Source organism: Vanacampus margaritifer, chromosome 19 (assembly GCF_051991255.1).
Source record: "Vanacampus margaritifer isolate UIUO_Vmar chromosome 19, RoL_Vmar_1.0, whole genome shotgun sequence".
Classification (NCBI taxonomy): domain Eukaryota; kingdom Metazoa; phylum Chordata; class Actinopteri; order Syngnathiformes; family Syngnathidae; genus Vanacampus; species Vanacampus margaritifer.
The window spans coordinates 16,603,418-16,839,413 of NC_135450.1; the positions used below are offsets into that span (position 1 = coordinate 16,603,418).

The 235,996-nt window shown below is 42.8% G+C and overlaps 15 protein-coding genes, 1 long non-coding RNA gene and 1 other non-coding gene across 30 annotated transcripts; 5 read left to right on the forward strand and 12 right to left on the reverse strand.

Moving 5' to 3' along the window:
- Positions 1–208: 208 nt before the first annotated feature.
- Positions 209–7,319, reverse strand: angel2 (angel homolog 2 (Drosophila)). 2 transcript variants are annotated; one of them, XM_077553428.1, is made up of 9 exons: positions 6,117–7,319; positions 4,648–5,105; positions 4,335–4,567; positions 4,185–4,254; positions 2,322–2,740; positions 2,045–2,198; positions 1,871–1,958; positions 669–802; positions 209–599 (listed from the first exon to the last, which is right to left on the reverse strand). In XM_077553428.1, exons 2-9 carry the CDS (start codon positions 5,096–5,098, stop codon positions 439–441), a joined length of 1,710 nt encoding a protein of 569 aa, XP_077409554.1. In that variant the 5' UTR covers positions 5,099–5,105; positions 6,117–7,319; the 3' UTR covers positions 209–438. The 2 variants fall into 2 exon arrangements, with proteins under 2 accessions (XP_077409554.1, XP_077409553.1); XM_077553427.1 differs by lacking the exon at positions 6,117–7,319 and adding an exon at positions 5,441–6,105.
- On the forward strand, positions 6,697–9,034 carry LOC144039778 (phospholipase A and acyltransferase 2-like). The gene is made up of 4 exons (XM_077553429.1): positions 6,697–6,795; positions 7,732–7,852; positions 8,005–8,303; positions 8,593–9,034. The coding sequence occupies exons 1-4, from the start codon at positions 6,778–6,780 to the stop codon at positions 8,686–8,688; spliced, it is 534 nt and encodes a 177-aa protein (XP_077409555.1). The 5' UTR covers positions 6,697–6,777; the 3' UTR covers positions 8,689–9,034.
- Positions 9,035–9,443: 409 nt separating this feature from the next.
- On the reverse strand, positions 9,444–61,109 carry galnt14 (UDP-N-acetyl-alpha-D-galactosamine:polypeptide N-acetylgalactosaminyltransferase 14 (GalNAc-T14)). Of its 4 annotated transcripts, none has more exons than XM_077552635.1 (15): positions 60,703–61,109; positions 51,954–52,123; positions 29,300–29,398; positions 22,947–23,014; positions 21,749–21,814; positions 18,251–18,372; positions 17,194–17,281; positions 16,392–16,476; positions 16,219–16,322; positions 15,998–16,124; positions 15,349–15,441; positions 15,040–15,123; positions 14,155–14,299; positions 12,884–13,006; positions 11,204–11,505 (listed from the first exon to the last, which is right to left on the reverse strand). In XM_077552635.1, exons 1-15 carry the CDS (start codon positions 60,895–60,897, stop codon positions 11,347–11,349), a joined length of 1,728 nt encoding a protein of 575 aa, XP_077408761.1. In that variant the 5' UTR covers positions 60,898–61,109; the 3' UTR covers positions 11,204–11,346. The 4 variants fall into 4 exon arrangements, with proteins under 4 accessions (XP_077408760.1, XP_077408758.1, XP_077408761.1 ...); XM_077552633.1 differs by having other exon boundaries at positions 15,040–15,174; XM_077552634.1 differs by lacking the exon at positions 14,155–14,299 and having other exon boundaries at positions 9,444–11,505.
- A 994-nt stretch (positions 61,110–62,103) lies between these two features.
- LOC144039232 (AN1-type zinc finger protein 3-like) lies at positions 62,104–69,278 on the reverse strand. Of its 2 annotated transcripts, XR_013289388.1 has the most exons (7): positions 68,713–69,278; positions 67,345–67,385; positions 66,548–66,775; positions 65,823–65,888; positions 65,526–65,735; positions 63,605–64,115; positions 62,104–63,532 (listed from the first exon to the last, which is right to left on the reverse strand). XR_013289388.1 is itself a non-coding variant. In XM_077552350.1 (6 exons), exons 1-6 carry the CDS (start codon positions 68,778–68,780, stop codon positions 63,961–63,963), a joined length of 768 nt encoding a protein of 255 aa, XP_077408476.1. In that variant the 5' UTR covers positions 68,781–69,278; the 3' UTR covers positions 62,104–63,960. The 2 variants fall into 2 exon arrangements, 1 of the variants encoding a protein (XP_077408476.1); XM_077552350.1 differs by having other exon boundaries at positions 62,104–64,115.
- Positions 69,279–69,577: 299 nt separating this feature from the next.
- Positions 69,578–76,573, reverse strand: btbd9 (BTB (POZ) domain containing 9). The gene is made up of 11 exons (XM_077552349.1): positions 76,429–76,573; positions 75,372–75,577; positions 74,863–75,226; positions 73,821–74,088; positions 73,055–73,274; positions 72,872–72,991; positions 72,692–72,801; positions 72,428–72,617; positions 72,041–72,148; positions 71,880–71,958; positions 69,578–71,070 (listed from the first exon to the last, which is right to left on the reverse strand). The coding sequence occupies exons 2-11, from the start codon at positions 75,557–75,559 to the stop codon at positions 70,879–70,881; spliced, it is 1,839 nt and encodes a 612-aa protein (XP_077408475.1). The 5' UTR covers positions 75,560–75,577; positions 76,429–76,573; the 3' UTR covers positions 69,578–70,878.
- Positions 76,574–84,338: 7,765 nt separating this feature from the next.
- On the forward strand, positions 84,339–101,315 carry LOC144039090 (visual system homeobox 2-like). Of its 3 annotated transcripts, none has more exons than XM_077552044.1 (9): positions 84,358–84,418; positions 84,946–85,001; positions 88,583–88,747; positions 92,379–92,479; positions 94,934–97,145; positions 97,638–97,728; positions 98,101–98,224; positions 100,342–100,522; positions 101,044–101,315. In XM_077552044.1, the coding sequence occupies exons 5-9, from the start codon at positions 96,698–96,700 to the stop codon at positions 101,313–101,315; spliced, it is 1,116 nt and encodes a 371-aa protein (XP_077408170.1). In that variant the 5' UTR covers positions 84,358–84,418; positions 84,946–85,001; positions 88,583–88,747; positions 92,379–92,479; positions 94,934–96,697. The 3 variants fall into 3 exon arrangements, with proteins under 3 accessions (XP_077408171.1, XP_077408170.1, XP_077408169.1); XM_077552043.1 differs by having other exon boundaries at positions 88,583–88,743; XM_077552045.1 differs by lacking the exon at positions 88,583–88,747 and having other exon boundaries at positions 84,339–84,418.
- A 1,665-nt stretch (positions 101,316–102,980) lies between these two features.
- Positions 102,981–119,807, forward strand: acss1 (acyl-CoA synthetase short chain family member 1). 2 transcript variants are annotated; one of them, XM_077552040.1, is made up of 14 exons: positions 102,981–103,321; positions 103,618–103,714; positions 104,420–104,619; positions 107,246–107,421; positions 107,488–107,640; positions 108,984–109,131; positions 109,212–109,349; positions 110,412–110,504; positions 113,791–113,932; positions 114,325–114,451; positions 114,514–114,641; positions 118,197–118,260; positions 118,333–118,448; positions 119,260–119,807. In XM_077552040.1, the coding sequence occupies exons 1-14, from the start codon at positions 103,005–103,007 to the stop codon at positions 119,476–119,478; spliced, it is 2,118 nt and encodes a 705-aa protein (XP_077408166.1). In that variant the 5' UTR covers positions 102,981–103,004; the 3' UTR covers positions 119,479–119,807. The 2 variants fall into 2 exon arrangements, with proteins under 2 accessions (XP_077408166.1, XP_077408167.1); XM_077552041.1 differs by having other exon boundaries at positions 113,820–113,932.
- abcd4 (ATP-binding cassette, sub-family D (ALD), member 4) lies at positions 119,494–129,686 on the reverse strand. Its single transcript, XM_077552042.1, has 19 exons — positions 129,369–129,686; positions 129,169–129,287; positions 127,758–127,885; positions 127,340–127,479; positions 127,151–127,267; positions 125,976–126,101; positions 125,295–125,345; positions 125,093–125,187; positions 124,903–125,024; positions 124,003–124,094; positions 123,850–123,939; positions 122,533–122,738; positions 122,374–122,465; positions 122,269–122,305; positions 122,151–122,200; positions 121,160–121,212; positions 120,936–121,012; positions 120,732–120,847; positions 119,494–119,746 (listed from the first exon to the last, which is right to left on the reverse strand). Exons 1-19 carry the CDS (start codon positions 129,410–129,412, stop codon positions 119,648–119,650), a joined length of 1,854 nt encoding a protein of 617 aa, XP_077408168.1. The 5' UTR covers positions 129,413–129,686; the 3' UTR covers positions 119,494–119,647.
- Positions 129,687–130,014: 328 nt separating this feature from the next.
- Positions 130,015–137,070, reverse strand: LOC144039113 (sphingosine-1-phosphate phosphatase 1-like). Its single transcript, XM_077552081.1, has 3 exons — positions 135,835–137,070; positions 133,942–134,031; positions 130,015–132,696 (listed from the first exon to the last, which is right to left on the reverse strand). The coding sequence occupies exons 1-3, from the start codon at positions 136,492–136,494 to the stop codon at positions 132,145–132,147; spliced, it is 1,302 nt and encodes a 433-aa protein (XP_077408207.1). The 5' UTR covers positions 136,495–137,070; the 3' UTR covers positions 130,015–132,144.
- On the forward strand, positions 136,748–155,435 carry LOC144039112 (voltage-gated delayed rectifier potassium channel KCNH5-like). Of its 2 annotated transcripts, XM_077552079.1 has the most exons (12): positions 136,748–137,645; positions 138,607–138,730; positions 139,617–139,723; positions 139,821–139,949; positions 140,774–140,889; positions 141,620–142,012; positions 142,086–142,178; positions 142,677–143,106; positions 148,030–148,229; positions 148,318–148,570; positions 149,729–149,925; positions 152,324–155,435. In XM_077552079.1, the coding sequence occupies exons 1-12, from the start codon at positions 137,573–137,575 to the stop codon at positions 153,254–153,256; spliced, it is 3,048 nt and encodes a 1,015-aa protein (XP_077408205.1). In that variant the 5' UTR covers positions 136,748–137,572; the 3' UTR covers positions 153,257–155,435. The 2 variants fall into 2 exon arrangements, with proteins under 2 accessions (XP_077408205.1, XP_077408206.1); XM_077552080.1 differs by having other exon boundaries at positions 141,620–142,102.
- On the reverse strand, positions 138,832–138,904 carry trnat-ugu (transfer RNA threonine (anticodon UGU)). The gene has a single exon. It is a non-coding gene; the product is annotated as a tRNA-Thr (tRNA).
- LOC144039114 (uncharacterized) lies at positions 141,870–151,181 on the reverse strand. The gene is made up of 3 exons (XR_013289357.1): positions 151,051–151,181; positions 148,023–148,206; positions 141,870–142,210 (listed from the first exon to the last, which is right to left on the reverse strand). It is a non-coding gene; the product is annotated as an uncharacterized LOC144039114 (long non-coding RNA).
- A 332-nt stretch (positions 155,436–155,767) lies between the features above and the next one.
- l3hypdh (trans-L-3-hydroxyproline dehydratase) lies at positions 155,768–160,031 on the forward strand. The gene is made up of 6 exons (XM_077552480.1): positions 155,768–155,853; positions 156,613–157,097; positions 157,850–158,019; positions 158,292–158,414; positions 158,502–158,639; positions 159,430–160,031. The coding sequence occupies exons 2-6, from the start codon at positions 156,620–156,622 to the stop codon at positions 159,553–159,555; spliced, it is 1,035 nt and encodes a 344-aa protein (XP_077408606.1). The 5' UTR covers positions 155,768–155,853; positions 156,613–156,619; the 3' UTR covers positions 159,556–160,031.
- daam1b (dishevelled associated activator of morphogenesis 1b) lies at positions 160,031–196,718 on the reverse strand. 2 transcript variants are annotated; one of them, XM_077552477.1, is made up of 26 exons: positions 196,552–196,718; positions 176,441–176,734; positions 174,611–174,700; positions 171,389–171,460; positions 170,425–170,519; positions 170,001–170,334; positions 169,828–169,938; positions 169,651–169,754; positions 169,186–169,252; positions 168,988–169,105; positions 167,994–168,132; positions 167,858–167,916; positions 167,583–167,770; positions 166,493–166,798; positions 166,305–166,412; positions 166,002–166,031; positions 164,948–165,045; positions 164,789–164,873; positions 164,573–164,679; positions 163,599–163,687; positions 163,337–163,505; positions 163,010–163,117; positions 162,865–162,925; positions 162,659–162,790; positions 161,433–161,603; positions 160,031–160,814 (listed from the first exon to the last, which is right to left on the reverse strand). In XM_077552477.1, the coding sequence occupies exons 2-26, from the start codon at positions 176,639–176,641 to the stop codon at positions 160,602–160,604; spliced, it is 3,255 nt and encodes a 1,084-aa protein (XP_077408603.1). In that variant the 5' UTR covers positions 176,642–176,734; positions 196,552–196,718; the 3' UTR covers positions 160,031–160,601. The 2 variants fall into 2 exon arrangements, with proteins under 2 accessions (XP_077408603.1, XP_077408604.1); XM_077552478.1 differs by lacking the exon at positions 196,552–196,718 and adding an exon at positions 184,103–184,324.
- Positions 196,719–197,305: 587 nt separating this feature from the next.
- ppp1r13bb (protein phosphatase 1, regulatory subunit 13Bb) lies at positions 197,306–223,596 on the reverse strand. Of its 4 annotated transcripts, none has more exons than XM_077552474.1 (19): positions 222,439–223,596; positions 222,084–222,205; positions 215,310–215,457; positions 213,176–213,295; positions 212,620–212,690; positions 210,517–210,618; positions 208,653–208,821; positions 207,540–207,739; positions 207,174–207,338; positions 206,847–207,039; positions 205,540–205,674; positions 203,289–203,416; positions 202,721–203,183; positions 201,058–201,827; positions 200,173–200,304; positions 199,968–200,101; positions 199,662–199,828; positions 198,995–199,194; positions 197,306–198,888 (listed from the first exon to the last, which is right to left on the reverse strand). In XM_077552474.1, the coding sequence occupies exons 2-19, from the start codon at positions 222,090–222,092 to the stop codon at positions 198,847–198,849; spliced, it is 3,348 nt and encodes a 1,115-aa protein (XP_077408600.1). In that variant the 5' UTR covers positions 222,093–222,205; positions 222,439–223,596; the 3' UTR covers positions 197,306–198,846. The 4 variants fall into 4 exon arrangements, with proteins under 4 accessions (XP_077408600.1, XP_077408601.1, XP_077408598.1 ...); XM_077552475.1 differs by having other exon boundaries at positions 207,198–207,338; positions 208,653–208,827; XM_077552472.1 differs by having other exon boundaries at positions 208,653–208,827.
- Positions 223,597–223,755: 159 nt separating this feature from the next.
- eif2b2 (eukaryotic translation initiation factor 2B, subunit 2 beta) lies at positions 223,756–226,423 on the reverse strand. Its single transcript, XM_077552479.1, has 8 exons — positions 225,996–226,423; positions 225,363–225,483; positions 224,878–225,029; positions 224,611–224,774; positions 224,416–224,511; positions 224,209–224,346; positions 224,073–224,139; positions 223,756–223,945 (listed from the first exon to the last, which is right to left on the reverse strand). Exons 1-8 carry the CDS (start codon positions 226,165–226,167, stop codon positions 223,788–223,790), a joined length of 1,068 nt encoding a protein of 355 aa, XP_077408605.1. The 5' UTR covers positions 226,168–226,423; the 3' UTR covers positions 223,756–223,787.
- Positions 226,424–226,547: 124 nt separating this feature from the next.
- tmed10 (transmembrane p24 trafficking protein 10) lies at positions 226,548–230,263 on the reverse strand. Its single transcript, XM_077552481.1, has 5 exons — positions 229,992–230,263; positions 229,086–229,206; positions 228,934–229,007; positions 228,222–228,348; positions 226,548–228,065 (listed from the first exon to the last, which is right to left on the reverse strand). Exons 1-5 carry the CDS (start codon positions 230,172–230,174, stop codon positions 227,944–227,946), a joined length of 627 nt encoding a protein of 208 aa, XP_077408607.1. The 5' UTR covers positions 230,175–230,263; the 3' UTR covers positions 226,548–227,943.
- Between the last annotated feature and the right edge of the window lie 5,733 nt (positions 230,264–235,996).

The following is a 235,996-nucleotide window of genomic DNA, read 5'->3' on the forward strand; positions in this document are numbered from 1 at the left end:
TTAAAAACAAAGACAATGAAAAACAAAACAAAAATATGACTAAAGGACAGCTAAAAAGGAACCCCCCCCCCAACAATGCTTAAAAAAAATTAAATGAAAATGAAAACACAGCTTAAAACTAAAAATAGCTGTTGATGAAGGCACCATTTTGAATGAGTGAGCTTGATGAGAGAGAAAAACAAAACCGGAAACTACAACCGTTTGTCCAAACGTTGACATTTAACTTTATCAAAACATTGCTTTAATACATGATTGTTTAACAAATGAATAAAAATGTAGAACTTTTTTTTTTCTCCAAAACATGATCCTGCTAGCAAACACTGTCCTTGGTGGAGGTAATCCCATCGCCATGTTGAAAAAAAAATAAAAAAATAAAAAATTAAAAAATTGCTTCAAGTATTCCAAACCTTCAACAAGTCCTTCGTCTGCACGTCCGCGTCACGAACGCCCGCCGACGATCCATCGGAAGCGAGCGAGCAGCGGGATGTGGTCTGACGAGTGCTGCGCGTTGGGCAGGCCGTCCACCCGGTCCATCTCGGGCCGGCCCACCAATGACAGCCTGCCCATCAGCTGGAGGCCCCGCCCACCAGGAAGGGACTCTGCGTACGCAACATTTGACGTCAGCGCGGCTCAAAAGTGGGCGCGGCCGCGAGGGCGGGCAGACGTACCGCACGGCGTGTACAGGATGTAGTCCACCATCATGGCGCAGCGCGAGTGGCACGTGGTGACGGCGGCTCGCCCGTCCGGCGGCAGGCGCGGCGGGTAGCACGAGCGCAGCGGCACGTTGTGCTCCAGACACCAACTAGACACACGCAAACACACACTTCAAGTTTCATGACTTCAAAACTAGGGATGCAAAAATATATTCATCACGATTCATTTGCTAATAATTGAAATGACGATTAGGACGATTTTTTTTGTTTTTTTGGTGCAAAACAAGAAAAGGTTTTAATGTAAAAAATTTGAAGACAAATCCATTCATTTGAAACACTATTTTCACAAGTTTCGTTTGGGCCGAATTTAAAAAAGTTATTTAAAAAAAATATGTATACATTTAAAAAACTCAAAATTAGTATTAATAATCTTTTCTTTTCTTTTTTGGACGATAATGCCAATTTTGTAAATGTGGAGTGTAATCATTGAAATTGTAATTGAATTTCAATTAATTGCAAAGCCCTATTCAAAACATTTGAGAAACTTTTTTGCAACTTTTTTTGAAAATGCACATCTTTCTTTATTTTACAAATATGACAAAATGTAAAAACCAGGGATGTCGGGCAATAAATTTTTTTTTAATCATAATTAATCAAGAGTTAACTCACGATTAATCACAAATTTGATCTGTTCTAAATGTACAATGAAATGTAGAATAAAATATGTTTCATACTATTGTTTACATAAAAATGGAAAAACTGTTAAACTAATAGAGAGATGGCAGCATCTTTTAGTCATTGATAGAGTAATTTCGTAATAACTTAAAATTGAGTTAAAACTAAAACGATATACAGTGAAAAAAAAAATTGTGTGATATTGATTTGTGGTGAGGTCATTTTTCTGCCACTAGATGGCATAATTGCATTTGTAAGACGTTGGTGACAGCTCAGTGCATTTTTCTTTTCATATTAAAAGCTATCTAATCTTTACCATTCAGTAACTTGTGAAATTCTGCACATTTTAAAAATTGCATGATACAACATGACAACAAATATTTGCATTATTATTACATTTATTACTGCAAAATTTTGACGTGGACTGGAATTCCCCCAGTGCAGGCTTTCCAAGTAAGGGGCGGTCATTAATCACGCGTTAAAGGAACTTTCAATTAACTCCAAATGAACGCACTCATTTTGACACTTCTAGTGCTAAAAACCTTTTCAAATCCTCGCTGGCGACCGCTCGTTCGGCGTCCGCTCGCTCTGCCGCGTCCTGCACCGTCAGATGGGAGATTTCTTGTTCAACTGCGCGCAAATGACAAGATGGCATAAGCGTTTTGTTGAGAGGCGCGAGAACGTCGTTGACGTTTTGGTGGGCGGGGCCGACTGACCGGCGGTGGCGGCGGCGGCGGCGCGGGAGGACGAGGACGCGGCGGAGGTGCAGGTGCTCTCGTACTGGCACTGCTGGTTGATGCCCAAAGCGGGAGACCAGATGGGGCTCTCCAACAGACGCTGGCCCCGAGAGCCGTGCTCCTGACCGGACACCTGCGCACACACACACACACACACACACACACACAATTGGTATTTACAAGGGATAACACAACACAAAAATACACACCATTTTCTGTGTGAATATGTTTTTTCAAAGTAGGAGAGAGTTCGTACCGTGCCGATGGGAAGGTGCCGATAGTCGAGCCGTCCGCCCGTGAGGAAGGCGAAGAGTGGACTCCACGGTGTGGAGTTGAAGTCCCCGCACAGAACCACCGGGCGGGCGGCGCCGTCGGGGGGGCGGGCCGAGCGTCCGATCTCGGCCAATAGGATGGCCAGCTGGGCCAGTTTGACGTCGCCCCGCCGCGGGTTGTACAGCAGGTGCGTGTTGGCCACACACACAAAGTCGTCGGCGGCGGCGCCCGTGGGCCGCAGCAGCACCACCAATCCCACGTTGTCGCGGTCCAGGAGGGCGTCGCCCGGTCGGAAGAACTCGACGGGATTGGACGAGAGCAGGGACAGGCGAGACGACTTGAAGGCCACGGCGCAGCCATCCGGTTTCGTCCCCGTGCGCTTCTTGTACACGCAATCGTAACCTAAAAAAAAAAAAACACATCTCAAAAATTGAAATTCACTCGCTCACAACGATAAAAATCTTTTTCTACCCTTTAACTCATTTACTGTCAAACCAGTGATTTTTTTTAAAATGTTTTTTTATTAAAAAAAAAACTTGCAAACCTGACTATTTTTCAAGCCTTTTAAAAAATATGGATTTTTTTCCCTGAAAAAAAATTTTTTTTTCAAATGTGACATTTCTCAAAATGGTCTTTTTCTTCCTTACAAAATGTGCCTGTTTCATAAGTTAAAAAAAAAGTACAACTTCTTTCAAAAATATAACTTGAAAAAGAAAAGAAAAATCTTTATGAAAAATACAATTTTGACACTCAGAAATACGACTTAAAGGGAAAAATGTTTTTGTTTCAAAATCGGACTTTTTTTAAGTACCATCCAATTTTTTAAAATGAACTTTTTATTGGTTTCTTTACAACAAACAGAAATACAAGATTTTTCTCATTTTTGTTTTTCTCTGAAAAGCAACTGTCTTATTAAACTACATTACTTTATTTAAAAAAAAAACGTAAATTTTTTTTTCTAAAAATAAATTCTCCAAAATATTTTTTGAGGGGAAAAAATAAAAACGACTTTTTTTCTTAAATTTTAAAAATCCTCCCCCCCAAAAATATGTAATTTCCCCCAGAAAACAAAAATATATGGTTTGAAAAGATTGACTGCTATCAAAATTATGCCTTTTTAATGTAAAAAATAAGTTTCTGACAAAAAAAAAATCTTGAAGAAAAAATCTATTTTTTAGAAAAAAAAACTTTTTCAACCTCCAATTACTTTTGGTTCGGCACCCATGGATTGGCATAATTGAGAATCCTTTTTTTCCAATTTTTTTTTTTTGGGGTCACACATTCCCCACTTTTTTGTAGAAAAAAACCCCGCATATTAAATGTTTATCAGCAATTTAAAGATTTTTGGGGGGAGGGGGGGTATGAACATCATGACTGAACAAATGTGTTTTTTGAAAATATTTTTTTTTCTCAAAATAGGTATTTTTCCCCTCCAAAATCAATGTAGGATTCTAATTTTCTTTCTTTTTAACTCTTTGACTGCCAGACGTTTTCAGAAAAGGGATGCCGTGGGTGCCAGTCGATTTAAGCATTTTGACTGATCTTTCAAGGTCCACAGAAAATTATATGTTTGGACTATGGAAACCCACATACTACCAAATGAAAGATTGGACTCTCATCTTTCATCAGAAAAAAAAGTTTGTTTCTACCTTATTCCGTTTTTGAGTAATCAACAATAGAAAATGGTTAGTTTCACCTCTGTATTGAAACAAACGTCTTTTAACGTCTTTGGCACTCCTCCATAGGATTTTACTAAACGTTATTTAACGTTTTTGGCAGTCAAAGAGTTAAATGTATTTGTGCTAAATCAATTCTCATTGAAAATCAAATCTTCGTCTAAAAGTACCTCGTGCGTGGAGCGCGGGCCTGATCTGATTTTCAAAGTGGTCCTCCTGAACTTCCTGCAGACACAGCACCTGAGGGGACAAGTGCACGAAGGTCAAAGGCCAAGCTCAAGCATGGTGTAGGTTACCCTCAGCCTGCGTGGCGGTCTCACATCGGCGTCGTAGTGGCGCAACTCGGCCAGCAGGTTGCGCAGCCGGAGCGGCCAGTGCAGGGCGGCGGGCGGGCAGCGCGGGTACAGATAAGCGTTGGCCTGCAGCAGGTCCTGCGCCAGGATGTTGTACGACATCACCGAGAAGTCAAATGCTCTGCTACCATGGCGCCGCCCTCTTGCCGCAGCGCAGGCCGGCGACGCCTCCCAACGTCTGGGCAGCAGCGACTCCCAACCTTTATTGGGCCGAGACACAAATGTGACTTTCGAGAGAAATTTCACAGCCCACAAAAACTCAAAAATGTTTGAGCATCACTTTGCATCGGAGCTTGACGAACTGGTGACTGAGTTCCCGGCGGAGGAGGCTCCAAGACAGCTTCCTCTGAGGCGTTCGACTCGGGTTTGAACCCGCGGCATTGCCCGCCTCCGTCTTTGAACGCACTCGTATTCTTCGGAGTCCTTGTCACGTTTTTGCTCTTAAAATCTCTGCTCAAATCTTTCCCAGGTGGACTCATGACCTTTGAGCGAGATTCCCACCCGGCGCCGACTCCTCCTCCTCTGTTTGCGTCCCCATCTTTTGTCCTCCTCTTCTCCTCGGCGCTCCTCCTGCGTTTGGAAGGTGGCTCGTGGTCCATCAGGAGGCCGGTGGAGGTGGACAAGCGGCGAGGACTCGTCCTCCAGGGAAGAACGTTTGTGAAGCAGACGAAGCCCAGCCGGCAGACAGCCAGATGTTGGGGAACGACGCCACTCAACTGGCCAAGAAACATGGCGCGGCTAGACGCAAAGAGAAGATGATTACAAACACAAATTCATCTGTTTGTTTTTTTTATGGCAGATTTTTTTGCCATTTCCCCCCACATTACTACAAATGACAGCAATAATTAAGAATTAAGAATTACATTAACGCACCTCAGCCCACCTAAATAAAAAAAACACTACAAATTTAACAAAACACAATTTTATGACATGCCCGAGATGTGTTTAAAAGAATAAATTATCACAAGTGCACAACGAAGAAAAAGGAAAAGGAAGAAAGTTCAACATTGATCGCTATTCGATGTGTAACACCAATCATGTTTGCATTTTTATTTTGTCTTTTGGCTACTCACATGTGGCAGTCTGTGAAGGAGACATAATCGATTACAAAAATGGATATTTAAAAAATTCTGAGTAGTTAGTTCTAGTGCGGATAAGATTTTTTTTAAATGACAAACGGCTCTGGTTGTGAAAGTAAACACCGACTGTCCTTGACATTAGACGTCATCGCCACGTAAGAAGAAGGCGTCAGAATACGCTGAAGAGCTTTCTGTTAAAATGTGTGCATAAAAATTAACAATTATTTTAGAAAATACATTTTAGTTATCGAGGAATAGTTACTGCAAATTCAACAAACTTCTTTGTTCAACACAAACTAATTACGTACGGGCTAAAATAAGCAAATACATACAAGCCGAAAGACATTGACCCTTGCACCGAAAGTCGCCTCTTCCTTCACGTCGAGTGGAACTTGTAGTTTTGTGTTCAGTTTTCACACATTGAGAATCGTGTAAAAGACCCGTAAAAGGACTACAAACATGTCAGTGTGGCGGAAATAACGTCCCGGCTGAAAACAAATGTCTGTCGCTCTCTATTTTCCTCTCTAGTGTTATAATTTTGCCAGTAACATTGGCAGTATATGTTATGCTATATTTTGCACATTTGAATCGCGATTACGCGTTGGCCTTTTTGTAACTATTGAATAAAAAAGTCGACGAAATGTCTAGAAAGAATGAGGTTGTGACTTACGTGGATGTGGATCTGCCAGCTAGCAGCAAGCGCGCAGGTTGCCTCGTTTCCAAACAAGCATGTCAGATTTTCTGCAACGACGTGTTCAGATGTTGCTTATTATTGTCCACATCAGCACGATGGAAGGCGGTATTGATTTGGACGAAGGGGGACCGTGGCGCCCCCTTCGGTGGACCTTGGCTGGCCAGCTGTCGCTATTGCAAACCCCCTTAGTTTACTTCTCACACGACTGTTATTTCTCTGTAATTATGACGAATGACAGCGACGTGACAAGGAAAGGTATCTAATTTGGTTATAATTTTGAGTACCCTCTAAATTGCTTAAATCTGTATACATATATATATATTTTAAAATACCCTGATTAGAAATAATTATCTTGAACCTGGAAGCAGAATGAGAAATAAAAAAATCATACACTCAATGAAAATAAATAAATACATAAATAAATAAATAATGGCGTTGTCTGCTTTTGTGGTTAAACTTTTCTTTTCTCCTCTACCCCTTGTCTTTCGAGTTGCGTGCATGCGTCAAAGTGTCCAAACCTGAACTGAACACTTACGCACACCCTGCAAATACACGCACACACACGCACACACACACACACACCCTTTTCACACTAACATACGCACAAGTCAACCTCAAGCCATCAGAGGAGTCCGGCATGGACCTGGAGGCGCAGGTAAGAAGCGCAAACATAGAACTATATTTAAATATTATTTAAAACAGGATTCATGATAGTTTCAGCTGAACTGAGACCGTCGACAAGTAATAATTCACTTGCTACATTAAAAAAGAAAAGAAAAAAGAAACTACTATTTCGGAGCAAACGATAAAATACATACAATGACGCTCATTGCTTCATTTGCCGATGAATGGATGCTACACATAGCCTATAAGGCAATATAGGTAAATGCTAATTTCACCACGGCCTCCAGGGGGCGCTACAAAATGCACCTTCAGGTAATCATAACGTCATCAAATAATGTAATATCACACAATGATCCACTATTAAAACCGGACTGTAGCTTATAGTTGTTCTTTTTTTTTATAAACCTGGTCACAAGTTCATAAAGTAGTTGTTGCTGTTTTTCGCCTGATTGCTACAAATGCATCTTATGGCTTTTTAAAGGAGGCAGCACCATTGACTGACTATCACCACTTGAGTCATTTTTGAACTTTTTCAAAAGCAAAGAAAAAAATTGTTGGATCAACAAGAAGTGTCCAGTTGCTTCTATTCAACCTTTGAATTGACGTGAATACAATAAAGTATACTTAAGGCGGTACAACTATGTGTTGAGTAAATTCCACCTCGTTGCTTTCCATTTGGTGAATTATTTGACTTCAAAAGTAATGATTAACCGCACATTTGTAAAACGATTGAAGGCTTCCACACCCGATTTAGTTTGACCAGCAGATAACAAACACGCGCATACGTTTGGTAAGAGCGGACATATTTCTTTTCTTTCTTTGCTTCCTGTGTAGTAATGCAGCGCAACCTGCTTGAGCACCGGTTGAGGCGTGTCGCATGCGTCGTTTACCGTCGTCTGTTGTTGATGAACACAATCATGTCTAATAATATCACAATAATAATAATAATGACGTGTCTCGAGCGCAGATCGAGGCGATCGCGTCAACGGCCCAATTTGGAGATCTGATCGAGTTCTCGTACCCCATCGGCTACTCGCACTGGGGCGTGTACGACAAGGACGGTCATGTGATCCACTTTGCTGTGGCGGGTAAGCAATTCAAGAGTTCCCGGGGGTGTCTTGAAAACATGTCTAGAACTACCCATTGAAAAAATATGACGAAAATACTCGTTGGTGGCAGTAAACGTTCGGATTCCATTTTTTTTTTGTTCTCTTAAGACGTTTTCTGTGTATTTGCGCAGATGAGGGCCACATGATGAACAACATCCGCACCTCCCTCCAATCCATGTTCCCCATCTGCGGCGACCTGCTGCTGGGCGCCACCCGCATCCGCCGGGTGCCGCTGGGCGAGGTCACCGTCCCCAGCGGCGTCCACATCCTCAGGAGCAACAACCGCCACGCTTTCAAGCCGTCCTCGGTGGAGGAGATGAGGCGGCGGCGCGACGCTCTGGAGGACGAGGAGCTCACCTACAACCTCTTGTGGCTCAACTGTGAACACTTTGCCACGTTTGTGCGATACGGGAAAGCCGTCTGCAACCAGGTACGCGCAGGGCTGCCTTTTGCTAAGCTAAATAGATGCACAGCATACAAAAGCGGTGTTAGCATTTCTGTTGATGAGCTAACAATAGCATATCATTACTTTATGGCAAATACAAAAGGCTACACTAACATAATATAAACATCACAACGCAATATTCAGATAGCAGATGTAAATAAACACCACGTGTAGCTATCCCCTTAGAGCTATTTTTCAAAACTGGAAAAGGTGATTTGCAGATATTTGATATTAAAAAAAATACAGTGTACATGAACAGATCCTCTCTCCACAGATTCCAACCAAGCCCAAAAACGTAGAGAACAAGTCAGCCACTAAAGCCTTCCAGGACATCGTTGACTCCAAAACCACCGACAAAGACACTTCCTAGTCTCTCACACACACACAAACTCCCAACACATATACACATAACATGTATACAATTTTATAAATACAAAATAATAAAGTCATAATAGTAAAACTGCTGACTTAAAAAAAACAAAAAAACAAGGATGAATACGTTTCTAAATAGAGATGCAGTCATCCATCAGATAGAGCTGTGTATGCCACTGGTTGCTGCTTTTTAATGATCATCAGCGCCACCTACAGGACTGGAGTGGAATACATGAGGTTTTGGCTTGTTTGGCCTTGACAGAGGTTCTAGTTGTCTTTTTTTTTTTTTTGCATTGTCACTGATGTGTGTACCAAATAAAGTGGCCGCTCTGCTCACAAAAAAATGACTTTTTATATCCACCATGTTTTTGGTGTTGTTCGATGTTGTATCTTATGGTGTAATAACAAGCTTGTAATGCAGTCCAACCTGCTTGAACACGTGTTGGACTAGCTAGTTGGTTGAGGCGTGTCACCCGCATCTTCTATTTTTGTTGTTGTCTTACACAATAATGTTGAGTGACACCTCGAAGAAAATCAATAGCTACTGCTTTAAAAAATGTTTAGTTGCCACGAAATAGCACCAAAGTAACAACAAACAAGTCCATTACTGCCACCTACAGGACTGGAGTGGAATACTTCCGGGGAAAACGTTGCCGATTGTTTGGCCTTGATGGAATTTGAGAGAGCGTGGACCTACAAAGTGGCCGGTGTGCAGAGCGCTTATGGGGGAAAAAAAAATCCAGCAGCGATGAGTCGGTTGTTACAAAACTTTATTGAGGAAAATAAGCCATCATCCAAGTCCTGCCTGTCGTTCACCTGTTACTGCGCTAAAATGTCAAAACGCAGCTTATCAAAATACAATGCGTGTGTGTGTGTGACACAAAACATGCAGGGCAACACACAGGAAGAGGTCATGACCTCACTTCCTGTGCAATCTTCTCTCACAGTCAATTACAACATGCATGTTTGACACAAGCTCGCTCGCGCTTACCCAATACGCACACGCAACCCAATCTGCCAACATTAGCACACGTAGGCTGGCCGCCATCTTGGGAGGGTAACGATGGCAAAACTGTAGTCAAAACTATTTTTGGAACATTGCGACTGTGGCAAAAAATACATTTATTAAAATAAATAAATCGTATAGTAGAGCGGAGTGATTGATTGTATTGATTAATTCAGGATCATTTTAAACGATTTATATAGTTTCAGGGCTAGATTACAAAAGCAGTCACTGTTGAATTAGCTTTTTTTTTTTTGCTAAATCAATCAAATCTTTAGTTCTATTGCACCTTTCATACATTAAAAGCAACACAAGGTGCTTCACATAAATAAATAAAAAAACGATTCCCTTCCATACATAGCAACTTGGAAGACAAAGCAAAAATAGTTATGAATAATGTCATTATCATTTTCAATTTACATTATTGCGAAAAATAATGTAAAAATCCAAGGATGGATAATCCAACCCTATATTGTAGTTGTGTGTGTGTTTTGGGAGAGCACACTGCTCAGCAAGCGGGTGAGTCGCAATCAAGCTTTACTACCAAAAGATGGCGCTCTCGTCCTCCAGCAGCAAAAAGGAGCCAACAGAAAACGTCACACGCTCTCCATTTAAAACAAAACATACTTGAAATTTTGAGCGTCATGCTGAGATGTGCACATTCAATTAATAGACAACAACAAACTGATGTGTGCTTTGTACAAACAACACACAAATAAGACACAACTTAAGGTACACTTGCCTTGTATTGCACACCTGGGTAGGGGGTGGGGGTTCTAATATTTTAATCACCTCATTTAGATACACAAGTCAAAAATGTTTACTAAATTGTGCAGGTGTACCTAATTTTGTGTCCGCAGCCACTAAACAATAAATAAGACAATAGAAGAGTTTTAAGGTGCACTTGGTGTCTCATGTCCACAAAGCCGTCACGGCTAAGGTGGTCGAGAGGTCGTCTCCTAACCCGAGGGTTGTGGGTACGAGACCAGAGTATGCAGAAATGTCCTTGAGCAAGATACTGAACTTCGAGTTGCTCTTGATGCCATGTCAGCAGTTGGGGAATGTGAAAATAGCGTGTCGAGTACCTTGAAGGTTGAAATGCCCTCGAGCGGAGCTTCTTAAATAAACTTTTCGGGTCCAGAGGGAAATTTATATATTTTTTGTTGTGTTGAGAAAAAAAAAAAGTAGACATCTTTGCAAGAACAAAGACGTAAGTTGCTGGGATAAAGAATGAAGAGGACAAGAAGGCCTAAGATCAAGTCAGAGCATCCATGAAAGTTTAACGAGGGAAGAGAAAATAAATGAGGTCATGACCCTTCCCATCGCCTGATCGCCATGGTAACAATCTGATTTGAATCACATTATGAGATAGACATTATGGTAGGGCTGTAAAAAAAAAAAAGAAAAGAAAGAAGATCAACCTCAATTTTTAAGTTCAAATCAGAATAAATAATTAGATATTTTAATCACACAGAACTAAAAACGAAAATGTTTCCGCAGGTTGTCGCGGAAATATGCAAATCGATTTGACCGTCATTTGCTGATGGACCCTCGTCTTGTGAAGCGCCGCGTGCATTTCCCGTAGCAGTCTTGAGGATTTGCAGCCAAGCGGCCCCCAGACCTGGTTTGGGCGGGCTTGCGTCTGCCGTGGGGTCATGAGAAGGGGACGTCCCATCGCTGCGTGGAGGTGCCCGGCTCGCACGGGCCGATGACCAGCATGCGAGACGAGTCCAGCCCGTCCAGCGCCATGGCCGAGTCCAGGCAGAAGCGAGACGCCACGTGCTCCAGGTGGGTGCCCGACTTCTGCCAGCGCTGATGCGCGCACACACACACAGCAGATTCAGACACACTTCCTGGATGGGCGGAGTCACACAGGCTGAACAGGAAGTACTTATTTGCGGTCAGCCCCATAACGACAAAGCAAAAATGTGAAAATGCATGCGAACAAACAAAATGTGTGAGAGCAAATGTGAAACTCATCTTTAAGCGTCCAGATTTATGCACTCTCACATGCAACTGAAATTTGTTTTAGACATGAACAAAATGCTCTTAAGTACCACTCTCACTCGGAACTCGAAAAGGGGTCAAGCAAGCCAAATGCTCTCACGTTTGAATAAAACACTCTCTCACAAAAAGGGAAACATTCTCACTCGTTAACAAGAGAAACTACTGAAATGCTCTGACACATAACTCTCACACAAAGAAGTGAAATATTCTCACACACAGTAAACTCTTATAAACAAACAAAAAATACTCTCATACACAACATACATGCTCTCACACATTACTGAAGCACTTTCACAGGCACAATTGTAAACCACACTCACACCGAGAAGTGAAACATTCTCACAGTGGTGAAATTCAAACTAGTAAAACACTCATAGGAGAAATGCTCTCACGCTTTAATGAATTAAGTAAAATGTTCTCACAAAATGCTTTCACAGTGTATTGAAGTACTCTCACATTCATAAGTGAAATGTCATGGTTTTTCTTGCACATCATGATTGACTCATATACAATGACGCCATACAAAGTTTCCTGCGATTGGCCAGCGATTGGTCCCTGCCTCTCACTCGAAAAAAAAAAATAGATGGATGAACACATGAGATCTCACACTCATACACATACATGCACTAAGCAGTTGCTGAGGTGTTGCGGCCTCCCTCTTGACAGGAGTGACTCCCCTGCCTGCTTGTTCCACTGTACTCCCCCCACCCCAGTCTCATGAACGTGCCACCCCCCCACTCTCTAACTCTCTCAGGTGATTTATGACTTGTCAGATTGCTTTCCGCTGCAGGGGCTTCGGGGACGTCGTCAAGGTGCCCACTGGTCAGGTAATGACAAGTGTGTGTGCGCGTGTGTGTGAGTGAGAGGCAAATGTGAGAGAGAGAGAGAGCGAGCGCTAAAAAGAGAGCAAATGAGACAATGATAGAGAATGAGAGAGAGAATGAGATGTGCGAGAGATTGAAGCCGATAGCAAAATAGAGAGGAGAGAGAGTGTAAATGTGAGAGAGTGAGCGAGCGAGCAAGAGAGAGAGAGAGAGAGATATACATATATATTGGTTTTGACCACTTGGGGTGGCTACATTCCACACTGTTGTATCTGCAACTTTGAATGTGCGCGGCTTTTAAAGGCGGGGCCTGGCCTGGTGAGTGACGTGGGCGTCAGCCAATCCAAGTGTGCACATACCTGCTTGGCGTCGTCCACATGGCAGGGCAGCAGCAGAATCTGCGATGCCGGGAAGGTGGCGGTGACGGACACGCATTTGTCGGCGTGCTGTCGGATCTGCTGGCCCGCAGTGTAGATCCAATCCTGCGCAAGACAGTCACATTTTTATTTTTTTACTTTTCCATTCCGCTTTTGTTGATTTTCTTCAGTCTTTTTTTTCCCCCCCGTTTCCTTTGACTTCTTTCCGCTTTTATCTTTGTTGTCTTTTTCTTCCTTTTGTTTTTGTCTTCTGTTTCTCCTTTTGTTCCTTTCCAACATTCTCTCTTCTTTTTTCCCCTATTTTTCATTTTTTTCTCCTTTGTTCTTTTTTAGCTTTTATTCCTTTTTGATTTTTTCTCCACGTTCTCTCTTTTCTATTCTTGCCATTTTAAGTTTTCCTTTTTTAATTTCTTCCAAGTTTCTTTTTTCTTTGTTCTTTTCCGCTTTCCTTCTTTTCAGTCATTTATAGATTTATTGACCCTTAATTTATTCAGGCAGGGCGAGTGAGAACAGATTCTCGTTTACAAAGCTGGCCAGCTTGAAATATGGATCCTCTGATCACTTTTTCGACAATCTTTCTTTTTTGCACATTTGATTTATTTTCTCTACCCCCCCCACCCCGCCCTCTTTTCTTTTTCTCGTTCCTCAACTTAGTGATCCTTTCGAATAATTGCCCAGTGAGCGTTCAAGAGAAGCCAAACATGCGCTGTAACGAGGTCACTGCTGCACCTGGCTCGTGTGCGTAAAGGCCAGCGAATCGAATGTTGACGCACACGCGCTCACACGCGCGCACGGATGAAGAAAGTCATGGTTGAATAACGAGCATGTTGTCAGACACGCGTATGAAACGTCCCTTCATCACTTTGACCGTAAATGTGTTTATTAGCATCGTGATTGACGCGCGACCGTCCATCGTGGCCACTTAATGGAGACGTCGCCAGACGACGACGACGACATTCGCTCACGACCTCAATTACACAATAATCACACGCTGACGGCCTCTCAATTTGCGCTATGAAACGTTTCATTTTGCTTGAATTGAGCGGGAAAGCATGTTTTGACAGTTTTTTGTTTATATTTGTGTTTTTTTTTTTTTTTATGGAAGCAGACAAAGCGGTGACCATTTTCATTTTGTTTGCTTTGCTATTTTTGTGATTATGTTTGTTTTTGTTATTCTTCCTGTTATGTCGCGGGCCAAACTTGACCCATTTGAGGACCACATAGTGACTTTTCGTTGTGTTTGTGATGCGGACCTGACTGCGTGCGTGGACCCCGTCCGTGTCCACGCAGGGCGCCAACATGAGGACGGGCGTCTCCTGGCCGTCCACGCGGCGAGACTCCAAGCAGTTCTGCCGCTGTCGGATCGGGCCGGACTGCCAGTCCGAGTCGTCGGGGATTCTGACGGACCAAACACCACAAGTTTTGGGCAACCGGCACAATTTGTTTGATATTCTTCTTCCTACCTACTGAGCGTCTAACTTAGCCGGATGATCTTAATGAAGACAAGAAAAAGGAGCAGAAGCTCATCAAGTTCATCAAGATGGAAAACGACGCAGGTGAACTTTCAAGGCTTAATACTTTGACGAACTTTCTGCGGCGATCAATTTGAGAAAGTCGTTAATTCAATCTGCTATCTCGCCGCCACTTAATAAGACCTCAAAGGTTATTCCTCGTTTGGGGGGGGGGGGGCCGCTCCCGTGAGAATCGCGTTCTCCATTCCATTCAGGGGATTAACGCCACGCAAGTGTGTGTGTGTGTGTCTGAGGATGTGTGTGTCCACCGCTAACTCATTAGTGGATGTTTCTATTCGGCAACTGGAATCAGCCAGACAAATATATTCAACACGGCTTGCCTGTGAATATTTCCCAAAACATTTGTGCTTATATGGTTACAATATTCTTGAAAGTTCCGTGAAAATGCTTGAAAACAGCTGCTCCCTCTAGTGGCCAAATATGTGGCTTACATGTAAAACATAATCCAAAACAAAATTGAAGACATCAAAATGGATCAAAGTAGTAGAAGTGACGAAATGAAACAATATTGGACAAAACTATTGGGACACATACAGGAAGTAAAAAATGGAAGAAAATGCACAAAAAGTATCGTAAAGAGAACGAGACAGCGAGATGGTTACTGACTTGAGCTGCGGGTAGACGTGCTCCAGGTACCACTTGAAGGGTTTGCACTTGAGCTTGCGTCTCAGCTCCACGCGGCCGCCGATGCTGCGGACCACAAAAGTCCCATCAGACGCAAAACCCGTCGTCATCACCGACCTGGCGGCGAGACGGCGGCCGGCGATGCGTCAGAATGTCATCGCGCCGTCTGTGTGCGGCTGATAAACGCTGACATTTAAATGCGATGTCGCGTCCAAACGCAAACCAAGCAGCTGCGGAGGCCTGCTGCGTAATCGGGAATGCGTGCGAGTGATTGCGCGTGTGCGTTCTTACTCTCCGTAGGATTTTCCTCGAGCCGCTGGCCGAGCAGAGTAGTAGAAAAGACGGAAGTCGTCCATCCAAACTTCAGCTGTGCGCCGAGTGTTCCTAACACACACACGCACGCACGCACACAATTTTACTACATGCCTGTTTGTTTGTTATCACATGTGATACACTGCGATACGGATGAAAGTGCTAAAAAGCTTTGCTAATAGCCTTTGTGCTAATAGACTTTTTGCTAACAGCCTTTGTGCTAATAGCCTTTGTACAAAAATAGCCTTTACGCTAATAGCTATTTTGCTAGTAGCCTTTGTGCTAATTGACTTTATGCTAACAGTGTTTGTGCTAATAGCCTTAATGCTAATAACACTTGGGCTAATAGTCTTTGTGCTAATATGCTAACATGTGCTAAGAGGGTTTGTGCAAATACCTTTTATGCATTGCTAACAGCCTCTATGTTAAAAGCTTTTGCGCAAATAGCCTTTATGCTAACAGCCTTTGCATTAATAGCCTTTATGCTAACAGCCTTTGTGCTAATAGACTTTATGCTAACAGCCTTTGTGCTAATAGCCTTTGTACAAAAATAGCCTTTACGCTAATAGCTATTTTGCTATTAGCCTTTGTGCTAACAGCTTTTATGTTGTCGTGTTTGTTTACGTACTTGATGTACGTGTTGGCGTTGCCCTCCGGGAAGACGTAGGGATGTTTCTTCCGGAACACGTGACCCACGCGGCTGCACGGAATAATCTCCAAGCTTCCGCCGCATTGCCACACCCGGAAGGAGATCTCTACAACCGCATACGCGCAAAGAAATCAGAGATGTCCTTTTTGTACTTTTGGCTACCTGCTTTAGCATGTTTGCTCGTTACCTTCCCGACTCACCAAAGTTCTCCCCACCCCAGATGTCCATGGCCGTGTCGTACTTGCCCCAGTGCTTGAACCACGCGCTGTCGATCACGAAGAGGCCGCCTGCGATGATGGGCGTCCTGGACGTCACATGGGACAAACGTCAGCGTCCTGCTACTTGTTTCTCTTTGTGTGTGTGTGTATTGTACTTGATTGGCAGGGTGGGGTCAGTGCGGCGATCCTTCTCCTCAGGTGTTAGGCCCTCCCACTTGAAATGAAGACTCCAATCAAAACCTGATGAGGGGAAAAAAAAAAAAAGGGAATTCAGTCTTTGATTTTCCGATTAGTTTTATGTCAGGTCTTACATTTTATATCTAAAACCTAGATTAGGATCTAAATCTTTGAGATTAGTCCTTGCGTTTGAGATTTGGGTTTAGTACTTTGAGAAATGGCCTAGTTTGGGTCTGAAGTCCTTATGATTAGATCTTCAAAAGTCAAGTTTTTTAGCGATTCTAAGATTAGTCCTATGTCAGGTCTTAAGGTCATATCTAAAGAGGTCAGTCAGGTCTGAAGTCCTTATGATTAGGCCAAGATCTTCAAAACCGAGCCTTCGTCAGGTTTTAGTGATTTTGAGATTAGTCCCGGGTCAGATGTAAACCCTTTCTTTAAAATGAATCCTAGGTCAGGTTTTAGGTCTGTGATCAGGTTTTTGGTTTTGAAGATGAGAACTAAATCAGGTTTTTAATATTGATATAAGATTTAGCCTAAAACTAGACTTTGTTATTAAAACTGGGCCCAAATGTCAGTCCATGAGATTAAGACCGGGCCATGCTTTCGGTCTCTGAGCTTCATTTTGAATCAAGATTTACAGATGAAGCCTCGCTCAGATTTGAAGTCATTAAGATAATGGCCTGGGTTTGAAAGGTTTCGGCCTAGGTCAAGTTTTTGCTGTGGGTCAGATGAGGTCCACGTGAAGATGAGCAGACTAGTTTGGTGTTGGTGTTGGCGTACCTCCTCGAAGGTCAGCAGAAGCGGCCACGTACGCGAACGTGTCCATGTTGATGATGTCAATGACGGGGCTGACCACCCTGGTCGGGTCCTGAAGACCAACAAACATCACAAGGGCTTACCGATTGTAAAACGGTATCGTCCAGGGTACTGCAGCACGTAAGCAAAATCATCTGGCGCTAAAGGCAGCTTGACTTTCCGAGGTTAATAAAGACCTTGGCGTGCCATAAAAGATGGGTCTTTTTGAAACCGTAGCGACGTTCCAGCTCGCTAGCGCCCCCGTTAACCTTTAAACGAGATCCCGAGCGGCCGTTAAAAAGAGGACGTGGCCCGGCTCCAAAGTCGCGATGGCGTCCCGTCGGCCCTTCACGGGGATGAAAAGCCTGCCGGAACCGGCGGCTTTAATGGCGGAGCGCGCCACCATTAGCGCGGTCAAACGGCCGCCAATAATATTAGCCGGCAGGTGGGACGGTCGCGGGCCATTAGCCGCAGGGTGTGCGCGCAGAGGACGGCGGCTGTGTGGCGACGCACAGTCGGCCTCCAAAACCAGTCACATGTCTCTGCTCTTTTTTTTTTTTTTTGTTGCAATGTAAACGCCTAAGATTTGCTAAACAAAAAACTCATTGTTACCTCCACCAAGGAGCTACTTGGTTGTCTAATAAAAAATTGTTAAGGTTAAGGACTAGAACAGAAACCAGGTTTAAGATTTTGTCAAGGTTTTTAGGCCCGGACAACGTCGGGTTTTTGGTTCTGGCTGCAAATTCCCCTCCCGGCTGTCCTGACATTACAACGTTCAACTCACCGGGATCAATAACACATACATTTATATGTGAATACAAATTGCAGGCCGCCGCCGCCGCCGCCCCCGTGTGATTGATGACTCTTGCATCACACGCACACGCACTGAGAATGAATATGGATGGCGCACTTTGAGATGCAGAACGAGGTGAACGAGATGGATGTCGTTGAGATCAGCAAAAAAAAAACTTGCTCAGGTTCGAAGGGAAACTTAAGAGGAATCAACTGGAGGCGCAGACGAGGAGGACGTCACGTCACCCACCTGTTTGATCCTGTGGAGGAGGGGGGGCAGCCAGTCCTTGTTGACCTCGCAGTGGCTGTCCAGGAAGGCCAGGACCTTCGCCGTCGCCGCGTCGGCGCCGCCAACCCGCGACCGGATCAGACCTGACGCGCGCGGGAGGCCGTTTGCATTTGTTTTCATTTGCGCTTTCAATTCAGTTCAGTTTCATTTCAGTTTGTTGGTTTGTGTTGGCTTTTTACGAGTTTGAGTGTTTTTATCGATGGAGTACGTGACGAGTGCAACAAAAATGTTTTCATCGCTCCCAGACCCAAAAACCACCATGTCACATGTTGAAAAACGAAGAAGCTCAAGTTTGTGAAAACGCATTTAAAATGACAAAACACACAAATTTACAACTTATCCAATATAAAGTTATTCACAGAACATACATTACTCAATATATGATGAAGAAAATGGGACTCTCAGACTCCGACATTTGTCTCCAATGCTTACAAAACACTACAGACACTTATGTTCATGCTTTATGGTTATGTACTCCGGTTATGTATTTCTGGACTAAAGTCTTAGAAAAACTTTCCGCTATTTTGGACTGTAGGATACCTTTATCTCCAAACTTGTGTTTGCTAGGTGACCTAACAACAACTGACTTACCACATAAACAATTTCAATCTACACTTGTAGCCCTTACTATCGCAAAAAAAAACAATTCTTGTTAACTGGAAAAATAAACAAACTCTGAATATCGACCAATGGTCTAACCTCCTCATAAATCACATTTTAATGGAAAAAATATCTGCCTCAAATAAAAACCAAATATCAAAATTTATAGAAACATGGTCTACGTATATAGAATTTTTTAACCTAATTCCGGTTACTTAATTCTGTCTGTTAGCGAGAGCCACTACATCGTGATAACTTACATTGATGTTTCTGCATTTGGCAATTTATTATTATATTATATTATTAGTATGGGATTTTTTTTAATGGGCTTTAGGTGAACTGATGAATACACACACGCTCGCACGCACACACACACACACACACACACACACACACATACTCACCCACATACAAAAAAAAAAAAAATATATATATGTGTGTATATGTATATATATATGTATATGTATTTAAAAAAAAAAACATTTATTAAATTTTTTTTAATTGATTTGTTTGTTTGTTTTTTTAAAAAAAGGAGAGCAATGATGATGTCATATCGAATGAACAATACTGAGCTTTCCTGAAGAAAAAAGGAGAAAAAAAAAAAAACGAAGAAGCTGATTGGCCGAAGAGGAAGTCTGTTTTTAAAAATATTTTCCATCGCTGTTGCCATGGCGACGCACTGTTTATCATGAAAAATTATGCCGATTTGGGCGGTCTAAATTTTGAACATGCATCAGGGCTTGGCAAAATGACATATGTGAATGTTATTGTGCGATTTTCTAAAAATTCCAATTGCAATTTTCCAGTTCCCCAATGCGACCCGGGCCATTCCTAGTTATTTCAAGCTCTAATCTGAAAACGAATTTAGACTTTGAAAAAAACTGAAACTGAAAATATATAGAGTTGAAATTTCTGTGATGTTTCGGAAAAACTGAAATATATTTCATCATTTCAGAGTTGGTGTTTAAGTGGAAGTCGACTTGACATTCTGATTAATATTACATTTGCGGCGTAAGAGTTATGAAGCAAAATCCAGCCATTTTTTTTTATCCATCTCAGGGGGCGGCCATTTTGCAGTCGACTGACGATGACGTCACAGTTGCTCGGGGCTCAGGCAACGACCAATCACAAGTCACCCGTTTTTCTGAAGCTGCGCTGTGATTGGTCGTTTCCTGAGACCTGAGCAACCGTGATGCCATTTTGACTTCGGCAACTAGTTTTCACGACAGGCTCTTCCTGCGATGGTCCACATTCCAGTCCTCTTGAGATACTTGGCACCATGTGCGGCAGAAGATTTTTGTTTGTATGGTTTCATCTTCTGCTTATCAAGCATCTTTCCCCAATCTTGGTCAACATCCCCCAAAGCGAAAGAAGCTCAAGACTCATCTCCGAGCCCGCACTCGGACTTCCTGGGAGAGCGAGCGCCTCTCCGACTGGATGCAACCTTTTAACAAGCCCCGGCGCACTACACGAGACAGGAAGTGAGTCAGCACTTCCTGTCTTGGACGCGCGTGTGCCTGAGTGTGTGGGTGCATGTGGAAATGAGCTTGTTAGGCAAGACAGTCTTCTCTTCTGTTTGAACTAAATGCTCTGATCAATATTCACTGACATGTAACTCTGTGTGTGCGCGCGTGTGTGTGCGTCAGTGACATTGTCAGAAGTTTCACTCGGTGCCGTTGGGCCGAGGCTTACCCAATTTAAAATCCCATTTCATCCTCAATAAGGCTTTATTTTCTGGTTGGGCGCACGCACACGCACACACACACACACACATGCACACACACACCGAAACAATGAAGAATGGGCGACTTTGTACATGAAGGTGTTTTTTACAACTAACGTGTGTGTGTGTGTGTGTGTGTGTGTGTGCGCCATGCAGTATTGGCTTAGCGTGTATTTATGGGCGCTGAAAGGACAATCGAGAAAGAAGACCTGAAGTCATAAAGCGCTAACGAGCCAAACGGGTAAATTGGCCGTGTGTGTGTGTGTGTGTGTGTGCGTGTGTGTGTGATGTAATGAAAGCGGGCAGCGACACCGTGTCGGACGCCTTCCCGTCGTCAAAGAAGGTGACCAAGGAAGGAAAAGGGCAAACGTTCCGATTTGAAATATGTTGTGTGGTCAATTCCAGCCTTTCCTTTGAAAAACAACAATTGTTGTGATGCGTATTTTTTAATGAGGACAAAAAGCACAGCGAAATATAAATCGGGCAATTTTTTTCGTCAATTTTTTTTGGACGATTAAACACCGATGTATTCTTACTTTCTCATGAAACAGGAAATGCTGTTCGGTGTTGGAATCGCACAGGATGATGTCATTGCATTGTTTGTCCACTAGGTGGAGTGCCGACTCCAGTTAATTCGGTTCCACTTAATTGACCCTCTCTAAGCATAAAAACGTTTTTCGGAACTTTTTCGAATTTGTAGCGTTTCCATTCAGTTTTATTTTCGCATTTCTTGAAAATTACCAACTATTGAGTCTTTTCTAACTTATCACTTCACTTATCATAAATGGGCTACTATTTATTTTTTTTTTAAGACTACCGACAGCCAAAATATGAATTCCTATTTCTGTTTCTAGCGCCCCTAAACTCAAACTCGTGACTATTTCCTGCTTGAAAACGCGAATCTCCGTTTAGTGCGGGACACGAATGAGTCGTGTGAAAAACGTGACGCAATGCACGCATTGGTGACGTCACGCGCTCAGACGGGGACTGTGACGTTGCATTCATTCATTATTCGTTTGGACAGTAACATTTTACGGTACTGTAAAAGTAACTGTAGTGTGAGTAACACGTTCGTTAACGACATCATGAGCGATGATTTTCTAAAGCAAACGACATGAATGAGGAAAACCGCGTACCTTCTCTCTTGCTGTTGTGCAGACATTTGACTTTGGGCAATTTGGTGAGAAGTTGACAGTCGCTCCCTGAAACAACACAAACGCAACAAAATGAAACAATGAATAAATGATTAAAATGAACGACAAGACGAGGGTTCGGGTTGGTGCGCGTTTGCTCGCAAACGAGTTTTGTTTTGTTGCCGTGGAAAATCCTGCCGCGAGCATCATTCTCATTGTTTACACGCAGCATCTATTATTGACAATATTTTCATTTTCTCTCATTATTGCTGCACTCAAACTTGTTCTACTTTCTTTTGCGGGTTGCCCTTTCGCTTCAGCCGGAAGGACGGCGGCAGGAGCGGCGCGTCCCCGGGGACGAGCGGTCGCAGCTGGATGGCCGCAAAAGAGACGCCAGACTTTGCACCTGACACGTGCTAGCAAGCGACCGTGTGTACTTTTGTACGGAGGCGCCTCAAGATACGAGTTGGATTCATTCCTGGACAACGCTCGATCTCAAATAATCATTCTCCATTGAAATGAATGGAAATGCCATGAATCCGTTCCAGCCTCCCACCAAAAATAATGTGTAATGTATTTTTAATGAGAAAATTTGCATTTTGTAATATTGTTTCTTATTAAGAAAAAAATGGTGTAATGTACTTTATATAAATATTAGAGGTGTCAGGCGATTACATTTTTTAATTGTAATTAATCACATGACTTCAATAGTTAACTCACAATTAATCACACATTTTATATCTGTTCTTAATGTACAATAAAATTAACATTTTTTTCATACTCTTGTTAACATAAAAGATGAAAAAAATATTAAATAGAAATATAGCTGCATCTTTTAGTGCTTCATACAGTAATTTCATAATAATTCATAAAATTGAGATAAAAACGATTTAGTAGACTAAAAAAACAAGTGTGATATTGATTTATGTTGAGGTCATTTTTCTGCCACTAGATGGCATAATTGCAATTGTAAGAAATTGTTGACAGCTCAGTGCATTTTTATTTTATTATTTTATTTTATTTATTATCTTTATCTTCACTAATTTTGACACCCCTAATAATTGTACCATAATGACATACCGGTAATGAAATCGAATTTGAAAGAATTAAACACTTTCAGTTGTGTAGCTCATTCTGCATATAATGTATGCGTGTGTGTGTGTGTGCATGCGCGTGCGTGCGTGCGTGCGTGCGCGCTCACCGTCGTCGCTGAAGTCGTCCACCAGAATGATCTCATGGATGAGATGAACAGGAGTTCTGTTTAACACACTGACAGAGAAACGCATGGCGTCACACACACACACACACACACACACACACACACACACACACACACACACATCCTACGAATCCATTCCGCGCGCTCGCGTGGGTGCGTGTCATTTGAGTGCAGACAAGGAAAATGTCAGGCTAAATTCCCTCCTTGGAAACGTGTTGGCTTTCTGTCGCTCGGGAAAGAAAAAATATTTCATTAAAAGCTGAAGATTGAGACATCAAAAATTCATAAGTTGCACGCCGGCAAAATGAGAAAATGTCGTTTTGTCCGAGCGGGGCTTTTATTTTCAATATTTACACTCGGCTCAGATCGCCGCCGGCAGTTGAGGGGGATGACGGCCGAGATGACGGCCAAGATGACGGGCGAGATGACGGCCGAGATGACGGGCTGAATATAATAAGTGACGTTCACGTCACGCTTTCATGCAGTTGAAGACAATAAATTCAAATTATAAGCATGTTAAGTCAAACTTTACTTTTGTTTCATTTTATGCATTTTTTTTTTTGCACCTAATAATTTATTTATAATTGTATCATTTCTATTTTTTATATGAATTAATTAATTTTAATAGCTTAATTTATTTATTATTAATTAATTAAAAGAATTGTAATCTTATACATTATAATAATTTATTATTGTATTTTCATTTTTTTATTTTTGCACCTAACAATTTATTTATAATTGTATAATTTTAAATGTAATATTAATTAATTGTAATATATTTATTTATTGCTAATTAATTTAAATAATTTTAATTTTATAATTATAGATTTATTTTATTTTCGTTTTTTGAAATTGAGTTTATTGTGTATTCTATACAAAATATGTCTTTTGAAAAAATCTAATAAAATTGTCATTTTAAGGAAATTTGCTATACTGGGATATACACTGTAGGTCTTTATAACGGTCATTGTTTTTTGGGGGAAATTTGATGTATCAAAAGTACTAATGGTATCGACTATCGACGATCCCTAATCATAAGCGAGCTTCAGAGCGGACTGGGAAGAATCTGAATATCAATCAGCAACCGGTGTTATTGCTCAATTGCCGTACAGATTTCCAAGCCTACCGTCTGTCCTCATCGGGGACGATCGCTAGCGACCACCGCTAGAAATACAAACATAAGAAGCAGAGGTCACATCTTAACAAGGTCAATAACAAGACGAGCGGAGTTGAAATCCTACCGAGATGAATCCAAACAATCCTCATAACGAGGCGGAGGATTTTGCCCACGGTGGCGACGCACGCTTGACTTGAGCCAATCCACAAGCAGAGTCATTTTATTATTTTTTTATTTACCGCCTGCCTCCCCCCGTCGGCCCCTCCCATCATTTAGCCGGCGTGCAAGCAAAGGCCAGACAGTCCATGCGGCTAACAGGACGGCAAAGTGCTGATCTGGAACAAATCAGTCGGCCGTTTGCTTTCCCGACCGAGGCGCATATTTTTCCAGGAGAAAAATCTCTCGCGCTCGCTTGCACACACACACACACACACACACACACACACACACACACACACACACACACACACACACACACACACACACACACACACACACACACACACACACACACGAGTCGACTTGACGACTTTCAAACTCGCCGATGACATTTAGAGCTCGGCGTCGCCAATGATGTGTTTTTGGAGTCGGGCGAGGCAGAAATTAAGTGTTTTAAGTTGGGCGGAAACAAACAATTATTTTAATAATCGATTCATCGGTTGAACATCTTGGATGAATTGATGAATTTCCATCCTTGTGTTCAAAAACAGGACATCGTTTCAAAACAATTAAATAAACGTAAATTGATTAGGATTCAGTTACTGGTTTGGTTTGCACCGTCCCTCAGAAAATCGGCAAAAATGTTGATCATTGTTTTCCAAAGTAAGATGTTTGCAAATGTCTTATTTTGAAAAGATAGTCTAACGTCACGACGAACTACACAGTTTTTACTCTCGAGAAACAAGTTCTGAAAATGTCTACAATTTCAACAAGCTTTAAACGATTAATTAATGAGCAAAATAGTTCATTTGATAATCAATTAATCACTAAGTTGCCTGATAAATAACATGTTCAAATATCCATTGCTTCTTAAATTGTAACTAGCAATGCTAAGTGTTAGCATTGCATTGGTGTTTTGCATAGTTTGTTAGCATTAAGCTAAGTTTCACATACACAAGATGTGATACTCTTTGTTTTATTATTTTGAAAAGATACTTTCACGACGAACTACACAATATTTACTCTTTAGAAACAAATTCTGAAGATTTCTACAATTTAGGCAACCTTTTAACGATGAATCAATTAGCAGAACAATTGTCGATTAATCACCTAATTGTTGCACCTCCACCTACAAGTTGCATTAATACATGAACTGTTCCCTATTAGCCAAAATGCAAAAGTCCAAATGACGGCTCACATCTAAAAAAAACAACAACCTCGTAATTACTCATATCTCAAGGCAAGATAATTATTTCCTATAATCGTCGTTGCATTTTTGTTTGGTGATGCGCCACAAGTCTTTTGCCCCGCAAAACATTTCAGTGACGGTGCGCGTGGACCTCATGTCCGGAGAGCGCTGCGCCGGCGCCGAACCCGCCGCGGCGCCATCACAAATCGAGCTGGTGACCTTCTGATAAGAGAAAATCATCGCTTTCAAGTTGAGCTTGTTTGAGAGGACGAGCATGAAAACGCGATGCTAATCTCATCACTCCACTTCTCGCACCGCGCCGCCGTCGCCTCTGATGAGACGATCAATTGTCAGATTGCAGCTTGATTACATATCGACAAGCCCGCCGCGCCCCCGCCGCGCCCCCGCCGCTCCAAGAGAGAGCATATCTTTTATTAAAGCAGGATGCCAACGTGCAGCGAGAATCAAAGCCAGCGAGCGTCGGCCCCCCTCGAGCCGCAACGTGAGGTTTATCCCGTTAAATTGAAAGAGACAACGCAGGTTTTATCTTTTTCTTTCAGCACACCGTTACTAAACGACTCAATTAAAAACATCAAAGGATTAGACACATGCAAAAAATCTTTTAAAAGCACTCCAACTTCTCAAGAACGTTATGAAAGAGGACTTTATCTTTGCTGATTTTAACTACTTTTAAGGGATACTTTTACTCTTGAGACATTTTCAGCGGTAAAAAGCTAATATTTTGCCCGGACTTAATTGGATAACTTCATTATTTTTCATGTACAATTAATGCCTTTAAAAACGAATTGTTCTACTCGCTTTCGACTGAAGATGACATCCTCAGCACAGGTGATGTCATCATCGAGCGACAGTAAGTGGAAACATTAGATTTAAAGGTATTAATTGTACATGAAAAATAATGAAGTTATTAATTGTGGACAAAATATTAAAATACAAACTTTTGGCTGCTGAAAATGACTCAATGAGCCAAGTATCCCTTTAAAGGAGAAATTGTGAGTATGTGAATTGAAATGTTTATGCTGGACATACTGCTCTGCATTAACTGCAATGATGTAAAATATAATAATAATAAACCGTCCATCCATCCATTCATTCAGTATTTGGGTCATTATCGCAGCTGGTAGAACCGGAACTGGTTGCCAGCCAATTGCGGATAGTAAACAGTTAAATAAATATAGCCCATTCCTCGAGCTACGTCGCACGCAACCTACGTCGTTTCGACTTTACGGCACCCGTGCCTCGTCCGTAGCACCCGTGCCTCGTCCGTAGCACCCGTGCCTCGTCCGTAGCACCCGTGCCTCGTCCGTAGCACCCGTGCCTCGTCCGTAGCACCCGTGCCTCGTCCGTAGCACCCGTGCCTCGTCCGTAGCACCCGTGCCTCGTCCGTAGCACCCGTGCCTCGTCCGTAGCACCCGTGCCTCGTCCGTAGCACCCGTGCCTCGTCCGTAGCACCTTCTTTTTCGTTAATTTCCCACCGTAATCACGCCATTTTAAAGTTATTTGAAGTTGTGTAGTTGTCACCTCCAGCAACGGACGTCCATCAGCCGGTCGGTTCGCCATCAGGCGCGTCACATTTCTGTGTTTAAGCTTGAATTAGCTTCCTGGTCTTCTTCTTCTTCTTCTTCTTCTTCTCTTAAATTACTGGTGGATCACATCTCTAGCGCCACCTACAGCGGCGGAGTCCCCTCTCAATATTCGCAAAAGAAGAACAGATGGCTTTTCAGTAAATCTGCTTGAAATAGTTGAAACAATTGGATGGAATCTCCGAGAACTATTTCTTAGTTTTTATTTATTGTCCATCGCGTTCACAAGACCAAGAAACCCTACAGTGAAATCAATACATTGTGGGTAAATTTAAGTGGAATATTAGAAAAACATTTAGATGGATTTGAAAATATCAGTTGTTACGTTGTTTATATATTTATAAACTGTACGTTAAGGGTGGGAATCTTCGACTGTCTCACGATTCGATTCCGATTTTTGGGTCTGTGATTCGATTCAGAACCATTTTTGATTAAAAATGATTTAATTGAGAATGATTTCTGCTTAAATTTATAGATGATACCAAAAATACAAAGAATCGTCATGATCTACTCCAGTCTGACTCGCTAATGCTAATTAGCGCACAACCTGCGACACTCTTATCCCTCAAAAGTACGGCTATTCGTACAAAACGCTTCAGGAATGTTTACAGAGAAGCATCTTAACATTACTTACCGGCATACGCTCTTCCTACGCTGCAAAAAACAACAACTTTTATTGGAATAACTTGATCGTGATTTTTTTTCCCTTCTACTCTCTAATGTGGCTACAACTTAACGCGCGGAACCACACTGCCCCTAAGTGGCCAAATCGTGTACAACATGAAGAGCGCTCCCAATTAAAGGCACACACAAACAAGGGCAAGACAGTATAAAATAATTGAAATAAAATAGATTTTGGGGCATTTAAAATCGATTCTGAGTCGTACTAAATGAGAATCGCGATTCTGTACTGTACATATATAATACAGTACATACTGTATGTATGTGCGTTTCTCTTCGTGGCGTTCATTAGTGGAGGCGCCGAGTGCGGAAGAGAATCAAACATCGCGTCTCCGCCTCAACTCATAAATTATGCAAATAGGAAATGTTCGCGCGCCGCACTGCAAAGGCGGAAAATAATAAATATCCATACAAAGATCATGATTACAAGAATAAATGTCTTCAAGAAAACGCTCGCTCTCTCCCCCCACCCCCTTGCTCGCCCGCATTCAGTTTGTGTTTGCGCCAACCCTGCAAACTCACCAACTAAAAATAAAAGGCGGCAAAATAGTTTCTGCTCCCGAGTCAACAAGACGCGCGCGCGCGCACACACACAAACCGAGAACGTGAGGCAGAGCAAAGGGAGTAGCGTGTCCCAGGGAGACAGATTGTCTTTTAATTGGTTGAAAACTGCAGAGCTTTAAGAAGGCCTGCAGGGGAGGACGCAACACACACACGCGCACGCGCACGCACACGCACACGCACACACAATGTCCTCTGTGATAGTCAGGAGTAGTCAGTCCCTGCACACTGGCTGCTATAATGAGCTGAACTCAGGCCAGTGTGTGTGTGTGCGTGCGTGTGCGTGTGTGTGTGTGAGAGGACCTGCTGATACCATCAAAATGAGAGAGAAAAGAAAGATGGTGCACAGATTGGGGGTCAGGCAAGTATGTGTGTATGTGTGTGCGTTAATTTGTCTTTTGCTTTGCTGACACATACACACCCGTATACACAATAGTTTACAAAATACTGTACGTGCAATATATTGTATATATATATATATATATATAATACATCAGTTGTTCGTGGATTTTCATATTCCCCACAAATGCTGCGTTCAACTAAATATTTTGTTGACAGAATTTTTTTCAAATTATTATTTCATTTTATACATTCCATTTTTACACTCATACTTTCACGAAAGCAGACTGATGATCTTTTTCGTCAAAATAAAACTTTAGCAAGCATCTGCTTTTACTTTGGAAAACCAGAAACTGAAGAACCCATTTCAAAAAGGGTTGTCTACTCTGGTACGTCAAGCCCTCTGGTGGGAAAATTGAGTCATTGTTGTTTAAAAAGAAAAGTTGTAAAATTGTACCCGATTATTCGATGGAATTATCGATTCTGAAAATATTCGATAGTTGACAGCCCTAAAAGGATCAAATATCATAGCATGATTAAATAATGGATACGAGAACATAAAGTTCAAACCATAATCCACCGATTAATCGGCGGCCGGGCCCTAATCTTTACAATAAAAGTCAGAATTGAACCCTAACATCCAAATGAGGGTGTTGCGTGCGTGCGTGCGTGCGTGCGTGCGTACCTCCTGACGGTGCGCAGCAGGGTGGAGCGTGCCTCGTTGTGAAAGGTGATGACGATGGAAGCCGGCGGAAGGTCGGCGTCGTAGTGCAACTCGCTGCACCTGCGCACAAACATATGAAGACATTTTTTTAATCAGATGAATCACATGGTAACATTTTGATTAATCACAATTAATCGCTTCATTAAAAAGGCTTTTTTAATCGACATTTTTTTGGATGCTAAATTTAAAGAGCACCTGTTATGTGTTCATTCTTTAACGTTACGAGGGCGTCTCATCCTCTTTTTATAATCAGATTATTACTTGCATAATTCAAAATGGGGGGGGGGGGTGGGGGGGAATGACCCCGACAGTTTGACATGAACAAATATTCTGAATGTCACTTTAATGCTTTTTTTTTCAAAATTAAATCATTCACTGCCATTAACGTCTATAGACGTCCCAAAAATCATTTGAACTATTTCTATTAGTCTAACATTTTTTTCCACTTTTGTTAACAAGAGTATAAAAACCTAGAATTTTTTTTATTGTACATTTAGAACAGATATAAAATTTGTAATTAATCGTGAATTAATTATAATTAAACAATTTAATCGCCTGACGCCCCTAATTTTTGATATATTTTTTTATTTTTTATTCATGTCTAGGTTTTCATACTCTTGTTAACAAAAGTGGAAAAAAAGTAGAAACTAATAGAAACAGCTCAAATGAATTTTTGACGTTTATAGCCGTCAATGGCAGTGAATGATTAATGCGCTCATTTTTTTGTGATTAATTAATTAGTTAATGCTTTAACTCTGACAGCACCAATATAAAGCACTACTTTTACCCATGGCAAATCTCTCACGCCCACACGCACGTGCGCACGTTCGTTCTCCCGAAGTGACACACGCGTGTTCACACCGCAGAACATGAATAATAAATGAGCAGCCAGCTCATTAAAATACCGCCGACAACAATGTGGAAGTGGAGGCTGCTGCCGCCGGGTCAGCACACGTCTTCGTCTCAAAAAGACACACACACACACACGCACGCACGCACGCTGCATAAAGTCGACCTGGCCTTTACCTTGCGCCTGATGGATGGCTGACATTTTGAAACAAAAGCAGCTGTCTGCCTCGCCTGTGGCCTTTCGACTCCGCGTGCGTGTCGAAAGTCTCGGTGACCCGCTGAAGCGTCCTTCAGCCCGACAGGAAGTGCGAGCGCCCAGCCGTGAAATAAAACTATCAGGAGATCATTAAGCAGCAATTAGTTTTTTTTGGGAGAAAGGTGGAGGAGGACGGAACAACGCGCAAGGTAAACTTGGAACGAACTTGAAACTGTAGCAGGTGTGGCAAAAGTACGGCACACGGGTCACAAAGTAGGACGCAAAGTATGCTCGAACCCTTGAAGCAACGGGTTGAATACAGCAACCATAAATGCAGTCACATATTCTTTTTCCTCTGCAAAGATCGATGAATATTAGTGCTGTACTGACGATCTGTCTGTGATGTACTGCCTCAAGTGGCCAAGCCATGTCATTACTCTATGTTTTTATGAACTACAGTATTATGATGTGCTATTTTCCTTCATTAAAATACACCTTTCAAAATGTTTTAATGATTTTCATAACATGTCCATTCCTTTCAATGGGGAAAGATACATGACCCAAAAGCAACAGGAAGTGTCCGCAATTAAACAGGAAGTGACCCAAAAGGGACCCAACATCAACAGTAAGTGGCCTACAAGTGTCTCAAAAGCAACAGGAAGTGCTCCAAATTGAACAGGAAGTGCCCGTAAGTGCACCAAAATCAACAGGAAATGAGCTAGAAGTGCCTCAAAGGCTACAGGAAGTACTCAGAAGTGCACCAAAATCAACAGGAAGTGACGTAGAAGTGTCTCAAAAGCAACAGGAAGGGGCCCAAAATGAACTGGAAGTGACCCGGACGTGCCCTAAAATCAACAGGAAGTACCTCAAATTAAACAGGAAGAGATCTAGAATAGACCGAAAATCAACAGGAAGTGACCTAATGCTATCCCCAAATCAACAGGAATAACCTCAAATTGAACAGGAAGTACTCAGAAGTGCACCAAAATCAACAGGAAGTGACGTAGAAGTGTCTCAAAAGCAACAGGAAGGGGCCCAAAATGAACTGGAAGTGACCCGGACGTGCCCTAAAATTAACAGGAAGTACCTCAAATTAAACAGGAAGAGAGCTAGAATAGACCGAAAATCAACAGGAAGTGACCTAATGCTATCCCCAAATCAACAGGAATAACCTCAAATTGAACAGGAAGTACTCAGAAGTGCACCAAAATCAACAGGAAGTACCCAAATTGAACAGGGAGAGACCCGGAAATAACCCTCAAATCAACAGGAAGTGACCTCCTTTTTTTTTCTACCTCGGATAACTTTATTAAACAATTTCAGCAGAATACACAAACAGGGAAGTGACCTACTGGTAACTCAAAAGCAACAGGAAGTACCTCAAATCAAACAGGAAGAGAGCTAGAATAGACCGAAAATCAACAGGAAGTGACCTAATGCTATCCCAAAATCAACAGGAATAACCTCAAATTGAACAGGAAGTACTCAGAAGTGCACCAAAATCAACAGGAAGTACCCAAATTGAACAGGGAGAGACCCGGAAATAACCCTCAAATCAACAGGAAGTGACCTCCTTTTTTTTCTACCTCGGATAACTTTATTAAACAATTTCAGCAGAATACACAAACAGGGAAGTGACCTACTGGTAACTCAAAAGCAACAGGAAGGGACTCAAACTGAACAGGAAGTGCCCCAATTTGTTTCCTTGATTCCATCTTTCCTTCCTTCCTCTTTTGTCCTTGTTCGCTTGCTTCCTTGTTTTTTCTTTGTTTCCTGCTACCTTATTTTTTATTCCACTGTTTATCCTCCATCAACAACTTCTACATTTCAGGAGGGATTCAAACCAGTCCAACTTTAACATGTTCAGATCGTTGTAGACCATTGTAAATATTAATGATGCCGTATTTACAGCTGAAAAGCTGCCATCCTCATCTTCCTCATCCTCATCCTCCCCTTCCTCTTCTCCTTTCATTGCTTCTTATTGTCTCGCAGCCTCTAGCCAAGAAAAAGACTCGACTCGCTCTCCGCTGTGTACACACACACACACACACACTCACTAACACGCACACACGCATATATATTTCTCCTATCGCATCCCATCATGCACCTCTGTGCCGCCATCTCCACTTTTGCTGCACTTGATTTATGCAGCAGCTCCAGCCCAGAGCAGCGATCGGGAGATAAAGGCCGACCTGCAACACGAGCGCGTGAGCACGTGTGCGTGCTGCGCACACACTCACGCACACACAGTGGCAAGGCGCAGATGTACAGACAACATTTGTGCTGACAGATGACAGATGTTGGAGCTGATATGAACACGCTTCCATACTCTCCGAGTGTGCGCTCTTCATGCCCGCAATGAAGAGACAGGAAATCACTTGTGAGGGGAGGAGGACACGCTCGCTCGTGGGGGGGGGGGGGGGGGGGAGAAAAAAACGGGGATGAGGAGAAAACAGGGACGAGGAAGGTGAGGACATGATGAGGAAGACGAGGATCATATGAGGCCTTATTTATTCGCCGTCATCTATTCTTTATCCTCTGCACAGAAAAATCAACGTCAGTGCCATACTGATGTGCTGAGTGTAGATGAGAAGTGGCAATAAACGTTACTGCCCCCAGGTGGCCAATGCGTGCATACCAGAAGGAGCAGAACAATATGTACTGCATTGAAGCAGAACGTATAACAAAAAGGTTGAGTTCCTTTTTATTTCTATTAAACGACACCATTAAAAAAAAATTTTTTAAAAAAAGTACAATATGATGAAGTTTTTCCTCATTAAAGTCGATATTACAACGTTTTTGTTTAAAGAATGATTTGACATACAACTGCTCTGAGTCACAAATGAAACTCGTACCTCGAGACACCAATGAACAAGCTACATTGAAATCTTGCTAGGAGTCTTCAAAGCGCAAATGCCGCCTTCAAAAGACATTATTGAAATGTAAACAAACATTCCAGGATAAAAAAAGAATCGTTTTTTTTAAAAAGAAAAAAGAAGATCCCTCCCTTGGCTTCTTGTTTAGTCCGCCCGGCTTCCCTGCGGTGCAAAAAAAACCACGTTTGATTTTCTGTTTGAAGAACATGAGGCGTGCAAACGAGGTTTTGCGCTCGCATGGAAATAAGGAAGGAACTCTGCTCCAAAAATTGCTCCAATTGCATTCATTGAGAAAATACATACAATATTTTGTCACATAATGTTTAGCAGTGATTATCTACGTGCGGCTCGCAGGCTCCCTCTAGTGGTACGCACATCATTCACTGGCCAAGTAGCGTTCAATAGTATTTTAATTTTTAATACATTTACATTTTATTTTGACGATTGGTTTGAAATAATTGTTTTAATAAACAATTTCTGTGCACATTTTTTTAATTGACTTAAAAATGTCATAAAAATCAAAAGTGGCCCTGACGGCCCAAAGCCACTCTCCACAAGGTGGCAATTAAGTTGGACTTACAAAAAAAAAAAAAAATTATATCCGATTTATTAAAAAAAAAAAAAAAAGTAATAATAATCTGCCTGATTTATTTACCCTCCAAAAATCTGACTGGCTTGTAAAAAATAAACAACCAAAAATCTGCCCAATTTATATATATATATATATATATAAAACAAAAAAAATCTGCCTGATTTATATATAAAAAAAATAAATTAAAAAAACGGCTTCTAAAAAACAAACAAACAAAATTCTGCCCGACACACTCCTCTGTCTTTCTCTGCGTAACATGCGCGCAATCGCAGCTGACAACGAGGCACTCTAAAGCAGCCACATCAGCTCAAAGCCACCGTCCACAAGCTGCCAGTCCAGTCGAATCCAATCTGCTTTACCCACTCTTCGGCCTTTCTCTGCAAAACATGCACGCACTCATGGCTGACAACGAGGCACTCTAAAGTTGTTACGCCAGCACCGGTCCACATGCTGACTGTCAAATCGAACTTTTTTAAAAAAAATCATGATAATTCCGTCTACATTTCCCTGTGGGATGTGCGCACACTCATTGCTGACAATGAGGCGTTCTAAAGCAGCCACAGCAACCTGAAGACACACGCTGGCTGCTGTCAGACTTTTGAAAAAAATCTGTATTTGAAAGTTTTCAGCACTTATCGCCAAACATTGAATGTGTCTAGAAAGTAATCACTGCAAAGTCTTTTAAGGTTACAAGTGTGAAGTGTGAAGTGTGTACTTGCAGTGTGTTGTTGTGCTTCGGTTTATTTCAGCCACCACAAGACGATCGTAAAGAAAAATTTCTGTTCCTTGTGTAGTCTACTCAAGTGTTGTTAAAGGTTATGTTGTGTGTACAAGTGCACTGGAAAGTAGTGTAGTGTGTAGAAGTGAATTTAAAGACCGACGAGTGCCCAAGCGTTGTGTGTTGCGTTGTGTATTTGTGCGCTCGTTTTGCGCTGAAAGAGTCGCAGTGGCCATAGATTGAATAATTGATGATGTTAGTGTTTTAACAGCACGGCCGTGTCCATTTTCTTTCCTGCTGCATCTTCGTCTTCATCCTCCAGCTTCTTTTCAGCTCAAAAAATGCGCCGTAATCACAATTTTTTTTTTCCAAATCCTTTTTGATTGTCTGCTGTCAATCATTTGGTCGCAGTGAGAGAGTCCCCCCTCCCCCCCCCCCCCAAAAAAAAATTGCAGTCTTTGCGATTTGGAAATTGCATTTTGCTACATTGCCATGTCCTTTTGAATTTGATTAATTGTTCAGCCCTACAAAAATTTAAAAAAAATTTAAAAACACACACATACTATTGAAAGATTTTCTCTGATTTGAGGTCAAGACACGACTAACTGGAGTATGTCCCCAAAACATTATGACAACAAACACACAAACACACACAGCCAAATTGCTGCAGTCAGCCGCCTTGGAGCAATTGGAGCGATTCATCCCAAATGTGTTTTTCTGCTCGCATCTTTTGTTCAACATCAGCAGACTGTTCAGACTCGGCGTGATCTCATGCACGCGCACACACGCACACACACGCATGCTCGTTCAGGTTTATTGTCTCCATCTATTATATTTTGCTGTATTTCACCAGCGGCTGTTAGAGCAGCATAAATGCTGGCTTTTGATTGGCCCATTGATGAAACAAAGAAAAAATCACTTCAGGTGTATTTTTCCAGACCGCTGATGGATTTATTTACCTGTCACAATAATGGGATGCACTTTTTACACCCAACTAAAACGGCGTATTAGGGTCACGTATAAATATATATTTTCTTTGGGGGGGCAAAGATGTGAGAAAAAAAACTCGTAAATTTGTGGCAAATTAGCTTTTTCTCGGAATCTTACTCCCCCCATCTGAATTTTTTTTATTTTTATATGTGGCCCTAATAAACCGTCGTACTGAACAGCTTCTGTGTTGATTGAAGAAAAAAAAGCAGCTGAGCTAATGTTTTTTTTTTTTTCTTATGTAGGACTTAATCCCACTCAAGTGATCATCATTTTAATCCCATTTGCTCGGACATACTGATTAACGAAAATGACGGCAGCCCATTTACACGCACACACGTTTAGCGGCTGTAAAATGGAGGAGAAAAATATATATTCTACTCAGTTTTTTTTATCATCTTATTATATTTACATCTCGCAGCTTTGCTGGTGCCTATCACAGCCAATTTTGGGTGAGAAGCCCCTGGATTGGTCTATTCGCGGCACTGTAGTCATGATTTTTTTTTTCCAAGATGATTCTTTCTTCCGACAGAATGGAAAAGCTCAGTTTCTTAAGATAAATGTGTCTTTAATCGCAGAGCGTGTCATGTCAGGAGGAGAAGCGATTTAGCAGAGGTGGCAAATCCAGGTCCAGAAAGTAAAAACCCTGAAACAGTTTGGCTAGCTAGGGAGCTAGCTAGGGAGCTAACTAGCACAAAGCTTTAGTCCCAGGCGCTAGCTAGGGAGCTAGCTAGCTAGCCTAAGGGGCTAAAGCCAAAATGTGGCAGCGTTTTTACTTTCTGGACCTGGATTTGCGACCTCTGTTAAACCACTTCTGCTCCTGATAGGTCGCAGCTTTGCTGGCGCCTATCCCGGCCAATTTTGGGTGAGAAGCACTGGATTGGTCGCCATCTGCTTACGACACTGTAGTCATGTCATGTAGACAGTTTGGTGCTAGCTAGCTAGATAAAAAAAAAAAAACACAAAACCATGATAAGTTAACAGTAGAGGGAGGAGTGAAGAGATTTCACATTTCTCTATTTGTGCAACATGACTTCCCTGGTAAGTGAATTCAAGCTCTGACAATCTTTGATCTCGACTAGCTGAGTATTGATCCGTATTTCGCCTTGCGCTGTCTGAGGTTGCGGCCCAGCTAATTCCTCTAATCAAGTCTCCGCTGTGATCAAGCGCCTCCGAAAGAAAGAGGAGGAGCCAAGTTTTATCTCTCAAGTCAAGCGAGAAGTTCATTTTTGATGTGTTTTTTTTTTGTGTAGCGCCGCAACAGGAAATGAAGTGCGTCAACGCCGCCGCCGCCGCCTCACGCTCGTTAGCCTTTGTTGTCGCCCGCCCGCCCGTCGACGTTTCATTTGTCTGCCCGTGTGGTTGATGAGGAGATAAAGATGCGCACGCTGACGACTTTGATGTACTTGTGAGTTTTTTTCAGACTCAAATATGCACTTTTGAGTTTGTTGTCATATTAAAGTAGCATCCATCCAGCCATTTTCTTGACCTCTTGCCCTCATCCAAGTGGTGAGTGAGCTGGAGTTTGTCCTGGCATTTCAATCTGGAAGTAATTATTTTCCCCCCATTATAAATATATAATTATTACATATTAACCAGTTATTTAATTAAAAAAATATTTAAAAAATGCCTATCTGTATTTTTAATAACAGTAAAGAATAAAATAAATACAAATAATACAATAAATAAATAATAATAGTAAATAATAAAAAAAAAATAATAAAAGCATTCGATCTATATGTATTTTTATATGTTATATGTATTTTTTATTAGATTTTTAATAGACCGATTTTTGTGAAAAAAAAAATTGTTCAACCCTCCAGGGCTCTTCAAACCCAGAACGTGGCATCTGTGAGTCAGATACACTAACCACTCCGCCACAGTGCCGCCCTAAAGTTTTGTTTCCTCCAAAATTGGAGCTGCTGGTGCGTCTGGAATGCAAAAAAAAAAAAGGAGACAAAAGCCTTAAGCGAGCCCTAAAACGGTTTGAGAACGTTCGCTAATTGACGAGCGGCGCCGCTAACAAGACAAACAAAGATGCTAGCTAGTCTAAATGTAAATTTTCCGCGCGCGACTGCAGCACATGAATAAATAACGAGTCAATAAACGAACCCTCTGGGACGAAGGTGAGCGGCGCTGCTGAGGCGTGATGTCAAATCATGTATGCGACCGCTCAGCTCGCGCGCTCGCAGCTGGCTTACAGCGCACAATAAAAAATAAAAAAAAAAGACACTTTTAACGGGCCCGCATATGTCCTTGATGAGCACGCTTGCTACACGAGCCAAACGTTTTTAACGCCTCACTTTGCTCCTCACACTTGAAGCATCACTCTTTTGGTTTCCCTTGCGAGGATGCAATAACGATGAGCAATTGAAATGCCTTTGAGAAAAGATGCCAACAAGACAATAACGAGTTATCTTAAAAGTTCAAAACATCATTTTTTAAAACGAATGTAAGATTAAATTACAGTAGATTAAAACTAGCGCGTTGTCCGCACCACATTTGAAAATACTATTTATAGGGGCATCAGGTGATTAATTTTTTTTTATCCTAATTAATCACATGACTTCAATAGTTAATCGCAAATTTAATATCTGTTTAATATGTACAGTAAAATGTACAATAAAATATTTTTTCATACGCTTAAGATAAAAGTGGAAAGAAACGGTAAACTAATAAAAATATGGCTGCATCTTTTAGATTGATACAGTAATTTTATAATAATTCATAAAATGGAGTTCAAATTAAAAAGATGCCCTGTAACGAGCGCAATATTAATTTGTGTTGGTCATTTTTCTGCCACTAGATGGCATAATTGCATTTTTCTTTTCATACTAAGAGCTAACTAATCTTTAACACGAAGTGCACATTTTTCAAATTGTAAAATACAACTTGACCCCGGTCTCCACGAATATATGCATTATTATTATTATTATTATTAGTTACTGCTAAATTTTGATGTGGAAGCTGCGTTGTGACTGGAATTCCCTCAGTACAGCAATTGATGCTAGCAAATGCTACACAGAACAGTTGGCCAGGTGGTATTTTCGGTGACATTTTTGTTTGGTGGTGTGTCTTGAGATTTTGGCTCAGTAAAGACTGCAGTCGACCTGCGACAGTTAAGACGAAACGCCAAGTCAGCGTGTTTTCTATCAGCCCGTCTTTGCGGACATTATATATCGGGCAAGGTGAGCGGCGGCCGGTCCAGCGAGCCCGGCGGGATCTTTTGTCAAATTGTAATACGCTGGCACGCTTTGCTTAATCCTGTCCTGCTGACGGCTAATCCAAATGGAGCGCAGAATAGCCTTGAAGCTAATAGCCCTCCCAGGAGCCGCCACCCACCCCCACTTGCCCCGCCTGCCCTCCCACCCCCACTTGCCCCGCCTGCCCTCCCACCCTGCGGCCATTAAAACCCGCTGCCACTGCTACATTTTCCCACCCGCCTTTGCTGCACTTTTAATCCTCAATCTCGCACCAAGCCAAGCCTTGGGGAACGCCCGCAAAAACTCTCGTCTGCTCCTTATCGGCCTTTCCTTGCTCTTAGCGCGCCGCACGATACTTTCGTTGACATCATAATGGCAGGCTGCCGCGGGGGAAGTGTCCGCTTTTCAGCATAATCGAGGAGGTTTCCCGATTTTGCTCGGGTGCTTGGGCTGCTCGCTTGGAAGCATTCGGAGGAGTTTGTCGTTTTGGGGAGCACCTTCGAGCCAGAGAGAAGCAAAACGTGGACATGTCTTGAATCACTCAAATACTAGTATGGCAATCGGAACTCCAGACTAACTTTTTTTTCTTAACTAGCACAGTGAAAAAAAAGGGGAAAAAAAAGATTATTAATAACAAAAGAAAATTGAGCAAATTTACTAGTCGCACATGCGTGAAATTTCAAGGTTTTAATAACCGCTAACTCGACCATTGAAAGGCAGTTTGCAACAGCGGAGCCCAACCCACGACACACTTAGGACCGCCCCCTCATTTGAATAACATTTAGACTTGACAGAGCGTCTGCAGCATGAAATAAATAAATGTGAGAGCAGAGCGTTTTTATTTATTGGTTGATATTTAATTCTATTTTTATATTTATTTTTATTTTTTGAATCTCCTTTTTTATTTGATTTTTTACTTTTATTTTTTTATTTAGGGATATATATATATATATATACATATATTGTTGTTTTTATTTCCATTTATATTTATTTTTTGTATTTAATTTTTTAATTATATTTTTATATCTGTTTTTATTTACACTCTTAGTCATCTATTTATTTATTTAGTCATTTATTTATTTTTTAATTTTGGCAGTTTTGGTCCTCCATACAATATGATTGGCTGCTTGCAAAGTTAAGTAAATAAGCCAATGCTTCCATTTTTTCCCCTTCTCGGCAGGCAGAGAGGGGAGGGGTGAGCAGTTGCACAAGGAGGAGGAAGCCAGCAAGACGAAAAAGACACCGCAAACATGGTTGCCCTTTTAATAAATAAACAAATACATTTAATATTTTCATTTTATATTTTATAGCCGCAATTTTAATACTATGATACCGCAATAATTTTCACGTCAGTATCTAATATGCGCCAGCCAGTATGTCGTGTATTATTCTTGCATTGGACATGTGCTTTTTAAGGGGCGTGGCATAATGAGTGACATAAGAAATTTAAACAATTAGTTGGTATGTGAGCATCTGGATGTGAGTTGTGGCTTATAGCTGCTCCTTGCAAGTGTTGCCATTTTGTATTTACATCACAACAGAATGAGCAGAATGGCAAAAACTGCTGAATTACTTTTAATTCTTCTTCTTTTTTTTAATAAGGCAGTTTTTTGGTTCTTGTGCCTGCTAACGAGCGCCACAAAAAAGTCATCAATAACGACTGCTCCAGATGGAAAGTAGTTAGGTCGCACTTTAGCCCGAGGATGAATAACAACACGAACTTGAGCGGAGGAAATGTTTTTTTTATGGTCCCGCCATCGAGGGAATCCATTTTGGAAGGTTTGCGCGCTGCGAGCGTCTCGTTAGAGCGTGATGGAGTTTTTTTTTTTTTGCCAGCGAGATGAAGAAGGTGACAGAAGATGCAAGATCTGTTTATAGCGCCGCCTCGTTAGCGCCCCGTCACGGCTTCTGGAAGGACGACGTGTGAAGTGCAGATGACGAGACCACGGAATTTTTTTTGGGGGGGGGGGGGCGATCGGTCGCGCTGTGCTAATTGGTCTTCTACTTCCTGTCGACATCCCATAAAGGACAGCCAGTGAATTGAAACTTGTAATCTTCACATTGGATATGGATTTTCACTCAATGGACAAAAGTATTGGGACACTGCTTTTAAGTCATGACTGGCGGCCATTTTAAAGATAAAATCAAATCATGCTTATAATAATAAAGTCTGGAAAGTGTTGGGATGTTACATTTTTAAAGCAATTGCAATGAATAGACATCTTTTTTACAATCTCGCTTCCTGCCTCATCTCCCTCCCTCATTAGTAGACCTTGGAGGAGGAAGAGTGAGGAAGAGGAAGGCTGTTCCGGCGGGTTTATGGTGCGCTGTGAACGAGCGGGGCATCTTCTTAAACGATCCGTATTTAGGATGTCGCCGTCTAAGCGGGAAAAAAATGCTGCCCATCTTTCCACTCGTTCCCTCCGCTCGGCTAATTGCTGGCGTCGATGTCAAATTAAACGGCGCGCTGTCTCGTTGAGGCTGAGCGAAGGACCGGCGTGCTGCTAACGCTCCACGGTTAAGCGCGCCGCACAAAAAAATGGCGGTGGCCTAATGAAGGGAAACTGCAGCAAGTGTACTGTTAGCTCGGGTAGCTTTTTTTGACACGTTTTCCCACGATGATCTTCATTTGCTTCGGTTAGCACAATAGGCTAACAACAACAACAACAACATGCTAGCTGTTTTTGTTGATTGATACCATTGGAGCTATATATGCTAGCAGCATTCATTTCCTTCAGTTAGCACAATAGGCTAACAACAACAACATGCTAGCCGTTTTTTGTTGATTGTTACCATCGAAGCTATATATGCTAGCAGCATTCATTTGCTTCGGTTAGCACAGTAGGCTAACAACAACAACATGCTAGCCGTTTTTTGTTGATTGTTACCATCGAAGCTATATATGCTAGCAGCATTCATTTGCTTCGGTTAGCACAGTAGGCTAACAACAACAACATGCTAGCCGTTTTTGTTGATTGTTACCATCGAAGCTATATATGCTAGCAGCATTCATTTGCTTCGGTTAGCACAGTAGGCTAACAACAACAACATGCTAGCCGTTTTTGTTGATTGTTACCATCGAAGCTATATATGCTAGCAGCATTCATTTGCTTCGGTTAGCACAGTAGGCTAACAACAACAACATGCTAGCCGTTTTTGTTGATTGTTACCATCGAAGCTATATATGCTAGCAGCATTCATTTGCTTCGGTTAGCACAGTAGGCTAACAACAACAACATGCTAGCTGTTTTTGTTGATTGATACCATTGGAGCTATACAAGCTAGCATTTAAAGTGCATTCAAATAGACATTGGGCCAAAATTTTATGGATTATTTTTTTTAGACTGATGCTGAGTCAGAAAAAAAATCCAATAACTGATTAACCTGGAAGTTAAGGTTCCTCTTCTGTGTCATATTTTTATTATTCGTTTAAACATCCAGACTTTGTTGACCGTAAAAAAAAAAATTTTTATAAGTTTCTCTGCCTGCTAGTTGGGTGTGCTGGTGAAAATGCTAAATAATAGAGTGAGGTGATGCTCGGGCCGAGCTTTAGCAACAACATCACATTAGCATTCACACGCCAAAAACATCATCATCATCATCATCCGTCGCGCGCTGCTTTCACATTTACTGGTCAACTGAGGTGTGCGCGCCTGTGTGTGTGCGTGCGCGCGCACGGGCACACGCCAGATGGTGCATGACGACCGCAACGCTCCCAGCGGCGCAGCTGTCCGAGCCAATACACCCCAGCCACACACCTCTTCATCACGTTAAATAAACACCACAACGCACAGGCAGGCAGACACACGCGCATCCGCCACCTGGTGCAGCAGCCGCTGTCTGCGTTGCTTACCTCACACACGCACGCACGCACACGCCGGTTCACGCGTAAATAAACGATTCTTTTGCTAGCCAAAGCCCTTCATCAGTCTTGTTTTTATTTTCATTTTTATGGTTGGAGCGGTTGCAAAAAAAATGTTTTTTTTTTTATTAGCGGCAAAGTCATTTTTCTGCTTTAAGTTTCTGTTTTCTCCACTTTTGGTAAGAGAGGTTTTTGGTGAAATTTTAATTTGAAAAAAAAAAACAAACGAATGAAGAATCGCAAAATATTATAAAGCAGAAGATTTGGTAAGGCTGCCAACTTCCGCGCTGATGATGCGAAACTTACACACGTCAGTCAGGGACAATTAATATTTGCGCTGTGTGTGTGCGTGCAGACACCTCATTTTTTATCCTTAATTGTGGTTCTTGTGTGTGTGTGTGTGTGTGTGTGTGTGTGTGTGTGTTTCTGGGAAGCTCTCCAAATTAGGACGCACCCTCCAATCACCAGCTGTTTACCTCAGATAGCAACACACACACACACACACACACACACACACACACACCATCACCAATATTTGAATGGCACTGAGGTGTGACTGTTACCATTTTTCTACATATTTACATTGACTTATATGAACGCACGTACGTGTGTTTCTGAATGGGAAATTTGGTTTACATACAACGTACTTAAACTTGTCTCAGAGCAACAACCCCCAAATCTCATTTACACACACACACACACACACACACACTGCAGCGCTCTTGACAGGTGTGGACAGGTTGGGTGTGAACAAAGCGCTGAGGGATGGGAGTCGGAGGTCACCTTCGCTCTTGCCGCAAGACGACAGGGCCGCCATGTTGAAACCGGAGGCCCAGGCCGGAATGTCAATTCATCGATATGCTGATCAGCGATTCATCGGTATGACTTTTGGTGAACTCAAAACAACCCAAATTCTACAATTTCAGCCTGTCGATTTTCTGACAAATGTTACGTAACAAACCAAAAATTCAATCGTAGTCAATTTGAAATAATGTCCTCTTTTTGTAGAAAGGGATACAAATGATTTATTTAAAAAAAATCAGATTCATCGATAAAATAATCGACAGACCTTGTCATGAAACCTTTTGGATTGAAGCCTCATCCCAAATTGAACACAGAATTGACACCATAATGTTATCCATTTACACTGCTGACAATGTGGACCCGATCTGGATTCTAACTGGCATCTTTAAATATTTCTTAAAAAAAATAATAATAATAATCAATGTGTATATTTTGGGTGGCGTTTCCATGGTTACCACCAGACCACGGAAAGCCGCCGTTTGTCCCGGCGAGGACGTAACCACGGCCTTCACGCACCTGTCTGCCACACAATCTCCTTTTGACCGGTTGCCATGACGACGGGCGGGCGCATCAATGAAGGTAGCTTGCATCATTCATCAGAGTCGTTGCTTGCTTTGCGATTCAGCGCTCGTCTAGCGATGCCTTGGAGCCGAATGTCGCAGGAAGGCGAGCTGACAGACTCGCTTGTTTCCTTCCCCCCCCCCCCCCGCCCGCGAGCGCTCGGCTCGTCTCGCCATCAATCAACACATCTTGGAATATCTGCGCCATACGCCCTCATATATATATATATAAATGTGCAGAATTTCATGAGTTTAAAGTCTAAAATTTCTTCCAGATTTTTCTCTGTGATGCATATAATGTGTCAAACTGCCTCAGTATAGCGCCAACTACTGCTCAGGAAGAATAAATCAATGTCACATTTGTTTCGTCTCAAGTATCGGTGGCTGGTATCGTTAGCCTCCATGAGTAGCCAACACCTTAAAATATAAAATGCCTGGCGAAAGCCAATCACTAATGGGTTTAAGGTTTCACGTTCGAAGCCTTGGCGGAGGTTTTTTTTTTTTTTTCTTCTCATCTGTCACCTCTGAGGATGTGTTTAGTGTGCCTGTGTGTGTTTTTTTTTTTTTTTTTATTGTGCCGGCGGCTCGTTCCAGTGCAAAGTGTCTCATTAATGTTAAATGTGTTGCAGTGAAAGAGAAAATAAATGATTGGAGTTAATTGTAGTTTTTGATTAAAAGTCGCTCGGCCCTCAACTCATTAAAGCTCAACGTTCATTCAAAGCTTGCTCACAATGACGAGCGCTTCTTCTTCTTTTTGCCTCCAATGAGGTTTTGCATGCGAGAGAAGAAAAAAATGGCCTTTCATCTCCTGCTGCTTCTCATTTCAGTCATTGAACACATAATAATAATAATAATAATAATTTTGTCTCTCGCTTCTCATCTCTGTCATCAAGATGCACGAGAGGGACATTTGGTGACATTTAGCGGTTGGATTTGATTCGTTCTTGAATGACTCCAAGTCCAGCTTGCCGCAGGAGATTCATTTTCAAAACAACATAAGGAGAAAATAAATGAAAAACACTTTTTTTTAATGTCAACATTAGCAATTGGTCTACTGGATTGCAATGGCATAATTTCCCCACCAGGTGGCAGTACTGTTCCCATTCAATGCATGGCACATCATTTTTTTCCAATTGTGTTGATGATTTGCTACCACAGAAGTATTAATAACCCGGACTGCCAGCGGCTGAAGCCATGCGGCGGCCATCTTGCATTGCCATGGTTACAGTTAACGTCTGCTAACTTCTGAAAACACCTACGAGTGCACTGTTTATACCGGGGATGTGAATCGTGATTTACAGAAATGAGGTTTACAATTCGCAGCTATTTTTCTTCTTGATGGTCTTCACTTCATTATCGAAATGATGTCAACAAATCTTTAAGTAGGAAAAGTATAAATTCATTTTTTACCGAGCTTCCGCCAGACTTTTTGGCACAACAAAGCACACAATGTGTCATTTTCGCAATAGAGACAGAAAAAAAAAATGAGAAAAAGCTGCGGAGAAATTTGTGTATTCAAATTAGGTACGCTTAGCGAGTGGCAACGTAAGATGGCCGCCGGTGGTTTCCGGTGGTAAAGTGGTTTTAGCAGTCCAGATTCTTGCTTTTTTGATGCCAAAGAAAAAGGGAAAATGTGCAATTTATCCACCAGAGTTACTTTTGCCCAGTTACATCATAACAAGAGACCATACTCTCTTGGCCCGCTGCTCACCATGCATACCAGCACCCGCACTACCCATATTACACCAGAGGTGGCAAATCCAGGTCCGGAAAGTAAAAAAGCCTGCCACAGTTTGGCTTTAGCCCCTAGTGCTAGCTAGCTTGCTCCCTAGCAAGTAAACGAGCACCATGGGTGCTAGCTAGCTAGCTAGCTTGCTCCCTAGCAAGTAAACGAGCACCATGGGTGCTAGCTAGGGAGCTAGCTTGCTCCCTCGCAAGTAAACGAGCACCATGGGTGCTAGCTAGCTAGCTAGCTTGCTCCCTAGCAAGTAAACGAGCACCATGGGTGCTAGCTAGCTAGCTAGCTTGCTCCCTAGCAAGTAAACGAGCACCATGGGTGCTAGCTAGGGAGCTAGCTTGCTCCCTAGCAAGTAAACGAGCACCATGGGTGCTAGCTAGCTAGCTAGCTTGCTCCCTAGCAAGTAAACGAGCACCATGGGTGCTAGCTAGGGAGCTAGCTAACTAGCACCGGAGGCTAAAGCCAAACTGTGGCAGGAATTTTACTTTGTGGACCTGGATTTGCCACCTCTGTATTACACGATACAGTAATTGGCTTACCTCGAAAAATAAAGGTTAATAATAAAAAGTATCTAACACGGATGTGTGACTCGGATCCGATTGGTCTCATAAACCCGTTAAATGCACATGCAGGCGCAGCATTTGTACACCGACTGCAAGCACATGCGCGCACACACGCAAGAGGAGTGCTGACAGTGTGTGTGTGTGTGTGTGTGTGTGTGTGTGTGTGTTCCGCTGGGTGATGAATGAAGCAATATTTCAGTTTAAAGCAGCGTCTCAGCACAGATGCTGGCATGGAGAATTGCGTATGTGACACACACACACACACACACACACACAATCGAAAATATGCGGAGAAAACATCCTCCCTCCGAGAGCGACATGGTCTGCTGCATCACGACAATCACCTGTCTGATTATACACACTTATAGACGCACGCACACACACACTTAGACAGCGCACACACGCATGCACACAAAAACTGCAGAGGGTTTGTGTTGTCTCATTGTGTTGAGCCAAAGCTGCCTGCAGGGCAACAGATTCGGTGCCAGGCAAGCATTATCAACAGCTCGCACACGCACGCACGCACACACACGGGCAAGCGAGACGCGACGCACACCTCGACATTAACACGCGCAGGCAAATCATGTCAGCTGAGGCCATTGCGAGTTGCCAGGTTGCCCGCAGGCCTGGCAACACAAATGCACTCACGCACACGCGGCTGTTACTTGTGTATGCAAATGAGGAGAATCTTGGGATGTGGCCTTTAACCCTCCTTTATCCCGAACGACTCGAGTATTTTATTATTTTTTTTACATATTTATATTTTTTTTTTCTCCAGTAGCCTAAGAGTGTTTCAGGCAAGTGTGTGTTTTAGTCTCGTGTGACAACTTTTCAGTCGCGTGTGACTGTTTTAGTCTTGTGTGACTGTTTTAGTCTTGTGTGACAACTTTTCACTTGTGTGTGACTGTTTTAGTCTTGTGTGACAACTTTTCAGTCGTGTGTGACTGTTTTAGTCTTGTGTGACTGTTTTAGTCTTGCGTGACAACTTTTCACTTGTGTGTGACTGTTTTAGTCTTGTGTGACAACTTTTCAGTCGCGTGTGACTGTTTTAGTCTTGTGTGACTGTTTTAGTCTTGTGTGACAACTTTTCACTTGTGTGTGACTGTTTTAGTCTCGTGTGACAACTTTTCAGTCGCGTGTGACTGTTTTAGTCTTGTGTGACTGTTTTAGTCTTGCGTGACAACTTTTCACTTGTGTGTGACTGTTTTAGTCTTGTGTGACAACTTTTCAGTCGTGTGTGACTGTTTTAGTCTTGTGTGACTGTTTTAGTCTTGTGTGACAACTTTTCATTTGTGTGTGACTGTTTTAGTCTTGTGTGACAACTTTTCAGTCGTGTGTGACTGTTTTAATCTTGTGTGACTGTTTTAGTCTTGCGTGACAATTTTTCACTTGTGTGTGACTGTTTTAGTCTTGTGTGACAACTTTTCACTTGTGTGTGACTGTTTTAGTCTTGTGTGACTGTTTTAGTCTTGCGTGACAACTTTTCACTTGTGTGTGACTGTTTTAGTCTTGTGTGACAACTTTTCACTTGTGTGTGACTGTTTTAGTCTCGTGTGACAACTTTTCAGTCGTGTGTGACTGTTTTAGTCTCGTGTGACAACTTTTCACTTGTGTGTGACCATTTTAGTTTCACGTGACAACTTTCCGCTCATGTGTTTAAGTCTCGCATGACTTTCCAGTTGTGTGTGAACATTTTAGTAGTGAGTGTGAGAGAAGTAATCCTAAATGATGCCCTGGACAGATCTCAGACATCGAGCGCATGCACACGTGCACACACATTCTGGTTTCCATGCAGGATTAATCCCGCCAGCGCCTGCTCTTTGCTCGTTATCAGCAGCGGCCACGTGGGAAGTCAGGCAGGTCAGAGGTGATTGGTCCCGACCCCCCGTCTCACTGATTAGCTTCAGTTAGTCATGCTCACTCGACTTGATTTCAGTTTCACGTGCCGGGATAGCCATTTTAGAGTGCCTTGTTGTTGCTGTAGAGTGCATCGTTGTTGCCACTGGAGACAAACCACATTTGGCACATTTGTTAACTTTTTATTTTCACGTTGCAGGGACTTCAGTAGTCTTGGCATGATTCTCACGCCCTTCTTTAACCACCTTCTCTTCACCCCGCTCATCTTCCTCATCATCATCATCGTCATTCTCACCATTTTCCATCTGCCTCACCTTCACATGCTCCTCACACTCCTTAGCGGTTTGAACTATATATAAATTATAACTATATATATATATATATATATATATATATATATATATATATATAGTCTAGCGCCGTCTCTCCGTCTTTACTCGGAAGAGCTCGTTTGGGCATGTGATGAATTGCGCTAATTGGCTCATTTGACCACGTGTTGATGACTGCCGGCAAAACACGGTGAGGATGCCGATGACGCTTATCGAGCAGTCCATCGCGGGCGGCGAGCCGATAAGCTCGTTAGCGAGTGACTGAACCCCCCCCCCCCCCCCCCGGCACAGAGACGGCCATCATCAAAGAAAGCGCAACTTGTGTGTGACGAGTCTATTTTTTTTTTCTAATCGCAAAGCTTGCTGGCCATTTTAAGAAACTAATTAGGCCTCAGGAAAGCTCGTTAGCTCTGCTTGTGTCATTAAAGATTTCACCGGAATGAAAAAGAAACATGTAAACTATTCACAAGAAGATTTGATCTGTTTTACAAACACCTTAACGCACCACACTCAGTAGTGCCCACTGGAAGAAAAAATTTTTTTAAAAATTTTGACATGAAATTGGGTGAAGATGTCTAGCGCGACTGGACGCACGAAAAAGTCTCAAGGACCCATGACCAAAAGTGAACAGGAAGTCAGCCATTTTGGTTCAAAGTGGTCATATCGGGCAAATGCACTAAGAGTCAACACTGCAAAAAAATTCAACCCTTCACACCAGTTTCAGCGATTGACGTGAAATTGGGTGAAAATGTCTAGCGCGACTGGACGCACGAAAAAGTCTCAAGGACCCATGACCAAAAGTGAACAGGAAGTCAGCCATTTTGGTTCAAAGTGGTCATATCGGGCAAATGCACTAAGAGTCAACACGCAAAAAAATTCAACCCTTCACACCAGTTTCAGCGATTGACGTGAAATTGGGTGAAGATGTCTAGCGCGACTGGACGCACGAAAAAGTCTCAAGGACCCATGACCAAAAGTGAACAGGAAGTCAGCCATTTTGGTTCAAAGGGGTCATAACGGGCAAATGCACTAAGAGTCAACACTCCAAAAAATTCAACCCTTCACACCAGTTTCAGCGATTGACGTGAAATTGGGTGAAGATGTCTAGCGCGACTGGACGCACGAAAAAGTCTCAAGGACCCATGACCAAAAGTGAACAGGAAGTCAGCCATTTTGGTTCAAAGGGGTCATAACGGGCAAATGCACTAAGAGTCAACACTCCAAAAAATTCAACCCTTCACACCAGTTTCAGCGATTGACGTGAAATTGGGTGAAGATGTCTAGCGCGACTGGACGCACGAAAAAATCTCAAGGACCCATGACCAAAAGTGAACAGGAAGTCAGCCATTTTGGTTCAAAGGGGTCATATCGGGCAAATGCGCTAAGAGTCAACACTGCAAAAAAATTCAATTCTTCACACCAGTTTCAGCGATTGACATGAAATTGGGTGAAGATGTCTAGCGCGACTGGACGCACGAAAAAGTCTCAAGGACCCATGACCAGAATTGAACAGGAAGTCCACCATTTTGGCAAATTCCAAGGCTGGATGTGTTTGTTTATGATCCAGAATCTTTAACATTCTAATTTGATGTCGTTTTTTTGTTTTGTTTTGGCGGTTTCCATATCAACACGTCAGCGGCCATGTTGGCTCCCGGCATGCCTCGGCTCATTGTCTTGCTGCTTGGATCCCTTCCCCGCTGAGGGAGGCGCTCCACTTCACTGAGATAATAGCACAGCGCTGGCTGGAGTGCGCACACGCACACACGCACGCACACACACACACACACACACACACACACACACGCACACACGCACACACGCACACACGCAGACTTATCTGTGCTCTCAGCATCTCCTCCTCCTCCTCCTTAATCCCCTTTGGTATCATCCCATCTGACCTGCAGCAGCTGCACTTCTTCTTTAACTTGCTCTCACCGCGGGAACATTTCTCCACCCCGCCAAAATAATCATCAAATAAAAAAAAAAGGCTTGTCTTCTTCGTCTGGCTTTGCTTCTCCACCTGCTTCTTGTGCTGTGCTACGCCGCTAATCTGCTGCCTCTTTTTGATTTGGATGCTAAAGTTCAGTCCAGTTCAGCCGTCACTCACTGCTTTAGAATAATAATAATAAAAAAAAAAATGAGATCATGGTGGAGCTTTTAAAAAACATGTTTTGGCAATTTCAGTGATTATGAGGGCTTGTGCGGTAGCTTGACTTGTTAATCGATTACTGTAATTGACAACTAATTGATTATTTAATAAACGATCAACTATTACTACTACTAAATCGGATTTCTATTGACTTCCATGAAAGCAGACAAATTATTGTTGTTTTCTTTTTTTAAAGATATTTGCAAACATCCAATTGTACTTTTTTTTTGTGGGGGCGGGGGGTAACAACCATCATATTTTTTGTACTGTCAATTTGTTATTTTTTATTTTTGGGGGAAAAGCAGATCATTGGAAAACTGAGGTTCCACTTTATATTATATTGTATGGGGGGGGTGCAACCGTGGCTTTAAAACTATGGTGAAGGATGTTCAACTTATATTTAATTTTTTTTTTTTGGGGGGGGGGGGTTGTATATATCATGTACCATATGTCTCATGTGCCAGCTTCACAATTACTTAGACATAGATCACATCCACATGCACACACACGCCATCGCCATCTTCGCCGGCAAGATAAACGAGCGCTATCAGAATCTCTCCCCCCCCCCCCCCCCCCCCCCCCCCCCCACAATTCCCCAAACCAGCCTCCCACGCTCTTCTCACTTTCTTTCCCGCCGCCATATGTCAGAATTTCCCTCGCACTGAAAGGGATGCACGTCCTAACAGATGTTTCTCGACATCCCACCAGGAAGTAGACGGAGCCCAACAGGCAACTTCCTGTTTGGATCCATCTGCCAACGCTTTTTTTTTTTTTTTTTTTTGCTACAGACCTCATTACTGTATGATTTTAGTTTGCCTTCTCCACTGCACAGCTGAAGCTTTCTGCAAATCGGCAGGCTGCGAATATTTTTGTGGCCAGGGAGGACCCAAATGTGTTGAAAAACACACACCATTTTTTTGTCAAGTAGTGACGAATCTAAAACATTACTTTTTCCTGTCAAGTAATCAGACTAGTTACTTTTATGATATCACAAAAAAGGATGGGCGAACGGAACGCGACAACAACAAAAGATTCATTTTCTTCAATTCAATGGACATTGGGCTGCTCCTTCTGTAATGCGCTCCATAGCCACTTGGGGGCAGTATAAAACAGACTGACAGACGGATAGATTTGTTTCTACACCGTTTGTTCAAATAGTCGTTTAAAGCGTTATAACATCACAAATATTGATGCTAATTGTTAGCTTGTCTAAGGCATTTTACATTTTAGGTGTTAGCATTAAGCTAGCCATTAAGCTATTACAGTTAATAATACTACGGATGAACTTTCGCAAAAGCAGCGGGCACGCCAGGCATGCCGATTCGCACCCACCTGTGGTTCCGCGTGTCGGCGAGCGCTCGGTTGCTGGGGACGCGTTCGCTCTCCCGCTGGTTGAAGGCGTACAGCGCGTACGGGTCGTCGCCGGGACGCCAGCGCCGGGCGCTCAGGTAGCCGCGCTCGTCGAAGCCATCCAGCATGTCGTCCCACTCGCTGTCCGACATCTGTCCAAACGAGCACACACGCAGGTTAGCGCCGCACAATGACACAATGACGCGCACACACAAAAATCCATTTCTTAAGACGTTCACGTCATTGACGTTCTCGGCTACGGGCGTCCATGCCTGTTTGGACCGAGTTGACAGGGAATGAGTTAATAATAATAATGAAATAAATAAATAAATAATTTGTAAAAAAAATTACACAAGCGCACACACGTGGACTGAATAATCATAAGGATTTGTGAAAAAACATGAAATGGACCTCATGTTGATTTAAGAGGTTTCAGCCCAACGGGAGAGAATTATGCAAAGCATCAATAAGGCAACAGAACAGCACACAATTGTGTCACATTTAAACAAAAACAAATATTTCAGAAAATATGTTTATGTATATATGAATATTTTTTGGGGGGGCGCTTTGTTATAGAATTTTTTTATTTTTTAGAAAAGTCATATTTTTGAGGAGGTAAAACTATTCAGAGGAAAAAAAATTGTTTTTGAATTTTTTGTTTTGTACATTTTTCTTTAAAAAAAAAATTCTTTTAATTTTGAAGTATTTTTTGGGAAACATTTTTTTTAAACCTGTTTTAAGGGGTGGGGGGCTTTTTTTTTAGGTCATTTGTGGAAAAAATAGTTAGGATAATGGTCACAATCTTAACTCTTTGACTGCCAAAACCGTTAAATAACGTTTAGTAAAATCCTATGGAGGGGTGCCAAAGACGTTAAAAGACGTTTTTTTCCCAAAACAGAGGTGAAACTAACCATTTTCTATTGCTGATTACTGAAAAACGGAATTAGGTAGAAACAAACTTTTTTTTCTGATGAAAGATGAGAGTCCAATCTTTCATTTGGTAGTATGTGTGTTTCCATAGTCCAAACACATCATTTTCTGTGGACCTTGAAAGATCAGTCAAAAATGCTTAAATCGGCTGGCACCCACGGCATCCCTTTTCTGAAAACGTCTGGCAGTCAAAGAGTTAAGAAAAGCCCAATTAAAAAAAATACAACAGAACACTTTTTTTCCCCTTAGAAATATTTTTGAAAGGAAAAAAAAAAAAATACTGTATATATATATTTCATTTAACAAAATGCCTACAAATTGTAAACAAAGACATTTCTTTCTAATGCAGATGTGTCAAACTGCTGCAGTGTAGCACCAACCACAGGACTTAATCGATGTCAGATTTGTTTTCTTAGGTATTGGTGGCTGGTATCAGCAGACGCCACGAGTACCCAATACCTTACAAATAAGGCAGATTTCAGGCCAATACGGATACCTGGTATTGGTGCTCGCCCATCCCTGTCCAACAGACACGCACAAACGGCGAGAATGCCTAAGCAAGCGACATGAACGTTGTGCACGGCCCGCTCGTCTCCTCCCACATTTGCTCGGTCGCACACTTGCTGATGCCACACTTTGTCTAAATGGGCCCATTAGGGGGGCTGGGCGTGCGTGTGCGTGCGTGCGTGCGTGCGTGGATGCGTCTAGTCATTCCCCGGGCAGCGGTAACAACCAAGCGTGAAGAACACGAGTACAAGGGAAAAAATGAGCAAAAGAGGAGACGAAGGCAGAGATGAACAAAGCGGCGGGAAATGACAGACGACAAACAGGAAGTGGAAAAGCAGTCGGCCAAATAGGAGAGCAAGTTCGGATTGGCCGACGCTGTGACTGCTTGTCATCTGTCATGTTTGTGCTGAGGCCATCGGGTGATGAATCATCATCATCATCATCATCATCATGTTATGATGAGTCACCCTGGTGACAAAGAATCAAACGGCCGCCACCCGACACGGCTAATTGGCTAAAAGATGGATCACATCGCTGTCGGGTGCAAAACTCACACGTCCAAATATGGTCAAACTGTTGTCACAAATCGATACTATTGGCCTAATATTTTGATGCAATATCAACCAAATGAATGTTTTGTAAAACAAAAAAAGAATGTATTTACTCATTGACTGCCACGGATGTTTCTATTCGTCAACTGATCCCGGCATTTACTGCCGGCGACAAATATATTCGTCAAGTACGTTTTCAACGGAAGAGGCTTGTCTGAAATTCCCGTTTGTGAATCGGTGTAACGACTAACGGATACCTGTAGAGGGCGGCGTTGCATCGCTTCAAATTTGAGATCGGCACAAGTCGAAGATAAATAAAGATTAGGCCAAGTGAATCTCTGCTTGTCACGTCATTTAGGAGGGTGGGAAATGGCCAACAGGAAGGAAGTCGGACAAGTGTCGTGTCAAGAGAGTAGTTTAAAAAAAAAAAAATCAATTAATCAAATCGATTTTTTTTAAAGCCTGATACGGATTGATCAAACCATAAATCCATACTTTAAACAGAGGTGGCAAATCCAGGTCCAGAAAGTAAATACCCTGCCACAATTTGGCTTTAGCCCTTGGTGCTAGCTAGCTAGCTCCCTAGCTAGCTCCCATGCTGCTCATTTACCTGCTAGGATGCTAGCTAGCTAGCTCCCTAGCTAGCTCCCATGCTGCTCATTTACCTGCTAGGATGCTAGCTAGCTAGCTCCCTAGCTAGCTCCCATGCTGCTCGTTTACCTGCTAGGATGCTAGCTAGCTAGCTCCCATGCTGCTCGTTTACCTGCTAGGATGCTAGCTAGCTAGAATGCTGAAAGCTAATAAAAGCTGAACGCATGTGGAATGCTTGTGAAACCTTGTAAAGTAAATCGATAGATCAATTGTGCTTTCAGCGTTGCCACAATTAGTCTGTTGTGCTTGACATATTCATTTGGACCAAAAAAAAACCTCCCTTTTGACACCCTTTGATCAGAAAACGGCGTTTTTGGGTGAAATCTTCGACTGCCGATTAATAAAAACACGCAAAAATCGATTTTGACTTTCTGGTCCTCCAGCAGAGCAGCAACGTTTTTTGTGGCTAGTCCAGCCTTATTGAGTTCAGATGTGGGCAAAACAAACTGGGTCCATCCACAACACACACACACACACGCACGCACGCACACACACACACACACACATGCACAGTCATTGATTAAGACTGTGTTTACGTGTGTGTGTGTGTGCCTGCAGCAGTGATGCTGGTTTGGGTTCGATATTGCTTTCTCTTCCAGCTAATACATCTTTGTCCGAGACCACACTCACACACACACACACACACACACACACACACACACAGGTAAACACGCCGCACGCATTTACACACACATTTTACAACTTAAGCACCGTTGCATTACTATTTAACGAGGAAATAGCAAAGGCGGCCGACGTGCAACATCGTTAGGGATTGATAGCTAGTAGGAGTTCAGAACATTCACCACCATTCTCATCCCCCCCTCCCCCGAGGCGTGCAGAAATAAACAAAGCTTGCACTTTTGTATGTTTACATCTCCTATTAAATCCGTATAATCTTTATTGGCGTCCAGATGTTGCGCAATCTCCTCCCCGACCAATCACGTCGCTCCGGCAGGCTTGCCGTGGATTTGGCCGCTCGCCAGTGGTCGCAAGTTCCCAAACGAGTAGAAATCATTTGTGCGGTACGTAACGTGGAAGCCAAGCCCAAAAATGTTCGAAGGAAAAATGATTTAAAAAAATAACTTGGTTGACATTTTATTTAGCAGCGCCCCCTGCTGTCAAGTGAAAGTGTTGTTATCGGGCTGGCACTGCAAAAGTCACCGCACCCCTGTTTTCTGGGCTAGGTCATGTGATGTTCACAATGTGAGCCTGATGACGTCACTTTCACTTAATGCTATATAAAATGCCAGCTTCTTATTTTTCACAAAAAAATCAACTAGTAGGCCTTAAAATTTTCTGCAGATTTGGAAAGACATGCAGGACACATAGGACCACAATAATATTCCAATTTTGACTGACTAGGCCTACTCATGTTTTACATGGTAGAATAAGACCCAGTGTAAGCGCAACTAAGCCATGTCTGCCATCTAGTGGCGAAAGGTGATATTACAACTTCAACCTAGTCAAGTTGCAATTCGGCACTAGCAGATTTGCAAATTTGTGGACTTTTAAAATTCGTTTTTTTAATTGAAAAAAAATAATAATAAATAAAAAAAATGTGTTTGTATAACACCCCCCCCCACCAACACCACCTCCCCCCAAGTTTTTGGAAATAATTTTTTATGGCGTGGGGGACAAAAAAAAAAAGAGTATATTTTTGGAAAAGCAATTATATTATATTTATATATATATTATTATATATTTTTTTTATTATATATAGATAAATAACAATAATAGTTATTATTATTATAAAATGATATACAAAAACATATTATTTTTCTTGGAAAACTTTTTTTTTTCTTTCTTTTTTTTTATGAATCAAGAGGTCACTCGGAGTGTGGTCACATCCGTCCGACGGGCCTCCAGTGAGTTATTTGATCCTTTTTGTTGTTATCCGTTCAAACTCCGTACAAGAAGGCCAAGCTTGAAGCTCACAAGTGCGGAACCGAAATGCATGTCGCTATTCGCACGGGAATCCAGGACAGGAAGTCGCAGTTGTCTTCCGAGCGAGGGCAGGCAGCAAACCGAGACGGCGGCGAGCGGCCTCTTGTCGCCTGTCACTTTTTTTCCCCCTCACGTTCTCCAATTGCTCGCTGTCGTCGTCGTCGTCGTCTTGTTCCGATTCCTACCAGCTCGCCCTCCCTCCCTCCCTTTGCATCCCCTTCACTCCTCCTTCCCGCTTCTTTTCTTTTCTTCATTCTTTCTTTCTCTCTCTCACTCCCTTGTAATCTTGATCCCGATTTTCTGTCTTGTCTTTTCATCCTGCGCTCGCCGTAAACGTGATGGATGGCTCAATCCGGCATCGCGTGCGACACTTGTCGTGCCAGCACACGTACGCACACACACACGCTCACGCAAACTCTCTCACGCACACACCCTCAATTCAACTTTATTTATAAAGCACTTTAGAAACAACTGCAGCAGTACAAAAAAAATAAAAAATAAAATAGTGCTGTAAGTCTAAAATCGCTCTCACACATGCCAAAATGATTTCCAAGATGCTTTGTGCCACCAATTGGCAAAATATGTGTGAAAAGAGGACAACTGGTGTCGTTCATCTTGTACATACAACGGTGGCGTGACACGAGTGCGAGTGAAGACATCATAACTCAACGGTGAACTTGAAACCAAATTAAACTTGGCAGAGTAGATTATAGATCAAATATCGGACTGGTCGCTGACCTATCACTGCGTCCATATTGATAAACACTCATTCCAACTCCACGCTATGTTACAAGGAACTAATGTAAACGCATTAGGGTTAGGGTTTCAAACTAGTTTTTCAAATTAGGTTTGGGGTTTCAAACTGGGGTTTCAAATTAGGGTTGGGGTTTCAAACTACCTAGTTTGAAACCCCAACCCTAAAGTAAAAGCCTAGTTTGAAACCCTAATCCTATTTGGAAACCCTAATATAAAACCCTAGTTTGAAAACCCAACCCTAATTTGAAACCCTAGTTTGAAACCCTAACCCTAATGTAAAATCCTAATTTGAAACCCTAACCCTAATGTAAAACCGTAGTTTGAAACACCAACCCTAATTTGAAAAACTAGTTTGAAACCCTAACGGTAATGTCAAACCCTAGTTTGAAACCCCAACCCTAATTTGAAACCCTAATTTGAAACCCTAGTTTGAAACTCTAACCCTAATGTAAAACCCTAGTTTGAAACCCCAACCCTAATGTAAAACCCTAGTTTGAAACCCTAATCCTATTTGGAAACCCTAATATAAAACCCTAGTTTGAAACCCCAACCCTAATTTGAAAACTAGTTTGAAACCCTAACGGTAATGTAAAACCCTAGTTTGAAACCCCAACCCTAATTTGAAACCCTAGTTTGAAACTCTAACCCTAATGTAAAACCCCAGTTTGAAACCCCAACCCTAATTTGAAAAACTAGTTTGAAACCCTAACGGTAATGTAAAACCCCAGTTTGAAACCCCAACCCTAATTTGAAAAACTAGTTTGAAACCCTAACGGTAATGTAAAACCCTAGTTTGAAACCCCAACCCTAGTTTGAAACCCCAACCCTAATTTGAAACCCTAGTTTGAAACTCTAACTCTAATGTAAAACCCCAGTTTGAAACCCCAACCCTAATTTGAAAAACTAGTTTGAAACCCTAACGGTAATGTAAAACCCTAGTTTGAAACCCTAACCCTAAAGTAAAACCCTAGTTTGAAACCCCAACCCTAGTATGAAAAACTAGTTTGAAACCCTAACGGTAATGTAAAACCCTAGTTTGAAACCCCAACCCTAGTTTGAAACCCCAACCCTAATTTGAAACCCTAGTTTGAAACTCTAACTCTAATGTAAAACCCCAGTTTGAAACCCCAACCCTAATTTGAAAAACTAGTTTGAAACCCTAACGGTAATGTAAAACCCTAGTTTGAAACCCTAACCCTAAAGTAAAACCCTAGTTTGAAACCCCAACCCTAGTATGAAAAACTAGTTTGAAACCCTAACGGTAATGTAAAACCCTAGTTTGAAACCCCAACCCTAGTTTGAAACCCCAACCCTAATTTGAAACCCTAGTTTGAAACTCTAACTCTAATGTAAAACCCCAGTTTGAAACCCCAACCCTAATTTGAAAAACTAGTTTGAAACCCTAACGGTAATGTAAAACCCTAGTTTGAAACCCTAACCCTAAAGTAAAACCCTAGTTTGAAACCCTAACCCTAATGTAAAACCCTAGTTTGAAACCCTAACCCTAAAGTAAAACCCTAGTTTGAAACCCTAACCCTAGTATGAAACCCCAACCCTAATTTGAAACCCTAATTTGAAACCCTAATTTGAAACCCTAGTTTGAAACTCTAACCCTAATTTGAAACCCTAACCCTAATGTAAAACCCTAGGGTTTCAAACTAGGGTTTTACATTAGGGTTAGGGTTTCAAACTAGTTTTTCAAATTAGGGTTGGGGTTTCAAACTAGGGTTTCAAACTAGGGTTCGGGTTTCAAACTAGGGTTTTACTTTAGGGTTATGTTTTTAAAATGAGAAATGCTCAACAAAAGATAGTTTCGTGTCCGCTATATGAGCTGGAATTATGCTTTTTTTTTTTCCCTATTTCTTTTTCTTGCTTATTATTGTGATTGCGGCTTCCAGCTGCTGCGAAGCTCATTTCCCTCGCAGGCGCCGGCTGAATAGCTCACATTGAGGAACAATGGCTGCAACCCGCATGGCACAAACCGACCACAACATTAATAATCTCTGACATGCGTGCGTGTGCACGCGTGTGCGGATGTTGTGTTACGGCAGAAAAGACTGAAAGTAGCAGAGGGAACGCAGGAAGTGGACAGCAGCGTCCCAGCCAATCAGGGGCCGACCTGGTGGCCATGTGACGTCGCAGGCCTCCACCAAGGCTCAAATGTTATCGCGTCAAAACTAATTAATCAATCATCATGTGGATTGATTATCTGATATCACAAGCGTCACAACATATGCAATGGGATTTTATGTTTACATTGGCGCTTAGTGAGCAACCTGAATCAGATCTGGATCTGTGTTGTTTTTGATGACAAACAGTCCTAAAATGGCTGCCGATTTTTCCCAACATGACTAACTATTCATGTCATTTCAATTCCCGATATCCTTCTTGTGCATCGTGAACAACGTGGGATCTAACATTGACCCCTGTGGCACTCCAACAGTTGTATTGCAACATGTCGATGTGTCGTCCCCCCTCACTCGCCAAAGCTTTTTTCGAAATAGACAACGATTGAAATGATGTAAGGAAACGGACTCGGATGGATCTGTTCACAGGCTGGCCGAGCGTTTGAGAAGCAAAGTGTCAAATCTCCGCGGTGAACTCGTTATCGGGCTTGAAAGTGTCAGCGTCGGTGCCAGCACGCGCGTTTCGTCAGCACGCTTGTCGCCGAGGTTGTTTTGAAGGCGCTTTGGATTGCAAGCCAGCGCTAGCGCTTGCATCACTCGCCTCGCAAACGTTAACGCGATCAGCATGGTCAACTTCCAGCTGAGAGCAAATCGTTTTTTGCTGTTGACGTCACTCGTGCTGAGTTTTAGGTTTGGAGATTAACGTTATTTTGCAAACATATTTAAACGTTAAGTTAAATCATCTGTTTTATTTCAAGCTGACAGTTTAGTGCACACGATATTTTAGTTGAGAGAACAACTAGTTCAAACTATTTTTGTTTCAAGCAGAAATAACATTTTATCTTCTAGCTAGCAGGTGCTTGACTTAATAAGTGTAACGCACTATAATTTTTTGAGACATACTGTAGCTAAACAAAAATATAAAGCAAAAATGTAAAAAACATATTGGCAGCGGTATCCTTACTTAAGATGTCAAAAGTTTGCTAGTTTTGTTTTTGCCACATCTAAATCCTGATTCTTTATTAAATTTTTTACTACTACTATTACTTCATACATCAGAGCTAGACAGACAAAAGACCGACTTAGCCAAAAGTCCAAGTTGTGACAGTCAGCTGTCAGATTTTGCCACAGGTGTCCCACGCGACAGCGGCACCCAACAGGCGCATGCGCAATCAGGCGCAAACAATCAAATTGGCGGGAAAACTGTCCCACAAGTGCGCGTGACACAGGTGCGTGCGTGCCTCGTGAGCTGTCGGTGTGTCTCACCTGCTTGCTTTGCCCCCCTGCCGCTCCATCCCCGACACCGGCACCGGCACCGGCACCGGCTCCGACACCGGCACCGGCAACCTGCACGCCGAGCTCGGGCAGCCTCCTGCGGCTGAGCACCAGAAGATAGACGAGCGCCCCGAGCCACACCAGCACCGCTACGGCCACCGACGCGCGCCGACACGCGCGCTTCATTCCCGGGCGCAGAAGAAGAAGCGGCGGTGGTCGCCCCCCGGAAGCCGAGCCGAGTCCGTCCGACGACGCCGGCGCCACCGCGCGCTCATCCTGCCCACGGCTCCCCACGCGCCGGCAGAGGAAACGGGGAAGCGAGCGCTCGCCACTTGGTGCTGCTTCCTCAACTCTGGCGGGCGAGCGACGCGAGTGATTCCATTCCACTCACTGCCCGCGTGCGAGTGCGAGTGCGAGCGTGCGAGCGTGCGCGCGCGCGTTTGCGTGATTCGGTACGTGACAGCGTCACCTGCCGGCCAAACTCAATAAAGTACAATACGAAAAGTATTTCAACTTTTCTCGTTTCTAAAAAGCGAAGTGCATTCAGATTTAATAAAGATTATTTTGTTAATGGGCAAATATCATATTCATTGTGCTAAGGGAACTGAAGAACTGTAAATGGAATGAAAAGTCAGTAGCTACACTGAACGCAATCTTGATTAGGTACTTGGACAAATAACTTAATTATGCCCCATTATTTGTGGAAACACCCGCTTATTGACAGTATTTTTTCACAACCCTCTGTTTAGTCACTTTTTTTTTTTTTTTTTTTTAAACCTAGGTTATTTGTATGTTTCACTGTTTTTTGTGTTTTTATCGAATTGGTAAAATGATAATGCAATATTTTACAAACACATTTGGATTTGATTAAATCTACAAAAGACTTGGCGGGTCTGTTTTAAAGTTCCTCAGCTCTAAATTTAAGGTAAATTAAAAAAAAAAAAAGTAGGTAATAGTTTTGAGTCACGGTTGTTATACTGCAACTTCATTTGTATTTTTTCTTTGATCGCGGAAGGCGTTCCTCTGCTGCCATCTAGCGTTCTCCAAAGGAATGACATAGCTCCAGTTTGTGCAGGGACGTTTGGACTTGGAAACTGTTCTTAAATGCACCACCAGAATATTAATCAAGAAATGTGCCAATGAGTCCAAACCACAAATAAACGAATGGTAAACTTCATAACATGGGATAATTTGAAAATATTGCAAAGGAGACATACCATAGAAATGGACTTGTGCTGGATGTCGCCAAAAATAAAACAACCAAGTCAATCTTTTGTCTTCCCGCGTCTGAATTTCGCTTACTTGCGATGTACCAGTGGGACATAGTGAGATTAGATCTTTGGTAACTTTTTAAAATGACTGCTTCCTTGAAAGAAAGTACAGCACACCACATCGTTTCATCCAGTTTATTTCCTCATCAGAAAACGCAACACAATAAAATTAAAAAGGAGAAAATAGGATAGATTATTTCTTAATACGTTGAAACTACGCCACTCTATGCTAGGGTGTAAGTAACTCAAACCGATATATGGTTAAATAATTATTTGCTTTAAAAAGGTACAGAAAGATATTTTCTTGTTCTTCCATTTCTCATCGGCACTCCAAAAAAAAAAAGAAGAAAAAAAAAGATCCCAACAACAAAAAATCTGCAACGTTTTTCTCTTCTCCCTTTAGCGCTGCAGCGAACGGCCGCGGAGGAGGAAGCGCTTCCAAAGGACGACGAGGACCAACTGGCCAGTTCCGCCGCTTTCCCATCAGGCGGCGGAAATGCATCCCTTGTGCAAACGCGGTAGCATCCTGTCCAAAGCGCGTCGCCGATTAAGAGCGAGGACACCACAAAGTCTTTTTTTGGGGGAGGGGGGGGAAATGGGCGCGTTTGTGTTGCGTTCAAGTCACAAGCTCGTTTCTGTGATTTGGGCCGTCCTCTTTGATGAGACATTTTGTCCGATTGTAACCAAATGTTAATGACGTCTACTCAATGGACAGATGACGTGAAATCTTGAATATTTCCAATGTTTGCTGTTACATTTGTGGCTCGCTGTTAAACACCAACAAGCTAGCTTCCTGTTTCAATTAGCATCATGAAGTTTTGGCTCACAAAGCCAAAAGGAAGTCCGCCATTATAAGGGGCAATTGTGTGCTCAATTTAGCCTTCCCCGGGGATTATTATTATTTTTTTTGTAAACGCAGCCCTGAAGTCCGTTTTAATTGGCAACATGAAATTTGGCAGACCGTCAAAGAAAAAACAAAAACGCCCCAAGACACAAAAAGAGGCCATTTTAGGGCCAATAATTGTCACGTGCGTCGTCCTCGTATCAGGATCACAATTTTGTCATTTTTGGAAAGAAAACAAAAAGGTTGGTCACTGAAGTCGTACGCTTGCTCAGCGGAACGACGTACAATGCCTTGATGCATTTAGATGCTAGCATTAGCGTTAGCCCGTCAATTTGAGGAAAAAAACACACCCATCCATGAACTGTAGCCACGAAATACCCACAAAAATAATAATTAAATAAGTTAACAGAAGCCCTGGAGGAGGTCACGTGATTACTCGATTACTTTTGGTGAACAATCAAAAACTTTTGTGCGAGGAAAAACTAGTGATGTAAACTTCTTTTCTTCTCATAAATATGTTGCTGTCCCAAATTGCTGTGGCCATTTTAAGTGTCTCCCTAATCAAGCTCAGATGTTTTAGTAGGATTTCCTGGCTTTTTTTTCTCTTTCTTCTTCCTAGAAGTCGTTTTGTGGTTTTGCGGCGACAATGAGTGCTATTTTGAAGTATCCATTAAGTATTCATTCCTCGTTTAAGGCCCCACAGTTCCTGCGGTAGAAAAACAACATCAAATCATGCTGCCACCAGCACACAACATTTCCTTTAGAAGGAGCTAAGTACCGAGCATCGTGGGGGAGGAAGAGGAGGCGTACACGCATTCACTCACAACACAGATGGGGATGTGTTCGCCTCGAGTCCATGTGAGTCCAAGTCCAGCTCAAAAATGCCGCTCACCAAAGAACAAGTGAAGAGGAGGAGGAGGAGGAGGGAGGAAGGTGGGTTCGACCTGAGAGAGAAGACGGCGAAAGTTCTGCGCAACTTCCTGTTGGTTGGGGAATCTCGTGCGAGTGGAAGAGAGACCAATGGGGGAGGAGGGGTTAAGGCTGCGTGAGTGTGAGCGGCGTCTGGGTCCAAAGTGGCTCCTCCTCCTCCTCCTCCTCGCCACGCCTCCGCGTTCCTCGCCGCGCGTGCAGCCATCAGGAGCACTCCTCGCCGATGCGCTGGCACGAGCGGCCCACCTTGCGGTCCAGCTTGACCATCTTGAGGACGGCCTCCTCGCGCCCGCGCCCAAGATGGTCGAAGAGGCAGTCGTGCTGCTCGGGGAGCCGGTGCAGCATGCAGAACACGTAGCCTGGAACGCAACAAAAGGCTCAGTAACTTCGGTGCCGACGTCACATCAGCGGTCAAAGTGAGTGGAAAGTGGTAAAGGTCGACTTTAAAAAAAAATAGGTCAACTACAATTTTCTGTCTCGAAGCTCCGACGGAACCACGCTTGGGTTGTCCATGTTTTAAATACGTCCTTTTTTTTTTTGCAGACGCACACAGTACTGGATGGCGGCTGTGATCTAATTTTTATTTTTTCTGTTAGTGCACCATCTAGTGGACGAATGGCAGACATGCTTAAAAACAGCTTCCATAGTACTTAGTGTATTTTTTATTAAAGACAATACAGCATATTGAGCTTCCCCAAAACACAGGAAAGGACGTTCTGAACGTCATTAAACACACTTTGGCTGTTATAACCTCTCACTCGGTTTTAGGTGTTCATCACTTAACCAGTAGAGGGCAGTCATGCACTAAACATGGCCAGAAGAAGACAGGAACAGGAAGTGATTGATCTCATGTAGCTAACAGCTAGCTCCACCCTTGTTTAGTCGTTGAATAATGTGATAGTAACGTCTTTAAGTGACTTTTAAGACACTATTACATGTGTAATGTAGATACAACGATGTGTGTGTGTGTACTAAATGTTAGTGTTTGATTACCTCAAGTGTTTTTCACAAGCGCTCTAATGCTAATCGCAATTGCTAACCGTTAAGCACAGGCTAATTTTGTTGCTGTTAATACATATGGATAGAAGATAATAAATTATGAGTACATATATCCACTCAATCAATCAAACTTACGTCCAACCTTAGTGGATTAAAAAATAAATATATACTGTATATTATTTGATGCAATAATCAATAGAATTTAAAAAATATTTGATAGTGACAGCACTAGGAGATACTCAACTTCATGAGGCCCAAGAATTGAACCCTGTGGAACACCATACAAGGGTGGGGGAGAGCAGCTCAGAGCAACCAAGGCTAACATCAAAAGTTCTGTTAGCCAAATCAGCTCGAAACCACTCAAGAGCACTACCGCTAATGGCCACCGGGTGCTGCAAGCGAGCTGACAGAATACCATGGTCCACCGTATACAGTACAATAGCAGATACGGTACTTGATACTAGTAGATACCGTATATTATTTTATTTAGTAGACCCATAAAAATAAAATAAAAAGTCTCAAGAAGCCATGCCTGATAAGACACAGGAAGTCCGCCATTTTGGTTTAAAGCAGCCATTTCGGCTTGGGCTATTCCTAAGTGTCCTTTGATTTTCAAGTCACACTTGGCAACATGAAATTTGGTAGACTTGTCTGTCAAAATAGACCCAGAAAAAGCTTCAAGGAGCCACGGCCGAAAAAAAGGCACCCGTTGCGTACCTTTGACAAATGACAGCGACATCATTTGGGCAAAATGCGACGCGTGTACTGACCACAACGACAGGAGCCGAGTTCCTGCTGCACCAGCTCCAGTTTGCTTTGGCAGCTGTAGCAGCGCCGGCGGTTCTTCTGCTTGGGCGTGCCGCCCGCTTCATCCTCCTCCTCCTCCTCCTCGCCGCCGCCGACTTCTTCTTCTTCTTCTTCTTTTTTTGCCTCGGCCCGCGGCCGCTTCTCCGGCGTGACCTCGCTCTCCGGAGCGGAGGCTGTGAACGTGGCGGGAGAGAAGAAAGGAGGAGTCAAGTGCGGATTTGCCGGGTAGGGGCTCAGCAGATTGGAGGTGGAGAGCGTACCCGACTCTCGAGGACGTTTTGTGGGCGTGCGCATCGTACCCTGCGCCATCACCGTCGATGACACACCTGAAAAAAAAAAGACACGTTTATGTATTTTATGCACATGATGCGTCGATGCAGTTTTTCTGGTGTGCTTGCTTGCCTATAGAGGACAAAAACTGCCAAAATTCAAAATGAATAAAAGTGAAAATAAAAACGGATATAAAAAATTGAATTCAAAAATTAAATATAAATGGAAATAAAAACAATATATATATAACCATAAATAAATAAAATAAATACAAAAATAAATGTGGAAATATATAAACAGAATTTAATAAATAAAAACGCTCTGCTCTCACATTTATTTACTGCCGACGCTCTGTCAGGACGACAGCGTCAGCGGAACCCAACACCAAGACAAACCCTCATTTGAATAACATTTTGTCAGAGCGTCTGCAGCATGAAATAAATAAATGTGAGCGCAGAGCCTTATGTATTGATTCATATTTAATTCCATTTATATATTTATTTTTGTATTTATTTCCGCATTTATTTTTATAAAAAAAAAATTCAATCTTGTTTTTTATTTATTTATGGATGTATATATATATTGTTTTTATTTCCATTTATATTTATTTTTTTGTATAAAATTTTTGAATTATATTTTTAATATCCATTATTTATTTTCACTTTTATTCATTTATTTATTTTAAATGTTGGCAGTTTTGCTCCTCCACACTTACCCTCCCTGGAAGCGGCGAACAACGGCGAGGGTTCCTCGGCAGCCGGCGGCTCCGTGGTAGTGGGCGCGGACAAAGATGGCAACGTTGACGAGGATATAGATGGACTCTTGTTGGCGGGGGCGGCGCTGGCGGTGCCGTTGGTGACGGCGGCGGCGGTCGTCTCACTGCTGCTGCTACTAGTGAAGACGGTCGACTGGCTGTCCTCGCCCGGCTGCTTCTTCTGGATGTCTGCAGTGCGGACGGGAGGAAGACAAAAAAGTGTGATTTTTTTTCACTCATTAAAAGTGAGCAATATTCAAGATATCGAAAGTTTGAAACATTTCCAACTACTATTTCTCTTCAAATATGTTCTTTAGCACAGTGCGCAAGTGGTTAGCAGAGCCGCCTCACAGTTACAGTCCTGCTCACTGTTATTGGCACCCCTTCATTTTTTGCATTATCTCTACAATATCTTTGGAAATAAATGGAAATGTAGCAAATTTATATCATCACAACCTTTTAATTGGATGTCCAAAGTATGTAAAGTGGTAGGACATGTCCCCCTAGAATGTCTTGATAATTCTGATTTCACGATTCCTGTCCAGTACCAGATGTAGCAAAGCAGCCCCACAGAATGATGGCTCCTCCCCCATGCTTAACTGTAGGGAGGGTGATCTTAATGATGGTGAGCAGGACTGTTTTGAGATTCTCGGCTCAAGTCTCACAACGGGATTGATCGAACGTGACCTTTTTTTGAAGCTCCTCAAAAGGTGTTCCTAATATTATGGCAAGTGTATAAAGAGGTTGAATGAGCTTACCAGCAAAACACTTGGAACACAGATTCATGGTCTTACTGGACCTGCACACACACACACAAAAACAATCATTGTTATCATCGGTATGCGTCAATATTGACAAGTTTCATTTGAGTGTGTATTTGTTTTCCCTGACACCAGTTTCAACAATTGATGTGAAAATGGACATAATTGGACGTACTAAAATGTCTTAAGGACAAATGCCTGCCATGGAACAGGAAGTCGGCCATTTTGGTTTGAAGCAGCCATTTAGGGTGAATTCCAGCTATTAAAAAAAAAAAAAAACGTACTTCTACTAACATGACTAGCGATGGAATGCTGAAAATGCAGAAATAAACTCACTATAATGACACCTTTTTTTTTTTAAAGTCATGAAAACACGCTAAGCAGCTATTACAGGTAATTTGGTTATTTTCAAGATTTCTATAAAAGGTCATGTGTAAATTTAGCCCATGGGGAAGCTCCCTTGTGGTTGCAGTTGACACCTTGCGATCACGTGTGTCACCTGACGTTGACGACAGGTGTGCTGTCGGTTCAACTGACATACATCGCAGATCAAAGGCAGCGGGACAACTGTCTTTCTTTCTCTCCCTCTCTTATTCTTCAGTCCTATAAAAAGATCAAGGAACATCATATGGACTCCAAAAAGCAATGAATTCAACTGAGGGTCCTCCCAGCAGCCGCTTGGGGGCACACTTGCACAATTTCCACCTAGATGAATTGCTATGATATGCTGCCATGTATTTACACGATTTACAGTATTTTTATTGTTATTATAAAGCTGGATGGTTGACAACATCTGGTCATTTGAATGATTCATAAAAGCGGAAGAAAGGCTCAAATGCTGCTTGATGACGTATGCAGGCTGTGAATCATGTCCGGTATGCAACATACTGTTACCGTACATCCACTTTGACGTGACACAAAAAAACACAAAAGCAGCCAAATGACGGGAAATGAAGATATTTAGAACCTTGACATAAAGTCAAGTGAGCAATTTCCATCCCAAATCTAAAAGGAGAAGTTGTCGTTGTGAGAGCAGCAACAGGGCTGCCTTTAAAAGGAACCTGCTGCTGCCAATAAATCATCTCCTGCGTGGGCACGTCACCTAGCAAATGTCTTCAAACGCCACCCCAAAAAAAAAAAAAGCCGTCCGGCGGCCAACCGGGCCCAAAAGTTGCTAAACGGCTGACATTGGACCGCTTTTCAGCAAGCAGGCAGGGAGACAGTCAGGCAGGAGGTTTATTTATTAGCCAAGTTCCCAACCCCCCACCCTCGGCCTGTTCAACCGAACAACAACAATGGGCGACTTGAGTCCGTTGGAAGGATTTCATCGTCTCATTGCGAGGCGGCCGAATGGGCAGAACTTACCCCCAAAAGCCACACGGACACCGGGGAGGGAGGCCGGGCGGCTTGCTTCTCTCGCTGGTGTCGCCCATGGCGGCCGGCCGCAGGAGGCTACGCGAGGCCGGGGATGAGTCTGGGGCCTGCTCGCTCGCTGGAGCCTACCCCCCAAAAAAATTAAAGGGGAAAAAAACGAAAACGCGACGCGGACGAGAACAAAACGTCCTCGCCCGGTTGAACAATCCTTTTGGGGGGAAATGTGAGCCGTAAAAATGTGGGTCTCGCTTTGAATCGCCAAAATGACTCCGTTTGAAGAGCAATAATTGAAAGGCACTCAGTGCAATCAGCTGGACGTGTGGACGTTCGAAACGGCCAGCAAACCGGGGAAGGGGTAATCCGTGTTCAAACTCAATCCGTCGAAAAACTCGACAGCCTTTCCGTCGAGTGACAAAAAAAAAAAAGCGATTTAAAGAGACGTTGAAGTCGTGGGAGGGCGTTTGCCGAGAAGAGATAAATAGACTCGGCGAGGCCGGCCCAAGCCGTCGGGGACAACCCCTCCCGTTTAATGGTGTGAACCGAACTGGGCCGGAAACGCGTCCAGCAAGACCAAAAATGACAACACGAACAAGACCACCTACAAATGAGCCAATGTCAGGAAATAATGCGACATTTGTTGCCATGGTCGACTAAAAATGTCATTCAAGGTGCTCTTCTACGGCTGCTAGTTTAGTTTGATCATTCAAACCGATAGGATCCTAAACTTTGTCAAAGTGACACAAGTGCATATCCGTTTAATGTTTAATAATTCTACTAAATAATCAAATTGATACTGGGCGAAGATGGGCCTTCTTTAGCAATTGATCCCACATTAAAATCGTAAGTATGACTAACATTAGTGACAATACATTTTATTTGACACTCAGGAGGATACAAACAAAACAAAACCATCTTTAATTTATGCTTTGGACAGCAGCCGAGCAGGAAAGCAAACATCAAACAAGCACATTTCCATCAGACCGATACAGTAGAAGAAAGGCCTTCCTTTACCCATCAAAAAAAAAAAACAAAAAAAAAACAAGAACAGTGAGATTTCGCCAAAACCCTCAGGATGGCGCTATTGATCAAAATCTCGGGTTCCTAATAAATAGGCAAGTGAGATTCAGAATTGAGATTAATCCGCAACTAATTGATTACCGAATAATTGGACAACTATTTTGATAATCAATTTCAGCTTCTCCACAGTAAATACTCTGCGATTTCTCCACGAAACCAGACATGCTGCATCAAAACAAAATGTGCAAACATTCACTTTTACTTTGGAAACTATGGATTAACATTCTTGCAGATTTTCTGACTGAGGTTATGGACCAAAGCAGTAACCGAATCAAAATCGGTTTGTTTGTGCATTTTCGGCATTGGCAATTTGAAATCATATCCTGAAAACCTTTTTTTTTTTTGTTTTAAATATAATTAATCAAAACAAATTCTTATTAAAATGGTTAGTTGCGGTCCAGAACAAAAGATAGACAATATTTACATGTGCTAATAAAACAAAATAAACAACTCCAGAGTGTAACAACGAATGGCAACACACGCACGCACGCACGCACACACACACACACACACACAAACACACTAGTAGCTCCAGTACTTTGTCAGTCAAAAGACCCCAGATGCAAGCTTTACTTCCGCAACTTGAGTCTAGTAAAGTGCCAATAGCAGCTGCTCGTGTCATGTCAAGTTTTAGTTATCTTTGCGCAAAGGATTTGGTCTCAGCCCCTCAGCGCCAACTGCCATCAGCTTATTGCTTTCCTCGTCAGCAGGTGTGTGATTTTTGTCAATGGAGACCTCAGTCCCTCTCGTGGTACTGGGGTGCACACAATTAGTCACCGAACACTTAAGTGGGAGCTGGTCGAGTACGCAAATGCATCATCGTGGGATTAAGTGTCATTTGCATACAAACGCGTTGCAAAAATAGCCGCCTGTTTTCTTAAAAATAGATCACATTTGTTAGGAAGTCGGAGCCGAAGCCGGAGTCTACGAAGTCACAAAAAACGTATCAAACGAGTCAGGAAGACGGTAGGCTCGAAAAGGCGAGTGGAGGCGACGACAGAGCAGCACGGGTTATGACGGAGAGACGGCGGCGGCGGCTGTGCAAAAAAACATCAGTCCTCCCAATGGTCTCCTGCGGCGTTAGCGGTGATTGGCCTGCGAGGACGCGGAAGACGGGTTGGAGGGCAGCAGGCTGTGGGTGCGTGACGGCCGCTGAGGTCGGGGCGGCTGCGAGGAGGGAGCGGCCGAATCCGAGGTGTCCGAACCCGGGCTGCCTTCCTTCACATCCGTATCTGACTGGGCTGGACACTCAAAATGGACGCAGTGGAAGACCTGCAGGTGGGGACGATCACGTCATTCACCTTCATCCGCCTTTTAGTATGGAGGACCAAAACTACCAACATTTTAAATGGCAAAAAATTTAAATGAATGAATGAATAAATAAATAGATAAATAAAACTATATATATATATATATATATATATATATATATATATATATATATATATATAATTAGAATTAAATCTCAATCAATAAATAAAAACGCTTTGCTCTCACATTTATTTATTTTATGCTGCAAACACTCTGTTAGGTTGAATTGTTATTCAAATGAAGGGGCGGTCCTAAGTCTGTCTTGGGTTGGGCTCAGCCGTTGCAAACTGCCTAGAGTGAGCGGGTCGGCGAACAAGGAAGTCTCGCCGACTTTCAACCCAAGACACGCTTAGGACCGCCCCCTCATTTGAATAACATTTCGTCCTGACAGAGCATGTCCAGTATGAAATAAATAAATGTGAAAACAGAGTGTTTTTAGTTATTGATTGATATTTAAATCTATTTATACATTTATTTAGTATTTATTTAGGAAAAAAATTAAATCTTGTTTTTTACTTATTTTATTTCTTTTTACTTTTATTTATTTATGTATATTCTATTGTTTTTATTTTCATTTATATTTATTTGGGGGATTTGATTTTTTAATTCTATTTTATATCCGTTTCTATTTTTGCTTTTATTTATTTATTTATTTATTTCAAATTGTATTTACTTATTCATTCATTTAGTTCCAATTTGGGCAGTTTTGGGCTTCCATATTTTAAAGCCGTTCTCACTCAAAGTCATGCCTGAGGCGGCGGTTCGCTCACCTCATTGGCGGTGTTGTGCGTGCCCACGATGCGGATGAAGGAGGCCGGCTGCTTGTCGAACTTGAGGCTCTGCCAGGACCTGGCGGCACAAGGTCACGTCGACACCGTTAGGACACAAAAGCCAGCAAACGCGAAGCCGTCCGAGCCTCCGATGGCCTCACCGACACGTCACTCGGGTGCGGTCCACCACTTTGGTCCACTGCTGCTGATTGGTGGACACCTCGATGTAGTAACTGTACGAGCGCTCGTCGCAGTCCCACAGCAGGAGCCTGCCACGGAAGGAGCAAGATTTTTCAGAGTTATTCTTCAAAAAAAAAATGCCACTACTTGTTATTAAATGGTTTGCTTTTTCTTTTTTGGGTTGCATTTTTAGATATTCAATGCTGAATTCTCTTTTGTCTTATGTGTCAGTTTTATAGTAAACTTGAATTTACTATGAGTGAGAAGCAGGTTTTGTCTGCAATTTGAAGAGATGATGGTGGATTTTCACCTATTTTGCCGGTCGTTCTGGAACCCACGCGTTATCTGTAACCAGTAAGCTCGATCACCTTAAGGAGCCGATGCAGTAGGGCTGAGCCAGCTGGATGACGATGGCGCCCGAACCCAGCTGGTGGCAGGTGTAGCCCGAGTCCCAGTCGTAGTTGCGCGTGTCGCCGTTGAGCAAGGCGTTCCGGCTGCGACTCACGCCCTCGATCACGCTGCCGCACGACGCCACCGTGGCCACGTTCTCGGTGGGGACTGCGTGCGTCGCACACGGGACGTCAGATAGGAAGACGAGAGCGAGCGAGCGAGCACGTGAACCCGCAACTCACCCAGCAGTCCTTGCTCCAGCGTGAAGGTGCGGTTGGTGAACATGCACTCAAAGGCCACCAGGTGGAAGACCTTGTTGACCGTGTTGTGTGTTCCTACGATGCGAACGTACCTGTAAAACAAAAATGTTGGTTCATCGTGGTTACAAGAGCAGAAACGAGTACGACAGAAAACGGGCTTGCCTGCACACTCTGGGCGTGAAGAAGAGATTCTGCCAGGAACGGCACAAATACTTGGAATGGTCCACCACGCGAACCCAGTCCAGCTCATCCATGGAAACCTCGATGTAGTAAGAATACGAGCTGCCGGCAAAACAAGACAACTTGGATCAGGTGGCACAAATGACGAAACCTACTAGAACCTACCGGCTGTCTCTGTCCCACAGCAGCAGCCGCACGTGGTTGATGATGGACGGCTGGCCCAGTTTGACCTGGATGCCGGCCCGCCCGTCCTCCTCGATGGGGTGCCTGGAGAAACCGTGGTCCAAGTCGTAGTTCTGAGTGTCCCCGTCCAGCAGCGCCGACTTCAGCTCGCCTTTTGTCACCTGAGCGCCGTGCTTCATGGTGGCGATGTTCTCCTCCGGAACTGGAAGACGACAACGGAGACTTCAGTTGTCGTCGAATGACAAACACCCGACATTGATCATTTGGAGTAAAAAATACAAACAACTCGGGCTCGACCGATATAGATTTTTTGAGGCCGATGCTGATACCGATTTATGGCAGAAAGAAATATGATTATTTGATTGCGATTGAAATCATGATTAAAACAATTTGTGATTTCAAAACTTAGACGGACACACGCTCTCAAAGGAGTCTGGGAGTACCCACGCGTGCTCGGTGCTAACTGCTAACCGGTAGCCTGCCAAGTGCGTTCGGGAAAGAGGTGGCGGAGCTTCACAGTCCACATGGCTCTCCATTATGGCTTTGATTCTCCTTTTTAAACATAGTGACGCGGCAAGAATTCGTTAAGAGTGTTAGAAGAAATGAGTTACGTTCAAGGGAATTAAGCCGTTATCAACACACTCATTTTGACAACCCTCGTCATATCTCATCCAGGTCTCACATCTCAGATCTCACGTCAAATCTCACCGCCTTCTCTCCACACACAAACAACAGCGAGAGCACTGACTGAGCATGCCGCGGAAGTTGAGGTCCATGTTGCGGCTCTCCGAGCGCAGCTTGATGGCGTCCAGCAGGTGGTCGGGGCTGAGGAGGCCCGAGGGCCGCACCACGTTCAGCATCTCCGTCAGCGTCATGAGCGGCAGCCGCACGGCCGCCATCACCTCTCGCGTCTCGCCGCTGTCGCCGCGTTGCCGGCACCAGCGGCACAGCGCCTGGAAGATCTCGCGCTCGCTGGCGGCAAACGAGTCGCGTCGCACCACCGTCAGCAGCGCCGTCTGTCGACGCAGAAAAAGCATCAGGAGTCGGAGTGGCCCCGTCCCCTCGTGTTCATTTCGTCAACAAAAACTAAACAAAAATCATTTTGTCAATTCACATTTTTCAGTGGACTAAAACAAGATTAAACTAAAACCTTCACTAATAAACAATAACTGGGACTAAATCAGTATGCATTTTCGTCAACTAAGGAAGACGAGACGAAAATGTACTTCACTTAATAAAAACTGGACTCAAATCTATGGACATTTTAGTTCATGAACAAAAACGAGACAAAAATTATGCGATTTTGTCAAATCCTGTCTCTGCTAATTGGTCACTGACACTGTCATGTGACACACAGTGACACACCCCCTTTCAAATCTGCACACACATGGAACAGACAGGAGGCGGATTCATGGCGAAAGGTAAAAAAAAAAAAAGAAAAAAAAGAAGTAAACTACAGTATAACATAACTTTCCAACGGCTATAACGTTCCAACAATAATGTTAATCCGACCGCTAACTAATGCTGGCTAATTTATTAGCTCATAATGGCACCATATGGCACTTGTTGTTATTCATCAAAAATACGAGAGAACATTTTATGTGAATTAGTTTTAGATCCGAAATAATTTCTTGGACTAAAATAAAGACTAAAATGCTAGATTTATAGTCGACTAAAAGTTAACTAAATAAAAACGGGATGAGGTTGGCTAACAAGCGTGATTGAAACTCGACTAAAACAGACTACATTTAAAAATGGCGGATAAAATGAACACCGTCGTCCCCCCTCACCTTGGAAAGTGCGAGGAAGCCGTCCGAGTTAAGGACGTCTGGCGCGTGCTTGTCCATGTAGGAGCAGCAGGCGGCGCCCAGCGAGCTCAGCGAGTACAGGCTGGCCACATCGAAGACCAAGCACACGTTGCCGGTGTGTAGGACCGTGCGCAGGAAGTCTGAGGTGGAGTCCTCCAGCGGCTGCAGGCCGTAGCGGTGGGCCAGGCCCAGGAAGTCAAGCAGCACCTCCTCCCGGGCAGAGCTGAGGCTGGCGCGGCCCGTGTACAAGTAGCGCAGCAGCATGGAGAAAGCCTCCGCTCGCGTCTCCTCAAGGCTCACCTCCGCCTGCGGCTGAGATTCCTTCATGCCGCCGTACAACAGCGCCCTGGTGGGCGTGCAAAAACGTGCGTTTCACAAGGACAACTAGGGGCTTTCAAATGAAATCCAAAGAATCTTTCAAAGATTTTCTTCGCAGCATTAACCTGCGTCGACTTCCACACAAATAAGAGCCCGTCAGTCACGTGCGATACCTGAAGTAGTGGCAACGTGCGGCCAGGATGACCCGATGCGCGGGGAAGCGCTTGCCCTCCACGATGAAGGTGACGTCGCTGTACTCCTCGCCCAGCGCCAGTGCGCCCAACTGCTCCGACAGCAGGTGGATGTGGTCGATCTCCGACACGGAGGCCGGCTGCCGCATGGGATGGCTGTTGTTGCTCATGCTGGTGCTGGGGGCCACCTGTCAACGGTGATGCAGACAACAGAAGCGAATGGAGAACAAGACAGTACCCGGACAAGGCTAAATCGACTTTAGTTTTCTTCAAAATAATTATGTGGCCTTTGTAGTTCAAAGCGTATCCCCTGCTGACCTGCATTGCTTAGACGAACAACATGATTGCAAACTGAGAGAAGCTTTGAGGTTAAACAAGTAAACGACTAATAGACGTTGCTCAACTTAAAATGGTTGAAATCATAAATATTTTTGTGACCGATTCGTCAATTAAAAGAAAAAAAAAAGGTTTTCATTTGATTATCAAAATAATCATTAGACGCAGCACTGGTGTGATGTTGAATTGCTTTATAAATTAAATTTATTTTCAGATGTTTATCAAATATCGTGCTTACAAACATGTTCGGACAAACGGGATTCTTCAAGAGGAATAAATTACTTTCACGATATTTGTAAAGAAAAACAAGTACATCTGTGGAAGTTAACTCTCGCATTGACACCAGGAGAAATCTGAAATGTGGAAGAAAGCCAAACTTGTTTTTAAAGCGTTGACGTCTCTGTATTTGGCTTTTTCTAAAGCAAAGTGGGGTCATCGACTAAAAACGGAATTCAGATTTTGGTGGGGCGAAAAAAACATGGATTTTATTTGAAGCTCATCTTGCCACACCCACTTTTAATAATGAATCGTAACAAATTGTGGCTAAGGAATGATCTGAAGCAGCAGCGGTTCGTCTGTCGGTCTTTCTCTGGTAGACTTTGACGTTGTCCCTCTTCTTGTTTGTCGGACATTTATTTGACAGCCCGACGACGCGACGTGAGCCAAAAGCCATTTTCCACCCATTTCCTCGAGTTTGACTCACCAAGCAGCTCGCAGACAAACACTTCGAGTCCTCACAGGCGCGTCCAAAAAGAGAAAACGAACAAAAAAACGCTCAATTATCCTCCGCGTTTAAAAGAAACTCCAAATATTCAATGGGTCCAACATCACAGTTAGCCAAAAACACCTCCGGGTCATGGGCAACTACTTCCGCTTTACAAGTGAACGACCGAAATTGATATTTTACATTAAACTGCACGTTTTTGTTTTGTCCCTTAATAACAAAACAACGGAGCATATATTGTTTTATATTGTTTTATTTTGTTATTGTTTAGTTATTGACAATTTCGAACATTCGGGCATTTCTGACATTTCCCCAATGCAATGCATGCTTTTTACACGGTGTAAACAAACGGCATATTGTATTGCTTTTGCCGGTCACTACTATACAAACCAAGCAGATTTTTATTGTAGTCAAACGATAATTCATCACATTTTGAAATGAAAATAATCACAAATCAAATCACAACGATCTAAAGGCCAATGCTTTACTACGGAATGGAAGGAGAGGGTAATTTCACAGAGTAAGGCCGCCATTTTGACTTGTGATGTAAACTCGGATTTGTTAATAATATGTTGCAAATTATGCAACAAATTATGCAAGTCATCCTGAATGAAGATTTACTGCCACACTTCAAATGGTAATTTCTATTTATTTAAATACATTGTTAAATAAACTGACACAAATAACTGTAGCAATACTAGCTAATACTTTATTGTCATAATTAAGTTATAAAGATATTTTCCCTCAAATTGAAGGCAAAAGGAGTTCTGGTCTGATTGGTCCTGGAAGAGTTTTTTTTCCTTTTTCTTTTGCATATGTGTGTGCATGTGACAGTGTGTGTGTTTGTGTATCAGCAACCATGAGAATAAATGATGATGAAGTGGCTCTAGATATTTAAACAACATCTTGAAGAGGCCCTACAGTGACATTATTTTCTTAAAAATAATATATAGCGGTAGTACGCCCTTAAAAATGCTGGGTGAAATTTGTAACTTAATTCAACGCTGCTGGGTTAGCGGTTGGGTAAGTTATATCAATTATTGGATCAAAATTTGACAATTATTAAACGATCTGTTGGGTCAGAGATGCTCCACCCTCAACATACAACTAAATTAATTAATTTCCTAAACCAAGTACAGGTATAGGCATAATAAATATTGAAAGATGTGAAATTAAAAAAAACAAAAAAAAAAACAGGTATATCTCATGCGGCAGGCACAGTACTATGATCCCGCACTGATTTTGAGTAAACAGGTCACATGACATTGAAGCTATTGAGCTAAAATGCTAATTTCTATGGATACAAATTCTTATAAATTATTGAGAGATGTGAAATGGAAAAACAAGAAGTGTATCTCATCCAGCATGCACAACACTTTCATCCCATCATCATTTTGAGTTCATACGTCCCATGACCTGGAAGCTATCGCGCTAAAATGTTAATATTGATGGATACAAATTCATAGAAAATATTCAGCGATGTGAAATGGAAAAACAATAGGCGTATCTCATGTGGCAGGTCCAGCACTCGTATCCCACACTGATTTTGAGTCCACGGGATCCAAAGAATGTTTTCTCTTGACTACGAGATACAGCACGCAATAAATGTTGAACATTGGCGGATCACGTGCACACAAACTAACACGTGAAGCCATATTATTAGTAAAACAGGTCCCGCTGTGTTACTCACCAGCACATGTTTTTACTCCGGCATGACATCATCACGACGCAAAAGAGTAAGGTGCTTTGATGTCTCTGATGACAAACACTTTTCAGGGCTTTGCAAAGTATGACCGCATGTTGGTCATTTGGGGCGCGTAGATCGGTGTGAATGGGGGGGCTGGACCCAATCTACAATACACAAGCCAATAGGAGTATCTTCTCACTCAAATTAGCGGTGAGCTGACTCCCAAGATGCCTAGTAAGCAGAAGCTGAGGAAACGCCGAAACATACAGAAATACCGAACACCTTACCAGAGATCCGAGCGAGCGCCGACACCGAAGCACGATGAAAAGGAGGAGCAGGAAGTGGAACCCGGGCAGACGCCGACGGTTCAAAGGATGGGCTGTCTGACGGCATCGCTTCAGCAGGTCAAAACTAATGCAGAACACCAGAAGGATGTGGACCAGACTGAAGCTACCACGCTGCAGAAGGACGTGTACCAGACTGAAGTTCCTGTACCCCAAAAGACTGAAATGGAAGATCTTGACACAACTGCAACTTTCTTAGTAGACAAGACCATTGCGGCGCTTCTGGAGGCTCAGACTTGCCTGACCACACCGCTGGAAGACAAACCTTCAGATATACCCCCAACTGCAGCAAGACAGGTAGGGGAAACAAGTGACACTGAAATGGATCTAAAGGAAGGAAGAGAACATGAGATGCTTGGATCAAATAAGTTAACTGAAGTGCTCCAAGAACACAAAGCTACGCCTTCTGTAAATGATTGTACAACTGGATGGTTGGATGGCACCCCCACTGCACCTCCATTACCTCAGGACCCTGGGAAAAATCTTGAATCTCCTGTGGACAACACCAGCGCTGCACCTTTACCTCATAAGCCTGAAACAAATGATGGATCTGGTATGGATGAGAACTTTGAGAAAGAAAGAGCTCCACTACCTCAGCAATTAGAGACACATGTGGAATCGCTTGTTGATGACATCTACACTGCTTCTCAGGAGCAGGAAAGAGCTCCATCACCCAAGGAGCTGGAGACAAATGTCTTAAACCTTGCGGATGAGAGCTTATTTGCACCACAGGAGGATGAGACGCTTACGTCCACTCAAGAAGAGGATACAAAGTTCGACCCTCTGGAGGATGACTCATCTGTACCTGACGAAAACATGTCCAATGAAGCAACTGATGACGCTGATGATGTGACACCTGCAGGAAATCTAGAGACCGCAGTACCCATGCACAAGGAGGACCTGACAAACGCAGGACTGACTTCTTTCAACATGAAACAGCTCATGTTGAAAGCGTGGCTTCATCTCGGAAAGATGAGACTGCTACAGCAAGTCAGAGCAATGACACTCGAGGATACAAATGTTTCACCTTTCGAGCAGGGAACACCTGAAGAACCAATGGTGTATTGCACAACTGCAATGCTAAAGGAGAAGCTCACGAATGCTGAATCTCCAGAGGAGGAAACAACTTCGATACATTGTGATTTTGTGAGCGATGTAGCGCCTCAGGGCCATATGGCTGGTGACAAGGATAAGACATCAACAGCATTTCAGGAGGACACACCTCAAGTGGCACCCCAAGAAGACGAGACAGTTGCTGCCATTCAGGAGGAGGACACAACTCTAGGATTGCGTAATATTGACATGAAGACAGAAACAATGGAGGAAGTGGTGAATGCTTCTCTCAAGGATGACAACATTATAGCCCCAGCGGAGGAGGAAACAACTTCAACACCTCAGCAGGTTGAAGGAGCCGTGTGGGTGGGGAAGGATGAGGCACCCGACACGCCCCACGTGGCGCACATGAGTGCTACACATCCAGAAGACGAAATGCATGAAATGCCTCGCAGGGATGATGTCAGCACTTTTGCTACATTGCCTTTGGAGAATGACACAAATGCAGAAACCCAAGACGAGGATCTAGCCGCACCTCACGGGCACTGGAAATCCAAAACTCCTCTGGAGGATGCCACAAATGCTACTCTGGAGTTTGAGATGAATGTGGCACCTCTTGGAAAGGTGGAAATGATGTCAATACAGGTTGATGCAGAATCTGGGGAGAACACAAGTCCTTCAACACAAGAGGATCACACAATTTCAGCTCCTCTAGAGAAACAGACAACTTCAGAATCTCAGAAGGCCGAGCTAAAAGTGGTACTTCAGTGGTACGGGAGACCATTACAACCCAAAGACACAACCAGTACCAGACTTTTGGCGAACGCTGCAGCATCTAAAGAGGATGAGACAACCTTAGACTTGCAGAAATTTGAAAATGTGGTTCTTCAGGAGGAGGAGACGCCTCTAGAATGTCAAATGGTTGAGACAAATATGGAGCCTCAGGAAGAAGCAATATTCTCACAACCACATAAAGATGATAGAACTACTGCACTCCAGAAGGACGACAAAACCACAGATGTCCTGGATGATGACACAACTGCTCCGCCACACAGGGAAGACACAGACTCACCTCCCCGGGAAGATGATGCAACTGCTGCACCCCAAGAGGATCAAACAAAGATAGAATCTCAGGCAATTATGGCACTTCAGGAGGATGACACGATAGCAACCCACAAAGAGTACCCTGACGCACCCTGGACCAATGAGACCATCATTGCACCTCTGGAGGATGAGACCACTACTTCAGCTGAGGAGCTGACAACGCTTGTCCCTGAAGATACGCTTACTGCAACGCCTCAGGAAGTTGAGGCAAATCTTGCGGCTCACGTTTCACACCAGCTACAAGAAATGTCCACAGTTGTTCAGGTGCAGGACACAACTTCAGAATCTCAGGAGGTTAAGGGATGGACGCAGGATGAGACATCTGTTGCATATCAGCAGGAGGAGACATCTGCAGTTCATCAGGAGGAGCACACAACTGTTAAACCTCTGGGAGAACAAATGGTTCAGCAAGAAGTGGCGTATCACGGGGATGGAACGGTTGCAGCACCTACTGAGGAGAGCGCGAGTCAAGTACAGCAGGAGGAAACAACGGATTCATCCGAGACTCCAGCATCAACCGAGTTGGCCACAAATGGTCAAGACAAAGAGACGCCAGTAACACTTCAGGAGGAGAACACCACTGCTGCACCAAAAGAAAATGTGATAATCCTGGAAAGCAATTCAACCTCAGTATTCCAAAAAGTTGAGACCAATGTAGAACTCCAGGTGGATGGCAGAAGTCCACTGCCCCAGGAGGAAGACACTTTTACATCAGTTCAGGCGGAAGAGGCAATGGCTCCTATTGATAGTGACCCAACTGGAACACCAAAGACCGATGACAAAACACCACCACCGCATGAGTATGAAAGAAGTGCAGCACCTGGGGTGGTAAAGAAAGTTAAATTCTATTTAAGCCCAGACACAAAAGTTCCAACTTATGACGCAACTTGCTTGGATGATGGTGCAAGTACAGCCCCGCGGGAGGAGGGAACAATTGTGGCAGCTCAAATGGATGAAACCACTAATGAGCCACAGGTAAAGGAGGCCACGACATCGGCGTTACAAGGTGGGGCACATGTTGAACCTCAGGAGGATGAAATTAATTTTGTTCCTCAGGATGATGAGACAAGTCCATTAGCCCTGCAGACTGAGACTATTGATGAACCTCAGGCAGATATGACCTTGGCTGTACCTCAGGAAGATGAGACCCCGGCGTCAGCTTTACAGGATGAGACGGATGTTGAACCTCAGGAGTATGAGACTACTATTGCACCTCAGGAAAACGGGACTTCTACATCAGCTTTGCAGGATAAGATAACTGTCGAACCTCATCAGGAAGAGACCACTGCTACACATAAGACCACAATCTCTACACCAGCTTTCAACTTTCAACCTCAGGAACACGAGATCAGTGCTGCACCTCAAGGAGATGAGATAGCGACATTAGCATTGCAGGATGAAACCACTCCTCACGAAGATGAGGCAGTTCTAGCATGTTTGAAGAATGAGACAAATATTGGTGATCAAGAGGACGAGACCACTGCTGTGCCACAGAAAAACAAGATTTCTACATTCTATATACGGGTTGAGATGAATGTTGACTGCCAGGAAGCTGAGACTGTTGTACTTACGGATGGCAAGACCTTTTCTGCACCAGACGAACATCAGTCTTCGACATCATCGTTGGAGTTTGAGACAGACATTGAATTCCACAAGGATGCGACCACCGCAGCTCCTAAGGAAGAAGTGACGACTGCCGCGCCTCAGGAAGAGAACACCACATCACTTGCTCTGCAGAATGAGATGATTGTTGATATTGTTGAACCCCACGAGGATGAGACCGCTGCTTCACCTAAGGAACTTGAGGCCACTGCGCCACTGGTTCAGGATGAGACAAATGTTGAACCTCATGAAGGTGAAACTACTTTTGCACCACAGGTACACGAGACTACTGCTGTGCATCCGAAATTTGAGACACCTAAATCAGATGCAATTTTGATATACATAATACATATACATTTACATAACGATAAGACCACGACTGCACCTCAGGAAGGTGGAACTTGTAGATCAACTTTACTGAATAAGACGAATGTTGAATCACAGGACGACGAAACGGCTGCTACACCCCAGAAAGATGAGACCAATGCACCGGCTTTGCGGAATGAGACAACTAAATGCCCAGAAAATGAGACCACTACATCAACTTTGGAGGATGAGACCATTGTTGAACCTCAGGAGGATGAGACCCCTGCTTTGGAGGATGAGACAATTGTTGAACCTCAGGAGGACCAGACCCCTGCTTTGGAGGATGAGACAATTGTTGAACCTCAGGAGGATGGATATGGATATGAAGAGGAAGAGACAACCTCTGCATCTGAGGAGTACCTAACCATGTTCAATTAACTGAGGCATTGCTCACAGAAAAAGCAGTCGAAACAACTTGAGCAAGAGAACACGGAGCTCCATCATGCCAAGAACTTTGTGGCGGTCGCGGCTCAGGGTGTAGAGAAGGTCGCTCAGTAACCAGAAGGTTGGCTGTTTGGTCCCCGCTCTCCCCGAGTCATGTGTTGTTGTGTCCTTGGGCAAGGCACTTCACACACTGGTGTATGGAAGGTGCGATTGTTTGGTGGTGGTGGTGGGAGGGGCCGTAGGCGCACACTGGCAGCCACGCTTCCGTCAGCCTGCCCCAGGGCAGCTGTGGCTACTTAAGTAGCTTACCGCCACCAAAGTGTGAATGTGTGAGCGCAAGAATAATTGTATCCATTCCATTGTAAAGTCTTTAAATGTCTAGAAAAGCGCTATATAAATCCGATGCATTATTATTTTTATTATTATAGAACTGGTTCCTGACGCTGGAGTTCCCGACGCTCAGCGCCACAGACAACTACAGTATACTAAATGTAGCTGGTCATTCAAAAAGACTTGAAATCTTAAGTTATTGAATTTACCGTAGGTGTGGTGGAAATGGCTTTGTTACCAACTCCTTTAGTGACTAAAAAATGTAAATAAAAATGCTAAAATACGAATGCTGTGTTTTTATCCATCCGTGTTCTAAACCGCTTGTCCTCACAAGGGTCGCGGGGGCCGCTGGAGCCTATCCCAGCTTGTATGAGTATTTTGTGGGAAAAGCTGCTGTCGTATCCAGTGTTTGGTGGGGAGCGTGTTGCAGGGGTCTCGCCGCTAACTAGCTGAGAGAGTGCATTGTTCTCTGACCCAAATTTCGTGACCTGGAACTGTAGCAAAAAACAACAACCAAAACATTCAACTGTCAAACTAGTTACGTACAATTAGCTAATCTGAGGATCAAAAGCAAATTGTGCTGACATTACAACAAAGATGAGTGGAACCTTAAAACAAATACAGAATATCCATGATTGTTTATTTCGAATTAGTCTGAGTCATTTTTTTTTTTTACTTATTATTATTTTTATTTTTGTGTGTGAATCCTATATTTTAATGAATTACATTATTTGTGTATCACTGTGTAAAGTAATAAAATGGCTCATAATAGAAAACCAGTTTGGCGTATGTTTACATATTAAACTATGCATTTAGGAAATTAAATTTTTTAGAGTTTGTCCATTAAAAAAAAAAAAATGTTCTCTCACCTTTGGTTTCAGCGAGGGCCCTCTGAGCAAAATACAAAAATTATGTAAATATTTGGAAGACTTCACTGTCACATTTTGTCTTTTGTGTGTAGTTAACTAAAATTCCAGCAGATGACGCCAGAGAACATGACCACAGAAAAACAAAGAAGATGACGCTCAAGGATTTGTGGGAAATTTTTTTAAAGCAACAAGTGGTCGGTTTAATGTCCTCCCAAGCATTTAAAAACACGGTATGTTGGCCTTAAAGACACGTTTGCATCTAGTTGGACTGTTAACAGGGCACGAGGTGTGCTAAATATTAAAAATATTTAATGTATGTTTGATTAATGTGTTTTAATGAAGCTCAGTTGTTATATGGTGAAGCTCTTGTTAATTGCTGGGTAGCTAGAGAGTAGCAAGGCTAGCTTAGTTTAGCCTTATTCAACCAAGTTGTTTTGTGTGTGTGTGCGTGTGTGCCTTATTCAAACAGGCTACTTGGTGGCTTTCAACTTCTTAAAACTTTGAAAACTTAAGTTTGTTGGTAGATTCATGTAACTATGAAGTGTATGTGGGATTCCAATAGAGGTTTATAGCCTGAAGCCAGACATTAATGTGGATACATTTTAGCTACTTTGTTTCATGAATACTTAAGTTGTAATGGGGCAAGCAAAACATTTATTTAATTTACCTTCAAACGGTTTGCCTTCTAATGACTCCTAAGCTATATTAGTGTCTTTACCCTCACTGCCATTGTCTGCCTTTTTATTTTCACTTTTAGGGCTTCTCATTTTTGCCTTCGCTTCATTCAGCCTGCCAAACAGCCACGTTTCAAAGGTAAGTTGTGTGTATTTATTTTTAGGATTGTCTTTTTTTTATGTCATTTTCACTCTGGGAACTAACTGTACCCCTTCAAACATTACCTATTGTTTTTTTGTGTGTTTCATAAAAAAAAAAAAAGTTTTTTTTTTTTAAATATAGAAAAAACATAACATAACTTGCACAGAAATGAGTTGTGGGCCGATGTATCACCAAGTATCAGTATATAGCGCTATTGACAATTCCGAACATTGAGGCATTTCTGATATTCCCCCAAGACAATGCAATGCAAATGCACAAGGTGAAAACTAATTACGTATTCTGTATTGCTTTTTTGCCTGTGACTAGAATACAAACCAGGCAGATGGTTAGTAGTCAAATGATCAAATAATTTATTGAGCCCATTAGTTACTACTATAATGATCATCACCCCCCCCCCCCACACACACACACACACACATTCACAAACATACACACACAGTCACCAGTCAATGCTCTTTTTTAATCCTTATTAAAACATGACCAAAAAAAAGGGACAGCCTGCACAACGTAATGCAGTGCAATTCTACAGCTGGATTAAAAAATCTGCCTTTATTAGGCATGCGTCCTCAATCTATGGCGGAATTGCATCATGACATTTTAAGGATACAAATGACTCGTAATGAACCAATTTTGTGCTGCGAGTGTAAAAAATATGTTGTCATATGGCACAAGAAGGCACGCTCAGCTACCAGCATATTTACTGTTTGCGTTTGATTTGTTTTCATATTTATGCATGTTTATTCTGGAGAAATTCAGATGAAATAAACACTAGTATAAGGAAATCTAATTTGCCTTTTTTTGTCTATTTTTTTTTTTTTAGAGCTGTCAAACGATAACATTTTTTTTTTTTGTCATTTATTTATTTTGTATTTATTTATTTAATAAAACCCAAGACACGCTTAGGACCGCCCCCTCATTTGAATAACATTTCGACCTGGCAGTATGAACCAAAACTGCCCAAATTAAAAAAATATAAATAATAAATAAATAAAAAATAAATAAATGACTAAAGTGAAAATGAAAACGAATATTAAAAAAAATAATTCAAAAATTAAATACAAATGTATTTATTTATTTATGCATATATAGTTTGTTGTTTTTATTTCCATTTATATTTATTTTTTGGGATTTAATTTTCGAATTATATTTTTTTAATATCCGTTTTTATTTTCACTTTCAGTCATTTATTTATTTAGTCATTAATTTATTTTGAATTTTGTCAGATTTGGTCCTCCAGAAGTATGTCACACAGTGCTACTTGTCTTTTGCTCACCCGAGAGACACCACGGCTAAAACCGCACCACGCCCCCACCGTGCACCTCAAACACATCCAGTGGCTTCATCACTTTTTATGGTCGGGCTCCCGCTCAGCATCAGGCAGCTCATCCAGCTGCTTAGGAAGGCGCGGATAAATCTAATTCTGTTTTTCATCACCCTCGCTTCATTCTTCACAGCCTTTTTTTTTTACGAGACAGGGCAGCAAAACGTGAGTGGAGGGTTTTTTTTCCCCCGGATTTACAGCTGACAAATTGTGGCGACCATTAAAGCCAAGGGCCACCGCTAATGAACAGCCGCTGCAATCACGCAAGCGGCGGGGGCTCCTTGGCACCCCATCGATCCTGTGTCATCCTTGAGGGGGGAGGGGGTGGCATTTTCTGACTCTGACCCCGTCACTCCAGAGGACACTCGCCATGGTATTTATTGTACTGTACGATCTTAAAATCTACCCAGCAGTCAACATTTCGCTCTGCAAAAAGGCAACAAAAGCTTTGCATGGTGTGAATGAATGCTTTTATCGCCCCTCCCCGCGTCCCTTTTTTTTTTTTCTCTATTGGCGTGCAGTCAGCAGGCCCCAGCTGTTGCTTGGCAGCGAGGCAGAGTGCAGCAGGTTGTCATCAGACTGCTAGCATCCTCGTGGAAGAGGGGAGATGAGCGGCGTAATTAGCGGGGAATGAGGCCAGCGGCAAGCCAAGTGGTCCCCTGGGAGGGGGGGGCGCGGCCCTTCTCCCCCACCTGCGGGGGCCTCGGGGACCCTGAGACGCGTGGCTAATCTGCAGGGAGCTACCTGTTGGACATTTAGAGTGCTCACAATAGCTACGTTTTGACTTGACACATTTTTCAGAAGATTGTGTTCTGTGACAAAATAAGTACCAAAGCTACTAAAAGAAAGCGTGTAGTCTTTTCTTTAATCTAGGTTTGATCTTTTATCGCCTGTCAGATTTTGAAAAAGGCCGACAAACGATATTCGTCAAAAAGCCCAATATCGGCGCCTGCTCTTTAATAATCGAGAGTAGAACATGTGCGTGGGTTGATTTCTTCAAAACACCGGTTTCGGACTCAAAAGCAGCGAAAATTAGCATTGTGTGAAAGACGTGACGATGATGCTAATATTTCTTGCTTTTGTGATGCATAAAAGTATAAAACAACACCCGACCAATGCATAGCAAAAATACTAACGTAGCTAATCATAATGACTGAAAAAAACATTTGCCACTTTTTCTTTTTTTTTTGCCAGCAAAATCCAGCACTTCTCTTCATTTTTTTTCAAATCTATTGCTACAGTACCTGCTTCACATGACTCCATGTTCTTTTATGGTGTGTATAAAAATCCCCAAAATAACGACCAATCAATCAAGAGCTCATCTGGAGCTGATTTTAACCCTCAAAATATTTATACGTCACTGGTTTCAGAAATTTTTTTTCTAAGTAAATACTCTTTGAATATAGTAATGCTCATTTCCTAATGGGACACGATTAGTAAACATTGTTTATTCTAATCAAGCCATAAAAGCCCAGGCATCAAGGCAAAGTCAATTGTCTAATCCATTCTTAAATCATTCCGATCAAATATCCACAACCACGCAACATAAGTGAGAAAATTACATTATATTTAGTGGGACTAAAGTAGTGTGGGTGAAATTTTTGGGGGGGAATCAGGAAATAAACATTCATAGCATTTACAGCTTTCCAGATGATACACACGAAGCTCCAATTACGACATCATTTGGTTAAATGGAGGAAAGACATTTGAGGTGAACAAGTAAATAATCCTTACAAATTTGAGCTGGAAATTCAAATCATTTATTTCCTCATAGGATTTATTTGACTGTCAAGAGCACAAAGTGTCTATTAAAAGTATGGCATTTAAGATTAAATTGAAGATTACGATATCATCTATTTTATATCCTATTTATGTTCTTTTCGGGTCAGTGAAGTAAAGGAAAAACATTTTTTGTATACAAATAAGCAAGTGTCAATTTGAGATGAGGCACAATTTTTTTTCCCCAAATGTCCAATACACCAAAGAACTAACTAGTCATCTTGACATGTCAAAATAAAACTAGATGTTACCTTGTAATCTGTATTTGACCTGCAGCAAGCACTTTAATAGAGCGATGTCATATTTTAGAGTGTGCAGTCATTTCAGAAGTGTGCCGTCTCATCTTTACATTTTTTTACTCAGTTTGCTGGTGCAACTGTTTCAATTTCATTTTATTGTGGCTTGTGTCATTGTGTACCGTGTGCGTGCGTGCGTGCGTGCGTGCGCGTGTGTGCAGGTGTGCGGCGGCGGCCGCTTGTGCCTCCATCTGCGTTTGCCACTGATGAGTAAAGCCATGAAATAGATCCAGCTGGAGATGCGCGACCCGTTGCTAAAGCCTCCTGGGAAATCATCCACACCGTGTCCACTTCCTTTAGCACCCGGGAGAACTATCAATAAGTGGGTAATTGAATTTTAAGCACAAACACTGCTGTCAAATGAGCGTCTGTGTGGCGCGTGTGTGCGCGCGCGTGTGTGCGCGGTGGCTGTTTAGTTGTGTGAACGAAAGCGAGGCTGTTGTCGGCCCTCTGGGGATGAGAGCAGGAGGGATGAATGTGTAATCCATTAAATAACAATTACGGCCTGCGATGCTGCACAGTAGCTGTTACGAGGGGGGAAAAAAGGAGGGAGGGGAGGTGAATCGCTCCTTCCAAATAACTTCTTTATAGCAAAAACACACACACACACACTCTCAATTTCGCAAAGGAATTTGAGCTCGCAACATGCATTGCAACATGCACAAGGCTCGTTTGGCACTTCGTTTCATTTTGGGCCTTTGTGTGTGAATGTTTACTATACAGTATGTGTGTCTATGTGCATACAGTATACATGTGTGTACGGGTTTCATATATACATCTTATCTATATTTTGTTATGTTATTCATATAATACTAATTAGGTATGTTTTCGATACCAGTTTTTTTTTTTCAGACGAGTACTCAACTCTTTTGAGATTTTCGCCTATACTGATACCAAATACCGATACCAGTACTGGATACATTAAATTAAAAAAAAAAAACAATGATCATTTTAGCTCGACCTATATATCGCAACATAGAAAATGTCCTTAAAATTGCATTAAATTAATGGCAATTTTGTATGATCTTTTTACCATACGATACATATTTAGTATAGAACACACAATAAAATTAATTATAAATGACCACAAGAGGTCGGTCGCGAGTACCGATACCTTGAATTAGGTAAGGTCGAGTATCGGCCCTATACTGATACCCGGTATCGGTACTTTCCCATCCCTAATATAAACGCAAATGGCAGGATGATACGCCAAAAGCATTCAAATAATGTTATATCAAGCATTAAATATATTAGGGCTGGGTATTGATTCAAATGTCCTCAATCGATTCGATTTCGATTCACAAGAGTACAGTTCGATTCGATTTAGATTTTTTTTCCCCCGATTGGATTCACATGAGTTCAATCCGATATTGATTAATTGTGGAACATCAATTCTTCTTAAATATCAAGGACGATAAAAAAAAAAAAACTCCATAAACATTAAATTTTGCAGAGGTGCTGGTTTTAAATGATGTATTTATTGATGAAAATAACACGTGTTATAATCTTAAGCATTACACACAAAGATTGACATCAGCGTGGATGAGATGAAAATGTTTTCATAATTCTAATTCAATAATTGTAAATATAAAATAAAAAGATTCTGAAATGTCATAAAGTTCAAGTCAGGTCTGTCATAAATGTGAGAAAATTTAAAATTTTCTTGTCTTACTACATAAAAAACACTAAAAAGATTTTGATCATTTATTTACAACCAAAAGCTCAAATATTGTTCAAATTTTGCTTTGTTCAAATTTTAAAAAAAAGTACCATTTGGAATTGTTTTTTTTTTTCTTTTTTAACTTTTTAATGCTTAGTTGTTTACATAACATTCCTCCTCCTGCAGTGCTAACCTCTCGCCATCCTTCACCTTCCTGACAGACTGCAATGAAAACGAGGCGCGCGACATAATGAGAAACGAATGCATGAAACGTCTCGCTTGAACGCGTCGACTCGTAAACTCATCAGTGAAGCAAATAATGCGGCGATTCGACTCAAGTACAGATGTTGATGATGATGATGATGATGATGATGATGATGATGATGATGATATTTCATTTAGTTCACCTCAACGAGCAGGCAGCCAGAGAAGGCGACAGATGTTTTGCGGGCGTCGCCGACTTTTAGTGTGATTTTTTGCTGCCGCGTGGAACAATAAAGTGCTCAACTTGACGCTTGGAGGCCTTCGGGGCGTTGAAGAACTTGTGATTAGTTTACACAACGCTGCTAATAAGGGGGGAAGATGTGATCATTTTGGCAAGCTGATTATAGTATAAACAAAATGCAAATGAGATATTTGAATATGAATCCAAACCCATGCGATAGATTGGTAGAGCCTGTTACAATAACAAGCACTTGGAAGAAAAATGAAGTTCTTTTTGTCTGCTTGTTCACTTTTCACAAGAAAGCTGAATCTTGCGAGATCATCAAAAAATGATGCCCGTCAACCTCGTGATGATGCAAAGGAGTCTAAAAATGGTCGCATGCAAAATTGGATTTTTTTACAACAACTTTTTCATATGAAGCTATTAAATATTCCCATTAAAAAATGGATGTTTAAAAATCGATTCGGCCGCATAGCGAATCGATTCGAGAATTGCGCACTGTAATATCGCGATATATTGCCGAATCGATTTTTTCTAACACCCCTAATGTATATGTATATATATATATATATATATATATATATATATATATGATTTTACTGTTAATGGAAAAATCTGCTTAGAAATGAAAAAGATTGCTTTCAACCTATTTGTCATTTCCATGTAGGATGCTAATTAAATTTGCATTCGACACTTTTCGTTTCAGCCATATTAACAACTAAACCCTCTTTTGTTGCGTAAAAATAACCAGACTACCTCTTTCCTCCCCAAACAGACACACTTCCCCCTGTCACTGTGTGTGTGTTTGTCAGTGTGTGTGTGTGTGTGTGACAGCGCGGTCGTTAAGTTGCACTCCTGATCCAAAACAAGTTTGCTAGCTGCGCTTTTCTCATGGCGCTCACACAATGGGCCGTGTATGGGAGCTGCCTGGTGGCATTGCTTAATTAGGCGAAGATTTGATTGGTTTGTGCCAACTGACAGCTAATTAAAGAAGTGAGGGCGCATGGGAGCAACGACACTCCCGACCGAGCGCAGGGGACGGCCCGATGTAGCCCGGAGTGAGCCGCGCTTACGTTAAACCTTTGTGACGCCCACCTGCCTTTTTTTTTTTTTGCATGCGGCCTCAAACATATGTGCTGCGTCTTACATGCGGCCTGTTGAGATGTCTGACAGCTTGTGGAAAAAACTGAAAGTGGATTCAAGAAATTCCCACAAGATCAAGACAAATCCAATTCTCAGTTGGCGTGACCGTTTGTTTGCACATTTCACCAAACATGCATGTTAGGGCGACTGAAGATTTTCTGAATGTGATTGACTAGCAACCATTTCACGGCGGACCCCGCCCCGTCTCTGTCCCAACTTAGACGGACGGGAAAGGCTCCAGCTCACCTGTGACCCTTTTAGCTCTTTGACTGCCAAAAACGTTAAATAACGTTTAGTAAAATCCTATGGAGGAGTGCCAAAGACGTTAAAAGACGTTTGTTTCAAAACAGAGGTGAAACTAACCATTTTCTATTGTGGATTACTGAAAAACGGAATAAGGTAGAAACAAACTTTTTTTTTCTGATGAAAGATGAGAGTCCAATCTTTTTTTGGTAGTATGTGTGTTTCCATAGTCCAAACACATAATTTTCTATGGACCTTGAAAGATCAGTCAAAATGCTTAAAATCGGCTGGCACCCACGGCATCCCTTTTCTGAAAACGTCTGGCAGTCAAAGAGTTAAGGACAAATTCTGCAGAAAAAAAGTTCAGTACAGTCGGTCTTCCTCATAGACCAGACGAGACAAGTGGAGGTTGTATTTGCTACAAATGTATTGACTGTGCCTTGTGTCTACTGCTGCTTTTCAACAGGATGGCGCGGCACGTTCAAACAGGCTGTCTGGAGAAGGGGCGGAGCCTAATGTTAACGATCTCCCGAGCTAGTCAACTCCAATTTCTCCCCTCTAGCCGAGGTATGTCGAGAGGTAAAAGTTGAAATGAATCAATGCAGTCCCTTAACGCATTTGCCCCCAAAGACGTATGAATATGTTCCATTTTAAATGTTTTAAGTTTCCCAAAGATTATTTATACATTTTTTATGTTGTATTTTTTTATGCAGCCTCTCAACTGCAGAGAACGGTTGAAAAAAAAAATGGTAGTTATTACAAAAACGGCCAGCAGGTGGCAGCGGAGCAAAAAAGAGCAACCGGGGCTATGTTGAAAACAAGTTGATTTCCCCACAGTTCTATACAGATTTGTGAATAATGATGAAACTTAGCTAATTGCTGCAAAACGGAAACAGATAGAAACATACTTTTTTCCTGATGAAAGAAAAGACTCTAATCTTTCTTGTTTTTATAGCAATAGAACACAATATTGTTGCAAAATGAATCAAAATCCTGTAAAACAGCCGGGAGTGAATGAGATTGCTTCAGTGAAAGTGGCTGGGAGTGAAAGGGTTAATTTGGGTCCATAACACAATACGTCGATCGCGACATACACTATAACGCCATTGCAGATAAAAGTGCATCAAATTATTTAAAAATAAAAATGACATTTCGACAAAAATAAAGCTGTAATATTCACCCCCCTATGCATAAAGTATCCTTTTTACTGGCACTAAGCAACTTTGAGGAGGATGCTTTCATCAGGGTGCTTTCAACAGGATGTCACGGGACGTTCAAACAAGTTGTCTGGAGTTTGGGGTTCGAGGCACACATTAAAGGTCCCGCCCGGGGCCGAGTCAACTCCAATTTCTCCCCAGCAGCAGGACAAGGACGAGGCTCCCGGCAGGAGGCCAGTCCGGGGAGGACAATTAGGGGCTTACCAGCGTGTTCCTGGCGGGGCGTCCGCTCGCTTGCTTGGCCTCGGCCCCGAGCCGCCGCAATGGCTCAAAACAGTCAGGGGCATTGTCTCACCTAATTATGCTGGAAGCGGGGACCCTTTTTTGTGTGTGCGCCGCCACCGCCATGCCTGTCCGATTCCCTTCTCCTGCCGAGCTGCTTGTCCTTGTCCACTGTGGGAGTGTGCTAATTACACTGGAAATGGGTCCGAGCAATTATGTCACTTGTGATTACACACAACCACAGTGATTTTTTTTTTTTTTTTTTTTTTTTTGTGTGTGTGTGTGTGGAGAAAGTTGTGTTTTTTTCAGGGGCTTGTCTCCCATGAAGGAATGGGGGCCTCATTACACCAATAACGCATCAGCACATGCAACAGGGGCAAAGGGGCGCCCGGGCTCCCAGAAATGGAGACCCGAGAAAGGCAATAGCATGAAGTTATTGCCCTAATTAATGTGCCCAATCAGCAGTGGCACATTGTGGGAAGCTTTTTGTGTCCTCACCTTAATGGGATGTTTTGATCAACGGCTGTTTGCTGACCCGCTGCCGACGCTGGGAAACGGCAATTAGCTAGATTAGGGGAGCTTTTTCTGGGCCCCGCCGACAAATGCCATCGTCAGGAGGAGCCGCGCTTCACAAACACGACCCTAAGTTTGCTTCTGAAATGCTTTTGGGGTCGTCGCGCTTCAAACGGTTTTGTGTCTGGTTGTCACGTTTGGAAGGTTTTTCAAAAGGTTGCTTGAAAAACATGGCCGCCATGTCCTTTTCAAAAAAAATGCAAAGACGGTTTGATCATTTTAGGGCTTCAGTCTGCCTTTTGTGATTAGCATATGTCATCAATGCCTTTTGATTGCCGATCACAAAAATCGAAAGTCATTTGAAAGGTTTCTCATTCGCTGTCGATTTTCTGATTATCTTTGTTGTTATTTGTAAACAACATACTGAGTCAAAAAATCATGAAATCATGAAATCATGTCCTGATTTTTGATAATCAATTATGCAATGTTTTTTTTATTTTATCTTATTCATCAGTAAATCAAAAACACAATTGATGGATAAATTGACTATTATGATAATTGTTAGTGACTTTAGCTCTAAATTTGAAAAAATGTGCAACTAATCCAGCGAATATAATTCACCCTGATTGAAACCCCTCTTAATACATAAACTATACATATATAGGTTACACATTTATACATACACATATAAAATATGTATATAGGCTATACTCAAAAAAACAATTAGGTAAAAAAATAACCAAACTATGGGTCAAAAATGGACCGATCCTCTACTTGGGCCAATTTGACCCAACATTGAGTCAAGAAATGGGTCTTTTAGTGTAAAGCAACTCAAAAATAGTGGTCACATCCTATACTTGGGTCCCCCCCAAAAAAAGGCTCATTTTGTAAAAAAAAAAAAAAACAGAAAGTTCGGCGCATGAAACATCCGCATATGGAGCGTTCAATTCTTCACTCATGAAAAAAAAAAAAGTGCTGAACTTGAAATTGGTAAAAGTGCGTCCGAACGGCGCACGAGCAGATCGAGGTTTGCGCTCACGTTTTTTTTTTTTTTTTTTTTTGCATGCAGGCCCACAGATGGCCCACGCGGCGTCATCTCATCTCTCTTATCCGGAAGCATCTCCAAACGTGCACACTTGAGTCCCCGAGGGATCGCGTTTGTTTTCATGATTGTGTGATTCATTCATCACGCGCGCGTGCAACACGTCCACGCGCGAGCCACGAATCGGCAAACGCCACACTAATTGAATAAATAGCTGATTAGATGAAAGGGACAAAAATCAATTGCTGTATCCCCCGATGCACTTGCACTTGCACTTTCTATTACGTGACAGATGATTTTATTATTATCGCAAAAAAAAAAAATGCTTATATTTCAAGAGAGATATATTAAAAGGCCCATATCATTTGATCAAAACAAAAAGACAGCAGACTGTTAGCTGTTGTCCCCCCGGTGTGTCCTCAATACCCTTAAGTGGGACGTGCACGTTTGATCACGTGGCCGATTATGAAGGGAGTTGGTGGTGGGCAACGGGTGGGGGTGGAGGGGAAGGCAAAGCAGCTTAATAACAGATCAACAGATGCGCGCACTATAAGGGGGAAAAAAAAAAAGTTTTTATTGCGCAAACCTAATTAGAATATGCAAATGAGCACGCGTGCGAGGGGACTTGCGAGGTCGCGCGTCTAACGGATCAATGGCCTGTTTGATTGGCTCATGAAGTGACGTCGTTACTTCATATTTGACCGGCAATGTGTTAGTTTGACACCATTTGTAGATTTTTTTTATTTTTTTTTTTAAATGACCATCAGATCATATTTTGTTGTGGATTAATGGCATATAGCCTACATGCTATTTTTAATGTTTTGTCATAGCCTAATGATAACTGGACATTTTAGTTTTTTTTTTTTTTTGTCAATTAAGAATAGCTTATACTTTGTGGCTATCCAATAAATATAAAAAAAAATATGGTCGATACTTGTATCTATTATTAGCATTCTGAAGATATCAGACGCTTTAGTTGATAAGTTTTGATATCTTGATAATTAGTAATGTTAGTGTATGTTTGTATCAATAGTATATATTGTGGCTATTATTTATAACTACAATTATGTTGCTCGATGTTTTTGTAATTATTCATTTTGCAGAAAATTATTACCCGCACAATTGATCTGATAATCTTAAATAAATGCACACACACCTGATATTGTTGTTTTAGTAGACCTAGCAGCGCAGTGATGTTAAATTAAAACATATTGATGTAAAAAGAAAGCTCTCTCTAAAATCCATATCTGTAGGCCTATTTCAAAGGCGTTTTTGCAGCTCTATATTGAACTAAAATCAAACGTCTCACAAAAGAATTCAATTAAAATGAGATTCAAAAATAATAATACATTTTGTGCAGCGGAGGCGGAAATGTTTTTTCTGTGCGATTAAACGTCAAATGTGAGCCTCCTGCTTGATTTTGCAATGAATTTGAGAGCTTGTTCCGCCTCATTGGCTCCATCAGATGAGCTCAGTGATGATGACGGCTGACAGAAGCACGAAGGGGAAAGTATAAGCTCCTCTTTGCCTAATTACTTCCCAAAATAATCTTCAATGGAGAAAAACAAATTCAAATGTTCTGCCTAGAATTGAGAAAAAAAATGGCGTTAAGATGCGATAAAAGAATATAAAGAGTTGCTTATGGTGGAAAGTTCATTGTGGAGTCTCTCGTGATTGGCTGCCGCGCGAGGGAAGAGGGGGGGGGCAGCAAGTGGGGAGGGGGGGTCGGATAAAGACGAGCATCCCGCCCGACCGACCGCCAACTGAAAGTGAAATTTCGCCAGCATCATCATGACGGGCAAGGACGGCGCCGTGCTTTCGGATACGGAGAATAAGCAAACCCCCGCCGGACACGGGGGAGCGCAGCAGCCGCCCCCCGCCTGCAAGATGCCCCCCACGGTGCACCGCCGCACCGGCTTCGGCATCCAGGAGCTCCTCGGACTCAACAAGGAGCCGCAGCCGCCGCCTCCGCTGCTGTCGCCGGCTGCAGCAGCCGCCGCCGCCGTCGGGGGGCTGAGGCGGCCCCTGGAGGCCCTCCCCCACCGGGGCCACGTCCTGGCCCACCGCTCGGCCCTCGGGCACGGCGGCCTGGGCGTCGGCCTGCTGGGCCCGGACGGCATCCACTCGTTCTACAGTCAGCCCGCCTTCCTGGAGGCGCTCAACGAGGCGCACAACGTGCACCTGCAGCCGCTGCACAGGGCCGGCGTGCACGCGCACGTGCACAACTCCGCCAGCTCGGGTGAGTTCAGAGTGTGGGGGGGGGGGGGGGGGGGGGAGAGAAAAAAATATTCGCGTTTTTCTGAACGTCTCCACTTATTTACACGAGTTGAGTTTCTTAATCGATTTTGTTGTATTTGACTTACGGATTTTTTCCCGTTGAAACTGCGTTAATATTAACACATTTTCCTGTTAAATAAATAATAACAAAATGCCCTAAGTGGGAAATTAAGCAGAAATAAATTTTCAGGCCGAATTTGACTCGTTTTAAAAGCTGATTAAGTCTGTAGATTTCTTTATATTTCGTTGTTAAAAAAATGCCATTCTGTAATTCTTTCGCTTTACAATATATATACGTTTAATATACTGCCCTTTTTTGCATTACAATATTCAGGAAAGATTAGGGTAAAATATTACATCAACTGTATTATACATTTTTTTTTACTAAATCAACTGCATTATACAAATGTTTTACCCTCGGAAGGAAACTGAATTTTCTTGTTATTCCTGACAGATTCTGATGACATGAGCCTTCCCTCTTGTGATAAGAAATTCTCCAAATCTTCCTTGAGCCAAAGCAAGAAAAGAAAGAAAAGACGACACAGGTAACAAAGAAATTGTACATTTTATTCAATTGATAAAATGCCGTTTTGAAATGAAAGCCTCCTCGTCCCTTTGTTCTGTCATCTTGATTTAAAAAAAAAAAATCGTCATATTAAAATCAATGGAGGTTTATTAACCTATTTTGTAAGATGATTTATTTTATACTAGTGTATATTATGTCAATATGACTGCCGTTTCTTAAGATCAAAGATGTATGGTGGAGAATGTCTACAATGTTCCTTATTGCAGCTGCTCCTATTTTAAGATATATATATATATATATATATATTTATTATTATTATTATTTATATATATATATTTATTTATTTTTAATTCAAGTTACATTCAATTTTGTGGTGTATGTTTTCTCACAGAACCATTTTCACATCATATCAACTGGAGGAGCTTGAGAAAGCCTTCAACGAGGCACACTACCCGGACGTGTACGCCAGGGAGATGCTGTCCATGAAGACAGAGCTGCCAGAGGACAGGATACAGGTCGGTGGGGGGGGGGGGCAACATGCATTTTCTGTCTCGCTTGTTTTTTTTAATTGATTTTTTAACTTATTTTGCTCAATTGCAAGTTCCACAGTCTTTGGTTTAAGTGAGGAGTTTTTCAAGATAGGACAAATTTTTGTGAGAAAATTTTTGAAAAAAACAAAAGTTGTTTGACACGTCCTGGTTGAAGTTTACTGTCAAATTAAGCATAAATAATAATAAAAAAGAATACACATTGTGTATTTTAAACAACCGCACAAGTTTGCTGCTAGCTTACTGCTAACACATAATGGTAAACGCCATAGACAGGCTAACAAATAGCATCTATGTTCTGTATGATTTGGAATAACTGACCTTTAAATTCAAATCAGATCTCAAGGCACGGCTGGATTTTGAAAAGTTGAACAAAAGGAAGCATCGCTCGCCTCCTTCGTGGGGAGAATTTTTCTGTCCTGTCCTGATGAAAATAAAACCACACAGAAATTAATTAGCAGCTGATCGCTGCCTCCTTCCCGGCTGCCATTTTAGCTTTTTTATTTTTTTTTAATTTCCCGGGATATTTTGCCGCCTGTCTCTCATCCATCGGGCCTGGAAATTAACTTATTTTTCAATCAGCCTCTGCGCCCTTGGGGTCACCTCTCTGTAAAACACACACACACGCACATGTACACTAACACACACACTCGCGCGCACACACTGCTGTCAAAAGCGTGATTGCTCATCTGAGGCCCATCTTTTTATGAGATGGAGGTTATCATCAGATCTACCTGAATAGCTTTCCCGCTTCTCCGCTTTGATCGTTTTTAATCCTGTCGCTGCACACACACACACACACTTACACGTACACACACACACACACACACACACACACACACACACACACACACGCACACACACACACACACACACCATCGCGACAATCTCATTCCACCTGGCGGGCCATTTTATGATGCCGGTTGGGGCTCATCCATATTCACAAGCTCGCTGAGGCTATTACGAGGCCTGGCTGGGTGAAAAATCAATCTGGGCTCATGAGGAGGCGAAAGCACACGAACGGCCGGCACGCGTGCACACATGTTGCAACGATGCAAAATGGCGGATGCGGCGGAACCCGGCGATAACATTTCGGATGAGATTTTGCGTATACAGACGACGTTTTAAGTAGCATTATTAGCGAAATGAAACGGAATAAAACGTAACATTTGACTAGGAATAGACCGATTATCGGCCGAGCCCATTATCGGTGCCGATATTTGGCATTTTAAATATCAGCATTTCAAATATCGCCATCGACCTTTTTCTATGAAGGCCGATAAAGTTGGCATTTCACTGAGCGGTGAATGCTTACGATTTTTTTTGCTTTTCATCAGACCGTTTATACTTGTCACAAAGACATTTTGAGCATATTACGAACCTGAGGAAAACCCCAAATTAGCGACATTTGCATGCATTTGTTGCTCAGTGCGATAACGGGAAACAGTAGAGGATCGGGCCATTTTTGACCCATAGTTGGGTTATTTTTGACCCAACTTTTTTTTGAGTGTGGATTTATTTAAATGTACACTTTATTAAAAATGACGCTGACACTGGGAACTCCCTACACTTTTTATTTTTTTACACTTTTTATTTTTTTTAAATAATAATTAAAAAACTACTTGCTTGCTTAGTTTTGAATTTAGCTTGACACATAAATTGACACTAATATTTTCTCTTTTGCTGCAAATGAATATTGGTTGGTGGTCTCCTTGATACCTAAGAATCGGTATCGGCCTTGAAAAAGCCCTTTCGGTCGATCACCACATTTGACACGGGAGGTTTTTTTTTGTGCTTCTGGAAGAATTTTGAAGTCAACTTTTTCCTATTGCACTTTTTAATGTTAGCTGTTATGCACAAATACACAAACAAGTGGTGGCGGTGTTAAAAAAAAAACTAAACAGATTGCTTATTAAACATGTGCTATATAGTTGGATGGCAAACCGTGAACCGCAATATATGAGGGTTTGTACTTTTTAGTATTTAACTAGATAACAAAATGTTCTTTTAGGAGCCAAATGCACATAAATGTTTTCCATCAAGTATTCTAATGATCACAGTTCTGCGTCCGATCTTTTTGCCAGGTGTGGTTCCAGAACCGCCGGGCCAAGTGGCGGAAGCGTGAGAAGTGCTGGGGCCGCAGCAGCGTGATGGCCGAGTACGGCCTGTACGGCGCCATGGTGCGACACTCCATCCCGCTACCCGAGTCCATTCTCAAATCGGCCAAGGAGGGCGTCACCGAGTCGTACGCTCCCTGGTTACTAGGTGAGAGGTCAACACTTGCAAACACATTTTGTTGACGTCACCGCCTTAGGCAGGAACTTGGTTGTTACCCAAGGGCGTTCCACATGGCTCTGTTCTGAGTCCACACATTTTTTTATTGTATGCTACATGAATTTAAAAAAATGCTTGGCTTCCCCTCTGCCAGTTTCCTTTTGTGATGTTTGTCTGGCAAAATATCAGCCAGTGTCGTCTTAAATTTGACTGCCAGGATGGATTCCCGCCGGAGGGACAGTAAAGGCCAGCAAGTGTCAAAGCGCTCAATAAAACGGCAGCAGTCAATGACGTGATAATCCCACTTCATTACGAGAGATTAGAGCCCTATCTCCCGTTGGCCGCGTGTCAATTGATTAGGTGAAACCTATCAGGCCGCTCGTAATTGATTAAGATGGAGTTAAGGCGTCCATTTGCCGCAGTTTTCTCCTCCAATCTGCATTTCCAAGTGAGAAAATGTTGCCAAGGTCTGACAAAAAAAAAAAAAAAAAAAAAAACATTCTGTCCTTCAGGCATGCACAAGAAGTCCGTGGAGACGCCGCGCTCCCCTCCGGACGACAGGAGCGGCGGCACCGTGACGCCGCCAGCACACGAGAAGACGGATGGCGGTAAAGTCCCGCCCGAGGACACGGGACGGACAGACGGCGAGAGAGCTGAACTGCGTGTGCACAGTATCGCCGTGCTGCGAGCCAAAGCGCAGGAGCACAGCGCCAAGATGCTTTGCACGCGCCCGCGCCAGGAGGAACCCGAGCACGGGTCGACTGGGGACGAGACGGACAACTGAGAGCGTTGGAAATGGTGTGACGGGGTCAGGAGCTCACTTGAAAAACATGGAGCCGCCTTTGCTCCCCCCGCAGGCTTAAAACGCAAAAGATCACATTAAATATGTACAGTGAACCCTCCCTCCGATTTGTGTTGGTTCGGGACCCGCACCAGCCACAAATAGCAAACGGCTCCCATAAATGTTCATAGTATCCGACTGGCCCTTATCACTTTCTGACACTTTAATAACCAGGAACAAAAATATCACCCTGGATTATTTTCAAATAAATAACGTGTGTGTGCTGGGTACATCAAGCTATAGAAGGAAAATCAACAATTCATTGTTTCTGCATAAAGTCAAAATGTAGTACAACATAAAGTAATTATTACTAGTGCTGTCACTATCGAATATTTTTAGAATAAATCTATCCATTGGTCAATCGATTAATCGACTAATTGATTCTTATTAATTTTGCATTAAAGTTGTATAACAAAAGCATTTTTTTCCCTGATTACTGTTCATTAACTAGTGATTGGTAGTTATTTCGTACTTCGTATTCGTATCGTGATATAAAAAAAGGGGGCGGGGTTTGATGTTGTACTACGTTACCAGTTCGATCATTGTTCTCCAAAGTAAAAACAGATGTTTGCAAATGTTTTATTTGGATTAAACACAGAAGATAATAAGTCTTCTCTCGTGAAGGACTGCAAAAATCAGTGAACAATTACTGTTGATATGCTGAAATCAGAGGATTTGGCCAATTATGACTCCAAACGATTATTCGATTATTAAAATAGTTGACTCATTTGATCGATTCATTTTGACAGCTCTAATAATTACTCAGAAAATTAGTGCCGACTTCTCTGCATTTCTCCCACTTTGTGAAGTCACATCTGATCGGATATGAAGTGATGTTAGCCACGCTAGTGAGCTGTCTCATTAACGTGTCTCTAGTTTAGGCCAGTGTTGACTCGAAACAAACAAACAAAAAAAAGACAAGCTTAAACCACTGGAAAAAAAATTGTGATTTTGAAACTGTTATTCTTGAAAATTGTGGTATACCTTCATATCGGTAGCCGGCTCATGGCTAATGTCAACACACACATAACAATTACTACTTGTGTATCAGCCATGATCTCACATCTTTGACTCAGTAATACAAAGAGACTCTAATTTATATCCACAAATGACCAAATATTTGAGCATGTGAGTTTGTGGCAAGCGAGGGTTTACTGTATGTTTAATGTTTGTTCTTGTCACATAACAAATCATTTGTCACGCTGCGACTGCTGACCTCGTCTGCTGAGAAGCTCAGTTGTTCGAACCCCGAGCCACCAACCTCCAATGTGAAAAACAACCTCTGTACATACTCCATAAAAGTGTATGATACTTTCATTTTCCGTGTTTGTCTTTGTATATATGTATCTGCAGTCTGATTAAAATGGCCTATTTAACAAAAAAAGACACGTAGTAAGCTTTTTGCTTTGTGCTTTTTGCCGCTTTCAAAGTTGAGAAAACTGTGCACATTGTTGTGCTTGCACCGCCCTGAAAACGCAAAACAAGTCCAGCCCTCCTCCTCTTATGGAGCTTCTTATTTCAACAAACTCAAGCCAAGTTGCCTCCGCAGTGTGAGGGGAAGACTTCGCTGTCACATTTCTGCGTACAGTTGATTTCCCTTCGCCAAAAGTCCAAAATGTGGTTGTCGCGCGGATGCGTCAAAGCGGCCACGTCGTCAGTCGGTCGCCGCCTGTCGCGCGCCGTGGCCGGCGGGAGGAGGAAGAGCCACGCGGCGGCGGCGGCGGCGGCGGCGGTGGCGGTGGCGGCGTTCATGCCGGAGGCTGCGGGCTTCCAGGGCGTGCGGGACCGCGCGGGGCTCCACGAGTTCTCCGTCGCCAGCAAAGAGAACTTCTGGGCGGCCGTGGCGCGCCGCCGGCTCGACTGGATCAGCCCGTTCCGCGGCGTCCTCGACTGCGACATGGAGCGGGGCAAGGTGAGCTGGTTCCGAGGAGGGCAGCTCAACGTCTCCGGTAAGTTTCAGCTCCACTTTTTGCAACTTGGAAGACTGACTGACATTGAACGCACCACCGCACATATGGAAGCCACGTATCTAAAGTGATGCGATTAAAAAGTTAGTAAAATGAACTTGATGAACAAATGTTAGTCTTTTTGTCTTTATAAACATGATTCCCTTTGAAGAACTGACCTATTTAGTTGTGTAAGCGCTGCTGCTTCACATCAGTGCTGCATGGCCAACTTCTGGCACCTGCAAAACTGTTTCCAGCCCAGAATTACTGACTGACCTTTACTGTCTAAACTTCCCCAGTGAATTGCTTGGACCGCCATGCACGCGGCAGCCCAGAGAAAGTGGCCCTCATCTGGGAAAGGGACGAGCCCGGATCCGAAGTCAAGGTCACCTACAGGTGGGTCCGATGAAATTAGCCAGCTTTGTTTTTCCACCCGGGCACGTCTACCTTATAGTGCAAGTCAGCCTTAAACATTTCCTGACAATAATATGTTATATGTGACCGCACTAGTCTAAACATGACATACTGATTATTATTATTACATTTGTGGAATATGAGTTATGAAGCAAAATCGAGCCGTTTTTATCCATCTCAGGGGGCGGCCATTTTGCCACTTGCTGTCGACTGAACATGACATCATAGTTGCCCAGGCAACGCCCAATCATAGCTCACCTGTTTTCTGAAGCTGAGCTGTGATTGGTTGTTACCTGAGACCTGAGCAACTGTGATGTCATCTTCAGTCAACAGCAAGTGGCAAAATGGCCGCCCCCTGAGATGGATAAAAAAACGGCTGGATTTGGCTTCATAACTCATATTCCACTAACGCAATATTAAGCAGAATACCATATTTAGACTAGTGGGGCTGCATAGAACATATTATTGTTAATAAAAAAAATCGGGGGTTGACTTCCTCTTTAAAGCTTGGCATGTTCATGGTTCCAATGGTTGTTTGTAAGTGTCCAGGGATTGGCTGGTGACCAATCAAGGGTGAACCCACCTCTCATCTGGGAGAGGCTCCATTTCACCCAGATTCTTTAAGAAGAAAAAAACACTTAATGGATCCCATATCTCTCTCTTTTTTTTTTTTTTTTTTAAAAATAGGCAGCTCCTGGAGATGACCTGCCGGGCGGGGAACCTGTTAAGGCGGCACGGCGTGAAAAGGGGCGACTGCGTCACCATCTACATGCCGCCATGCCCGCTGGCTGTGGCATCCATGCTGGCCTGCGCTCGCGTTGGTGCTGCCCACAACGTGGTGTTTGCGGGCTTCAGCGCCGAGGCCCTCGCAGAGCGAATCAGAGACGGTGAGGCGGCCCACAAGTCTTTGTCATACTGCACTTACGACCGAAGTTAGTGATAGACGACTGCTGTTGATCTCAAGTCTTCCTACTGGAAGGCCAAGTCAATTTGACAATGCTGCATGGGTGAAGCACGTAGTATATATATATTTTTTTACATATATACAGTATATATTTTTATTTATATATATATTTTTTTAGCTAAAATATTCTTTAAATAAATGAATGATTTAGATTAAAAAAAAAATCAAATATTCAGAAGACAAATTCTTTAGTCAGAAAAAGAGAAACGTAAGGTAGATTAAAAAAAAAAGTTTGAAAAATTACCTAAAAGTGTCCAAAAAGTGACAATAAAATGTCCAAAAAGGAAGCGGAAAATTAGAAAATGACCATAAAATGTCCATGAAATTTCCATGAGACACAATGTCAACGAATTAGATTTAAAAAAGGCAGAAAAGAAAACGTTCATAAAATAACCATAAAATGTCCAAAAACCAATACTAGGGCTAGGGTTTAAAATTAGGGTTTTAAATTAGGGCTAGGGTTTCAAATTAGGGTTTTAAACTAGGGATAGGGTTTCAATCTAGGGTTAGGGTTTCAAATTAGGGTTTCAAACTAGGGTTAGGGTTTCAAATTAGGGTTTCAAACTAGGGCTAGGGTTTCAAATTAGGGTTTCAAACTAGGGTTAGGGTTTCAAATTAGGGTTTCAAACTAGGGCTAGGGTTTCAAATTAGGGTTTCAAACTAGGGTTAGGGTTCCAAATTAGGGTTTCAAACAAGGGCTAGGGTCTCAAATTAGGGTTACAAACTAGGGTTAGGGTTTCAAATTAGGGTTTCAAACTAGGGTTGGGGTTTCAAATTAGGGTTTTAAACTAGGGTTAGGGTTTCAAATTAGGGTTTCAAACTAGGGCTAGGGTTTCAAATGAGGGTTTTAAACTAGGGCTAGGGTTTCAAATGAGGGTTAGGGTTTCAAATTAGGGTTTCAAACTAGGGCTAGGGTTTCAAATTAGGGTTTCAAACTAGGGTTAGGGTTTCAAACTAGCCCAAATTACCATAAAATGGCCACAAAATATCCCAAAAAATCAGGAAAATTTTTCAAAAATAGCCATAAAATGTCCCAAAAAAGGAAGAAGAAAGGGAAAAAAATTACCATATGTCCATAAAATTGTCAAAAATGACAAATAACCCAAGATATTCATTTGTTACAATAAACAGACAATACAAGACGTGTGGGCCATCTTGACATCGAGGTCAAGATGTCCTCTTGCACGCCTCACTTAACGCATTTCCTTTATTTTCAGCATTTCCACTCAACGTTTTTTCCAAAGCATGAATTTGTTTCGCACCCTTTCTGACATATGGAACAAAAACACCGTTTCTAGTTTGAAATAGTGCCCTTTTAATGGCCCTTTAGGGACTTTATAGCTCACTATTTCCTTCCCTTCAAAGTGCGTATGCAGCGATAAGATAATCCTTTATTGTGGCCACAGCCGAGGGAAGTCGAGTGTCCTCAAAGCGGCGTAGAGCAAAGAGCAATATTGGAACAACAAGTTACCCCTTTTTTTCTGCATGGACTGCACTTGACTTGCATCAATGCAAGAGCACAATTTTGTTTTTCAATTTTGATGTGTTTCTTGCTTAACATGAAAACGAACGCGGAGGTGAGAATGTCATTCCGTCCGCTCGGCAGCGTCTTTCCAGGCAAGCATGCGGGGACAATGTGTTGGAAATAAGACGCATGAGGGCTTGGCACGACACACGCGCTCACACTCGCACCCCTCCCGCGGGTCCAGAGGTCGATCCGGGTGGAGTTGTCTTATCAGAGGGTGGCGGCGTGCGTAGTGCGTCGTCTCCCTCGTCGCGCTATCAATCTCGGCAGCGAAGCTTTATTGGCTCTCCCAGCATTAATCAGTTGATCTTAATTGCGACACTGTCATCATTTCGCACGACGTATCTCATCAGGAGTTTATATAGTCGCTCATCTGATGATTATTTAGTGCGGGACACACGGGCCTCATTATGAGCATCTTCCTATTCTGTGTCCTTACAAAAGGACTTGGCAGTTAGTCATAAAAGTGTCCGATGGATTGGGGGCAGCACGGTGCCCTAGTGGTTAGCAAGTCTGGCTCGCAATTCAGAGTTGAAGTCTGTGTGTGAGATCTGAACCAAAATGACATTTACATCAGTCTTAACATGTTTTTGAGCATTTGTATTTTCAAACAGAAATTTGGGTTTTTGAAATGCAAGTATCATTATTATACTATTTTTCCTTTGGGACAGTTTTTTTTTTTTTTTTTTCCCCGTTTGTGTGTGTTTTTGTGTCTGCATAAAGAAAAACAATAAATATATTTGGGCCAAGTTTGTTTTTGTTTTTTTGTGGTGTGTTTAAAAAAAAAATTTTTTTTTTAATCAATTTGTGCGTTTTTTGTCTGCATAAAAAACAAACAAAAAAACAATAAATATATTTAGAAAAAAAAACAAGAAAAATTTCCCAAAGATGTCTGATGGGACGAGGGTTGTCGTTAGCTAATGCTCATTAAAATTGACATTTTTTGCTCAAAATCAAGCAAAACCAATTGCTCAAATTCCTTCCCGCCGTTAGCTAACTTTGTCTTCATCTGCTCATCTTCCAGCCCGGTCCAGCACGGTGATCACCGTCAACGAGAGCGTGAGAGGCGGCAAGGTGACCCGCCTGAAGGCCACGGTGGACCAGGCGGTGCGCAGCTGCCCGACGGTGCGGCAGGTGTTTGTCGTCATGCGGACGGACACGCCGGTCGCCATGACGACCGCGGACGTCGCCATGGAGGAGGTGAGCGGATCTTGGCTTCCGCCCGAGATGACGCCAGGATGCAAACGAACGCCGTGTGCCATTTAGGAGATGATGTCGGAGGACGTCGTCTGCGAGCCGGCCGCCATGGACAGCGAGGACGTCCTGTTCCTGCTCTACACGTCGGGCAGCACCGGGAAGCCCAAAGGTCTGGTCCACACGCAGGCCGGATACCTGCTGTATACCGCACTCACCCACAAGGTAAGACGTTGGTACAGACAGAATTGAATTGTCAATTATTCTACTTATTCTAAGTCATTGTGACGTTTATGTCGAGTAGGGATGCCAGGCAATTACAATTTTTTATTGTAATTGTTGATTTTTTTTAAATATTATTATTATCGTGGGGTGGGATAAGGCCCTTGAGATGCAACATCTTGTTTGCGAGGTGGTCCCACACAAAAATACGAGGCAATCATAACGACACGCCAGACATAAGACAGGGAGAAATAAAAAAAAATAAAAAATAAATACAGTAACACACCAATGTTCTAATTATTTCATCATAATAAAATAACAAATGAAAATACAGCGTGACAATACATGATTGAAAACATTGACAATCAGTTTTTAAATAATCAAACAAGATATAATAATAATAATAATTAAAATAATAACAGTAATTAATCACAAATAGTCGCAAATTTTATATCTGTTCTAAATTTACAAAAAATACTTTTTATACTCTTGTCAAGGTAAAAGTGGGAAAAAAATGTTAAACTACTAGAAATATGGCTGCATCTTTTAGCCATTGATAAAATAATAAAATTGAGTTAAAATTAAAAAGATGTACTGTACTATAAAAAACAAATTCAACATTTTTCTGCTACTAGTTGGCATAATTGCATTTGTAATGCATAATTATTAAATGTATTACTGCTAAATTCAGTACTTCAGTACAGGCTTTTCAAGTAAGGGGCGGTCATTAATCGCACGCTAAAAAAAAATTGTGGCATACAATGAACTTTAAATTAACTCAAAATTAACGCACTCATTTTGACACCCCTGATGTAAAGTTTGATGTAACAAAGTGGATCTTGTATAGAGCCTTGTGGAACACCATGTGACACAGTCGTAAAGTGTGTGTGTTTTGTTGTTTTTTGCTACATATTCCGGCTTTTTACTATCCATCATTTGTCCTTATGGGGACATTCTGGCGGCCCCACTAGTCCAGACCTCTTTTTGAGGGTCAAGACTTGGTTTTAGAGTTAAGGTTTGAATTGGATTTTGGTTGGGGTTAGAGCAAGCGTCCGGGTTAGGCAATTAGTTGTGATGGTTAGGGTTAGAGGAAGAGGCTAGGAAATGCATCAAGTCATGGAAGGGACATTTTGGTGGTCCCCACAAGTTCAAACCTCTTTTTGAGGGTCAAGACTTGGTTTTAGAGTTTAGGTTTGAATTGGGTAATGGTTGAGGTTAGGGTAAGGAATGTGGGTAGGCAATCATTTTTGATGGTTGGGGTTAGGGTAAGCGGCTAGGAAATGCATCAAGTCAATGAGATGTCCCCACGGTGATACAAAGACAAGTGTGTGTGTGTCCCGCCACAGTACGTCTTCGACTACCACGACGGAGACGTGTTTGGCTGCGTGGCAGACATCGGTTGGATCACAGGACACAGTTACGCCGTGTACGGACCGCTGGCCAACGGTGGCACCACCGTCCTTTTCGAGAGCACGCCCGTTTACCCCGACCCGGGTACAACTTGGGTTTCGCAGCCGGCCGATGTCCACAAGGGCTCAAGCGAGGAGCTTCAACACTTGGTGTGGTTTTGGCAGGAAGGTACTGGGAGATGGTGGAGAGGCTGAAAATCAACCAGTTCTACGGCGCCCCCACGGCCATCCGCCTGCTGCTCAAGTACGGCGACCAGTGGGTGCGCAAGTACGACCGCTCCAGTCTCAGGACGCTTGGATCCGGTAGGAGAAGAAAAAAAAAATCTTTCTAATTAACACCGCCTACTTCTTTAATTAAATAAACGCCTGACCACAAATAGATATGTTATGTACGCTGTCTGTTGGCGGAAGTTTACAGGAACTTATACCAAGTGCTGCCGTTTCCCTCAATTTAACACTGATGTGACTTGAACAAATACATGCCTCACCTCAAATAACTTCCGAATAACATAATTGGTGGCATCTGTAGGACTGATTTAGAGCAGACTTGGCATCTGTAAAAATTAAAAAAGACAAAGTGCAAATAATTGCTATGTGCCACTTGATCTAATAGACGCCGCACCTCAATTAGACACCACCGGAAAAAAATGAATGGCTGACTGGTTGTGTCACTCGCTGACTGATGACTCGTGCCAGCAACAGCAGACATGATGTCTGCGCAGCTAATTTTGAAAGCAAAAGTGCTGCGCGACGCCTCAAAATATTCACTTTTGAATAATTAAATGCCACACCTCAAATACGTGCTTCAAGATAATAAAAAAAAACAAATGTTGACGTCACAAAAGGATACGAGCATGTAGACAATGCTGGAGTAGAAAGCTAAAGTGGCGTGCTATGCCTTTGTTAATTGCTTGAAAAATAAACGCCTCGCTTCAAATAAGTTCCTCAAAAAAAAAAAAAAAGCAGGAGGTGGTACCATCTTGTAACTGTGATATAACATCTAAATTACGAGGTGACTTTTTTTTAAAGAAATTGCTGCCTCAAAAACATTTTAAAGCTAAAATTTTTTATTTTTATTTTATTTTAGGCCATCCCCTTAATAACCCTAACCCTGATAGTTTGTCTCCTGGCCACCATCTGAGCAAATAATATACTTTCAATGTCAGAGCCGTGCAGTGATCCTCCCTCAAGGCCACAGAACAGGTGATTTGGCACGCGTGTTTACTGCGCTCACTTTGGAACTTGGCCAGAGGAATTTTACGAGTCGCATACTTGAGCGAACGGAAACGTTTGTTAGCACGCCCTCGTAAATAATAGCGGCGGCGCTCGGAATGTCTTGACGCCTGGCGTGCCTTCTGTGCGCAGTGGGCGAGCCCATCAACACGGAGGCGTGGGAGTGGTACCACAGCGTGGTGGGAGACGGACGCTGTCCTGTGGTGGACACCTGGTGGCAAACAGGTAACGCAAAATGGATGCTAGCACGCTAACATGTTTCCAATGCAACCCAAACATTGTTGACGTTCTTATAGAGTAACAAGGTTTATTTATTCCATTTTATTTTATTTCAGATGAGATTCAGCATAAACTAGTAAAATAATTAGTGGCATTAAAAGAACTTTAAATCAACTCAAAATGAATGCACTTATTTTGACACCCCTTGGACGGGCTAACAAATAGCATCTATGTAACTACAAATGACATATTTGAACATCAACGATCCAGCAACAGATGTAGACAGATAATATAACAATACTCACAGCAATATATTCTTGATCCTCTGCAAAGAATGCTAATATTACTGCCGTTTTGAAATCACTTGATTCTTGGTTATTTGCGTTAATGAGATGCTGCTCTTCCCCAAAATGGTTGCGGAGCGTGACTTACAATGTGTGCGTTGAAGCGGCGTGACTGTGGCAGCGAGCGGGCAAACAAATTAGCATATGAGACGATATCATGGTAATAACCTGATTTGACAATAATCGGATTTTGCAAAAAAAAAATGAACATCTGATGCGTTTGATCCTGCGTCAGCAAACGGAGCAGATCGCTTTTAATTACCACCCAAATGGCCAATCGTGATAATGAATCAACAATCATTCCAACATGAGCCCATGAGGGGCTCAGGTGGGAATTACTGGACACAGATCCGGCGGGCAAAATGGTCGGGCGGACGCCATCTTGTTGTTCTTATGTTTGCAATTAGGACAAAGTGGCTCCGTTCATGCTTGACGTTTGCACGGTTCGCACGCAAGCTTCCATTTTCATACGCACATTTTCATCAATTTATTTATTCACGCCGTCATTTCTTTCATTTCCTATTTGGAGCTGCAATGCTGGCCTTGTTTATTTATTTTTTATTTTTTAGTTAGTTGTTATGACGTCAGCGCGTCCCATCAGGCGTCGTCACAGCGAGTCATCTTTTTTTTTATGATGATGATGAAAATATGTATTTAATTTATATACAATTTATGTGATTCATTCAACATATTTTTTCCTTTTGCATTCCTTCATTCAAAACTTGACTGTTGCAATAGTTCAAATTCAAATCAATATTTTATCTGAATTATTTTTTTCATACACTAATAATCCATTCATTCAATCTTTTTTTTTTTTACATTTTTATTTTATTGAATTATTAATGTTTACTTGTTTATATTGAGTTTTATTTTTATAATTCATTCCATTTTCAGCATATGTATGAGTAATATCAATTTATTCTAACATTATATTTTCTTCACGCATTTATTAATAGCCGACAATAAATGTTAAGATGTTTCTTTATTTTCCTATTAAAAATTTATAATAAATAACATTTTATAAATTTGTTTTATTTTTAGATTAATTCCGTAATTTTTATTTGACCATTTTTTACTATTTTCCTAATTTCTTCTTTATGAGTAATATAAATATATATAATATAAATTTTCTTTACGCATTTATTAATAAGCTACAATAAATGTTAAGATGTTTCTTTATATTACTATTAAAATGAATAATAATTCAAATTTGTACAAACATGTTTTATTTTTAGATGAATTCTGTCATTTTTATTCATGATCATTTTCAGCTATTTTCCTTATTTCTTGTTTTGTAGTACATCACTTTTAAAAATTTGAATGTTGTCTTTTTCCATTTATTAATAATTTGAGGTCCTTGATAGCAAGATTTGGATTTTGGATGTTGTTGCTATGGTGATGATTTGGCAGCTTGAGCGTGAAGCGCTCGGCCACTTTCAGCTTTTGTGAGCCGCTCGTCTGTTGTGTCCTACTTTGCTGCAGGTCCCCTCCTCCTCTTTTGGCACCATTAACCCCCCCCCCCCCCCCCACAAAAAAACAAAAACAAAAAAAACACCCACCATGTGTGCGGATTATGTGTAAGTGGGCGCGACCAAACTGCGCGTGCTTGACTTTTTTTGCGGCTTTTCCCACTAATGCGAAATGTTTGAGCGGCGGGAATGCGGCGAGCCCAAAATCAAGCGAATTGGCTCTTTGTGTAAGAATCCGCTTATAAACACGTGAGCTCCATTTTGGCCACTTTTGATCACCTATTCCTGTTTTTAGGAACATTTGAGCTGCGTCGATGTAAATGGGGTGAAACTTTCTTTTGTCGTTTCCTTTTGTTTTCAACCAAGAATGCGTCATCAATTTTTGGGCTTCAAGGCTCACGACTCGAATGTTTGTGCCAACACTTTTCGGTTGGGTTTTTTCACGCCTCACTTTGCGAAGGTCCTCAACCTGAGGATTAAGAATTTAAGTTCATTTGTTCAAATGTATGTTTCCAGAATTCAGATTTACACATTCATACATTTTGGTTATTTTTTTTGTATAACTAGCTAAGTTGATGTGTCGAATCTGCTGCTCTCCGTCATTCACTTGCATTTACTTAAAGTATGCTAGCTTCTGGTTGGTTAGTGTTCGTCAGCTGATAGGAAGTCAGGAAGTGTTATTGCTCTAGCTGTCGTTTAAGATGAAATCCGTCTCCGTCCTGCCTTTTCATTTTTATAGTGTTCCTTTAACCACCACCGAATCCTTACGCAAGTTTCTGATGTTTTTTTCTCATAAATTTGCCACTTTGTTAAGTCGCACAATTGTGATTTTTTTTTTTTTTATTCTCGTCATTTCTCGTGAATTTTCCATTTTTATTTTCTTGTAAATTTGCCAGTTAAGTCACAAATTTGCGGGGTTTTTTCTCTCGTAGATTTGCCACTTAACTCTTTGACTGCCAAAAACGTTAAATAACGTTTAGTAAAATCCTATGGAGGAGTGCCAAAGACGTTAAAAGACGTTTTTTTTCAAAACTGAGGTGAAACTAACCATTTTCTATTGTTGATTACTGAAAAACGGAATAAGGTAGAAACCCCAAAAAAATTCTGATGAAAGATGAGAGTCCAATCTTTCATTTGTATAGTATGTGTCCATAGTCCAAACACATAATTTTCTGTGGACCTTGAAAGATCAGTCAAAAATGGTTAAATCGGCTGGCACCCACGGCATCCCTTTTCTGAAAACGTCTGGCAGTCAAAGAGTTAATAAAGTCGAGTTTTTTATTTATTTATAAGGTCGAATAGAGTTTTTGCTTACCCCCACCACCCCCCCCAAAAAAATATTCATACGGGGCCCTAATACACTGTGGTACGTAACCCTACCCCAAAAATCAACAAACATGTTAAAATAATTTTTCTTAATAAGGAAAGCAACACTGTAATATTGTCCTTTATAATAATTATAGTAATATTACATTCCAGCATGCTTTTTTTCCCCCCCGTCTGGTCAGAGACGGGCGGCATCTGCATCGCCCCGAGGCCGTCGGAGCCGCATGCGGAGATTGTGCCGGGGATGGCCATGAGACCTTTCTTCGGCATTAAGCCGGCGCTCATGGACGGCCAGGTGTGTATGTGTGTGTATGTGGTGTGTGTGTGTGTGTGTGTGAGACAGGGTGGGGGGGGGGGTTGGTAGCAGGGCGGGTATCAAAAGTGACACAGCTGGTGGCTATTTTATAATCCTCATCTGACCCTCCATCCAGGCCGTTCCCAGCCACCTTACTCAACACACACACACACACACACACACACGCACACACACACACTAATGCGTGTGTGTGTGTGTGCGTGCCAAACGACCTTCCACAAATCTGCCGCAGCAGACAGTTGGAAGCGTTTGATTTCTCTCAAATGTAGGTTGTTGTTATGTCAAAGCGCAGAATATATTTTAAGAAACGGACACTTTCAAATGAAGTTTGATACTTCCCGTTTGATGTTGGTGCCTTTGTTTGTTTCCAGGGCCAAGTGGTGACGTCCGACGGCGCCTCGGGCGCGCTGTGCCTCACTCAGCCGTGGCCCGGCATGGCCCGCAGCATCCACAACGACCACCAGAGATTCGTCGACACCTACTTCAAGACGTACCCGGGTAAGCGAAGCGCCTCCCACGTGAATTGAAGCGGAAGGTCCTTCAACGTGTCCCCGCCGCAGGTTACTTCTTCACCGGGGACGGCGCCCATCGCTCCGAGGACGGCTACTACCAGATCACGGGGCGCCTTGATGATGTCATCAACGTCAGCGGGCACAGGATTGGGACGGCTGAGATTGAAGATGTGGTGGTAAGAGAACGGATACGCTTTCATCAGTGTTTCATACTAAACATGGTCGTTTAAAAAAAAAAAAAAAGGCTCACTATAAATGGTCATTTAAAAAAAAAAAAACGTCTTACAAAACATGGTCTTTTTTTTTTTTTTTTACTCTTTACTAAACATGGTCGTTAAAAAAAAAAAAAAGCCTCACTATAAATGGTCATAAAATTAAAAAAAAAAAACGGCTTGCTAAACATGGTGGTTTTTTTTTTTACTCTTTACTAAACATGGTCGTTTAAAAAAAAAAAGCCTCACTATAAATGGTCATTTAAAAAAAAAAAAAACAGCTTACACTAAACATGGTCTTTTTTTTTACGCTTTACTAAACATGGTCATTTAAAAAAAAAAAAAACATCTTACTAAACATGGTCTTTTTTTTTTTTTTTACTCTTTACTAAACATGGTCGTTAAAAAAAAAAAAGCCTCACTATAAATGGTCATTTAAAAAAAAAAAAAAACGGCTTACACTAAACATGGTCTTTTTTTTTTTACGCTTTACTAAACATGGTCGTTTAAAAAAAAAAAGCCTCACTATAAATGGTCATAAAATTTTTTTTAAAAAATGGCTTACTAAACATGGTCTTTTTTTTTTTTACTCTTTACTAAACATGGTCGTTTAAAAAAAAAAAAAAGCCTCACTATAAATGGTCATAAAAAAAAAAAACGGCTTACTAAACATGGTGGTTTTTTTTTAAACTCTTTAATAAACATGGTCGTTTAAAAAAAAAAAAAACGGCTTACTAAACATGGTCTTTTTTTTTTTTACGCTTTACTAAACATGGTCGTTTAAAAAAAAAAAAGCCTCACTATAAATGGTCATAATTTTTTTTTAAAAAAACCGGCTTACTAAACATGGTGTTTTTTTTTTAACTCTTTAATAAACATGGTCGTTTCAAAAAAAAAAGCCTTACTATAAATGGTCATAAAAAATAAAAATAAAAAAGCCTTACTATACTAAACATGGTGTTCTTTTTTTTTACTCTTTAATAAACATGGTCCTTTAAAAAAAAAAAAAAAAAAGCGGCTTACTAAACATGGTCTTTTTTTTTTTTTACTCTTTACTAAACATGGTCGTTTAAAAAAAAGCCTCACTATAAATGGTCATTTCAAAAAAAAAAACGGCTTACTAAACATGGTCTTTTTTTTTTTACTCTTCACTAAACATGGTCGTTTAAAAAAAAAAAAGCCTAACTATAAATGGTCATAAATTTAAAAAAAAAAAAACGGCTTACTAAACATGGTGTTTTTTTTTTAACTCTTTAATAAACATGGTCGTTTAAAAAAAAAAGCCTTACTATAAATGGTCATTTAAAAAAAAAAAAAAAAGCCTTACTAAACATGGTGTTCTTTTTTTTACTCTTTAATAAACATGATCGTTTAAAAAAAAAAAAAAGCGGCTTACTAAACATGGTCTTTTTTTTTTTTACGCTATACTAAACATGGTCGTTGAAAAAAAAAAAGCCTCACTATAAATGGTCATTTAAAAAAAAAAACGGCTTACTAAACATGGTCTTTTTTTTTTTTTACTCTTTACTAAACATGGTCGTTTCAAAAAAAAAAGCCTCACTATAAATGGTCATTTAAAAAAAAGAAAAAAAGAAAAACGGCTTACACTAAACATGGTCTTTTTTTTTACGCTTTACTAAACATGGTCGTTTAAAAAAAAAAGCCTCACTATAAATGGTCATAAATTTTTTTTTAAAAAAACGGCTTACTAAACATGGTGTTTTTTTTTTTTAACTCTTTAATAAACATGGTCGTTTAAAAAAAAAAAGCCTCACTATAAATGATCATTAAAATTTTTTTAAAAAAACGGCTTACACTAAACATGGTCTTTTTTTTTACGCTTTACTAAACATGGTCGTTTAAAAAAAAAAAAGCCTCACTATAAATGGTCATAACTTTTTTTTTAAAAAACCGGCTTACTAAACATGGTGGTTTTTTTTTTAGCTCTTTAATAAACATGGTCGTTTAAAAAAAAAAAAGCCTTACTATAAATGGTCATTTAAAAAAAAAAAAAAAAAGCCTTACTAAACATGGTGTTCTTTTTTTTTCTCTTTAATAAACATGGTCGTTTAAAAAAAAAAAAAAAAGCGGCTTACTAAACATGGTCTTTTTTTTTTTTTTACGCTTTACTAAACATGGTCGTTTAAAAAAAAGCCTCACTATAAATGGTCATTTAAAAAAAAAAAAAAAACGGCTTACTAAACATGGTCTTTTTTTTACTCTTTACTAAACATGGTCGTTTAAAAAAAAAAAAGCCTCACTATAAATGGTCATAAAAGTTTTTTTAAAAAACGGCTTACTAAACATGGTCTTTTTTTTTTTTTTACTCTTTACTAAATATGGTCGTTTAAAAAAAAAAGCCTCACTATAAATGGTCATAAAAAAAAAAAACGGCTTACTAAACATGGTCTTTTTTTTTACGCTTTACTAAACATGGTCGTTTAAAAAAAAAAAAAGCCTCACTATAAATGGTCATAACTTTTTTTTTAAAAAACCGGCTTACTAAACATGTTTTTTTTTTTTTTTTACTCTTTACTAAACATGGTCGTTTAAAAAAAAAAAACGGCTTACTAAACATGGTCGTTTAAAAAAAAAAAGCCTCACTATAAATGGTCATAAAAAAAAAAAAAACGGCTTACTAAACATGGTCTTTTTTTTTTTTACTCTTTACTAAATATGGTCGTTTAAAAAAAAAGCCTCACTATAAATGGTCATAAAAAAAAAAAAACGGCTTACTAAACATGGTCTTTTTTTTTTTTTACTCTTTACTAAATATGGTCGTTTAAAAATAAAAAGCCTCACTATAAATGGTCATAAATTTTTTTTTAAAAAATGGCTTACTAAACATGGTCTTTTTTTTTTTTTACTCTTTACTAAATATGGTCGTTTAAAAAAAAAGCCTCACTATAAATGGTCATAAAAAAAAAAAAACGGCTTACTAAACATGGTCTTTTTTTTTTTTTACTCTTTACTAAATATGGTCGTTTAAAAATAAAAAGCCTCACTATAAATGGTCATAAATTTTTTTTTAAAAAATGGCTTACTAAACATGGTCTTTTTTTTTTTTTACTCTTTACTAAATATGGTCGTTTAAAAAAAAAGCCTCACTATAAATGGTCATAAAAAAAAAAAAAAACGGCTTACTAAACATGGTCTTTTTTTTTTACGCTTTACTAAACATGGTCGTTTAAAAAAAAAAAAAGCCTCACTATAAATGGTCATTTAAAAAAAAAAAAAAACGGCTTACACTAAACATGGTCATTTAATAATAAAAAAATGCATTACTATATATACATGGTCGTTTAAAAATAATAATTTAAACGCCTTACTATATACATGGTCGTTTTTTTTTTTTTAATGCCTTACTAAACATGGTCATTCAAAAATAAAAAACACCTTTTTTTTTTTTCTTTTTTTGTTTTAAATGAATCTTTTGGTTCGTGTTGTTTCTTGCCAGAGTTTCTGTTTTTGTAGCCTCTTAGCATATGGCTAATGCTAACACTTGATTCATTGTCACAGAACCACTGTTCTGCCGTGGCGGAGTCGGCAGTCATTGGCTGCTCACATCACATCAAAGGTCAAGGTGAGACCGCACACTCGCCGCCGCCACACCATTTTTGATGCCCTTGCAGTCGACCTGACGTCCTCTTTGCAGGCGTGTACGCGTTTGTGGTGCTCAAGCAGGACGCCCAAGAAGCGGACCTGGCCTCACAGATCAACAGCAGCGTCTCCAACAAGATCGCCAAGTATGCCTGCCCCGACCACATCCAGGTTCGTTGCAAAGCTGAAAACTGCTTTCATTTCTACTCTCACTCATTTTATTTCCAAGACAAACTCTTTTTTTTTTTTCTCTCATTAAGATGACTTGAAATGCCCGCAGTCCATTCCAAGACATCAAAAAAAAACGAGCGCCAACATTTTTTGATTGAACTGGAATCATAAAAAAAACATAAGAGAATGCATATAGAAAAACAAGTTGGTTTGTTTTAAGGACCAAAACTGCCAAAATGAAACGAAAATGAATAACAGTGAAAATAAAAACCGTTATAAAAAAATATGCAAAAAGAAATATAAATGGAAATAAAAACATCAAAATATATATCCATAAATAAATACAAAAGTAAAAAACGAGATTCAAAAAATAAAAATAAGTATTTTAAAATAAAAATAAGTATTTTTTTTATATTAATTATTATATATTAATCATTTTTATATTTATTTTAATTTTTTTAATCTCATTTTTTTTATTTTCACTTATATTAATTTATTTATGTTTAATGTTGGCAGTTTTGGTCTTCCATAGGTTTTATGTAGGCTGATTACTGTATTCTCTATAGTAGATGTGCAGGTGAGGGGGCGTGTGCATTTAAGGGGGCGTGGCCGAGAGACTGTTGGCCCTCCTTGCCTACACGCCAGGACATTCCAGTTCCCTAAATGCAACACGTTTTTCTTCTAACTTCACTTGGGTGACAGCATAACTCAAGTTTTGCTCGTAAACTCACATTCATTGTGACGAACAGGAAAAAAAAAAAAAAAAAGTTTTTTTTTTTTTTTTTTGTGTGTGTGTGTGTTCTCGTGGCAGTTTGTCCAGCGCCTCCCAAAGACCCGCTCGGGCAAGATTATGCGTCGCGTTCTGCGCAAGGTGGTGGAGCGAGACCTGGACGGCCTGGGCGACCTCAGCACGCTGGACGACCCCGCCGCCGTGCAGGAGATCATCCAAGGTCACCGCGACCTCTGCGCCAAACAAGAGAAAAGCAGCAGCAGCAGCAGCAGCAGCAGCAGCCATGACGATGGAAAATGAAGATCTTGCAAGGACTTGTGTTTTTAGAAAAACGTTTTAATCACGCAATCAAATGGATGACAACAAACATTGCAACTGTAAACAATCCACTGGAGGCACTTTTTGACGGATTTCTTTGATAGTTGAACGCACCAAGGTCAAACTTTTTGGTGCGGACGGAGTGTTTTGGTCACATGACGTCCTCTCGGACATTCCCGCTGGAGCCTTTTATCCGGCTCAACTCCCAGCGGCCGCCGCCGCCGCACAGTTTCAGCTGGACGTTGTGGTGCTGCCGGCAACACAAAGACGGACGCGTCAGCACAACCGCAATAATAAACGTTGAACTCTTACAGTCTCTCTGTTGTGAGTGATCAAGACATCTGCCGCGCAATCGATTTGATTTTGAACTTTTGCGTATTTACTCAAATCGTTTTGGACACTTATTTTTGAACTCATTCAATTTGACTACAACTACAAAAATAAACTAACATTTTTGTTTTTCCACAAAACTCCAATTATGTGTCAATTATATGCAGATTAAAAATTTAAAATCAAATTTATTTGTAAATTTTGTTAGTTTCATCTTGAGAAATTAATGAATAAATGATCAATTATAAGTACAAAATTTACCAAATCAATTCTGCCATTACATTTAAATTTATTTCAAATTTAAACGTGTTATACTTAAAAAAAATATATATATATAAATTATTTTTGTGACAAGCTTAATTACTCTATTTTATTCTTAAACTTATTCAATTTGATTGAATAAAAATGTAATAAAATATTTTGTACCGCTCTTGTCATTTTAATTTAATAAACTACATTCGACAACTACAAAAATAAATTAAATTTTTATTTTTCCACAAAACTCTAGTTATGTTAATTATATGTGGATTTAAAATTCAAAATCTAATTTATTTGTAAATTTGGTTAGTTTTCATTTTAAATGAACGAATAAATTATAAGAACAAAATCTAATTTATCAAATCTATTCTGCCGTTATATTTAAATTTATTGCAAATTTAAATGTGTTTCACTTAAAAAATATATATCAATTCTAAAATATTTAAAAAAAAATAATAATTTAAATACCGCTACTTGTAAATAGTTATTTCAAATTGAAAAATCGATTTAAAGAGTTTTTTATGACCTTATCAATCAATTATCCTTAAGACATCCTGGTCAATATATATATATATTTATATATATATAAAACGCCGCATGAAAACCCGAGCTGTTTCCTTGGCAGAGGTAATGAAATGCAAGCGGACCTTTTCCAGGCTCCTGCGGTGTCCCACGCTGACCAGCGTCATGCCCAGCTGCTTGCACGTGCGATACAGTTGAGCCTCGGCCTCCTCCGTCAAGGCGCTGGTGGCCTCGTCCAACACTGCCATCAAACGGGACACAAGCACACGTTGGCTTGCAACAAAAGCACCTTGTTTTGTTTTTCTTTCCGCGGACTCGAACCTACGTACCTGCATATTTGGGCTGCAGGTAGAAGAGTCGAGCGAAACAAAGACGCTGCATCTCACCTGGAGACAGAACGTCGTACCTGCAACCACAATGCATTAGGACGTGTGGAATGTTTTGAAGTTTATGGTAAAAAAAAAAAAAATGTATTAATACATTTCAAAAGCATTAGGAGGGCTGCAAATGGTGAACAAAAAATGAAAAGCCGAAAAATGAATGTCGGACTCACCAGTTCCAGTCCACCAATTCATCCAAGCCGCCGGTCCGCTTCACCAGACTTGACTGGAATCAAATACAAAATACAACACAAGCAAATGGCTGAAATATGAAATATGGATCAAAATGACTTGAAATTCAAAAAACTACTTTTGTTTTTTTCTAAGCGCCTTACTATATATACATGTTTTTTTGTTTTTTTTTAAACGCCTTACGATACATAAAAATATGATAGGATAAAAAAAAAAAAAAAGCCTTACTATATGGTCATTAAAAAAAAATGGTCGTTTTTAAGAAAAACAAAAAAAATGCCAATAGGTGGTCATAAAAAAAACCCACCTCACTATAAATGGTCATCAAAAAAAAAAGGCTTTACTATATATGGCTGTTTAAAAAAATAAAAACACCTTACATGGTTGTTAAAAAAAAAATGGTCGCTTTTTTTTTTTTTTTTTAAACGCCTTATGACCCCATGGTGATTTTTTTTAAAAGCACCTTACGACATTTTTTTAAGTGCCTTAATAAAAAACGCCTTACAATACATATTGTTTTTTTTTTTTAAGCGCCCTATGGACATTGGGGAAAAAAGTACCTTACTATGCAAGGTCGTATTATTTTTTTAAAAAAAAAGAAAAAAAAAAAGGTTACTCTTTTATATCGTTTTTAAACGTTAATTAATGAACTTTTTTTGTTGTACTACGAAATAAAACTTTTAACAAAATAAAATTTAAATATTTATTCAAAATGTTTTGATTTCCTAAACAACATTGCCAATAATTCAAATGACTTAATTTGAAAATTAAAAATAGTTTACAAATGGAAAAAAAAGTTTTTCATTTCATCTTATTGTTAAAAATGATTTTAAAAAAATGGTTAACTTCTGCTCACTTTTTTTTTTGATGGCCAGTCTATTCTCTTTTTGCATGATTTCTTAAGAGGCAAAAAAAAAAACCTAAAGTTCTCAAAATCAAACTGTGCAGTTGTACGCTACGTGCAAAACTCACCACCCCCGCCAGCTCCAGAAACTTGAGGATTCTGTCATCATCCACGGACCCTGAAGGGGGGAACAAAAGCATCCTATCGATTTGGATCGTCTTGCGAGTGTCGCGGCGTCCTCGCTACCTGCTTCCGGGTAGATGTCCTTGAGCGGGTAGATGACCTGCGAGGAGAGCACACGTTTGTCATTGGGGTCTCCATTGTGCTCCCATTTCTACCCGGTTTTTCTACCTGTTCACGCAGCGTGCCGTCCGTCAGGTACGGTTTCTGGGGCAGGAAGAGGGTCCCTCTGGGCCCGAAGCACGTGGTCATTTGGACGTAACCTGGCGGCGTTTTCGAGTTCATCGGCAAATGTTTGCTTTTGAAGCCAATGAGCTGTTGGCGTCTCACCGCTGTCGGCCTCCCACAGCCTGTTGAGGACCCTCAAGAGGGAGGTCTTGCCCGTGCCGGTGTTGCCCACCACCAGCAGGTGCATCCCCTCGTTGACCGTCAGGCTCAGGTCCTCCACCAGCAGCTGCTCCGAGTAGGGGGACTTGTAGGACAGGTGGTCCACCACGAAGGCCGTGTCCACCGGGCCCCCGTGCACGTTCAAGTCACTGAAGGGCAACAAAAAAATACATTTTTCCACTTTGTGGCGTGTGGACCTCCACCAAGGCAATTTGCTGGTTTTCCCACTATCTGACAATTTAGTGATTTTTTTTTTTTTTAACAAAACCTAAAAATATTTACCATGTGCTCTTGGATAAATTAAAAACTTACTGGACAAAAAATATGATAAATATTAATTTTATTAAATATGTGTGCCTGCTGAATAAAAATACATGCATTTTTTTAATCTTTATCATTGAAGCACAAAAAAATAAAAAAATACTAAAAATAAATAAAAAATAAAAAAATAAAATAAAAAAACTACAATAATAATAATAATAATAATTTGGTGGTTTTCCCACTGTCTAGCTATCTTACAATTTGGTCAGTTTTTTTGTTTTGTGTTATTAAAAAAATATATATATGAAAATATTTACCATGTGCTCTTGGATAAATAAATAAAAACTTACTGGACAAAAATTATGATAAATATTAATTTTATTAAATATGTGTGGCTGCTGAATAAAAATGCATGCATTTTTTTAATCTTTATCATTGAAGCACAAAAAATAAATAAATTACTAAATAAAATAAAAAATAAAAAATAAAAAAACTACAATAATAATAATAATTTGGTGGTTTTCCCACTGTCTAGCTATCTTACAATTTGGTCAGTTTTTTTGTTTTGTGTTATTAAAAAAATATATATATGAAAATATTTACCATGTGCTCTTGTATAAATAAATAAAACTTACTGGACAAAAATTATGATAAATATTCTTTTTATTATACATTTGTTGCTGGCTAATAAAAGGCATGTATTTTTTTTTTTTTTTGTCTTTAGCCAAAAACACAACACTTTTTTTTTTAAATCATTATTATGATAATAGATGATTTATATTCCTTTTATGTTGATTAATTTATCATTTAATATATATATTTTTAAGATAAAATGTGGAGATATTGTATTTTGGTTGGATGCATTTCAAAACATTTTTACATACAAGTGTTTTTCAGATATGATTTTTTTTTTTTTTTTTTGTCCAATCAGATTTGAGCTTCTATGTGTTGCCATGAAATAAATGGCAACCCCCCGCGTGCTTCTCCGCATCCGCTCACCTGTCAAAGTCGTAGCTTTCCCCCGAGGCCGGGTCGTAGTCGCACTGCTGGCGGAGGACGTCGTCCATCACCTCCTTCAGCTCGCCGATCCTCAATAAAACACGCAAGCAAAGTCCCGCAAAGTCCCGTTTCAAGCATGCGTGTTCTCGCTACCTGTGGGTGTAACCGGCCACATCGGACAGCGTGCTGGACAAGTCGATGAGCTGCGTGAAGCCGTTGATCAGGTAGATGCACACGAAGGCGTTCTGCAGGCAAACGGGAACGACTTTAAACATGCACGTGAAGAAGAGCAGACATTTGTGTGTAAGACAAAGCTTTTGCTGCCACCTGGTGGTCACTTTTGCACTTACTTCACCCTCTTCAACAACATGAGCTCAAAACCGACAATTTTTTTTTTTTTGGGGTGATATTTTTAAATAATTGTATTCAAAACAAGAGAAAACTCGTTTTTATTGGCATTTAAATTTACTCTGAATTTTTATTTAATTTTGTTTTTATTCAATACATAGAAAATACATTGTATTAATGCTTTTTAATTTTGAATATGTTATTCAAAACAAACAAAACTACCAGGTTTACATGGGACAATGTTTTTTCAAAATAAAATAAACTGGTTTTATTTAAGTTGGGGGTTGCGGGGAGACTTTTTTCACACCCCAAAAATAACTCAATTTTTAAAACATTCATCTGAGTGTGTTTTTAAGTGTTTTTTTTGTTGTTAAATGTTTGAAGAAAATCTAAGTAAAAAGTTAATAATTGTGTGAATTTTATTTTAAATTAAAGAAAGCCAAACATCACGTTATTTTTTTAAGTAGCAAAAAAAAGTAACTTATTACAAAACTATTCTCTGGTGAGTACGAAGCTGAAGCCACCAAAAGTGAGTGTAGATACAAATATCTTTTTTTGTGTGCTGTAATGCAGCATTCCGTTATGAAACATTTTGCCCAACAAGGCCTGACTCTTTGTTTTTGTTTTTTTAAGAAGCTTACGTAAGTTTTGTGTCAAGTTGTAAAAAAGGAAGTAAGAGGAATTTTTTATTTATTTTTTTGTTACCCTGCTGATGAGCGCGCTGAGCTCGCCGGGCGTCAGGCCGTCGTAGAGGCCGGCAAAAATGGGAATGGCGATGATGATGTAGCTGAGGAAGCCGCCCAGGTAGTCGAAGGTGTTGACGCCGACTACACAAACACGACATCGTCACATCCGCTGCGTCAACGTGCAGACGTGCGCTGGCGCGTGTTCGTACTGTAAAGCCACAACTCTTTGTTGATGAGGCTTCGCTGGGTTTGCAGCAAAGTCTGCAAGCGTCTGTCGGTCCTCATGAGCTCCACTTTGCCGGCCCTGCAAACGCAACACGGCGCAACGTTGCGAAATAGGAAGCAAAAAAAAGCGCGACGAGAGAGTTAGCGACTCCCCGTATCACGTCATGAACGTGCGGAGGAGCTCGCCTGTAAAAAGCCGCCGACTCAGCGTTGACTCGGATCTGCATGTGCTTGAATCTGCGCTCGGGAAGGAGAACAAAAAGAAATCATCATCAAAAAGCATCGCTTACATATTTTCAACACAATATTTGGAATAATTCACATTGGATTTATTTAAAACATTTATTAAAAAAATATTCGATTAGAATATTTTCAGATTTTATTGACTTTCCATAAATCTTTTCATCATTTACGTGCATTTATATTTTGCTCATTAATACATTATAAAATATTTTATTCACATTCATTTTAATCTATATTTTCAAGTCTATTTAGTGCTTACATTGGTTATATGTATTTTTTTAAAAATAGATTTAAATGCTGCATTATTCGATAAAAATTCCCATTTTCTTTGTCCCGGTTTGTAGTTGAAGTGAACAGTGACAACAGTCATGTTTTGGTGAAATTTCCGAGGTGGAGCTGAAGCGGCCTTTCAAGAACGCGTGCTCATTTCCTGCGTCGTTCCCTAGAAGGCCGAAAGCCAAGATTGAGCAGATGCTTCCTGTCTGACAAAACGGCACCGATTGTTGACCACAATCGGACCACCGCTTGCTTGCATTGAAAACGTGTCGACAGTTGACGTAAGGTACGCTAAGGTACGCTAAAGGTACGCTAAGATCAAGGTATGCAAGCGAAGCTTGAAGGTACCTGAAGTCGCCCTCCAGCTTCTCCTGCTCAAAGAGCGTGGACACGATGGGCCCCATGAGGATTTTATTGGCCAGCGTGCCCACCACAAAGTAGGCAAAGATGCTCACCGGACCCATCCAGCCGGTGCTGAAAAGAAAACGCTCATGTCGTCAAACTTTCAAATGGAAAGAAACACTTACTGCTTTGTGTATTTAAGAATTGGACATTTTGGCCTTGACCAATTTTACAGATTTTGATGTATTTGTACCTTTATTTAACCAGGTAGAAATGATTGAGAACTAATTCCCATTTACAAACATGACCAGGACAGATATGGAGCCAGTTATGACATTTTATTTGAATTTAACTTCAACAGAGACTTAGAAAAATATAAGAAATATGATCAAGTTTGAGTCGCAGTTGGCTGATGGCGAGTCCGCATTTGTGCTCACAACTTTTGCTGGTTCAAATTGTCAAAAGATATCATTTATGAAAATCAACCCCGAAAGGGTACAAAATTGACCAAACTAGTTCCCGCTTTAAAAAAAAATAAAAAATGGGGGTCAGGCTGTGACTCCTGATTTGTGTGTGAGAAGTTTTTTGGTTTTGTTTTTACCTTGACTGACAAAATTGAGCCTCCCAAAGTTGCAGGGTTGATATTTTTTCTATAATAACTTGCAAAGGTCACAACAGGCCTCCTGTTGTTTGTGTAAAATGTTTCGTTGTACTCCCGTACCTAAAAGATTGTTTTTGGGAAACTTACAACATTTGAACTTTTTATCCAATCTAATCAAATCTAACAAAATTGATAGAAATCGAGCCACCCTAAAAGTGCAGGCTTCTTTTTTTCCCCTATTTTTGACTCTGTACTAAATGCGATTTTTTTTTTTGTTAATATAGTTTAATTTATATCTTGATATTTTATGGTTAGGGTATTTTATTTGATATATTTTATAATTTATTTAATATAATTAATTTTATTTTTTAATGTATGCAGAATCATACTGAAATTGCCAAAAATGAACTCTTGTCAAAGTGGAGTCTGTTTTTCTATTTCTGGCAAAACGTAACTGCCGGTTAAATAAAAGGATATTGCACAACCCACGTGGTTTTATCCCCTCCCTGCACTGGAGGAAGCATTAAAAAAAAAAAAAAAAAAACTGTAATATGGAGGAGACTTGATTCCTCTCCAATACCTGTAAAAGCAGTGGTAGGTGTAATAAGCCAAGGTGAAGGGCGACACGATGAGCCGACTGGCCATGGAGCTCATCTGCTTGCAAAGCCGCTCCGCGTCCTGACTGATGCGCTGGTCACTAAACGGCAAAACAGAACGTGACCACGACGCCACCACATCAAGCACGTCAAAAGGAGCGGGAAGCGCTTACGGGTTGTCGATGTCCTCGCGGAGCACGTTGATGGTGTAGTAGACCCGCCCCTGAAAGTAGGCCTTGTGCAGGCTCTCCGTCAGCGTCTTGCGCCAGTTGACGTACATCAGGTTGGCAATGTATTGATCCAAGCTTTTCAACTGGGGATTCAAAACCAGCATCGTGTTCACGCGCTTGAATTGACTGACCAGACGATTTCTACCAAGGAGTCATTTGTGGATTTTTTTTTTTTTTTTTTTAATAACAGAATTTCAGAAGCTTGATGTCAAGGAAGTCCGTTGAGGTGAGTTGAGGAGTTTCATTTAAACATAAGTAGTACTTTGCCACCATCTTGTGGCATCTCCAGGCAATTACAAACTTTGTCTTGTGGGCGTGTGTGATTTTTCCGCTCGATCCATATTGCAATCATGTGACTTACAGTGGAGTTGAGAAGAATGAGGAGCAAGGCGGTGAGCAGCAAGTTCTTGAAGGCCGTGTTGTCCTTGTCGGCCAGCACGTTGTAGAAGCGGCTGGGAAGGACGCCCACTTGGTAAATGATCAGCTGCTCTGGTTTGAGCAGGACGGAAGGAAAAAAAAAAAAAAAAGCGACGTGTTAACACCTCGTTAAATGAAAAGAGAGGTCATCAAAGTCAGGTGAAGGTTCGAAGGTAAAGGTCAGACGCAGACAATGCATTTTGCAAACGCTATCAGCGGCGGGCGCGCTTGCACAACCGCACGGCGGACAAAGTGTGTTGACGGTGACAGGTCGGCAAACAACAAGAAATTCACGCATGTTGAGGCATCGCAATGATCTGATTGGACACAAAATGACTACTCGGAGTTTCTTTCTTCCTTTTTTTTTTAAAGGGAACTTTTCATCGTGCAAATTTGTTATCTGTCAAAAATAATGATGTGAATACGTACAAAGAACTATTAAGAAATTAACAGCAAAATTACAAGAAAAATGTCAAAGATTAACCTATTTCTCAGAATGTAAAAAAGTCATATATTTTTTCTTCAAAAATTGCTATTTATTGCAATAGTGAGTATTGCAACACATATTTTTCCTATAAAACTGTTAGATTATTTACTATAATTATTATTACTATTACTATCACTTTTTAAATTGGAACTTTTACAAAATATATCATTTTTATTTTAAAAATAATCTTATTTATTTCTCATGAAAAATGCAACTTCATTCATGCAATAGGATTTTTTTTCTCATTTAGATGGCGACTTTATTCTTGTAAAATTGAGAAGTTTTCCTTTTTAAAAAAAATCATTTTTCTCAAGATAGTTTTTCTCAAAATATGACTCCTTTATTTTTTGTGTAATTTTTTTGTTAACATTTTACTCATAAGATTTCAACTTTTTCTTTCACAAATTTGCTACTTTTTTTCCTCCCAATAACATCTTTTTTCTCATACAAGACTTTTTGCATAAAGTTGTGACTTGAATCTGGTCATGGCAAGACCTTTAACCTCGTAAAATTGTGACTGTATTCTTGCAATAGAATGACTTTGTTGTGCCGATGACTTTTTTTTTCTAACAATATAACTTTACTTTTCATTCCCTTAAATTGTGACATTATTCCCATAGTAGCCTACCGCGACCTTTTCCTTGTTAAATTGCATCTTGTAAAAAGTTGTCTCAATTACTTGTATTTCATAACTTTTACAATTTGATTCTCACCTCTACCATGCATTGTCAAACGTTTTGAGTCCAGTCAGAAAATTATCTCCAAAAATATTTTAACCACAACATGATTGTTCACGTGATGTGTGACGTCACGCATTTCCTGCTTTGCAAGTTTTGCTGTTGCTTTAGTGAGTTGAGCTTCATAATACCTGCTAAAGTGACTCCAAGTAGTGTGACAAACATGAGGACACTCTGGCTGCTCCATGACGGGAACAGAACCTTCTGGATTCTGCAGAACCTCTGCACGAACCTCCAGTCCAACTTTGGTCTACTCCAGTTTATTGAAACCAAACAAATCACAACTTTGGTAAAAGTGCTGTTGTTGAATGACAAGATTAACAGCACTTACCTTTGTGTCGTTCCTCTACCATTGGACTTCTCGAAGCGAGGCATTTGTGCCAGAGGGCGAGGAGGAAAATAATCACATTTAACCAAATTAGCTAGCTAGGTGAGCTACCTCACATATGTTGTCTAAAATAACCGCATTTACACTATTTGGTGATAGGAGTGACGTACAAATGTATCCGAGACACTCACTTAACGCTACAGTTTTCGTAATTCAAAAAAAAAAAATTTAAATGAACGCCGACTGACATTCTCCTCCACAATGAATTGAGCGACTACACACCGGTGACCGTTTCGTTTGCTCGTCCAAACAATTAGCCACTTCCGCCTTTAACCGGATGTTTGGAGTTTTCGAAATAAAAGCTAAATACATAATGGAAAGGAGGTTAGCGGTCCTCGTTTTACGATAGCTTACAACTTAGGCCGTTCGTAACACTGCAGCGTTCTTTTTTTCTTTTACATTTATCTATTTTTATTATATAAATGGTCTTGAAGCAGGGCATGCCTAAGACTCCATGAGCCCACAAGCAACGTAAGATTTTGGGGCCGCATTGTATAATTTCGTATTAAAATCTGAAAATATGACAAATTAAAATAAAGTAACACCCTATACACCACCGTAATACATTTTCATAGAAGACAGACAAAAATGAGGTAAAGATTTTAATATTTTAGTGCAAGAACTTTGAAACAACCTGGTAATCAACTTTTTTTTTTTAATACACGGTCTTATTCAAGATGGTACATTACATCAAAAATACTGTACTTTATATTCTAATATTTTCATGTGCCGACTTCGGAGAGCACTCAAAGTTACAGTAAACATCATTCACACAAAAGCGATACAAAAAAAGAAGCAAAGAGACATAATGGTGTGAAATAATAATAGTGGTGCTGTAATACAGATTACAAATACTTGAAACATCATTTGGAATATTGATTCATGTTTTAGCAAACATGATTTACTGTTTGGTTTATTCTTGAGAGCAAAGTGGCGGTGATCAAAAAAAACGCAAATCATCAGAAATGAAGATGAAACGAAGCAAAGTGAACATTTGATGGCGTGGGGCGTTGCCGATGGATATTTTGTATGACGCCGGAGAGAAGCGGTCACGTGTTTCTGGCTTCCTGCTTTCCTTCCTTCCTTCTTTTCTTCTCCAGTGTGTTCTCAAGTGCTTGTTCTTCTTTTATAATACTTAAGCGAGTGAACAGTGCACTTTTCCAGTACTGCATTTACAGCAGCGTCGGCAAGAGAGAACTTCAAGACCCTGTTCAAGACAATTCAAAAAAAGTCTTTCTAAAGACTGCATTATACACGTTGAAAGGTCATTGCCAAAAGCATTTGACATATTGTGTGAAACTCCTTTTCATTTCAATTTCCCTGATTTGTTTGGCCTAAAATGAGGGCCGGTGACGCACTTTGGCATCCAACGTCAGGTCGCCCGCTCTTCCACTATAAAAGAATTTGAGCGCCCGTCGTTTACATCCGCGTCACTGAGACATGCAGTTTGCTCGCCAGCTAAGCCCACACCTGGAAAAATACAACTCTCTTTTAGACAGTCCACTGGCGCGGGCGCGTTAAGAGCGCCTCGTTGTGTTGTGGACAAGCCTGGTGAGATATATATTCCGGCAAGCGGGTACATTTTCACGGCTCTAACGCGTAGTTTGGAAGAAAGATGGCCGACGAAACGGCAGCCATTTTTCCAGGTGGATGCAGGGCAAATTTTGATTGACAGTTGACATTTGAGCAAGGCGTGGTTTCAGAGTAGGAAAATACTCACCAATTGGACATTTACGGATTCACCTCAAAATGCAATAAACCCTTTCAAGGCAAAATACCAGATTCAGCCCCTCGGAGGCATTAGCATTCTACGTAAGCGCACCGCTGCCAGACCAGAAAAAAAAAAGTTCCGTATCACATTAGAACGGGATCAATTTCACATTTTAATGTGATTAACTTGATTGTTTTGTGATTGCTTAAATCATCACGTTAAAATGTTACATTTATCACGTTTAACATAAAATTGTAGGGATAGACCGATTATCGGCGCCGATATTTTGGTATGGGTTTGACTTTTTTTTTTTTTTTATCTGATGGCCGAACTGTATTGCTGACCTCAAGAAACAATTTATTTAGATTTTCAGTTGGTTTTTATAAGAGATGCTGCTAGGAAGTCTCTGCATCTTTTGGTTTGTTTGAAAAGTAAAACAAAGATACCTGAAAGTTTAACATTTGTTATTTTGAAAAAAATATATTTATTGTAGATAACGATAGGGAATAATGACATTTACTTTTTAAGACATACCTGTGACCCTGGGAGCTCCCTTAAGTTTTTTGTTAGAATTTTAAAACCTATATGACGATTGAAGTATTTATTTATATTTTTTTTATTTAAGCCAATATTTTTTCCCTTTTACTGAAATGGAATATCGGCCCCCAAACACCAGTTATCAGTCTCCTTGACTAGTAAGAATAGGTATCGGCCCTGGAACAAAAAAACATATCTGTCTATCACTATCAAATTTAACACATCATAATATGAAAATTCATGTTAAAACATGAAGTTTATCACATTAAAACATGACATGTATCGGATTAAAACGTCAAATTTATCACTTCGTAACATGAGATTTATCACGTTAAAATGTGAATTTGATCACGTTACAAACGGATAGATTTCCCCCCCTGGTGTTGTCAGCGGTGCGCTTGCGTAGCATCCAGCCTGCAGACCGGGGCAACGATTGCAGCAGCGCACGACGACGCCAACGGCGCCGGTGGCTCACGCCAAGTTGACCAGCCCGAAGAGGAGCGGCACCACGCACACGCACGTGAAGCCCAACACGCTGTAGACGATGTAGCGGTACGGCAGCTCCACCGCCATGCGCTGCCTGGCCCGCCGCACGTTGTCGGCGGGGAGCCCGGCCAGGCGGCACAGGAAGGGGATGGTGGCCGCCTTCATCAGCATGCGGACCAGCAGGATGACGGCCACCCCGCCGGCGCAGCGCAGCAGGGCGCGGACCACCGTGCCGGCGCCGAGCGGCGGCAGGGCCAGCGGCAGCGAGGACGGCGGCGGGTCGGCCATCAGGCTCAGCTGGTAGTTGGCGTGGGTGGCCAGGGCGGTGCCGGCCCCCGTGCCCAGCGCCTGGGCCGTGTCCCCGCGGGAGGTGCTCCACGAGTCCAGCGAGAAGGCCACCAGTCCCACGCTCACGTGCGACACCACGATGACGAGCGGCGCGTACGCGTGCGTCATGTAGAAGTCGTCGATCTTGTCCAGAGTTTGCTGGAAGAAGGCCAGGATGACGAGGCTGTACAGGAAGCCCGTGATCACTTCCTGCAATCAATCGTCATTGACCCGTGGCCGGTTCGGATCAGGCCCAATCCGCGGATTGGTTGGAGGGGAGGGGGGGGTCAAAAACAAAAAGCGCATTCACATTTGATACCATTCTGACATGTCAAGGAAGCTGAAACATACTCAACGTAAAACGCTAAGCCGAACTTCAAAATAAAGTTGACCAAATACAGTAGTAATACATTGACGGCAATGCAAACAGCCTTGGGACACTTTTACTTTGAAGTTGGCCCACGCCGTAGCGTGATGGCTAGCTTGACTTCCCTTTTAGACGTTTCTGTATCGTAGTTGATTGACATTGTCGTTGTCGCTAATTCACGGCGCTAAGAAACCGCTAATTAATGATGCGGTCATTTTATGACACGGTGGAAGTCTCCGACGTAACTGGCTAGCGGCTACCTGTTAGCATGATCACCGAGTGTGCGGCTGCCGGCTGCTAAGTAAGTTTGACAGCTGGCCCCTGGCTTACGTGAATTCTTTTTCAATATTCTGGACCAGGGCTAAATTGTAGTTCACGCTCCATGTTTAGGAAACGACCAATCGCGGCTCAATTTGTGATCGTCACATGACCACAGCCAGAAAACAAGCGAGCCGTGATTGGGAGAAAATTGCTGGCTTGACCATTCATTTTGACAACAATTATTTTCTTTTCGCAAATGTAGACTGGCTACAAATATTGGCTATCAGGCCTCAAAATAAATAAATGAATGGTCTATCTGTGCCACGCTGTATCCTATCTGTGTTGCTATGTTCACCTTTCTTTGGTCATTTCTGTGCCAATTCGTTAGTAACGGTGATAAAACTGTTTGCTTGATGTAAACAAACAGCAGTCGCGTAGCAACCAAATCACCGTACAAATGTTATCAGTTCCATGTTTTACGGGTTGTTTCCATGACCAATTACAGATATGGTAACAAGTAGCAGCTAGAGAAGCTTTTTTTTTTTTCCTTCTCATTGACTTTTCGTGCCACTGTGGTAAACGTGGAAGCCATTTAATGTAACGTTGTTGCGTATGATGACGATGAGGCGGGAGGGAAAATCATTTATTGTCGTTCTTCCAAATCACAACTGGGGAAACGGGTCCAACTTCTCCGTCAACTCTCTTGTCTAAAACATGTACGGGTCACTTGCAGAACACACAAACGAGATTTTTTTGGGTGCGCAAACCTTCGACGTGAGGAACAATGTTGATGCGCTCAACGACACGTTGTGTTTGTTGACACTTACCAGAACGGAATGCATCCCCATGTAGACCCGGCTCACACACACCAACACGCTCCAGCACAGCGCCACGCACAAGCCAAGCATGAACGGGTACTGCGTGACAAACAAACGCAAAATACATCATCTTAGTTGACCGTCACTCGAACCCACTCGTCGCTGCGTTGTGTAAACAAACGTTGACAAACGAGCTGTTATGATCCTCATCCGAATGAGCAGAATGTGCCGGGCCCGTTTTAGAAACAGGAAGCGGCGTCGGCGGCTGCGCCGCCGACATCCTGACCGACTTTTCTTTCCGCTGGCTTGTCGGCAGCGAGTTGCGAGGCCAGGTAACGCTTAGCGAGCCTGTGCAAACGTGTCAGCTCGCGTCGGGATCGGCTGGGAAACGTGCGCGCAAACACGCTACCTGGCAGACTTCAAAGAGGGAAAACGGCGAGTTGTTAGCTTAGCAGCTGAATGGCGCTGCGCCATTTGACCTCAATGCTCACAATTCATGTAAAGTGGAGGTTTGGCGGTGAAATGATTGTGCGCAAATACTCACCTCTATCAAAATGCTGCTTTTGAAGTCGTAAGACTCATAAATTCCGCCTAGCAACACGTGACAAACATTTGTGTGACTGTTCCCTCAATAATTGCCACTAAAGTTATCTCTCGTGGTAATTATTTTCTTATCTCCGATTTTCTCCTTGCTCAGCCAAAATATGTTTCAGGTCAACACAATTTGATGACAAAGGCATCTTATCTTCACTTGCTGTATTTACAAACAAAACAGCAGCCAAATTCCTGATTTTCTTATTATTACTTTTTAAGGAACTACACTCGGGTCACACCCGGTCAGGTACGGTGCTGTTCATCGTGTCACTGCTGTTATTAGATATCAAAGTGGGATTTATGAGGATGTAGAAGGCGTACTCAGCAATTGTCTTGACCGCCCTGTCACCTGGTGCTCTTATTAGTTTATTTAAAAAAAAATAAAAAAAAACTCATTGGGCAGTTCAAACATCAGTTATTTGGATTTATAAAGATAACAATACTTTGTTTTAATTATTATTAGCCTCTCTAGTTAACAGGCGTAGGTAAAGGCGCACCTTACCTAATTATAAAACTTTACAAGGTTTTTTCTTTAAAATAGGGTTAGGGTTAGTTATGACTTTGTTATGCAATATATACACACAACTTTGCTTTTATAATCTTATGAGTTTATTTTGGAAATTATATAAAACTTTATCCCAATAGTAGTACTCCTTTATTTTCATAATAATTCCAATATTAATTACTTTAGTCTTTATTCATGAAAATATACAACTTTAGCCCAGTAATATTACGGATCAGAATATCAGAATATAATACTTTATTTTTGAAAATATATTTGTTCTAAAAAAAAAAATGAGTATTGCAAGTTTCTTCTCATATTATGACTTTTATAAAAACTTTTTTTAATCCAACAATATTCTCAAACTGATTGCAGTCCAAACTAATTTCTTGAAAATCCATAAACTATAGTCTTCAAAATATTCAACTTTAGATACATAACTGTTACTTTACTGTCAAAGGACTTTATTATTTTTCCTTTAAAATACACAACTTCATAGAGTTATAAAGACATAAAGTACTTAATTGTCATATTATGCTTTTTTGATCCTTGAACATCTACCACTTTTGAAAATGTGCAACTTACCACGATTTTAATATATATCATGAAAATGCTAAACTTTTTTTTTCCTTCCACCGTTGCACAAATGCTTTCATGTTGCTGAATAAAACAAGAAACGAACACAACAGAAGAACAAAGCAAACGTGCAGCAATGAACCTCAATCTCTCGACAAAGCCTGCCATGTGCCCACTCGGACCTTGTTTTGCACTTTTACTGGCCGGTGTGCGCCTTTTTTTTTTTTTACCTGCCAGCGTCCATAGGTGAGCATGAAGAGGCAGAAGGGGATGGCGGTGCCCGTCATGGCGTGCGTGGACGGCATGCTGTACTCGGAATTGTAGAAGACCTCCACCTTGACCACGGGGGGCGAGGCCGGCCGGGACCAGCGCACCATGTCCTTGGTGGACTGGCCCAGCATCAAGTTCCAGGCCCACACCACGATGAGCCGGCGGCTGACCAGCGCGTCGATGTTCCAGAAGAGGAAGGGGAAGAAGACGATGAAGAACATCTCGTTGCCCAGCTCGGTGCCGAAGGTGAACAGATAGAAGAGGAACTTGTTGTGGATCAGGAACTCCTGGCCCACGTCGCCGGTCAGCGAGTTCCTGCGGAGGGGCTTGGCCCGGGCGGACGCGTCGTCCTCGACGTCGTCGGGCCCGGGCTCGCTCGCTTTCCCGTTGGCGTGCACGGCCGCCCCGTTGCCGACGACGTCGTCGTCGTCCCCGTCGCCATCCCCGGGGCTCCTCTTCCGGAGCCCGGGGCGCTCGTCGTCGCCGCCCAGCGGCTCATCGCTCGCCTTCTCCGGAAACGTCCCCCGGACCCCGCAGAGGCGCTGGAAGCTCGCCACCAGTTGGGGGTCCTGGAGATAATTGCACGTCTCCACGAATGTCTTGACGACGTCCGTCGCCATGATGTCAAAGAACGTTTGCTCGCTTTCACTTGCGCGAGCTCATGGTCAGGCTTTCAAAAAAAAAAAAAAACGCCGCCGATGTGGGAGGTTTGGCAGAGCAGCAATCAAAGTCCGTCCGAGTGGAGTCGATTATTACATCACGGAGCGTGGCCCGGTTCACGGAGGGTGCCGCTCGCTAACTGCGTCAAGTCGGGATTCGGCCCGTTACGAGGCAGGCAAGCAGTCAGTCCTCCACTCCACAACCGCTTCGTCGTTAGTTCGTTGTTTCTTCTTCTTCTTCTTCTTCGATCCTTCCCGCTTGCCCGCCACGTCCAATGTGTACTTACGAGCGCTCTCTGCTGAATTGAACGAGTATTACAACATGTCCATTTCCAGCCAGACGCAGGACGGAGTGAAGGAAGGATGTGATGGATGATAGAAATAAATGAGAATGGTTGTTTGGGAAGATGGATGGTATACAGAATATAAATAGCCACAGCTTTTGTGGTCAACAATCTCAACATTCAACTTGTATTTTTGATTGATGTTCTAAAATGGACAACACTTGTAAGTTGTTTTGTTTTCTATAATACACTAAAATAACAACAACATATAGTTTTTCAAGACACATATATAGGTCTAGTAAATTTAATTACAGCTTTTGAAAAAGCCAGATCATATAAAGATAAAGTGGAGGGTAATCACGCAAATCGTTGGGTTCCTCTTTATAAGCCCGCGATCACAAGACCGGAAATACACTTAATCAAAAATGTAACATAATGGTACAAGTAGTCGACTTCTGAGTGCTTGACGCAAACTGCAAAACAACATTTACGTATTATTAGCGTTGTAAAGCAAAACTCGTATACGTGTTCCAGTGTATCGAGTCACAAGATTGAGTAAGTAACAAAAAAAAAACACGACCGTAACGACTTTTATTCTGAAAGGCCCTTTCCGGAAGTGTATTCAAAACGTTAGTCTAACTTGCACAGCGTGCTCGCTTGTATCAGCGCTTGAGTGTTGAGGTTTGTTAAGTCGATGCCAGCTTCAGCATCCACAGTGGCGAGCAGCGCCAAGTCTCCGCCCTGAAGCCTGCACCATGCACGGGGGCAAGAGAGGACTGGTGGCCCCGCAAAACACCTTCTTGGAGAATATTGTCAGACGCTCCAGTGGTGAGTTGCATTTAGTTTTTTTTTTTATTTATTTTTACAAAGGCAAGAGTATGCAACACTTTTATACAAGCTTTAAAGTAAATAACTCATAATTGTATATTTTATAAGAAAACATTTTGCAATTTTTTGTGGGGTAAATGACGATTGTTTTTAAGACTGGAGGTGACCGTAATATTTCCATAAAGTGGGGATAAAATGCATTCTCATTATACGTGCATGCAGCGATCGTCCACTTACTTTAAGAGGCCTCCAGTATGTGTTGGCTTGTGCCATCTTAAATGCACTTGCTGCTATTTGATCTCTCAGTAGTGGCTGCATTAGTGCTGAGTGATACATATCTTTACAATCAAACGGCCTTACAGCACAACCATCCCGGTAAAAAGGGTTTCATTCGCATTACTCTATAGAATAAGCTTGAAACACACTCCGTATTGGCATTTTATTCATAAATAACCCTGCAAAAGTGTTAGTGGTCAATATTGTTGTCTCCATACACATTAGTGGCAACATTTCTTTTAAAAGTGAACTTCTCCACAGTCGATGACATTTATGCCGATGAGTACGGAACAAAACACGTTTGTTGAATTAGCGTCGAGTATTTCAAGCAAGCGCACGCCAGCCTAAAGTGTTTTCCCCCCTGAAACGTCCAAAGTCATTAGGACGACTGCTTTTTCCCACTCTTAAAGATTTCCTTGCTTGAGAACTTTTGCAGCTCCTCGTGCATTTTTAATCAAGGCCGAGGCTGGAGCATAAACATTTTATCAACAACTATTATTGCTGCTTGAAATTTTAATGCATTTTCATGCTTTTATTTTTTTTTTGCAGTTTGTTTCAATTATACATGTTGATTATTGGAGTGTTAATAATTAGCATGTTATAGAATGAATAATTCCACTGATATGAGACCGATTTCACTAGTAGAAAGTGCAAATTTTTTACTTTTTTTCTTCTTCTTCTTCAGAAACCAGCTTCTTGTTGGGAAATGCGCAGATTGTGGAGTGGCCGGTGGTGTACAGCAACGATGGATTCTGCAAGCTGTCCGGCTACCACAGAGCCGAGGTCATGCACAGGAGCAGCACGTGCAAGTACATGGAGCCGCATTTTGAAAGCGTTCACATATTTGGTGGAGTTTTCTTTTCTTTTTTTGGGGGGTGGGGGGGGGGGGGTGTTAAAGATGAAAGGATTGAGGCCCCGGTGAGAATCGAACTCACGGCCGCTGGTTTACAAGACCAGTGATCTGACCACTGAGCTACGAGGCCTCGGGTTAGAGATGGATGGATGGATGGATGAAGGGTATGATAGAGAGATGACTGGATGAAGGGTAGAATGGAGGGATGACTAATAGATGTATTGATGGACTGATAGTTGGAAGGAATAAAGGAAGATGGTTGACAGTTAGGATGCAAAGAGGGAATGAAGGATGGCGGGAGGGAAAGTTGGTTGATTTATGGAAGTATGTTTCAATGGATGGAAGAAATAATGGATAAAGGAAGAATAGATGGATAGATGATGAATGGATGGATGGATGAAGGATAGGATGGAGGGATGACTGGAGCAATTAATGGACAGATGGAAGGAATGAAAGGTAGAAAGATGGATAAAAGGAAGGTTGGTTGATGGAGAAAGGAAAAACGAATGGATGAGTTGATGGACAGATGGAAGGATGGATAGGTGGATGGTGAATGGATGGATGAGGGGTAGGATGGAGGGATGACTGGAGGAATTGATGGACAGATGGAAGGATGGATGAATGAAGGATAGAAAGACAGATAAAAGGAAGAATGGTTGATGGATAACGGAAAAAGGGATGGATGGACAGATGAAAGGATGATGGATGGATTTATTATAGATGATTGATGGATGGGATGATGGGAAAAAAAGGAGGGAAAAAGATGATGGATGCATGTTTTCTGAATTAAAGTCAGCCAACCGCATGATGGGAGAATAATTCGTGGCGTTTGTTTTTTGAAGCTTCATGTACGGCGACTTGACGGACAGGACGACCATCGACAACATCCGGCAAACCTTCGACAGCTACGAGTCCAACTTCTACGAGGTGCTGCTCTACACCAAGAACCGTAAGCCCCGCCTCGCCGTTTGTGCTCTTCAATCATGTCGCGCGCGCACCCCCGGGCCGCCTCCTCATTTTGTGTGTCCGTTTGTGTGCGTGGGAAGGAACGCCCATCTGGCTTTACATGCAGGTGGCGCCCATTCGCAACGAGAACGACAAGGTGGTGCTTTTCCTCTGCACCTTCCGGGACATCACGCTCTTCAAGCAGCCCATCGAGGACGACGCCGCGCGAGGTGGGACGCCCGGCGCGGGTCGGCAAACCAAAGACATGGCCTTTTTCAGATAGCAGATATGGATCATAGCTGGACAGTTGATAGATTGCCGGACAATGAAATGATGGAAGGGAAGATGATGGATGGATGACTAGAAGGAACAAAGGATGGATGGAATGAAGGATGGGTGAACAAAGAAGGAAGGATAGAGGGATGGATGGATGGATGGAATGAAGGATGATGGCTGACGAAGATTTTATGGAAGGTCGGATGATGAACGAATGGAAGCTTGGACGGATGAAGTGTGCCGAATCGCCGGCTCAAGCGCGTTCGGGTTCCTTCAAGCGGTTCTGAAGACTAAACGCCAGTCGGCTTCACCAATGCGACGGGCGAGACCGCGTCCAGCTGTCCAGGTGTTGCGTGTGCGGGTCAGCGAGCAGTGGCGACCGTACAGAGTGCCACGATGTCCTGGGGGCCTCGAGCGTGCCATGAACAAGCCCCCCCCCCCCCCCTTGCATACATGAAACAGAAACAAGAGTCGGACTACATGAGGACACACGTGAATGACAAATAAAACGCAGAACTGGATTTTTCATTGCTAAATTAATGAAGTTGTTATATTAGCATACCATTTTTCTTAGAACAAATATCTACAAACATCCTTTTAAATATATATATTTTTTAAATTAACAAGATAAAATACAACAACGATAAAAAATAAAACAATATAAACTAAAAAAGACAAACTAGTAGTTTATGTAATTATTTCATGATTTTTTTGTTGATATTTATTACCTTTATTCATTAAAATTTGTCATGTTTTTTGGGGGTTTGTTTGTGTTCAGGATGGACAAAATTCGCCAGGCTGACGCGAGCGCTAACCAACAATCGCAACCTGGTCCAGCAGATGGCGCCGCTGAGCAAGACGGAGGTCACCCACAAGCCGTCCAGATTGGCAGAGGTGGGCAACTAAATGGCAAAATGCGTACACATTTCGCGACTAGCTGAGGATACGTTTCAAAACGACAATCGTTACGTTCAGGGTTTTCTGGCTGTAAGTGTTTTTTTGTTTTGTCATCAACATCTTACAAATGCAATTATGCCATCTAGTGGCAAAAAAATAACCTCAACACAAATCAATATCACACTCGTTTTTTTACAGTACAGTACATCTTTTTTTTATTTTACCTCAAGTTTTATGAATGATTATGAAATTACTGTATCAATGACGAACAGATGCAGCCATATTTCTATTAGTTTAACATTTTTTTCAGTTAATACTTAGATAAAAAAATATTTTATTGTACACTTAGAACAGATATAAAATGTGCGATTAATCATGAGTTAACTATTGAAGTCATGCGATTAATTTTAATTTTTTATTCTAAAAATAAAAAAAAATTATACTTGCTACAATACATTGAGCAAAAAAAGAAAGTGGTCGGATGAATATGTGCGTAGGTTATAATGGAAGGTATGGTGTGCCACAGGGTTCAATTGTGGGGCCTCTGCTGTTTCCTTTGTATCTGCTGCTCTAGAAAACAGTGGTGGTGTTTTTGTGCGTTTATTTATTTATTTATTTTTTTTAGCAATTTTAGTCCAGCACAACTACCTAAACTAAAGGAACACTTTCTTAAGCCGCTTTTTCTTGTCAGACTAATTCAAATGTGAATTTTGTGCGCCGACGTCAGGCCCTCCAGCTGGGCTCGGACATCCTCCCCCAATACAAGCAGGAAGCCCCCAAAACGCCGCCGCACATCATCCTGCACTACTGCACCTTCAAGACCACTTGGGACTGGGTCATCCTCATCCTCACCTTCTACACGGCCATCATGGTGCCCTACAACGTGTCGTTCCGCACCCGGCAGAACAACCTGGTGTGGCTGGTGCTGGACAGCATCGTGGACGTCATCTTCCTGGTGGACATCGTGCTCAACTTCCACACCACTTTCGTGGGTCCCGCCGGCGAGGTCATCTCCGACGCCAGGCTCATCCGCATGAACTACGTCAAGACGTGGTTCGTCATCGACCTGCTGTCGTGTCTGCCCTACGACATCATCAACGCCTTTGAGCATTTCGAAGAGGTCAGTTTTGATGATGTTCGGGATCCGGGGTGGCGCCCGCTGAAGCTTTTCCGCGTGATCTTTTCTTTGGAAGGACTTCGTCATGCCTTCGTCCCCAGCGAGTCATCTTCGCGGCGACTCAAACTTCCACAGGAACAGCACCAGGACGGAGGACTCGGTGCTACCGGTAAGCGACTTTCGCTATAACTTTGGGAAGCACTTTGGGGAAGAAAAAAGATTTAAAGGGGAAGTCAACGTTAACCATTTCTTGACAATAATGTGTGACCTCACTAGTCTAAACATGACATTCTGATTAATATGACATTTGTGGAATATGAGTTATGAAGCAAAAGCCAGATATTTTTATCCATCTCAGGGGGCGGCCATTTTGTCACTTGCTGTCGACTGAAGATGACATCACAGATGTGCAGGGCTCAGGCAACGACCAATCACCAATCACCCACAACCTGTGATGTCATCTTCAGTTGATAGCAAGTGGCAAAATGGCCACCCCCTGAGATGGATAAAAATATCTGGCTTTTGCTTCATAACTCATATTCCACAAATGTCATATTATTCAGAATGTGAGGTCAGATATATTATTGTCAAGAAATGTTTAAGGTTGCCATGTCAAAAGCGGGCATTTGAAGAGGGGTGTGTAGACTTTTTCTACTTCCTCTGGCAGGGTCTGAGCAGCCTGTTCAGCTCACTGAAGGTGATCCGCCTGCTGCGTTTGGGCCGCGTGGCCCGCAAGCTGGACCACTACCTGGAATACGGCGCGGCCGTGCTGGTCTTGCTGGTGTGCGTCTTCGGCCTGGTGGCCCACTGGCTGGCCTGCATCTGGTACAGCATCGGCGACCACGAGGTCATCGACGAGACCACCAACACCATCAAGACGGACAGCTGGCTCTACCAGCTGGCCCTGAGCATCGGCACGCCGTACCGCTACAACGCCAGCGGCACGGGCCAGTGGGAGGGCGGCCCCAACAAGGACACGCTCTACATTTCCTCCCTCTACTTCACCATGACCAGCCTCACCACCATCGGGTTCGGCAACATCGCGCCCACCACCGACGGGGAGAAGATCTTCTCTGTGGCCATGATGATGGTGGGATGTAAGTACGCTACTCACTTGAGATACCCACAACTGGGGGCTCGCTAAATAGAAGGTGCAAATTCTGGGATCAGGTGGAGTTAGCTCATTTAAATGTAGCCTAGTAGCCCATCATTGCTAGTTAGAATGCGTGAACAAACAGGAACCAGATAAACACGTCACAAGCACATTTTTACACAACCACAAATGACGCCGAGTCGCTAAGTATGCAAAGTGGCTAACGGCATCGCTAGTTGACGGCCAGTCAACGGCCAGTCAACTCTACACTCTGATTCGCTGACTTCCAAGTCACTCAACAGGCCAGGCCTGGCCTTTTAAAGCCAAACACATTCAAAGTCACAGCAATGTAGAACGTAAGGATGGCGACCCCATGTGGACAAAAATAATACCTGCACCAAAATTGCAAGTTTTCATTTAATACACGAGTAACTTTTTTAATTTTTTTTAAAATTTTATTTTACAAACATTTATCATATAGATGGTTCACAATTTCATTTAATTTTAAAAAGCTATCAATTCTATTTTATTTATTTCCTATTTTTATTATTTAGCTATTATTTTATTCTTTATATTTTTTATTTTTAATATCATTTACTTCCTATAAAAAAAAGAACAAACTGAGTATTATTATTATCTTTAAAAATTGCACTGATCTAATTTATTTAATTCCTTAGCTGAGGTACAAAAACTTTCAGCAAACAAGATGAACAACTTTCAATATTGAAAAAGAAAAAAAAACAGATTTTCAGGTTGTCATTATTTTAGACAAACATTTATCATACAGATGGTTGGCAGATTTTTTTTTTTTTAAAGAGACAAAATTGCAAGTTTTTATTTAATACATGAGTAACTGTCATTTTATTTCCTTTTTTTCATTATTATGATTATTTTTTATTTTATTTTACAAACATTTATCATACAGATGGTTCACAATTTCATTTAATTTTAAAAAGCCACGATGCACTGGATCAGTTCAATTTCATTTAATGTATTTCCTATTTTATTTTTTATTTATTCATTATTTAATTCTTTATATTTATTTATTTATTTATATCCAGTGCAAAATATTTTCTCCAAAACTTTATAATTATAATAAAATAAAATAAATAAAATATAAAAATAATAAAAATAAAATATTGCCACATTTGAAGAATTTTTGGGGTAAAAAAAAAAAAATCAATGCATTTTAATTGGCATAAATATGAATTTTCGCTAATTCCACTCAACTGGAAAATGATGACAGTAATGGCCAAAAAAGGCCAAATGAAATTGTCTCCAGCACTTGTATCCGGACCCCCACCCCGTGTCAGTGTTAGATAATAAATAGACAGTAGGCAACACTGGGCTGGTGTCGCCATTGAAGCCGCAGTCACGTAGCCGAACAGCGAGCGAGCACACTTCCCTGATGAAAGGTGACATGTCGAGCACACGTGTGGCTTCTGTGGGAAGCGCTCAGCGGGGGGGAGGGGCAGCGGACGTCACCGCCCACCACTATAGAGACCGCCACACTTTGTGTACATTGGAAAAAAAACACGCGCTTGAAAATGACATGGCACGGAATTGTGATTTCAAAAAGCGTGGTCGTATGGCAGCCCAGGCTGCTGGATTGCAGGTTCGAAGTTCCGACTACAGCTGCAGATGAAATTAATAGCTACAGTAAACTACACTGTACAGGACATGCATGACATTCTGTGTGTGCCGTATGATGCTAGTGACCTTTCTGAGCCCTGCCAAGGTTCCCTAAACGGCAAACGGCATGAAATGAAATTGATCCAGTGTAAAAGCTGTATCAAAAAGTGTGTTTTTATTATCTCTTTGACTGCCAAAAACGTTAAATAATGTTTAGTAAAATCCTATGGAGGAGTGCCAAAGACGTTAAAAGACGTATTTTTCAAAACAGAGGTGAAACTAACCATTTCCTATTGTTGATTACTGAAAAACGGAAGAAGGTAGAAACAAACTCTTTTTTTCTGATGAAAGATGAGAGTCCAATCTTTCATTTGGTAGTATGTGTGTTTCCATAGTCCAAACACATAATTTTCTGTGGACCTTGAAAGATCAGTCCCTATGCTTAAATCGGCTGGCACCCACGGCATCCCTTTTCTGAAAACGCTTGGCAGTCAAAGAGTTAAAATAAAAATGTTAGGATCAAATTGAAATTTGTAAGAGACAAAATTAAGATAGATGAATGGATTAATGCAATAATATTTTTTTTTAATTAGTGGCATTATTTTTTTTTACAGTGCTCAGCCAGATATGCTAAATAATTTTTGAGCATACATTAAATTGAAATTGATGCCGTGTGAAAGCGGTTGATCGTTGCTGCTTTCAAATAATAAGAATGCTCAAGTTTGTCAAATAAAAATTTCCTAAAGAATTAAATTAATTAGATCCAATGCAATTTTTTTAATAACAATAATAATAATAATACTCAGTTTGTATTTTTATTGGAAGTAAATAATATTAAAAGTAAGAAATATAAAGAATAAAATAATAAATACATTTTTAAAAAGGAAAGAAATTACATGAAATTGAACTGATCCCGTGCATCACGGCTTTTTAAAATTAAATCAAATTGTGAACTATTATTATTAGTAGCATTATTTATTTCAGTGTTTAGCCAGATTTGTTAAATCATTTTTGATTATACATCAAATTAAAATCGATGCATTGTCAGAACTCTTGATCATTGCTGTTTTTTCCAAACAAGAATGCTCAAGTTTGTCAAGGAATCAAATAAATTAGACCCAAAGCAATTTTTAAAAATAATAATAATAATAATAATAATTCTCAGTTTGTGATTTTATATAGGAAGTAAACATTACAAATAATAAATAAATAATAAATAACTAATAAAAAATATAAAATAAATTAAATTAAATTGATCTGATCGAGGCAGCACGGTGGCTGACTGGTTAGCACGTCCGCCTCCCAGTGCAGAGGACGTGAGATCGAGTCCGGGCTTCGGCCTTCCTGGGTGGAGTTTGCATGTTCTCCCCGTGCTTGCGTGGGTTTTCACCGGGTACTCCGGTTTCCTCCCACATTCCAAAAACATGCATGGCAGGTTAATTGAACACTCCAAATTGTCCCTAGGTGTGAATGTGAGTGTGGTTGTTCGTCTCTGTGTGCCCTGCGATTGGCTGGCAACCAGTTCAGGGTGTACCCCGCCTACTGCCCGAAGCCAGCTGGGATAGGCTCCAGCACCCCCGCGACCCTAGTGAGGAAAAGCGGCCAAGAAAATGGATGGATGGATGGATGATCTGATCGAGTTACTCGAGTATTAAATGAAAATTTGCAATTTTGTCTTTTTTTTGTTGACATTCTGATCGATATTATCAGATGTTTAAAGTTTAAAATAAAATAAACACACAGGTCACGTCAGGGCAAATGAAAGCATCTCAACCTGAATCTCAAATAGGCAACGTACAGGCGTACTTCATTTTGTTATACTGATGCGACCCTGATTTTTTTTTCCTTCCCCCAATATTGAAAGTCGCTCATCTGGTTTGCCGAACGCCTTTGCACCTCAGCCAGTGGCGTCTCCGCGGCAACCTTTTGCTGCCTCCTGCGCAGCATCATGTAAAGTGATGCACTAACAACAGTGAGGGCGACGCAAAGTGACAGTCGCGCTCGGAGCTTCGCACCCCCCGCCGCCGCCCCTCCAGAACAACACCACCAGTACGCCGGCGGCGCTATCGCAAAATCACGAAAACGCTCTGCATGGTCCGCACTGGCGTGGGGGGGGGGTACAATTACCACCAATAAATGTCCTGCTATGGATACGGTGATTATGCGAGGCCGGCCAGAAAGGGAGCGTTGCGCCCTGAGGCCGCGGCGTGCGCGGTCGGTGTACAGTAGTTGGCGAGCGAGCGAGCGGGCGGGCGGCCATCTCGCTGGATATGCATCCTAAACTCTTTCCCCTTGACTGCTTCTACGCGCCCCATTAGAGACGCTGACTGACTCTTTGAGGTCACCGCAGGCAGCCAGGACTGCTCACATGGCCACCGTGCATTATGAATGATAATATACAACGCTTTGTTGTGTTCTCGCTGTGATTGCGATGTGTGCTAACTTGCACTTCAACTCCGTCAGTTGTGGGATCGGGGTGGGGGGGGGGGAGTACAAACAAAGTGCTGTTTCCTACTTAAAGGAAAGGGATAGGTAACTTTACATTTCAGCAGACCAAAATTACATGTGGAGTCCCCCAAGGCTCCATCCTGGGACCTCTTCTGATTTACATGTACATTACAGAAAACACTGGCTCCCTGTCTTTATTTTCCCTGTCTCTCAGAGAATACGCTTTAAAATTCCCCCGTTAGCCTTTAAAAGGGAGAATTAATTATGGAAAATTGTGCAATTAATTAGTTAAAGAGGAAGTCAACCCAATTTTTTTTTTTTTTGACAATAATATGTTCTATGCAGCCCCACTTGCTGTCGACTGATGATAATAACATCAATGTTTCTCAGGTTTCAGGTAACAACTAATCACAGTGCAGCTTCAGAAAACAGGTGAGCGCTGATTGGCTGTTGCCTAAGCAACTGTGATGGCAAAATGGCCGCCCCCTGAGATGGGCAAAAATGGCTGGATTTTGCTGCAGGACTCATATTCCACAAATGTAATATTCATCAGAATGTCATGTTTAGACTAGTAAGGTCACATATAACACAATATTGTCAATTTTTTTTTAACGTTGACTCACCTGTTTACTGCCCACAATGCTTTGCGTTCCAACATAATATGGTCGCTTGAATAACATTGAGCTGTTGTGTAAATTGTGGCATCCAGGGAAGATGCATTTTCAGGGTCTTAGCATAACTAGCTAGCTAGCTAACTAACTGTAGAGGTTTCATTAAATATTTTAATTTTATACTACAGAAATAGTTTTTTTTAAGACGGCGTGTGTTGTATGCATGTACCTTTCAGCGCTGCTGTACGCCACCATCTTCGGAAACGTGACCACCATCTTTCAGCAGATGTACACCAACACCAACCGCTACCACGAGATGCTGAACAACGTGCGTGACTTCCTCAAACTCTACCAGGTCCCCAAAGGCCTCAGCGAGCGCGTCATGGACTTCATCGTCTCCACTTGGGCCATGTCTAAGGGCATCGACACAGATAAGGTAACATTTGTTACTCTAATTTATTACACATTGACTTCTTTCCAGTGGCCCAACTTGCCCCCCCTCCCCCCTCCCCCCTCCCCTCCAGGTGTTGTCCATCTGCCCCAAAGACATGCGAGCGGACATCTGCGTGCACCTCAACCGTCAGGTGTTCAACGACCACCCGGCCTTCCGCCTGGCCAGCGACGGCTGCCTGCGCTCGCTGGCCGTGGAGTTCCAGACCACGCACTGCGCGCCCGGCGACCTCATCTTCCACATCGGCGAGAGCGTCGACACGCTCTGCTTCGTCGTCTCCGGCTCCCTTGAGGTCATCCAGGACGATGAAGTCATCGCCATACTTGGTGAGAACCGTGACGACGGCGACGCAAGATGGACGACCACAAAATGTTTTGAATTGTCGAGATTTTAAAAACACATGAATATCATTTCGAATTCATTTAGTATAAGCCATAAAATAAAATTATATAAAATACATTTGATTTCATAGTCAGTGACTGACCGCTAATGACCATGAAAAGTTTTTAGGTGAACTAATGAATACACATACACTTGCACGCACGCACATATTCACCCACATACAAAAAATAAAAATAAAAAATACAAAAAATAAATAAATATATAAAAAATATATATTAAAAAAAAAGGAGAGCAATGATGATGACATGTCAAATCGGTAAAATTACAGAATGAACAATACTGAGCTCTCCAGGAAAAAAAGAAAAAAAAATGACCATGAAAGTCCGCTAACAACGACAAGTGACCCCAAACGTGGAAGAAAGGACACAACTGCACAAGGTTAACGACCGCTAACGGCCATTAGTAACTGTTAACCACAGACAATCATGATTGACTGCTTTTGACCTTGAGCAGCTAACATCAGCTAACGACCACTAGCAGCTGCTTGTGATTTCTAATGACAGATAATGATAGCTAACAGTAATTAATGACTGCTAATGATGACTAAGGACTGCTAATGGACGCTAACTGCTGCTAACAACCACAAGTGACCTCTAACAACCGCTGCCAATCGCTAATGACAGCTAACAACCATTAGTTACCGTTAACCACTGACAATCTTGATGGACTGCTTTTGACCTTGAGCCGCTAACGACCGCTAGCAGCTGCTTGTCATCTCTAATGAACAGATAAGGATAGCAAACGAGCTAACGAGCTAATGAGCACTAACAACTGTTAAATGACAGCAAACAACAGCTAGCAGTTGCTAACGACTAGTTCTGACGTCTATGACCTTCTTGAATGTACTCATTGAGTTCATGTGTTTTACTGCCGTTCAATAAACAGCTGATAAGCACATTGGCGATAGTGCCATTGCAGGAAGTAGTTATACTATAAAATGGTAAAAGAAAAACACATCTGATCCAAGGCATATTTTTGGGGTTATTTTCGGTCATGAAAGTAAGAACTCCCAAGTATTACTTTTTTTTGTACTTGCAAGACAGTGACTTTCCATTACTGATGATTGTGGCGTTGTTGTGCAGGTAAAGGCGACGTGTTCGGCGATGTCTTCTGGAAAGAGAGCACGATGGCGCGAGCGTGCGCCAACGTGCGCGCGCTGACCTACTGCGACCTGCACGTGATCCGGCGAGACGCGCTGATGCGGGTGCTGGAGTTCTACACGGCCTTTGCCAACTCCTTCTCGCGCAACCTCATTCTCACCTGCAACCTGAGAAAACGGGTAACCCCCACCCCATCATTTTATTGGTTTTTAATTGAGACTAAATCTTTTTCTTTCTTTTTTTTTACATGGTTTTATTGTCCATAATAAGATTTTTGATGGTCATTAGGTGTATGAACTCATACACTTACACTTAGAAAATATCTATTATATTAAAAATGTTTTCATAATTTATTTTTTTTTTGTCGTCAAAGAAAAAAATGTCCCACCTTCAGTGGTGGCCTGGTGCCCTAGCACCTTCATCGCCACTGATCCCATTCATGGCATTACTGAAGCGGTAACGTTAACGATGCAAATAAAATGGAATACATATTTAAAAGAGCTTCTCCTGAATTTACATATTAGTCACATTAAGAGTTCTTGTTCTTGTTCACATACATTATATCCCCATAGGAAAGAAATAACATGAATTATTTCATGCATATCGTTTATATAATAGCTGACGTCACGGTGGCGACACACTTTCCAGCTTTTTATTTGGAACAGCAGAAGCTGCTGTCAGCCACAGCTCACGCCCCCGACACTCGCGCAGACTCTCCGACGCATTAATGGACGCAAGACACAACAATATGTATTTTATATACATTTTACGCTTGCCATTTGTAAATGTTCAAACATGTTTAAAAGTGTGTTTTAAAATGTTGTAATAACTATACTGGGGAAAAAAAATGTTAAACTACTCGTTTAAATGAGTCAAAAGCGAATGAACTATATGCCACGGAGGAGGCGGGACTTGCGACGTGTGGGCGGTGTCCCAGTACTTGCGCTTCCGCCTTGCGCGGTCCCGTCGACGGGTGCGAGGCTGCGAGTGTGTAGTGTCTGTCCGAAGCATTTCAGATAGCCGAGACGCCCTCACGCCGACGAGCGGAAGCGCGCGGTTGGGGGGTCGCAGGGGTGGGGGTGCGAGTGTTGGAACGGAAACGGCGCTGATGTGTAAAACCCGGAAGTCGTAAGTCCGTGGCATCTACCCCGATGTAACGTACAAAGGGAGTCCTCGAAGTACGTCGCACGCAACCTGCGTCGTTTCGACTTTACGTGCCTCGTCCGTAGCACCGTCTTTTTCATTAATTTCCCACAGTAATCACGCCATTTTAAAGTTATTTAAAGTTGTGTTGCTGTTATTACCTCCAGCAAAGGACGTCCATCAGTCGGTCGACTCGCCATCAGGCGCGTCACATTTCCGTGTTTAAACTTGAATTAGCTCTCCGCTCTGCCGTCCATCAGCAATGAATGTCCGTACGGAAACACAAAATATTGGTTCAGGCGTCTTTCGGGTCGCGCTAAGATGTTTTTTTTTTTTTTTTATTGTACAAAGTATTTTAATGTAAATATTGACTTTAACGAGGAAATCGTGTTACATCGCCAGCGTAGGAACGGAACTCCGCCGTAACTTGACGACTCCCTTTAATTGAGGATTCCGCATGACATGTTAATTGCCGAAATTAATTTCAAGATGATGTACCAATACGAACACTGCCAACATTTGTTCATGAAGGTCAAGTGATGTTTGACTTCACCCCCTCCGATTTTTTTTTTGCATGTTTTGGCTCCGACTTCAGACATGCGTTGCCTCCATGATTGCGTCACAGTTCCATTAAGGGCCTCCCCCAGGGCATTGCGGCTTTCAGCTTTTGAATATTTCAGCCAAATGCAAATGCTTAGCTTCGCTTTAATGCTTTTGAACAACAACAACAAAAATTCTACATTCACGCTCAAAAGTGCTGTGCTGGTTGAAAACGCATTAGTGAAATGATATCAACTGTATGCACCAACTACTGGCAGACAATTCTTGCTGACTCGCTCCTTTCCAGTTAAGAGTGTCGTCTGTTTTTACCCAGCGACAATGTAAACACTGTACAAAATAGTTCAGAATGAGAAGTTTTATTACTATTATTTCCAATGGTGCATTGTTATGCAAATCAATATATATATATATATATATATATATATATATATATATATATATATATATATATATATTACTGGGTTGAACAGGCACACAAAAAAAAAATCGGCCCTGGCATGTTGAATGGTTTAATTTGCTGTCTATGTTGTAGATGGAGTAATGAGCTGCTCCCTTAAAATTGTCAGTCGGTCTCTTGGTGTAAAATGGAGGAAAATAATAATTAAATAACACCGAAACGGTCCCAAAAGTCGCCAGTAGAGATAAACCAATATGTTTTTTTCAGGTTGTTTGTATGTTTTTACTGATGCCGATTATTAGTAGTCAACTAATATTTGAAGCCGATATTCATTTTCAGTAAAAAAATAAAATAAATAAAATAAAAAGGGGGGGAAAGGAATATTGGCATCAAGATTTTTTTTAAATACAAATGCCAATCTTGACTTGTAATGTCTTGAAGCATTAATGCTGATTGAACAATTATTTTTTTTGCAGGTGATCTTTCGAAAGATTGCCGACGTGAAGCGTGAGCAGGAGCGCCAGAGGAACGAGGTGGCGCTCTCCATTCCCGACGACCACCCGGTCCGGAAGCTCTTCCAGAGGTTCCGGCAGCAGCGGGACGGCCAGACGGCCGGAGAAGCATCCCCGTACCTCGACCACAACTGCGTGCAGGAGGAGCCGCCGCGCGCCAACGCAACTCACGGCCAACCTGCCAAGTCGGAACAAAACTGCACTGCGGATGCCGCGGGGTCTCAACCCACGCCTTGCGTGGAGAAGCCCCTGAGCCAGGGGCTCAGCAGAGAGGGGCCCGGGGGCCCTGCCGCTCGCAGAGGAGGGGCCAGAGGGTGGGCGAAATTTAAAAACGCCACTTCAACTGCGCCTCCCCCTTTTGTAGGAGAGCAGGAGAAGCCGCCAGAGAAGGTGGAGGGTTGGACAAAAGGATCCCAGTCGTCGGAGCAAATAGCAGCCAACAAGAACCTGACGCCGGGTGATGGCGGGGAGGCGGGGCCGGCGGGGGGCGGCGCCAACGGAGGAGAAGCCAGCGCCCTCCATAAAACGGACTCGTGCGACAGCGGCATCACCAAGAGCGACCTGCGCATCGACCGAGTCGGAGACTCCAGGAGCTCCTTCGAGCGCAGCCCCATGGAGCGCAGCCCCATGGAGCGGAACCCGTTCGGAGCCGGCGGGCCCGAACGGGACCTCCTGCAGGCCGCGCTGTACGACGCCAAGCTGGAGCTGAAGGCCGACATCCGGGCGCTGGGCGGCCGGCTGGCCGTGCTGGAGGCTCAGGTGGGCGAGGTCCTGCGGCTGCTCTCTGCCAAAAGGAGACTCTCGCTGCCGCCCACGTCCTCGCCCAGGCCCAGGTTCAAAAACCAAGACTCTGTCGCCGCCTCGCTTCGACTCACAGAAGACGACGGGCCCTTTTGACGGGGATCCGATACAAACCTTAGTCCTCGACTAGCGTACAAACATTAATCGCCAGGAAGCGTTAGCTAGCCGGCCTGCCAAAGAAATGTTAGGAAAACACTGCATGAAAAAAAGACCATGAGACTAAAGGATTGCAAACAGGGACTGATACAATATTGTGTTCCCACACTTGATGGCAACAAAGCGCTCTCCCTAAAGTAGTGCTGTGCCATCATCTTGCGGCAACCAGAGTTGGCAAATCCAGGTCCAGAAAGTAAACGAAACTGGGAGCTAGTTAGGGAGCTACATAGCTAGTAAAAACCCTGCCAAAGTTTGGCCTTAGCCCAAGGTGCTAGCTAGCTAGCTAGCTCCCATGGTGCTCGTTTACCTGCTAGGGAGCTAGCTAGCGGGCGGCATGGTGGGTGACAGGTTAGCACGTCCGTCTCCTATTGTAGAGGACATGAGATCAAGTCCAGGCTTCGGCCTTCCTGGGTTGTTGAGTTTGCATGTTCTCCCCGTGCTTGCATCTTGTGAGGTATAAGCGGTCATGAAAATGGATGGAGCTAACTAGCTAGCTAGCTCCCTAACTAGCTCCCATGGTGATCGTTTACCTGCTAGGGAGCTAGCTAGCTAGCTAGCATCAATGGCTAAAGCCAAACTGTGGCAGGGTTTTTACTTTCTGGACCTGGATTTGCCACCTCTGCTTGGTGCCAAGGAATTATGTTGAAGTGATTGGAGAAGTTTCAAACAGTGAGATGTACTGTTTTGGTGCCATCTTTTGACATTACACTTCTTACCTTTCAAAATAAAAGCCTCACTCACGATTTGATTTTTGTGGCAAAGACTGTCCACAACTTCAACAGCTCAGGCTAAACTTAGCTCCTCCCCCGACATATAAAGCTTGTCCATAAGTTGAGATATTTCACTTCAATATACTTCCTTGACACCAATTACCGTGCTGCTTTCCTATTTTGCTTTGGCAACATCTTGTTATTTTTCCAGGACTAGTAATTTGATTGACAGTTGAGCAGAACACGGTGTGATTTTTCTCAATTTTAAATACTAACCAGGAACTACGGTGGCCCTAAATAACAAACTCAGGCTCCACCTGTTGGCCGTGATTGGTCAGTGCACCACTTGCCCCCAAGGCAAGCGAAAAGAGCAAATAATGTGTCTGCAATCTGATTCAAATTGCACTGTAACGGATTTTTCGCCAAGTAACGTTAATGTGCTTGGCCGAGCGTGCGAAGTGCTAACGAAGGCGTTGGTCCACATGCTCGTCTGTCGGGAATGTGGCGGGGAACTGCTGAGGTCAGCAGCTCCCGTCCCGCTTCAAGGCTTCTTCGTGAAAAGAAAACAGAAACTCCCTTTGGAGTCAGCATTGGTGCCTTACACTTGACTAAAACCTCAGCTATGCGTTGTCCATGAATCCCGTTCATAATCTGTTACCGTGTGGCCAATCCAAGGCAAGAATTTGGGATTTTTTATTTTTTTTTATTTTGTTATGTCTCTTTGTTAAATTTTGTTAGCTTTACAGTATGTTATTTTTGTAATGCTAGGTTTAGTTTTTAACTTTTTGTTAGTTTAATTCAGTCAATACAAAAGCTAGCTTGTTTTAATTACTTTTGCGAACAGACAATGCAGTGTCAGTTTTTATTTCAGTTAACAAAAAAAATATTTTTTTTCCAATTCTGAATGGTTTTTCTTAACTAATCTTGGCCTGACACAATGATATTGATGATGCAATAAGTGCAGGATGTGTTTCCTCTAAGAACAATTATTAGTTGCCATACGCATGCAAAGCAGAGATGTGGCTACAATAAAGTGAATGCTATTGTGTTTATTATTATTAGTATTATTATTACTCATGGTTCGATGCAATGATGACTCAATTGCGTGTAATGCTCAGGTAGTTTTCAATTGTGGGTTGAATTCCAAAAGTGAGAATGGAGGGCGATATGCATCCGCTTCAAAGGGAATACTGGAATTGTAACGTGCACATCTGAGCGTGATTTTCGTCATTTGGGTAAATCCCGCTTCTTCTTTTGTGTGACAATCAATCTTTGTAAGCATGTGACCTCTCCACTACATTGTTGTACAAACTGTGTATTTGTAAAAGGCCTTTGCATGCATCGAGGGAAGCTTTATACACCGATGTGAAGAACAGAGGGAAAAAAAAACAATGATGCCTGCCCACCAACTGCTTTTTTTGTCTCTTTATTTTGTCATTTAACTTTGCAGAGATATTGTCATTTTAGTTAAATAGGTCAAGAAAGTAGTATTGTTTCTTATTTATGCCAATAATAAGGGTAATATGACAAGAAAAAAAAAATACAATTCAAACACAAATTCCTATATATTTAATGCTTGCAATTAGTTTTTTTGTGCTCACATACGTTAAAGTTCTAAATGTGATCAATCTTTATTTACTTTTTAGATTAGCTGATTTTGGTTATCTTATTATCTACTGTACATTTTTTTTTCTGTTGTTGACATCCTCTGTTGTCATATCTGGCCGAAGCCACTGGGTGGCAGAAATGCGCCTCCAAACTGACGTGCCAACCGCCACAGTGGCAAAACCAACGAAGAAGAAAAAGCACTCAAGTGAACTCGCGTTGGTAAGTGGGAACATTTTAACTTTTCATTCTTGAATTCTTGCTTAGGACTTAATTGAGCTTGTTTGTTTAGTTTAGTGTAGTCGAAAGCGTCATTCCGATGTGAAACGTCCGAAGAAAGTAGGCGTTAAAGCAAACAATAGCGTCAATAAAATGAGTCATAAAATACTCGTAAAAACACGACCGTAATATTCCAATGGAGCCCCGCCCCCATTTATGTTTCTGTTCATTTTTCTACGTTCATTTCATACGTACATTGCATTTCTTCTTAGTGTTAAAGTGTTTTTGAAATAATTTAAATGTAGACATGTAACTAACTATATGTCTATTTACTTGATGTAATAGACAATAAAGCAAATTAGTTAAGTTTGACTAATATAAAAATGTCAGTACCCTGATGAGTACAAGTGCAATAGAATATAAATAAATAGATTTTTTCTTTTTATCAAATATGCATATGATGTTCTCAATGACTTACAAGTGTCCCAGTTTATTTGAGCTACAAGCCGTCACTTGGTCTTTTTTTCTCTTTTTTTTTGCTTTGTGTCCCGACCTATAATTGCAGTACAAACAGGATTCGGATTTGACACAGCTCGAGTGAAGTTTTTTGCGATTTCCTTCCTCAATATTGCGATGGCGAATTAACATGAAACTATTTTTTCAAGGTCCTCTTCACATATATTTGATAACAAACACAAACAGTAAATTAATCTCCGCTAATAAAATGGATGTCAAATGCTAAATGTCAAATTTGCTCCTCAGGGCATCGATGGACGTGCAGCTCCCGCCTCATGAGGGCGCCAAGGTGTCGGTGGTGGACATGCACACGGGCGGCGAGCCCCTCCGCATCATCGTGAGCGGCTACCCGGAGGTCAAAGGCCACACCCTGCTGTCCAAGCGACGTTACGTGCGCCAACACCTGGACCACCTGCGCCGGGCGCTGATGCTGGAGCCGCGCGGCCACTACGACATGTACGGCGCCGTGCTGGTGGCCAGCGAGCTGCCCGACGCCCACCTGGGTGTCCTGTTCATGCATAACGAGGGCTACAGCACCATGTGCGGCCACGCCGTCATAGCCCTGGGGCGCTTCGCCGTCGACTACGGCCTGGTCAAAGAGCTGCGTTCGCCCGAGACGCCCGTCAACATCCACTGCCCGTGCGGGCTGGTCCGGGCCTTCGTGGAGTACGCCAATGGCAAGACGGGCGCCGTCAGGTTCCTCAGTGTGCCGGCGTTTGTCTTCGCCACGGGTGAGTGATGTCACTTCCTCTTCAAAAATGTGTGCGCCAGGGCCACGTTTGGCAAACACATTATGGGCCAGATCAACTTAGCGATGATGAACATTAATATTGATGTTGAAATAAGAATACGTTTCATTATATTTTAAATTATTTTAATGATACTTTCTTTATGAATCCATTATTTCATGAAATCAAATAAAAATAAATACAATTAAAATGTATTTAGGGTTGTGCAATTAATCAAAATTCAATTTCAATTATTACACTCCACAATTGCAAAATCAGCATAATCGTAGAAAAAAGAAGAGATTATTAATACTAATTTTAAGTTGTCTAAATGTTAAAAAGTTAAAATTTTAAATAACTATTTAATTGTGTTTCATCCAAAAGGAACGTGCATAATTAGTGTTTCAAATAATTTATATGTCTAATATTTTTTACGTTTAAACATTTTGTTTTGACCAAAAAATAAATGATTGTGATTTTGATTATTAATAAATTAATTAAATGTTTATGTAAAATGGTTTTTACTTTTTTTCCCCATTATTGTTTCATAATTCACAACCGGTAAATTAAACAATTATCATATAAGAAATAAATCTGAATTACCTAACCAATTTTTGTGGGGAAAAAAATGAATCAAACATTACAGGACTTGATAATACACATTTGGCATTTTATCAAAAAAAAAAATTATTTACAATGTATTAAAGTAAATGAAAGTGTTAGGCCTGTAAGTGCTTTTTTTTTTTGGGCGGCAGACGTGAAGGTGGCGGTGGAAGGTTTTGGCGACGTGACGGTGGACATCAGCTACGGTGGAGCCTTTTACGCCTTTGTGGACGCGCAGCGCTTCGGTCTGGATGTGAGCAAGTCCCGGACCCGAGATTTGGTGGACGCCGCCACGGCCGTCACCAACGCCGTCAAAGCGCAGGTACGGATCACGGACACGACGATCATCTGCCATATTTTCATCACCGAGTCCGTTTTGAATGGAACCTTCAAATGAGTTCGCCCCCTGGTGGTTGGCTGACCACGGTTTCAAAATGCAGCCCAGCCCGCATTTAAAATGAAAATAGCGATTCATTGTGCGTCTTGTACGGTGGTGGAAGTTGGACACTTGCAAGTCAAGCTATCGGCGTCATAAAAGTCAAACAAGCGTAAAACGGACGTACCCTGTTGAAACGTGCTTGTTCCTCCTGCCAGGTGAAGCTGCAGCACCCGGTGAGCGCCGACCTGGCCTTCCTGTACGGCACCATCCTCACCGACGGCAAAGATCAATTCTCCCGCGACGCCACCGCCAACGTTTGCGTGTTCGCCGACGCTCAGGTGGCCTAGCAACGTATTAGTGGTCGACGTCGTCCCGAGTCAGGACCAGGAGACAGATGGAATGAAACTGACTTTGAGTGGTCGCAGGTGGACCGCAGCCCCACCGGATCCGGCGTGACGGCGCGAGTGGCCCTCCAGTACCACAAAGGTCACATCCAGTTGAAGCAGCCCAGGACCTTCCAGAGCGGGGCCACGGGGTCGCAGTTCACCGGAACGGCTGTGGAGGTATCTGCCCAACCCTCGGAGGCCGCTCCGCCAGCAACTTTGGGATTTTTTTTGTCATTTCCAGCTTAGCAGTCAAATCGAGCCGTTTTTAATCAAGATCAGAAGGCGGGCCTTATTATGGACTGAAGATGACATCACAGTTGCTCAGCCAATCACAGCACAGCTTCAGAAAAGAGGTGAGCTGTGATTGGCCGTTGCCTGATAACAACTGCGATGTCATCTTCAGTCGACAGCAAGTGGCAAAATGGCCGCCCCCGAGATGGATAAAAACGGCTGGATTTTGCTTCATAATTCATATTCCACAAATGTAATATTCATCAGAATGTCATGTTTAGACTAGTGAGGTCACGTATAACATATTGTCAAGAAATGTTTACGGTTGACTTACATAAAATTCTACCTTTTTGGCTCCATCGTAGCCATCTTTGGACAATTTGAAAACAACATTCATTATTTCTAAATTTGAGTTTCATTTCAGACTTCACTTCAAAAGTACTTTTTTTTTTTTTTTACTCTTCGTTTTCTGGACTATTCGATGTTAAACAAAGGAGCGATTTCATGTCACATTTTAGTTTTCGAAAGATTGACATCAAAACATTAAGCGGTAAAAGACTCATCTGAATATACTACTAATGTAAACAAATAAATAATACTGCTAAACGACGACGTCCTAAAATGGCTGCAAACAAGCTGAACATGTCGTCAAATCCGGAAAGGTTTGGTTTGTTTCGGTGCTGCCTCGTACTTGAGCATTTCTTTCTTTCTTTCTTTGTCCTCCAACGCGTGCAAGGAGAGCTCGTGTGGCGACTTGCCGGCGGTGGTGGTGGAGGTGGCGGGCAGGGCCTTCTACACGGGAACGGCGCGCTTCGTGCAGGAGGCGGACGACGGGCTGAAAGACGGCTTCCTGCTCAAGTGAGCCTCACTTGACACTTTTCATTTCAATTCCGCTCTGGATCACAATTTGCCAACATTCACATTTTCATGGGCCCGACGTTTCAACCATTCGTATGCAAATTAGATTTGAATATTCAACAGTGGCGAATCGGAGAATCTCTGTCGAAAGAATGATTGGTCGTTCCACATTATGGGAGTGGAAAATAACTCTTATTACAATACATGAAGTACAAGTAGACCTTTATAATATTAAAGGGATTCTTGACTCATTAAAAAAAAATTTTTTTTTGATAAGTTGATATTTTTCATGTACAAAGATGACACCTGATGTCATCGTCAGTCGACAGCAGGTGTCAAAATCCGTTTTTAATTGTTCATGAAAAATCATCAAGTCATCACATTAATGCTACACAAAATATTATCTTCTGACTTCTGATTTTGAGGGGACAATTTTTAAAAAAAAAAAATTCTATTCAAGGAATAAAACTACAATTATTGCTTTGGTTGGGTATGTTTTTAATAACATTTTAGCATCGCAACTACAGCTTTATATGTGCAAGGTAACAAGCACGCAACCTTTTTTTTTTTTTTTTTCTGCACATGTACCATATGTCATCTACGACATAAACGTCCGGACTGAAAATTGCTTGAAGGTGTCCGGCAGGCCCGGAAAGTACCAACGCGTTAAGGCCAGCTCTTAACAAATTGTGATCTGATATTATCGATAGAAATGCTGCACACGTGTCAAATTGTTTAAAAAAAACAAAAAAACAAAGAAGCGGCTTCTCAGCTACTTTTGCTCGCACTTAAAGCTCTGACGAGGGCAAAAGTTGGGCTGGAGTTTCCACTCATCACTTTGTACAAAATGGCGCCGGCTTTTACCGTCTTTGAGGGGAATCTTCGTCCTGTTGGGAGGAAGGAATCAAACGTAAAAAAAAAAAAACCTGAACTCGGCAGATCCTGTCAAACGGCGTTTCCGTTAAATCATAAAAAGGTTCCCGCGCGGGAAGGTCGCAAGTCCATCCAGGAAGTGAAACAAACGTGAAAGAAAAAGCTGTGTGGGCGTGGCTAGAAGTTGAGCTTGGTGACGGGCCGTTCGCGGCCGCCGTCCGAGTTCTGGCTGTTGATGCGCTTGCGGTTGCGTTTCATCTTGGACAGGTCCTTGTCGAAGACCTCGCCCGAGCGCAGCGCCGACACCAGGTCGTCAAACTCGCCGCCGTCGTCCTCGCCGTTGGCCTTGGCCTTGCGCGCCTTGCGCTCCTTCTCACGCTGCTCTTTCAGCTGCGACAAAAGACCAGAAAAAAATGCAAGCGTACTCATCGCATGGAATGTTGGTCCCCTGTTGATTATCGTTACTAGTGGTGTGCCACAAGGTTCTATACTAGGTCCAATGCTTTTGTAATACACTTTAATGCAAAATTAAAATCAATTAGATTTGTCAATTGAATAATTAATAGATTAATCGATTCTAAAAATATTTGATAGTGACAGCACTGTTGATTTTTGGTACAAAAAACGAAAAGGTTTAAAATGATTAAGACAAATAAAATTCGTAGAAACACTATTTTTGTTTCTTTTATGGTATTAACATTTATTTCATTAGATTTTTATTTGCTATTATTTGCTTTTTTTCATATCTTATTTTATTTAGTTTTCTTCTATTTTATGGCATTTAACTTTCGGGATACGTATTTTCTCTTTAGCATTTATTTAATTTTTTTAAATTATGCAAGTTCCTTTTGGATGAAACTAAATGTATTAAATTATTTATTTTAACAGTTAAAAATTGTATACACGTATAAATCTAAACAACTCAACTCAAAATTAGTAGTAATACTCTTTTTTTTGGGGGGGGGGGGTAATTATTGTAATTGAATTTAAAAGGGTCCGTGCCGTTACCTGAGCCTCCATTTTGGCCCTGCGCTCCTCCTCCTCCTTGCGCCGCCGCATGTTCTCGTTCTCCTGCTGCGCTTCGCCGAACGACTGCAGGAACTGGTCGAAGATGCCGAAGAACTCGTCGGGCTGCATCTTGCCGGCGTCCTCGCCAAAGTGCTTCACGGCCTTCACGAACTGCGGGAGGAAAAGCCAGAAGGGGGCGCTCACTGCTCAGCCCGCCCCGGCGGCGGGACCGCTGTTTTACGGCTTAGGGGCGGAGTCCTTTGGCGCTTTGAAGCAGCTTGACCGGCTACTGATTACAAGCCAGACCGGACGCAGCGCACGCACGCGTCCGCCGGCGACTTTTCACAGCAGGGTGACAAAAAGCACATCCAGATGGCGCCCGGCCTCCGACAGCATCAAAGACGCGCAAGCTAACGGACCAGCGCTAGCCGTGAGGACCAAGGACCCCTGCAAGGAGACTCAAACCTTTGACCGTGGGCCGACGTCAATGATTCACAGGGACTTCACGGTTGCCAGAGCAGAAACGTGTTGGAGATTTAAAAAAAAGAAGAAGAAAAAACACTCCCTGCCATTAAAGCAGCAAGTAAATCAAGCGTCAGGACGTGCTCAGGTTTCCACTTGTAAAAGCTTAATGGAGGCCCGAGCGCTTGTTCTTAACATTCTTCATTCTTACTTAGTAAAGCATTTGATTCTCATCACCTTTTCGCCATGCGAAAACTCCCACATAAAATATCTTAATATTATTAATCGTCATCGCACAATTTAACGTTCACAATCAACTTTTTCCCATTCATTTTGTAATTGTGGAGCAGGACTGTGCAATTAATTGAAATTCAATTACAATTTCCACAATTACAAAATTGGCATAATCGTAGACAAAAATAAACGATTATTCAAAAACTAATTTGGAGTTGATTAAATGTATATATTTGCAATTTTTTTTAAATTTTAAAAAAAATAATTTTATAAATTTAGTTTGGTTTCCATAAATTTATTTGTCTTAATATTTTTTACGCTTTAAACATTTTCTTGTTTTGAATCAAAAAAACAAAACGTGATTTCAATTATTACCAAATTAATTGTGATTAATATTCGTCTTCATCGGGCAACCCTATTGTGGAGTGTCATAAATGGAAATCGTAATTGAAATTCGATGAATTGCACGGCCCCAACTCGTATCCTTGGATTGCGTCGTCGCAAATGGTGAAAAAGTGGGCGTGTCTCACCAAGTCTTTGGCCTCGGTCAGCGAGTCCTCCACGTCGGAGAAGCTGAAGCTGGCCACGGTGACGAACTGGCTCACCACCGACACAAACTTGTCGCCCGCCTCCTGCGCTCGCTTCTTCTGGTAGTCCAACTCCTGCCGGAACGGAACCAAACGCAAATGGTTACTTTTGTGCAGGAGCGGGACCGAAAGGCGCGCGGGCCACGTACGCTCTCCACGCTTTTCAGGCCGCTGCGCAGGTTGCCGATGTCTTTCTCCAGCTCGGTCATGCTGGCAAGAGCGAGAAAAGGTTTCAGTCGCGCGGCTCCTAGCGGCTTTTTTTTTTTTTTTTCCCCCGAGGGTTCGGCGACCTACTTGACTTTGGCGGCTTCCGGGACACTCGGCAGGTCGGCGTGAAACTTGAGCACTTTGGGGTATTTCTTCTCCAGGATGGTGATCAGGTAGTGCAGAAGATTGATGTTCCTGTCGACGGGTTTTCATTTTGACTACATGGATGAATTTAAACTGCGCATGTTTTTGTTGAATCATTTGAGGACCCCCAGGAAGACTAGCGACCACTTTTGCGGAAGCTAATGGGGATCGTGAAAAATGATAAAATGAGTATCAGCTTCAAATATCGGTTATCGGCCTCCTTGACGACTAATAATCGGTCAATCTGTAATTGGATTTTGTCGCTCTTACTTGTCGATGCTGGATTTGGTGTCTGCGATCTTGTTGAGCGAGGACACTTTGAAGCCGTACGCGTTCCCCCGCTGGCCCTTGTTCATGTAGTTGCCGAAAGCCAGCACCACCTCCAGCAGCTGCTTCAGGTTCCGGCTGTGCAGAACCTCTTTGGAAGCCGTCGTCAGGGCTGCCGGCGGCGACACAAATCAAGTCAAAGTCTCCTCCTCCTTTGCGCGCCGGACGGACGGACGGACGAAAGGCGGCGGCGAAGGCGGCTCACCTTCCACTTTGGGCTTGATCTCGGCTATCCTCTCCGCAAACTTCTTTTTGAAGTACAAAGACTGCAGTCTCTGCTGGTAGTGGTTGATTCTGGCCGGGCAGAATCAAACGGGTCATCAAATGACAACAAAACAAATCACGTTGGAAGAAACTTAAAAGCAGGACAGCTTGACTTTGTTTACTAGACTGCAATTATTATATTACGGCCTCCACTTATTTATGTTTCGCTGCGAGTGCAAATCGTGATTGAGAAAAAAGGAATCAACTAAATTATTTCCAAAAATCCTTTACCCTAAAATGTGTTCATTAAAATACATAGAATATTTCCTATTCATTTTTCTGGTGAATTTGTTAATTGATTTTTTAAAATAATTTTAAAAATATACTCAAACAATTGTAACCAAAAAACTAGTTAATTATCTTTTTTTTTTTTATGATAAAAATATACTAAAATAAATAATTATAACCAAATAACTGGTTATTTATAATATATATTTTTAAATAATAAAAATATACAAAAATAAACAATTATAACTAAGTAACTGGTTAATATTATTTTTTTTAAATAATAAAAAATATACTATAATACACAATTGTAACCATATAACTGGTTAATTATAATTTTTTTAAATGATAAAAATATACTCAAATAAATAATTGTAACCAAATAACTGGTTATTTATTAAAAAAAAATTAAATAATAAAAATATACTCAAATAAACAATTGTAACTGGTTAATTCTATTTTTGTAATGATAAAAATATACTAAAATTAATAATTGTAACCAAATAACTGGTAAATATATATTTTTTATGATAAAAATAGACTAAAATAATGGATTTTAATGAACTAAAACAATTAAAGAAACAGCAGGAACTGTTGAAATAAACGATGTCCCGAATAATGTCAAACTCCAATGTTGCCCCTTGAGCCCAACAGCTGGCCCTGCCCCCATCACAAGCGCGCAAGCCGTACCTGCTCATCTCGTAGAGGAAGCGGTCGGGTTTGGCCATGCGGTCCAACTCGTGCTTGTGCTCCTCCAGGAGGTCCACGTCGCTCTTCTCCGGCACAAATTTCAGCAACTAGCAAAACCACGCACGTCAGTTGTTGCGTTTCACTGGCGGGCTAGCAAAACAAGCTAACGGGCAAAACAAGCTAGCGGGCAAAACAAGCTGGAGGATTTGCCGCCACCTGCTCCAGCATGTCTTTGGGAAGGTCCTCCTGTTCGTCCATGGTGAGGATGGCCCTCTTGATCTCCTCGTTGGACAACTTCAGCCTGCGGCGCAACACGCATCGTTAGGCCACCGAGTTGTGAGCTTTATGCTAACGGGCCGGCTGGAGTCGCTCAACCTGGAGAGGAGGATGTTGCAGTTTTGCGCTCGCCGGCCGTCGATCACCGACAGCTCCTTCACCTTTTTGGAGCCCAGCGTGTCGTCGTCAGACTCTTTCTGCCGGCCACACGGGGGAAACGTGTGAGTTGCACGCCGTCTCGCACGCAAACACGCGCAAGAGCCACACGGAGGGCAAAACAGCTGACACGTACAAAAGGTCACACAGCAAAAGGTCAAGTCAAGAAAGTGGACCTAAAATGATGAAACGCGTCAAACTAGGGCTGGGCTATAAAAAAATCAATATCAAATAGATTTTTCTTTAGTTTCATTTCATCCTTCTGATTATAATATATATTACTTTCATTAATTGATATTTAACTCATTCACTTGCAGCCATTTTGACTGAAGCAACCCCCTTCGCTCCCGGCTGTTTTACTGGATTTTGGCAGATTTTGCAAGGCCCACAGAATATTCTGTTCTATTGCTATAAAAACATGGAAGCTACCAAAAGAAAGATGAGTCTCTTCTTTCATCAGGAAAAAAAAAAAACACTTTGCGTTTTGCAGCAATTAGCATTAGAATATAGCTAAGTTTCATCATCATTCACAAATCTGTTTAGAACTGTGGGTAAATGAGCTTTTTTTTCTCCTCAACATGGCCCTGGTTGATCTCTTTTGGCTCTGCTGCCACCTGCTGGCCGTTTGTGTAATAACTACCATTTCTTCCGAAAACATTTTAAGTAGGACGTATTTATACGTTGTTGGGAGCAAATGAGTTAAGAAGAATTGATGTTCCATAATTAATCAATGTCGGGAAATGGCAAAAAAATCGAATTGAATTCTTGTGAATCGATTAAGGAAATGAGGATGGATACCCAGCCTGACATAAAACGTGCCAATATATTAGGTACACCGCCAAGGGATTGACGTCCCCCCTCTGTGTGCTTTTCAATAGCAGACGTTAGGGACACATAAAGGCAAGTAGGAGGTGTACCTAATAAACTGGCCAGTGTGTAAAAAGTGCCATCAAAGAGCAACAACGTTCCGGACGACTTTGTCGCTGGCTCAACTCACCTGTTTGCTGTTATTGATCGTAAAGAAGTCCTAAAGTGCAGCCGGGAAGCAAAAGGAAGACGTAGAAGCAGTCGTTAGAAATGAGGCCAGCAAGTTACGTGACGGCAGCCCGTTAAAAACAACAACAACAACAACACACAATATGAAAAGCTGCTTTGGACGCAATGGCGTGCGTGTGCGTGACGCTCGTTACACAAAAGTGGACAAAATGCTCCGTGCGCATTCCTCGCCGACAAAATGAAAATCATGCGCGTTTCCATTCCACAAATATCACCGGGAGTTTTTGGGCGCCGGCACGAGTACCTGCTGCCTCTGATAGGCTGAGAAGGTCTTTTCCATGTCGTCCAGATCCAGAATTTGGAAAACCCTGGCGTCGTCCACCTCCATCCAAACGGTGCCTTCCAGTTTATTCTGAGCGGCAAAAACAAACACGTGTTGCGTTTCGCTTGCAAACGTGCGTCGACAAAAACGCCGCCGGCGCCGCGCCTCACCTCGGACAACTTGCACCAGTTGAAGGATTTCAGCGGGTTGCCCGGCTGCGGGATGTTCTTCCTCTGCAGTGAGGGTCCCAGCGGGGCCCCGGGCGGCGGGGGGATGCCAGCGCCCAGGGGCGGGCGTCCCGGCGGGGGCGGGGGGCCGCCCGGCGGGGGGGGCGGAGGTGGCGGCGGGGGAGGCATGGTGCCGCCCGGCGCTGGGGGAGGAGGCGGGCACAGCCCGGAAAAAGAGAGGACGGGCGAGGGTGGCGCGGGGCCGCCGGGGGCCAAGGGGGGCCCGCCGGGAACCACGCTGGCTTGCCTCTGCAGAGGGAATTTCAAGAATAGGGTTATCAGGCCATTACATTTTTTTTTTTTAATTGTAATTAATCGCATCACTTCAATTGTTAACTCACGATTAATCGAGACACAATATTGTCGTCACGTTTGTATGGACGCATCTCAATAAATTAGTCTGTTGTAGAAAAGTTTTTTTTTTTTTTTTTTTTTAGGGGTGTCAGGTGATTAGAACTTGTAATTGTAATTAATTGCATGACTCCATTAGTTAACTCGCGATTAATCGCAAATGTTATATCCGTTCTAAATGTGCAATTAAATATTTGGTTTCTAAGCTTTCATACTCTTGTTAACATAAAAGTGGACAAAAATGTTAAACTAACGGAAATATTGATACAGTAATTTCATAATCATACCTAAAATTGAGATTAAGATTAAAGTTGAGTGCGACATTGATTTGTGTTGGTCATTTTTTGCCACGAGATGGCATCGTTGCATTTGTAAGACGTTGATGACAGCTCCGTGCTTTTCGAGCTATCGAATCTTAAACATGAAGTAAAAAAAAAAAATGTAAAAAAATATTTTTAAAATTGTCAAATACAACTTGACCCCAATTCCCACAAAATGATGCGTTATGACATTTATTACTGCTAAATTTTGACGTGGACGCGTCTGCTGCGTTTCGACTTGAATCTTTCCAAGTAAGGTGTTAAAAAAAGAAAAAAAAAGTTGCTTGACATTCACTCAATAATTTTGACACGGCTTTTTTTTTTTTTTTTTTTTTGTGTGCGTGCGTGCGTGCGTGACGTACGGTGCCGAGCTGCTGCAGCCGCGCGGTGAGCTCGGCCACTTGCTGCTTGACGTTCTTGTGCTCGCCGCTTTCCTTCTCCAGCTTCTCCTTCATCTTGTTGAGCGTCTGCATCATGTCGTCCTTCTCCTGCGTCTTGGCGTCGCACTCGCGCTCCTTCTTCTCCAACTTCTGCTGCAGCTCGTGGTGCTCTGGGCGGGAAAAAAAGTGGGCGGGATAAAGCGGGCGGCGAGCGGCGTCGCCGGCCGCCGCTCGCGCCCGCGCCGGGCCCCACTCACCTTTCCGCATCTTTTCCGCCTGCTCCTTCCACTGTTTGACTTCGTTCTCGTTGACCAACCTGAACGAGACCGCATCATCGTTTTTGTGTGGTTTAAAAAAAAAAAAAAAAAATTGAGATTGGAGTCGAGCGCTCACATGCGCACGACGTTCTTCACGTTGAAGTTCTCCAGCGGCGCGACGTCGGGATCGTGGCCCTTGTCGTTCTGCAGCACCATCTGCTGGACGATGCGGTCCAGCAGCAGCCAGTACTGCACCGTGTTGCCGCTCCGCTTGTCTGCGGGCGCACAAACGCCACAAAAGGACAGTTGGAAAAAAAAAACAAGCGGGGAAGTTGCATCGTATTTGAATGTAAAGATTCGCCTCTTGCCAAAAATCTAACCTGGGAATGGAAAACAATTTTTCCTTACGGGCGCATTGCATCATGGGATATATATTAGTGATAGACCAATATGTTGTTTTTCAAGGCCAATACTGAATATTAGTAGTCAAGGAGACTGCTAACCAATATCTCAAAACCGATAAAAGAGTAATTATTAGTGTGATATTAATTTGTGTTGGTCATTTTTTTGCCACTAGATGGCATAATTGCATTTGTAAGACATGGGTGACAGCTCAGTGCATTTTCCTTTTCATATTAAGAGCTATCTAATCTTTAACATGAAGTAAAAAAAAAATGACAATTTTTATTTTTGAAATTGTATAATACAATTTGAGTCTCCACAAATATGCATTACTATTGCTGATCAATTTAGACACGGAAGCGTCCGCTGCGTTTTGACTGGAATTCCCCCACTACAAGTTTTCCAAATAAGGAACTTAAAATTAACGCACTCATTTTGACACCCGTCATTTTTTTTTAAACTGAATGAGATTTTTGTCAGCTGCAAGCATACAAATGAAAATGGGTCAAATGATGCACTTCCACTTGTGAACTAGTTTGACTTTTTAACAACTGCAATGAATGAAGTTGAAGTGTACACAAACATTTTAGTGTTTAAATACAGTTTAGTTTTGATGTTTTTTTAATTATTATTATTATTTTTTTTTTTCCATGATGAGTTGTTTTAAGAGTGGACGTGCATTTTGTGCTCGCTCGCTAGCTAGCTAGCATGCGCTCGCTAACACGTACGTGGCATGAGGAGGCAGTGATGGAGGACGGACATAAAGTGCGGATACGCGTCGGTGTGGTTCATCTTCTTGCGGATGAGCTCGAAGACTTGGGTGGCACTTTTGGTGTCGATGTGGACCTGCGAACACAAGACCCGAGTCAGCCCGGCCCGCTCCAACGCCGCCGCCGCCGCCGGGGGGACGTCCCACACTCGCTCACCGACTCAAAACGCTTCGACAGAGCCAGCTCGTCGTCGTTCCGCAGCATCTCAAAGTAGTCCAAATGCCTGCCAGGGGGCGGAGAAAGGCGGCGCCGGTCGGGCCACGGCACAAACAAGGTGTTGAGAAATTGTTATTTTAAATCCATTTGGGGTTCTGGTCAGTTTGGCAAATGCTTCAAACAGTGTCAATTTGTCAGAACGCGAGTAAAAAAAACGGTCTGTGAGCATCTTTGCAACCTTTTGCAACCTTTTGCAAACCCTGAAGAAAACACAAAATTCACTAAGTTTGCAAATGTTAAATATCAGCATATCCCCATCTCATTATTATTATTATTATTATTATTACGTCACTATTGTTGAACGCTCCAATTTTAGCCGCGTTTCATTTCAGTTCAGTTTTTCCTGCAGAAACGTCAATTCTGGAGTTGATGCGAATGTTGCAAGCGTTGTGGTTGTGAACTCACCTGTCCAAGGTGGCGTTCTCATGAGAACGCAGCTTATCGATGACCGGTTGGATCCCCAGCATCAGAAACTCGTAGCGCAGGTGGATGCGGAACTCCAGACTGGTCTGATGTCACAAAAATGGCGTCCACAAAAAGGATTTTTGCCACGTGACGAAGAGCGATCTCGCGGTCCGTTACCTCTCCCGCGCCTTGACTCAGCACGGCGTTGATGAAGGACATGATGGCGGTTTTCATGTTGACCTCGTCCCTGTAGCGGCCCGTGCTCCGGTCCAGATCGTTGATGAGCGTCTGCGGGAGCGAAAAGCTTGAAACGCTGTCTTTGCCCCCGAGTTTGCGCTGGCAGGCGTCACCTGAAAGCGCGTCCGCTCGCAGGCGAAGCGCTGGTAGTGCAACATGGCCTCCAGGATCTTGCGGTGGCCGCCGGGCACCAGGCAGACGGCGCCCAGGATCTCCAGCACCGCCACTTTGGTCTTGACGTTGTCGCTGGCCAGACTGCGGGCGATGACGTTGATGCTGTGGCCGTGCGCGAGCACGTGCGCGCGCCCCTGAGAGTTGTTCATCAGCGCTTTGATGCAGCCGATCAGCGAGGTGTGGATCGGCGACTCGCCGGTCTCGTAGTCCATGCTCTTCAGGAAGTTGAGGATGCACGTCAGGCCGTCCATGTCGATGAAGCGGGTCACGAACCTTTGGCGGCAAATGTCGGCCATCCCAAACGTGACTTTGCGAAATAAGTGACGTCGCGTCAACGCGAGCGAGCGGAAACGCGTTGTTCACCTCATGGGTTGAGTCCGGAGGGCCGTCTTCAGGCTCTCGATGGTTTTGTTCCTCTCCTCCTCGTCCTCCTTCTCCAGGGCCAGAAGTGTCTTTCGCTGTGCCACAAACACGGAGACGCCATTTTTTTTTATCATGACGTAATTGTAACACTCGTCCCTAATCAAGAATCTGAACAAATATCACATCATCTTAAAAGAACAACCACATTTGTGCTATCTTTATTTGTTCTAGTCTAAATACGGTGTGCTGTTTAACTCATTCACTCGCAGCCATTTTCACTGAAGCAACCCCCTTCGCTCCCGGCTGTTTTACTGGATTTTGCAAGGCTCACAGAATATTGTGTTCTATTGCTATCAAAACATGGAAGCTACCAAAAGAAAGGTTAGAGTCTCTTCTTTCATCAGAAAAAAAAATATTTCCATCCGTTTCAGTTTTGCAGCAATTAGCATTAGAATATAGCTCAATTTCGTCAATATTCACATTCCTGGTGAAAACACAGTCAAAAAGAGCTTGTTGCAACATGGCCCTGGTTGATCTCTTATACTCTGCTGCCACCCGCTGGCCGTTTTTTGTAATAACTACCATTGCTTTAAGCCACCTTTTCATGTCAGAAGCTGCATCAAAGCCTTCTGTATGCTCGTGCATAAAAAAGACGTATAAATACGTCTTTGGGACACGTAAAACATATTGATATGTTTTTGGGAGCAAATGAGTTTAGTGGAATATGAGTTATGAAGCAAAATGGCCGCCCCCCCTGAAACGGATAAAAATGGCTGGATTTTGCTTCATAACTCATATTCCACAAACGGAATATCAATGAGAATGTCATGTTTAGACTTGTGATGTCACGTATAATATATGATTGTCAAGAAATGTTTAAGGTTGACCTTCCACTTTGACAAAGAAAGCGAGGAAAACATATTTCACAAAATGGAATAATAAGAAATCAATATTTTTGACTTACGGCTGCCATTGAATTGAGCTGATCGATGTAATATTCCGGCCAACTGGTCGCACTCTTGTTCTCTTCTTGTTCCTGGAAAACGCAAGCAAGGAACTTTGATTATGCGGCCGGCGGGATTCTGGACCACATGGAATCGTTTCAATGGAGTCACGGCCAAAAAGGCGGCCCCAAAGTAGGGCGACACACTTAAGCAGCCCCGTTTTTTTCTTTTGAGAAGTTCCACAGCTGGAAGCGCAGCTGCCGCAGGAAATCAGCAAAGGATTTAGCGGCGCAACGTTCAAAGCGTGGATTGAGGACGCCGCCGCCGCCGCCGCTTCCTGCTGACTTTTAATCTCCCCTTGAAAAATGACATTGCTGCAATGATGGAAGTGGCTACACGAAGGGGACTTGACCCCGAACCCGAGCCGGTTGCTGTGTGCGATCCGACCTCACGCGCTATTAAACCCGCAGCCCCCGCACACTAATTGCCGGCACTTCATAAAGCGCCTCCCGCGGAAAAAAAGCCCAGCTTTTTCTTGGCCGGCCGACGAGGAAGTGACAGCGAGGGAGGCCATTACGACCCGCTCGGCGGCGGCGCCGAGTGGAGCTGGGAGAGTCCAGTAATGAGCAGATGAAGACTTGGGAACATTTTTTTTTTTTTGCAACTCCAGGAGTTCATGTTTTTTATTGGAGAGGTCGGCCCTTCAACACGATGATGTAGTTCTGCACTTAGTGGAAGAAGTCGGGAGCGTTTTCTGCTAACATCGACTTTTGGAGGTGGGAATTGAATTCGGAGAAATAACAACGACATCACAGTATGGAGAGGAAACTGAGGACGATTAGAACCAGAGCACTGCAGCCTTTTGGAGACTGTGGAGCATCCTGATACTAGTCAGGTTTATATCCAATTGTTTCGATTTTTTTTTTATAGCAAATTGACTGAAAATACGCTAAACCGACGTGACTTCTGCCCGTTTCCATCTGTTCTTCTTATGCGAATATTGAGGGGACTCCGCCGCTGTAGGTGGCGCTATGCACCATAGAGATGTGATCCAGCAGTCATTTCAAAGAAGAAGACAACGACGACAACCAGGAAGTGTCTGCGCCGTGCGATGACGTAGCATTTCTTTGCCGTTTCTATCGAAGATCGCATTAATATTCACTTATTTAATCAATTCCCAAAAGATTTCTGTCTCGTTGTCCCCCCTCCAAACATACCGTACTTTATCGTCCGGCATCGCTTTGGGATTACAAACGTGCGTGTGACGTGTTGTCCGGTCAAAACGTGTGACGTGTTTTCACATTTTCCTTCGTCCTTTCCTGTTTGCCGCGCACGGCCGAGCGCCGCGCACGTCCACGTCCACGTCCGCGTCCGCGTCCCCTGTTGGTCTCACACGACGCATTTATGGCGTTGGCTTGAAGCCGACCCCGCTTTACGGACGCTTCCGTCGCCGCCGTTGGCGCGCCGTCTCTCGCCTTTTGAATTTCCAAACGTGTCATGTGGAGTTATTTTTGGGCCGCGCGTATCGCTCGAATGAGGCCACTATCTGGGACGCGGGAGAAACGGCGGAATTCTTTTTCCATGAGCTGATGCTCGAGATGAAACCGCAGCGCGAGATAACGCGGACCGCACACGAAAGGCCAACTTATTACTGGCCTACTTCAAAAGAGTGTAGAACTAAAAAAAAATCCATTCAAAAGTGAACACACCCCTCCCTATTCAAAAGACAGTTTTTGTGAAATCTGTGTCCAATTAAACCAAGGTGAACCTTTTGTTGCATGGCCCCCAAAAAAACACCTCGCATTTGAACAGGGGTGTGTTGACTTTTTAAATCCACTGTCTGGTCTTGGCAGATTTCCAGCGTTTGCAGGAAGGATGTGGAACGTCCCCACGCTACACACAGGTTGACTTGTATGGATGTCTGTGGAAGGCATTCAAAAAAAATAAAAAAATAAAATGGCATTAGAGAGCCATAATTCTGACCCAATTTCCTGTGCAGACAAATGATGGGGGGGAAAAAAAGAAATCTTTATGCTGCATGCTTGGAAAGATTAAATTTCATGATTCCTGAGGGCTCGTTTCGGATGTCGTGTTGAGGGAAACTGAGTTGTAAATGTATCGACACACCCAGAATTTCACAAATTGGAACATTTCCATACGTCAGCGTCTGACGGCCGCACCTTACAAGCGTACCGAGCGGACGGTGACGGGGGACGTGCATGGAAAAGCGCCCACCACCCCTCCCCTCTCGCACCCCCCGCCGTCGCGGAGCTTAGTGAAGGCTGAGAAAATGAAGAGAGAAAAAAAAACCCTGATGAGGTCGCACTGATGTCATCTCTAATTCAAAACAGGTTGAAAGCCGACCAAGATACACGACGGGAAAACGTTTGTTTTGACAGCTTGACCAGAGGAAAACGTCGGGAAAACGTCGGGAAAACGTCGGGACGTCTCACCTGGCCAGGCCGGATCGACGATTCCATCACCAAAATTGTTCAGATTAGATTTGGAATTGACAGAAAATTATCTTATTAAAATGACTGTAAAGTGTTTTTTTTTGTATTACGGCCATTTTACGCAGAGCAGCTGAAAAGTGCAGCGCCCCCTGCTGAGCGAATTTGGAGTCCTGCGAGCGCCCAGACAGGATTTCCTCCACGCTCGCTCGCACCTTCAACCTTGACCAACATCGGGAAGCTCGCCGTGACGTCAACGAGAACAGGCGGACGCGCTTTCCTGCTTGCGACGAGTGAAAAGGGAAAGTTGATGTTCCGCATCCCGCAAACAAACACAGAGAGGATTTGATTGGATTTTTTTTGGGGGGGGGGGGTCCGTTTTTGTGGTGGGCCGAGGAAGGAACGGCGGCGAGATTTGGGAAGCTGATGCGGCATCCCACAAAAGCCGCCATTGCACTCCCCGGCGTCGCCTCGACTCGACGCGTTTCCTATTGAAAAGGAGCAATGAGGGCAAACTGGCAAAAACGCGTCGCATTGAACGCATCGTTAGTCATGAGACATAAACACACCAAAGGTTCGCTCGTTTCTAGCGACGACAAGTAAAAGGTGTTTTTTTTTTCTCTCTCTCTAAACTCTCACTTTATTTTGCTGCCGCCATTTTGTAGCCTACTGACTCATAGAATGCTTTTCAAGTTAACCTTGATTTTAATGCAACTCTTGTTGCTGCTAAAGTCGCATTAGTAGTAAGAAAGGCACGTTGAAAGATGTCAACAAACAACAAATGTTTCAAACCTTCTTTTTGCTGCAGTAGATCTGCCACTTCTTCTCGGCGGGCAGCGCAAACATGGCTTCCCTGTGCTTCTCCGTCAGGTCCAGCTCGTCCTGCACGATGACGGGAAGAAAAAAAAAAAGCAAAAGAAAATCAAGATAATGAAGACGCTTTGGGGGTGAGAAGTCGTCGTCGTCCAGAAACGTCTGCAAGACGTCACGTGTTACAAATCAGTGCTAGAGACGCCGTCTGGTGACATCACTCCGACCCGGGATAAGATGATCGAGTAGTCGTGCCGCGTCTGGCTTTCGACATCATCACAAACAAAAGATTGGCGGAAAATTCAAAAGCAGGAAGGGAAAAAAAACGAGTGTCGTTTTTATCCTCAAACAAATGGCGGATGACAACATTGGCCGTTATTTTCACTTTTGTGCGTGCGTGTGTGACGCGACCCCTGTCAGATGCCTCGAAGGCTTCTTTTTTTTTTTTTTACGCTACAAGGCGTGGCCCCGCTTGTCCGACGTGCTCACAAACATCTGGAGGCAACATGCGTCCCCGATACGAGCGCATATTTCATGGCAGGCGCACGCCAGCAATTGCGGCGGCTTTGAAATTTCAATTCTGACCTGCGTCTCCTCGCAAACGCCACCAAATGCAACAGAGTGCCTGAGGTTGTGTTTTTTTTTTTTTTTTTTTGTAAGCGTTCAATGGCGTCATTATAGCCCAAAAACGAGCTTCCCTCCGATTGCGAAGAGTCTTTTCCTTCAATTTGATCAGACCACGCACACAACAAAGCTCACATGCGGCGAAAAGGCCGAAAATCTGGTGGCCGTTTCCTTTTCGGTAAACAGCGACTGAAAAGCCCCCCCGATGCCCCCCCCCCCCCAGCTCTCGTCACACTCAATTACGCACTCATAAAGGGCGCCGGACAAAAACAAGCAATTAGCAGATGGCGGACATGAAGAGGCGCTGAATGAGGCCCATTCAAGCGCAAACATGTCCTGCTTGCATCACTGTGGCAACTGACTGGATTTTGAGGCCGCGGGGGGGGGGGGGGGCAAATTAGAGATGACAATAAGACAGAAAAAGGACGGCAGCGCGGCCCCCGCTACTCACGAGATGAGCTAAACTCGTCAGGAAAAACAAATCTTCCGGTGCTGGAAGCGTGCCAACTTGTCGTAGAGTTAACACAATGTCGGATGTGCAACGAGACCAAACGCGCGGGCGGAAGCCAAAAAAGGTCAAACAATCGGGAATGCAAACTAATTAGAGAGGCCGATACGGATACCAATTATTAGTAGTCAAGGATGCCGATAACCGATATTTGGAGCCGATATTCATTTTCACTAAAAGGGAAAATATTGGCCTAAAAAAATTTGAAAATACAAAATCTCCTATTTATTTATTTATTTATTTATTTCAAGTATATGTTTATTGAACAACATTTAGGGTTTGTAAAATATTGGAGCTAAAAAAAAAAAAAAAAAAATTCTTAGACATAGACATAAGTTGAGGGATCTTCCAGGGACAGAAAATGTCTTCAAAAGTTAAATAAAAACTTAATTAAATCGCTCCCTATTGTTTGCTACAGTAAATAAAGTTGTTGTTTTTTCAAAATATCAGAAGTATTAAAATTGTACTTAATTTTTAAATTTAATTTAAGTAAATTAAGTTTAAATTTCAAACAAAAACAGAACATGCACAGGGTCAGAAGCAGCTAGAAAATGTTTAATAACTACTTCCCTGATTTCCTCCCCGTACACTTTTTAAAACATTTTTTTTAAATGGATCTATTATCGGCTGTGTAAGCTTTTAAAACTTTCATCAAAATGCTGAATATGAAAATGTCTTACCACCAACTCGGAGAAAATGCCATCCAGCTCGTCGTACCCCGGCATGGGCAGCGCCGGCTCCAGGGCCTGCAGGGCGAAGTCCTCCCGCAGCTTGTAGGTGATCTCCGGGTGGTCGCTGTTGTTGAAGCAGCACAAGAAGAGCGAGGACAGGCCGCCGCCGCCGCCCCCGCCGCCGCCGCCGCGGCGCTTCCGGGGAGCCATGACGCTCCCTGGCGGTTGCGGAGCCTCCTTTCGGTGGGGGCCGCGTCACGGCCTCCACCACCTCACGACTCGGCCTCCGTCCGTCACAGGGTCCTGAAAGACACGGCAGAAGGAGTTTGATTTAAATTGTTTGAAACGGAAACCGGCATTTTCACACCCGGTGACTTTTTATTGGGCTTCGACGCGCCCAGCGATTACGCGGGCGCGTTCTCGGTGTGGGAACAAAAAGAACTTCCTGCAAAGCCTCTCGCACGGGAGTCATTAAAGGATCATGAGTAAGCTCGTGCCGAGTTCGAACGCGGCCGCCTCAATCGGCCCGATTGTCTCAACGCGCCGGACTTTCCCTTCCTGAGGCGAGACGGCGGATCGGCTCGTTAGCGGCCGTCTCGGCGATCAAATGCGGCCCGGAGATCAGCTGCCAAGGATGAGCAACGTTGTGGAAGTCGGTAGCAGACTGCCAGGTGCTGACGCGACCACAACGTTATCATCACTGCAACAGCAGCTGACGTCGTCGGATCGTTGCCAAGAGGTTAAAAAAAAACGGGATAAAGAGCACGAAGATCACCTCGTAAACCGAGACATCAAATTGACAACGACGTCGTCTTCCCAAACCACAGAGTTACGGAGGGACTTCAAAAATAGGTTCTAAGAAAAAAAAAGGGGGGGGTATGAGGGGGGGGGGGGCTTGCTTCCAATTGCAAGGTGGCCACGTTAACTCTTTGACTGCCAGACGTTTTAAGAAAAGGGATGCCGAGGGTGCCAGCCGATTTTAAGCATTTTGACTGATCTTTCAAGGTCCACAGAAAATTATGTGTTTGGACTATGGAAACACACGTACTACCAAATGAAAGATTGGACTCTCATCTTTCATCAGAAAAAAAAGTTTGTTTCTACCTTATTCCGTTTTTCAGTAATCAACAATAGAAAATGGTTAGTTTCACCTCTGTTTTGAAACAAACGTCTTTTAACGTCTTTGGCACTCCTCCATAGGATTTTATTAAACGTTATTTAACCTTTTTGGCAGTCAAAGAGTTAAAGACGTGTTCTGACTGACAAAACCGAGCCTGCTTTGATTGACAAACGTCATCACGCGCGGCGCCAGGTTACTTTTCAGATTGTCACGTTTGAAACATTTAACGAGTAAATACAAACTTGAACAATGACACATTTTACACAAAGCTAAACGGCGCCGACAATTACTTAAAACAATCGCTCCTTTGTCTCCGACAAGCCGTTCGTTTGTGAGCAAACCGTCAAACCCAAACGACGACAGCCAAAGCAGTCGCGTGGCCCCTTAATTGTGTTCCTGAAAAAGGGGGGGGGAAGAAGATGGCCGCCCCAGCGAGCAGGTGACCCCCCGGGCCAAGAGGCCGCACGTGGAAGCGCACCGAAGCGTGCGTTTATTTTGACACATCCTTGACTTTTCCCCAAATAGACGAGCGGCAGCTGCGCGGCTTCGCGCTCACCAGCCGAGCATCAAAGCGCCCCGTTGACCATATTAGTCCACAAAACGGCGCGGCCTTTCCATTAGCTAAAGCCCACCGTAAACTTTGGATTAGCTCGAGATGGTGAGGAGGGGGATGGCGGGCGGGGATGGCGGGCGGGAATGGCGGGCGGGGATGGCGGCGGGGATGGCGGGCGGGGATGGCGTCCGGCCCCGCAAATGTCAAGAAGGTTCTGTTGCGTTTGCGTGCACCGTAACTGTCAAGCTGCGAGCGCTCGCTCTAGACATTTGCCGCCGGAGGTCGTCTGTCAGACGGTCAAAGTTTCTCCGATCTCGACGCGACGCGGACGACGGGCCTGCCGGAACATGAGGACATTCCTGGCGTAGCCGCGTCAACCCCCGCCGGGACTACAAAGAGTTCCACATTCCGACAAGACACAATTGAGCATTTTCTCAAATGGGCGCGTCGACTCGGGCGCGATCTGCCCGCCCACAGACTCCGTGATGGAAACGGAAGTGGCCTTAAGACGGCACCACGGGTGAAAGCAGACGAGAAAGTGTTGAGGGTTTGCCTGCGACACGTCTTACAAGTCAATCCGCCCAAAGGACGAGTTGGACGCCGCAACATCATTAGCAGATAAGCTAACAGTGAGCCTCGCGTCTTCTCTTTCTTCTTCTACTACTCTTTCTTTGTATCATCTTATTTCCCATAACCGATTCCCGGTGGATTTTGCCAGCATCCTTCCCGCCTTCACGCAGGTGCTGTCCCCGTCCGTGTCTCATTTAAAAAAAAAAAAATGTTTTTGCCTGTTTGTCAATCACACAGTTAGCATAGCGATACACCCAATTAATTGCTAACAGCCGTGTTTTTGTTATACCGGAACGAGAACCACTTCCTGCTTCCGTGTCAAAGAATCATGGGAAATGAAGTCCTACTAGCCTAGAAACAAAAAACAAAAATCCTGGTGATTTGTTTGGTTTGGTTCTTATATTATAGACCAAATATTTTGGAGGTTCTGAGAGATCAGTCGCAAAGCTCGACAGTACTGCTTTGAAAAAGTTCCCAACTCATTCATCAAGAAAAGATGTTTGGGAAGTTCGGCGGCGACGCGATGCTAACAAGCTAACGCTAAGAGCTGAACAAAGTGGACGGTCGCGCATTGAAAACGTCGTCAAGTCTTTGACACCAGCTGGCAAACCTCAGCACTTTTTTTTTTTTTTTTTTTTTTAACAAGACGTCGTATCGGGTCGCCTCGCATGTCGTGTTGAAGCAGAAAACCCACAACATTACACACGCTTGTCGAGAAATACTACGACTCGTCATTCTTGGGTGATTTTGAAATAAAAAAAACAAACGATCATAATGAAGACATTTATTTTCTTCGCAGACCAACAGCCCACTTTTTCCTTCCGACGGCTTTACTCAACAACAATCTACCTTTCGGACGGCCTCCCTGCTTCAGGGGTCCCGACCGCCCGCCCACAACCGAGAGCTCTCGCTAACAATGACATCAATGGAGCCATCATCATCATCATCTTCATCATCGTCATTCTCATGCTCGTTTGAATTTACCTGAGAGGACGACAAGTGGGGGCGGGGCCTGGCGGTTCTAATCTTCTTTTCTGGTTTGGGATTTGGGATGGATCAGACTCACCATTTCATGATCATCTCGCCTCGTTAGCGCTAATGCTAATGCCAGTCCAACCTACATATTCACATGGCGTATATTTGCTTTGAAGGAGAAAAAAAAAAACAAAAAAAAACAGTCTTGCGAGAACCCCGTCACTACGCACACACGGGATTGAACTTTTCAACCCTCCGCAAACCATATTTGGCAAACTCCAAGGTTGAGGGATTGTCGTATTTAACAGCAAGCCACCATTTTCAACACGAGCCGCTTACGGCTTTGCGGAAGCCCCCTTTGGCATCGCTGCAAAACGCACTAGAGAATAATTCTCGTGTTTAAAAAAAATAAATAAAAGCGTCTCCAACACGACGGGTCGGGCGGCTTCTTTTTCGTCCAACCACAGACTTGCGACACAAGCGCTATTTGGCGGCCAATTCAACTTGGCCACTCACAGTTGCTAAAGCTAACTAGCATCGATGTTGTCAACACGAGCGGTCGATTTAGGATACCAGTTTTTGTTTTGTTTATTCGGGCATGATACATTTAAGAAAAAAAACATTTGTACGCGGTAGTTAATACTGAGTGGAGTTGCTCTTATCTCAAGGCACCACCACCGTATTTGGATGGGTCCAAGGCGTGACGTTTGGCGGTACCAGCTGCACCAAACCTTGCGTGCCAATCAAACGTTGCGGGGTGCGCGTGGCACAGCTGGACAGCACATTCAACACGCCGACACCAATTACTCAACGCAACACACACACACACACACACACACACACGCATAATCGCCGCAGATAAACACACCGACTTGGAAAAGAAGTGGGCCACGGCAGAAATGCTGACTGGCAGCTTAAGCGGAGATTAATATCAGACCCGTCTCAGCGGCTGTCGCTCATAGACTGCTGGAGGGCCCAAGTCATACGTTGGGGGGGGGGTGTGTGTGGGGGGGGGCGTTCCAGTCATGTGCGAGCGAGGGGAGCGCCTCCGAATGTCCCGCGGCTGGTCGAGCGCGGCTCTCACATGACACGATGAACAGAAGGCGGAAAAAAAAAAAAAAACGTGTCGCTGCCGCCAGCTGACACATTTCACACTCGCATCCTTTTTGTGCGGGTGGGGGGCATTCCACAACGGTGTGAGTAACCCAAGATGCCGATACTTCTCGCATGATATCAATCTGACTTTTGTGTGTTATTTGGGAACAAGAAGCAACACAAACATGACCTTTCACTTGAGAACAAAATTTAAAAAAAATGTTAACCTCCTCCAAGGCCTCACATGTGCCCGATTTCTGCCCTGGAGTTCTCACTCGACTAGTCATGAAAAACAAGCGGAAATGTGTCGCAATGCTGAGGTCACGCCGAAAACTTGACGAGCTTTTCCTCAACCAAAATGTCATCCAACTTGGTCAGAATGAGAACAAAGTGCGCTTTAAGCTCCCTGGCGGAGGTTACAAAAAAGTTTGCCGCAAAAGTCTTGCGTTTGTCGCTACGAGCGAGGACCTCAGCCAAGGCCAAATTGAGTTGCATTGATGCCATTCATGAAAATATTTCTGCCTTAAAACGATGAATGAAAATCATGACAAGAAAGCTAGCCGTAGCCTTTTACACAAAAAAAAAAAGAGACGATGCGATCGTTCCAAACGGGCCGCGCACGTCCAGACGACCACAGCGGCACACTCGATTATCGGCGCAGATAATCGAATCATGTTCCTCGACACCGGCTCCTATTTTTCATCCTGACGGTCAACCCGACTCCAGCCAACTCGAGGAGGAGATAACGGCCATGATCAAGACCAGCTGACCGGATTTTCTCGCCGTAGCCGCTCTGAAAGGTTGCGACTGTTATGTGTGTGTGTGTGTGTGTGTGTAGGGGGGGGGGGGGGGGGGCACAAAAATACAAGATGCAGATGTTGGAAGAAACGCAACAATGACCTGAACAGCCCGAGGGGCCCAATTGAAGTTTCAGCCTAAAACCAAATAGCGTCTCTTGGGCTCCAATTAGCTTTTCCCATTGGAATGAATGGAAATGCCATTAATCCGTTCCAATGTCGTACTTATTTCATTCGATGACGTCATTACTGTATGTTTTTGAATTGTTCCCGTCACTTTTTGCATCAGCTCAACGGCCATTGCGCTGCTCCTTCTGACGTGCCCGCTTTGGCCACCTGGGGGCAGCATACAGCAGACAAATATACAGTGCAGGACTCAAAAACAGATTTCTGCGTAATGTCCATACTTCAAACATTACATCAAAGATCTACATGACTTCCTATGGAGAAGAAAAAAAAACCTGAAACAATTTGCAAGGCCGTGTCGTGTCTGCTCGTCTTTGGCGAGCGTGTGAACGCACACTGAGACAAAAGACGACGGCAAAGGGTCGGCAAATCTTGTCAAACTTGTTGAGCGGAGCAGGCGTCCCTCCCGTCCGCCGCATCAAACAAGTTCAAATTCTTCCCGGGGTCAAGCCGGCAACACGAAGGAATGGCGGCGCGCATCTCGGCCGGCCGTCGGGCATTGAGATCACGTTGGCTTTCACCATTTGTGATGTGGACTATTGTACTTCCTGATTTCCTGCTGAAGCGCGAGCAGCGAGCGGGCGTCGCCTCAGACGAGCTTCGTGTCGTCATGGTTACGCTAAGCCGAGTCATAACCACGCCGTTTGGTCTGCCGTCATGTCACGCCGCTCTGACAACTAAATACGCCCAAAGCCTCAAACATTCTTGGAGGCAAACCAAAATTTCATTCATTTAACGACTACGCCTCAAAAAGTCGACATTCACTTTCAGTTTCAAACATCTTCTTCTTACTTCAAAGCTGCAAAAATATTTACTACAACACACTTAAGCATTTTGAAAGTAGTTTAACTCATTTGCACCCAAAAACGTATAAATGCGTTCTATTTGAATGGTTTCAGTGTCCCAAAGACGTATTTATACACCCCCCCCCCAAAAAAAAATTGCTAGAGCATACAAAGAAGGCTTTGATGCAACAGGTTGTAGCAGAGCAAAGGAGATCAACCAGGGCCATGTTGGAAAAAAAACCCTCAATTACTCACAATTCTTGCCCTGCGATTGGCTGGCAACCAGTTCAGGGTGTACCCCGCCTACTGCCCGAAGCCAGCTGGGATAGGCTCCAGCACCCCCGCGACCCTTGTGAGGAAAAAGCGGCCAAGAAAATGGATGGATGGATGGATGGATACTCACAATTCTAAATAGATTTGTGAACAATGATGAAATGATGCTGCAAAACGGAAACCGAAGCACTTTTTTTTTCCTGATGAAAGAAGAGCCTTTAGTCTTTCTTTTTGGTAAGTTCCATGTTTTTATAGCAATGGAACGCCTTCCAAAAACAGTCCAAATCCAGTAAAAGAACCGGGAGTGAAGGGGATTGCTTCAGTGAAAAGGGCTGCGAGTGAAGGAGTTAAGAACATTTTGTCTGAACTCAAGATTCAGGATTAGCTACATTAGCAAACGCCGCCATTTTGATTCAACCTTGTTTGTCAACAGATTATTTGAGTTCTCGGGATCGTCGTCGCGCTCCTCGTTTGAAGTCCGAACCAATTCTAGCATCACAAAACCGATTGCGTTCCAATTGGGAGCGTCGGCCGTATCGATGTCGCCGATCAACGAGCGGAGTTAGCGCTTGGTTGGTTTGGTGTCCACTTGAGCCACGAATGTCTTCAAAATCAATCAATGACATTGTTGGGAGTTGTAATCTCTCGAGCACAGACGGAGCTCTGCCGCCCCCCCCCCCCTCGCCCCCCTTCAGTTGCTATGGCAACCCGAGCAGTTGCCGGCCGACCGGCGTGTGCTGTGGTGGGCGATTTATTTTTATTTTTGGGTAAGCCACGCATCGCCCTCACATTTTAATCTGGATGTTTGTTGAAAAGAAAAATCGGATCATCCCTGTGATGAAGCGTCCAAAATAAGGGGGGGGGGGGGGGTGATGAGGATGAGGAAGTGCAACCTGAGAAGGGTCCGAAGACCTCCCTTTGCTGAAGGTGACTTTCCTTTTCAGGTGAAAATCCTCATCTGATGCTTGCGTCGCCACTTGGAGGCGGCGGACGTCCATCAACTGGCGCCGAGCTCGCCATTCCCCCGCATACGCCGCACAACTCTCTCTCACGCCTCGGGGGCGGCTTGGAGGCATTTCGAACCGACTGTCAACCAACCTCCCCCCCCAGAGGTTTCTACGGCAACGTGGTTTTCCACTCCAGCGGCCGCTAATTAGGCCGACGTGATCCCGTCACCTGCGTCCCCGACCAGCGCGGTCCCGATTGCAGACGGGACCGCGATAAAAGCCACCCAGAACCCCCGCCCGCCCCACACACATTCCAGCCGGCAGATAGCGGACCGGCGCGCGCACCCTCCCCAGCGTTTGAGGCTCTTACCCTCTCCAGCAGTCCTCCTCCTCGTCCTCCTCTTCCTCTTCCTCTTTTCAAAATCCTCAACTCACTGCAGCGTTGCCATTCTGGAGGCGTTTCATCCGTGCCGCTCGAAGCTCGCCGCTTTTTGGTGAAAACGGAATCAATCAATTCCGGACCCCCCGCGAGCTGTTGGGCTAAAACTTGCGCCTGCCGTTGAGATCTCGGCTCGGTTTGCTTGTCTCGCTCCTCTGCAGAATGCAGCGGGGAGGGTGGGGTGCGAGGGGGGGGGGGCAGGCACAGATGTTACCGGCGGTGGGCCACGCCCCTTTTCAACACTCCCTCACTCTAATAGGATGCAGTCCGGCGGACTGGACACCGCCCTGCTCGGATGCCCCCCCCCCCCCCCCCCAGCCCGGGTCCTCCTCCTTCTGCCCTCTGGACGAGTTGATTGTGGTTTGTTTGGAGAGCTGCACCACCACAAACAAAGGCCAGGTGTGAAAACCCGCACGTGTCGGAAAGCAGCTCAAGTGCAGCTCAACGCTCAAAATATGGTCAGGAAAAAAACTAACCGGGCACCGAATGGCAAAAAATTCATTTGACAGACTTTCATTCCGATGTCGGATCAAATTCTCACCAACTGGGATAAAACACACATAATGAATGATAGTCCCCCAATAACACATCGTTTGTCTTAGAAGTAGTGATAGACCGATTAGCGGCGCTAATATTCGAGATGACGCCGCATAAATCGGCATCGGCTATCTTTAAAAACCCGACAGCCGATCAATCAATCAAACTGGTTATTTTCAGATGTCACCTCTTGGCCGGTAGTTATGTTGCGGACGCACTAGTTTTGTTTTATAAAAACTTAATCATGTTTGCAAATCTGAAAATCGGTTCACTCGCAGACATTTTCACTGACGCAAACCCCTTCGCTCCCGTTTTATGCATTTTGTAAGGCCCGCAGAATATTCTGTTGCTATAAAAACACGGAACCTACCAAAAGAAAGATTAGAGTCTCTTCTTTCATCAGGAAAAAAAAAGCATATTTCTATCTATTTTTGCAACATGGCCCTGGTTGATCTCTCACACTCTGCTGCCACCTGCTGGCCGTTTTTTGTAATAACTACCATTGCTTTAAGGGACCTCTTCAGGTCAGAGGCTGCACCAAAGCCTTCTGTACTCTCTAGCTTACAAAAGCGTAAAAAACTTTTACAGTAAATACGTTTTTGGGAGCAGGGCAAGATTTAAAATAGAACGTATTTATACGTTTTTGTCGTGTTGGGAGTTTGTAGCGATTACTCATAATTTGGATATGATTATTTTCAGTTGTACTGAATGCCAAATGAATATCGGCTTCAAACATCGGTTATTGGCACATCAGTATCGGTCCATCATTTATTAAAAGAGGTGATAAAAGTAGCAGCGATAACATTTTAACGACAGCGACAATCGCAGTTAAGATGTTGCTCATGTGCGGACGACTGAATCTCGAGTATCCCTTTGAAGTGGTCTTCGGTTTTGACAAACTGAGGAGCAGACGCAAGTCGTCCACGCGCTTCACTTTGGTGTTGACAGAACACGCGTCACGCTCGCTCTCACAACGGCGGCGTCGTCGTCTCACAAACCGCGTTGGACACGACTGTAAGCCGGGAAAAGACAAAAAAAAGGCTTTCCCTGCCAAAACGAGTGGGGGGGGGGCACTTGAACGGGATTCAACAATCGGAAGATGAGCTCATCTGCTGCGGCTGCCAGCGAGCAACGCAAACCACAACCTTGTCTGCGGTTCCAAGCCCGAAAACCAGATCAGAGTCTTTCTCAGATGGCTTGCAGATAAAGCTGACGACATGCCGGATTACGTTTTGCAAGTCGGACCCCCGCACTGCCGAGCCCAGAAAAAAAAGGACACCAGTCTTTGTGTTAACATTTGTATGAACGGTGACGTCATCATCAACGTCGGAGATTTCCCACCAAATTAAAAACAAAAGCAAGTAAATAGTTCCCTGAAGTTTTCTAGTGTAAATCAAGTTTTCCAAAATGTCAATATAATTTCCCCCTTTTTTTTTTTTGTGTAGAGAGTTCCTAGTGTCAGCATCGTTTTTTTGTCACATGGAAATTCTAATCAATCCATAAATGAAAAGTTGCTGTATCTCACTGGGCGACAAATGCTCATTTGGGGTTTTCGTCAAGGTTCATAAAAGGGTTCAAAACATCTTCGCAGACAGTGAAAAATTGTCAGAATATGTTCGAAATTTGCCACAAGTAAAGTCTGTGAACATCTTACAGATCCTGATGAAAACCCTAAATACGTTTGCAAGCATTCACCGCTCAGTTTATAGATTCAAGATTCGTAAAAAGGCCGATGCCGATATTTGTCAAAATGCCAAAAATCGGCACCAATAATCGTCCCGGCTGACAATCCGTCTATTTTGACGGGACTTTTGTCTGGTGCGGCCGTGGACGGCGAACGCCGCAAAGCCGCTCTGACAAAAGAATGTCCCGCAGCTGGAATAACACACGGGTCTGCTTCCCGTGCAGCACTTTTTGGACGTCTGGGACGCAAGCGGCAGATAAAGAAGAAGCCGGGAATTCGCTTTTGGCGCGACGTGCCCGGCGGGCACCTGTTGATACAACAGGAAGCGGCGGATGCCGGCGTGATCAAAACAAGACGTTTTTTTTTTTTTTTGCGAAGGTCGTGTCACATGTTGACAAAACAAGCCGGCAGGTGGCGGCGGGACAAACGGGCGAGCGTGCAAAATCAGCGCGGCGGCGACCCTGAAAACCTCGCCGTGCCCGTTGACCGCATTTGCGCCGCTGGCGCGTCCAATCAAAGCCAGCAAATCCATTTTTGTTGACGCGCTTGCTAAGCAAAAAAAAAAAAACGGCAAACACAATTGTGGGCCCGAATGGCGAGTTGACGGTGCAGGAATGCGTGAAGGGGCGCGAACGCTAGATTTGGACTGCGTTCATGTGGTGGAAGTCAGCAGGGCGAGGAGGGCGAGCAGGCGGGGGGGGGAGAGAAGGCGCACTTGGTTGAGGGTGGGACCGCTTCTCATAAATCCCACCGACCGACGCGGCCCATCCCTGGCGAGAGACCCCAACCGTCGCAAATTAAACACCAAAAGGGCCCTATCGGTTTGCACCCGCCCTTCCGTCGGCCTTTAATTACCCCCTGCAAGAGCACGTCAGCGCTTTGGACATCCCATAATATGGGCAAGCATCAAAGGGGAGCTAAGTTGGGCAAAAACCACAAGTTTGGGGAGTTTGGATTCGGGGCTGCGCCGCACAAATGAATGAACGGACGGAAATCCGCGTGACGAGCATGAAAACGTGAAAACGTGAAAACGGGGGGGGGGGTGGTGGTGGGGGGGGGCGACACTTTTTTTCTCTCGCTTTGTTTAAAAGTTTCTTTAGCGCGTTTTTTGACCGCGTGAACTTTTATGGGCAATTTCAAAGGCGTTCTGTGTCAACACGGTTGGCAGATTTATGCGGCGAGCGCTCTTGCCGGAGTCGTAAATGTTGCGCTGTCGGTCGGGCAAAGCGACGACGACCTTCCCCGAGCACGGACGCGGGGAAGAAAAGTCTGCCGGGGGGAAGTCGGGATGCGTGGGAACGCCAGAGCAGCCAACAACTTCAACGACTACAAAATCAGACATTTTGCTAAATCAGAGCGCTAACAATTATCGGTGCCGATATTTGATATTTTGACAAATATCGATATCGTCCTTTTCACAAATCTGAAGGCCCAAAAAGCCTTAAAGATCGGCAAATGCTTGCGAACGTAGCAAAATGGAGGGTTTTTCATCAGGATTTGTAAGATGTTCACACGCAGTTTTTACTTTTCACAAAACCATTTCGGACATATTCGGACGAGTTTTACCGTCGCCGAAGATCTTTTGAACCCTTTGACGAACCCCGACGAAAACCCCAAATGAGCTCCGTCGGCGTGCATTTGTCGCTCAGTGACACACACGGAACTTCACTTACGGATTTATTTAAAATTTCCACTTTATAAAAAAAAAAAAAATGGTGTTGACAATGGGAACTCCCTACACTTTTTTATTAAAAAAAAAAATAAATAAAATTAAGAAACTATGTTGAAATTTGAAAAGCTCTCTGCAATATATGATGGATTTTTTAACTAAAGCTGTCAACTATTTGTATGTTTAAGATTCAAATTTTGACGATAATATTTTATCTTTTACTGAAAATGAATATCGGCTTGAAATATCGGTTATCGCTCTCCTCGACTACTAATAATCGGTATCTTGTATCGGCCTTGAAAAAAAAAAACACATCGGCCCATTCACTCACTGTACCTGGAAAGTATGAAAAGTGGCCGTTGAAGCTCCGCCCTCCCACGACAGAAGCGCAAACATGGAAAATTGGAGAGAGGTTCGAGATTGCAAGCAAAGAGCTTGTTGCACTCTGACCTAACAAGTGTTCGGTTTTGCTCTTTGGTTCTGGATGAAAGGGCAACAAGTCCCACAGGCAAACTCCCGCGGAAGTCTTCCCAGAGCCGATTTCCAGCTGGCAGACATTGCGAACGGCGACGACAAGGCCGAGCGGGCCTCGTAACAGATTGACAGAGTTGGCGGCTTGGAAGGCCGAGGCTTAACTTGTTGATCCCGCCAGATGTAGGCCAAATGCGCCGCTGAGGGAAACACGCGGGTCAAGGTCGTTGGGGGGGGGGAGGTTTTCTACCGCGGTGGACGCGTCAGGAACAAAAGCGTCGGCAGGGGGAACGTGTTGGCTTAGCCGTGACGACGCTCAGCGGAAAAATATCACAAAAGGGCTTTTAAAATTGCGCGTGCCGACCGGCGTGCGAGTCCGGTCTAGCTGAGCCGCTTATCTCGACGTGTCATAAGCCCAAAGGTGTTGGGGATGTTTGCCGATGCTAACGAGATGCTAACTGGATGGACTTGACTGTTTTGTCAGCCCTGCGGCGGCGCACGCCATCATCCACGGAAGGCTTCAAACTGGCTGTGGAACACAATTTGAATGAAAAATATATATATATATATATAGCGATATATATATTATTTGACTTCTAAAGAATTTTTTTTAAGATAAGCTTCAAACGTTTAATGCCACATGAAGTTACGGTTACGCCCTGTGCATTTAAAACAACCACATAGGGTTGCCTTTAGGTCTGCTAGCTTCATGCTAACACACAATAGGAAACACCATAGACAGGCTAACAAAAACCACCCCCAAAAATTCAAGAAAATCTGAAAGGGATACTCGACTCGTTGAGCCATTTTTAGCGGTAAAAAGTTCATATTTTGTCCAGAACGAATTTGATAGCTTAATTATTTTTTTTATGTAGAATTAATACCTTTAAAAACTTTTTTTTCCCACTTGCTGTCAACTGAAGATTATGCCACTTGTGCTGAGGAAGTAGGTAACGACCAATCATGACTCACCTGTTTTCTGGGTTTGGTGATGTCATCTTTTTTTTTATTTTTTTTATTTTTTTAAAGGTATTAATTGTATACAAAATATAATGTAGTATTCTGGACAAACTACAAATTTTTTTACTGCTGAAAATGTTTTAGTTTAATTTGCTACTGAAAAGTTTCCCCCGTCCGCAAAGACAATCAGGTTTCAACGTGCGAATTGAGGCGCACCAACTTGGCAAAAGGTCTCGTGTGGGTTCCACTCGCACCCACGCAGGCAAACGCCCACGGCAAAAAGTCAACATGCACAAACATCGCAAAAAGCAAAAAAGTGACGCAAGATGGAGCGGGCCAATGTTCGCCATCCCGCTCGTACAACGAAATGCCGCTGCTGACGCGGACGGACGGACGGACGGACGGACGCACCGTCCTCAACATTGTGGGAACTTGCCGGAAGAAGAGTCGAGTGAAGAAAGCAAGCGTTGTCTCCAGCCAGCATTCATCGTTTAGTCTCAGAGTGACGCATTAAAATGGCCGACTACGTTTGGACTTTCCCCCAAATTTAATTGGAAAGTGCGTGACGGACATTAGCCGTTCTAATGACGACAACTCGGTTAAAGGAAATGACATTATGGCGCTTTAAGGCGGCCTGTGTGGAGGACAAAAGACAGAGACGGAAGAATGCGTCAAACGGAAGATTTGCAGTTACTGTAACATCAATGCTAATTTTCGTTAGCATCTCTGTGGCATTCTGTAACATGTTAGCATTTAAGCTAGCACACTTTTGTTACCATCTGGTTTGATTGAACATTTGGGTTGAAATAAACATTAACTGGCTTTCCATCCACCCATTTTGATTGGAATGGTGGGGGGGGGGGGTGACGACGGTACTTCCTCGTACGCGGCAGAGGATTAGCGCTAATTGGGGGGGGGGGGGTCCACGGCCCGAATGTTTGGCTCCAAAGCAGCCGGCAGACGCAGGGCGGCGTAGCCTAAACAAAATTCCCTGCTGGCGGAAAAACGTGTCCCGACCTGAGAGGGTTTTCCAACAGGGCGGGGGCGTGTCGGCGGCATGTCGCGAGCGGGATGAAGCACGCCGCTCTCCGCGGCTGGATCTGATATGCGCACGCTTTCGCCACGGGCCACGACGGCGTTTGGCGTCCTCTCACTTCCTTGAAAGCGATCAAAAGGCAGCAGGATGCCGTCGTCGCCGCGGCCCAATTGGTCCTGTTTGGTTGGTGCAGTATTTGCGCATTGGACGGTTTGTCGCATTCAATAAACAAATGAAAGTGCATCTGGACTGAGGCCGTCCTTGCCCGCATTCGGAGGCATTACAGTGCATTAATGGCCACATTTTATTTGACTACTCTCGATTCTCCACTCAAGTATCCAAAGCTTGCTCATACCATTAACACAAAACAGCAACAAAAGCATGTCAAATCATCTTTTTCCATGGAAGACAATGGAAATGCAATTAATCCGTTCCAGACCCTCCCACTAACGCTAAAAAAAGATGTTTTTTCCCGTACTTTTGTCTGTGCGGTTGATTGGCAGTTGGCAAATCAGCTTCAAGTCAACGTGAATTGATGGGTTTCGGATGTTGCGTCATCAAGTGGCGAGTGTGTGAATTTCTTATTTTACTCGTAGGTCCTTATTCCTGCACTTTTTCCATCACAAAAAACAAACAAACACATTTTTCATGCCTTCCTTCCTAAGAGCAATCGAGTAAAACGCCTCGAGCCATTCGAAGACAAAAATTGACTACAAGCTAACCTCACAAGAATGGAATGAAAAAAAACAGGCAAAAAGTCACAAAACTTCAGAAAAACGTACAGACTACCAAGCGTACATTTTTGTGCGTCACGCTTCTTGTGACAACAGCCGTTTTTTTTTTGTTTGCACTGAGACGTGTTGAAGACGCACATCAGCGCGCGGCCCCGCCTGCTATTTGGCGTGCGTGTAGCAGCCTGAAGCCGACATTTGCTCTCCGAAAAAACGGCTGGCGTGCGACCAACGTGGAATAAAACCGCCGAGGTGCTGATGCGCGGAAAATGTTCTCATTTCAGGTGTGTCCGGAGTGAATAATTAGCGGCAAATCACGTGAGCGAGAGAAGAGGCATGCGAGGGTTGAAACATGAATCCCACTTGGGCCGTAAAAGCCTCCTCCCATCCTCCAACGCGCGCACGCACGCACACACACGCGGCGGCGGCGACGGCGGGCAGGATAGCACTCACACGCTGCCTTTGTTCGAACCTCAGCGTGATCATCTGAGGTTTGTCTGCGGAGCAATCACTTGCTTTTACTGCGCGGCAACAGCACAGTCTTACCTCAGAAAGTGTTTGTAGCGCAAGGAAAAAAAACAAGAAATAAATTAATAAATAAATATAAAAAATCACCGCAAGTGCGAGCGCAGGGAGTTCAGATCGGCCTGAAATGATTTTGTCGGGTCACCCAGTTCTCGTTCTCGTTATAGAGCTGCGAGGACTGCAGATGAAAAGGTCGCCTTTACTCGGAGGAGATGATGAACTCGCTAAAAAAAGTTTTCACCCATTTACGGGTCGGTCGGAAACGTATCCCTCGTTTTAAAACCGGGGCTCCCAATAATTGACTAACAGGTAAGAATAGATGAAATGTTTCAAAAGGAAAAAGGACACAAAAACAAATATAGCCGAGTGAGTATCACAAGTGCGAGAAGCAAAAAAGGTATCAGGCGACGTCTTAAGTTCAGTGACGCAAACAAACACAAAACAATTCTGAAAGTAAGAAATTCCTTTGGGGGGGGGGGGGTAAGTATGCTGCGAAAACTAGCTAGGAGCTAGCATCGGATGTAGCCGTATTCTCTCAATGACACGACAATTTGGAAACAGAGAACGTTTAGGCAAAAACATGCTACAAAAAGTAGCTAGCAGCTAGCGCGAGAAGATTGCAAAAGTCTATATGTTCGCTCAAAAGACAAATGAAAGAAAGAAATGCCAAATCTAGCGCACGAAACCAACATGGCAGTCAATGACGCAAATACGCGACAATTCTGAAACTAAGAAATTATTTTGGGGGGGTAAAATGTATGCCACAAAACCTAGTTAGGAGCTAGCACCAGAAACCGACGTAGCCGTCTTCACTCAGTGACTCAAATACGCCACAATTTGGGAACAGAGAAAGTTTGGGCAAAAACATGCTACAAAAAGTAGCTAGCAGCTAGCGCGAGAAGATCACAAAAGTCCATCAAAGATTTAAATACACGACAATTCAAAAACTAGGAAAATGGCAAAACTATGCTACAAGTGTCAAACAAACATTTGCTAGCAGTTAGCTTGAGTCAAATACACAATTTGGAAACGGGGGGGGGGGGGGCAAAAACACCCCACAAAAAGTAGCTAACAGGTGGCTCAAGAAACTAACGCATCAGTCCATAATTTGTCACTCTTTTGTTGCCGAAAGTTTGGTCCACACGGGAGTCGGCTGAAAGGAACACCAGGAAGTAGAAACTTAATAAAATAAAACCAGTAACAGCACTAAACAGCTTTACAGAACTAAAACAACACGTCAGTTAATGTTGATTATTTGAAATGACTTATGACATCATCTTGACATTTCTAATGACTAACAAAAGCAGGGAAAATGTTTAACGAGCCTCCGCGAAGGCTCCATAAGTCGGCGAGCAGTCGTTCATTCAAGATATGCAGAGTGCGAGTGGGTCACAAGCCGCCGACTGGAGTGCGTTGCCCTTTGACCCCTGGGAAATCAGGAGGGTCAAGAGGCATCTGTCTTTTGGTCTTTGGGGGTGGGACAGTCAGTGGGTGGCTGTCTGAAGGTACGCAAGGAAAAAAAAAAAAAAACACAGCATAAGAAGCAAGCGACAAACATGTGCTAGTGGCTAGCACGAGACGCTAACGTCGCCGTCTGCATCGTCTCAAATGCGCGACCATTTGGGACCAGAGCAAACTTTGGAGGCCCCAAACAAACTTTGTGCTTCAGCGATGCGCAGAATGTCAACTTGGTCTCGGGCGGGACCGACAATGGCCGCCAACGGGCCCAGCTGTTCCAACAACGGGGACAAGTGCAAAGCCGGGGGGGGGCCGGATTGGGGGCAGGGTGTGGCATGGAAGGGGGTGGGGGGGGTCGTGTGGGGGGGGTCGTGTGCACCATGGAGACGGAGCCTGCCCGGCTGGAGGAGGGATGCTAAATGAAGCCATTGTCCGGCCCAAATCAAGCACAAAAGAGGCCAAAACAGGCCCATTGTTGCAGTTGGAAGGACGGCGGCATCCATTAGGCGGCAGCAAGTCACGTGACCAACACGGACGTTGCGAACGCAGGTGGGAAGCAACAAAGTGCAAATTCCTCATGGGATGTCCCCTTTTTTTTGGGGGGGGGGTGTCCAATCAGATTTTGGCCTCAACGTGTTGCCGTGTCAATCTAATGTGCTCACGACCTTCACAATCAGTCGCGCTGGCCGGCGCAACTTCAAATAAATTCATCAACAATGGGGCTGTTTGTTCAGCCAATCAGATTTTCTCATTTTCCACACGGGGCCAATTCAGTATTTTTCCGTCCTCTGGTTGGTTGGTCAAAGCAAGCCAAGAAACAAACTTTAACAATCTGCGCGCATTAAATCAGCATCTCTGGTGAGTGTGATGACTTTTATTGACATTTGTCACATTTTTGTTCTGTTCTTGAATGAATGGAAATTCTGAAACGCTCCAGATTATACGTTGTACTTTATAAAGCATGGCTCACTCTATTGTTTTTTTTTTGTTTACTTAAGAAAGGAATTGAATGAATCCTGCATTTTTTTACACTAGCACTTAAGTGCGAGAAATTGATCCGCCACCCGAAATTCTGCCAGCAATGGATCAGCAGCCTCAGCTGCACTAACGAAAGGCGCTAAATTAAATCCGCCGTCGAAAGGATCAGTAGACCTCCTCGCTCGACCCCCAATTTCGTTTGCTGCCCCCCCCCCCCCCTCCTCTCCCCCCGTGCTGGCCAACCATGAAGGACAACCCGCACCCCCTCAACTCTTTGTAATTGGAACGCTCGCAGTCCATTAAACTGCTCGGTCCGTTTACGAGCGCTGACGAGCAGGAACAGGTACGAAACGCTAGGTTTCCTCAAAGCCTTCCTAAGAAATTGCTGATCTTGACACTTCGGGAAAAAAATAATAATAATAATACAAATTGACAGCAGTGCCTCATCGTTGTCTTTTTATGATCTTGCTGGGTTTTCATCAGGAGGACGCAGATGGAGATTGACGAATATTCAAGAAAAGCATTTGTAACTAGGGGTGTCAAAATTGGAGCGTTAATTTAAAGTTCCTTTAATTCCACCAATTTTTTTTAATTTTTTTTAAACACGTGATTAATACTCAGAAAGCCTGTACCGAGGGAATTCCAGTCACAACCTCAAAATTTTTGCAGTAACAAATTGAATAATAATGCATATGTTTGTGGGGATTTCACCATTTTAAAAATGTGCAGAATTTCACAATTTACTTCATGTTAAAGATTATATCGCTCTCAATATGAAAAGAAAAATGCACTGAGCTGTCACCAATGTCTTACGAATGCAATTATGCCATCTGGTGGCAGAAAAATGACCTCAACACAAATCAATATCACACTGTACAGTACATCCTTTTAATTTTATGAATTATAAGGAAATCAATGATTAAAAGATGCAGCCATATTAGTTTAGTTTTTTTTTAATTATTGCACATTTAGAACAGATATAAAATTTGCGATTAATCTTGAGTTAACTATTGAAGTTATGCGATTAATTCAGATTTAAAAAAAATTGTAATCGCCCGACCACCCCTATTTGTAACATTTGTCAGCTTCATTTGGATGTGAAATAAATCGGGGTGGGTTCGATAGTGACGGTCCCAGTGTGGATAAAAACTGGCGAAGCAAAGAGCACCTTTAGCAGCAGGTGTGTACGGTCACAACAAAAGACGAATGCACACCTCAGTGCAGACGTGCCGATGGCGGGAATGTTGGGCCAAAACAAAAGCACATTGCTGATGGTGTCGGTGGCTAATTAGCGAGCTAAGCTTCCTCACAAGGCGGCGGTCCACTTGCAAGCACGTACAGGCCCAGGCCTCCATACAGCACAAAACATCTCAATTGGGAGGAATGCCAGCAAGTCGCTGAACAGCGCCAGGCTGAGAACGGGCCAACCCATGCAATGATTACGCGTCTGCCGTAATCACACAAATAATCGCTGCTTGAAGTTACAATTGCTGTTAGGAAACGATCAGATTGGCTCTTATTTGATTTAAGATTGGTTCAAGAAGAGATGGGATCGCTGTTACTTTGTTTTTATGTAAAAAAAAAAGAAAGAAAAACGATCCAACTTGTTACTCTGTTTTAACGTAGTTTCATTTAGTTGTTGCTTTGCTTCAATAAACGAAAATTCAGATTTTGTTACGTTTCTTTATGCATGCAGGAAGATTAAACTCAACACACACTTGTTATTTTTCATTCTGCAAAAGAGACTGCCTCTACTTTGTTTTAATAAACGCGAAAACAATTGTCTGAGGTTTTTTTTTTTACGCTTCTGGTGACGCCAAACTTTGTTCATCTCTAAATGTTTCCACTTTTTGTGACACGTTGTTTGCAACAACAACAACAGGTGCATTCACATACGCAGACAGGCTTCACAATTGATACGAAGGCGGACGACATCATGAAAATGCATCCGTTCATCAGCAGCACCCTGACAAGCAGCTTTCTTTTGTTCCAAAGAAATACGATCAAAAGTCACATCTGGTGATGCTTGCTGCCAGGAAGTAGACGGTGACACCTTGATTCGGATTCGACGCAGCGTTGAAGCTTCGGCTGGGTCGTGCATGCGCCACACAAACATTTTAACATATCCACTCGCGTTTGGACAAACCGAACAAAAAGGTTCGGTGAAGTTTCATCGAGGTGATAAATGCGCGAGTCACCAGGCAAGCCAAGCCGGGGAGGGACTGCATGACCGCCGGTGTCCGGCCACAGACGTCACCGCCGACCGAGCGATTCCGCGCTTACAAGTACAACCGCCGTTTACACACACAAAAAGAAAAGAACTTCTCTTACCTTGTTCTGTTGAGCATTATCCTCCGCGAGCTCACCGGGCCGGTAGGAAAAGTTGGGCGAACACACGGACGGGAGCGAGTGAGCGAGCGAGCGAGCGGGGGAGGCTCCAGGAGAGGCGACGAGATGCTTTTAACTGACTGCCTACGAGCGAGCGAGCCCGGTTGGTCGCTCTCGCGTGATGTCGTCGATGCCTCCGATCGGCTCTGCGCATGCGCCAAATTGGATCACAAGGAAGTCGAATGTAAACAGTTCATTCAGCGGTCACGACAGTACGTACGCGTGGATTTGCAAAAGGGCGTTTTGTTAGTTCGTCTTGCAACGATTGGTTTGTTAGTGTCGTTTTATTTAGTGCTGCATTGTTATTACCCAACACTACAAATTCATATTTATTTATTTTTCTAATGCAGTTTGTATGGTCTAAATTGTTTTCCAGAGCTATAATTTTTTAATTTTATTCAAATAGATTGTAGAAAACGTATTAGTCTTTTGATATTGTAGTTATTTCCTGCATATATAATTGTTTTAATATTAGAGCCCCAAATAAACAAAAGTACACTACCAAAGCTTGTCATTTTTAAAACCTTTGAATAATCTGTATTTTAGTCAGGTAAGGATTACTTAAAATGAAAAATAGTGAATAAGCAGTTAAATGCATAAGCACAAAACGCACAAAATGTCTTCATTGCTACTTGTGCGCCCCCTGATGGTACTTAAGCGAATTGTGTTATGTTGGCGTCACAAAGTCACAATTGAGTCATGCCAGAGCTTCACTTTTATTGTTCACATTTACAGATTTTGTATTTGTGTCGAGTACAGCATTAATAAGAGAAAGCCAACCTCGTCCGTCCGGCAAAACAAACAATGGTAGGACACGCCTCCTCGCGTTATGTACACTTTGGGAATCCAAGACGGAGAAGCCGCCGGGCCACTCGCACGCTCGAGGACGACAAACACACGGTGGAGTTTGGGACGACACGCATGTACCACAACGTACATGCACGGGGAGGTGATGCGTCAACGGAGACCAAAGTTCTGTCGGGTGAGACTACTTACTTTTTTAGGAACATGTTTGGTTTTGTCGCTCCTGTGACATTTGGTGAGCATAAAAATAGGAAGGAACACGAGCGTGTCATCAGCAGCAACCGTCCGCGTTGGTCCTGAGATTGAAAGGCTTGTCACGGCCACTGCGAGAACAAGCGACAAATGCGGGCTGGGATGCATTTCGATGAATAGAAAACGGATCCACTGACACCGGGAAAGCCAAATTTGATTTCCAATCAATTCGACTCGTGTTGATTAGCATTTCATGCTATCAATGCACACTACTCACAAAAAGTTATGGATGCTTTTCTGTCACACTTTCAGTCTGGCGCAAACTGTCGTGGCATTTGTTGTTTTGTGCATTAGGAGTACATTTAAAGTGTTGGAAATAGCTTGAGAAGAATTCAATGAACTCCTGAACGCTTAACTCGCCTCTTGCCTGACTCTGCGGGATCTGCGCATCCTTATGTTGACTCAAGATTGAAAGTCTGGATGTTTTTTTTTTTAGACAAGTCAAAAGAGATCACCGTATTGAAGTGCAGAGGAAACTGCTTTGTCATGAAGTTAAGTGCAAGCAGATTCATTTTTGCAGTCGGTTCATCGTTTTATTGACTGGAAAATGTGCGGCTTTTTTCAAGACCTTTGACCCGTGAGAAGGTCAAATTAAGTTCACCTGTAAAGGCAGTAATGCATTCAAGGTTCATGTTGAAATTTCACCCGTAACTTTTTGCAAGTAGTGCCGACCTTGCCTTTGTTCTGATGTGCTAGCTAAAAATTATTATAATGTTTTTTTTTAAGTACACCCGTAACATTTGTAAACATAAACTACCTATTGCAATTTTTGGTGGTTAAAAACAAAACAAAAAAACATTTGGGTTCCCATTCCTCTCAAAAGGAAAACAAATCTGCTTTTAAAAACAAAACAAAAAACGCAACTAAATGTCACATCAGCAACACGGCATCGTTATCGTTGCTCTGCAGACTCAAAAGTGAGCACACGAGGGGAGAAAAGATGGCAGAAGAGAAGAAGGAAATACTGCGGCGGGCGACAAGCGTTACCTCAAACAGCTGCACGGTGTGACGGGAGCAACGGTACAGTGATGGCTTCCAAGTGACCATTTTTGTGTGCGTGTGTGTGTGTGTGTGTGTGTGTGTGTGTAAATAAATGGCAACAGGGCCAGGGGAGGAAATGGCCACCAGGAGAAGATCGATGAGGCTCATTTGTTCTCTGCTCTTTGTTTTGGGAGTGCGACGCTACGCCAAGGTGCGCTGGCGAGGTTTGATCCGAGGGTAGAGCTGCAAAAAAAATAAAAAAAAAAATTTTTGAATTAAAATATTCCCCCAGATATATATAGATCATTATTATTTTTTTTTAATCTGTAAAAATGCTGACTGTTTGTACCCCGAGCAGGTTGCGCGGCACGTAGCCCTCGGTGTCCTCCAGCTGCGCCCACCACCACTCGGTCTCGCTGTCGTCCTGCCGCCGCAGGACGGTGACGGCGTCGCCCTCCCCGAAGGACAGCTCGTCCTGTTTCTGAGCCTGGTAGTCCCACAGGGCGTACACCGTGCCCTTGTTCATCACGCCCATCTTTTCCTGAACGCCTGCGCCGGAAAAACAAAGGAACGAACCAACGCTAGTTTTAAAACGGGGATGGGCGGGGCATCACTCGTATTTGCATATTTTCACCGTTCACTGCAGTATGTAGACCCGAGCATGAAATCTAGCTCTTTGACTGCCAGACGTTTTCAGAAAAGGGATGCCGAGGGTGCCAGCCGATTTTAAGCATTTTGACTGATCTTTCAAGGTCCATAGAAAATTATGTGTTTGGACTATGGAAACACACATACTACCAAATGAAAGATTGGACTCTCATCTTTCATCAGAAAAAAAAGTTTGTTTCTATCTTATTCCGTTTTTCAGTAATCAACAATAGAAAATAGTTAGTTTCACCTCTGTTTTGAAACAAACGTCTTTTAACGTCTTTGGCACTCCTCCATAGGATTTTACTAAACGTTATTTAACGTTTTTGGCAGTCAAAGAGCTAGAAGTGGACCGTAATATTGTTTACCGTATAGAAACTGCGAGCACTGGATGAAGCCCTCCTCCATCTCCTCACACTTATCTGCGGCCGTCTCCACGTCGCTGATGGTGCTGGCAAAGATGGCCGCCCCCGACTCCACCAACAACTTGCACAGGTGCACGCTGTTGCACGAGGCAGCGCAGTGGAGTGGAGTCCTGCTCGCAAAAAAAAAAAAGATACATCAACTCATGCTTATCGTGTAGGGGAATATGGAGGACCAAAACGGCCACAATTGAAAAGAAATAAAAGTGAAAATAAAAACTGAAAATGAAATACAAAAAATATACTGCTGACCATCCGTCGCTGTCTGCCGCATTGACGTTGACGCCGAAATCCAGCAGGAACTTGACAATGTGGTGGTGTCCGGCGCACACAGCGTTGTGCAGCGGGGTGATGCCCTCGTCGTTGGGCGTGCTGGGGTTCTCCACCTGGGACCGACGAGGAGCCCGCGTCAACGCCAGCCCTTCCTCATGACGCAATGGCGAGTTCGCCGACGTACCTCGTAGATGATCCTCTGCACCAGGTCGAACTCTCCCTCCAGGGAGGCGTCCAGTAGGAGCGCCAGAGGGTTGAACTTCACCCGGAAGCCGTGGCCGGTGCGCTCAGACTCCGGCTTCTTGAGGTTTGTGCGCTTGAGGGGACGGGAAACAAAGACTTTTCAGTTGTAGTCAAAAAAAATTAGGGGTGTCAGAAGATTCAAATTTTTAATCTGAAATTAATCGCAAATTTTATATCTGTTCTTAACGTACAATAAAAAAAAAAAATGCATTCGTTTTTATACTCTTGTTAAGTGGAATTTTTTTTAAACTAATAGAAATATGGCTGCAGTTATTTAGTTATTCATACAGCAATGTCAAAATAATTCATAGAATTGAGTTAAAATTATTAAGACGTACTGTCCAAAAAAATGAGTGTGATATTGATTTGCGTTGGTCATTTTCTGCCACTAGATGGCGTGACAGCACAGAGCATTTTCTTTTCATATTAAGAGTTATATAATCTTTAACATGAAGCACATTTTTAAAATTGTAAAATACAACTTGACCCCAGTCTCCACAAATATATGCATTATTATTAAATTTATTAGCGCAAAATTTGGACGTGGACGTGTCTGCTGCGTTGCAACTGGAATTCCCCCAGTACAGAATTTCCAAGTAAGGGGCGGTTCATTAATTACGCGTTAAAGGAACTTTAAATTAACTCAAAATTAACGCACAAATTGAGACACCCTTAAAAAAATTTAAGAAACTAGAATGTACTGCGTAAAGAGCCTTGTGGAACACCACTTGTGTTCCTACAGTGGTGATGAACCCAAATTTGTATGTGGCGAGAAACAGGTGAGAAAACCAAATTTCAAATCTCGTTCTGCATCTGCGCGACTCACCGACGGTTGCGTTAGCACGATGCCGCTCTCCTCCGGCGACGTCACCTCCAGCACGGGACTGGGCAGCAAAACCTGGGAGGTTTCCACATTATTGTTGTTGTCGTCGTCGTCGTCGTCTTCTGGTCCTTCCTCTTCAGCGGGGTCCAAAAGTCCCTCAGGAGGCGGCGGCAGCGGCTGGTTGTCGTTGGGATCGAGAGATGACGCGTCCGATCCCTGCTCCTCCGACTCGGGCGGGGGCGGCGGGGGCAAGGTGTCCGAGGGCAGGTTGCCGTTGTCGGTGTCCGCGGCCGGAGGATTTGCCGGCTGATAAAATGGCGTCCCGTTGCCGGCGCCGTTGCCGCCCCCTGATCCGGCGCCTCCTTCGATGCCCCCCGCTAGAGTGTTGAATCGCTGGTAGAGAAGCTTCTGGATGTTGGGGCCGCTCGGGCCCTCCGGTTCCGTGATGGAGCTGCGCTTCTTGAGCGGCCTGGGAGCGTTGGCCAGCTTTTTGCGCAGCACCTCCAGGTCGGCGTCGCTTTGGTAGCGCATCGGCGAGTGCACCATGGGCGTGAGCTTGGTGGGGCTGAGCGGCCGGGGGATGTTCTCCACGCTGGGGGGAGGCGCCGACGGCTCCATGAGGCGTAGGCCCTCGTGATCTTCCACGTCGCCGTCCGGCGTATCCTCGCCGCCACCGGGTGGCCCCTGGAGCAGCGGGAAGGCCCCTCCGGCTGGGACGAAGGGCAGCGGTGAGGGGGGGGTCGAGTTGGGAGGGAGGACAGGCTTCCCGTACACTATAGACAAAAGAGTGGAAAGTTTAAAACGTTTTTTTCAGGGGTGACAAACTCATGTTGCGAGCCACATCGGAGTTCGTGTTTATGATTGTGAAAATTTGTCTCAGTGGCGCAAAGTATCACCCCACAGGGTGTTGGAACTACACAAATGGAATACAAGCTTGCCTTTTTAACAGACGTGCTGCTTTTAATATCATGACTAGGGCTGTCAAAATGAATCTATTAATCGACAAGTATTCGATTATCAAATTAATCAACACCTATTTTATAATCACAATACGAATACGAAGTACAAAATAAACACCAATCACTGGTTATTAAACAGTAATCAGGGAGGGGGGCGGCGGGGGAGAATTATTTTGTAATACTAATGCAAAGTTAAAATGAATCTAATTAGTTGATTAATCCAATAATGTATAGATTAATCGGTTCTAAAAATATTCGATAGTGACAGCACTAATGCTAATGCTAATGCTCATTTACGTTCGCCAATGTAACGCGTTTCATGCTAAATGTTAGCATTAAGCTAGTGGATTTTAGACAAAATTACATAGTTTAGTGCAAGATTCTATTTTCCTCAAAGTGATGTTATACGACAGTATCCTCTTTCTGGACAGCGGGGGCGTGAGACCAGGCACTTAAAATGCGTTCAAATGTGCGTTTAAATAAGTAGTGTACAATTATAAAAATAGGCCGCCATTTTTTCAGGATTCCCATTCTTTCTCCCTCTCTGGGTCATCGTTTTTGACAGGTTGTGACTGTTAAGTGAATATCGTTGTGTGTACTTGTGGCATCTGCAATGACAACAAATTTGATTCCATTCCATTCTCATATGGTCTCGTTGATTTTCACCCATCACGGGTGGTTCTGGGATGACAAAGATCATCTCTTACCTGCTTTTAGTGCAGGTTTGAGTGGCTGACTCTTTGGCGCCGCCTGCTGGAGGTACATATGATAGATGGAGCTGGAGTTCATGGTGGCCGGGCCCTTCCGAGGGGACTGGGGTCGCGACCCTCTGTCCGGGATGAAGGGGCGCACGGCCACGGCCGGCGGGTGGTCCGACCGCTCGCTCATGCCGGGCGGGAAGAGCGGCGCGTGGGGCTGGAAGGTGGGACTGGGCGGCACCGAGATCCGCTGCTGGATCTGCTGCGAGGACGAGCCGGTGGTGGGCGGCACGCGGGGCCAAGCGGGCGCCGGGGGGTTGGGTAGCTGGCGAGGCGGGGGCAGCGGCGGCGGCGCATCCTTGCGGCGCTCCAAAGAGCTGGCCGCGTTGGCCGAAGAGAGGTGCGAACCGTACGGCGGCGGTTGCGGTTTGGATATGGAAGGGGACGTGACGGCCATTTTGGAGTCGAGCACCTGTGAGAACACATTCAGGCTGTGACATCGCCCGGCGGGAGCTGCAAAACAAGCCGGCGCTCATCCATGTACACATTTAAGAGGATTAGAAGAAAGCACACTGACCTTTTCTGCACTTGAAGCAGCAGGGGGCCCGGAAGGGGAGGTCTTAGCCTGCGTATCCGAGTCTCGTCTCTCAGGAGGTTTGAGGGACGCGCCCGTCTTACCCACAGGGGGCCAACCGGCGTCGCTGGCTAAAGCACAACAAGCAAGACACAATCAAGTCAATACTCGAGGGGGAACAACAGGTGTAATGACAGTTTATGTCCACTAGAGGTCGGTCAAAATGGCACATGCATTCTGCTGGTTAATAAATAAAAGCAAAACCATTTTAATACAGTTGGTTCAATATATGAAAGGTTAACATTACTAAATGATAAAAATAATAATAATTAGAATTTAATATGTCACTAAGATGTGAGTATTTCATCACATAATGTACATAAGGTAACCAATATGAATGAACTAGGATATGAAATCGGACTTAATACCAACCAATAAACTAGAAAAAAGCAATAAAAACAATACCGATAATTTAAAAAAATCAAATAAAGAAATAAAAATTTTAAAATGGAAAAAAGGAAATAAAGCAAGTTAAATTAACATGAAACAAAAAGGCGAAAATTAAAAAAGGAGAAATACATAAAGCACAGAAATAAATATGAAAATACATATAATGTAAAGACAATGAGGAATGCAAGAAGTATGGCTAAAACAAACAAGGAAACTATTATAATTGCGTGACAGTGATCAAAAAATTATAATAATCTGACGGACCCACAAGTTGTTTGACATTTAGAGCAAACTCGTACAAGTACAGTCTCTTAATGCTAAATATTTGAATTAAGGCCAGGTAAGATAACATTCATTAGTCCCACAAGTGAGAAATTGTAATTTGGAAACATCTGAAATCAGACTGCTGTGGATCCTAACAGATTATTCGGCGTAACTAATAAAGCTTCACCATGAACAAGTTTTATTCCTTGTCATGTAAAAATGCTCTGCAAACCAAAAGTGTCTCCCTGCGTTGAGTGTGGATGACCTTAAATCAAGTCAGTAAATCTTCTTGTGAGCCTCTAAAAAGCAAACACGACCTCAATGACAACATTAGCACATCAAAGTGTTTCAAGATGTTAATGACGATCAATCCCAAGAGGGAAGAAAAAAAAAAAAAGGCTAGTCAGCAAGTTCTGTTCTCCCACATGCAAGCTTGAAACTCTTTACGTAGGAACATGTGGTCGTTAAGGTGGTAGGATTACTGGATGATCAAAACGGAAAAATGCAGTGGAACCTCCAAAGTCGAGTTGTGTGCTTCTTTTATGGCCAAAAATGTTAGCGGGTCAATGTGACTCGCTCTACATTTAATCAAATAAAAAAATTAATCTGTATAAACATGAGTGTAGTACATTAGTAAAATGAGCTGTGAGAGGGGGAAAAAAAAATCACCCCCCCTGCCCCCATCTTATGCCTCTAATTTGATTTTTAACTCTTTGACTGCCAAAAACGTTAAATAACGTTTAGTAAAATCCTATGGAGGAGTGCCAAAGACGTTAAAAAACGTTTGTTTCAAAACAGAGATGAAACTAACCATTTTCTATTGTTGATTACTGAAAAACGGAATAAGGTAGAAACAAACTTTTTTTTTCTGATGAAAGATGAGAGTCCAATCTTTCATTTGGTAGTATGCATGTTTCCATAGTCCAAACACATAATTTTCTGTGGACCTTGAAAGATCAGTCAAAAATGCTTAAATCGGCTGGCACCCACGGCATCCCTTTTCTGAAAACGTCTGGCAGTCAAAGAGTTAAAAAAACACACATTGCCCGATGAAGACAACCAATCGGAAAGCGGAAGTTGTGACCAACGAGGTGTCGTTAATTTGCATCAAAAGTTCAACAGAAGGAGAAGGACAGATCCCGAGACAAAACAAGGGTGAATATGGGAGCTTGCTTTTTGACGGGGGAGGCCACAGGCAGCATTCCGAAGAATTAGCAGCATTTATGCTCGACTGTTGAGTTGATTAATTATTTTATTTTTCATTGGTTGCACATGCAAAAAAATCCACCTTCAAACCGGTATCATTAAATTCTCCCAGATATTGTTGAAGTTGTTTGAACTGTAGCCGTCTACAGATCTAAAGTGTCATGAGATTGATCTATATGACACATGATAATCGTTATTTTCCATCAAATTTGTGGTGAACTCTAATTTGCCTTTCACGGCATTTGACTTTGGAGGTTCCACTTGTTGATTTTCTTTTCAAGCAAACGGTTAAGATGCGTGGGAAGACAAAGCGAAGTGAAGAGAGGCTTCTCACGGGACGTGCCGTCAGAGCCAGTGGGGGCTCCCGGGCCCGGGCGAGATTCCGGTAGGGGCGGGGGCAGCGGGTCCACCACGATGTCTAAATCAGACACCTTCCAGGGGCCGGCGGGGGGCTTTTGCATGCCACCGTCTGCCAGCGTCCACCCCGCGACCCCGCGAGACACAAACATCACCGACACCGCACGACGCCGCCAGCACATTGACACATGAGAGGAGAGGAAAAAGTGGAAGGATGGGGGAAAGTCACAGTGGAGGAGACGACGACGACAACAGCACACAGAGGAAGAGAGCCCAGTTAGACAGGAGGAAGGAAACAGGTTTCAAAGTACAGGTGGGAAAACGTCTACCAGGAAGTCGCGTATAGCAGGGAAGCAGTTGGTCATGCAAAGGTTCAATGACACAAGGACTGTTTTGTCCATGTGCGTATGACTACTCTCCTATGGAGGGCCAAAGCTGACAAAATTAAAAATGAATGAATCAATAAATGAATAAATAAAAGTGAAAACAAAAATAAATAAAGAAATTTTCTACAAAAATAAATATATAAATAAAATTAAATAACAATAAATAAATAAAAATATTAGTGGGTCAATGGAACTAGCATATTGGAAATACAAAATTATCAACAATTTGAAGCAGGAGGTTGCAATTATTATTTTTTTAAAAATTTGTTTCAAATATAATATACATAGATTTTAAATTAATCAATTTTAAATTAAACAAATTTTATAAATGCAAAAATACAAAACGAGAAAAATAAAAATAAATACCAAAATAAATACATGAATGAAAGTAAATATCAATAAATAAATAAAAAGGCTCTGCTCTTACATTTATTTATTTATTTCATGCTGCCTACGCTCTGGCAGGACCAAATGTTATTCAAATGAGGGGGCGGTCCTAAGCGTGTCCTGGGTTGGGCTCCGCCGTTGCAAACTGCCTTTCAGTGGTCGAGAGCGGGTCGGCGAACAAGGAAGTCTCGCCGGCTTGCGTTGAGAGCGCCAGCAATGGACAACTATCTTGTCCACTGTCACAAGTTGTCTTGTTTTTTTATTTTTGTATTTAGTTTTACTTGTATTTAATTATTTATGCATAGAAATATTTTTTGTTGTTTTTATTTCCATTTATATTTTTTGTATTTAATTTTTCAATTATATTTTTTAGATCCATTCTCATTTTCCTTCATTCATTTATTTATTTTATTCATTTACTTTACTTTAATTTTGGCAGTTGTGTTCCTCCCTACTTTACAGTCTCATTTTACGAAGTAAACCACTTCAAAGTTTGCCTTCTTGGACCAACCTGACTTGACTCGGCCTTGGTTGGCTTGGTTGTTGACACCCAGAGTTTGCGGCTTGAGCGGTTCGGGCGGCAGAGCGTAGCCGGCGTCCTGCCGGGTCGGCACGGGAACTTGGATGTAGGGACCCACGGCGGCCACTCGGCCCAGCGTGCCGGCGGCCGGCTGCGGGGAGGGCGGCCCGTTGGCCTTGTTGAGCTGTGAGAGGAGATAGACTGAATATAAATCACACCCCAAAAATCTTTTAATATCCACATTTGGATAAGATTTGGGTTATTCTGCGGGACATTCGTAAGAGACGTTTGAGATGTGTTGAGCGCTTCTAGCCTTACAGGGAGGTTCTCTTTTTGACGTGCCTCAGCTTTTTTCTTGTAGAGGCGCTCTCGCAGGTCGCTGATGCGCTTGTCCATGAGCGTCACCTCCATGTTGCGCTTGTTGAGGAGCTCCTTCTGCTGCTGCAGCTTGCTGTTCTGCTCCTGGTTCAGTTTGTTGCGGATCTGAACAAGGTGGCACGTCAGCGTCAATCATATCGAACCGCCGCTATGGCCGTTACCATTATATGTTAGCATTAAGCTAATGGAAAAAGTGTGGATTCAGTTCAAGCGTTTGCACTGATTGGAAAAAGAAAAAGAAAAAGAAAAGTACGTGGTGTCTGTATATTGTTCGAAGGTCCACACGTTTGCTTTATGTTGCGGTACCTGGAGCTCCTGGTAGAGCTTGCGGAGCTCCAGAGCGGCCGTGCCGGTCACCTGGCCGCCCAGCGTGGCCTGAATGCCGTTGAGCTTGCCCCGCCGCAGGTCCTCCAGCTGCGAGCTGAGCTGCTCCACGCGCAGCACGGCCGCCTGCAGCTCGGCCTGCTTCTCCTGGAACAGGCCGCTCACCTGCTCGATCTCCGCCGCTGGGTGGGAAATCGAGTTTGTTTCGTCCGTGAAAAGCAAAGAAAAATCATTTCGGCAACACCACGACTAAAATTAGACTAGACGAACACCCTCGCTAATAAACAATAACAGGGACTTAAGATGAGATGGAAATGTACTTCATTTAATAAAAACTGGAGTAAAACCTATGGACATTTTAGTTCATGGACAAAAACTAGATCAAAATGATTTGATTTTGTTGTAAAATCTTGTCATGTGACACACAGTGAGACACGCCCTTTCAAATCTGCAGCTAGCAAGTGCAACGTGCACAAACATGGGACAGACAGGAGGTGGATTCAAGGTGAAAGTAAAAAAAAATAAATAAATAATAATAATAATGCAAAATATAGTTATAATGTAACATTAATCCAACGGTTCATAATGTTCCAACAATAATTACGCTAATTTACGAGCTCATCGCATGGAGCAATAGCAGCTACTTGTTGATATACCATAATCGTGTGTCAAGTTGTTTTTTATCAAAAAGATGAGAAAAAATGTCATGCAAAATAGTTTAAGATACGAAATGTTCAACATAATCTGCTGACAAAAAAAATGCAGGGTTAAATGATTGTCCTGACTAAAACTAGACTAAAATGTTGATAGTTTTTGTTGACTAAAACTAGATAAATAAAATTATGTTTTTTTGGACTAAAATGCTCGATTTTTAGTCGACTAAAAATGGACTAAATAAAAACGGGATTTGGTCGACTAACTATGATAAAAACTAACAAGCAGGATTGAAATTGGACTAAAACAGATTAAATTTCGAAATGGTGGATAAAAATGTTCATTCCTTTATGTAACCAGGTAAAAAAAAATAACTCATTGAGATTAAACATCTCTTTAACACTAACATCCATGAAGTTGCCATTCGAAAGATGTACATACACAGGTTGCCGTTGATGACCTTGCTGTAGTCCACCTGGCCCCGCATGGCCCGGATCTTCTTGAGTTTGGCCTCCTGGCTCTCCACGCGCTCCTTCAGCCGCTGCAGCTTCTCGCTCTCGGTGGCCGTCTGCTGCTGGCGCCGCTCCTGCTGCTTCAGGTAGCGCAAACGCTGCTCCTTCAGCGCACGGGCCGACAATGGCGAGAGTGAATTGGCAAGCTTTTCAAAAAAAGTCGTCGATTTTGATCCATTTGAAATGCGGTTGTGAGTGTTTAACTACTGAAAAGAAACGATATGGTCACAGGTTTTAGCCCCTCCCCTCCCCCGACGGACATTGTAGCATAAAAGAGACTCCATCTCTCAATTCAATTGTTGGTCGGCTGTGCGGAGGCTGAGGCGGGTCAAATGACTTCATCTCCATCCAACTGAGAAGTGCTCCAGTTCTCAGCACTAAAATAGGAAGCGACAGGCCCAGGTTTCCAAATGACTGCGGGGCTTGGGGTGGGGGGGGGGGGACTTTTCAGGCACTACTTGCGTGGGTTTCATCTCGCGTGACTGACTGACAGGCCACAAACCGTGACGAGGTGGTCAGAATGTGCCACAAAAAAAAAAAGGTTTAATGCAATCGAGGTTACTCATATTGCACCTAATGTGGAATTTGAGCATTCTCGAAGGTGCCTAAATAAGCACGGCGACGTGAACGTGTCGCAATGGAGTGCACGAGGGCAGACAGGACAATACCAGCGCGGTGACTCATGCTGCGTCCCGCCTCGTTTGTTACATAACGTTTGAGCGAGTGCGGGGGTCGCGCCACAGAGGTTCCAAGCTACAGTCGCTGAAAAAGAAAAGATGGTGGACAACCTTTTTGTGTAGGGGTGTCAGGCGATTTGAATTTTTTTATCATCGGAATTAATGGCATGACTTCAATAGTTAACTCACGATTAATCGCAAATTTTCTATCTGTTCTGAAAGTTTTTATACTCTTGTTAGCACAAAAGTGGAAACAAAGTTAAATGATTAGAAATATGGCTGTATCTTTAAGTCATTGATACAGTAATTTGATAAATCATAAAATTGAGTTAAAATTAAAAAGATGTACTGTACTATAAAAAAAACGAGTACAATATTTATTTGTGTTGAGGTCATTGTTCTGCCACTAGATGGCATTATTGCACGTGTAAGGCATTGGTGACAGCTCAGTGCATTTTTTCTTTTCATATTAAAAATCGAATCTTTAACATGAAGTGCACATTTTTTAATTGTAAAATACAACTTGACCCCAGTCTCCACAAACATATGCATTATCATTCCATTTATTATTAGTACATTTTGACATGGACTGGAATTCCCCCAGTTTAAGCTTTCCAAGCAAGGGCCGCTCGTCATCGCGCGTTAAAAAAAAAGAAAAAAAGAAGTGTGGCGTTAAAGGAACTTTACATTAACGCACAAATTTTTTTTACACACCTCTACTTAAAAAAAAAAAAAAAAAAAAAGGTTTCTAGAAAAATGACTAGCACTACTTGACGATAACAAAACGACACCCCAGTACTCAAACATCCCTAATTTGGGCCCCTCTTAAGTTAATTTGGTGCATTAACCTCCTTAAATCATCACATCACGCGCATGGTTTGCAACAGAAACAAAAACAAACAAATGACAAGCACTCATAATAACTGCACAAGCAAAACAATGAACGTGGCTGCAGTTTGTGGTGAGCAGATTTAAGAATTAAAATTTCAAGAGGAAAGCTCACGCAAAGACAGCGCGTGTACGGTTTCATGACGGATGAGCCGGCTCCGCCCACGGGTGTGCGCGTGCGGGCCAATCAAAGATTTATTGGGCGTTTAAAGAGTGCAACGAGGCTACCTTGGCGACGAGCATCTGCTGCTGAGCCTCAATTTGCTGCTGCTGCCTGCTGGCCATCTCCTGCAGCTCGGAAAGCGTCAGCTCCACGCGCTGGTTCGCCACCTGCACGCACACGCAACATCCGCTACCTTCAACTCAACATACACGTCGGCGGCGGTTTTCACTTCCACGACAGTGAAGGAGTTAACACTTTGAAGACGCTTCAACTGACTCCCTAGCTGACATTTTCTTTTTTTTTTAAATAAAAGAACATCTCCGTAAGCGATGAGGAGGCTCAAATGAGGCAGACGAGGCAGAGCGGGGGAAGACTCACGCAGCCGCGCTCCAAAAGGCACCGAGGCGACACGGCATCAGTGACGATTCCCCCGAGGGAGATGGCGACGACACCCCCCCCTCCCCCCCCCCCCCCCACGTCAGACAGTGAGAACCACTCGACTGATCCCACCAGAGATCCAATTGCAACTCTGGCTCTTATTCACGGTGGCTGACAACCATTAAGACGCACTCGTATTCCTCAAATAAGCGACCCTTGGAGATCATGCATGTCGTGCCGGTCGACACAAAAATTGCGCCGAGAAAAGAAAATCCAAATGCCCTCCTCATGTCCCTCTAGGCCACTTGCGCTCGATTTAGAAGGCTTTACGAGGGCCGCTTGTTGCCACCGCCGACCCGGAAGTTGTGGCTGGATCCCAAAGCAATCATCCTCTTATATCATCGCGCAGGCCGACTGATATAATCCCTTCAATCGAATATTTGCAAGGGAACCGAGACGCACTTCCGAAGGGCAACAGACAGCTTGTGGATTTGTTATGACGCTTCCTCAGCGCAGTCTGGACAAAACGATGTCAATTTTGGGGATACCGAATACACACAGCTCGAGTGCTCATGAGAGAAGAAAAAAAAAATGGCGTCCGTCTCCACAGTGCTTCTCTTTAGCCCGAAGGACAAATTAGTTTCAATTCCTTGACCGCATCACTTTTCTATTGTGAAATCTGGGCCAGATGGTCCGAGCCAGGGAGCACGAGAGGACGCCGTGCCAGAGGCTGCTTTTATCAGACGCAGCTACAAGCGCGCACGTGCACACGCACACGCCTTAACATGCACAAAAAGCTTACACCTGCACTGCTAACAGGTTTAAGGGTAACACTCTTCAAAAAGAACACAATTAAAGTCATGCATTACAATTTGGTGTAGAAAAACGGTACCAGTAAGAAAACAGCAAGGAATGTTCCCTTTTTATTACAAATATAAAATGAGAGGTACTTCATTTTGTATATGGCGCTTTTCTATGGAGGACCAAAACTGCCAAAATTATAAATAAATAAATGAATAAAAGTGAAAACAAAAACGGATCTAAAAAAATATATAATTTGAAAATTAACTCTTTGACTGCCAAAAACGTTAAATAACGTTTAGTAAAATTCTATGGGGGAGTGCCAAAGACGTTAAAAGACGTTTGTTTCAAAACAGAGGTGAAACTAACCATTTTCTATTGTTGCTTACTGAAAAACTGAATAAGGTAGAAACAAACTTTTTTTTTTCTGATGAAAGATGAGAGTCCAATCTTTCATTTGGTAGTATGCGTGTTTCCATAGTCCAAACACATAATTTTCTGTGGACCTTGAAAGATCAGTCAAAATGCTTAAATCGGCTGGCACCCACGGCATCCCTTTTCTGAAAACGTCTGGCAGTCAAAGAGTTAAATTAAAAAAATAAATATGGAAATTTTTATTCGATTGTATTTGCACTTTTAGTCATTTATATATTTATTTAGTCATTCATTTTTTATTTTGGCAGTCGAAATGTTATTCAAATGAGGGGGCGGTCCTAAGCATGTCTTGGGTTGGGCTCCGCCCTTGCAAACTACCTTTTCATTGGTCGAGTGAGCGGCTCGGCGAACAAGGAAGTCTCGCCGGCTCGCGTTGGAGAGCTCCAGCAATGGTGAGTCGTGGTGACAGTGGACAAGATGGCCGCCCGTTGCTGGAGCTCACAACGCAGGCCGGCGAGACTTCCTTCTTCGCCGCAGGTGGCTTTTTCTAAGAGTCGAGAGATAAGATGGTGACGTTCGTGTGCAGGCTTTTAACCTCCTTTTGGGATTCTCACCCCGTTCTCGTTGTGCTTCTCTCCGGCGCTGCCACTCCTCCGACTGGTTTGATCCTGGGACTGCTGACTCCCTGCCAGGGCACAGTCGCCATCGGTGGTGAGTCGGGAAGAACGTAAGCATGGTGGATACTCGCTCGCGCTCACACAAGACATTCATGGTCAACGAGCACTGTCAGTTTGAAGAGACGCTGATGAGATCGCACACGACGCGAGGGACGCAGGAACAGGGACGCGCCGTGCTGACTAACTGCAGGCTTTTGACATTTTCTTCTAAAAATGGGCAAAGCCTGACGCAAACACATGAATATATTATTCAAAACTACACGGGAAAATACAGAAGGCTGGCAGTAATTTTAGATTTAAACAGGAACTTTAAAAAATAAAAAAAAAGCTAATGAATATTAATGCAAGGTGTGATCGTATGCTGACATCAGGCGAGCGCAAGAGTGGACGCGTGAAAGGCACAACAATTGTGACAATGGCGAGGAAGACGAATGCAGAATTCCCTGGTGAGCCTCTCGCATCCAAAGCAGGAAAAGCAGGGTACGACGCTTACCCTGATCGCTGCTCTCAGTCGGGGAATCTTCGTGCCGCAGGAAGAACTTGACCTCCTGCTTGCGAGGGCCCCATTTTTGGAGATGTTCGTACATCATGTGCTCAAACGGGATGGCTCGCTCTGCACACGCAACAAACACGTCAGCGAGCTGAGACACATATTGGACTCCACATCAAAAAAAAAAAATGTATGGGGTTCCCATCCAAATGCTTTGACATTTTTAGCAGGGCTGGGTATAAAAAAATGTTTGTTTGTTTTTTTAAAATCGATATTGAATCGATTTTCCTTTTCGAGCATGATATTGATTCACAAAACCATGAACCGATTGTTTTAATATCCCTTTTTTCCCCACATAAATTAACAAGAAAATAGAATTTTAAAGGCTGCTTTTTTTGTATCTTACGGTTTTCGTGACATTTACTGTTCACATGAATTTAAAAGTATTTTCTTAAATTTATGAAAGACCTGACTTATTGCACTGTATGACAATTCAGAATCTTATTAATTTATTATAATTATCGAGTTATAATTATGAAAACATTTTCATCTCATCCATGCTTTTCAAACGTTTGTGTAACACTTAAGTGATTATAACACATATTATTTTCATTAATAAATAAATCCTTTAATCAGCTACTACCTCTGCAATTTTTTATTTGGAATTTAATGTTTGTTTCTTGACAAACGTGTACATATGGAACTACACGGACCTCCATCTGGATATCAAGAAAATGGAACAAATGCCCAAAAGGATTTCCATACATTTGTGGCGACAAATTAACTCTTTGACTGCCAAAAACGTTAAATAACGTTTAGTAAAATCCCATGGAGGAGTGCCAAAGACGTTAAAAGACGTTTGTTTCAAAACAGAGGTGAAACTAACCATTTTCTATTGTTGATTACTGAAAAACGGAATAAGGTAGAAACAAACTTTTTTTTCTGATGAAAAATGAGAGTCCAATCTTTCATTTGGTAGTATGTGTGTTTCCATAGTCCAAACACATAATTTTCTGTGGACCTTGAAAGATCAGTCAAAAATGCTTAAATCGGCTGGCACCCACGGCATCCCTTTTCTGAAAACGTCTGGCAGTCAAAGAGTTAACATGCACTGGTCCGTGTTAGCGCTTATGTGACAAGAGAGAGGAGTATTTAAAAATAAGCAAGTGCTACACGTTTGTATTTTATACACAGTGAGAGCACACGAGGCAGAGGTTTTTAGAATTGTTTTACTTTTTTTTTTTTTTTTTTTTTTAAATAGAAGAGACATGCTTTGTCAGGCACCAGCCCAACCCAAACTAAAGCCCCCCTTTGTCTGTGATGGTGCTTTTGCTTTCAACTGCGTAGTGGCCCCCGGGGAAAGAGGAGGAGGGGGGGGGGTTGATATAGCGACGGAAGCAAATTGTTTGCGAGGAATGCGTTGTGACAGCGCTGTGAACGGTCTGTAACAAAATGTAATCCCTTTCAGATGTTCAAGTTTGCCGATTAAGAGGATTAGCACAACGTTCTTCTTTTCCTTGTATTTCATCCATGGGCGAATTATAGATTTTTTTTTTTACGGGACGTCGATAGATGAACCAGGCCCGGGTGAGAGAGTCAAGTATCCACATGGGTGAGCATGGGATGCCAAAAGTCTTTGGAATCACTTCACATCCAAACTATATATCGTGATAACTTACATTGATGTTTCTGCATCTGGCAATTTATTATTATATTATATTATTAGTATGGGATTTTTTTTTAATGGGCTTTAGGTGAACTGATGAATACACACGCTCGCACGCACGCACGCACGCACACACACACACACACACACACACACACGCACATACACATACTCACCCACATACAAAAAAAGGGTATATATATATATATATATATATATATATATGTGTATATATATATATATGTATATGTATTTAAAAAAAACAAACAAAAAAAACATTTATTAAATTTTTTTTAATTGATTTGTTGGATTTTTTAAAAAAAAAAAAAAAAAAGGAGAGCAATGATGATGTCAAATCGAATGAACAATACTGAGCTCTCCAAAAGAAAACAAAACAAAAAAAAAAAACTATATATTGAGTTCAACCCCCCCCCCGCAAAAAAAAATCCTCCAAATGACTGCTGGTCTTACCGTTGCCTCTCCAGACCTCGGCCAGGTGGCAGCCGCTTTCGCCGGGCTCTTTGCAGAACTCCACGACGTCGCGGCATGTGGTCTCGGGGGTGATGGGCACCTCCGTCATGGCCTGCTCGCCGTCGCTGAGGTACACCGTTAAGATCATCTGAGGAGGACAAAGGCGGAACGTCAAGAAAGTGCCATGAATTTTTTTGGGGGACCCACCAAAGTCGGAACGTTCACAAGTACAGTCAAGTGATCCAAAAAGAGCGGTTCAAATTGGCGTTAACTCACAATTTTCGGCAAAAATGTTCATCAAAAGTCAAACCGAAACGTGTGACAATTGTCTTAAGAGCAGAAATTGAGAATTACTAGGGTATAGGAAAGGCTCTTTCATGCTCGCACCCATTTAACAGGGATGTGATTTGACCAAAGTGAAATTATCTGAAAATTTAGCCGGGGGTCTGGGGGCCGCTGGCACCCAGCTAGGTCCAACTATCCCATATAAAATGGCAGTTTTAGTCAACTCAAAATCAGTCACATTCAAAAACATTGGCCTGCCTTTGCTTTTAAAAACTATCACTGAGAATATCATCATATCTAACTAATGTGATTACTAAGTTAACACATAAATAATGTTGAAGAGTTCAAATTTCATGAACAAATAATTGTATCATGACCAAATGAAAAGTAACTCATATTAGAGCATACCACAAATGTCTTTGTTATAGCAGAAGATGTTATCTGTCGGAGTCATGTGCATACACAATGAACTACTTAAAAAAAAAAAAAAAAAAATCGGAATTTTTTTTTTTTTTGGGGGGGAGATAAAAAAAGCGGAATTCCGCGAATTAGCGGAAAAATCACATCCCTGATTTAAGCGCGCATCTTAATCACAGGATATGCAGACATGACTCGCATCACCTCCTTATCAAGACAAAAACCTGATTGGAGACTCGCCAACATCACAAACTAAACATCATCATGGAGTAGTACAATCAACAAATCCCCGACTCAACTAGTTTGTACGACGCCAAATGAAGAGTGGGTTTCGTATTGATGCTTGTGACTTTTATTAAGAGTATCATGCAAAAAGCTGTGGGCCCGGCTCCGTTGCATGCTGGATCCCGTCCGCCACAGCTGAAATACCTCCACACACACACACACACACACACACACACGTGTGGCATGTTCGCGACTCGTGTCTGCGCACGCCGCAGCCGTTGACTACGATCAGGGCTTCAACATGCACAGTTTGAAGTGCGCCGTAAAGTGTTACAACACGTCTCCGCATGCTTGTGTTCCTCGCATGTCAGAATTTGGACAGCCCACGCCCGTTTAGCGGACACGTTCAAAGGACGGGAACCATGGTTGCGATATCTTCCATCTCGGACCGTGAGGCGATTCAACGCCCTTTGAACGTGAGTTTATCAGGCAGGGCGGCACAAGGTGAAGAGGCAAAGTACATTGAACGCCGCCCTGGTCAAATAGCAGGTTTTATTAATATTTAAAGGCAAAATAAGTCGACCCAAAGATATGCGATTGGATTTAGAATTGAGGCCTGAGCTTGCATCTGATGAAGAATTGCTTAACTCTTTGACTGCCAGACGTTTTCAGAAAAGGGATGCCGTGGGTGCCAGCCGATTTAAGCATTTTGACTGATCTTTCAAGGTCCACAGAAAATTATGTCTTTGGACTATGGAAACACACATACTACCAAATGAAAGATTGGACTCTCATCTTTCATCAGAAAAAAAAGTTTGTTTCTACCTTATTCCGTTTTTCAGTAATCAACAATAGAAAATGGTTAGTTTCACCTCTGTTTTGAAACAAACGTCTTTTAACGTCTTTGGCACTCCTCCCTAGGATTTTACTAAACGTTATTTAACGTTTTTGGCAGTCAAGGAGTTAAGCAGGTTTGTTTTACGCCAAATCAACCAGTGGGATTAAGTTACCAAGCAGATTTTGATTTGAACGAAACTTGGCATATTTGTTGATAGTGATGGCACAACACCAAATCTCAAATTTGAGGTCAATCGAAGCAGGGGCTTGGGAGCTACGGGCCACCGAATTTGGACGCAAAAAGGGGCGTGGCCGCTAGCTCACTATTTGCAAAACGGTTATTGTTGGAAATTGAATTATAAAAAGGATTCCATATCTGCAGTCATTTACAAGATTGGTACATATTTTACTAACTTGACCTTTTGACCTAGAATTAGATCTCAAAATTGACTTTGTGGATCATGTGACCTTAAAATCTGTTTGTGAAATGTAATCCGTCACGTGTTCTCTGAAACTGGCTGTCATTCGGCCAAATGAAAACGACAAGATGAGTTTTCAACTGCTTATCGTTTATACTACTACCACATACTACTAAATTTAGAGAGGCTGCCACGCACGGGCACTATCGGTACTACAGAGGTCTGATTTGGGGGAGGAGCCTCACGATTGCCGGTGGAGGTGGCAGTGTTGCTCATTAGAGAGTCCCCCAAAAGAAAACATTGTGATTTTGTCATCATGTCGCTCACGTTTGAAACACCGGTTGAAGATTTGAGAGCGGAATGCTGAAAGGTGCTGAAAACGCGACTTGGAAAGTTGACCGGCGCGCCGAGCGAGCGCTCTCATCCTCACAGCGCCGGCGTACATCACGCTCACGGACCACAAAGAAAAATTTAAGCGACCTATAAACTTGCGCTGGAGGAATGTCTCCCAGTCAAAGTGACTCATGGCTGACATTTTCCAGCGGACGGCTTCTGATCCCAAACGATTGCATCCAACAAGCTCAATAAGATATGAAAAAAAGAAAAATAATAATAACTTAAACTTCACTTCTCTCAAAGTTTCCGACCGGACACAAATTAATTCCTTTCAACACCGATCAGGAGAAGATGCAGATGTGGGTCAGTGAGCATTCGTATTTCATGTACTTTATGATATAAATATCATCTCTGTCGTCATCACTTTCTAAACCATTTCTCCACAATTCAAGCAGTTTTCCAATAGAAAGAAGTTACAAGCAGATTAAAAAAAAAAAAAAAAAGATGGTTTTCAAGCCAGCATCATCCAAGTCCATCAAAAGGCAAAACATGAAGATGACATCATGATCTGCGAGGCGGAACTTATTAACGCCGAGTGGCTCAAAGTATGTAAGAGAAATGTTGACACCAATCACTCCGTAAGCCCCAAATCGGCCCACCCGAGCGAGCGCTGGCGAGATACCAACCGCCCTTACTAAGTTGCGTCTGCCGGCGCTTGTGGCTCTTCGGATCGCCCTCCTTTTTCGCCTGATCTCCCTCTTTGGCGGCCGCTGGAGCTCCTTGGCCCAGACGGGATTGTCCTTGGCCAGACTGAGCAGGCCGCGCAACACGATGGCCACGAAGCGCTTCATGGTCCACGGCGGGACGGCGGGTCCGAGCGCGCTAAGCCGTATCCGAGCCCGCGTCGGGAAAGTGACGGCGACGCTCTTGTGCCGCAGAGGAGACTTGGGAGGCAAAAAAGCATTGGCTTTGCGGGGGGGAGGGGACGGGGACGGGGACGGGGGGTGGCAGAGGCTAGGAAGGCAACAAACACTGAGGGAGAAGAGAGAGAGAGAGAGAGAGCGAGCGAGCGAGCGAGCGAGAATCGGCTCCATTAAAAGTGCTTGGTCATTTTTTTTGGTCTTGGTTTCCACGTGGCTGCTCAAAAATATTTTTCACCTTCTGGAGGTCACATCGGAGACAATTTGGCACCTGTGCAAAAGCGTATTCCAGGATCATCGGAAAACTGACGACCAAAAGTGTTATTTATAAGGCTGTCAAAATGAGTGCAATCATTTGGAGTTAATTTAAAGTTCCTTTAACGCTGTACTGGGGGAATTCCAGTCGCAACGCAGCAGACACGTCCACGTCAAAATTTAGCACGAATATATTGAATATTAATGCATATATTTGTGGAGACGAAGAAGAAGAAAAATGCTGAGCTGTCACCAAGGCCTTACAAATGCAATGATGCCATCTAGTGGCAGAAAAATGACCTCAACACAAATCAATTTTCACACTCGCTTTTTTTACAGTCCAGTATATCTTTTGCATTTTTAACTAGGGATGCTCTGATATGATCATCTGTGAGTAAGATCGGTCGATACCGATAACGATTCCAATCACATTATCTGTATCCCCCCCCCCAATTTATTTATGGTGAGTGTGTGCTATTGGCTATATTACCAGAAAAAAACAACCATAATGACCTTAATTTTAGACAAAAACAATGTTTACTTATTCAAGAGAATTACTACAAAACCCTTGCTGGCACAAAGCATCAACTATCAGTAAAAATAAAAAAATAAAAAAACTTAAAAACTTAAATTAGCCAGCTTTTAGTTAACACAATCTTAAAAAAATAATAATTTTAACTAAATTGTATGAACTATGAAATTACTATATCAATGATTAAAAGATGCAAACATATTTTAGTTTAAAAGTGTTGTTAAAATTCCCCCCAAAAAATGTTATTGTACATTTTATTCATTCTTGTTATTGTACATTTAGAACAGATATAGAATGTGTGATTAATTGTGAGTTAACCATTGAAGTCATGCGATTAATTACGATTGAAAATTGTAATCGGCTGACACCCCTAGTTATTTATTGTCAAGAAACAAATGTAAACCTCTTTTTTCTTTTGCAGATAAAATACTGCCTTAAAAAAAAAAATTCAACACAATATGCAGCATTTTAACAAGTTATTTCCTTGCTGACAATTTTATGCGGTACAAATTTTCTTCTTCAGTGAAGCTTGCAGAAACGGAAACACTTCTGGGGCCGATTAGCCACCATCTTTAAAAAAAAAAAAAAAAGAAAGAAGAAGAAGCAGGTGTCGCTTTGATTGAGTGATGACTAATGTGCATTCGAGGCTGCTCGAGAGGAAGTCAAATGAATAATGCAAAAAAAAAAAAGGAAAAGAAAGTGGGGAGGTCGGGTGGTTGCGAATCAAGCAGGCTTGATTGAACATGAAACATGTCAAACGTCTGATAGCAAAAATGTGCCACTGCAAAGTCACACAGATGACAAATTGGACATTCCAGCGTTCGGCTACGGCTGTAAATCGCGCTAAGCGCAACTCGGCCGCGTGAGATTAACAGCGGATGACAATTTCGGCGCCCTTCACAACAGAGGCCTGCAAAGTGGATGTGCCGGCCTCCCATTGGCTGGCGCCGTCACGCAACGCGGCCGGCGCGGGCTGCGCTATCTGCTCCACCGACTCTTTGACTTGATAGGCTGGCGGTGCCACAGGGTGCTGCAAACGTCCAGCGGCGGCCACGCATGCTCGGCTTCCCTCCTGGGAATTATTCCTTCACTAAACACTAGATTTCCTGCGCAATATTCATACTTGCTCATATCCATATAACAATTGTCTAAGGTATTTTGTCCATTCCAACTGACTTTGGGGCGAAAGAGGAAAGGTGCACACTGCACAGGACATAAAGAAAAAAAAAAAAGAAACATTGATTCCTACCTATGGACAATAAACTTCAATCAAATTCAACTCATGTGGTGAAGCACCATCTCTCGTGGCACATCTGTACATAAATGCTCATTTTTTGCCATCAACAGCCATTTTCTCACTTTTTTCCCCTGGTGCTTAAATTGCCACAAAAGTGCTCAAAATATGAGAAACTCTTAACACTTGAGAATGTTAAGAAACTTTTATTTCAGTTCACTTCCTACGGCGGCGTCACAAAACGTGTACGCTGGTCAGAACACGCCGTAGTCCATCAGTAACCTAAGATAACACAGTTCATCGTCAAATACTGTGAATATTTGTATAAAGTTTAACAACAGTAAAGCCACGTGACCACTTATTTTTCTTCACCGCGCAAAATACTTTGCAACCTCAAAACATTCTGTCACGACTGTCCTGAACCAAGGACGTCCTGTGCAGATCAAATAAACTGGAACTGATGATTATTTCCATTATCTCCTAAGAAAAATGTGTCACAGAAGTGAATCCAAATGTGGCTGTCGACTCGAACCCCCCCACCCCACCGACAAATCCTGGCAAAATCCCATTGGCGTCCCTCAAATGTATCCAACCTCAGCAACACGTTCCATGTTGGCCTCCCTGCAGCGGGGAGAGCAGCACCATTCTCTCAACTCTTCCCGGTATTGTTCGGCACCGGGTTAACAATAGGACGTCCTGACAAAGCGCCACTCCCAGTCGCGTATTGTGTTGCTTCCAGTGATACGTGTGAGTAGATTCTCATTCACGCAGGTCACGCCAATTCACAAAAAGTCTCGTCCAATCAACGCGACTGGACTCTTGGTTGTTGTTACACACAACTCACCTTCTAACGCCAGAAGGTTCTCAATGGTGCGACAGCAGCACTATGAAATTGCTCATTATATATTCCATTTCAGATAACCCTGGCTGGTAATGTTCACTAACAAAAGTGAGAAGGTTTAACAGAAATGGGCTGAACAATTGAACACAGAGTAGATGAACAATTTACAGATTATGCGATAAATTTCTATCCATTTCCGTTGAACCTGTTGACTAATTTAAGACATTCCCGCATAGTAGTAAGACAACTTTGGCATACTGGTTTGACAAAATGTTACAATTGAGGCACTGGGCTGACTGTACTAGTAAGTGTTAATTGTATTCTAGTCAGCAAAAACGTTACTAGTAAGACACAGTCCTACTACTGTGTCCTTCTCATTCTTCTAGTAAGGACAAATCCCGTACTAGTACACGGACCTGGACCTTAATCGGGGACATCGGTTTTCTGATACATATGCCCAAATTCTGACTTACCGGCATCATATTGGCAGGTCCAAATTGGCATCAGTAAAACTGGCAATAAGCAAATCCCCGACCTTCCCTGAGATCAACTGTGGTCAGTCACACAGACAGAACCAAGCGGCCCTTTGGTCCCTCTGTGAAGCACACACAAAATAGAAGATGCATCAAACGTGACAGTGTCGAGATGCACAATTACAGTATAGCAGCAAGCAAACAGTGATGTCAACAAAAGCCTTTAAATGGCCCAGGCGTGGCTCCTGGACAGCTGCAGCAGCTGCTGCTGCTGCTCCGAGCTCAGCCATGAAACGCCTCCAAATGCATGACTGGGACTTCATTAGGAAATGAAAAGAGCCTGGAATTTACTCACATGCTGTCAAAGACGAATCATTGTCTGTTGTGAGGCTGTTGTTAGGAAAGCCAAACGAGCCCGACTGTCATCCATCCATCCAGCTAGCTAGCTCACGGCCAGCTAGCGCCGTCTCGCGAAGATGCTAATCCGCGCTAGCCGCCTCCAGCTGCGGCTACACGGGCGAGAAATATCCGCCCTCGCCGCTTAGGCTCGGTGTTGGTTGTCGCCGTCGACGGATAAGTCGGAAAAATGGGTCGAAAAAAAAGGTCGAAGGACTATTTTAGCTTATTTTCGATTGTGGCGAATAATCGCTAGCTGCTTGCTTAGCTGACGAGTGCTAGTGGGAGAAATTCCACCGCGGGGTTGTTGACAGCGACCGGGCGGGCGGTGCTTAGGCGGTGGGAGGGGCGGTGCTTAGTTACGCGTGTGTGATCCAGGAGGTAACAGTGTAGAAAACAAACATCCACCCATCCATTATCAGAACCGCTAAAAAACAATAACAAGCTTGTCGCTGTGCGTACTGTCCTTCATCAAGTTAAGAGTCCCCCAGAATTGTAATCGACAAATTAACGCTGTAAACAAAAACAATTTTGAAGACACGTGACCAGTGAAAGTGGTACTTTTGCGGAGATTCGCGCGGTCTACATCCATTATCGGACACACCATTCATACCTGGTAGCTACACGCACCGTTACATTACTAACAAGCAGTTGTTCTAGTAAGTTTAATTATTAATTTATGACTATGTTTGTTGTCCTAACTAGTAACACATCACATCACTGTGTACTTCTCCGTTGGTGTTTAAGAAAAAAATTTAATGTCTCTTATCAGATCGCCTGTCCTTTAAAAGGCAAAACACCCACGCAAAATGCCGTTTAAAAAAAGTGAAATGATATTTACGGTCCCCAAAAAGATGTCTGGGTCAAAATATGGCTTAGAACATTATTTTAAGAGGGTGACTATATTCATGAGTTGACTGCAGCACCTTCCCCTGGTCAACTTCACAAACTCACAAAAATACTTCCCATTGATACATCCATCACCTGAACGCATATTTAGCAAAAGAAAAGAACTTTAAAAAAAAAAATGCTGATCCAAATAAGGACTGTGGCTTGTATGTCCTTGAACATTTTATAAAGTTTTAATTTGTCAACCACTAATGGGAAAATCCACACTACTGTCTAATTAATTATATCATTTAAATATCTATCTTATTTTTTAAAGGTTCTTTTTAAAAGTGTAGTATTCCATAAAAAATAAAAATTCTCAAAGATCGAAGAGTGTCAGTCCACATATTGAACGCGTCTCGGCAGAATTAGACACAACACAAACTGATGACTTGTTTGATGTCTTTTTAAGTCGAGCGATTACAATTCGTGATCCTCGGGATGGTAGAGCTCGCTCATGAGCCGGTAGATGTACGAGGGCGCGTGCCCGCCAAAGTTGGAGATGAAGAGCGTGATGAGCTCGGGCGGGACGTAGTCAAACACGGGACAGTACACGTTCACCTTGGACAGGATCTCCCCTAAGACACAAATTGTTCACCGTCAATGTTGCTTGTTTCCGTGAATGCGTGCAAATGTGTCGGGAACACAAACTGTTCTCACAACTGTATGCCAGCGCCGATTAATAACGAGCGCGAGTTGCTTTACCTTCAGCGAATGGAAGCACTTCATGCGGTGAGACAAACTTATGGAAGGAGTTCTCCTCATTTGGGAACTGCAATAAATTTGACGGTCAGCATGATTTTGGAGCTTAACGCTGTCTGTCAAATAAACGTCTCGTCACCTGAGGCGAGAGCTTGAACATGGGCGTGCAAACGATGAGCGGCGTCGAGTGGTGCTTGGCCGCCAGGGCCAGCGTGTGCGTGCCGTTGACGGCCCTCAGGCCTCCGTTGGCGAGGACCGTCTGCGTCCCGATGATCACCTGACGGGCGGAACAAATGCGCCGTCCTCTTGGTTACGACGTCACAAAATCGCCCGCCGCCTCGATTACCTTATTAACGCGAGAGATGACGGCAAATATGGCGGCATCCGCGATCACCGTCGTTTCAATGCCAGCTTCTGACAGACTGGTGGCCATTTTGTGTCCCTGATGGAAACACCAAACAGAAATCAGCAAAATATTTGACACATTTATTGTAAAATAAAATAAAAAGGTTGTTTTTTTTTACAGCTCAGTGCCGCTTACCAGACAGAAAGGCGCACACTCGGCGACAATGACGTGGAACTTGCGTTTGCGCGCGGCGTCTTTGAGGAAGGCCTCCACGGTGCGAGAACGGCCGATGGTCATGATGACCTCGTTGGAGTGGATGTGCTCCAGCGCCTGCATGGAGATGTTGTCTGTCGTCCCATCTGGAAGAAGCCGCCATTTAGAAAGCCAAGATGGCTAACGCAGATCAAATGCAACACTAACTCACAGAAAAAGTTTCAATTTTATTTTTTTTTTGCCACTGACCCAGCTCCGTCAGCAGCTCGTTGATGGCCTCGATGACATTGGCTTTGAGGGGAGCGAAATGCTGCCGGAAGTTCTCCTCGCTGAGCCCTCCCGTTGTCAGCAACTTGTGGAGAGACTCTTGCTGGTCCAGCTCCTCGCTGCTGCCCCGGGACCTGCAAGTGTGCGTATATCAAATGTCAACACCACATGAAGGACACCCAAAGGAGAGTCGTAATCATTTTATCAATCGTAATAATAATAAAATTATATTATTTTAAAAGCTTAGCTTTGTTGATTACATATAAAATAAAATCTATATTATTTATAAAATATAATCTCGTTTTTGCTATATTTTTTTATAGTTTACTACAAATTTGACAGCATAAATGTTCATAATTTACTTCTTTATAAAGAACATTGGTAGTTTTATTTTACTCTCAGCCCATCTAACTGTATACAAGTCAATTTTCCATAATGTATCCCCTTAAATTTTTCAGGTGACTCACCTTGCATACTCCTCTCTGATAATCTTGAGCACACGTCTGATCATGTTCCCGACGGTGGTCTCTGATGGCTGGGCAGCGACCATCCGCCTGCCCTCCTTCCGGATGATTTCCATGAGGTCGCCTGAACAAATCAAAAATACACACTAAGTTATGCTCCTTTCGGTGGGAAAGCACAATAACACTCGAAGACAAACATATCATTTACATCATCATATTAACAAGAATTCAAAGAGGTGCCTGGGAGTCGGCAGCATCTTTCCTTTATGAAAATCATTTGTCTATGACATTTGTCTACTACGAGGAGCTTCACTCACTCCAACATGGCGTGTGTTCTCGACAAGGAAAAAAAATATTGTTAGAACATGACAGTTGTTTGTTTACATTCAAACTTCAGCTTGCAACCAATACATGCATGCAAGATTACAATTTTGGCATTGCAAACATGTTCCTCTCTTGCTGAAGCGGTATAGTTATGTTAGTATTGGTGTAATGTAATGTGTTATACTGTCAGTGTGTAGTGGAGCATAGTAATAGTTATAGACAGTCCACGAGGACAAAATATGCAGTAGTAATCTAGATATGAAGGGTAATGGTGGGGGAGGGGTCGATCTCAAACGGTCTTCCGTGCAGCACCTGCGCTGCTCCAGCGAGCCTGCGACGTGATCCTCCGGAGCAGCGATGTCGTTTCTCGGGCTGTTTCCGCAGAACCCCGTAAAGGTCCGGTGCCGCTCCCGCCTCGCTTCAAGTCGGACAAAAAAGCCTCGATTCGCTCGCTCAGCTCCGTTTCTTTATCCCCGCCTGGCATTGTGGCAAGAAATACAAATTGTTGTCCCAGGGAATGAAAAAAAAAATGAAGTTATCTCGTGAGTGCGTCGAGTGTGGGTAAGACGGCCATTTCAAACCAGGAAGCGTTTCAGGGCTACATCCGGGTCAACACTGACTACGGCGGTATCTGATTGGTTGAAATCTGGCTAATGTTTGCATTGCATCATTTTTTCATCGTGCCGCTAAACTGTTAATTTACGTGAATCTCAAATGAAAATGTTTTTGTATCAATTCAAATACAATCCATCCTTGTATTGATTCGAACATTTTTTCAAAATTGTTACGCCAAGTTGTGACCCACCTCGTATTAAATGTATGAGTCTTTTGTAAAGCTCGTGGGGGGAAAATTGTACACACTAAAACCATCCAATAGTTTATTGAATAAAAGCCCATGACAAATTTACAAAATGCACCAGTCAACATAAAAATCGATTGTGCACAATGCACACGGTCTCTAAAATAAAATAAGTCAAAACAAAATCCCCATGGCAGGTGCCTTTGTAATGAAACAGTTTCAGATCAGACGCAAACCTCCCGAAAACCATGTAACCGCACCTCCTAAGTATCCCTAAAGAGAGGAAGAAAAAAAAAACTTCTTAAGTACATCGGATGGATCTGCAAGTGCGAGAAATTGGCATGAGCTGCTTGCTTACGTCAAACGTTCAATTTAGTAGTGTAAATAAATGCTTGGAGGCTTCACATACAATTCAGGTGGTTCAACAAATTCCTTGTTCAGGCTCGAGCTGGGCAATAAATCCAATTGGGTCAATCCTTTTAAAAATCCAATCGTTGAAAATGTGCTTGTCTACTGGGTTGTTAAAAACATCCTAATGTTTTTGTGAGTTGTGGCATAATGCTGGCTAGGTGCTTTACAAGTTTCCAATAGCGACCAACCCATTAATGTGGCATTTAAGCACAAACTACTTTTGTTAATTTGACATTAAAACTGGTTTAGGATCAGTATACATTACTGTTCCATGAACATTTTGCGTGGAAATTATCTTTGAATAAATGAAACCATTAAATGATTGGTGGATTTATTGGATGAAAATCGATTACAATTTTAATCATCCAGAATACGTGAAAAGAAAAATTTTGAGATTTTCTATTTTGGCCATATTGCCCATCCCTAGTTCAGGTTATTTTACAAACGCTGCTGCCGTTATGTGAGGTGTCTGTCATTTTACATGACTGAATCATAACATGCAAGAGTTCATTTAAAGATGGTGACCTAATTCATATATGAATGTAAAAAAAAAAGAAGAAAAAAAAGACAATATTACAGTGACAAATCAATTTCCCAAAGAAAGATAAACGTGTACATGAGATTGGGGGGGGCATTTACAGTTTGAAAACAAAAAGAAAACTCAAGAGAACCATATATGCAAATGGAGAGAGACTTAACACAGAAGAAGAGCGACGTACAAACAAAAGCACACGTTCAAATAGCCTTCACTTGATTAAGAGGGTTTCCTCGGCAACATTCTTGTGGCATATCCGGTTCCAAACAAAAACAAGCTCTTCATTCGCGGGAAGAACAGTGCAGACAGACACACGGCGTCATGTGGCGCATCTCTCCGCCCCTTGCAGCGCGCGTCATGTTACAAACCGCCTGATCGTGTCTAGTGTGTTGGACCATTGCGTTAGTCTGGCATCTTTGAAACAATTGAATTTGCGGAACACCCCCCCCCCCCCTAAAACTTCCCTCAGGACGCGTGTCAGTCGAGCCGGATGATGACGAGCGCCGGCTCCTCTTCTACTCGATCAGCTTCTTGGCCTTGAAGAAGCGGCGCAGGTAGAAGACCTGCCACGTGGCCAGCCCGATCAGGCAGCACATGGAGAAGATGCTGAAGTACAGCACGCGCGTGTTGGTGGACTCTGTTCCGGACAGGCAGGTAAAGGCGTTAATTCACGAGGACAAGTCAACATTTGCCTTCAATAACTCGCAGATTCTTCACTATTCTAAAAGCTGTAGTGTTTTGAGGTTTTGCCTGTCACAAAGTCAAACTGGCTAATTTCTCGCGAGGAATTTACCATTTGTGTCCCTCATCTCCTCCTCTCGCTTTTTCATGTAAGCAAAGTCGTTGACGATGGACTCGGAGAGGTCCTCCAGCCGCCGCAGCTCCACCTCCAGAGGCTTCAGCTTCTCCACCTTGGCAATCTGGATTCACAAAGCGCACACAACATACAATCAAGCCTTGCCAGTGGCAGTCAAGTGGATACTGGTTATTACCAAGTTCGTCCAGTAGGTGTCAGTGGCAACAGCTTAAAATATGGTGAACTCGGTTTGTTTGTCACAGAGCTTTTTGAGAATGCTCATCGTCTCGCCGTCTGAAGCAACACGGTTCAGAAAGTAGCTAAAAATGCAACGGGACCTTGTCGCTGGCAGCTTTTTGATCTCATACAAACACTTGCGAGGAACCACAGCAGCACGGCATGGCTGTGCGCCATGTGTGTGCCAAGGGACCGTTCCCAGCATGGTGTCTGTTGGCTTATTATCAAGCGTAGCGTGAGAACACAACAGAAGTGGACTACTACTAGGAGATAGTCGTAATATTTCTTTCATACAAGATGCTAAATAAAGCAATATTTTATAGCACTTAGTAAAATTGTTTTCGGAGTCCTAATTATCAACATGTAGAAAAATATGGCGTACCATATTGTTGCTGTTGGGCAGAAATGCTATGGTAAAATTTGGCCAATTTCAAAAAACATTTCACCAAAAATACAATGCAAGGACCCTTACGTCTTCATAGTTCTTGGCCTCCACGCCATGCTTCATGTCCAGCTTGACCAATTGATCCTGCACTCTTCCGGTTCCTTTTAAATCAAGGGCAGCAAAAATAAATATCACTTGCTTAAAAGTAGTATTCTCTCGTGTAATCAGATGAAACGTACCCATGGGAGACTTGCTTTCAAAGCACACCTCAAACATTTCGTAGTCCTCTGTGGTGAATGCAAACTTTCCTTTGGTGGCATCATCCTTGCTGTAAAGCAAATGGCCGGCAGAATCTGTGATCTACAACAAGGAGACATTCATTTGGTTATTTTACAGCCATATAGCAAAATGGAATGCAATTGGGGGAGACAAAACTGACATATTGAAGACTTACGGAATGATGACCAAATATATATATTTTTTTTTTAAATCCCCAAATTGCCGAACAGGCCAAGAAGGTTGATATAATTATAAAGCAGGGGTCGTAACCTTATTATACATTTGAGAGCTGCATCTCGGGTGCTTCCAATTTGATATACACTTCTTACATATAATGCGCTCAAATTATTTTATTATATTCAGCTATGTGACGACAATGCCCTTGGTGATGGCTTTCCCAACAACATTTTTAGTATGCGTTTTGTTTTGTTTGAGCGTCGTCACATTCCCACTTGACGTGTAGCTAGGTGGCTAGCATGCTAACGTTAGCAGCTGCCATTTGTGCGTGGAGCGTAAAGAGTGACGTGTAACAGCCGGCGGATGCAAAACGCACATTATTTCCCCCCACGTGCATCATTTTTATTATTATTATCATAAAAGCACATTTCACAAAGACATTGCGAACTTCAAGTAAATGTTGACGTCAGTTAGCTGCAACTAATTAGCTTATTTAAACCAGGAAGTTGTCGTTTTGGGGCCCGCGTCTAAGTCAGCCGCATTAGCAGTAACTAGCTACATTTAAATCATTTCAAAGCGAGTCTCGATAATAAAACGTGTTTATTGTAATATGTCGAACGTAACGTAATGAGCTTCCGTCGATCCGTGGCCTTTGTCCGAGCCGGCTACTCGGTCCGGTCGGGGCTCACCTTTAGGTTGGTTTTGGTGTTGCTGTTGGGCGACTCGGATATCACGTACTCCCCGGTGACGAGAACGTCCTTGTGGATCTCCTCCCGCAGGCACTTCCTCGAGTTGACCGGCAAGTTGAAGGAGATGGCGGACGCCAATTCGATGAGAACCGGTAAGAGCAGGAACGCCGCGAAGCGAGCCATGTCTGAAACCCTCTCAAAGCGAGCGAGCGAGCGACCAGCCACTGCCAGCTAGCCCGCTTAACAGCTTCCTATTTCGGCGGCACCAAATCAGGTTGCAGCCTGCTGCAGCGGCGCCGGCTGGTCGGAGGGGGGAACCACACGTACACGTCACATTTTGCCACATCAGGCCACTCGCCATTTGGCGTTTCACTTCTTGCGGTCTCACTTGTCTCTCGGATGTTTAAATCATAGATATCTAAGTGTATATCACGGATTTATTAATTTATCAGTACTGTATATCAGTTTGCCATTCACCATAAAAAGGGGTACTTGGGTTTATAGCGTTTGCTTGGAGTTTATTGGGTCAGTGAACGCTGCTACTTGTATTGTAGGATATGAAAAGCCTGTCAAATATTAACTCTATCTGGGTCATACACATTTTACACAAACAATAAATCTCTTATCAGTTGCTTATTGCAGCACGATCCCATCCAGTGACGCTTTTTGACCTCCTCATTGCTCACGTTCAAAAGCAATCGCAGGCGTCATGCTTATTTCAAGCATCGCCATCATCATTTTTTTTTAAATTATTCCTCATCATGCATCTCGCAGATAGCCGCTTACATAAAAAAAAAAAAACGGCCCAGTTTCCACGGAGACATCCTCGTTCCGAGGCGGGGATACCGAGTGGCGAGTCTGGCGCGAGAACGACAATTATTGGACGGAGAAATCCCTCCCGTGTCGCAGCTCGGTGCGTCAAATGGTTGCTAAGAATAGCAACCTCCTCGCCAGTCGCCACCACCCAGGCTGGCCCTTTTTTAAACTCGGGTGAACTTCAAGTATAACGCCTACAAAAAAAAGTGGAACCATTTTCCAGAAAAAGATGTGAGACGTCAGCTCAAACAAACAGCTTTGGGTTGTTCTGTTTCAAACACAATTAGAGTGGAAACCAAGTCAAAAATGTATTTACGATTTTATTTTCCATGTGATCAAACCAGTCTAAATGCAGTATCCGGATTAATATCCGATTGGTGGAATAAGAATTAAGAATAATCCACCCGTTTTCAGTCATCCAAGGAGGCTGACCTTTTAGGCAACATCGCCCCCTGCTGTCGACTGAAACTGACATTTATTGTCTTTTTTGGGGCGGAGGGGGTTACAACGGACATAGTGTCTAGGATATTTTGCTCAACTTTTTTATTCCCCATTTTCTGACCCTAAAAATTACAAATCTGCTTGAAGGCCAAGACTTGCCACGTTGATTTTCGATTTTCAACGTTGCCATGTGATGATCGCTTTAGCCACGAATCGCGCGGCAGCAAGCTGACCTATTTTTCCAAAGCACAAAGATAAAAATTCCTTGAATGTGGCAGGCAGGCTGACGCAAAGCGTCGACACGCCCCTGACGCTGACTGCTGTCAATCGTCGACAAAAGACAAACGCGCCCAAATCATGTACGCCAACCGCAATCCGCGTAAAGACGAGCCAAATGAATGTTGACTCTCCGGATCATGCTAACTGACGTTGCATTGACATCCAAGGTATTCTAGTAAAGTACATTTCCATAAAAGGAAATACTATAAAAGTGCATTCATTTAGATGTCTCCGCCCTAAAACATTCATTACTTGCACTGCCAGGTCATAGAAGTATTCATGGTATGTTACTGCACTTAAGTGATTGATTCAAAAGCTATCAAAAGTATTTTTCTGACAACTTTCTTCCTGGCATTTGCTTAGCGATATCCGTATTTTCTATTTCAGGCTTGTTGTAAAATATGAATGTTTCATGGCATCCCCTTTCTTAGCAAACGGCACGTTGCCGCGGCAACAACATGCGACAAAATACAAAGCTTACAATCAATAGCCTTTCATCTTCAAGTGGAAATCGACCTTAAACGTTTCTTGACAATAATGTGTTATATGTGACCTCGCTAGTCTAAACATGACATTTTGATTCATTAATATTACATTTGTGGAATAAGAGTTATGAAGCAAAATCCAGCCGTTTTTGTCCATCTCGGGCGGCGGCCATTTTGCCACTTGCTTGCTGTCGACTGAAGATGACATCACAATGTCACCTGTTTTCTGAAGCTGAGCTGCGATTGGTTGTTACCGGAGACCTGAGCAACTGTGATGTCATTTTCACTCGAAAGTGGCAAAATGGCCTTTTAAACGTCTTTAGATGAAAGGCGGCAAGTTTAAAGACGATCGGATCATCGGAGAAGTTTGTTCAAATAGATTCTTTATAAAAGGCTAAAAAAAAAAAAATATGGCGACAAATTGCAACGTAAATAAAAATGGAGGACTTCCTGTTAAGTTTATCGTGCGGCTCAAAAAAGGTTGTTCTATACGTCGTAGGTTGTTACATATTCCTCCCAATTTTCGGGGCTCTAAGTCAAATGAGAAAGCTTTATTTGTTTATTTATTTTTTATCATTTTATTTATTTAATTATGACACACAAAATTTGATGCCCTGCTCCCATCAAATAGAATCTCACTTTTTTTTTTTTCTCAATAGGGACCTTGCAGCGGTCACTGCTCGGGCCTCTATAGTGGGGGAATTGGATTTTTTTTTTTTTTTAATAAAATAAGGCTTATTGTTTGCAACTAGCATTAGCTAATTTAGCTTTTATTATTATTATTATTATTATTATTCACAATCTTAGCAATGATAACCAAAATGCCACTCATTATCTAATTGCTTCTTTCTTTCTTTTTTCATGTTCAAAAGGTTCAAACGGAAACCAAACCAGTTTTTGCACAAGTTATGGATCCTTGTGCTAAAAGTACAGAATGTACCCTGTTGTACTTTTTCCCCCATTTCTGCCACCGATGCGTCTTAAACGTTCTATTCAGCCGGCATGTGGGTGAGCCTGCCTGTTTCATCATCATCATCCTCATCACAATTCAGTCTACCTCACAACAACATCATCAGCCTCCTCCTCCTCCTCCTCCTCCTCCTCCTCTTCCTCACATCGCCTTGGCTGCCTCCCTCCCTCCCCTGAGCCGCGCAGGAGCCGACGCGTTTTGGCGTCATAGTGGTCTAATTTTACCGCTGTTGATGCTGATGCTGATGTTATGAAGAAGGGAAAGGGGGAAAAAAGCACCTGCTATTTCTGCCGTTATTCCCCTCCATCCTCACGGGGGGGGGGGGTTGTGAGGAGGTATTAATAGATACTTATTAGGCACGGAGCAGCTTTGTGGGGGTTTGCAGACACTCACAGTGCGGCTCTTATGCAACGGCGAACGCGTCGGGGCTACGCCAGTGCATCGCTGCCAAGACCGAAGCCGGCTGAATTGGTGTCATTTGTGGAAATTTCCACACGCTTGAACAATAGCTGGGCGTGTGACGCTGATCACATTCCGTACACACACACGCCTTATTAGGCAAGGCGCTTAAGTTGTCCTTATATTGCAAAAAAAAAAAAAAAGATGACATGAACCAGTGAACACATAATTACAATTACACATAAAGGAAGGGTGTGGAGGGTTTAAGCCTTGCGTAATTTGCAAACGCTATTTTATCGGTTACTTCAACTTTTTTTTTTTTTTTTTTAAACACATTCCTTGCCGCATTTTCCCATTTTTGCTCGCACATCTCCAAATAAGAGGCTAACTGTGCCAGTGCGCTAACATGTAATGTAAAACGTCATGGATGGGCTAACAGAAATTAGCAAGAATATTTCAAACAATTGCTACTTTAACACACAGAGCGCACAACAATCTATTAACTGATTAAAACATACTTTTTAAACACATGGTAAACATATTTAAAAATATATATATATTTTGGGTGAACCTTTTGAAGTTTAAAGCTCAAGAAAAATAATTAAGAATGTAAAAAAAAAATATATATAATAATAAAATAGAATCTAAACATTTTAGTTATGATTTTGGATAAAACTAAAGAAAAACATTTTTTAAAATGCAATTAAAAAAAGAAAATCAAACTATTGTCTCACTGTGGGCGTGTCTGCAGAATGCACCGAAGCCACGCCCACTCGGCTGTCAACTGTCCATCTAACAAATCAAGAACAACCTGGGAAAATGCTACTTCATCCAGCATCTTTCTTATGCATACACATAACAACGTGGTTGAGCTGTGAAAATAGATCTGCTTAAAGTAGCTGGAATGTATCCAACAGGGTCGTTGCGAGGACAACGAGGCGTTCTAAAGTCAATCAGTTAAAAAAAAAATTTTTTTTATCTTACCTGTTTATTTTCTGCCTTATTTTCTTTGTGCACTCATGGTCGACAATGAGGCACTCTAAGGCTGTCACGCCACAAGCGAAGTTCTTACGTAGTGGGACAGAGGCGGCCGGTGCCAGGGCCCAAGTCCAACACGAGGCACTGTTTTTGCCACATGCCCCAAAAAATTAGGAAACCTAAAATGGAGAAAAACAATATTGAATGCTTAACTTCTCCACAACTGACTACTACATAGTTCTCCATCTTTCCAAGTTTAATTTGTATTTATTTTCAAACAATGTCTTTTGAAACAAAGCAGATTAGATTGACATGGCAACACATGATTGGACCCCCCCCCCACCCCACCCCAAAAATAAAAAAAAATTATACTCATAAGACTGCTGAGGTAATAAAACTTTTTCATGGAAGAAATACTGGAATTTGGGTTGTAAATGTAGGTCAGTGCTTCTATCAATGTGCCACTAAATAATATCGATGCCAAAAGTGACATTTGTTTTGGACATCGTGAGTTTGTTTAGTTCCTGAAAGGTCGCACGTGTTAGCAGTTTCTGTGCATTGTGAAGCAACTTTTAGTGCACTGCGGTGTGTTTTGCTTCATGTTTTGAAAGCGAGGAAACGCTTTCCAGTGACTTTTTTTTACTTTCTTGCTCCTTTTGTGGTCGACTGGAGACGCAAGCGACGCCGCTTTCGGATCCTCTTTGTGTGTTACACAACCTGCCGCGAACGTGCCCGTGTGTTTCCCCCTAAAAGACGATTCATTGTTACCTTGAGTTCAATTTCCACACGAAAAGCGAATAAAGTCGAAGGTCGACGTAAGGCGAAAAGCGTTTGAATGCGTTTTGCGGCCGCAGTCGGTATGTTTTCAAAGCTAGTCCAAAGCTGCTCGTTCCAAGTCTCCATTTGGTCACGGAAGTGTGACGTCATCTCACCGCGCTAACGATGCGAGTAGAAAAAAACACTGACGTCAGAGTTGTGTGCCTTGTGGCACAGTTCACCTTGGCAACAGACGGAACAAATAGAACCTAGTGGAAAACTTCAACAAATATTTTCTTCGTCCTTTTTCGAAACTTGATTGAACAATTATATTATCTTTTTCCAAGCTGTGTCAAACATTTTACTGCTATTTAACAGTTGTTTATGTGCGTATTATGTAAGGATTGGCCTACTTTCTTTTATAGTTGTTTGATTTATATGATCGGGATTTTTTGGGGTTGTCAAAGCACCTTGAAAACACTTGTTTTAAAAGGAGCTATACAAATAAAGTTATTATTAAAATGTCTTTTTTTACTTTAATGTATTACTGTTTGTTATGGTAGAAAAATTAGGAACACCTCTTACGATATATATTAAAATGCTTTTTAGTCTATATTTAAAAAAGTTTTATTTTTTTAAACGTAACTAAAAAAAAAATTGCTAAATGATGTTTTTAAATAGTGCTAAATAAAGACTAATAAACCCATTAGTAAATTATGAGAAATAAAAAAATACACAAAAATATTGAAAGTTAAATTATTTTAATGATTAATTACTTGTTAAAAATATATATAAATAAATTGGTATACAAGAATGTATCCTAAAAAATACAGAATAAAAAAATAATTTTTGATAAAATCTTATCATTTATGGATCATTTC

Excerpts from the sequence above, each read along its gene's own strand:
- angel2 (XM_077553428.1), bottom strand. The coding sequence starts at position 5,098 with ATGTTTCTTGGCCAGTTGAGTGGCGTCGTTCCCCAACATCTGGCTGTC. Across the intron at positions 4,255-4,334 it reads TGCGCCACTACGACGCCGAT|GTGCTGTGTCTGCAGGAAGT; the intron begins GTGAGACCGCCA and ends TTGTCCCCTCAG. Across the intron at positions 600-668 it reads CATCCTGTACACGCCGTGCG|AGTCCCTTCCTGGTGGGCGG; the intron begins GTACGTCTGCCC and ends TTGCGTACGCAG.
- LOC144039778 (XM_077553429.1), top strand. Across the intron at positions 7,853-8,004 it reads GATCCACTTTGCTGTGGCGG|ATGAGGGCCACATGATGAAC; the intron begins GTAAGCAATTCA and ends GTATTTGCGCAG. Across the intron at positions 8,304-8,592 it reads GGAAAGCCGTCTGCAACCAG|ATTCCAACCAAGCCCAAAAA; the intron begins GTACGCGCAGGG and ends CTCTCTCCACAG.
- galnt14 (XM_077552632.1), bottom strand. The coding sequence starts at position 60,897 with ATGAAGCGCGCGTGTCGGCGCGCGTCGGTGGCCGTAGCGGTGCTGGTG. Across the intron at positions 23,015-29,299 it reads CTGCTGCGCACCGTCAGGAG|TGTGTTAAACAGAACTCCTG; the intron begins GTACGCACGCAC and ends TTTCTCTGTCAG. Across the intron at positions 15,175-15,348 it reads CGAGGAAAATCCTACGGAGA|GTCGGTGATGACGACGGGTT; the intron begins GTAAGAACGCAC and ends TCTCGCCGCCAG.
- LOC144039232 (XM_077552350.1), bottom strand. The coding sequence starts at position 68,780 with ATGGGCGACACCAGCGAGAGAAGCAAGCCGCCCGGCCTCCCTCCCCGG. Across the intron at positions 65,736-65,822 it reads AAAACGTCCTCGAGAGTCGG|CCTCCGCTCCGGAGAGCGAG; the intron begins GTACGCTCTCCA and ends CCACGTTCACAG. Across the intron at positions 64,116-65,525 it reads ACTCGGCTCCTGTCGTTGTG|GCTACGTGTTCTGCATGCTG; the intron begins GTCAGTACACGC and ends GTTGCGTTCCAG.
- btbd9 (XM_077552349.1), bottom strand. The coding sequence starts at position 75,559 with ATGAGCAACAACAGCCATCCCATGCGGCAGCCGGCCTCCGTGTCGGAG. Across the intron at positions 74,089-74,862 it reads GCTTCCTCGCACTTTCCAAG|ACGGCGCTGCTGACGGTGGT; the intron begins GTGAGGGGGGAC and ends CTGCGTCGACAG. Across the intron at positions 72,802-72,871 it reads TTCACGCCCAGAGTGTGCAG|GTACGTTCGCATCGTAGGAA; the intron begins GCAAGCCCGTTT and ends TTTGTTTTACAG.
- LOC144039090 (XM_077552045.1), top strand. The coding sequence starts at position 96,698 with ATGACGGGCAAGGACGGCGCCGTGCTTTCGGATACGGAGAATAAGCAA. Across the intron at positions 98,225-100,341 it reads TGCCAGAGGACAGGATACAG|GTGTGGTTCCAGAACCGCCG; the intron begins GTCGGTGGGGGG and ends TCTTTTTGCCAG. Across the intron at positions 100,523-101,043 it reads GTACGCTCCCTGGTTACTAG|GCATGCACAAGAAGTCCGTG; the intron begins GTGAGAGGTCAA and ends TCTGTCCTTCAG.
- acss1 (XM_077552040.1), top strand. The coding sequence starts at position 103,005 with ATGCGTCAAAGCGGCCACGTCGTCAGTCGGTCGCCGCCTGTCGCGCGC. Across the intron at positions 103,715-104,419 it reads GAAGTCAAGGTCACCTACAG|GCAGCTCCTGGAGATGACCT; the intron begins GTGGGTCCGATG and ends TTTTAAAAATAG. Across the intron at positions 109,132-109,211 it reads GCCCGTTTACCCCGACCCGG|GAAGGTACTGGGAGATGGTG; the intron begins GTACAACTTGGG and ends TGGTTTTGGCAG.
- abcd4 (XM_077552042.1), bottom strand. The coding sequence starts at position 129,412 with ATGCCTCGCTTCGAGAAGTCCAATGGTAGAGGAACGACACAAAG. Across the intron at positions 129,288-129,368 it reads GGTAGAGGAACGACACAAAG|ACCAAAGTTGGACTGGAGGT; the intron begins GTAAGTGCTGTT and ends AAACTGGAGTAG. Across the intron at positions 121,213-122,150 it reads TTCTGGAGCTGGCGGGGGTG|TCAAGTCTGGTGAAGCGGAC; the intron begins GTGAGTTTTGCA and ends ATTTGATTCCAG.
- LOC144039113 (XM_077552081.1), bottom strand. The coding sequence starts at position 136,494 with ATGGCGACGGACGTCGTCAAGACATTCGTGGAGACGTGCAATTATCTC. Across the intron at positions 134,032-135,834 it reads TCACCTATGGACGCTGGCAG|TACCCGTTCATGCTTGGCTT; the intron begins GTAAAAAAAAAA and ends TTTGTCACGCAG. Across the intron at positions 132,697-133,941 it reads TGGGGATGCATTCCGTTCTG|GAAGTGATCACGGGCTTCCT; the intron begins GTAAGTGTCAAC and ends GATTGATTGCAG.
- LOC144039112 (XM_077552079.1), top strand. The coding sequence starts at position 137,573 with ATGCACGGGGGCAAGAGAGGACTGGTGGCCCCGCAAAACACCTTCTTG. Across the intron at positions 139,724-139,820 it reads GCTGCTCTACACCAAGAACC|GAACGCCCATCTGGCTTTAC; the intron begins GTAAGCCCCGCC and ends GTGCGTGGGAAG. Across the intron at positions 140,890-141,619 it reads AGCCGTCCAGATTGGCAGAG|GCCCTCCAGCTGGGCTCGGA; the intron begins GTGGGCAACTAA and ends CGCCGACGTCAG.
- l3hypdh (XM_077552480.1), top strand. The coding sequence starts at position 156,620 with ATGGACGTGCAGCTCCCGCCTCATGAGGGCGCCAAGGTGTCGGTGGTG. Across the intron at positions 158,020-158,291 it reads CCAACGCCGTCAAAGCGCAG|GTGAAGCTGCAGCACCCGGT; the intron begins GTACGGATCACG and ends TCCTCCTGCCAG. Across the intron at positions 158,640-159,429 it reads TCACCGGAACGGCTGTGGAG|GAGAGCTCGTGTGGCGACTT; the intron begins GTATCTGCCCAA and ends AACGCGTGCAAG.
- daam1b (XM_077552477.1), bottom strand. The coding sequence starts at position 176,641 with ATGGCTCCCCGGAAGCGCCGCGGCGGCGGCGGCGGGGGCGGCGGCGGC. Across the intron at positions 165,046-166,001 it reads CGATCAATAACAGCAAACAG|AAAGAGTCTGACGACGACAC; the intron begins GTGAGTTGAGCC and ends TGTGGCCGGCAG. Across the intron at positions 163,688-164,572 it reads TTCCTCTACGAGATGAGCAG|AATCAACCACTACCAGCAGA; the intron begins GTACGGCTTGCG and ends CTGCCCGGCCAG.
- ppp1r13bb (XM_077552472.1), bottom strand. Across the intron at positions 207,339-207,539 it reads AGCTCTACCAGGAGCTCCAG|ATCCGCAACAAACTGAACCA; the intron begins GTACCGCAACAT and ends CACCTTGTTCAG. Across the intron at positions 199,195-199,661 it reads GTGCTCGCAGTTTCTATACG|GCGTTCAGGAAAAGATGGGC; the intron begins GTAAACAATATT and ends TTTCCGGCGCAG.
- eif2b2 (XM_077552479.1), bottom strand. The coding sequence starts at position 226,167 with ATGCCAGGCGGGGATAAAGAAACGGAGCTGAGCGAGCGAATCGAGGCT. Across the intron at positions 225,484-225,995 it reads GGCTCGCTGGAGCAGCGCAG|GCGACCTCATGGAAATCATC; the intron begins GTGCTGCACGGA and ends TGATTTGTTCAG. Across the intron at positions 224,140-224,208 it reads TGTTCAAGCTCTCGCCTCAG|TTCCCAAATGAGGAGAACTC; the intron begins GTGACGAGACGT and ends AATTTATTGCAG.
- tmed10 (XM_077552481.1), bottom strand. The coding sequence starts at position 230,174 with ATGGCTCGCTTCGCGGCGTTCCTGCTCTTACCGGTTCTCATCGAATTG. Across the intron at positions 228,349-228,933 it reads AGGCCAAGAACTATGAAGAC|ATTGCCAAGGTGGAGAAGCT; the intron begins GTAAGGGTCCTT and ends TTGTGAATCCAG. Across the intron at positions 228,066-228,221 it reads GGAGATGAGGGACACAAATG|AGTCCACCAACACGCGCGTG; the intron begins GTAAATTCCTCG and ends TGTCCGGAACAG.